We start from the raw sequence: 259,816 nt of genomic DNA, 5'->3' as shown, positions 1-259,816 counted from the left end.
TGACTCCGTTTTGCTCATGTAGTGGGGTCTGAAAATCACCCTTTTCCGTCTCCCCAAAACACAGAGTCACGGGACCTTCAGCTTTTCCTTCTTGGGACTTCATTCCTAGCACTCGCATGGCATTTCTTAATCCAAGGCTATCATTCTCTCTCTTGGAAGCCAGCAGTGACTGCAACACCAAACCATGGTTTTGGAAAGGAAGACTCCTCCATGTCTTTGGATCTTATTTCTCCTAGGAAACTAATGCCCCCCTGTTGGTATTCCATATGCCTTTTAGGGGTAGCCTTTCACAGTCCGAAAGCCTGGGGTCTGGGGAATGAGATAGCTCAGCAAAAGTTCAAAAGAAGTCGGGCAGAGAGTTAAAAAACAACAACGACACTCCAAAGCCTTGCATATGCTGACACAGGCAGCCCGTGAAAGGTTACCCTTCTCCCAAATGCTGAATGGAAACAAATGGAACGGCAGATGACATTAAGTGGGATGCTGTTTCATCCAAGCCAGTCGACATTCTTCTAGCAATCTCTGTCTTAAATAAAAAGCCAATGCAGGCATATCCCTTTCCCAACAAGGTATCAAGTATCTCTTGCATTCCAAGGCGTGGTGAAAAGAGCGACATCGCCCAGCACCACAACTTTGCGGGCTGCCCGTCGAAACTTTTCAACACTTCTAACAATGCACTCGCTGTTCTACACCCACATTCTAGTGGAATATAAGCCTGGCTTCTGCGAGAGTCCAAAGTCCCTATAATTATGCTATCTGTTGTCCATTTAACTGAAGTGGGTTAATGAGTGAAGAACAATTTGCCCCTGGCTGGGATGTAATTCACATTTTGTCACCTCCCCCCCAAAAAAACAATGACATCTGTAATCATGAATGGTGATGGAAAATGTGAATCTTTGTATCTTTTCCCCCAAATTTTTTTTATTGGTTTTCACAATATTATAAACAAATAAACAAACACATAAGACAAAAATAAATCATAGCCTTATTGAAACTTACACTTATTAACTTTGTTAAGTGACTTCCTCGCTTCCCCTTGGTTGAATTTCAATGCATATCCTTTTAACGGTTTTCCAAATCACAATTCTTATAAAATTTAACTTAAACATTGACATCCTTTTAAAAAATGTGAATATTTGTAAGCGAGGAAGGCTGAATCATAGAAGGGACCCTGAGGATCATCTATCATCTAGTCCAAGGCAGGAATATGCAGCTGTCCCAGACAGGGATCGAACCTCCAACCTTGGCATTATCAGCACCATGCTCTAACTAATTGAGCTATCCAGGCACAGAGTTGGGTGATGAGCAACTCTGGAAAGCAGCTTCATAAAATCAAAGTTGTAGAGTTGGAAGGGGGCCTGAGGGTCATCTAGTCCAACCCCCTAGAAGGCAAGCATCCATGACCTCTGCTTAAATAAGCTCCAAGGAAGGGAAGTCCACAACCTCCCAAGGGAGCTTCCACTGTCAAACAGCTCTGTCAGAAAACTCTTCCTCATATTTAGCCAGAATCTCCTTTCTTGTAACTTGGAAGCCATTGGTTGGAGTCCTACCATCCTCCATCTTCCATGTGACAGCCCTTCGGGTATTTGAAGATGGCTATCATATCTCCTCTCAGTCTCCTCTTTTCAAGGCTAAACATACCCAGCTCCTTCAACCGTTCCTCATCAGGCTTGGTTTCCAGACCCTTGATCATCTTGGTTGCGTTCCTCTGCGCACGTTCCAGTTTGTCAATATCCTTCTTAAATTGTGGGGCCCAGAACGGGACTGAAGTTGGGGAATCTGCTGGTTTCATACCCCAAAGATCCCTTATAGGCCATGAGGCAAGGTGAGGCAGTTGCCTCAAGTTGGTCTGCAACCCTAGGAAACCACCAACCCAGAGAGTCCTGCTCAAGAGCTGTGCTGCATGTGTAGTTGTCCCTGACAGGCAAGCTCATAGGTTTGCAAGAGAGCAGCATCCGTCTCCAGCCGGTACACCATGGTACAAAGGCGAAAGAGAGGTCAGTTGGTGGAATGGAAAGGGGAGACCAAGGAAGGGAGGTGAGATGAGCACCCTATCACCACCACAGTTCCCTCTCTCCACCCACAGACACATTACAGTCAGTAAAAAAACCCCAACCCACCTCAAGGAGGGTGCAAAGCAGGATGGTCTAAACCCCAACAGAGAGGTTTGGTTTGGAGCGCTGCATTTGGTCTCTGCACCTGATAGTCCCTATACAGCCCCCTTAAAGGTAAAGGGACCCCTGACCATTAGGTCCAGTCATGGCCGACTCTGGGGTCGCGGCGCTCATCTCGCTTTATTGGCCGATGCAGCCGGCGTACAGCTTCCGGGTCATGTGGCCAACATGACTAAGCCACTTCTGGCGAACCAGAGCAGTGCACGGAAACACTGTTTACCTTCCCGCCGGAGTGGTACCTATTTATCTACTTGTACTTTGACGTGCTTTCGAACTGCTAGGTTGGCAGGAGCAAGGACCGAGCAACGGGAGCTCACCCCGTCGTGGGGATTCGAACCGCCGACCTTCTGATTGGCAAGTCCTAGGCTCTGTGGTTTAACCCACAGCGCCACCCGCGACCCTCCAGCCCCCTTAACAAACTACAATTCCCAGGGAAGGGGGACACCGTTTTCTGGTTCGCCTCAGGCAGCAAAATGTCTTGAGCTGTCCTTGTTCAGTGCCTTTTGCACTTTTGCCACAAAACATAGTTTGGCTCTTTTAGGGAAGGGAAATATCGAAATCACGCCACCAGTTGCGTGCATGCGTAGGAGAGTGAAAAGTAAGATCATTGAGAGGGAAAGGAAGCAAAACGAGAAAAGGAGCACATAGAGCAAAGGCTGGAATGATGTTTTGTTGAGATTAAGTTAAAGGACATGACATAAGAGAAGAGATAGTAGAGAGAAAATTAGAGACTTTAGTTGCGTGCAATTGTGAAACAGAGGGAAGAGAAAGATAAATGTTCAGCACAGATCTTATGAGACAAACTAAAGTCAGAGAACTCTGAAGCAGATTAAGGAGAGAAAATAGATGGGGGGGGTGCAAAGAACAGATTTTGATGAAGTGCAATGACCAAAGAATGAGAAAAGAAAATAATCGAGGGAAAGAGGGGATAAATACTGTAAATGCACGTGTAAGAGTTGAACCAAGGATGGACACCAACCACGCAGACCCCCCCAAAAAAAAACCACCCTCAGCTTTTTGCCCATGAAACAGAGGAAATCGGGCAGACATGGTGTCAGAAAGCAAGAGACCATTGGTGAAGAATATATTTATGGGGTGTGGGAAGGGCAAGATGTAGGTTGAAAAGGATCTAGGTGGGAGTTGACAGAATTGGATTGTAAACATACTTTTGAGGAGTTTATGCCGCCCTGAGCTCTCTGGAGGAAGGACAAGATAATGAGAGAGATGGTGAAAGTAGGTGAAAGCTCATCAGCTGGAGAGTGAATAAAATTTTCATTGGTCTTGGTGGAGGGCAGCAAAAGCAGAAAACTGTGTGTGCAAACTGTTAGGATATTTCCGTTCCACCTTAAAAGGGAGCAGGCTTTGTGAGTCACAGAGTCTGCGCATTTCCTGTTCACAGGATGTTTATGTTTTCTGTTGCTTTCGTTTTCTCTCTCGGTGCCTGAACACTGAAGCAGGCGGTCATGTTTTTTCTCTGTTCTGACTAACGCAGAATAAACTTATAAATAATGCTCTCCTGCGTGCATCTTTTGCTGTGCATTGTCTGCTGATAAGAGCGTGCATAAGCCCTGGAATGTGGCAAGCTATTTCTGGAGCTCGTGTCGCTAATTGCTGATACTGCGTGTCTACGGGAGATCGATGGACGTCCGGAGGCGACGTGGGGCCATGATGGACTTTGTCTCCCTGGGAGTATCCCAACACAAACTTCTTTGACTGGCATAATTTGTACAGGCTGCAGAATTCAGTTTTTCTTAGTGTAAAGGGACCCCTGACCATTAGGTCCAGTCATGGCCGACTCTGGGGTTGCGGCGCTCATCTCGCTTTATTGGCCGAGGGAGCTGGCGTACAGCTTCCGGGTCATGTGGCCAGCATGACTAAGCCACTTCTGGCGAACCAGAGCAGCGCACGGAAACGCCGTTTACCTTCCCGCTGGAGTGGTACCTATTTATCTACTTGCACTTTGATGTGCTTTCGAACTGCTAGGTTGGCAGGAGCAGGGACCGAGCAACGAGAGCTAACTCTGTTGCAGGGATTCAAACCGCCAACCTTCTGATTGGCAAGTCCTAGGCTCTGTGGTTTAACCCACAGCGCCACCAATTTGGTGCAGAATTACTCAGCATTTTCCCTGCAAAGTATACAAAAGGACAAGGGTAGGGAATAGGACACTCAGGTCAAAGTGGATGTGACTTGAGAAGGCTGGAGAGTCTCCAGGAGATGACAGTTCTGGGGAAAATGACAGTGTGGGGTAGGGGACAGTTTGGGAATAAACAAGGCTCCTGTTTACATATAAGGATTGCCTTTACTCCTATCCCTTATTAACAAGAACCTGAGCCAACAAAAACAGGAGCCAGCATGGTGTAGTGGTTAAGAGCGGTGGACTCGTAATCTGGTGAACCGGGTTCACTTCCCAGCTCCTCCTTGGGCTAGTCACACTTCTCTGAAGTCTCTCAGCCTTACTCACCTAACAGAGTGTTTGTTGTGGGGGAGGAAGGGAAAGGAGATTGTTAGCCGCTTTGAAACTCCCTAAGGCATTGGTAGGCAAACTAAGGCCCAGGGGCCGGATCCGGCCCAATCGCGTGCTAAATTTGGCCCGCGGACATTCCGGGAATCAGCGTGTTTTTACATGAGTAGAATGTGTCCTTTTATTTAAAATGCATCTCTGGGTTATTTGTTGGGCATAAGAATTCATTCATTCCTCCCCCAAATATAGTCTGGCCCCCCACAAGATCTGAGGGACAGTGTGTTGAATGGTTTCTTTAAATGTAAAGGTTCATCATTGTTCCACTCGATGTGTATGTCTTTAAGGGGCCAGAGCAAGGGCCAGAGCAAGATAACGAGACCCAGCTTTACAGCTGTGTAACGTAGCAGGTGCTGCTGAGTTGTATACCTGAAGGAGCGTCTCCATCCCCATCGTTCTGCCTGGACACTGAGGTCCAGCTCCGAGGGCCTTCTGGCGGTTCCCTCACTGCGAGAAGCAAAGCTACAGGGAACCAGGCAGAGGGCCTTCTCAGTAGTGGCGCCCACCCTGTGGAATGCCCTCCCACCAGATGTCAAAGCGATAAATAACTACCTGACATTTAGAAGACATCTTAAGGCAGCCCTGTTCAGGGAAGTTTTTAATCTGTGATATTTTACTGTATTTTTGGTTTCTATGGAAGCCGCCCAGAGTGGCTGGGGAAACCCAGCCACATGGGCGGGGTACAAATAATAAATTATTATTTTTTAATTTTATTATTATTATTGTTGTTGTTGTTGATTAAGCTGTGTCAGCAAATGGGTGTAGTATATAAGGAGCAGCACCTAGCTCTCCCATTACCCTGGGGGATGGGTTGGTGGTTGGGTCTGGTTTGTTGTTGATGTATTTAGTGTATAAGGAGTTTTTGTTTTTGTTATTAAAACCTTGCTCAAGTTATTTTTGAGTCCCTTTTTAATGCATGGTCTCCCCAGCAAGCTCTCTGCAGCGTTACCATACTGCAAATAGCCAACACAGTGGACCGGCCCCCTGATGAAAAAGTTTGCTGACCCCTGCCCTAAGAGGAGTGAAAGGCGGGATATCAAGTCCAAACTCCTCCTCCTCCTTCTATCCCGCTTCCAAAAGAAACTCTTGCCTCAAATCAGAAGGGCATACCTTTAAGGTCTGCAAGGCTTGTGTTCTCTGTGGGCACTGCTCTCTCTCTCTCTTTTTTAAAAAGATATTTATTGCAAATTTTTAACAAAAAAGAAATCATCGAACATATAGAATGCCATCACCAAAAAATAACAATCAAAAGAAAACAGACACAAACAAAGAGATAAACATAGAATAGAAAGATACAACAAAAACCACTATCCATAAATCATATTTCCACAGCTTTTGGACTTCCTCACGTCTCCCTTTCCTGCATTCTCGATAATAAAGTTATAAACAGCAATTTATTACCTTGTTTCAATTCTTATTTTGTACTTCTCAAATATTATGTCTCAAACTTTAAATATCTTTATCATGTGCTTAACTGCTTATTTTAAACATAATATTATTTCAAAATTCATCTTTTACTTAAACATCACTTATTCTCATAATATCTTTCAACTAAAATTGCTGATGGGGCACTGCTCTCTTAACACTCCTCTGGGTCTGCCATGGGCTCCTTAAAGGGAGCCTCAGTCTTAATTTCATAGCAGTTGTCCCAAACAAAAGAACGCCAAGGAGTTATTAAAGAGTGATACTTGCCCTTCCATCAAAGAGCAGTCCAATCTACACCAGACCAGCCACCAGGCTAGTGTGTGCACAAGCTTCCCTCCACCTCAGGAAGTGATAAGAGGACTACACCGATGGCTATCTCACAAAGCTGCATGAGATCTTCAAGACATCTCATTTCCTGTTTCCAGACCTCTTTGCAACAGTCAAAACTGGGACACACACCACCGTCGGCTTGGAAGGAATACACTCCCAGAACAACAACGCATTTGATGTCATTGAATTTGATGTCAACAAATCAAGGGCTCCATTATATCCTAGTGATAATTATACCAGCCGAATTAAGTGGTAAAACATTTCCAGGGTAGCACTAATGATCAGGGTGGGCTATGGTTATAACTAGAATAGTTTGAAAGGAAGACGAAATAAATCTTTCCATTGATTTGCATAAACTATGCAAATTAAGTAATCTGCAGAACGACGATTATACTGTTTAATAAGCATCAGACCAGGGGAAACAACTGACATGCAATGAAAGGCAAAAAAACTTTGGATGCTGATATTTTGAATTTTTGATAAATTTCAACCTGCAAGCACAACGCTCTGGATGAATTCAAAAGCTATACGGGGCTGAAGTCTTAGCAGAAGCAGTATTTAAAAACTTACAACACAGAGGCCTGTGGCAACTTAAAAACTAACTTATTTACTGCAACGTAAACGTTTGCAACGATATATTTGTTAGTCTTTCAGGTGACACAAGACTTTATTGCTTTTGCAGCAACAGACTAATGTGACCATTTCTCACGCTGGTAACTATAGAACTTGGAATACTGTTTTGAAAATCCATACTGTTGGAAAATCCTGCAGTGGATTACAGCTGTAAAGTTTAAGTTAAAAGAAAAGAAAGGTTAACAATTAGATAAAATTAAGGGTGAGGATTTGCTGAATTAAATATTCGAAATTGGCATGCAGAAAGGGGAGGTATGAGGAGGTCGGTGAAATAAGTTTTAAGAAAATAAGGATTTGAAATTATACTTGTTTTTTCTTGTTTGTGTTTGTTTGTATTGTTGTGTTTGATTGTATAATTTGTGAAAACTTAATAATTTTATTTTATTTTTTTTAAAGGAAAATCCTGCTAGCGTGATCCTAATTTGTTCCTAATCAAGGGGGCTGGGGGCAGTCCCAGATTTCAGCCAAAATAACTCTTCTTTAGTACATTTATCTTCCAAAGTGGTGTACGCAGTTCCTCTCCTCCCCATTTCATCCTCACAACAACATTGTTTGGCTAAGAGATGGTCACCCAGGGAACTTCATGGAGATTCGAACCCTGGTCTCCCAGGTCATAGCCCAACACTCTTAACCATTACGCCACACTGGACTTGGATTTCAGGTTATCTGTGTTAAAAAATAAACAGCGAAGAGCTTCCTGCATTAAAAATAATAATAATCAAGAACTACACCTATTTGTGTCAAGTTTCTGCACCTGCCTCACAGTCGTGCGGTCAGTCACCATATTTTCTTTTAAAAAAAAGAGATCTAGCAGTTAGAACAGCTGCATGGGAATTCCTTAGGGAATAGTTCTGAATGGGAATTCCTTAGGGAATAGTTCTGAATGGCTTTCATTTTTTAAAGAAGTCAAATAAATAGGGATTCATTAGGAATTACTACTGATCCAATTGTTACTGTGTTGGCTGAGAGGGCAGATATACCTATCTATATCAAGGGCTGCCAGCGTGAATAAAATATTGGGGGGGGGGGGTATGTGGGGGGGATGTGATCCACGAGGAGCAGTCAAGTACAACATTCCTTATAATGCTAGAGAAGACATGTGGGGGAATGTGTGGTCCAGCCAGTCAAAACTTCCTGTTCCTCCTGGCTGGAACATCCTTCCTTTTGTTGAAATATACATTTTTTAAGAAACCAGAAACATTTTTACTTGGTATTATAGGTCAGGACATTAATAGGCAAGATGTTAAATTGTTTTTATATGCAACAACTGCGGCAAGAGTATTATTAGCCCAGAAATGGAAAGAAGAAGAAATTCTGATGAAAGAAAAATGGCAGACGAAATTAATGGACTATGTAGAATTGGACAAAATGACAGAAAGGATTCGAAACCTGCGGGACCAGAGATTTACAGAAGATTGGAAGAAGTATATTTGAAGAGCAACTGTAATCAACAAATTACGCTAGTAGGACTACAAGAAGTTTTGTAAGGAGAAATATACGAAGTGTTACAAAGTAGAAAAAGATAGAGATATTGTTTATGAGTTTGAAATGTAATAGGGAAGATAAGAAATGCATACTAAGAGATTAGATTGGAAAATTTTCAGACAGGATTGATGGAAGTCAAAAATCTGAATAAGATGTGATGTAAAAGCATGTGTAATTACTGTTGAAAATGATATGTTAAAAAAACTAATAAAAAATATTTTAAAAAGGAACATCCTTCCTTTTGCATGTGATAGAAGGTGGGTGTGACTTTACCTGTCCAGGTAACAAAAGGATGAGGCACGCAGCACTCTCTCTTTTTGGACTTCCTTCTACATTTGACCAGCTTTTTAGCTAGGAATGCTCTGCTTGCTTTTCGGCTAGCAGAAGCACTGGGATTATTCCTCCATATGGGGTAGACCCACATGAACATATTTGTAACTAAGTCTGCCTTCAGGAATCCAACTGTGAACTGATGTGAGTAAACTTCTTTTATTAACTCTGAATAAGAATGTGGTGTCTTTATTCAAGGGATTCAAGGGAATTTACCAGGAACTCACAATTCAATCTGAGACAGATTGAACTGTATAATAGTGAGAGGCTCACACAAGCCTGCAACCAGCTATCCACCGTGTAAAGCGGAATGCACTCTGTCTGCTAAGTAAAGGAACTGGCTGGCGCAAGTTAGGAAGGATTTTAATAAACAATATATCCTCTCCTGCCACCCTGAACATCCCCACAGGGGGCAGATAAGCCCCGCCCTGCATAATCAATCACAAGAAGCGGCACAGTCACATCATTGGCCAATCAACGTTGGGGAGGCCCGGCCCCCTCAAATAATTGACTGGAGGTGAGGTGCTGAAGGGACCTTGGCCTCCTAGGATAGGCATAGGCAAACTCGGCCCTGAACGCACTTTGTACTAAAAAACCTCCAAAGCTTGCTTGCAAGCAGACGCCCAGTGGATGTTGCCAAGAATTAAGAGGGAGCTGTCATCCTTACTCTTCCACATCCAAAACATGGTAGTCCAGGTCTGATAGGACAGCACAAGCATTATCAAAGGAGAAGCGTAAGAGAAAGAAAGAGAGGAGAGTACTGTAGTTGTACAGTGGTACCTCGGGTTAAGAACTTAATTCGTTCTGGAGGTCCGTTCTTAACCTGAAACTGTTCTTAACCTGAAGCACCACTTTAGCTAATGGGGCCTCCTGCCGCCGCTGCGCGATTTCTGTTCTCATCCTGAAGCAAAGTTCTTAACACAAGGTACTATTTCTGTGTTAGCGGAGTCTGTAACCTGAAGCGTCTGTAACCCGAGGTACCACTGTAATCACTAGCCCTTTTTGTTGTTGTGTCTGACTCTTTGTGACCCCATCAGGGTCTTTTCCATGGAGACTTCTCTTCTCCTGAGGTGGCCAAAGTATTGGAGCCTCAGCTTCAGGATCTGTCCTTCCAGTGAGCACTCAGGACTGATTTCCTAAAGAATGGATAGGTTTGTTCTATGCAGACCATGGGATCTGATCACCGAAAGATTGATGCTTTTGAATTGTGGTGCTGGAGGAGACTCTTGAGAGTTCCCATGATGTTGGGAAAGATGGAGGGCACAAGGAGAAGGGGACGACAGAGGACGAGATGGTTGGACAATGTTCTCGACGCTGCCAGCATGAGTTTGACCAAACTGCGGGAGGCAGTGGAAGACAGGAGTGCCTGGCGTGCTCTGGTCCAGGGGGTCACGAAGAGTCGGACACGACTAACCAACAACAAGCATCTTGGCAGCGCCCCCCCCCCCCCGCCCAGGCGCATGCTCCCCGCCCGGGAGGAGGCGGCTTTCTGCCGCTCCTCCGCAAAGAAGTAGGCTCGGCCGGCAGGGCGGGGAAGAGAGGGCGTGGCGCCCTCCCCACTCCACGCCCTCTCCCGCGGCAGCGCCGCATGCTCTCTAGGCAGGCGTCGGGGCTCGGGACCCCCACCAAAGCTGCGCACGCGCCTTGGCCTGTCAGCTGCAGGAGGGCGCGGAGACGAGCTGCGATGGGGGGAGCCTTTCCAGCGCAGCGATACCTGCAGCAGAAATAAAAGCCGGTTCAAGCAGGCGACATGTTGGGCTTCCAGGGGGCTGGGCGTTTTCGGACGCGCTCATAGGAGCCAACTCCTAGGGGTCGAGGTCACTTCGCGCACCCCCATAAAATATTTGAGGGGGCTGCCGCCCCTTCCCCCCAAATCGATGGGCATCGCCATTCAAATGGAGCGCACGCACTGCGTCTTGTGGTCGATAGTGCGGGGTGGGGCTTACCTTGCTTGTCCCACCCCCCCATATTTTATTCAAGTTGGCACCCCTGCGTCACCTGGAGTGGTACAGTCCTGGGGAGGGGGACGACGCTTTGCCGCTGGATTTTGCGGCAGAAATAAAGTGGGCCACATACTAGAGGAGGGGGGCGCCTGGGCAAGGAAGGCGCAGGCAAAGCGGCGGGGAGGAGGAGGCGGCTGGCGGAAGGAGGGGAGAAGAAAGAGACCCTCCGTCCCGAAGGAATGGCCCCTTCCTCGCTGGCGATTTTTGTTCTTATCCGTCCCAAAGGACGCTGGAAGGAAAGTGACGGGGGGCGGCTCGGCGGCGCTGCCTGGGATGTGGGGCATTTCGCCGAGCAGAGGGCGGGCAGCCCGAGAAATGTCGCTGCCTGAGGGAAAGGAGGAGATTCCGCTCGGCCCCCCTCCATGTACTAAGAGCTGACCGGCCGTCGAGTGTTTTTTCTGCAGCCTCTGAGGGAAAGCAGGCGCGCTGGGGAGGCCGGCGGCCGGTCCGCGCAACTCCGCGCCCTTTCCACCCCCAGCTCGCCCGCTCGTGGCCCCACCACCCCACGGGAGCGGAGAAATGGGTTCCCGAGCGAGGGGGAAAGCGGGCGAGGAAGAGGAGCCTTTTCTTATTTCGCTCCGGGGAGCGCAAACACGGAAAGGGGAGCAGAAGCCCGCGCTTCGGAGCGCTCATTTCGGGCAGGCGGGCGAGGGTCCGGGATGCGTTTCCTGAGGAGACAAAGGGAGACGCGAGCTTCGCATCGTCCCTGTGCCTTTGGGCTCGCAAAGGTCTCAGGCTCTCCAAAAATGGGTGACCCGGCGAGGTTTCTGCTGGGCATAGAGGGGAAAGAAAGGCTATATTGGTAACCTTTTTTAAAATAAAGAAAACAACCCGCCCCCCTCTTTCTGAAGCCCGCCTTCGCCACGTGCGGAGAGGGTCTCCTGGTCGCCGTGAGGCTGCCTCTCCCCCGGCTCTCCGCAGCCTTGTGGAGCCTTGTGCTACAGCGACGAGCCCCGGGGATTTTTGCGCACAAGCGCAGGAAAGTGTTAACAGCCCCTTCTGAACTACCGCAGTGGTGAATGACTCATCCAATCACCGCGGAGCAGGAGGAGAGCAGCTGGGATCGGAGTCTCCGCGGAAGAGAATAGGCGATGTCACTTTCACTCGCGGGAAGCCCACGGGGGTGAGGGGTGGGATTCATCATCCCTCAAGAGGGGCGCGGATCCTAAACGAACCCTTCAGACGAGGATCTCGCGTCTTCTGAAAGGCCGCCATCCCGTGTGCGCGCTCACCTTAGATGGATTAACTTAACCAAGTGGACGCGAACGGATCCGGGCTAGTCAAGGGCGCGGGGGGGGGGGTTGCTGCATGTGGAGTCTGGCCCAGGGGCAGCTCTAGATGTTGCTAGCGTGGCCGATGATCAGTGGTGGTGGGCTTCAGAAGTAGTCCCACCAAACGCTGAGACCAAACCCTACATACATGAAGCAAAAGAGAAACATCGCCGCCCGACCCCCCCCCTCCACCCATCTCCCCCCCCCCTATGTCTCAACAAATGAAACTGATTTGTAAAAGTGTTACACGGAAAAAATACGAGAGACATTACACATACTTCTGTAAAACAAGAAAATCTTTAATAAAAATAATAATAAAAAGAAATAGTCAAACCACACCTGCAGAGCACCACTATCCGCTCTGGAATACCACAAATGTATCTTTTATATCCGCACGGCAGGAAATTATTTCAAAGCAAAAAATTTGCAAAAAAAAAGGCTGCGGATCTGATTTATATCTGAAGTGTGCATTCGAATAAATTGTCTCCCCCTCGTTCACGGAAACCAAAAGTCGCGCATGCATATATATGTATATATGCATGTCCTCGCGCTGAAATGAAAAATGCAGTTCGTTTGCAGCATTCTGTTCCTAGATTCCCTTTTCCCTTGCTCGAGTGTCGTTTTAAGTGGAAACACGGCAAGCTGCTGGAAGTTGCAGCCCCCTCGACCCGCCCCCGAGCCTTCCCACCTTCCCCCCCACCCCGGCAAGCGAAGTCAGTCGCCTTCTTCTCCCCCAGCGAGGCGCCACATCTAACAGTTTGGCACAGGATTTCTGTAAGGCTCAGCAGGAAACTCGGAGCGCTGAAAGGTGACATCAAAGGGGGGGGGCGCAACGAAGCCTGTAGTAATTTGCCACCGAGAGCACCGGGAGAGGAGGCGTTTCCCCCGGCCCGCCACGCCCCCGGCCCCACCAGCCAGCGAACGCAACAACCAATGGGGAAAGGGCGCTAGGACCCGGGGGGGGGGGAAGGACCCCCTTGCAAGCGGCAATCGACTCTGCTGCATTATAAATACTTCTCCAAAATGCGGCGGAGCTCCTTTCTCCCTTCGCCTCCGCCGCCTCCGCACCATTAAAAAAAAAAGCTGCAAGCGTAGAGCAGCTTCTTGGCAGGCAAGCTTCTCCCCCCCTTTTTTCTCCCCCCTTTTCCTTTTCTCCCCCCCACCCCACCCGACATTTCCTAAGCCCCCCTTTCCCCCCCTCCTCGGCCGGTTTGCATGCATTGTCTGTCTCCCAAAATGGTTTGTGAGACTAAGATAGTGGCGGAAGATCATGACTCGATTTCAGGAGCCAAAAAGGAGAGCTTGCTCGTCTCCTCGTCCGCTCAGATGTGGCCTTCCTCTCGGGCCGGATCCGGGTCGCCCGCCGCGGGGCCGCAGCTGCAGCCGCAGCCTCCTCCGCCGAGCCCCGCGCCCGACGGCGAGGACCAGAAAAAGGGCGTCTGCATCAGGGAGTTTCACCCTTCCGAGCAGGAAGCGGTGCGCCGCATCTTCTACGAGGGCATCATGGAAAGGATCCCCAACACCGCCTTCCGAGGGCTCAAAGACCAGCCCTGGACGCAGATGGTCTACGGGACAATGGCCGGTAAGCGCGATCGCGGTTGCGGACACGGGGGGTGGGAAAGAACCGGAAGCGATCGCCTTAACTCTCCCCCCCCAACGCATCTCCCGGTGCACAGCAGGGAGGATCGGCGGAGCCTGGATGCGCCTTCGCTGTACCGGCAGGAGGCGGCGGATGCTCCGTTCGCCGCAGCACCGACGGCGCGCCCGGCTGCATCTCCCTCGCCGAGCCGGAGCGCGCAGCAGACGCGCGCGAGAGAGGGAAGGGGGCCCTCTGCGGGCCGGAGATGGGGCGCCTTTCCGGGCCAAGCCGGCCTGATCGCCTCCAGATCGGGGGCTAGACTCCCCCAGCGCCGGGCACGTTCCTGCTTGCGGGTGAGAGAAAAGAGAGCATATCCTCCGCAAGCTCCCTCCTGCGGAAGCTGCGCGCCTCCCTCTTTCCTCCTTGGCCAGCGATTCGGAGTCACTCCGCATCAGTGGCGGGGCAGGGAAACTTGGGCGAAGGGACCTTTGCGCGAGTTTCCTGCGGCTCGGCGCAGAACTCGGATTTCGCAAGTCCTTGCACCTTTAGCCCTCGCGGGGCCGCGTTCACACGTGACGCGCGCCAGGCGAGCGTTTGCCACTTTCCTACCGCCGGAAAGCCCAGCGAGCCTGCCTCGCTGCGCTTGGGGGAAGGGGGCAGCATGTCTGAAAAGCAGAGCAGCTGCCGGCCAAAAGAAGCCGCCTTGTGTCTAGGAGTCTCGCATTTCCCAGGGACGTGGCTGCAGGCTGCAGAGACGCGCAGACAGGGTCAGCCAAGCGGGGACTGTCGCAGGTTTCGCTTCGCGGAGGTGCAAAGTTGGCAAGCGGCCTCCGGGGGAGGAAGCTCCTGCAGCCAAGCGCATGCAACCACTGCGGCCCCGAGTTAGCTTTTGCAATCGGAGCCAAATCCATGCACATTCCATTCTGGCAGGTGTGCTCAAACCGCTACATGCTCTGTGCAGCACAGGCATCTTGTGGCAGGGAGGGGAGCCTCCTTTACATGTGCTCTGTGCATGCCTCATATGGCAGGCGCCTCCCCCAGCTGGTGCAAGAGCTCAGAGAGAGGTGCTTTTTCAGCACAGACCTGAGAGGACACGCTACCAGCCCCACCAGGATGCCTGGACCACGATATCTTGCCTGACTAACTAGCCGTTATAAATGTCCATAGTGGTCACTCAAAGTGTTATATGAGGACCTTGTAAAGGCCAAATGCTTGCTAGTTAAACAGATCAACCGTGCCCTGTTAAAGCTTATGCACACAAACTGCAGCAAGCACTAATTATCGTTGACTATTCCAGACAGTTTATCCTCCCCTCCACGCCACCTGATTATGAGCAGCAAATGAGCTTGGCTTGCTCATTTCCTTAGAAAATCCAGCCTTGCACCTTATAATTTGCAGGAAAGATCTTGAGATCTTCATGGTCCCATCATTCTGTAGGGGCTTTGGCGCAGTTCTCTCTCCCCTCCCCCCCAGCCGTCGATTAGTGTCCAGAACTTACTGGTTGCATTTCAGTCTTTATTTTTGCCTCCGTTCTACCAGCAGACTTGCCTGCTTTTAATTTTAATAGACATATTTTATTTAAAGGAAAACTGGAGTTTGTAGCAAATGGCAAAACTGCTCTGAGGACTGGGGGGGGGGGGGGGAGACAGAGGGAGAGAGAAGAATTTGTGATTGCACAGCTACCAGCCATTTGGCACTGACTTCTGCTTCAGATTGGCAGAAAAGGTTTTCTCTGAGCTAGGAGGAGAAATAACATTTGACAACACTGTTGTGAGGGGGAATTTCAGAACGGATCTACCTCTGTGCATTCAATTCTGGGGGTGCAAAGACTTCAGATGCCTCTGATGACTGGGAAAGGATAAGTGTATTTGCATCCACCCTGAAACAAGTAAAAATGCCTCTCTCTCTCTCTGAATTACTCCCCAGCGCGTCAGTTCAGTTGTGGGTCAGGAAGATTGATTTCATCTCATCTCTCCATAAAGAATAGTGATAGTCTAATATTTTCATCCTGCTTGTCTGTAAAAATAAGAGGGAGCCTAGCGGATTTCACTTGGGAGAGAATAAATACCGCAACCCAGAAGACTGCATTTTTCTCCCGCATTTGCCTTAATTTCATGAGTTCATATGGGAGTTTCTGGGGGACAACACCACCACATTTTATTTCAAAAACCCCCATATGAACCAACCAGGCCTCTGTGAGGCCATTTAAGGCTTTAAAGGTCAGCACCTGCACTCTAAATCAATGAAACAGACAACCAGCTCCAGTTACGCCCTGGCTGCTTCAGGAGTAGTGCAGTCCCGTTCAAAATAGGTTAAAAATCTTCACACAAATTTCCAATAGTTCCTCCATCTTATATGGTTCAAGTTCCGTTTGTTTATCTCGCTCGTTCCTGAATTAACTGAGTGTTGCTTCTGTTGCCTCCACACAATAGAAGATTTAAAAAAAAGGCACACCTGAGAGGTGCCACAAACGTATGGTTCTTCAGCCCAAACTTTCGGATAACTTCTCCCACTGTTTCCATGTAGATGTTGAAAAGCAAGGGAGACGAGATGGAACCTTGTGGCAAGCTAGAAGCCATTGGCCATTGGGTGGAACATCAAGTCTCCCAGCACACCTTCTGGGATCAGCCTCGCAGGTACAAGTGGAACCACTGCCAAACAGTGCCTCCTAATCTCATCCTTGCGAGGCATCCTAGAAGGATATCGTATGCATAGTCAGTAGTCACGAAAGGCACTGAACGCTCCAGGAGAATCCAACAGAGTCACATTTCTCTCCCCACGCTATTCTCCCAAGTGATTGTCTAAGAAAGTACCCTGACTAATTAATTTCAAGTATTTTATTTAATGCAAGTATCTGCAAAAGTTCCCCCTTTCCTACAGAGGAGAAGACGCTTCTTCCAAAATAATGCCTCCTACAATGACAGAACATAGGAAGCCTGTTTTTTGCTTCGGAACAATTTGCTTTTATTTGAGTGTCAAATTAGTCAAGTATTTAATCAGCTAAGATTTTGTTTGACTGAATGACGGATGTACTCGATTTCTTTCCAACCTCAGTTTAATATGCTGTTTTAGTGTGGTAATCCTGTTACATGGAAGTAAGCCACTCTGAGTTAAACAACATTTGGACTTACTTCCAAGTAGATGTAAACAGGATTGTCCCAGAATGAACATGAAATGCATTGCGCATGTATAAACTTAGTGAGAAAATCATAATGTGTGAGGGTTTTTTGTTTTTTAAAGTATAAACACTGTGTTTTATTCAAGCAATGGTTACAAATATGCCCAGTATTAGAGATGAAGGTGCAAGTACCCAAATAGGTAAAGGTAAAAGGACCCCTGACTGTTAAGTCCAGTCATGAACGACTCTGGGGTTGCGGTGCTCATCTCGTTTTATTGGCTGAGGGAGCCGGCATACAGCTTCCAGGTCATGTGGCCAGCATGACTAAGCCGCTTCTGGCGAACCAGAGCAGCGCACGGAAACGCTGTTTACCTTTCCGCTGGAGTGGTACCTATTTATCTACTTGCACTTTGACGTGCTTTCGAACTGCTAGGTGGGCAGGAGCAGGGACCGAGCAACGGGAGCTCACCCCGTCGCGGGGATTCGAACCGCCGACCTTCTGATCAGCAAGCCGAAGAGGCTCAGTGGTTTAGACCACAGCGCCACCCTTGTCCACCCAAATAAGATAACTGGGGCTAAACTGTACACAGAACTAATTGTAGGCCGGAATCGAAGGAGTTAAATTTATACGATAATGCTGAGGTTGCTCCTAAGGGCCTAACTATACTTGACACTAATTTCATTGCTTGCAGTCAGTTTTTCTTTATTTAATTACAAGCATAGCCTACCCACCCCTTCCCCATTTGATAGGCTTAGGGAAAGTCTCCCATTGGCCCCTAAGACTTGCTGCATGCTAGCAGAAGCGCTCTTCAAGATCCTGGCAAGGGAGAGGAGAGTTCAGGTTTCCTTCCCTATACACTACCAAGAGTAATCACGGGGGAGGAAGTAATAAATAATAGTGATATGTCATCATAATCAAGCAACATATAATTAGCATCTCTTGGAAGTTAAGACCTAAAGCCCCATTGCTTTATATATCTTGGCTAGCATTAGATGCAAAGGGTTGTGTATGTGGGAGAGAGGGAGGTGGACAAATGTATGGAAAAGTGAGCTATTAATGGATACTAGGCGCAGGGGCTGTTTGCTCCCTCCCAAGTTCAGAGGCAGTGTGCCTTTGAATGTCAGTTGCCAGGGAACAAAGCAGAAAGAGCATTGCATTCACATCCTCATCTGGAGAACTCTGGTTACAAACAAACAGGAGTTTGAACTTGGTAGGCTTAATCCAACAAGGCTCATCTTTATATTCTTTCTTAAGTTCTGCGTTTTAACGAGCAGATCTCTTCTCGTGTCTGCTTTAGCCCTTGTCTTTTCTAGCTGGGAAAGCAGGTAAAGATAAAGGTCCAGTTGTGGCCGACTCTGGGGTTGTGGCGCTCGTCTCGCTTTACTGGCCGAGGGAGCCGGCGTACAGCTTCCAGGTCATACGGCCAGCATGACTAAGCCGCTTTTGGCGAACCAGAGCAGTGCACGGAAACGCCGTTTACCTTCCCGCCGGAGCGGTATCTATTTATCTACTTGCACTGGTGTGCTTTCGAACTGCTAGGTTGGCAGGAGCAGGGACCAAGCAACGGGAGCCCACCCCGTCATGGGGATTCGAACCGCCAACCTTCTGATCAGCAAGTCCTAGGCTCTGTGGTTTAACCCACAGCGCCACCCGTGTTGGGAAAGCAGGTATAAAATGAAAACTGAAAATAGGAACTATCAACACGGTGGTTAGCAAGCCATGGGCTGTGAAACGGTATGAAGTTTGAGCCCTGGTCCGATACCATGCAAAGGCAGAGGAAAATTGTATTTTTAATTGCAGGAGTTGTCCAGGTTGTGCCAGAAAGCTAGACCAGGTTCATCAAGTCCACGGACCACTTTCCCTCCCCGCTGAGGCACGTGGGAACAAAATCTGCTTCTAGACGTGGTTTTGAATTTATTGCCAGCTACTGTGAAGGAGAAGTTGTTACAGCCGCCATCTTAGCAGAGCCTAATCTGGCTACTGTGAGGTGTTTTAATTACTCCTTCCTCTTGGGTATCAATGCTCAGGGAGAGAGAGAAGAATCTTTGAAGTGACTGGTGGTGCCATTGCAGAAGGTTTGACTCTTGGGTTCTTCTAGATGAGCCATGAGTTGTAGCTACCCAGCTCTAGGCATTCCTGAGTGAATCTGGTTGTCTAGACGCCAATCCAGCAATAGAATCAGAACCTGTTTTGAAGAAGGTTATAATAATAATAATAATAATAATAATAATAATAATAATAATAATAATAATTTATTATTTATACCCCGCCCATCTGGCTGAGTTTCCCCAGCCACTCTGGGCGGCTTCCAATCAAGTGTTAAAAACAATATATTATTAAATATTAAAAACTACCCTAAACAGGGCTGCCCCCAGATGTCTTTTAAAAAGAAGATAGCTGCTTATTTCCTTCACATCTGAAGGGAGGGTGTTCCACAGGGTGGGCGCCACCACCGAGAAGGCCCTCTGTCTGGTTCCCTGCAACCTCACTTCTTGCAATGAGGGAACCGCCAGAAGGCCCTCGCCGCTGGATCTCACTGTCTGGGCTGGATGATGGGGGTGGAGACACACCTTCAGGTATACAGGACCGAGGCCGTTTGGGGCTTTAAAGGTCACCACCAACACTTTGAATTGTGCTCGGAAACGTACTGGGAGCCAATGCAGATCTCTCAGGACCGGTGTTATGTGGTCCCGGCGGCCACTCCCAGTCACCAGTCTAGCTGCCGCATTCTGGATTAATTGCAGTTTCCGGGTCACTTTCAAAGGTAGCCCCATGTAGAGTGCATTGCAGTAGTCCAAGCGGGAAATAACCAGAACATGCACCACTCTGGGGAGACAGTCTGCGGGCAGGTAGGGTCTCAGCCTGCGTACTAGGTGGAGATGGTAGACAGCCGCCCTGGACACAGAATTGACCTGTGCCTCCATGGACAGCTGTGAGTCCAAAATGACTCCCAGGCTGCGCACCGGTTACCCCATTCAGGATCAGGGAGTCCTCCACACCCACCCGCCCCCTGTCCTCCCAAAACAGTACTTCAATCTGTTTCAAAGGTTGCACTACCTTTGAAAAACCAGGTTCCCAATGTTCTGTACAGTGGTGCCCCGCAAGACGAATGCCTCGCAAGACGGAAAACTTGCTAGACGAAAGAGTTTTCCGTTTTGGAGGTGCTTCGCAAAACGAATCTCCTATGGGCTTGCTTCGCAAGACGAAAATGTCTTGCGAGTTCCTGCGGGTTTTCCCCCCTCCCCCCCTTTTCTAAGCCGCTTATCCGCTAAGCCGCTAATAGTGCTAATAGCGCTGATCCGTCAATGGGCTTGCTTCGCAAGACGAAAAAACCGCTAGACGAAGAGACTCTCAGAACGGATTCTTTTCGTCTTGCGAGGCACCACTGTATCTGACTTTATTCCTGGATTCTCAGGTGGCAGCTGTGACCAGGAGTGTTTCTGCACAGTTTGACCAACTGTGCCTGTTTCTAGGGATGGCAGACTTGGCTGCAGTCAGACGGCCTGGACCACTGTAACTTGGTCTCCTTTGTCAGAAACTGCTGCTAGGACAAAATGCTATTGCTGGACAATTGATGGGTGCTGTTTTTTTGGTGTGTGTGGCAGGTACTGCTGTTATCCTACCGCTTGCCTACCACTTTTGTGGTGGCAGGTGTTGATGTGATCCCACCGCTACCACCACTTTTGTGGCGATCACACAGGGTCCCCGGGCGTTTGACGGTCTGTTGATCCCTGTGCCACCACTGCGATTGCTTTTTCCGCTGCCACCACCCCGTATCTCACGGGGACACACGGAGTCCAGACAGTTGTTAACATTAACAAGTAATCAAGTTTATTTTTATAAGCATGAACAAGTTTATGGTTTCAGTTAATTTTTCTTGTCAGTTTCTTTATCTTAGTTTCTTTACTGACCTACACGTTCCTAACAACTTCAAACTGATTATCCCAACTGTCTATCTGACTCCACCTAACAGTTCCTCTCACTCTCTCACAACACAACTCGACCAACCCACAGACTTATCCTCCCTCTTCCTTCTCCAGCTCCCAACTCTCAACTGACTTCCACACAACTCCAACTCTAACTCCTCCCCTTGGGTTCCCACTGGCCAATCACATCACACTCATTTAACCCTTTCCTTATGACCCACCTAGGAGGCAAATGCCACAGTGTGCCTTTGACTTATTTTTTGCATCAATTGCACTGGCTGTTGGTCTGTTTGCAAATGAAATTCAAAATTGCCCCCCAAACTCCAAAGGAACCTTTAATGAAGCTGCCCATTCTCTGAGGTCATCTGCAGAAGATGCCCAGATGGAAAGGAACAGGGCCTTCTCAGTGGTGGTGCCCAGCCTTTGGAACCCCCTTCCCCAGTATATCATACCCCCGCCATGCACATTCTGTAGTATACTCAATATTATTTTATGTTAATACCGTAGGTTTTTTGCCTGCTGACACCCTTTCAGTTGTTGTTGTTCTGTGTGTGTTTGTTTTAAAACATGTTTGTTTATTTTCAAATACAGTGGTGCCTCGCAAGACGAAAAGAATCCGTTCTGTGAGTCTCTTCGACTAGCGTTTTTTTTCGTCTTGCGAAGCAAGCCCATTGACGGATTAGCAGATTAGCGCTATTAGCGGCTTTTAGCAGCTTATCGTCTTAGCAGATAAGCGGCTTAGCGGCTTAGAAAAGGGGGGGGGGGAGGAAAGAAACCCCGCAGGAACTCGCAAGACATTTTCGTCTTGCGAAGCAAGCCCATAGGAGATTCGTTTTGCGAAGCACCTCCAAAACGGAAAACTCTTTCGTCTAGCGAGTTTTCCGTCTTGCGAGGCATTCGTTTGCGGGGCACCACTGTATAGAAACACATGGGCACAAATGCAGATTAATACAGTAAAGCAGACATTAAGACAGAAGCCAAAAAAGAAAAAACCAAACATCTTTAATAGACAATTCCATGTGGCTGCATGATCCTGAAGCTAGGAGGGATACTTTCTCATTCATATATATATATAGAGAGAGAGAGAGAGAGAGACTGAGGTTATTTTTGTAGGGGTGTTGCTGTTTGCTACTCCATCAGTTATTAATTATGACTCACGCTTTTATATTTTTACACTTTTTTTAAGCTGCTCTGGGTGGTTCAAATTCTAAATCAGAAAGGCTGCAATTTAAGTTCTTTTAATAACAAATAATTAGATTTTCAGAGGTGTTAGCTCTCCTTCCCAGTTTTACAGATGACGTCAAACGGAGAGGGAAACATGTTGGAATAAATTAAGTGATCAGGATAGAATGGAAAGCTGAGCTGAAACAAACAAAATCAAATTAAACAGAGAAATACAAACTTCTGTGTTATGGCAAAGCAAAATAATTCAGTGCATGTGTATAGGATTGGGAGAGGACCTAGCTAGCTTCACAATAGTAAATTTGAACAGGATCTCAGGTTTGCAGCTGATCATAAGCTGAACATGAGTCAGCAGTGTGATGCAGCTGGGGGGGGGGAGGTTAATGCCATTTTAGGCTGTATTAATAGAACCAGGGTTTCCAAGACACACGAAGCCATAGTTCCACTTTATTCCTCACTAGTCAGACCTCATTTTAATTGCTGTGCCCAATTCTGGGTGCTACACTCTAGGAAATGACCTTTGGATATCTAGAGAGCCAGAGATGTGCTTAAGGAGAGTGCAGAGAAACTGAATGAATTACAGTGGTGCCTCGGGTTACATACGCTTCAGGTTACAGACTCCACTAACCCAGAAATAGTGCTTCAGCTTAAGAACTCTGCTTCAGGAAGAGAACAAATCGTGCTCCGGCGGCTCAGCAGCAGCAGGGAAGCCCCATTAGCTAAAGTGGTGTTTCAGGTTAAGAACAGTTTCAGGTTAAGAACGGACCTCCGGAACGAATTAAGTACTTAACCGAGCTCGATGTGATCAGCCTATTAGACAAAATAAAAACCGACAAATCACCAGGTCCAGATGACATACAGACATCCCTCAGATCATGAGCCAACAGTGTGACGCGGCAGCTAAAAAAGCCAATGCAATTCTGGGCTGCATCAATAGGAGTATAGCATCTAGATCAAGGGAAGTAATAGTGCCGCTGTATTCTGCTCTGGTCAGACCTCACCTGGAGTACTGTTTCCAGTTCTGGGCACCACAGTTCAAGAAGGACACTGACAAACTGGAACGTGTCCAGAGGAGGGCAACCAAAATGGTCAAAGGCCTGGAAAGGATGCCTTATGAGGAACGGCTAAGGGAGCTGGGCATGTTTAGCCTGGAGAAGAGGAGGTTAAGGGGTGATATGATAGCCATGTTCAAATATATAAAAGGATGTCACATAGAGGAGGGAGAAAGGTTGTTTTCTGCTGCTCCAGAGAAGCGGACACGGAGCAATGGATCCAAACTACAAGAAAGAAGATTCCACCTAAACATTAGGAAGAACTTCCTGACAGTAAGAGCTGTTTGACAGTGGAATTTGCTGCCAAGGAGTGTGGTGGAGTCTCCTACTTTGGAGGTCTTTAAGCAGAGGCTTGACAACCATATGTCAGGAGTGCTCTGATGGTGTTTCCTGCTTGGCAGGGGGTTGGACTCGATGGCCCTTGTGGTCTCTTCCAACTCTATGATTCTATGGAGATTAAAGTACTTCCAATAGCACCTTTGTTGTTGTTTAGTCGTTTAGTCGTGTCCGACTCTTTGTGACCCCATGGACCAGAGCACGCCAGGCACTCCTATCTTCCACTGCCTCCCGCAGCTTGGTCAAACTCATGCTAGTAGCTTTGAGAACACTATCCAACCATCTCATCCTCTGTCGTCCCCTTCTCCTTGTGCCCTCCATCTTTCCCAACATCAGGGTCTTTCCCAGGGAGTCTTCTCTTCTCATGAGGTGGCCAAAGTATTGGAGTCTCAGCTTCAGGATCTGTCCTTCCAGTGAGCACTCAGGGCTGATTTCCTTCAGAATGGAAAGGATTGATCTTCTTGCAGTCAGTAGCATCTTAGGGACCAACTAAGTTTGTTGTTGGTATGAGCTTTTGTGTGCAAGCACACTTCTTCAGATACCTCCGAAAGCTCATACCAGTAACAAACTTAGTTGCTACTGGAAGAATTTTTTTTTATTTTGTTTCGACTACGGCAGACCAACACAGCTACCTACCCGTAACTGGAGATTAAAGTGTTCAGGATTGACTGATCTGTCATAAAGTCCACCCCGCTTCAGTTTCCCCCATTGCTCCCAGTTTGCTCTCAGACCCTTAGGGGGAAAGTCTTTGCCACAAGCTATACAACCACATTTTTTAAAAAATAAATCCATGAATTAATTTTTATCCAGTTGTTCTGAAACTACATAGAAACGAGGGGTGGGGGGCTAGGTTAATCTAAAACAGAAGTGGAGGCTCCCAGATTCCTCCTTACAGCCATTCGGGGGGGGGGGTGAGGAATGTGCAGTTTAAGGGAGAAAGCCTTGTTTTTATAACCATTGAACAGGCCTCTGTTTTTAGATCATGCATTATAAAAAGTAATTGAAGCTAGAAGACTCTCTTAAGTGAACAAAGCAGCACATTTTTTTAAATGTTTAAAAGGCCTGTTCTATAAGCAGAATGAAATACATTGTGCAAAGAATGTTTGCTGTATAATATCTGTGACTTTTGGGTTTGTGTTCCAAAATCAACACTGAATTCTCTTTTCTGACAGGTATCGTTTATTTCTCTTCCTTATCTCCATAGTAATGTGCTTTGTTGTGACCAAGTCCTTGCTGCTGACCTGCTGTTTGCCCTTCTTTCTAATGGGTATGAGGTACTACTTCAGTAGAAAAGTTATCCTCAGCTATCTGGAGTGCGCACTGAATACGGACATGTCTGATATTGAGCAATATTACATGAAATCGCCAGGTGAGTAATATGTCCATGGAAGGATCAGTAACTAAACATCTTTCATTGTGTCGTCATGACGGAGGGTTCTTTTAATTGCTAAGAATATGGCAATTTCTTCTAAAGAAGAAAAGTGTTTATATTTAAACAGGATTCCAAAAATCAGTGGAAACGCCTCATCTGTTTTTTATTTGTACTTAAGTTCAAATGGAAGTTTGAAACCTCCTTGGTTTGTATTGTTGGAAAATATACATAGTTCTGTTTTCTGGAACTTGAGTTTCCAGTGGCGTAGCGTGGGTTGTCCCCCTAAGGGCAGAGAGCTGCGAGTGCAAGCGCGCCCCCCCCCCAGATGTTGTGCCCGGTGCGGCCGGCCCCCCCTGCACCCCCCACGCTACGCCACTGCGAGTTTCTCTCTCCTTTCAAGTGATTTGTATGTCTTTCATAACAGTAGCGCACAAAGTCTTAAAGAAACTCTCAGGACACAGATCTATGGAAGAGCCACTCTGCGTTAGGCCTGGAAATTCCAGTCGTTCGTTCTTTTGTACATTATCTGTGTTCAGGTCAGCTCCTGCACATCTAAAAGGCATGCGAGCCAGACACAGGGAATATTTATCCATCTGTGGCGCTATTCTTTGGAAATTCCTCAACTGTAATTGGGACAGATTTGTGCAACGGAGTGTTCAGCTCTCATTCATTGTGGGGATAAAGGACTCCTTTGAGAAACTTGCTAGAGTAAAAACAGCTGAGCGCTTGGTTTTAAAAACATTGCTCCTCTTTTGAGAGTGCCGAATTATTTTAAGAACTCTCTGCTATCTATTCCTATATCTACCGATATAGACCCGTTTGTATTCAGTAAGCATACTGAGCCTCTCAGGTAATTCTTGTAACGCATTTATGTGCAGAGCTATACATTGGAACGGGGTTGCTATCAGCTCAAAGTCTAGTAATTTTGTTCAACCATGTTATGGATCAGGAATAAAAAAACCCTAACACTTGAATCTGTTTAATTAGTGACCAGCTATCAAAGCATGTTCAGTTTTTCACCCTGGAAACAGCACGGACACTATCATGCGCGGACTCTGGGGGCATATGAGTTTATTTCGCCACTAGTGAATGTTTTCAGCATTTAACTGTCGTGAACACTGATGACTGTGAATTGCTTTGCTCCCACCGAAGAGGAAAGAGATTTTGCTGTAGGGAAGGACTGCAGTACGAATGGTCTGGCTGATGATTTATTCCCCTAGACTACAAGGAAGGAGTGTGAATTTTTGTGGCGGGCTCTGGGTTTGATAACCATGATTGGTAGGAAAGTTAGCGTTACATCTCCCAACAATGCAGCTTTTGCTTGGTCTACAGGAGTGGGATGTGGGAGAATAGTATTGTTAAGCTGTATTGCATTTAAGATATTTGAAAAAAAATTAATAAACATTACTGGGGGGGGAGAGGTGTGGGATGTCAGTGTAAATTCTAAACTGGAGGCAGTTTTGACACTTGTATGTATTGTAGGGTGTGTGTGTGTATATAAAAATACACACACATATATGTAGGTATGTATTATTATTTTTTAATAAATGCTTGTTGTTCCTGGAAGTGTGACTTTAACATTGCTTAGGATATAAGCTCGCTTTATTTTGGTAGAAAGGAAAGCTTGGGTTTTGTTGGCTGCTGTTTTCACTTTTGGAGGATACTTTTAATTTGCTATGCTTAATGTGTGAAGATTCTTATAGCATTGATTAGAATAATTCCCTGGAAAACAAATTTTATACTTCTGCTTTATCAGTACTGTATTCCGCCCCGCCCACCCCCAACTTGAACTTGAATAAGGCAAAATATCTTCTAGCACAATGGACCAAATATACTAATGATCAGAACCCAATAACAATAACCCAACAACTGCCTTTGCCCAGAATATTTGTTCTAAAGTAGTTCCACAAGGAGCTAATTACTTAGGGTCATTATTTATTCCAAAATATAGGAATGCATTTGCATGAAGTTGCTGTAATGTTCTTCCTCAACTATTTTGGAAGAAATGTGCAAGATTTCGGGACGACATTTTAATGGCATTCCATGCGAAATCCTGTTTGCCAAAGTGCTAGGAAAGAGTTTAAACTATACCGCATTTGTTACTGTTGGGTAATTTTTGTAGAGAAAAAACGAAGCAGATTTCTTTGTCCATCAATTGCTTTCATCCCAGGATGGTCTTTAGAGTAGCATACAGCCTTCCGGGTCATGAAATTAACTGCTTAACTGAATGAGTTTTCAAAGTTTGTGTCTCAGGGTTGCATGATTCATAAAGCAACTTTTAGAGAATCCTTAAGAGTTTTTGATTTTTACCTGCATTTTTTGACGAAGAAAAACGTGCTGCTTGCTCTTATACTTCCTTGCATTTTTTTGGTTCCTTTACCCCTTATTGTATGGAGTCCCGTCGGAGACAAGGCGGTGCATAAAAAATAAATAATCAATTTCTATTTTTTTACTTGAAGGTATGTGGAGTATCAGTAAACTTGATCTGACAATTACTCATTAGCAAAATAAAGATACCCATATTAAGCCATAACATATTGCATCTGGTTGTTACACCTTTAATCTGAGTCAGAAGACCTGGCTTTGACGGCTGGCTCCACCAAACGTGATCCAAAGCAAATCTTCTTGATCTGCCACATACTTCCAACATTACAAACCACTTATGTATACATAGAATCATAGAGTTGGAAGAGACCACAAGGGCCATCGAGTCCAACCCCCTGCCAAGCAGGAAACACCATCAGAGCACTCCTGACATATGGTTGTCAAGCCTCTGCTTAAAGACCTCCAAAGAAGGAGACTCCACCACACTCCTTGGCAGCAAATTCCACTGTCGAACAGCTCTTACTGTCAGGAAGTTCTTCCTAATGTTTAGGTGGAATCTTCTTTCTTGTAGTTTGGAAGCATTCTGTTCATCCTTGGGGGCTGGACACAAGGACATGGCGCCCCAGCAGCCTCGCCTGACTCCCTGCAACTTCTTTCCTTTTAACTTTTTACTATAGAGCAGATATGTTGTTGTGATAGCTTCAGGCAGCCCCACCACCTCCAGATGATTCTGGGGGAAGGAAAGCTGGCAAGGGTGATGGTTGTGCTTTGTGCCAACTGTAGCTCTGCAGTGAAAAGCTGAAAGAAAGCGGAATGCCGCCCTCCTCCTTGAAGCAGCAGGGCCTCCACTCTTTGAGAAGTGGAAGCAGAGGAGGATTGGGGAATGTTTTCCAGCTCGGGGTCTGATTTCCACAGGGCAAGGCAGGCCAGGCAATGTGTTGCAGCACCATGGAGAGCTCCTAAGTGAGTCACTTGCCCCAACAGAGGCTAGAGGTGGACTGAGACCTTTGGAGCCTCTGCCTCCAGTCCACCTATCCGTGGCTCTGTCTGCTGGGATGCGGGTGGCGCGGTGGTCTAAACCACAGAGCCTCTTGGGCTCGCCGATCAGAAGGTCGGTGGTTCGAATCCCCGCGACGGGGTGTGCTCCCATTGCTCTGTCCCTGCTCCTGCCAACCTAGCACTTCGAAAGCACACTAGTGCAAGTAGATAAATAGGTACCGCTGTGGCAGGAAGGTAAACGGATTTTCGGAGCGCTCTGGTTTCCGTCACGGTGTTCCATTGCACCAGAAGCGGGAAGAAGCCGCATGACCCAGAAAGCTGTCTGTGGACAAACGCCGGCTCCCTCGGCCTGAAAGCGAGATGAGCGCCGCAACCCCATAGTTGACTTTTTGACTGGACTTAACTGTCCAGGGACTCTGTCTACACAGCCTTGAAGGCCAGCCCTCTGGCCTGCAGACAGGCTACTCTTCTGCAATCCCTGGCCTCCCACAATGGCGCTGTTGAACCGGCAAGGTATGTTAGGAGGCACTTGGCTCCTCAGGCTCGGGGAACGGTGGCCATGAAAGTTTCCAGCCCTGGCTCTGTGGACCTGAGTTGTGGTCCAGGGGACTCCTACTCACCAACCTCAGATCTAGTGGCCTCTTGTCATCAGGCTTAGAGTCAGGTACCTTCTGCAACCTCTGATTCTGTGTCTTGATCGTGGCTGGACCCCGGGGTCATGATTACAGTGGTACCTCGGGTTACATATGCTTCAGGTTACAGACGCTTCAGGTTACAGACTCTGTTAACCCAGAAATATTGCTTCAGGTTAAGAACTTTACTTCAGGATGAGAACAGAAATCGTGCTCTGGCGGCGAGGCAGCAGCAGGAGGCCCCATTAGCTAAAGTGGTGCTTCAGGTTAAGAACAGTTTCAGGTTAAGTACAGACCCCTGGAATGAATTAAGTACTTAACCCGAGGTACCACTGTATTGCATTCCTTTCTGGCAGCCTTCCAGTGGTGGGCAGGACTTAGAGCAGTGAGTGTAACATATCTTGTTCTTTTTGCTCGCACCACAGCGAATTTTTTATTGATGAGAAATACACTGGAAAACAAAAAGAAACAACTAACAGTGCTTGATTTATAACACAGAATGCAACTACTTTATAGTATGACTATGGAACATCCACAAAGTACAAAACAGTGCAGATGCATAAGAACACAAAACATTTCCAACATATAATTATAAACAACTCTGTTACATATGTACTTTAAGTATGTGTACAAACTTAATGAGAGGTGAGAGTTTGATTTTGGTGGCTAATCTCATTTATATTAGGTCTAATTTGGTGTTTTGTTTTTTTATATATACATTTATTTGGTTTTCAGATTAAAGTTTCACAACCACATATCCAACAAACAACATAAAGACAAGACTCCTCCCCTTTGTGGGTCTTATTGTTAATAATTTCCTCCTGCGCTTTTTATGATAATCCAAATCTTTTACATCTCCGTTATATCACTATACTGTAGGCTACATTCTGACATGCAAAAGTCATAATTTCACACATGCGCACACTCCTTCCAGGGAAGCAAAAATCATTACCGCAATTCAAGAAGACTTTCTAGCCAAACAAAGCGTTGAAGGAAGGAGTTGGGCTGGTAATGGGCGTGTGAACTGGGGGAAGTCCCAGTGGCTTTATCATGGAGAAAAGAAGGCCAAATTTGGCACCTAGACCTAAGGATCCTCACCCCCCCCTATCCAAAAAAGAAGAAAAAGGTAAAGGACCCCTGACAGTTAAGTCCAGTCACAGATGACTCTGGGGTTGTGTGCTCATCTCGCTTTACCGGGCAAGGGAGCCCGGTGTTTGTTCACAGACAGTTTTTTTCCGGGTCATGTGGCCAGCATGACTAAGCCGCTTCTGGCGAAACCGGAGCAGCACACAGAAATGTCGTTTACCTTCCCGCTGGAGCAGTACCTATTTATCTACTTGCACTTTGACGTACTTTCAAACTGCTAGGTTGGCAGGAGCTGGAATCGAGCAATGGGAGCTCACCCTGTTGCGGGGATTTGAACCGCCGACCTTCTGATCAGCAAGCCCAAGTGGCTTAGTGGTTTTTAAAACCCCTATCCTAAGGCCACCACAATAAACCTTGGCTGCCCTGACGGATAACCTTTTGAGAGAGCGGAGCCATGTGTTCCTCTTGATTCTCCTTGATTTCTTAACTGCTCTTGATCCCATCAATGGCAGTATCTTGCTGAAGATACAGTTGTAGAACAGTTCCGCTCCAACCTGCAGGTCCAGTTCTCGAAAGGAGAATTTTGGGACCTGCTCAGCCCTATGATGTTGTTGTTCTGGGGTCTTGCAGTGTTCCATTTCCTCCTCCTCTAATAAGAATACGCAGCTGCTACTGGGGGCCATTACAGGATCTGGAGCAAGATGTCAGCGATACACTTCTTGACCTTGAGCTCTTCTCACCATCTGAGTCAGGTGAGGCTGTGCAAGTGCTGAATCAGTGCCTCCTGTCATCCCTGACCATTGGTCATGCTGGCAGGGCTGACCAGGGTTTCAGTAAACCAAAGAGCTTAGGACTTGCTGATCAGAAGGTCGGCGGTTTGAATCCCCGCAATGGGGTGAGCTCTCGTTGCTCTGTCCCAGCTCCTGCCAACCTAGCAGTTCGAAAGCACGTCAAAGTGCAAGTAGATAAATAGGTACCACTCCGGCGGGAAGGTAAACGGTGTTTCCGTGCCCTGCTCTGGTTCCCTAGAAGCGGCTTAGTCATGCTGGCCACATGACCCGGAAGCTGTACGCTGGCTCCCTCGGCCAGTAAAGCGAGATGAGCGCTGCAACCCCAGAGTCGTCCGCGACTGGACCTAATGGTCAGGGGTCCCTTTACCTTTACCTTAACAGAAACATACTTTTTTTGTTTTCTATTTTGTGCCTCCATGGAAGGAATGTTGAATATCAAGTCTTTTGTGCTTGCAGTCTCTCACATGTTCCCCTTTCAGTCTGAAAGCAAAATATATTGTAGAAATGCACATGTCAATAGAGGACCAGTGTTCTTGTGTTTAGTGCAAAGTTGTTAAAGCAGTTGAATTGCAGTTCTCCTAAAAGAAACAAAAAACGTTACTTCTATTAAAGGGAGTAAGGCTGTTTTGGATTATGTCGATTTGAGGGGGGGTTTTGCAGGCAATAGTCAGGATCATGGTACTGGGAAGTGAACTTGCAGCATATTAAAATGCGTTTTATAATTGATTTGACAGTGATTTCTTTTGACAAGTGCGTGAGCCCGTTTCCTGAACATAGCAAATTCCAGAAAAGGTTGTGGTTTTGAAAACAGTACTGCATTCCTGACTATATATATATGGCATATAGTGAGATAATATGTGGGTTTTCTTTAAAGATAGCCACCTCTAAAATGGCTTGTTCTTTTTAAAAACCGTTTGCATATTTGCTCTGTGTGAGCACTTTCTCAAATTTCGCATATATGTATAGTTATCTGAAACTGCCATCTGCAACTGCTTTCAAGGTATAATTCTGCTGAGATATTTCCTTAATGTATCTGGAATAAGATTCTCTCCCCCCCCCCCCCCGGTTCCAAGCCATGTTGCAACAAAACTGAGTTGATCGTTTGCACTGTATATAATGCAAGCAATCCAATTTGCTTCAGACTTGAACTTACTCTTACTGTGGTTTTATAGGCGAGTCATTAGGGGCCTTGGGCTGCATCTGAGAGTGAGGCCAATAAGATTACACTGCAAGATCAGGTTTTTCAGAATTCTGACAGTCTGCAGTTTTATACTGATAATATAAAAGGAGAAGTAGTAACTCGTGACCAGATACTGTCTTGCTTTCTCATACTTTCTTCCCATCTCATTGCAAAAGCCACTGAGGTTTGCTTAATTCACTCTTTTCATGTCTCAGCTGATTGCTAAGTATTTGTATTTATTATACAGTGGTACCTTAGTTCTCAAACTTAATCCTTTCTGGAAGTCCGTTCCAAAACCGAGGCGTGCTTTCCCATAGAAAGTAATTCAAACTGGATTAATTCGTTCCAGACAAAATAAATAGCAAAAACAGACGGACCTCATCGGAGCACTCAAAACGGAAGTGTGGCACTCAAATCGGAAGCGTAACACTCAAAATGGAGTACGTTCGGCTTCCAAAAAAAGTTCACAAACCGGAACACTTACTTCCGGGTTTGCAGTGTTTGGGTTCCAAGTTGTTTGAGTACCAAGGCGTTTGAGAACCAAAGTCCCACTGTAAATCTTTTTTTAAAAAACAGCAACCCATTTTTAAATCTTTTGCTTTAGAATTGTACATATTTGTGAAGCATGTTTTAAATCACAGTTGCCAACTTTTCACCTAAAGTCAGTTGCCATATTTACATCTGTCATGCTCCTGTGCTGCTTCCAGGTTTCCTATAGGCACCTGGCTAAGCAGTGTGAGAACAGGATGAGGGACTTTGATGGAGCTTTGGTCTTGATCCAGGAGGATCTTCTTAAATTCTTATTGCTGCTCTTCCATCTTCATCAGCCCCAGTTGTCTTCTCCGCCCTTAAACGAGTGACCATCTCTGGTCTTTATGCCTGGAACCAGGGTGGATAAAAATCAATGATCTTTTTCAAAAGATAAAAAAAATGGATTTTTAAAAAATATATCTAAATTGGATTTTTAAAAATATATTTAAATTGGATTTTTAAAATAAAATGCTTTTAGAGGAAAAATCTCTCTAAAGATAGTTTTCTGTTTAAGTTTCATTATAGTCCAAAGGCTAGTCATCAGGAAATAAAGATTTATTTTAAGTTTTTCATGTGCTAAAACTCAGTCTGAGTGGTGACACCCCTTTCCTCCGCCCCTGCCCAAACCAGTGATCGGATTTCCTCACTGAGAATCCCAGAGGAGCCTGTGCACCATGCCCAGACTTTGGTTGGATCCAACATCTGCTACAAAGGGATCCCCACAAGCTCTCCTACAACTAATCCAGAATGCGGCAGCTAGACTGGTGACTGGGAGCGGCCGCCGAGACCACATAACAGCGGTCTTGAAAGACCTACATTGGCTCTCAGTACGTTTCCGAGCACAATTCAAAGTGCTGGTGTTGACCTTTAAAGCCCTAAACGGCCTCGGCCCAGTATACCTGAAGGAACATCTCCACCCCCACTGTTCTGCCCGGAGGTCCAGCGCCGAGGGCCTTCTGGCGGTTCCCTCACTGCGAGAAGCCAAGTTACAGGGAACCAGGCAGAGGGCCTTCTCGGTAGTGGCACCTGCCCTATGGAACGCCCTCCCACCAGACGTCAAAGAGAAAAACAACTACCAGACTTTTAGAAGACATTTGAAGGCAGCTCGGTTTAGGGAAGCTTTTAATGTTTAATAGGTTATTGCATTTTAATATTCTGTTGGAAGCTGCCCAGAGTGGCTGGGGAAACCCAGCCAGATGGGCGGGGTATAAATAATAAATTATTATTATTATTACTCCTTCAAGAAAATACTGCCCCTTTCCACGTGGTTTTTTGGGTCCGGTTTATTTTTTATTTCCGCTAACCTGTGAACACAACTCAGCGCTTTCAGGACCTTGCCCAACCCTCACTGTTCCGAGACGTGAATATTTTTTGTTCCGCATACAGTGGTACCTCGGGTTACATACGCTTCAGGTAACATATGCTTCAGGTTACAGACTCCGCTAACCCAGAAATAGTACCTTGGATTGAGAACTTTGCTTCAGGATGAGAACAGAAATTGTGCTCTGGCGGTGCAGCAGCAGTGGGAGGCCCCATTAGCTAAAGTGGTGCTTCAGGTTAAGAACAGTTTCAGGTTAAGAACGGACCTCCAGAACGAATTAAGTACTTAACCTGAGGTACCACTGTACTATACAACTGGCAGAAACACGAAGCATTTCACCCCCCCCCCCCCGTCTCTTCAGCCTGAAAATGTCATTGGTGCCGCTCACAAAGATCAGTAACAAAGCCAGACAGTGAAACTGTGGCTATCCCTCCGAGTGAGAAATTTAAAATCGTATCCAAACACTTACATCAGGGAGGTGGGAGAGGAGAGTTAGGCTGCTATAGTTAGGCTGGTTGGAGGAGGTGAGAATGTGTGGGAGCAGAGGGGAGGGTTGGTGGCTGGATAGAAGCAGAGAAAATGAGAGAAGGAGGAGGGTGGAAAGGGGGGGACGAAGAAAAGACGAGATGGAGAGAACAAGGAAGTGGATGGAGCTAAAGGGAGGGAATAGGAAAGGCCTCTGGAGAATAGAGCGGCAGTCAGGGGGAGATATTTCCTCTCCAACCCTGCTACAGGACCTGTGCAGGTAAACAGTAATAGTGATCATTATAATCACCATCATCATTAATAGAGCTTTGATAAATTAATCAGTGGGTAAGGGTAAAGGGACCCCTGACCATTAGGTCCAGTCGTGGCCGACTCTGGGCTTGCGGCGCTCATCTCGCTTTATTGGCCAAGGGAGCCGGTGTACAGTTTCCAGGTCATGTGGCCAGCATGACTAAGCCGCTTCTGGCGAACCAGAGCAGCGCACGGAAACACCATTTACCTTCCCACCGGAGTGGTACCTATTTATCTACTTGCACTTGTGCTTTGGAACTGCTAGGTTGGCAGGAGCAGGGACCGAACAACGGGAGCTCACCCCGTCGCAGGGATTCAAACCGCCGACGTTCTGATCGGCAAGCCCTAGGTTCTGTGGTTTAACCCACAGTGCCACCCGCGTCCCATCAATGTGTACAAATGGATAAACAGTGCCAACCCTTGCGGGGGGGGGGGGAGTTCGGTCAGACATTTTCTTGCCCATTACAGTGTAACTCACAAAGACAAGCAAGGCACAGCCGTGTAATTTTGAAACTCCCCAACTAATCTATTCCCTAGCTGAGTTGTGTGAAGAATATGTAAAAAGAGGGCATGGCACACATTGTCTTGGACCCGGCCCTGTTTACCTACGCAGGCAATCTTTTGTTGTTGTCACGTTAAATAACTGCATGCTCACAGTTTGCCATCTAAGCAGAGTAAAACCAGGTCTAAACAGAACAGGGGGTGTTATTTCCCATTCATAAGCAGCCCTTTCATGTTCAGATTTAATATACTGTACCAGACTTAGAATTCTTCAGAATCCTAAATCCATTTTGGCATGTTTTGTAAAAAATTATGTAATGGAGGAAATTTAGTAACTTCTTTGAAAGTTACAACGCTGTGCCCAAGCTTCTTTATTCTGCAGGCCTGAAAACTAGAGTTTTGCTAAATGTAGGTCTCACATTAGGCAGTTTTTGTTTTGTTGTTCAGTATAGAATCATGGATTTATGAATGCGTGCGGATCTGAAGTTATATTACGAGGCAGCATGCCTCTGCTGGCTAAAAGAATGGATAAAACTAAAAAATACAAAGCTCCTAGATTTGGAAGGATTCGATGCAAGGTTTGGATGGCATGCGCATCTTTGGAAAGAAAAGAAGAAAGGCTACGGTTCATTTGAAAACCACATCTTTCGCAGATCGTTACTGGAGGTCTGGGACAGATACAAAAATATATTGGAAACAGGGATCCCACATTGGTTATCCCCGCTAGAGGCTATGGGAGTTAAGAAAATCAATATGAGAAGCGATTGGGTCACCTATGCAGATTTGGTGGTGAAGGAAGGGGGTAAGTGGAGGATAAAACCATATGATCAAGTAAAAGAATATGTCTATGATTGGTTGCACTACCGCCAAGTAAACGAAATGTTTAAAAAGGAAGAGAAAGAAAAAGGGTACAAAGAAAAAGATTCAAAATTCCAAACAGAAATTGTAAATAATGACTGCAAAATAATCTCTAAAATGTACAAAATTCTGTTGGAATGGCACACAATGGATGAGGAGGTGAAAGTAGTTATGATTCAGTGGGCCAAAGATCTAGGTTACAACATAGATTTGGATGATTGGCAAAAAATATGGAATGAGAACTTGAAGTTTACCGCATGTGTTACACTAAAAGAGAATACAATGAAGATGGTCTACAGGTGGTATATGACACCAGTAAAATTATCAAAAATGTACAAGACTTGTAACAAGTGTTGGAGATGCAGGGAGAAAGAAGGTACATTTATGCATATGTGGTGGGACTGCAGAAAAGTAAGGGGGTTCTGGGAGCTGATATACAACGAACTAAAGAAAATGCTAAAATATAGCTTTGGTAAGAAACCAGAAACCTTCTTGCTGGGGATAACAAGAAGGGATATGCGATTACCGCTGCAAGGACTTTGATAGCTCAAAGGTGGAAACAGGAAGAGGTCCTGAATTTGGAAGAATGGAGGTCAAAATTAACTGAGTATGCAGAACTGGACAAATTAACGGGAAAAATTAGATATCAAAAAGATCATAGATTTCTAGAGGACTGGGGGAAATTTACGGAGTATTTGGAAAATATATGTGAGGATGGAACAACGCTAGTGTGTTTCAAAGAAGCTTTGTGAATAATAGGGAATATTACCAGAAGGTAAATAAGATTAGAAACATAAAACATAATGGAAATATTGTAACAAAGGAATGTGAGGATAAGATTTGAACTTCGAATGATTGCCAGAAAAGTTGTGGGAGGTCCAAATAAGACAAACAATGTGATATGTAAATGATATGCTGAGTGTGTTTTTTTGGAAAACTTTAATAAAAAGTTCAATGGCATGAATGCGTGCATTTAGAGAATGGCAGCCTACTTCCACTTAATTGTGAATTGGGTGCATTATTTGGGACTCAGCAGTGCATGTAAGAACTTAAAGGTAAAGGTAAAGGGACCCCTGACCATTAGGTCCAGTCATGGCCGACTGGGGTTGCGGCGCTCATCTCGCTTTATTGGCTGAGGGAGCCAGCGTACAGCTTCCGGGTCATGTGGCCAGCATGACTAAGCCGCTTCTGGAGAACCAGAGCAGCGCACGGAAACACCGTTTACCTTCCCGCCGGAGTGGTACCTATTTATCTACTTTCACTGGCCTGCTTTCGAACTGCTAGGTTGGCAGGAACTGGGACCGAGCAACGGGAGCTTATCCCGTTGCGGGGATTCGAACTGCCGACCTCCTGATCGGGAAGTCCTAGGCTCTGTGGTTTAACCCACAGCGCCACCCGCGTCCCTTATGTAAGAACTTACTTTGGATTATATCCAGCTTGTCTCTTCTAGAGCTACCCCCAGATTGTTGCACCCAGCAAGTTTGTGGTTTGAGCAACAAAACCTATTGCTTCTTCTAAAAAAATGGTGCCCCTTGTTATAATAGGGTCATGTCACCTGCATGAAGGGGAAAGCTCCTGAACGGATGACATTTATGTTAGAGAATGGTTTGATTCGCATTGCATTTTGAGCCAAACTGTGATTACCAGGACCAATCAAACATGTCCCTTGCAAGAGCTGCCTGTCTGTCTTCAGCCCCTTGTCCTAATTTACCTAAAAGGAAGTCATGTGCTGTATATATTTTGGGGGGAACATCAAGAAGTCTTCTTGGGCAATAGTCTTGGAGGAACATCTCAATTGCCTTTATTAAAGATGGGAACTAAAATACAAACTGTCCAGCCAGCTGGCAATATCCAAGTTGAATTTACTCTAATAAACGGAAGTGGCTCATTGGAGCCCACCAGGCTGGGACAGTATCGATTAAAAATCAACCAACCACCAAGCAATGACTTGTCTCTCCCTGGTGATTTGCCCAAGGGCAAATCTCTTTAAAAGGCATTTTCCTTCTGTTTTGTTAACGGTGGTCAAATACCTGCTCCACCTCAAAACCTGCTCGTGGTGTAGTGGTTAAGAGCGGTAGACTTGTAATCTGGTGAACTGGGTTCGATTCCCCGCTCCTCCACATGCAGCTGCTGGGTGACCTTGGGCCAGTCCCACTTCTCTGAAGTCTCTCAGCCCCACTCACCTCACAGAGTGTTTGTTGTGGGGGAGGAAGGAAAAGGAGATTGTTAGCCGCTTTGAGACTCCTTCGGGTAGTGATAAAGTGGGATATCAAATCCAAACTTTTCTTCTTCTATTCATTACACAATGGATCTGAAAGATCAGGCTTGTCGGTTGTACATGGATAAAAGGTTCTTTGCTTCCACAGTTACCATATTTTTCGCTCCATAAGACACACTTTTTTCCTCCTAAAAAGTAAGGGGAAATGTCTGTGTGTCTTATGGAGTGAATGCATGGTCCCTGGAGCCGAATTGCCCAGGGGCGAAAAGCAGACCATGCCTTTTTTTTTAGAAAGAGGGAAAGGGGTGTTGAAACAAAGCCCCTGAGCAGCTGATCGGAAAGGGATCGGGAGGGAGATAAGGGACTCTAGAGATAAAGGAGGCTGCCTAGGAGGGGGGAGGTAAAAGCACATGGATCCTCAGGATTTTTGCACTGGGTCACCCCAAATTCACCATCAGATCGCATAGCATGTCCATGGCTATGGCCTGCATCAAAAAAGCACACATCCACTGTTTCGTGGGGCCGCAATGGCACGGATCCACGTGGATTCTCAGGATTTTTGCATTGGGCTACCCCAAACTCGCCGTCAAATCACATATCATGTCTGTGGCCACAGCATGAACCACAAAAATCATACACCCACTGTTTCGTGCAGAATATATTTTTTTCTTGTTTTCCTCCTCTAAAAACTAGGTGCGTCTTATGGCGTGAAAAATACGGTATCTCTCAACATTAAGGGGTCTTCAGGGACTGTACAACCCTGGGGGTGGGCTCACACTCAGGGGGGAGGGGCAGCAGCTTCACACAACCTTGATGCGATGCAACTGTCTCATCTGAAATGTGCAAATGTTTTCAACCCAGACCGTTGCGTAGTTGCGACCTGACTGATGGCGGAAACATACATCAAAAGCAGAGGCACAGACTTGCCATATCAGCTCTACTCATTGTGCAGCAGATGGGCGCACCCCGTAGACATCCTCTTTTTCCAGCTTGACATAAATTTAACATGGCTGGTACGTCCCATTTCTCACTGGGAGCTGTAAAAATACACCCCCAAGCAGCAGTCTTGTTGACTGCCTTTGAAAAAACGAAAAGGTCAAAGCAGTTTGAAAAAGCGCCGCAGGAGCGTCTAAGCATTGTGAGAGGAACTTTGGCCTTGCGACAAATGAGTTGTTTGCTATGTTGCATCATTCTCATCTCTTAACACCCAGTTAAGGAGCCGTAGGAATTACCTGTGCAAAGCAGGAAAGAAACAGCGTCTATCTTTTGAGGCAGATGATTTTAGTGTCCATTGCTGATGTTGTGCAAAGCAGCGAAGTGCTATAAGTTCACTGGCTGAGCGCATGCATGAATGAAGGAAACCTCTCTGGAACTTCACCTGAGTGAGCGAACAAAGAATTCCCTTGGAATTCCGAGAAAAGTGCTGTGCAGTCCTTTTCTATTTTCGTCATTATTTGTATACTGTCCTATACTCCGCCCGCACCCCCCCCCCAAGCCTCGCTGATGTGGTCCAAAGGAAAGCAGAGCAATACTTTGGCACCAGCTTGGCTGTACAGGTTACCATTTTGGAGCGTCTCCACTCCCATCGTCCAGCCCGGACACTGAGGTCCAGCGTCGAGGGTCTTCTGGTGGCTCCCTCCCTGCGAGAAGCGAGGTTACAGGGAACCAGGCAGAGGGCCTTCTTGGTGGTGGCGCCCACCCTGTGGAACCCTTCAGATGTCAAGGAAATAAACAACTCTCTGACTTTTAGAAGACATCTGAAGGCAGCCCTGTTTGGGGAAGTTTTTAATGTTTGATGTTTTATTCTGTTTAATATTCTGTTGGGAGCCAGCCAGAGTGGCTGGGGGAACCGAGCCAGATGGATGGGAAAGAAAGAAAGAAAGAAAGAAAGAAAGAAAGAAAGAAAGAAAGAAACCATTATTGGGGCCTTCACTCGGGATTTTTGTAGGGTTTACTCCTTATTATTCCTTCACATAGATCAGGCATAGCCAAACTTGGCCCTCCAGCTGTTTTGGGACTACAATTCCCATCATCCCTAGCTAACAGGACCAGTGGTCAGGTATGATGGGAATTGTAGTCCCAAAACAGCTGAAGGGTCATAGATGGACAACCTTCCCAGGTTGACGAGCCCCACCTGCTCCTCATTTCCCTCTGCAGCATCCTCCTTGATCATTGGACCCATTTTTGGTCCCATTCACCACAATGGTTTCATATAGATGTTAAAATAGCATAGGAGACAGAATGGAGCCCAAAGCTATGGGGCCAAGCATCAGTCTCCTAAAATTACAGTCTGGTGATGACCCTGCAGGTAGGAGCAGTGCCTCCAACTCCCTGAATCACTCCAGAAGAAAACTATGGTAAAGGATGTCAAACGCCACAATAATAATAGCAGAAGGGGGAGAGAAAGGAAGGGCTGAGTCAACAGACAATCATGTCTGGGGGAGAAATTCCTTCTCGCTCATATTTTGTTGCAAAGGCCTAGAAAATGAGCAAACTTAAACCCACGCCTTTTGGTGTTGGTGGCAAGGAGTCTGAGGTAGAATTCGTTTACGACGCTCCATATGGGGAATGATCCATTTTCATGTGCATAAATTGAAATAGCTTTCTCTGGCGATAACTGGGAGGTGACAACTCTGTGTGCTGATGATTTCCAGCCCAGCTTCTCAGTTTGAGGCAGTAAAATGTAGTGAGGGACAGTGTGGTGTAGTGGTTAGAGCACTGCTCTAGGACCTGGGAAAGAGACCAGGCTTCTAATCGCCCACTCAGCCATGAAGCCCCTTGGGTGACCTTCGGCTAGGCACTCACTCTCAGCCTTAACTTGCGGGATTGTTGAGAATAAAATAGGGAGAAGTATGTATAGCTCTTTGGGGGAACGGTGGGATATAAATTCAATTAAAAAATAAACGTGCTGGATCAGTACTTGGGATCAGCTGACTGCTACTACAGCGTGATGTTCAATCTGTTCTAAATGGGGTTGCCCTCTGTCATTGCCCCATTCGGGACCGCCTCTCCTGGTATGCCCTGCGGAGGACCTTAAGGTCCACAGATGACAACACTTTGGAGATCCCAAGTCGCAAGGTGCTTAGATTGGTCTCAGCTAGGGCCAGGGCCTTTTCAGTACTGGCCCCGACTTCGTGGAATGCTCTGTCACAAGAGACTAGGGCCCTGCGGGACTTGACATCTTTCCGCAGGGCCTGCAAGACAGAGCTATTCCGTCTGGCCTTTGGTTTGGACTCAGTCTGACCCTTATGTTTCCCTCCCCTTATGGTTTTGATCTATGGGCTACTATTAAAATGAGGCTGCATTTTAAATTATATTTTAACCTGTATTTTAAATTGGTTCCCCCCTATTATGTTTTTATTGTAATTTTACTGGTGTTAGCCGCCCTGAGCCCAGGGAGGTAAAAGGTAAAGGTAAAGGGACCCCTGACCATTAGGTCCAGTCATGGACGACTCTGGGGTTGCGGCGCTCATCTCGCTTTACTGGCCGAGGGAGCCGGCGTACAGCTTCCGGGTCATGTGGCCAGCATGACTAAGCCGCTTCTGGCGAACCAGAGCAGCGCACGGAAACGCTGTTTACTTTCCCGCTGGAGTGGTACCTATTTATCTACTTGCACTTTGACATGCTTTCGAACTGCTAGGTTGGCAGGAGCAGGGACCGAGCAACGGGAGCTCACCCCGTCGCGGGGATTCGAACCGCCAACCTTCTGATCACCAAGTCCTAGTCTGTGGTTTAACCCACAGCGCCGCCCGCGTCCCTGAGCCCAGGGAGGGTGGGGTATAAATAAAAAATTATTATTTTTATTATTATTATTATTATTATTATTCGAGTCCTGTTGCTGAGTGAGCAGGTGTTGGGAGTCTCTGAGGTACACTCACCTGAAAGCAGACTCCGCATTCAAAGTCAGACAGTCCAGAGGTCAGGGAACCCAGATGATCTCAGAGCCCAAGGGTCCAGGATGGAGAGCAAGAAGCAGTCAGCTAGAGCCATGGACCACAATCGTCGTTTCCAGCATCCGACTGCTGCTGAGGGCTCTCTTTAAGAAGGCCGGAGCCAACTCCTTCCCATCAGTGCCTTCTCTGTATCCTTGAAGGCTGATCAGCGGCAGGTGGAGTCCCTTCGCCTCCTTCCCCCTTCAGGCAGCTGTTCAGCAGGTGAAGCTGACTCCTGGCTCACAATGCCGGCTGGTGGATAACCTGTAGACGGGACAATTGCAATGTGTTGTACATGGGGCCAACTTTGAACACCTTATTGGGCACGTTGGTTACTATAAAAAACAGCTGTTAGGTTACTCAACAAGGCCGGATTCAGAAGCATAGCTGTCAACCGTCCCTTATTTGGCGGGAAAGTCCCTTAGCCCAGTGCCGTGTCCGCTGCTGTCCCTTATTGATAATGTCCCTTAAATTTCCCATGTTTCAAAGGAAGCAGCTCCTCTCCCTCCCTTCCTGCCGGCCAGGGAGGAGGGAGGCTCCAACTGTGTTGCTTGGCTGCGTTGCTCACCCAATAAGAAGTCTAAGAACGACTGGGGGGTGCAGCTTGCATGCCTTGTGCCGATCAAATCGGCCCTGTTGCCTGGGGACTCGCCTTTGCTCAGCGCTTCCCAGCGGAGAGGTGACGGTGGTTTTCCTTGCTGCATCCCCTTTGCCGGGTTGCTGCGCTGTGGGAACCACCGCTTGAGGCTTCATTTGGCTGCTGGCTGGGCTTTCTGCCTTTGGCTCAGAGGGGCTCAGAAGTTGAACATACCTGTGCCCAGAAAATCCCTTATTTAGACTGCTGATTCCTTATTTTCGAGGCTGCTGGTCCCTTATTTTCAAATCTGTAAGTTGACAGCTATGTTCAGAAGGCATTTGACTCCTCCTGATGTTGAACTCTGTCCCGAAATGCAGACCGTATTGTAGTAAAAACAGAGCCATCACGTGACGAAAGGAGGGCCTGCCTACCTCCCCTCCCTCAAGCAAACACAGAGGAGGTTCTCCAAAGTGGAACGGTGTTTGGGGTCAGGTTCATATGGGGCAATTGGACTAGGGCGTCTCGTTGACCCTCAAGCATAATGTATAATTCACACAGACTTTTATCTGCATCTTCCTCAGACGTAGGGGAGGCAAGAACGGGTGGTTTGTAGACAAATATATTATGTGCCTGGAGGACACATCTGGAAATCTTAGAAATTGTCATGGGCACTGCAGAGAAGAAAAGCTGGCAATGCCAACTATATATGCCACTTCAGACAATGGAGACCCAAGATTTAGCAAATGTTTGAAACTCATAGCTGCCAGGACTATTACAGTGGTACTGCAGGTTACATACGCTTCAGGTTACAGACTCCGCTAACCCAGAAATAGTGCTTCAGGTTAAGAACTTTTCTTCAGGATGAGAACAGAAATTGTGTTCCGGCAGCGCAGCAGCAGCAGGAGGCCCCATTAGCTAAAGTGGTGCTTTAGGTTAAGAACAGTTTCAGGTTAAGTACGGACCTCTGGAACGAATCAAGTACTTAACCCGAAGTACCACTGTACACCCGGACTGCAGTTTGCATTGCAAAATTAAATGAAAGGTGTAAAAGAGCTTAATCATATAGGAATTGTCAGCTTTGTCTTAGATAATGTTTGGCTGCTGGTCCTATTCTCTTCTCTTAGTCTTAGTCTCTCTCTCTCTCTCTCTCTCTCAATGTACCTACACTAAGAGACCACCAGGCACAAGCAATCTGGCCTTAAAATTTGCCGATGGTGCTACACTGAGGCCTATTGAAGAACAAATCCCCCCACCCCCCCGAGTGTTGGTGAAAGATGCGACTTTGTGTGCCTGTGTACCGTGCATCAGAATTAAAATTGCCACCAGTGACTCACTCGAGAATTGGGGCCAGCTATACACAATTGAATTTCAGGCAGCTTTGTATCTTGTTTTCTTAAGTAATTATAGGGGTGGGAGAGATTGAGGCTCACTCTGAAGGCAGTGCCTAGGATGGGGAGGCCCTCTCCTCACCCTCCCACTGAGATCAGAAAGGAGGCCACATACACGCCAAACATGACTAGGAGTTTAAGCGAAAAATGCTCCCTCAGTTCCTTTATTTTCAGGGAAAGCATGGCTTGATAAGGACATTTGGGTCAGTTTCAGGCTATACCATCAAATCATTTGGGACATCCGAGACGCATGGAAGCATCTTGGTGAGAGTTTGATGTTTATTCCAATCTGACGATGTGGGAAATGGGATTACAGTGGTACCTCGGGTTACATGCGCTTCAGGTTACATACGCTTCAGGTTACAGACTCCGCTAACCCAGAAATAGTGCTTCAGGTTAAGAACTTTGCTTCAGGATAAGAACAGAAATCGTGCTCTGGCGGCAGCAGGAGGCCCCATTAGCTAAAGCGGTGTTTCAGGTTAAGAACAGTTTCAGGTTAAGTGCGGACCTCTGGAACGAATTAAGTACTTAACCCGAGGTACCACTGTACTTTCTACCAGGTACTCATCTTAGAATCCTGTTGGTTCCATTGTTGGGCCTGAACCGTATTTCACACATAACATGTCTCAACGGTGTACGTTTTGCTTCCTAGACACTGTGCATTAATTGCATCAGAGTGGTTGTGTAGAGAGGCCTTCTTTGTTTGCAGAAGTCATTAGCACTGGCGGAGGAGAAAACACCCCCCAGACAGCAGCTATGGTGATGGCTTCCACTCACCGTGGACCTTTCACTAGCCATGACCTCCTAGACCCTTCAGACATGTGGGGTTTCCAGGATGCTGGGCCAAGTATGAAACTCTCTGCTGCAGACGACAGGCACCCATCAGCTTCCAACTGGTAAGTACAATGGTTATTGTGCAGTCAGCATGCTAATGGGTTGGGCAGCCTGGAAGTCCATAACTAGTGTGAGATTTTGTTGGGGTTAAGTGGACGTAGGCTGTGTTTTTCATGGGTTACAGTGGACGTGTTTGATGGTTGGAGGCAGGAGGAGATGAGCCTGGGGGAGGAGTCGATTCCTGAAAGAATAAGGGGAAAGCAGAGGTTGATTCTCGAAGCTAGTGCATATTATTTCTTTTCTATCTTTTCAGGTGGAGAAAAAGAGTAGCCACAGCACCTTCCAATGTTGGCTTCTAGAGCCAAGGTAGGTTTCTGCAAATGAATGGTGTGGGAAGGGGGGTCAGGCCATATAACTTGGCTGTTCTTTGGGTTGGACATTTGGACTGGCAGCAGGAAGCAGTTGGAGAATGAAAGACCACGGATAGGCTAGTACTTGGGTCTCTAGCTGTTTTTGGACTGCAATTCCCATCATCCCTGACCACCAGTCCTGTTTAGCAGGCATAGGCAAACTCGGCCCTCCAGATATTTTGGGACAACAGTTCCCATCATCCCTAACCACTTGGTCCTGTTAGCTAGGGATTGTGGGAGTTGTAGTCCCAAGACATCTGGAGGGCCAAATTTGCCTATGCCTGCTGTTTAGCTAGGGATGATGGGAGTTGTAGTCCAACAGCAGCTGGAAACCCAAGTTTGGGAAGCTCTGGGCTAGTGCTTACAACTACTCACCTCTCTTTTGTTCTCTTACTCTTCTCCTTTGCTGATGCTTGCGCTGTCCTGTCAGACCTGGACAGCCATGTTTTGGATGTGGAAGAGTAAGAGTAAGGATGACAGCTTCCTCTTAACTCTTGGCGACATCCACTGCACGTCTGCTTGCAAGCAAGCTTGGGGGGGGGGGTTAGTACAAAATGCGTTCCGGGCAAAGCAACTGATTCCAGATCTCCTCTCCTGTGTTGCAGGAGCAGCCAGAACGGCAACATCAGAACCAGCACCGTACCGCAAGTTACGTGAAGTCTGCTTTGTGGACAAAGAGCGCTTGTCTGGTCTGCCCCTGTAGCTGCAACCAGACCCTCACGTCTCAAGCGCAAGATGTTAAGAGCAATGAAGTAGCAAAGTTTGCTGATATTGAATAAATTGTGGGGGGGGGGGTGTGTGTGAGGAGGCAGCTATCCCTCGTCCTTGGGACTATGGTGGGAGGGAGTTGACCACACCAGTCCCAGGGCTGGCATTGTTTCAGGCACTGGTTGGGCATCTGTCAGAAAACATGGAAGCTTAGGATCCTATAGTGCCATGCCCTCCCTGCTGCCAACACCACCTGGAACACACCTGCCGCCATCTCAGGCAGAACACAGAATACGTCCCATGGGCACACCTGAGCGGCCCTGGCGTTGCTTCTTGCGGCTCCTCAGCTGGGTGTAGCTAAGCGCAGTTTTGTGCTGAGCAGAAGGGCTTTCCAGTTAATGTACTCCGAGCCGAGTCCAGTAGCTTAAATAAGAACCACACGCTTTGGGATAGAAATGCGCACAGCAGTGTATTCTGGTGTTGAGGGGCAGCGGAAACAATAACACGGTGGGTTTTTAATTCCTGCAGAACCAGCATCCTTGGGGTACGGGGAGATCAAGAACCAGCCCCATGCTCACGCTGAACCAAGCACACCTACAGAGCCTGTCTTTCTTGAAGGAAATCTCCCGGACGTCACAGAGAATATTCTACGGACTATTTTGCAGAAAAAGGCAATGCATATTTGTACAGTATATGTTCCAGAGCCTCCCCCCCCCACCCCGTTTCTTTCTTTCAAAGTTTCTTCAAGTTATTATTAGAAATTCTCTTTCTGTATTAAAAATGGAGTTTGCCTTTTTCCAATTTAACAGATTGCGTGTGCATTTGTTGCCTCGCCAGTTCTTTTTCCCCGGTCTCCAAGGAGCGCAGTAACCCTCTTCCACTGACTGCTGGCTCTTGTCACTTTCTGTCTGCATCGCAAGCTGACGCGTTGTCGGTAACACCTGAAACAGATGATTTGAACATCTAGCAGAAACCTCTGATCTCAGGGCTTGGCTCACAGACCATACTGTCACCCTGGCAATAGGACCCTGGTTCTCTTCTTGTTTACAAGTGTTGTTTTCATTTAAAGGCTTTCCCCTTCAGCTCCTTCCCCATAATGCCATCATCCCTCCAGGCTTAGAAGGAAGAGGAAGCGTCTCTGCATGTGAAATCTCCTTCCTTTAAAAAAACTTCCCTCCATTACTGTCCAAGCCTTAAAGAAGAAGAAAAAACTTGAATTGGGTCAGAGCAGCAGAGCTGAGAGACTATTTACTACAGCATTTTCCCACTTAACCCTCACCATGTTGCTGTTGGCCTCAGTTGAGGAGAAAATGCAACTTCTTAACATTTTGGCTCTCCCCCCCTAATATAGCTCCCTTCCAGTCTAGTTTTCAGAATAAAGGTAAAGGGAGCCCTGACCATTAGGTCCAGTCGTGGCCGACTCTGGGGTTGCTGCACTCATCTCGCTTTATTGGCCGAGGGAGCCGGCGTACAGCTTCCGGGTCATGTGGCCAGCATGACTAAGCCGCTTCTGGCGAACCAGAGCAGCACACGGAAACGCCGCTTACCTTCCCACCGGAGCGGTACCTATTTATCTACTTGCGTTTTGACGTGCTTTTGAACTGCTAGGTTGGCAGGAGCAGGAACCGAGCAACGGGAGCTCGCCCCGTCGCGGGGATTCGAACCACCGACCTTCTGATCGGCAAGTCCTAGGCTCTGTGGTTTAACCCACAGCGCCACCCAGTTTGCAGAATACTGAAACTTAAAATCAAGTCCTGATCCCTGGGTCACTTCACAAGGTCAATAGTTGCTTGCCAGGGCCCCGTAACCCCCTGATATAGAAAAATAACCAGGATGCAGGTGGCGTTGTGGTCTAAACTACTGAGCCTCTTGGCCTTGCCGATCGGAAGGTTGGCTGTTCAAATCCCTGCAATGGAGTGAGCTCCCATTGCTCTGTCCCAGCTCCTGCCCACCTAGTAGCTTGAAAGCACATCAGTGCAAGTAGATAAATAGGTACCGTTGCAGCGGGAAGGTAGACGCCGTTTCCGTGCACTCTGGTTTCCATCATGGTGTCTCATTGCGCCAGAAGCGGTTCAGTCATGCTGGCCACATGACCCAGAAATCTGTCTGCGGACAAACGCCGGCTCCCTCTGCCTAAAAGCGAGATGAGCGCCACAACCCCATAGTCGCCTTTGACTGGACTTAACTGTCCAGGGGTCCTTTAACTTTTTCTTTTTTCACCTTTAGTACAAAAACCAGACAGGGCAATGAGTAATAAATGGGTCAAACAGGCCACAACATTATTGATTACAGATGTGAAGGTTTTGCCTAAGGCATTGGGTATACCATTTTAACTCCAGCCCATCTGCTGGGAGTGTATTTAGGGTCAACCCAACCTCGGGCGGGTCCTATGACCTACATCAAATAGGGGTACCCGCCCTGAGGGGTCCCCATTTGAGGAGTGCTATGGCCCTAGGTCCCGCCTGGTTGTCTGGACTGAAGCAGCTCCTCAGGGATTCCTTTATCAGGATACACTTTCCCATGGAGGGGCAGACAGAGGCTACAACCTCCCCTCCATCCAAGACTCAGGCTTACCCAGTGCATAGCTGCACAAAGTTGTGGCGATTGCTATGAGGAAGGAGAAAACCACAGGGCCAAAGCCCATTTGCCAAGTGGAAAAATTCCTGCCCGGCCCCCAAAACAGTGGCCAACAATGTCCATAGCAAGGTCAAGAGCCAGTATTGGAGGGTGGGAGAAGAGGCCTGGGCAGGCCTTCTGTTTATTCCCAGGGTGCGGACCCAAGTGAGGCCTGGGGAGGTCCTGCACAGCAGCCTGCCTTTGATTGGCCAGTTTGCAGGCAAGCTACGATCCGACCAGGCCCCACACCAAGAACCATCACAGGATTGTGTGGGAGGGGGTCAGCACCAGGCCGCAACACCGCCTGCCCAATAGAGGCCAAGCGGGCTTGCAGAACCTGCAAATTCACTACTCAGTCTCATGTTGATTCATGCAAATTAGGAACTCTTTGTTGATTTGCCATAGGTGATCCGGTGAGCTTGTGCATCCTATTGCAGCGATTCGCAACGAACAGTTCTCAAGGTTCTTCTTCAGCTCGCCATGTTTTTAAAGGTGGTTCAGATTGAAAGGGTCAATTGATCATGGGTGTTGTGACAGGGCCTCTTCTGTGGTGGCACCCACACTTTGGAAATCTCCCCAAGAGGAGATTGCCTAGGACGTTCTCTTCTTCTGGAAGAAAGCCAGAATTGTTTCACTCGGTGAGGGAAGACTACAAGTTTGTTGGCTGGGTTTTGTTTTTTTTTTTGCAAGGATATGACTGTTTCTGTCTTTCTGTGTGGACTTTGGCATTTCAAATCTCAGCGATGCCTCGAGCAAGGCCAAAATTTGGCAACCTCTCGCCTCCCGTTTGGCTCAATTCACTGTGACATAGTTGTGCCCCCTAAGCTCAGCGCCCATTGCTGTGGAACCGGTCTTAGTGCCCTACGTCTGGCTAGGGGTGGTTGGGGCCTGGGGTCAGATTGACAGAGCACACACTTGACACAGACCCACGTGTGGGGTTTTGGTGGCTGCGGGAGAAAGAGCAAGACTAGGGGGCTGAGAGAGGACAGAAACACTGGAACTGAAAGTGGGATAAGAAAGAGCAAGGTGAACGTATGGGGCAGCAGGAGGGAGAGCCCAGGAAAGCAAACTCTCTTGTTGTGATCTGTGCCAAAGCAACAAAACCCGCCTGCTGCTCCCCCCCCCCCAGTCCCCAGAGAGCTATGTCGGCTGAGCTGCTCTCTGAGACCATAATTGCAGCGTCAGTGAGATCAGAAGAAATCTCGAGTAAATTCTGACGGGATTCAGGGACGCCATGCAGAAGGAGCACCGTATTTTTCGCTCTATAAGACGCACTTTACCCCCTCCTAAAAAGTAAGGGGAAATGTGTGTGCGTCTTATGGAGCGAATGCAGGCTGCGCAGCTTTCGATGAAGCCAGGAGAGCAAGAGGGATTGGTGCACACCAATCCTTCTTGCTCTCCTGGCTTCAGGGATAGCCACCCAAAACTTCCTGAGCGCAGCGAGAGCGTTCCCGCTGTGCTCAGGAGGCTTCGCGTTGCTTTTGCTGAAGCCAGGAGAGCAGGAGGGATCGATCCCTCTTGCTCTCCTGGCTTCACTTCGCTGGAGAGCCGAGGCGTTGCGCAGCTTTCCCTCGCTGCGCAGCGACCTTCAGCAAAGTGGCAGGAGAAACGGAGCCCCTTCCATTTCTCCTGCCGCTTCGCTGAAGGGGCACTGCACAGAGAGGGAGAGAACATTTTTTTTCTTGTTCTCCTCCTCTAGAACTAGGCACATCTTATGGTCGGGTGCGTCTTAGAGAGCGAAAAATACGGTATTTTGAAAAGGTGACTGAGAGGCAACACGACAGACGTTTGTAAAATTATGCGCAGCATGGAAGAAGCAGACAGAGACGTTTTTCTCTCTCCGAAGACTAGAACTCATGCTCCTTCAGCCGGGTGGGGGTGGGGGGCAAAGGTTGGAAGATTTAGGACAGAGAAAAGAAAGTACACAGCGAATAGTCAAACTCTGGGCCTCGCTCCCCCAGGAAGCAGTTTGGTGGGCACCAACTTGGTGTTGGGCGATTCTATTCCACCTTTAGTTGTGGACATGGGATTGTGGCGTGTCACATGTCTGTTTACTTTCCAGCACAGATTGCTGGGTCCCATGAACGAAACTTCCACTCTGTGTATTGCTCTTGTTTAGACTCTCTCTCTGAGAAGACGGCAAGGAGAGATGACATGTTTCTTTGTCCTGATTTATGTATAATAAATTTGTAGTTTTAGTATGTATCTACAGAATTTGGTTGTTTTTTCCAATTTTTTCATATCATCTTTAGTTTTTATTTAGCAACATTCCTAAATAAAGACATAAAAAACAGTTCATGGAACGATTTGGTTTTGGAGCTTAAATTTAATATGCAATAGGTAGAATGCGCAAGGATACAAGACAATAACATGAAAATGTATGGAACAGCAAATACAAACTTTTGTTAACACATCGGGAAACAATATTAGATTGAGAAGTAACGGGAATGGGGGGGGAGGTATAGGGGAGCATTTGGAAATATATGTGATTTAAGAGGTTAAGAACAAGGAACAAAGAAGGAGATTAACATGAATGAAAAGCAAAATCACATTCTTGTTTGTATTGTGGTTTATTTGGGTTGTAAAATCCTCTGGTGTAATGAGTGTACCATTAAAAAAAACTTAAAAAAAATAGTTCGCTATTTAAGAAGCAATTTCTTGAGAAAACAGGATTGGGGTGATATATTCAAAGCAGTAACAGAGAAATATGGAATTCAGTTGAGCTGAGCAACTGGAAATAATAAAAGGTATTTTCACCCTGTGCTATGTTAATGTAGTCTTACTTTAAATGATATCTCGGTATTTTACATCTTGAAAAATTAGCAAAACTATGCATATTGATAATGGTCTGAAGGGGAACCTATCTGCTTGCTTAGTAGGGCTCTCCTAAAATAAACCTATTTTTAAAATGGTGCTGCTGTTGGTGTGTGATATGATGAGCTATGATCTACCAGAGAAGCCATGAACAACCTTATTGGGTTATATTCATGAGTTAATAAGTAAAGCATTGTGTTTTTTAATCCATCAATGGAAACTGTCAAGTATATATATGGTGAAGCTTTGAGTAGCAAGCGTGCAGAAACCTTGGTTGAAAAAGCTACAGGTGCTGGTGCTAAGGGTTAAAAATAATACTTCCTGGGTTAGGAGAAGCAAAGATTTTTATTTTTATTTTAGCTCATCCTGTCCTAACTTTTTGGAGTTTGCGGACTTGTGACTATGGTTGTACTGATTCGGGACTAGAAATAGATTGAGTTTATGGCTCAATGTGAGAACTGTGAATCATGATAGCTTGGTATATTGAAAACTTAAAGCATGGTTTTGATTTCTTTTGGATGGATTCTGACTGAGGGTATGGACTCGGCTACATTAGTCAAAAAACAGTGTTTTAAATGTGTATAAACGTGCAACACCAGATGGCGCTGTTGAGCACAGACGTTTTCTATGTGATTTTACATTGCGGTTTTTTCTTTCTTTTGTCATGATTAACATGCCCAACCAAGCTACAGATTTCTAGCATGCCAATATTGCATTCACAGCTGAGGTGGTCAGTTGAAATACTGGATACATGCAAGGCTTCAAGAGTAATACCTTAATTACCATGCATCACATTAAAATTAGGCCTTAGTGAAGACAGGCTTTCCTGTGGCCTCTGCTTAAAATGTTTATTGCCCAGGCAGCTCCTTACCCTTTTTGGGGGGGAAATTGTCTTAGGTTAGTTCATTCTGTAGCTTTTAATAGACCTGGATGCTTTTCGTTTTAACCTGCCTTTGATAGGTAACTTGTGATTGTGCTTTTAACAGTCCTTACCTGGAAATGTATAGAAAAAACAAACACTAAAGTCCTATAGAATCTCTCTGTGATTTTTATAAAATTTGTAGTATGCAAGACTTGGGAGTTCATTTGCAAGACGGCTAGCTTATTTACATCCTTCTTCCGTGAAAAGGGCAAAACAGATATGTGGAATCATAGAATTGTAGAGTCGGGGGGAAATATTATATATATATATATTTAATTTTAAATTGAGGGTAAATTGTTAAAAATACCAGAACAAAGATTTCAGAATGCCAAAATAGCCACATATGTGTTTTCATTACGCCATCTGTTTAAAACATCATCAGCATGCAAAAATGAAATTGCAGCTCCCAATGGAACATCTCTTTGGTTTTGCCAGTTTCTGAGGAGCAGGCAAAAAAATAAAAGAAAAACAAAAGAAACCACCAGCTCTATAGGAAAACAAATAAAATTTTGATGTACTGTGAAAACTATAACATCTCCATCAGTGTCAAGCATATATGAAGCAGGCTATTCCATATGGCAAGCTGAGAAACAGGAGGGGACCAAGACTCAGCGAATGCTGTGTGCAATTTAATCCGTCTCATTTTCCCAGCTATTACTATTAGTTACTGGTTCTTTGTGAGTCTGGATTTTCCTGCACTTCCATTCCCTTTGAAACCTTCTACTCAGGTAGGCCCCAGGCAAAGAAGGTACCAGACCCTCCAGTTATTGTGAAGATAGGCATCTTGCTCTAGTATTATCTTTAGATAACGGTTTGCTAAGACTTCCCGTGTCCTGGAAAAACAAGCAAAGAAACTGTAAAAGCTCAGAATATACCATATTTTTTTGCTCTATAAGACTCACCTTTTCCCTCCTAAAAAGTAAGGGGAAATGTGTGTGCGTCTTATGGAGCAAATGCAGGCTGCGCAGCTATCCCATAAGCCAGAACAGCAAGAGGGATTGCTGCTTTCACTGCGCAGTGATCCCTCTTGTTGTTCTGGCTTCTGAGATTCAGAATATTTTTTTTCTTGTTTTCCTCCTCCAGTCTTGTGGTCTGGTGCGTCTTATAGAGCGAAAAACACGGTATACGTTTGGCTGCAGCAAGCAGAAGACCAAAACAGGCAAACACCGGAAAATCTCCCACAAATATACAAATGCAAACGCCTAACGAAGCAATCGGAGTTAGCATAGAAGTAATTAACTCAGTTAGCCTATGACATCGCTCCAGAAAGCCACATTTTGCTCTAGTGTTTGAGAGCTGTACTTTCCATGTGCAAGACAGGCCTTGCTTTGTTGTAAATAAAAATTGCCCTTTTCCCTTATGGGGTATCCAAGAGCCCATATAGAGTCCTTACATAGGTTCCCTATTGGTAGGAGAAAATAACAGAGGCCAACCAGAGAATATTGAGAAGCAAAGCAGCTAGTAAGCTTGATCTTTATTGATCTGTTGCAACAGGGTGCTCCCCTCAACCGCAGGAGAGAGGAGGAACCCAGAAAAATGGCGTGCAAGGCCTTATAAAGACTTTTGAAATTGCCACCCTGTAGATCAAGACCACACCCAGAAACATCATACATACATCACAGAAGGGGTGTAACCTAAGACCACCTCTCAGATACATCACACCTACATCACAGAAAAGGCGGTATGAAACAGAAATTTGAATATTGTTTTTCTCCTGTTGTTGTTTATCTCCTGTCCGGCAGGTTACTTGATTGGATTGCCTGGGGAGCCTGGCCAGTCTTTTGTATTGATAAATACGGTACTTAGTTCCTGGGCCATGTCACAGGCTCACACCCTATTCATATCTTAAATGTGTCCTTAAGACAGGATTTGTGAGGAAAGAGACAATGGGGAGGTTTCCCACTTTGACCTTGCAGAGAAAACATTTGCTCAGTTTAGGAATCAAAATGGTTCCAGGTCTGTCTTCCTGTGCTGATCTATGTATGTGCTTGGTTGGTACACTTATGAACATTACCATATATCTAAGACCATAAAATTCTTATCACAGCTTGTCCTCAGCACACGAACCGTAATGATCCGACACCGTACATTGTCCCTCATAAAACACTTCCCGCTTTATAGTTTTTGCACATTATTTGGGGGGCGGGTTTAAGGTTTTGTGGCCTAGCAGCTGTCTTGAGATGCCGGATGCTGACCCCGCCGCTGTTTTCCCTGCTCAAGCAATCCCAATGAACTACAAACACACAAAGCTTTATTTTATTTTAGCTTCCGTCCTTTTTTATCGTTACCATGTGGGAACCGATCCTGAGTGTTATGTACTGAAGTTCTCACCCTGGGCCAGCAGGGGGATACTGTAGATAGTTATGCAAATAAGGGATCGAAAGTGACGTTCAGTGATTGGATAGTTTTAGAAAATTGTTACAGTTACGTTGTAGTGGAGCTCTATATAAGCAGGCTGACTGAACCCTTCAGTTCAGTTCTGTTCTGGCCTGTGAATAAACAAGAGCTGTTTGAAGAATCGCTGTGTCGTCTGATATGTTCGCCCACAACTTAACACTGAGAGAGAACCATTTGCAAGCTATGCTCTTTGCTCCGTTAAGGGCATGGACTGGCTGAATTGTGTGCTGAGATGTGGGGGACAATGTGTAATGTATCAGTGAGCTCAGAGAGTTTTATAAGGTCCAGGGCCTTGTAGATTTGGAACCTCTATAATAAAGTGCATCAAATCGCTTGCAAGGAGAGAGAAGAAGCAAGGTTAAACTTCACAGGGGTGTTTCACTCTTTAAGAATGCATTCATTTGTTTGCGAATATTATTACCAGTAATGTTTGCCTTCTGATTTAGCAGAAATAATATTTAAATGTATGCGCATTTCTAGTTCCTGTGAATATTATTTCAAGGCCTAGCCTCAAATCTTGGGCTGTGACGGTGAGAAACACTGGATTACTACGGCACAAGATAGCGAGAAACGGATGACAACTTTTTCCCCTGCCTTTCAAATCTATTCTAAGACAAAAAATAAAATCGTGGAGTGATATCAGAGGGTCATGTTCACTCAGAGCTCTCAAAATATCATTTAGGTTGCAATGCTATCCCCACTTACCTGGGAGCAAGTCCTGTTGATTAATGAGACTTACTTTTGAGTGAACATCAGTATAAGTATATTAGTTTCTGCAGCAGACCCAGAAGCGCTTAAGAAATATAAAAAAAATTGCATCATTCATTAGCTGAGTTCCAAAGTAACTTCTAGAAAAAAGCAAAGAAACCTCAAAGCTTAAAAAGAAATTCAAACTGTGCTGTATGTACATGATAGCAGAAGGAAAACATACCTTGTGGTTTTTGCCATGGTGTACATGGAAATTCGTAATTTACCGCTTGGTGCCATCTGTATCATCCTGCAAAGGTGTGCTGATCTTCCTTCGCTCTCCTAGATTTCTGATTATTGCAGAAGTATGGTGAGATATTCCTCACCAGTTTGCAGGACAGGAAAGGCAACTGGTGTTGACCAAGTGACTGGTTTCATCCTATGTTAAGCGAGTGTTTGGATGAGGAAAAACAAACAAGGGCACCGGCCGGTCTGCCCAAAAGGACGGCTCGCTTTTGATGCCAGTTTGGCAAAAAACAAATTCGTTGTCTCATTACAAATGAGGAACAGGAGCAAATTAATGGAAGGGAGGTCTGTCGTTCACAACAGACGATGAGGGTGTATTGCGGAGGAGGGCTGTCATCTTACACTCTTAGCTGAAGATGAGAAAAATGGGAGCATTGCAAACTCCACTGGACGGGAAAATACATTTTCCTGGCCTGCCGGGTCCATCATTGCAGCCACAAGCCCCCTCTGCATTATGTGAGTAAGACATTCATCAGGCCTTGCTAGAGAAAGGTTGAGGCTCTACTGTACCGTATTGAGGAAATAACTGCAATATATAGTGATACCTTGGTTCTCAAACTTAATCCGTTCTGGAAGTCTGTTCCAAAACCAAGGTGCGCTTTCTCATAGCAAGTAATGCAAAACGGATTAATCTGTTCCAGACTTTTAAAAACAACCCCTAAAACAGCATTTTAACATGAATTTTACTGTCTAACAAGACCATTGATCCATAAAATGAAAGCAATAATCAATGTACTGTACTATAAAATAAATAAGACAGTATTGTAGATGATCAAAATTAAGACTGATGATAGTCGTTGTTTGGCTGGGGGGCTTTTATCCATTTCCGCAGTCACACAATCAATCAGTAGCTGAACTGGGTTCCACAGGGCCACAAAAACGAATTAACCGAAAAAGCCTCAAAAACGCAAAATAAATAGCAAAAACAAAAGCGCCAAACTTAATCTGTTCCAGAAGTCTGTTTGACTTCTGAAATGTTTGAAAACCAAGGCACAGCTTCTGATTGGTGCAGACACCCTGGAAACAGTAGCTGACAGCCACATCGGACGTTCAGCTTCCAAAAAAACGTTCGACAACTGGAACACTTACTTCTGGGTTTTCAGCATTTGGGAACCAAGGTGTTTGAGTACCAAGGCGTTTGAGAACCAAGGTACCACTGTAGAGGGATTCATAAGATTCTCAGATGATGAGAGTCACACAGCCAATTTTCTGGTTCTTCAGGATCACAGTTGTTTTTTACAATAGATATCAAGAACCACTGATGGAGCTCGCAGGAACACAAGCGCAGAAATGTTAGAGGGAACCTTCTAGAAAAGTGCCGCCTCTGCTTGGTTTTTGCTCTCAAGGGCGAACTGTTTCGTATTGACTGTCCGCCACGTTGCTCTGAGCCCGGAAAGAAATAGGGAAAACGTCCGATAAACCCCAGAGATGTGTATTTGAAGAAGCCTTTTGTGTTTTGTTTCCCAGATTCACATGTTGCTTTGTACCTGCAGGTTCCTGCTTCTGGGTGGCCGTGTTGAACGGCAACGTGGTGGGCATCGTGGCCGCGAGGGGCAACGAGGAAGACAACACGGTGGAGCTGCGCCGCATGTCGGTCGACTCCAAATACCGCGGAAAAGGGATCGCCAAAGCTCTGGGTCGGAAGGTGGTTGAGTTTGCCATGGTCAATAACTACTCGTCGATTGTACTGGGAACCACGGCGGTGAAGGTGGCGGCTCACAAGTTGTACGAGTCTTTGGGATTCAAGCATGTGGGTGTCGCTGAAGACTACACGCTGCCTGGGATGACACATTCTATTCTAGAGCGAATGTTTTTCCAGCTACGCTTCCACCGCTACTGCCTGCAGCTGCGCGAAGAATAATAATAATAATAAAACCCGCCCCGCGTTTTTTGTTCCTCCCCAAAATCTTTTCTGCCTGTGTTTTGTGGGAGTTTCGCCATTGTTTGTTTGCAGGTTGCCTTTTATTTTGTTTTATCCCCCCCCCCCCCCGTTCCATCATTTCATCCCACTCCTCTTCATTTGGTTTGTACACATGTACGAACAAAGGCTCCCTTCTATTTCCCTGACATGCTTGTAGAGTGACGGTGCTAAATGCAGGAGGTTACGGCGGACTGCTCTAAAGGCGCGTACGTTTGCTCGGCAGCCTAGGAGTTCAGGACGGACCACCCTCTCCCCTCCTGCCCTCTCTCTGTCTTGCCCAGGTTACCTACATAAGCACAGGAACTTTAAACGCATAACAATATAGCTTGCCCGGTGTGTGTCGTAAATAGAATATCCGCGCCCCCCCTGCCCTGCCCCCCCAAAATATTAACAAAAGTATAGTAATACTTCTTGATACAGCTAAGTGCAGAAATTTTACTTGAATGCATTTTTCAGTATTTCATGGACAGGTATGCATTCGTTTTATCATGACATATTGATTAACAATACTGAAAGAAAAATGTGAAAAAACCCCTGCTTGCTATAATGCATGAAAAGGAAGTTTTTGCATGCATACAACACACAGCACTGCCAAGTAGGCTCTCTGATCTTGCACTTTTTCGATGTACCTCATTCTGTCAACTGTCTGAAAGAATCTCGGTGCATCTGATAACTATGACTTGTTCTTTTATCCTCATTTCCTTCTTAAGCCAGCAAAAAGTATTTTGAACCCTGAGCCCAGTGTAATATATGTAAATTGTTGAAATATCATCTGCGCTGATGTATATATAACCTGCAGTTCTGTGCCAGACATCTGTATATGCAGTAGAAATCCTTCTGGTTTAATTTTATATTATTATTATTATTTTGTCATCATGTATAGCTTTGTTTATTATTCTTTGCTTCCTTTATTCAAGCTCTAGCTTTTGCCGACTCGTTTCACAGAGGCAAAATGGAGGCTTCTATTTCTATGGCAACACACCTGTATGCTACTATGTGCACCAAAATCTATGCTTCAGAAAAGCAATATGCAAAAGACAGATAACTCTAAGTGGCAAGTTTGGCTGAAAGCAGCAGGGGAGAACAAAATTGCTCCTTCAACCAACTGCTAGTGGCATAAATATAGACAGCCTGCCGCTAAAAGTAACCGCTGCTTTTTAAAGATGTCAGATTTGTGAACTGTACAGTGCAATGCAAGCGGCAATGCAACACAGATTTGGCATGTGTCTGTAGCGCCCGTCACACAAAAACAACAACGACCAAGGTTACAGCTTCTTCTATAACTTACTTTAATAAACAGCAACTTTGCATGACGTATATCTCGAGGGAACTCAGAATGTTTTAAACTTTAAAATGTGATATATCAGAAATGATAAGTACATTTCTGGTTGCACTGAGTTTGGGTGGGTCAGAAGAGTCTGCTTTTTAAAGGGAAACCCCATTTAACGTATTTCCTCGTTTTGTTTTTAAACCGCCTCGATAGAAATTAGGTAAAATGTTTGAGGGTACCGCTTCAAAGATGCAATAAGGGATGAACTCAAAGGAGGAAGTGATTCTTTCTAGAACCAGAAATGCTCAAGGGCAAAAATTATCTGCCCTTTGACGCATTTTGACGCCCTTTCTGTGTATGCAGAAAAATTGGTAGGGTCAAGATGAGGATAACTGTTGCCCTCATTATTCCTCCAACCAACACGGAGAAGGCAGCTTCTACTTTCTCCTTATCCAACAAAGGGTGTATTTCATGGAAGACAAATGTCACTGATAGGTCTCTACCAGAAGACCTTTTTATTGATTTGTTTGCACAAATTTGCAGGGAGGTTAGACGATGTTGGTGATTTCACGAAGCATTCATTCTCATTTGTTTGCGGGGAAGTTGTACAGGATTGCATCAGGCAGTTGGCTACTCCACACTGAATTTCCCCATCACTTTCCTTACTGCAAAAAGTCCAATCTGAGGGGAGGGGAGTTTATTGCGCAAGATCGCCAAATCAACTTTAATTGCAAAACCCGAATTTGCAGGTATATGATTGAATCTTGCCCCCAAAATAGTGACACCCTGGAAGCATCCAGAGTCCTATTCCTAGCACAGAGCAAGAGGATCCATTACAACCTCCATGCACACGATAAGATCTCAGCCAAATAAAGTGGTAAGAATAATTCACAAAAGCCAAAATATTTTTATTTTTAACTACTTAATGCCTTGTCAGTGTTGGTATTCTTCCTGCCTCAGACATTGCTATACCTAAGAATGGCAGCATCCAACTATGTCCCAGCAATAAAAACAAATTGATTAGTAATATAGATTAAATTTGATTTACAGAATGTACTTATTGGAACTGAGTGTGTGTGGACACGGAATGTATTTTTTAAAAATTTCTATGCTGTACATTTCTCCTGAAGCTAAAATGTGTATCGTGGGAAGGTGTAGAATAGAGGTGTAAAGTGTACAGAAATTGGTATAATATTTTCTAGCTGTTTTCAGTGATTTCATTAAGCTGCATAACACAGAATAATATAAAGTATTAGGAAAAAAGTGAAAGAAAATGACTGCTTGTGCCTTTTAATCTTCTTTTCCCCCCTCCTGTGTTGTCACTATGCTAAATGATTTCTGGAGAATTAAATCATGCTTTATAGCCCAATTTGAAGGAGCAGGGGGGGTGGGGGTGGGAATGAGAGCGGCCCATAGTCTATAAAGTGAATATTATTTCCAACGTCATGTTAGATTAACAGCATGCTCCACATTCAGGAGAACCCATAAAAAAACACATTAAAGTCTTCAAAGACAAAAGGCCATCGGTGCCACTGTTCATCTCACGGCACTCTTTTTGACGTACAGTGGTGCCCCGCAAGACGAATGCCTCGCAAGACGGAAAACCCGCTAGACGAAAGGGTTTTCCGTTTTGGAGGTGCTTCGCAAAATGAATTTCCTATGGGCTTGCTTCACAAGACGAAAATGTATTGCGAGTTCCTGCAGGGGTTTTTTCCTCCTCCCCCCCCCTTTTTCCCAAGCCGCTAAACCGCTTATCAGCTGATCCGCTATGCCGCTAATAGCGCTAAGCCGCTAGTGGGCTTGCTTCGCAAGACGGAAAAACCGCAAGACGAAGAGACTCACGGAACGGATTATTTTCGTCTTGCGAGGCACCACTGTAGTCTTCATCTGTGGTTTTATTCATTGGCCTGATAGAAAACTGTTAACAATACCAAGCTCAGCTCACCATAACTGGAATGAAGCAGCCATGGGAGCCAGCACCTCTACAAGCAAACATTTACGTCTCAAAGGGCAAAAAGGTTCTCCTAGTGTCTTCTTCAATGATGCCTCAGAGCCGAGTAAGATTGTCTTCCATAAACACGGTTTTAACAATGAATCCGTAAGTGGCTGTGGAGGCCAATTCTGGACCCACATGTCCTTCCACAGAGGGGACATAGGGTTGATCAAGGGGGCCAGGAGTTGATTTGCCAAGCGTGCCTTCCTCCTAGCACGTTTCTCCCTTGTGTCCTGAGTTCAAGTATCTTCAAAGCCCATGACACCTTTGGCAAAGGCTGTTCTCCAGTTGCAGCTCTCACAGGCAGGTGTTTCCCAGTTGTCTGTGTTTATACTACATTTTTTTAGATTTGCCTTGTGACAGTCTTTAAACCTCTTGTTGACCACAAGTGTTATGCTTTCCATTTTTAAGTTCTCCTAGTGTGGAACCCCTCTAATGACCCAATGGATTTTGTTCATAAAGTGCCTTCGTGTGTGTGTGTGTGTGTGTGTGTGTGTGTGTGTATGTGTGATCACTGGAACAGGACCCAAATATGGGTGGCATAACAACCTCTGAACACATTTATGCAATGCGCTGGTTTGGGGCACAACTCAGCCTAGGAAGCAAACCTTGCACTTGGCTATCTCTGCTCATCCATAAGTTTGGTATAACCTGCCCCTGCTTCTTCAAGAGGCAAATCTGGCTTGTAGATTCAGCAGTGTCTGCCTTATACTTTTTTACTGTTCTGGCGATGAGCATTGCTTTTGGTTGCCATAGCCCCGGTTTATGGAAAGCAAGTGGCACCCTAATAAAGGTAAAGGGACCCCTGACCATTAGGTCCAGTCGTGGCCGACTTGGGTTGCGGCGCTCATCTTGCTTTATTGGCCAAGGGAGCCGGCGTACAGCTTCTGGGTCATGTGGCCAGCATGACTAAGCGGCTTCTGGCAAACCAGAGCAGCACACAGAAACGCCATTTATCTTCCCGCCAGAGTGATACCTATTTATCTACTTGTATTTTGATGTGCTTTCGAACTGCTAGGTTGGCAGGAGCAGGGACCAAGCAATGGGAGCCCACCCCGTCGCGGGGATTCGAACCGCCAACCTTTTGATCGGCAAGCCCTAGGCTCTGTGGTTTAACCCACAGCGCCACCCTAATAAGTCTGCCTAAATATACGTTTGTGCCTATGGGCTTTCAGTAGTGTCCTCGACCTGACATTGCCACTTCCACCACCATAGAACTCTAAATAATAATGTGGCTAAATTGCTGGTACTTGGAATACTTTGGCGAATTGGTTAAGTTGAATACTTTGGCTGCGTATCGGTAGCAGAACCTCTCTCACATTGTTAAGTTGTGGGTGAACATATCAGACAGCACAGCGATTCTTCAAACAGCTCTTGTTTATTCACAGGCCAGAACAGAACTGAACTGGTTCAGCCAGCCTGCTTATATAGAGCTCCAGTACAACGCAACAGTAACCAATTTCTGTAACTATCCAATCACTGAACATCACTTTCGATCCCTTATTTGCATATGTGGACCTGAGTGAAAAGTATCCCCCTGCTGGCCCAGGGTGAGAACTTCAGTACATAACACACACAATCAGCTGTTGTCTCACTAATGCCAAAGACGGCCGTGACAGCTGATGTGAGTTCTTTCTGTAGCGTTGTATAGATGACATAGTCAACCAAACCCAAAGAGCCTCGTCTGGCCATTATTTCAACCCTAAATCTGGGAATGAACGGGTTACTTACATAAGGTGTGGCGCCATGATTTGTGGAGGGCAAAAAATCTCTCTTTAAGAATAAATATTTTTATTGCTTTTCCAATAACAGCCTTGTTATAGCAATGCCAATTTTATCCACTGAATACAATCATTAAAACCAATTGTTTATATACCAAATTCTACAATTTAGTTAAAGTGGCCTCCTCATGTGCTAGATTTGATGGCGGCTTCCTCTTTGTTTGTTTTCTTTTCTGTGTTCCAAGAGCTTAATAATTTCAATTACATTCCCTTCAATATAATAATCCCTTCTACAACGGCTCCCATCTTATGGTTTCAATTCATGTTAATATATTAAGTACTTTATAAAGTTTCAATTGAGGTACTCCTATTGGATTCATGGTTCTTCCTGAGTATGGCAATTCTCTCCCCCCCACCCCCCACCCAATGATGTTGTCCCAACGTAAATGGTGTTGTGTCCTTCATTCTTCCAACTGTTGATCTTTCCCATCATGACTTGGGGGAAGCGGTTGTGTCACAGTTTTCCAAAAGCCTCTGCATCGCTTTGTCCCATGATTCAGGATCTTGTCGAGACAAATAAACTGTCCTCGCCATTATTATTTTTCAACCTAGGAAGAGTGGTCCTGATTCCGGAGGGCAAAAATTCCCATTCTCCCTGGTTGAACTTGTGAGGTCCTGTCTGGTCTGCCCCACCAAAGTTGTGATAAATGATGGTGCCTTAGAACAGTGAGCTGCCTTTGAACTGTCCGATCTGATCTGGTGCAGGATGTCAGTGTTGTCTAACCACTCAGAAACTATCACCACAGCACAATTAAACTGAACATGAGTGAGTAGAATGTTTACCAGAAATTATGAACTGAGCGGTTGGCAGCAGTGGACAGAAACAAGCTTTTCAAGCTCTTAGTATTAGAATTTAGGTCCTTCAGATTAAGCTGATTTGTGATAGGTTAAGGACTCAAAAGGAAGAGCTTCATGTGAAGCAGAATTGGCATACGGAAATCATAATCACAAAATATGGGGGTTGCCACTAGCTTAGATGGTTTCTAAACTTGGCCCTATCTTGCTTGCAAATATTTGCTTGCCCAAATAACAAAACAGAAGGCTGAATCGTTCTACGAATGAGAGCTGGAACTGCCTTTCACAATCTCCCATCTTTACAGATTCCCCATAATACCGCTTGCCATTCTTCCAAATCTCCAACACAACCACCTTTGCCAGACTATTCCTCTTTCGTTGTTGCTGAACCTCATTTCATAGTCCCTTGGGTCTACAGTTTTGATGCTCAGTTAGGAATAATTTTATATTTCTGCTTTAGGCAAACGGCGACTCCTATAATTCCACTGTCAATGAACAACTAGTGCATTGACTTCTAAAATCACAAAAACAAACACTTCAGGCTCGCAGGGACAACCTGTAGCAAATTAGAATCATAGAATCATAGAGTTGGAAGACACCACAAGGGCCATCGAGTCCAACCCCCTGCCAAGCAGGAAACACCATCAGAGCACTCCTGACATATGGTTGTCAAGCCTCTGCTTAAAGACCTCTAAAGAAGGAGACTCCACCACACTCCTTGGCAGCAAATTCCACTGTCGAACAGCTCTTACTGTCAGGAAGTTCTTCCTAATGTTTAGGTGGAATCTTCTTTCTTGTAGTTTGGATCCATTGCTCCGTGTCCGCTTCTCTGGAGCAGCAGAAAACAACCTTTCTCCCTCCTCTATGTGACATCCTTTTATATTGCCCCCTTTCACACCTCATTCTTTCTTACTTAAACCTTTGAAGTCTTACAGTGAGGGCCAAATGCATCTAACATCTGTGCCTGGATCTTCTGATATACTTTTCTGAAAAGCAGTCACAGATTGTCTGATTTGCACGGGGGTCATGGCATGTAACCTGTTCCCCATGTATGAGTTTCCCAAAGCAAATACACCCCCCAAGAGCTGCTATTATCACAACTATTGAATTCACACCTGTTCACACGTTCTGGGGAGTAGTGAAAAAGCCCACATAGAAAAGGATCATGTCATTGTGTTTGAAGACGAAAAAAGGAGAGCAAACATTGTTTTGATATTTTAAATCACCAGTAAAATTAGAGGGTTATACCAGAAAATCTTATATTTTTCTATTTTGTATTAAGTCTGTTAGATATGTGATTTAACACATCTCCAGCAGTATTGTTCAGACCCAACTGGGAGTTCAACACAAACCTACGAAGAGATCCACAATCGGATGATTAGTGGCAGGCAGAGAAGTTGCAAGAAAGACAGCTTATCCTCTTTTGCCAATGTTTCCTCTAGCATGCATTCTCAGTTTACGTTAACAGATCTTCCAAGCATATTCCAAAACTGAGAATATGCTGAATTCAAAGGCTGCTGTCTTCCACCATCTGCGTTTCTCCAGTGATGTGTGGAGGGGACAATATTGGATGGATTCATGTCTGTTCAGTGGACCAGTGAAGGTGGTGAAGGTCCTTTGTGAGTGTCTGGAGACAGCTGGAAGATGAATGGTGGCTAACAGATTGATGTTGAATCCTGACAAGACAGAAGTACTGTTTTTGGGGGACAGGAGGTGGGCAGGTGTGGAGGACTCCCTGGTCCTGAATAGGGTAACTGTACCCCTGAAGGACCAGGTGCGCAGCCTGGGAGTCATTATGGGCTCACAGCTGTCCATGGAGGCGCAGGTCAATTCTGTGTCCAGGGCAGCTGTTTATCAGCTCCATCTGGTATGCAGGCTGAGACCCTACCTGCCTACGGACTGTCTCGCCAGAGTGGTGCATGCTCTAGTAATCTCCCGCTTGGACTACTGCAATGCGCTCTATGTGGGGCTACCTTTGAAGGTGACCTGAAAACTACAACGAATCCACAATGTGGCAGCTAGACTGGTGACTGGGAGCGGCCACCAAGACCACATAACACTGGTCTTGAAAGACCTACACTGGCTCCCAGTACGTTTCCGAGCACAATTCAAAGTGTTGGTGTTGACCTTTAAAGCCCTAAATGGCCTCGGTCCAGTATAACTGAAGGAGGGTCTCCACCCCCATCGTTCTGCCCAGACACTGAGGTCCAGCGCCGAGGGCCTTCTGGCAGTTCCCTGGCTGCGAGAAGCCAAGTTACAGGGAACCAGGCAGAGGGCCTTCTCGGTAGTGGCACCTGCCCTGTGGAACGCCCTCCCACCAGATGTCAAAGAGAAAAACAACTACCAGACTTTTAGAAGACTTCTAAAGGCAACCCTCTTTGGGGAAGCTTTTAATGTTTAGCTATTGCCAAGAGCAACTGTGCTTCAAGGCTATATTTTCACAAGCAACACTTACATTGGCTTTTGCATTCCTCGCACCAATAATGTAAGACCTAGGTGCGTTAGAAAGTCCATTTGATTTTCAAATGCATCTTTGTCAACATCACATCTTCTATAATTGCGACATTCCAGACAAAAATCTTCCTCAGCATCACTTGTTAAATAAAACCTTATTTCGTATTGTGGATTAAAACTGGCTTGCTGGCTCTGTTGTGTTTGAAATGCCTTCAAGCAATGAAGACTCTCCTCCTATAGAGCAAAAATTTGGGAGAACTTCCTGGCCATTTCACCAGGCGGCTGAGCACACAATCAAGGTACAAAAATACCTTTATAGCATTCTAATGTCAGGAAGGTGAATGTACTTGGAAACCTGTGTGCAAGAAACTCTGGATTTCTCAGGGTTCCTGACCAGAGAGAATATTTCTCAGTGCATTCAAGGGAACACACTTGAAAAAACCTCTTCTGTCCTTGGACCTAAAAGTACGTATGCCTAGGGATGTTGTCTCTCTTCACAGTTTCTATTCAGGCAAATGCCTGAATATAGTTTGCATCTCAACAATAAAATATTGACTGAATGTATTATTTCCTGTGGTGGAAGAGAAAGGGGGGAACTATTTTGGGAACATATTTGGACACTGAATACTGAGCAGGTATCAGTGCTATTCTGTTACTTCAGCCAATGTTCAACACACAAGCTTTTCATCAATTTAGATGTTTGATACTTAGCTCTGAGCTGCTTCCCTCAGCATCTGGTGGTCAGCACTCAATCTTCCATTGCCACTTTACTGAAATAGTATATGTACGTACGACTTAAATTATTGTTAATTTGCCTCAACAAACATTGGGATAAATGAATTGCTTGGTACTTTTCAGTAGCCGCAATAACTGTGAAAATCAAGCAAGTTTTGCTGTGGTTAAAAATTGACTAAGGGTCATTTGGTTTCATTTTATTAAGTGAAACTGGAAAAAAATAAAAGGATTATACTTTCAAGTGCCACTTCTGTAAATAATGAGAGGGTGGAGTAGAACATTTTTTTATAAAAATTCATTAATTGCAGCCTAAACATCTATTACCTTCCCCCAAACAATTTAATATATGATCTACTGATCTTTTAAATATGTTGTTGTTTAGTCGTTTAGTCGTGTCCAACTCTTCATGACCCCATGGGCCACAGCATGCCAGGCACCCCTGTCTTCCACTGCCTCCCATAGTTTGGTCAAACTCATGCTAGTAGCTTTGAGAACACTGTCCAACCATCTCGTCTTCTGTCGTCCCCTTCTCCTTGTGCCCTCCATCTTTCCCAACATCAGGGTCTTTTCCAGGGAGTCTTTTCTTCTCATGAGGTGGCCAAAGTATTGGAGCCTCAGCTTCACGATCTGTCCTTCCAGTGAGCACTCAGGGCTGATTTCCTTCAGAATGGATAGGTTTGATCTTCTTGCAGTCCATGGGACTCTCAAGAGTCTCCTCCAGCACCATAATTCAAATATATGTATTTAATAAAAATTGTGCTGCTGGTAAACTTTACACTCCTATATTTTGAAAACAGACACTTGAGTCTTGTAGAGTTATAAAAAGACGACAGTTGTCTTTGGCAAACATATCTATAACTAAACATTAATGTTTGCTGTTTCATCATAACGGAAATTTAATTTCTTACATATTGCCCTATGGTTGAAGTGGACCACTTTCCAACTTCCTACAAAACTCAAATCCCTATATTCCTTGTGAGGTTCAGGATCTGTCAACGACTTAGAGAAGGCAAATTCTCCATCACAGTGAGATTTTCCCCACAATCCTTTTGGGGGCCAATCCCCATCCTTGGTTGCCATCATTTTTAATGGAGCACCCGTTAGCCGTTTGCATTCCCATGTTTCCTGAACAATTTCCTGTTTTGTTCCAGATCTGATTTCTTGCAATATTTTTGTGACAAGTTCCATCCAGAATGCATTGGTCTTAAAGCCGTATTATGGCTATTCTGGGCTCTTCCAGGGTCAAGACAGAGGAGACGATATAACAATGAAACTTGCAGAAAGCTCGTGGAATATTGGTTATAATTTATCTTTAAGACTAGCTACCTCATTGTAGGAGGAACGCGGGTGGCGCTGTGGGTTAAACCACAGAGCCTAAGACTTGCCGATCAGAAGGTCGGTGGTTCGAATCCCCGCGATGAGGTGAGCTCCCGTTGCTTGGTCCCTGCTCAGGCCAACCTAGCAGTTCAAAAGCACCTCAAAGTGGAAGTAGATAAATAGGCGGGAAGGTAAACGGCATTTCTGTGCGCTGCTCTGGTTCGCCAGAAGTGGCTTAGTCATGCTGGCCACATGACCCAGAAGCTGTATGCCAGCTCCCTCGGCCAGTAAAGCGAGATGAGCGCCGCAACCCCAGAGTCGGCCACGACTGGACCTAATGGTCAGCGGTCCCTTTACCTTTACCTTTACCTCATTGTAGGCCCATTATCTGGTGAAGTCTTGGTCTTAGTCCTGGAATATGCACTACATTTAAGAAGTTCGGCATCTTTCGTTAAATTGCATTCCAACCAGGGTTTTTTTTTCAGCCAGAACTCAATTCTAGCACCTCTCAGGTGGGCATCATTGCTGTTCCAAGAGAACAAGGGAGGCGTTCATGGTAAGTTCCAGCACCTGTTTTTCTACAAAAATAACACTGATTCCAACTCCCATATTTTTCGCTCTATAGGACGCACCCGACCATAGGACGCACCTTGTTTTAGAGGGGGAGAACAAGAAAAAAAAAAACCTCTCCCTCTCTGCTCAGCGCCCCTTCAGCGAAGCGGCAGGAGAAACGGAGCCCCTTCCATTTCTCCTCCCGCTTCGCTGAAGGGGTGCTGCACAGAGAGGGAAAGCTGCGCAGCGCCTCTCCAGCGAAGCAAAGCCAGGAGAGCAAGAGGGATCGGTGCGCACTGACCCCTCGCGCTATCCAGGCTTGAGTGAAAGCAACGTGAAGCCTCCGGAGCGCAGCGGGAGCGCTCCCACTGCGCTTCAGAGGCTTCTTGTTGCTATCGCTGAAGCCATGGAGCCTGCATTCGCTCCATAGGACGCACACACATTTCCCCTTAATTTTTGGAGAGGAAAAGGTCTGTCTTATAGAGCGAAAAATACGGTATTTTAAAGGCACCACCAGACCATGAAGTACAGGTCCTGAGTGCAGTGAGGCAGCCAAGCACTTGGTGCAGGCTTCCTCAACCTCGGCCCTCCAGATGTTTTTGGCCTACAACTCCCATGATCTCTAGCTAGCAGCACCAGTGGTCAGGGATGATGGGAACTGTAGTCTCAAAACATCTGGAGGGCCGAGGTGGAGGAAGCCTGACTTGGTGCTTTGGCACTGGAAGAAGTAATAGTCTTCCATGTAACAGTGAATTGATTATTCCTGTTTACTGGTCTTGTTTGAGCACAAAGAGGAATAGAACCTCAATTGGCCTTTCTTGAGAAATACGTAGCGTTGTCGGCCATCCAGAATATTTGTATCTACAGTTTATATGGTCCAAAACACATCTAACCCATGTTCCCCTTTCCTCTTTTGGCTGCCCCTTTATATATATTTTCGTTCCTAAGTTACTTGAATTGTATTACTCAAAAACTGCCATAAAGAAAAACTTATGGAAAAGGAACAAAAAATAAATAACAACAACAAAGCCATAGGAAGGAACACAGCTACAGCAAAACTCTATGGAATTTGTATGTAGACGGTTGTTGGTTTAATTTTGGGGCATCTTCCATTCAATAGACAGAAAACTCTTGTCCTTCACACATGGCTTGCTTGTAGGGAGCAAAGGGGAACGACAGGGGCTGGCCCCCCAACATATCTTACATGTGGGGCTCGTGTGAAAAGTAAGCCGAACACACAAGCACTGGCATAATTGGGGGGGGGGTCCCCAATCACATGGACCTCCTAACTTACACGCAGGAGAAAGGCAGCACTTTTTGCTCTGCACACTTCAGACCTATGCAACTAAATCTAGATGCACGAGTCAGCGGGAATGGAAGTTTATCAGTCAATTATGTCTGCATATCAATTAAGCAAATAACTCTGCAGGACATTTCCATTTCTTACATTTTGCGCATATTTTCACGTTATCATCCATCTGCGCGCACACTGCCTAATTTTGTCATAGGCATTCCTGGGTCAGGAAAACCATCATAACGCCTGAGAGGCGGCTCAGAGCATGCCCACATCAATGAAAGATTTCTTTGACAAGCTCGATTAATGGACATCGCTCTTTTTCGCGCAAATCGGTGTGCCCGTTCACATAAAGTAAATGTGTCGCTTATCAGCACATGTTAACTGCCTTTTACTGGTGGTGGCAACTCTGATCAGGATTCGGTGGAAACTTAGCACACTCATAGACCACATCAATGCCAAATTACTAGTTCCGCTGGTATAATGTTGAGGTTCATATGTCTGCTTTTCTTGCTGCTCGCTTGGCAGTTTGTGTGGCCTTTTCGTAAATGACCTAGAATAATAGAATGATAACATTGTAGGGTCAGAGGGGGATCCTGAAGGACATCAGGGATCACATTCATCCGGTGCTTTACCAACTGCATTGGCTCCCGGTGGAGTACAGGGTCAGGGTCAGGTTTAAGGCTGGTTTTGACGTACCTACGGGACCGCCTCTCCTGGTATGCCCCGTGGAGGACCTTTAGGTCCACAAATGACAACATTTTGGAGATCCCAAGTCGCAAGGTGGTTAGATTGGTCTCAACTAGGGCCAGGGCCTTTTCAGTACTGGCCCCGACTTGGTGGAACGCTCTGTCACAAGAGACTAGGGCCCTGCGGGACTTGACATCTTTCCGCAGGGCCTGCAAGACAGAGCTGTTCCGCCTGGCCTTTGGTTTGGACTCAGTCTGACCCTTATGTTTCCCTCCCCTTATGGTTTTGATCTGTGGGCTACTTTTAAAATGAGGCTGCATTTTAAATTGTATTTTAACCTGTATTTTAAATTGGTGTCTGTCCCCCCCTATTATTTTTTTACTGTAATTTTACTGGTGTTAGCCGCCCTGAGCCTGGTTCTGGCCTGGGAGGGTGGGGTATAAATAAAATTTATTATTATTATCTTTTTTAAAAAAATTATTTTATTCATTTTAAAACATACTGTCATACATACCACAAAATTTCACATCTTATACAATTTTTTGGACTTCCATCAGCACCTTTGATGATCCCCCATTTTTATGATTTCTTCTGCATTTCTTAAATTCATATTGCTTTTAATTATCTTAACTAACGTCTTCCTTTTCATCCAATTATGCAATAATTCAAATTATTCACCTCACAAAACTTCCTGCAAACCTACAAATGTAATCTGATCATCACAATTACTTTTCAGATAGTCTGTAAATTTATGCCAATCTTCTGTGAATCTCTGGTCCCGCCGGTTTTGAATTCTTCCCGTTCGTTTATCTAATTCTGCATAGTCCATCAATTTCATCCTCCAATCTTCTTTCCTCGGTAATTCTTCTTGCTTCCATTTTTGTGCCAATAATATTCTTTCTGCCGTCACTGCATATAAAAACAGCTTACAATCATTTCTATTTATATCATCCCCTACAGTGCCCAATAAAAAAGCTTCTGGTTTTTAAAAAAATGTATATTTGAAATGTTGAAATATTATTATGATCATCTTGTCCAACCCCCAGCAACGCAGGAAATAGCTCACCCCTTTGTTCTGGCCTTGAAGAACTGATCTCCCTTCTCTGCCTTCCCCCTTAGTCCCTTCCCTCGTGTGTTTTGTCATCTTAATTTGCAAGCATCATGACAGATCTCCCTCCCTTCCCGGGGCATTCCACCATGTATGTAGTGAGCTTTTCAGCGCTATGGGGAGGAGGGGGAAGCCCCATGTATATTAAACGACGAGTAATAATTATTTTGCCCGGCTTGTTTCAGTATTGCCTTTCATTGAATAAAACAAGATACTGAGAAAGCTTGGGAGCCTCAGGAAAGATGTGTCTTAATGGCCGTTCTACTTAGATTGGTTGTGTTGCCAAGGGGTCGATATGGTAATTTTTCATTTCTCGCTTGCTGTAATTCAGCCGTGTGAGGAAGCGGCTCCTTGCTAATTGCTCTGGCTGCAGCGAAATGCTACGACCTTTGGCTTGGAACCAAGGGAAGTGGAATTAAGTTTGAAAATTCACATGCAGGGGATTATGGGTGCTGTAAGCGGTCCTGCCGAGAGCTGTTGCCTAGCAATTCGGTAAGGAATCAGCACCAGCCAATAAGGAAATTTATCTCTGCCTGAAGTACACCACCCTGATTTCCTAAGGAAACACAAACTGCGATAGGGTTGGCTGGTCGAAATCAATATGTGAAATTCACAGGGTGTTCATTCGCAGGGGAGGTGGGAAGAGAGGAATACCGGGCAAGCTGTCGAGGAGAACTGGGAGTTGAAGGAGACGGTTGTTCGGTTAGACTGCATGAAATATACTCAGAGTCGAGTGTGGATTTCATGCTCTTTATTCAGCTCATAGTGGTGAGGAGGAATGGAAGTTCCCCCACAATATCTGCTTTATATACATTATTTACACAATGGGCTGCACGTGATTGGCTAATTCCGGGATTCTCCTGTAGGCCAATCAGGTTGCGGATTCACTTCCACCTGGAGCTGGATTGGGTGGCTCCTGCAGACCAATCAGACTGCTGCATTGTTCTAGGACCAATCAGACTGCTGCATTGTTCTAGGACCAATCAGACTGCTGCCTTTTGGATCCTATTCAACTCAGTACATAACACTGCACAAGTAGGAGAAACTGGCTGGGCAAAAGCACTGCTGGGACCTGGGCCAGCTCACCTATGAGGCAAGGTGAGGTATCTGCCTCAGGCGGCAGGATCCACGGGGGCAGCAGATCCTGCCTCCAAGGAATGCATTGCCCACTGCTGCTGTTGCTGCCCCTCTGCCTCCTTCTCCTTAGCAGCCGTCCAATGCCATATCTACAGAGGGTTTTGGCGAAGAGGAGATCCTGCTGGCCTCATTCCCTCCTTGTTCCTGGTGTAGATCTTCACTCACCCCTTATTCCCTGGCTGGGTGTGGGGTAGGGGAGGCACCACTTTGTGGGGCACTAATAATAATAATAATAATAATAATAATAATAATAATAATAATAATAATAATAATAATAATATTACTTATACTCCACCCATCTGGCTGGCCTCTTAGCCACTCTGGGCGGCTTCTAACAGGATATTAAAAACACCAAACATTAAAAGCATCCCTAAACAGGGCTGCCTTCAGATGTATTCTAAAAGTGTTTATTTCCTTGACATCTGATGGGAAGGTGCCACTACCGACAAGGCCCTCTGCCTGGTTCCCTGTAACCTCACTTCCCGCAGTGAGGGAACCGCCAGAAGGCCCTCGGCGCTGGACCTCAGTGTCTGGGCTAAACGATGAGGGCGGAGACGCTCCTTCAGGTATATTGGACTGAGGCCGTTTAGGGCTTTAAAGGTCAGCACCAACACTTTGAGTTGTGCCCGGAAACGTACTGGGAGCCAATGTAGGTCCTTCAAGACCGGTGTTATGTGGTCTTGGCGGCCGCTCCCAGTCACCAGTCTAGCTGCCGCATTCTGGATTAGTTGTAGTTTCCGGGTCACCTTCAAAGGTAGCCCCATGTAGAGCGCATTGCATTGGTCCATACTGATTTTGACTTCAGGTGCCAAAACATCTTGGGAAAGCCCTGGCCAAAACCAGCAGCTAAGGGAAATGGGGCAAAGAACCCGAGGGGAAAAGGTGTGGTTGTGACAAAGATGGGGGAGACCTAAGGAGAAAGCAGAACCAGGTCAGAACTTCATACTGGACAGACATGGGAGAAGTAAAAAGACCATGGAAGTTTGGGAGATAGGGGTCTGTAGGTCAGGGAGACAAAAGGGGATTAGGCCAAGGCTCCAAAAGGACTCATCAACCTTGAAGTCACATAGAAGTGGGCTTTTGCTAGCTGTTGTTTATAAAGCACACAAAAGATTTCTAGAGATTTAAGTGCAAGACAAGCCCTCTGCAGGCACTCTTATTTTAGATTAAGTAAACAATCAAGGGAGAGGTTGAGGATTCCCCATGCAATTTAGAACCATGGTTTTCAGAGCTGCTGTCAGAACCTCTATCGGCATGAAGAAATCCTGTTGAATTCATGAAGCACCACCGGTCGGGAGAGGAAATTCATTTCGTTTCGCATCTTAAGGCAGACTTGCCTAACCAGCACTTTCCTGAACAAGAACCAAAACACAACCATCCTTTGACATTTGAATTTTTGCAATCGTTTTCCAGCCACGTAAAATGCATTGTTGAAGACATCCAAAAACGCACTGTTTTAGGGGAAATAAATGTGTATATTAGGGGAAATGGCACCAAGGGAGACCTGCCATGAAGAGAAATTAACGCTAAGATGCTTTTGAGTTTTCATGAAGATTTCCTTTGAAAAATTCAGGAATCACAAGACAGAGAAACCAGTAGGAGGAGAATAATAATAATAATAATAATAATAATAATAATAATAATAATAATAATTTATTATTTATACCCCGCCCATCTGGCTGGGCTTCCCCAGCCACTCTGGGCGGCTTCCAAAAAAATATTAAATTACTATAATACATCAAACATTAAAAACTTCCCTAAACAGGGCTGCCTTCAGAACACTTCAGTCTCCCAGGACATTCTATACAAGATCTCAAAGTAGCTGTCTTATTACAAAAGAATTTCAGAAATAGACTGGAAAAAGCAGTTGCTGAATTGCAACTTATTACCAAACTTAAAACCATGGAGAGACCTGGTCTGAATAGAGACATTGAATTCTTATCTCATTATACACAAGAAAGCTATTTTTAGCCATTTCACCCCTTGCTTTTTCCTGTAAGACCAAATGCAGTTGTTAACAGTCGTCAACAGGTTTACCACACCTATCAGCCAATCACCCATTCCCACCACCCTTCTGAGCAATACCCCTCCCCACCCTCTCACTATATATAAGGGTCTGGTGACTTCTGTTTCAGTGTATCCGAAGAAGTGTGCATGCAGACGAAAGCTCATACCAATAACAAACTTAGTTGGTCTCTAAGGTGCTACTGGGACGCGGGTGGCGCTGTCAGGATGCGGGTAGCGCTGTGGGTTAAACCACAGAGCCTAGGACAGAAGGTCAGCAGTTCGAATCCCCGCGACGGGGTGAGCTCCTGTTGCTCGATCCCAGCTCCTGCCAACCTAGCAGTTCGAAAGCACGTCAAAGTGCAAGTAGATAAATAGGTACCGCTCCAGCGGGAAGGTAAATGGCGTTTCCGTGCACTGCTCTGGTTCGCCAGAAGCGGCTTAGTCATGCTGGCCACATGACCCGGAAGCTGTACGCCGGCTCCCTCGGCCAATAAAGCGAGATGATCGCCGCAAGCCCAGAGTCGGTCACCACTAGACCTAATGGCCAGGGGTCCCTTTACCTTTACCTTAAGGTGCTACTGGAAAGAATTTATTTTGTTTCAACTATGGCAGACCAACACGGCTACCTACCTGTACCTTTGAAAAATTCGCACACTGATGTGGAAATGTCAAGAACGGAACTTTATAGTGACGTGGTATTGAGACATAGTGAGAAACCAAAATGGACAAGATTCGCCTGCCCTTAGCAACAACAGGCCATGGTGGTTGGGACTGATGGTAGTTGCATATCAAAACATCTTGGGGAAGTGTTCCTTAGGAAATTCCACTTATGTGCGCAAGACTTTGGAACGCTGTGTCCTAAGTTAAGCTTTGCTACCTGAAAACGTTTAGGGAGTTTCTCACGTTACCAATATGCCTTGGCTTTCTAGAAGTTATCGCAGCAATGATTGAACAAGGAGAAACCAGGAAAACCTTTTTATATGCAACTTAGAATACTGGAGTAATCTTTATTGAAAATATAAAAGATATACAAAGCCACTTATACCCAGCATGGAAGAGTTCATTAAATTGTACACATTCATTATTATTTTTAAAGAGTAGCATAAAGTCAACAATGTTTTACATGAGATCTCTTTTCCATTCGCTCAGATTTTTATGTTTGAAATGTTCTGTGCAAGAGCTGCTTTTTCATGAAAGCCAACATTTTACAAGCCATGAATCCATTCATTATATAGTAAAAGAAACACAACAACGCAACTGTTTTCCCCAGTAACAGTTAAAGTAAACTTCTAAAAAATAGATATCATGATTTTCAACATTAAATGCAATCAAAAGGAGCTAGTAATTAATGCTGCTTTCCACTACACACAATGCTTATATTGCTGTGTATCTTTTCTCACGAAAGGTTTTAATCGTATGCAAAGTGTACAATGCAAGAGCATTAACAGAGGTTTATTTCCAATTTAGCTGCCGGTTTATAGCTTTAGGAGTCTTCCCCCTGGTTAAAGGAGGGATGACTACAAAATAGATGGCTGCTTTTGAAGTAGCATGGTTTGGTTAGTAAGTTCCGGGCTAACAAGGTCTGTAAGCTGCCAAAAGTATAGCCGACCTTTTGTTTTCTGCACTGTGAGCACCACGGGGAAAATAATACACTGAGTATTAAAGGAAGCAGCAAAGGCTGCAATCTTAAGGTGTGTTTTGAAAATGCTTTGCCCTACATCCTGCTGGGGCTTGAGCTGGCAGAATGAAGAGCGGGACACCAGCATGCCTGCCTCCGTCTATTTCTAGGCTGCCTGATTTTAAAAAATGTTAAAATTCCCACTTGTTAACCCCCAGTTTGAAAATAGTAGGAAGGAAAGCGGAAAGGTTTATTGATGCTCAGAAGCAGGAGCTGGCAGTGATGGGGGCAGGTCTGGGATGCCAGGAAGGCACCCAAAATATTTTGTTTCACCCTTCTCACCAGTTCGTTGCCGTATAAAATTTAGTTCAACGCTAAAACTATTCAATTGCAGCCTTAGGTTGTAGCAGCTGACAGCATGGCCCTGATCCTGCAGTCTACTCAGTAGACCCCTGTCCCTAGAGCGAGTCTCCCAATTAATTTAAACGGAAAGAATAGTTTTCTCACAGAGTGACCCCTCTCCGTTTAAATCAGGAGCAGAAAATATCCTTATGTGCATCTGAACACATGGACTTCTGGAACAGAGTTGATATGGCTTTCTTGGAAGCCACTGATCAGAGACGCATGAATATTACACGTTTTTAAAGTGGGGTTAAATTATTGGGTATAGGCATTGGAATGATTATTTTCCCTGCACTAAAAGTATCTTTTTTAAAAAAAAAACCAAGAGGTCTCAGAGCTTCACCTTCAGCAAGATGATACACTCAAACATGCTGACTGGTGCTTCTGAAGTAATCACACTAAGGTTTAAAAACAAGGAAAGGAAAAGGAATAGATCAATGGTCACCAAGGCACAATTTGACTAAGGTGAAGAGTCCCTGAGACTCCGATGCAGGTATGTAACTATTCCCTTTCTCTATATGAGCAAATGGGAAGAGTTAGGAAAAATATAATACAGAGTATTTAATAGGAGATGTATTTACAGGCAATATAACATGTCTAAAGTCTATATAGCTTTTAATCTTTTTCATTTATTTAAAAAAGACCTTAAAGTAGCGATGCAAAGATTGGTCCATTTTTAATTACCAGCAAGTCAAACTCTAATGACTTCACTAAGCTTAAAGTGTATTGAAAGGCAAAGTCGCAGTATTGCTACATTCGGGGTAATTATATTCTAAACATATTGATGAACGCTAAATAAACGATGCAATTTTACAGCATTTTCTTTGCATTTTGTAAGGAATTCAAATTTCAATGATAGCATACAAAAGAAAGAAAAAGGTTTAATATGAATACTGTAATTTAAAGCCATGCCTTCCATTTAAGTGTATCTGCAGCTGTAGAAAGCAATATAACATTAAAAAAAAAACCTTAAGCAAACAGTTTTGCTTTCTTCTAAACAACTATTTGATAATCCAGCTCTGGTTCATTCGAGCTCTGAATCCTTCACGAAGAATACTGAAATATTGAATGGTAAACATTAAAATCAATTAGAAAAAAAAGAGTTTGTTGGCCCCAGTCCAGCTTGTCCCATCTGACTACGTGAGACTAAATGACCTGAATGGAGATACATAATGCAATGTACAACGGGAACTAGATAAGCATCATAATATATGATATGTATCAGCTGCAGACATGGGCCTCCTCCGCTGAATTGACATTCACTCGTTTGGATGTGGCACAATCATCAGAATCACGGTCTGAGAAGGCGGGCAGAATAAATGCAAATACAAAAAATGAAAATCCTGAGGGCCGAGTGCTACATACGCAGTCAAAGCATTTCGTGGAGAGTAAAAACAGGAGTACAATAAACAACCCTTGCTAAAAATCATCAAATGAGAGGCAACTGATCTTTGTGCACAATAATCCTGACCCTCAAAAGTTAGCAGAGTGTTGTTTTTTTTACATGTGCAAGCAAACACGATTTATTTTTTCCCCGGAGTTAGTCACTATAAAAACATAGAAAGCTAGGGTCATTGCACATTAAGTCCTGATTCGAATCAGCTTTCCCCTCATCTTTTGAAGACGAACAGTACGCTTGATGATAAATCAAGAGAATATACATTTTTTGTGTGTGTGTCTCAAAAATATCGAAAGAACTTCTCCTATAGGAATATTTGCTAACCAAAGTTGTTGGGGGTTTTTTTTTTGTAAAATGATAATGTACTTTTTAAAAAGTATATCCTCCCCACTAACTTTTCAATCCTTGGTCCACTATAGCCAGAATCCAAAGAACGAGGGGGTGATCCCAAGCAAACCACGAGCAGAGATTTAGGGTTAAGTCCACGCTTCCATTTGACCTGTGCAAAGAAATGGTCTGAGCAGTTTTGCCTTTGCCATGCCACTTTCTCCTGGAAAACCCGCTCTTAATTCAGAGAAATCCCAATCAGATTCAGCGGTAAAAAGGAGGTTTTCCTGGGAAAGACTGTTGTGGCAAGTGGAACTACGGACGAGCCTTTAACGCGCCGTTTCGGCTACAGAAGTTCCTATTGCCAGAGACAAACCCATTTTTGAGTGGCTAACAGAAAATCTCCATCTTTGTGTGTCAATATTTGCTATGCCCACTTTGTATTTTAAAATATTTTTAAAAAGCACACACACACACCCAGAACTAACAGTGTGTACAATGGCTACAATAAAGGACTTTAAGCCGCAAGTGTATCTAATCACATTTTGTAGGAAAAAAAACATGATTTGCAATTTATTGAATATACCAATCGTCGTTCGGCGAACCCTGGGCACGAAACCTCCTTTCAGATTACTGTGGGCTGAGGTTTTCTGGAAGAATGGCAGTCCGGCATATTTCGTGTAAGTGCTTTAGTCAGAACGTCCTGAGTTGAGCGGTGCCCTTCGACGCTACAGAAGCCTGGCATTGAGTCTGTGCGAATGTGTGTAGCCGCTGTCGCTCGAGCTCCCTTGCAAACTGTCTTCTGCATCGCTGGGACTTCTGCTACTGTCCATTTCAGCTGGTGGGAATTCCATTCCTTCGATGTCTACTTCTAAATTGAAACGGGAGAGAAGACGGAAGTTTCAAAACTGTGACAGGCAGAACCGAACCATCTGATGTTTATACAGTGCTTTAGAGCGTTCAAGTTAGGATTTGAAAAAGAAATATCAAAATTCGATAAATACTTAATACAAGAAAAATCAAAAAATATATCTAAATGGTATAATCTGATCTTAGAGTGGGAAACAAAGGATGAACTGGTTAAAGCATCCATGATTAAATGGGCGCAAGATATTGGGAAAAATATTATGTTTGAACAATGGGAAAAATTGTGGAAAGAAGATATGAAATTCCCTATGTGTTATATATTGAAAGAAAATTACCTCAAAATACAACATAGACGGTATTTAACACCCAAAAGAATAGAAAAAATGAATAAAAATTGTACCGATGTTTGCTGGCGATGCAACACTGGAAAAAGTACTATGATGCATATATGGTGGAATTGTTTAAACATCAAACAATTTTGGGAAACAATATATAACGAAATGAAAAAAATGTTCAGATATTCATTTAGGAAAACACCAGAAGGTTTTCTATTGGGAATAGTACCAGGAAGAAGACAAGACATTATATTTATACGCAACAGTAGCCGCAAGACAAATTAACAGGAAGAATTCGAAACCTGTGGGACTAGAGATTCACAGAAGACTGGTGTAAATTTACGGACTATTTGAAAAGGAATTGTGACAATCAGATTACGCTTGTAGGTTTGCAAGAAGTTTTGTAAGGCGAATTATTTGAATTATTGCAAAAATGGTAAAGAGGAGAATTGTTAGTTAAGATAATTAAAGGCAATATGAATTTAAGAAATGCAGAAGAAGTGATAAGAATGGTGGATCATCAGAGGTGCTGATGGAAGTCCAAAAAGATTGTATAATAAGAAGTGTTGTTGTATGTATGATAATCAATATGTTAAAATTAATAATATATATATATAGATATAGATATGAATATGGCTATAGTATCTTCTTCCCGACCCCTAGATCCTTTTCACATGTACTATTGGCAATGCAGGTGACCTCCATCTTACATTTGGCCGCTGGTTCTTCCTGCCTAAGTGCATAACCTGTCACCTGTCCCTGCTGAAATTCATTTGTTTTGGCCCAGTAATCCAATCCGTGAAGGTAATCTTGAATCCTAATACTGTCTTCTGCGGCATTAGCTACCCCTCCGAGTTTGGTGTCATCTGTGAATTTGATGAGCATCCCCTCAATTCCTTCACCCAAGTCGTTTATAAAGTCATCGAACAACAACAGACCCAGGACAGAACCCTGCAGCACCCCACTTGTCACGAGAAACCATTAATGGGTACTCTGTGGGTTCTGTCAATCAACCAGCTACAAATCCACCTAACAGTTACCTTGTCCAGCCCACATTCTACCAGCTTCTCTGCAAGAATATAATAGGAGACTTTTGTCAAAAGCCTTACTGCAATCAAGTTACAGTACATCCACAGCATTCCCCTGATTTATTGTTTTTTAAAGAATTGACTATTATGCTTTGAACTGTGTCTACGTCCGGCGCTGGACATTCTAACATACATGCTTGTTTTGGGATGCCCAGTATATACCCCAGAGAAATATACAGTCTTAGTTTAGTTAACAGTCCCATGGTGATTTCTAGGCCCCACCACCTACCTTGCTCAGAATCCGTAGATATTGTTGATCCCAGGCTGTCTGTGCGAATTCGTTCCAGGCCCTGCATGGAGAGCTGTTCCAATCTACGCTTGAGGTATCGATGTTCTCGCTGTAACTGTTCTTTAATATTTAGAGCTTTCCGGTCTTGTTCTTCCAATTTCTATGGAGTTAAAATAATTTTAACAGTAAAAACAGTATTCTGGCTGCACTGATTATCCGGTGCTCTCATTAAAAAGCAAAACCAAAAAAACTGTTTGAAAAGTAGATAAGTTCTCCATTCACTAAATTATTTGGGTTTTAGCCTACCACATCAGCGTCGAAGACTGAAAAAGGTATACCATTAAGTAAGAGCAGCACCTTTTAAATTAGGAAATCTGCAATCCCGCCCTCTCACTAAAAAAAAAAAAAAAAAGGTGTGTGTGTGTTAGATTGTTGTTTAAGTAAAACAAAATAAAAGGTAACTTGCTTTTTTTTACCTTAATATGCATCTTGGCTCTTTTCAGCAGACTGAGTGTAGTGTGTCTAGTGCTATCTGCTCCCAAAGGGACAAGTTGTTTTAACTCTTCTAAATATAGTCGTAGTTTAGCTCGTCTGAAATGAAAAAAAAAACAAAAAACACATTTAGTGTTGTTACAGTGCACTTTTGCTCACTAGAGTGCAATAGATAGCATATAACTTTAGGATTTCTGCACATTGCTACCTTCAAACAAGCAAAAAGGACATTCATCCCAGCACTAAAATGACAACCCTTGTAAAGATCTGATGAACAAAGTTCAAAGCATCAAACCCACTTTTTCTCGTCATAGTCCCCACCCGCCCCCAATTGTCGCACTCTTTGTTTTAACATACAGTGGTACCCCGCAAGACGAATGCCTCGCAAGACGGAAAACCCGCTAGACGAAAGGGTTTTCCGTTTTGGAGGCGCTTCGCAAAACGAATTTCCCTATGGGCTTGTTTCGCAAGACGAAAGCCCATAGGGAAATCTCTGGGGACCTCTTTTAAATGCTAGCGGTGGGGAGCAAAGCCTTTCCCCCCCCTCCGGCCTTCAGAAGAGGTCCAGGAAGGCTGGCGGGGGCCGAAAGGCTTTGCTCCCCAGCGCCAGCATTTTAAAAGCAGTCCGGGATAGCAGGGAAGCGCTTCCCGCTATCCCGGACGGCTTTTGAAGGCAGGAGAGATCCGCGAAGCCTGGGCGCGCTGATGTCAGCGCGCGCAGGCTTCGGCATGCCGGCAACTCTCCGCCAGCAGCGGCAGCGCTGCCGCTGCTGGCGGAGAGGTCCGCGAAGCCTGGGCGCGCTGATGTCAGCGCGCGCAGGCTTCGGCATGCCGACAACTCTCCGCCAGCAGCGGCAGCGCTGCCGCTGCTAGCGGAGAGGTCCGCGAAGCCTTGGCCGGACAGCTTTTGAAGGCAGGCGGGGGGGAGCAAAGACTTTCGCCCCCGCCAGCCTTCAGAAGAGGTCCAGGACCTCTTCTGAAGGCTGGCGGGGGGCAAAAGTCTTTGTCCCCCCTGCCTGCCTTCCCAGGGGCTTTTAAATCGCCCCCGACAGCGGAGAAGTCCTCCGCTGTCCCGGGGCGATTTTAAAATGCCGCCTGCCAGCATTTTAAGATCGCCCCGGACAGCGGAGAAGCCCTCCGCTGTCCCAGGGTTTTTTAAAATGCTGGGGGTGGGAAGAAAAGCCCTTGTCCCCCCCCCAGCCTTCAGAAGAGGTCGGGGGACAGACTGTCCCCGGACCTGGTCTGAAGTCGGTTTCCCTAGGAACGCATTAATTGATTTTCAATGCATTCCTATGGGAAACCGTGCATCGCAAGACGAAAAACTCGCAAGAAGAAAAAACTTGCGGAACGAATTAATTTCGTCTTGCGAGGCACCACTGTATTTATATCCTGTTTTGATTTCCAGGGCAGCTGGCACCGTGTAAAAGACTCAACACACTAGAAGGACACAGAATGTTAAGAGGCAGAGGAGAAAATGCAACAAGGGCTCGTTCTACGGTTGGAAGTTTCCCCTGGACTAAAAGCTAAATGATACATTGACAGTTATAATAAGAACCTGTGAAGACCCTCCCGACTGCTCAGAAATTGATTGGTATCAGTGAAGACTTATTCGGGTTGCTAGGGCAGAGCCCAGAGGGAAATCGCTAAGCATTTACCCAAAATCTCAAAGCCACTCTCTCCTGCCCTTCCTACACTGATACCAAGGTCGTCTTTACCAGGGGGTGTAAGGGGTGCAGGGCACCCGGGTGCCAAATTCTGGCGGGCGCCAATTGTATACCTACTGTATACTGGTTCCTCTCGATCGGCGGCAGTGAAAAGCAATGGAGCAAAAGTCCCCACTCCCCTCCTCTGTCGCTCTGTTACTCCGTAGCATCAAATATCAATTTTTTTCTGCTGCGTTGCTGTTACAGGTGAGCAGCAATTTCCCCCTCCCCAAAAAACCCCAACTTTGGCTTTCCTCCTTCCAAAAAAAGCTCAATAAAAGTTAATTTGGGGGCGGCTAAACTGGGTGGCGCTGTGGATTAAACCACAGAGCCTAGGACTTGCTGATCAGAAGGTCAGCAGTTCGAATCCCCACGACGGTGTGAGCTCCCGTTGCTCGGTCCCTGCTCCTGCCAACCTAGCAGTTCGAAAGCACATCAAAGTGCAAGTAGATAAATAGGTACTGCTCCGGCAGGAAGGTAAACGGCGTTTCCATGCGCTGCTCTGGTTCGCCAGAAGCGACTTAGTCATGCTGGCCACATGACCCGGAAGCTGTACGCCGGCTCCCTTGGCCAATAAAGCGAGATGAGCCCTGCAACCCCAGAGTTGGTCACGACTGGACCTAATGGTCAGGGGTCCCCTTTACCTTAAACTACATTTGGAGGCGCATCTTTGCACACCAGCAGCACATATGCTAAAGACGGCCCTGATCAATACCCTTCGATTTCCACCTAGAAACTCCCTACATCTGCCAATCAATCAACCAATCAATCAATCAATCAATCAGTCAATCAACCAATCACAGAACAATGTTATGGCCTGGTCCTTTCTACCCATCTCCAGGCAGATGTTTTGCTTTTCAAAAACAGCGTTTTTCTAGGGCATCTGGACCCTACGATCTTGCAGACTTGCATTTCAACCCCACCAGGATGCAAGGATTAGCGTCTAAGTTAGCCACACACTGAACACAGGGAACAGGATGAGGGTCACGGCATTCCAATTAGTGGGCCATGCCTTTGGCTGTTGCTCCACTGAGCTTGCATAGACTGACAGCAGCAGGCTTTGAGATCCAGGCTGCAGGAGGCTCCGCTCTTGTTCGGAGCATGCCTTCTGTGCACTGTCTGCTGCTGCCTTGGCCCTGCCTCCTGCTGAAACAGAAAGAGTTGTGAATGAGTGAGTGAATGAATGAATGAATGAGTGAGTGAGTGAGAGGGACAGCCAGCACACAAGCACCAGCCTACTGGTGCCTTTTATTTGAGCTCCAGTGAACAGCAGGTTTTCCCAGTAGTGATGTATGGAAGTGAGAGCTGGACCATAAAGAAGGCCAATCGCGGAAGAATTGATGTTTTTGAATTATGGTGCTGGAGGAGACTCTTGAGAGTCCCATGGACTGCAAGAAGATCAAACCTATCCATTCTGAAGGAAATCAGCCCTGAGTGCTCACTGGAAGGACAGATCCTGAAGCTGAGGCTCCAATATTTGGGCCACCTCATGAGAAGAGAAGACTCCCTGGAAAAGACCCTGATGTTGGGAAAGATGGAGGGCACAAGGAGAAGGGGACGACACAGGACAGGATGGTTGGACAGTGTTCTCGAAGCTACCAGCATGAGTCTGACCAAACTGCGGGAGGCAGCGGAAGACAGGAGTGCCTGGAGTGCTCTGGTCCATGGGGTCACGAAGAGTCGGACACGACTAAACAACAACAATGAACAGCAGGTTGGTTTATTTAATCTGGGACCCGTGTGTTTGTGTGGGGGGGCATGGGCACTAGCACTAAGTTGGAGGGGGAAATCAAGTTGCTGGAGCGAAATTCTATTCTCGACTGTGTGTGCCCCTACATCTAGGAGCCCAGCACCAATACGGGGAGGCAATTTGTTGCATTGATTCTCTCCCTTTCTCCTCATTCCAGCCCTATTTCTCCAGCTCTTGCTGGAAGAATGCATTGCAAATGCCCTGTCTGCCTACCCTGTTAACTGCTCAAACTTTCTGGTGCTTCTATAGACACCCTTCAGGAGGGTCTGCTGTCAGAGGTGAGAAACCATGTGCAATTTCTCTCTCGGCTCTCTGTAGTCGCTAGGCACTGCCTTACTTTTCTAGTGTCTGTGGAAAGGTGCCATTTGTTTCTGGTGCTCCAGCAAGCAACAGAGCTGCCAATTATTAGCCAGGAACGTGCCCCTTAAGAGCTACAGTAGACAGATTCAGAAATATTTTAATGTCATTGAAACCTTAAGTATAAACAGCATTATTCACATAGTATAGTTCAACGTTTAGATGCCTGTTTCTGAAAATGAGTGGTTGGAACTTGACAGCAAACACTTTCATAAAATAAACACGAGTTAAACAGATATAATTCCCTGTTATTTCCAATTTAAAAATGTTTCTCTTGCAGGATTGTGCCACGGCAGAATAATAGTGTCCGTACTGGTTCTGTTTGATTCGTACTACTTACCTATGCTTTTCTAGTTCATTATGTGAAGACCTATAGAAACAACAACAACAACAGAAAGTATGATATATTATAGAGTTTTACTTGCTAATAACCCGAAATTCAAATAAAACAATGCACTTTCAATCAGTTCCTGTCAGAAATCCATTAAAAAAATACCTATTTTGACATATCCAGAACACTATTAGCACATCTTATTTTCTCCCCCAAGGCTCAACCTTGAATCTGGTTGGGATTTTTATATTTCACACTTCACAAAATTAAATAACCCCTCCGCATACAAAAATAGTAAAAAAAATAGGAAGATGGTTTTGTAGGACTGAAGTCTGCAGGCCACGTGTCTCTTAAACAGCACTACAGTGGTACCTCAGGTTAAGTACTTAATTCATTCCGGAGGTCCGTTCTTAACCTGAAACTGTTCTTAACCTGAAGGACCACTTTAGCTAATGGGGCCTCCTGCTGCTGTCGTGCCGCCGGAGCACGATTTCTCTTCTCATCCCGAAGCAAAGTTCTTAACCTGAAGCACTATTTCTGGGTTAGCGGAGTCTGTAACCTGAAGCGTATGTAACCCGAGGTACCACTGCATTGCTTATGAGAGTTAGCTATTGTAGGAGCAATGGTGCCCCCAGATGTTGCTGGACCACAGCTGCCTTTGGACCCAGCTGGCATGACCAATGTCAGAGCTGATGGAAGCTGCTTCCCAACAGCATTTGGGGGGCACCATATTTTCTACAACAAATGCCAAATGTAGTACACTTAAGCCGTATGATCAGCAGAAGAATGCTCTCATGTTCCTTTGGGAACAGATGAACTAATGTCTGGCAATGTGAGCCTGTTATGTGGCAGAGCCTACTTTGGACAAGAGGCGCAAGACGCAGCCTATGTCATTGCAACTGTTATCAAGAGAACATTTGCCCTGTTATGGTGGGAAGCCCCATCATTTCACAGTTCCAAAACCAGACAGTTTAAGAGAGAGGCTGGGAGAAGCTTCCCACTTTCGCCTGTTACCTCAGAGAGGCTCACGGAGCGGCAACAGGGGGGCAGGGGCTTTTAGGTTGTGGCCCCTCCACTAGTCTGTGGAATGTTCTCCCAGCAAAGCCCACCAGGTGTCTCTTCAGCACCAGGCATGTGAAGGCAAGTGATTGGGTTGTTTTTAAAGACCATTAATTTTTTATTTGGTTTTGGTTAACCGTATATTCTGCTGGCTTTGATTTTAACTTTTGACGGGGAAGTGTCCTTTTAGTATCATATAGATTCGTTATTTTTACCGTTTGTGGTTTTAAAGATTGCATGTTTTCAGTATTTTTATCTTCCTGTAATTTGACCTTGGGTGGTTTCTGAGAAAGGTGGCGAAGAAATTTAAAAGGCAAATTCTTTGGGTCAGGCTGTTTGCGAAGGACACAGGCAGCAGCAGCGCAACTGAGTATTATATGAAACTTTTACTGGCACAAAAGCTGAGCAGCGAAATCGCTAACCCTAACCATGTGTAAGCTAGTCCCCATCTCACCTTTTCTTTGGCCACCCCTTTGGCCCTGTCTGCCAAACATTTTATTTGCTCAAGTCCCGGATTTTGTCCCTACTCCTTTATTCATCCTGATTTCTCCAGCCTTCTCTGCCCTGCATTTTTAGTTCTTCCATGCTCCCTGTTGAAACATTTAGCTCTTCTCCACAGACATTGCAAGAGCTTAGTCTAACCTGTCCACCATGCTTTCGTTAATCCTTTCTTCCCCCTCCACATCAACTCAGTAAACAGATGCCAGGAGGTTCTTTACGACCGCAGCTCGTGACAGTCACAAAATCTAGTGGCGTATTATTAGTATCGGCTAGTAACTAAGGCTGCCACTATCTGAAAATCTCAACCGTCTGAAGACTGTTACTGATTCCGCATGTTATTGCACACTTAGATCATTGAAGACCTAAATAAAAATAAAATAAAATAAAAGACCTCTCAAGTCACAATAAGGATTTGTTTTTTAATTTTAAAAATCACGGCATAAAAAGTTAATACCACCCTTCGCCCGAAGATCACAGAGCAATTTACAATATAAAACACAGCTTTAGCCTCAAGCTCTCCATTAGCAAGCCAGTGCCTTATTCTATTGGTGCAACTTTATAAGGCTGCTACCTATCAAGGGAGGAGAGTCAACATTGTTAATTTTGTAGGAAAATGCAGAAATGCCTGAGCTATATAGTCTGGAACATCAATGTATTATGAGACAGAGCATGAGTCCCACCAAAATGTGTTCAGCTGAGTGCTTTCCATAATAAATAAATAAATAAATACATAAATAGTAATAAATAATAATAATAATAATAATAATAATAATAATAATAATAATAATAATAATAGTATCTGCCTCTTTCTCCCTTGCTTGTTTTCCTGTGGTTAACTTACTCTAAGGTAGGGAAAACCTTTTCAACCTGACGGTTGAAACCTTCTCAGCAACCTTCCATGCCATTAAAGGTAAAGGGACCCCTGACCATTAGGTCCAGTCGTGGCCGACTCTGGGGTTGCGGCGCTCATCTCGCTTTATTGGCCAAGGGAGCCGGCGTACAGCTTCCGGGTCATGTGGCCAGCATGACTAAGCCGCTTCTGACGAACCAGAGCAGCACATGGAAATGCCGTTTACCTTCCCGCCGGAGTGGTACCTATTTATCTACTTGCACTTGGACGTGCTTTCGAACTGCTAGGTTGGCAGGAGCAGGGACCGAGCAACGGGAGCTCACCCCGTCACGGGGATTCGAACCGTCGACCTTCCTGATCAGCAAGTCCTAGGCTCTGTGGTTTAACCCACAGCGCCCAAAATAGGCAGAGCAATGAATGCAGAAGATTATCTTTGCAGAGTAAGCTTGGTTCTACACACGACCGCATACCCGTTTCTGTGCACTACCCAGGCAGAGAAGAGGTCCAAGGATGAAACCCAGCCAGGGGAGAGCACTCAAGGAGGATGCAGGGCTGGGGAGGAGTGGGTTTCAGAAGGGTGGGTTCAGAGGGCCAGACAGAGCGGCCTGGAGGGCCACAATTGGCCGCTGGATCTAAAGTCCCCTATTCCTATTCTGAGAAATGCCTCCTTTTTCTCGACAGCGCTCCTGTGTCTTTAAAAGCTCCATGGCTGGCAGAAATATGCTTTCCAGAGAGGTAGCCTTGTTAGGTCGCTGCAGCGAAAACAACAGTCTGGTGGTGCCAAATTTATTATGGCGGAAGCTTTTTTGAATTGAAGTCAGCTTCATCGGATGTGTGAACTGTGTTCGCCCAAGTTAGAAAGGCAGAAAAGCAAATTGTGTAACACAGAGAACAATACTGCTGTGGATGCTCAACCTACTGCCAATGAGCTTGCCTTGCCTCTCCAATGACATTTCCATTTCTTTGATGGGTCAGGACTGGAATACCCAGCCTATGATTTGCTGCTTAACCTGCAACCCTCATCCTGTTGTTGTTGTTTAGTCGTGTCCGACTCTCTTGTGACCCCATGGACCAGAGCATGCCAGGCACTCCTGTCTTCCACTGCCTCCCGCAGTTTGGTCAAACTCATGCTGGTAGCTTCGAGAACACTATCAAACCATCTCGTCCTCTGTCGTCCCCTTCTCCTTGTGCCCTTCATCTTTCCCAACATCAGGGTCTTTTCCATGGAGTCTTCTCTTCTCATGAGGTGGCCAAAGACTTGGAGCCTCAGCTTCAACTCCTCTGTCGTCCCCTTCTCCTTGTGGCCTCCATCTTTCCCAACATCAGGGTCTTTTGCAGGGAGTCTTCTCTTCTCATGAGGTAGCCAAAGTATTGGAGCCTCAGCTTCAGGATCAGTCCTTCCAGTGAGCACTCAGGGCTGATTTCCTTCAGAATGGAGAGGTTTGATCTTCTTGCAGTCCATGGGACTCTCAAGAGTCTCCTCCAGCACCATAATTCAAAAGCATCCATTCTTCGGCGATCAACCTTCTTTATGGTCCAGCTCTCACTTCCATACATCACTACAGTGGTACCTCGCAAATCGAATGCCTCGCAAGACGAAAAACGCGCAAGATGAAAGAGTTTTCCATTTTTTGAGTCGTTCCGCAAGACGAATTTCCCTATGGGCTTGCTTCGCAAGACGAAACGTCTTGCGAGTTCTTGCGAGTTTGTTTCCTTTTTCTTAAAGCCGCTAAGCCGTTAATAGCTGCTAAGCCGCTAATAGCCGTGCTTTGCAAGACAAAAAAACCGCAAGACGAAGAGACTCGCGGAACGGATTAATTTCGTCTTGCGAGGCACCACTGTACTGGGAAAACCATAGCTTTAACTATACGGACCTTTGTTGGCAAGGTGATGTCTCTGCTTTTTAAGATGCTGTCTAGGTTTGCCATCACTTTTCTTCCAAGAAGCAGGTGTCTTTTAATTTCGTGGCTGCTGTCACCATCTGCAGTGATCATGGAGCCCAAGAAGGTAAAATCTCTCACTGCCTCCATTTCTTCCCCTTCTATTTGCCAGGAGGTGATGGGCCCAGTGGCCATGATCTTCGTTTTTTTGATGTTGAGCTTCAGACTATATTTTGCACTCTTCTCTTTCACCCTGATTAAAAGGTTCTTTAATTCCTCCTCACCTTCTGCCATCAAGGTTGTGTCATCTGCATATCTGAGATTGTTGATATTTCTTCCGGCAATCTTACCTCCGGCTTGGGATTCATCCAGCCCAGCCTTTCGCATGATGAATTTGCATGAACCCTCATCCTACTGCGGTTTAATTCAGATTTGTTTGTTATATATAGCTTCCATCGCTCTACCTGGGCAATCCCTGGCTGCTCTGCCTCTTCAGGATTATTAGGTTGCAGACCATGAGGGGACCCTTCTACTCAGCGACTTCCCATGAGAAATTTCACACGGTGAGGTTATTCCTACCCTAGTCTTCTAGTTCCACAAAATGGTGTACGAAAGAAGCAAACGTGGCATTTGCAAATGAAGGACGAGGTTCTCAACCTTGCATTTCCTTGTGATGTTAGCTGCCTTGAGGTGTTTCGTGTTAGGAAACGAAAGGTAGGGCTTATTCTTCTTCAGTATTGCTGAATGAATAATATTGGCCCCCAAGCCACAATTTCTTGCATGCACCAGTGTCGAGCACCTGTTGGGGAAAGGAAATTTTAGGGGAAATTTCTTTCCCCACCCCTGCAAGCAATGCAGATTGATTAAGGGCTGGAAAGATGAATTTGAAGGAGGGAGAAGTGCACCCATTTTGTTCAGTCCCTCTCGTAGCAGTTTTTTCTTTTTATGAAGGTACATTGGGGCAACGTTTTACGGATCTATACGGAACATCTAAAATATGCGTTTGATATTATTACACCGTTACCGCTTCGATGAAGCACAAAAATGCAACGGATGCTCTTAAAACAGGGTATTTAACTCTGTATATATTGAAAACCCTGCCTGCTGAGAATTCCACACACCTCCCTAATCTGAAACGTGGGTGACCCCACAATGCACAGAAGAGACTTTGAATTTCTTGAGGCTGTGCATACTATTTCTTGAAAGTGAAACAACTGGAGGAAGGTTGTCTGTATCAGGGTGACTGAAATGTTGTTGGACTACAACTGTTGACAACCCTGACCATTTGCCATGCTGGCTGCGGCTGAAGAGAGTTTGCTCCCAGGGTTTTTCTGCAGGTACTTGCAGAATGCATGGGTCTTCCTTTAAAGTCTTCCCGCATCTACAAGGTGGACTTCCAGAAACAAAATTCGACATCAGATTTTTGAGTTGATCCAACTACGAAGCAAAAAACAACGTTCCTTTCCTATGGCTAAAACTTCCATCTGCTGCTGTGTCTTTGAACCCAGACAGGGGAGCCAACTTGAATCCCAGGTTATGGGTGCCCAGTGCGAGACCTTGGAAGTTGCGCAGGTAACCCTAAGGTGTGGATACCTGAGCATCCACAACAAAAATTTTGTGGGGGCTCAGGCATCCAGAGTCCCCCATAGTTGGCACCCCTGAACACAGAGATGGTTTGTGACAAGGTTAAGAAAACTGGGTACTTAATTTTGATTCTGGGAGGGACAATAGTAGGGGACGGATCACTGCCTTGTCGAAGGGGCCTGAATAACTCAGAGAAGCTATGAGCTATGCTGTGCAGGGCCACCCAAGACGGACAGGTCATAGCTGAGAGTTTAGACGAAATGTGATCCACCCGGAAAAGGAACTGGCAATCCACTCCAGTATTTTGCCAAGAAAACTCCATGGATATAAAAAAGGAGAAGCTTTGAGAAGAAAGTGAGAGTTTCCAAGGCATGCTCTGGTTGATGGAGTCACGGAGAGTTGAACACGACTAAGATGACTAAACAACAACAACAACAAGTGTTTTCATGTTCTTTTTGTAGGCTTCTTAGAGTCATCTGGGTAGTTAATGTGAGAAACAGGATCTGACCAGAGGGGCCTGTGATCTAATGCGACAGGGCTCATATGAGTTGGAAGAAGCCCTGCATTTAATTGTATATTAAATGTTGCAGTACAGATATATTGTGGTGCCTTAAGTATCTAATTGGCTAGAGTAATACAAATGCATCGAAACATCACTAGACTCATTCCTGATTTCAGTTATACTGCAACGTTTTGTTGGCTGCACTCAGGAATAGCAAGCGACTGAGAAGCTTGTCTGATATGGCGAGCGCTTGCGATTATTTCAGATTCCTTGGTAGGTAGTTTTTTCTCTCTCTCCCAGATGATATTTTGCATGAACAAAGAGAAGGATAAGCAAAGGAGGGAAACAAGAGCAATGAATAGGTATTTCAGGAAGTCAAGGAAGAAGCAGGCACGTTCTTTAAAACACAGGGTGTCCTGGACTTTGTTTGGGGCAAGCCAGACAAATCTGCTGAGTCTGCAAAACAATCCTAGGCAGCTCCTTCTGATCATTAGGACAGGAGTCCCTGCAAGGGGGGGTCGGTTTGAAGGGTGTGTGTGTGTGTGTAGTTTGTGCTTCACAAGCTCCTGCTTCCAAGGCCTCCCTGGTGCTCTCTTCAACAACCAGTATAAACGGCCAGATGAAACTCCCCTTTCATACACTTACTGTATATAGAACAAGCAAAGAATAAAGGCACCATCCCACGCTGTCCAGGAACACATCCAGTTAAGCAGAGCAGGAAAGCTCAGGGTAAAGCATCCAGAGCCCCTGGGATGCACTTTTAATCATGTGTCATTATAAACCTGGATAGGGACACGGGTGGCGCTGTGGGTTAAACCACAGAGCCTAGGACTTGCCGATCAGAAGGTTGGCGGTTCGAATCCCCGCGACGGGGTGAGCTCCCGTTGCTCGGTCCCTGCTCCTGCCAACCTAGCAGTTCGAAAGCACGTCAAAGTGCAAGTAGATAAAGAGGTACTGCTCCGGCGGGAAGGTAAACGGCGTTTCCGTGCGCTGCTCTGGTTTGCCAGAAGCGGCTTAGTCATGCTGGCCACATGACCCGGAAGCTGTACGCCGGCTCCCTCGGCCAATAAAGTGAGATGAGTGCCGCAACCCCAGAGTCGGCCACGACTGGACCTAATGGTCAGGGGTCCCTTTACCTTTATAAACCTGGACAAAGATAAGGAGATGCAAGGAAATATTAAATAACTCCCTTTATGCCAATCTCCCAGCGTTCTGCCACCTTGCTACTCTCTTAGTGCATCTATTAAGTTGTACTTTTTATAGAGACCATGCAGAATCTCACCTGCAAGTCCCACTGAATCCAGTGGAAATCACTTCCAGGTTAAGCATGCAAAAAAAGGCAAAAAACAAACAAACAGAGAGGCTTACAAGTGTGGTATGTGGTAGCAGCGGGGCTGGCATGATCATTAGGATGCAGACCTCAGAGGACACAGCTTTATACAGATTAGTTTTTGTTATAACTGCCTGATAACATTTTACTTTTTATTTTTAATGCAGTTTTCCAAAGCTCAAGCTTACATGCGATCAACAATCTTGCAAAACTGACCTGTTGGGGTGGCAACTCATTCAACCCGTATTTATCAGCACTTGGCCCAAAGGAACAGGTGACAAAATTTGCAAAGTAAAGGTGCCCAAAGTGCAGTTTTGATGCGCCTGTAACTGAAACTCGCAAGATACTTTTAACACCACAGTTCCCAAGATTGTTCAGAACGATCTGTGCGCTGAAACACCTTTTTGTATTTGAGAAAGATAATCAAAGATCGCTGCGCTGCTTATTCTTGCAATTTAAAACGAGTTCGGCAGGTTCGACTTTCGTGCTTTTCATCCCCCCCCCCCCAGGCACCTGCTTTTGAAAACTGAAGTTGGCAATTTTGGGGTGTTAGCGATCGTGCCCTCGTCCAAGTCGAAATCCCTGGAGCCAAGGAGCAAAAGGGGACTGCGGGGTGGGGGTGGGTAGCATCCAGTGGAGGTTGCTTGGGAGAAAGGAACCCCCGCTGTACGCGTGGCAGCTTCTTCAGGAGAGACCGAAGCATAAACCCAGCCCAGAAAAGAGGGGTCGGCAGAAGGAAATGGCGACCTCCTGCTTCTGTGCTGTTGCTGAAGTCGCTGCAAAATACCTTGTGCTAGTGCATCAACACGGCCTCTGGGTCCTATCAGGTGGTGGGAGGACTACAGCTCCCATCATCCTCAGCTAGCAGGAGCAGCGGTCAGGGATGATGGGAGTTGTAGTGCAGAAACACATGCAGCCCACCCATAAATAAGGCCGAGGGAAGAGCTGCATTTAAGCAGAGGGCTCCTGGGCGGGGGTTAGGGGATCGCAGCCCCCCGCACTCACCGGCTGCTCTGGGGCTTCCCGGCCTTGCTTTTCCTCCTGGCGTAGCCGCTGTCGAAGGGCAGCACCGAGGCGTAGCCGTGCTCCGCTTCTGGTTGGGGGGGAAGAGGCAAAAAGACACACACAAAAGCTGAGCTCGTGACAACTGCCGCGTATTGCTGCTGCTGCCTGTGCAAACGTTGCAAGCAACTTATTGCAAAGGGAGGAAGCAGTTGCAAAGGGAGCGAGTTGGCGGAGAAGGGAGCAAAGGCGGACCTGCAGCGCCACCAGACCAACGATGGGGAGATTTTCCTTCATTTCGTGGCTTTTGCTTTTCTTTTTTTTTTAAAGTCCTTTTTGCAACAAAACAAACCCATCTCCCCACCCCCCACCCCCACTCAAGGTGACTTTTCAATAAAAATAAATCCGGGGTGCATCGCAGCCCTGGGGTGGGGGTGGGGTGGAAACCCCTCAACATTTGCAGGGAATCTTGCTGTATGTACCTCTCTCTCGCCTTTCCAAGTATTCCGCAGCTTCCAGCAGCATCAGCAGGGAATTCCACTCCATTTTCACAGCCTTTTGCTTTTTTTGCAATTTAAGCAGCAAGGTAGGAAGGGAAAAAATAACAGCAATAGTAGCAATTAGCAATGGTTTTGGTGTTGTTTTTTTCCCCGCACCCGGGAGCTCACAAGCGCGCGCAGGGAGGCTCCTCCAAAGTGTTGCTCTCTGAGCCCAAGTCTACAAACCCCCACACTTTGGGCATATTACTTTCCCAGCTGACGGACGGCTGGCTGGCCCAGTCGATAGCGTCACCCGCAGGGTCCTGAGACATCGCGGAGCCAATCAGAGGCGAGGTGGGTGGGAGGGGGAAGGAAGGAAGGGGGGAAAAAACACGCACACAACCCAACCAGCTGCCCGCCCTCCCTCCCTCCGGCGCAGAGAATGTTGACAGATCAAGAGCCTCGCCCCCTGATAGGCCGGCGACTATAGCAACAACTTCAGAAGCCGAAGCTTAGCAACAGCACGTGGTAGCCCGGCCCCCCGGCTCTGTGAGTGGCCGGCCGGGCTCCATGCAAAACAGGCGGAGGCCAGTGATTGGGCACGGGGAGCCCATGCAAATGAGCTCTGAAGTTGAACGCCTTCGCGGGAGGTGGCGCCTCAGTTGGGATGGGAGAGGGCGGCGCCGGGAGCACAGCTGGGCGCGCTTGCGCAGTGAAGGAAGCGAGCGGGCGGAACCGTCGAGGCCGTGGCCGCCCTGATGGGGGAAAAATTAGCCTCGGGGATAACCAGCGTGCTCTGGTCTAATTGGTGCATGGAAGGGGTTAAAAGCGTAGAATGAACTATTTCATACTGATATAGGGACACAATAAAAATATATAGTGACATACAAGAAACCCCGCATTTTAGTACAGTGGTACCTCGGGTTACATACGCTTTAGGTTACATACGCTTCAGGTTACACACTGCTAACCCAGAAATAGTGCTTCAGGTTAAGAACTTTGCTTCAGGATAAGAACAGAAATCGTGCTCTGGCGGTGCAGCGGCAGCTGGAGGCCCCATTAGCTAAAGTGGTGCTTCAGGTTAAGAACAGTTTCAGGTTACGAACAGACCTCTGGAATGAATTAAATACTTAACCTGAGGTATCACTGTACTGTAAATATAAGTTAACATGGAGCACCCTCCTCGCCTTCAAGCCCATGGGCTTCCAGAAAATGACTGAAGAACAGCAAATCTTTGAGTTCCTATACAGCCACTGGTCCCATCACCTCCTGGCAAATAGAAGGGGGAGAAATGGAGGCAGTGAGAGATTTTACTTTCTTGGGCTCCATGATCACTGCAGATGGTGACAGCAGCCGCGAAATTAAAAGACGCCTGCTTCTTGGGAGAAAAGCAATGACAAACCTAGACAGCATCTTAAAAAGCAGAGACATCACCTTGCCAACAAAGGTCCGTATAGCTATGGTTTCCCCAGTAGTGATGTGTGGAAGTGAGAGCTGGACCATAAAGAAGACTGATCGCCGAAGAATGGATGCTTTTGAATTATGGTGCTGGAGGAGACTCTTGAGAGTCCCATGGACTGCAAGAAGATCAAACCTCTCCATTCCGAAGGAAATCAGCCCTGAGTGCTCACTGAAAGGACAGATCCTGAAGCTGAGGCTCCAATACTTTGGCCACCTCATGAGAAGAGAAGACTCCCTGGAAAATACCCTGATGTTGGGAAAGATGGAGGGCACAAGGAGAAGGGGACGACAGATGACGAGATGGTTGGACAGTGTTCTCAAAGCTACCAGCATGAGTTTGACCAAACTGCGGGAGGCAGTGGAAGATAGGAGTGCCTGGCGTGCTCTGGTCCATGGGGTCACGAAGAGTCGGACACGACTAAATGACTAAACAACAACAACAACATACCAATAATCTAGGGATTCACACCACTTTGGAACTAAACTGATTTTTTTTACTGTCTCTGCAGCCTTTCTGGCTCATGCACAGCAAAGCACATGAACACGACTTTTGAAAAGTTTGTAAGCAAGCCAATTTTCAACTAGCCGAAAATCTTTTCCCTATGCTGGAGGAAGAGGGACATTTTGGAACTGGCTTGGAAAAGCATATTTTAAACGTTTTAACAACCTATATTTCCACATTTTACTGCGTATTTTGTGACTTTGAATCTCTGCTGGGGTTGCATCACCAAACAGTACTGGGATCTTGGAATCCAGGAATTATCTATATTTGCAGCAACACAAGCCAGGAACCAGCAATTTTGGTGATTTAGTGCAGAAGGTACAGGGCAATGCACCAAATAAACACAAATATCCCAATTTGTTTAATAAATAAGGTATCTAATTGGTATTGAATATTTTGAACCATCAAATGTAATTTGGAAGTGTCTATTGCATCGCTCTTAAGTTATTCCAGTGCTTTTGACATTCACTCAACAGGACATTTCAAGGCATCGGAAAAGTTTATTTGTAGAGACCAGCTGGATATAAATATTGCCTGCATGCTTTTATATTTCCATAAATAAAAGAGCTAGAGAGATTATTATTTTTTTAGAGAACAAAAAGCTGAAAATTAAGGCAAAGGCCTGAAATAGCTTAAGGAGATGGTAATGATGGAATATATGGAGCTGGCTGACCTTACTGGAAGAATCCGCGACCAGAAAGAAGAAGAACATCAAGAAGAGTGGAAGAAATTTAAAGACTATTTGAACATTAAAAATTAGAAACTACAGTACTTGAAACCACTAAATAGGTCTAGGATGAAAGTAAGAGTTGTAAAATAATTGAGATTCAGAACTTCGAAAAGTTAAGAAATTAGAACTTAATTGAAACATTGTGTTTTAATAATGATATTAGAAAACCGCTACATTTAAATACAAGGAAATTCAGATGGGAGGGCTCAGAGGAAGTCTAAACTATGTTAATGACGTTAGAAGTTTGAGCAGCTAATTAATTTGTATGGTCTGGGTGTTGGTCAATATGTATTTTTATTTTCTTATATTCTTTTTTGTTTATATTTGTGATTTTGTCTTTATTTTTTGTTGTAGTGTGTGGTATATTTGTAAGAAACTTAATAAAAATTATTTTTTTAAAAAATGAAATAGCTTAAGGAGGCCAGGTCTATTGTAGCAGAATTTTGGCTACAGGGGTGTAAAGGGCTGGATCTATACCTGCAACAGAATTAAGTGTCAATGCACTTGGGGGAAATGGGTGAGATGAATCAAGGATGGGCAGGCTTCAGACTTGTGTGATCCACTTTAAACCACAACCTCAAGCTCTGCCAGGCAGAGTGAAGTGCAAAAAGACCTGAGCACATTCTGAACCGTGGGAATTGGTTTCCATGTTCAGAAGTGAACTCCCTCCGTTTCTCACGGGACTCCACTCCTGCCTCTGACCCGGTTTCCCTTCGGGAAGAAAAGCACGTGGCGTCTCCCTCGAACTCGGATCTGCTTCCCTCACGCTCGCACACCCCATCCTCACGTTATATTATACACCCGAAGCGGGAAGAGCAGAGCCGGTGGGTGAACCGGGACCCGGGACCCTCTATCCCGCGGCAGCTCCCGGAGCAAGAGGGCGCAGGAGCGTGGCAAGAGCGCGCCCGTTCGGAAGAGGGAAGAAGCCAGCTTTCTAAATCCCGCGGCCGGGCGGCGTCGGGCTTCGCAGGCCGCCGCCGGCCGCTGCCATTGGTTGCCAGGCAACCGAGGCGGCGTCCGCGAGGGCGGCCATTTTCTCTCGCTCGGGACGGGGAAAGCGTTTTTCTCTCTCTCTCAGCGGAAGGTGAGAGAAGCGGCGTCTCTCTCCATCTCTCGGGTCGTCGTTCAGGTGAGTGCCAGACTCACCTGCTGGATCAGGCCATTGGCCAGCCTAGCCTCGCAGGTGCCCGACCCAGGCAGGAGAGAAGCATTTCTCCACATGAACTTCTATCAGGGCGCCAATTTGAATTTTAATTTTTTTTTTTGGGGGGGGGGGTTGTCAGCTAAGCCCTGTCCCGCATAATAAATCACACAATGCAGCACACAAACACCATTTCAATGGCCATCAACTTTTTTTTTTTTGGGGGGGAGGGCAGCTTCCCCAAATATTTTATGGGGGGGGGAGGGCAAAGGGACCTCGACCCCTAGGTGTGGGATCCGAGGACTTCTGTCATGTTGCCTCTTCATCGCTTTTCCTAGTCTAAACCAAGTGGTTCCGAACCTTTTTTTGGCCATGCCTCACCTAAGCATCTCTAAAATCCTGATGACCCCCCCCCCCACATATAATTCTTATTATTCAAAAAGTGATCTCCTATTCACGTGGAGTAAGCCTAAAAGGCCATAAACTTGGTCTGAACAAGCTGGAATTGCCACCCCTTAAAAATCAAATTGCCCCCCTGTTGGGAAGCATGTCTGCAACTGTTCCTTACAAGGGAGTCACTCCAATCCCTTGATCATTTTGGTGGCTTATTTTTCTGAAGCTTTCCCAGCTCCTTGAGGTGAGGCAACCAAAACTGTACACAGTACTTCAAATAGGTCACCCCGCAGATTTGGATAACTGGCATTATGATATTGACTGCCCCCTTTCCCCCAATTTCTTTGTAGTGTGGAATTTGCCTTATTTTTTTTTTTTATGGCCACCTCACACTGGGTCAACATCTTCATTGAGCTATCTAGTATGACCCCAAAGTCTTATTCCTGGCATCATGAATGTGGAGTCTCAACTTAATATTTAGTGTGTAAATATTAAGTAGGAACTTCTGGCGTATTCTGAGCTCCCACGCCCCAGTAAACCTTTTCAGTAGCATCCAGACTTGCAGTGCACAAGGACACCCAGGCAAGGAAACTATTATACCTCCTCCTCTGAAATCTGGGAGCAGGGGCTAGATACAACAGAGAGTCCATAGTTTAATGGACTATTTAATTGCTCATCTAACATTGTGTATGCCATCAAATGCCAACAGTGTCCTTCAGCTCTCTATATTGGACAAACAGGCCAAACCTTACGCCAAAGAATAAACGGACATAAATCAGACATCAAGAATCACAAAACAGAGAAACCAGTAGGAGAACACTTCAATCTCCCAGGACATTCTATACAAGATCTCAAAGTAGCTGTTTTACTACAAAGGAATTTCAGAAATAGACTGGAAAGAGAAGCTGCTGAATTGCAACTCATTACCAAACTTAAAACCATGGAGAGACCTGGTTTGAACAAAGACATTGGATTCTTATCTCATTATACATGACTAAGCCATTTCTCACCTTCTCACCCCTTACCTTTTCCTGTAAGACCTATTGCAGTCGTCAACAGGCTCATCTCAGCTATCTGCCAATCACCCATTCCCACCACCCTTCTGAGTAATACCCCTCCCCACCTTCTCACTATATAGAAGGATCTGGCAACTTCTGTTTCAGTGTATCTGAAGAAGTGTGCGTGCACATGAAAGCTCATACCAAGAACTAACTTAGTTGGTCTTTAAGGTGCTACTGGAAGGAATTTTTTTATTTTGTCCATAGTTTAGGGCTTTTGAAATTTTATTTATTTAACAATTGTGTTGTGAACTCAAGAGTACGTACCTCAAAATAAGCAAAGTGGCATTAAAGAATTAAATGCATATTTTTGAAAAGAAAGAAATTGAAATGTCACAAAATGTATTTTAATAGTAAGTGTAAAGAAACCTGGCATTTAGAATTCAATTCTGAAAGTACCCCCCCCTCATCTTTTCAAATACTACCCCCTCAGCATAAATCTCAGCATATATTTGGAAGAGTAGCAACACTGGTGTATTCATGAAAAATAGTATCTATACTTAGATTAAACTGCAACTGATGACAATATATATATATATATTTAATGATTTACAGGAATCTTGCATGTGAAGATGGCCAGCCAGCTGAAGCACATTGAAATTATAGTCCAGCAGCTTAATCGTTTCAATTCTGAAAATGAGAGTGTTGGGCATTTCTTGGATGAAACAGCTGCTAAAGCATTTCAGGTATGCAGAATCCTACTTCATCCTGCACAGTTTTCACATTTTAAGTTGGCTTTCTTCCTTTCTTAGAACTAAGCAAGATTAATCTTAATGTCACCAGATATCAAAATGCTTTAAGTGGATGGGGGGAGAAGTAGGAGCAATAATAATAATAATAATAATAATAATAATAATAATAATAATAATTTTTATTTATATCCCGCCCTCCCCAGCCGAAGCCGGGCTCAGGGCAGCTAACAACAATAAAACAGTACAAAAGTACAACACAACACAACACAACACTCTAAAATCATTCATTATAAAAGCAAACTAGATCAAAATCCCATGGTGGTGGGGGAATAATCTGAAATATCTGGCTTGGCATGTTGTTAGACTAGTCCTCTGAAATATTAAGTGCAAACACTTAAAGTTTGCTATTTTTAAGCCTCTAGATAAATGCATTAGTTATAGGTTGGATTTCCATTTAAACTAGTAAGAAGATTGTATGCCTCTACTTTAGAAGAAGGAAATTAATTTTAGGAATAGCACAAGAATATTGACATAAACAGGCCTGAGTGTGATGCATTAATGGATGCCCAGGTGTCAGTTGCTGGACTGTGGAAATTATCTTAGAAGCTCCACTTGGTTTGGGATGTATTCCAACCATTCCTATCTTTGTCTCTGCTACTTTATATGATGGAAAGATAAGTGGGGAGGCAGGAGCAGTGGGGGAGGAGATTCTTAAAAATAGAGTCCTCAGCCCTTTGTTGATCTTGCCATGGAATCCAGGAGAAGTGTGGATTCCAAAGTGGACCTACGTCAAATCTGCTCATTAATCTTGGAAGTGTGGATCAAGTGAGTCTGCTTTGGAAGCTGAATTTGCCAAATTCCTTTCCTATTCCTAATACGTTTACACAGAAATCTCATCCATTCACCTTGACAGAGCATTAATCAATCCTATTTTGTCCCCTCTCCCTACATCATCTCTCTGCACAGCTGTCATCAAGTGGGTGAAAGGAATAATGCTCCTGTTTCTTATCCCTATTCCATTTTTTCATTTGCTCTTTCCCCATAAATCTCCTACTCCTATTCTTCCCTGTTCCCCCTTTTCTGCCCGTTAGCCTCCTTTCATCCTCTTCCAGGTCCTTAATATGCTCCAGAAGTGCTTCCTCCCTAGAACATGTGAGATCTTAATCCCAGACTGACTGACAACCTTCCCTCCACAGAAAGAGACTGGACTGCAAAGCTGGTTGTCAAACAAACCTTTGTTCCTTTAGCAGCTGGAACATTTGAGAGTTCAGTGGCAACACATTAGCTCACCCATCCATTGTCAGGGGCTTCTGTGCCAGAAGCACAGAATGTTTGCATTGTTATTTTCCACCACTGCAGATGTTGCTGCAACAGGTCAGGGGGCAATAGAAAGCTTGACCTGGTCCACAGGCCTGAGATCCACTACCCTTCTCTAAACCCTGACTTCTTGTCTTGAAAATTCCTATTAGGAAGCTCATATTTTGCTGTGAGGAACTGTAGTTCTTGATTAATTATCAAAATATATGTATCATTTGGGAACATGTATGTGTTGTTGTGCATGTGTAACAGTAAAATGCACCAGCTGTGGTTTCTTGCCTTAGCACAGGGATCAGCAAACTTTTTCAGCAGTGGGCTGCTCCACTGTTCCTCAGACCTATTTTGAGAAAAAAAATGAACAAATTCCTACGCCCCACAAATAACCCAGAGATGCATTTTAAATAAAAACACACATTCTACTCATGTAAAAAAACCAGGCAGGCCCCACAAATAACCCAGAGATGCATTTTAAATAAAAGGACACATTCTACTCATGTAAAAACAAGCTGATTCCTGGACCGTCCACGGGCAGGATTGAGGAGGCGATTGGGCTGGATCCGGCCCCCAGGCCTTAGTTTGCCTACCCATGCCTTAGCACTATGAGATGATGGGCAACAACACTTTGCAGAGATCTCACTTTGACAAGCGTGAAATAAATTACACAGCAACTGACTTCAGAGAACAGCCCATCATGACAAACTTCACTGTAGATTTTGTTATGGGACAAAAGGAATTGGTCCACCAGATGTTCCACTGTTACAGAAAATGGTTAGGAAATAGCTACAACATAGAGCACAAGGTGGAATACAGGAAACACTCCTCTACACATAACATGATGTTTGTCCACTGCAAGAACTGGACCAACCTCTCTTTCAAAGTAATCTTGAACCATATGGGTAACCTCACTCAGAGTAGCTATGCTGGAGAAACTCATGAGCACAGTGCATAACAAGGAGCTTCCTTTTCCAGCAAATTATTTGTGGGCTTCATCTTGTTAGAGACCTTGGAGTGTTAGCTCTATGGAGTAGTGACTCAATCCAATGGCAATCTTTGTATAGTCCCTTCCTTAATGGCCAATCCATGTTATCACTGAGCAGAGAATTGTGGTGTTTTGTTCCATGCGTTGGACTTTGCTCCCCAAATTGTAATCAATTTAATCTCTACAGGCTTTCAGTGTAACAGATGAAACCTTTTTGATGGCAACTTTATCTGGCTGTATAGAATATAAACCTCTGTTGGATGTGGTGGTCAATGCATTTTATACCAGAGATGGAAAACATTGCCTGTTGTCTGAGCATAATCTTTACGCTGGTAGGTATTATCTAATCAGAATATAATGATTTAGTGTTGGGTATTACATAATTACAATATAATGACATAGGAAATTTACATGGGGTTGTCATTATCATTTATTTGCAGTCAACAGACTATATATATGTGAGTGTGTGTGTGTATATGTGCGAGCCATAGGTTCGCCACCACTGACTCAGAGCCTCTGGATGAGCATATTCTGCCTAAAATGGTGAGGCTGAGTCATGAAACCGCTAGACACACTGTAATGAGCTTGAGAAAAGCTGAACCAGAGAACTCCTTGCCACAAGAAAATCACTGTGGCAAAGAAGTTGGGAATTTCTCCTGCCAACCTAGCAGTTCGAAAACACTTCAAAGTGCAAGTAGATAAATAGGTACCGCTGCGGCGGGAAGATAAACGGTGTTACCATGCGCTGCTCTGGTTTGCCAGAAGCGGCTTAGTCATGCTGGCCACATGACCTGGAAGCTGTACGCCGGCTCCCTCGGCCAATAAAGCGAGATGAGCGCCGCAACCCCAGAGTTGTCTTCGACTGGACCTAATAGTCAGGGGTCCCTTTACCTAAGATATCAATAGAAAATAATGTCTGTCATTGGCAGCTGACTATGCCAAACTCTAATTCCACCTGCTACAATTATGTGATGTGACATGCTTTGCTTCTGCACCATCATTTTGTAACTGGTGGGCCTCAGTAATTTTCATGTGACTCCTGGGGATCAAAAATTTGAGAACCCTTCTATATACTAACTTTGCACTATTCCAGTAACGTTATCAATTTTGTATCATTATCCATATTCATCCATATAATGCAAATCTGTTTTGTTTCTGATAGTTGTTTGTTATTTGGCCACTTTTCAATTGGATGAACTTGGACTTCAGCAGTTCTCAAGAATGGTTAAGGCAGCAGATCCTGTTAAAATATGTAAGGTAAATAAAACTGATGTAGTTAAGCAATTAAATTTTTTTTTTAATCCAACATTTTTGTTATCCATTATGGGTTAACTGGTTCCCCCCAATAATGTATTAAATTACATATCTGGATATCAATAATGAAAAAGTTTCATTGTCAATCAACCAGACAAAGGTTGTCCACCATATAATTACTTGCCTCAGCAAATGGCAAGCTACCCCTCCTAGTGGTGCAGCAATAAAACTGCTGTCACATTTGCAAACTAAGCAGGGTCCTTTATGGTTTTAAATTGGATGGGAGACTGTTCAGATTGCTGCATTGCAGAGGGTTGGACTAGAATCACTAGATGACACTTGGGATCCCTTTCCAATTCTATGATTCTGTACCAGATGGGTCGGATCCAGAGTTGTTTGTCCACAAAAGGAAGGGCTTCTTCCATTCACAGAAGGCACTGAGATCCAGTGAAGACTGTTATTTTCAGTTCCCCCTGCAGCCTTTCCCTGCCTCCTCCCATATTGCTCTGTACTTTCTCCCAGCCTAGTGAAACAGATTTCTATTACACAGGGGACTGCAGGAAGAAGTAGAAATCAGCTAAAATTGCCTCTCAACTTCTTCTAGATATTTATTTATTTATTTAATATATTGCCCAATACCCTCAGGTCTCAGGGTGGTTCACAGGATAAAATCAGAATAGAAAACCACAAAGTACACAATCAAAATAAAAACAACAACCCAATAACCCCCCCACCCCCAATAACTCTCAATCTATCCCTGTGGTTGCAGGATATTCAGTAATCTCAACAGAATTCAAATAGACATAGGAACGGATGTGGACTGGTTGCAGTCAGTGCTTTTTTTCTAAAAAAAATGTTTACGGGTACTCTCATTTTCCTAATCATATTGAAATACTGCCCCTCAATGAGGCCAAACTTAGATTCACAAAATGTTTAGGGGTATGCGTACACCTGCGCCCCCCCCCCCCTGAAAAAAGCACTGGATGCAGTTATTAGGACAAACAAAGTACAATATCTGACCCAATGTTTAAGGCGGCTACTGGGTTTTCTCTGATTTTAATTCCTTAACTAGAGCAAATTCTTTTTAGTTCCTTAGATTCTTTTTCGATGTTGTAAATTTGCACACATGGATAAAAGATGAATGGAACCAGATATATGATTCTGCCTATGTAAAAGAAAACTGGATCGAACCATTGCTAAGGTAAGCAATAATCAGTACAATCCCATTCGTGTTAAATCAGAAGTGAGTCTCATTATGTCTGATGGTGATTACTCCCAGAAAGCGGCATAGGATTGCAGTTTGTGTCTGTTAATAAACTAATGATAATTAGAGTATCTTAAGCGTCACTTGCATCCCAGAAATTCCAGTTCGCCGTGGTTAGTTTATAATTTATATATTTATTTGCAAGGAGGCTGAACTGTTTGTTTTACCAAGACTTGGGTAAGCAAACAGGATGGAGTTGGTCTTACCTGGGTACTTGATGCATCATCAGGGCAGATTTGAGGGATAGGGTGGGGCTGTAGTCTGTAGGAATTCCATCTCTCTTCCAGTCTTCCAGTCTGCTTAAGTTGGGATCTAGTGTGTCTGTACTGGGAAGTCAGGACAGATTAGGGATTCTGTCGGTTTACCACCTGCCCTGGTGCCCAGTTGTCTTCCTGCCTGAGCCGACAGGTGGTCTCAGATGTGGTCTTGAGGACTCCCAGACTGTTGGTTCTGGAGAATTTCAACATACATGCCTAGTCCACTAAATCTGAGGTGTCTCAGAATTTCATGACCACCATAACAACCATGGGTCTGTCCCAATATCATGTGGCAGTCCTCAGCATAATGTCAACCCTCCCTTATTTGGCGAGAAAGTCCCTTATCCCAGCGCCATGTCCCGCTGCTGTCCCTTATTGATGATGTCCCTTAAATTTCCCGGGTTTCAAAGGAAGCAGCTCCTCTCCCTCCCTCCCTGCCGGCCAGGGAGGAGGGAGGCTCCAACTGTGTTGCTTGTCTGCGTTGCTCACCCAGTAAGGAGTCTAAGAACGACTGGGGGTGGAGCTTGCATGCCTTGTGCCGATCAAATCGGCCGCGTTGCCTGGGGACTCGCCTTTGCTCAGCGCTTCCCAGCGGAGAGGTGACGGTGGTTTTCCTTGCTGCATCCGCTTTGCCGGGTTGCTGCGCTGTGGGAACCACCGCTTGAGGCTTCGTTTGGCTGCTGGCTGGGCTTTCTGCCTTTGGCTTGGAGAGGCTCAGAAGCTGAACATACCTGTGACCAGAAAATCCCTTATTTAGGCTGCTGATCCCTTATTTTCAAGGCTGCTGGTCCCTTATTTTCAAATCTGTAAGTTGACAGCTATGGTCCTCAGCCCTGATCTGATTTTCTCAACCAGGTAGAAGGAGGATGATCTGAGAATGCAACAGGTGAGATCACATCCTGCTGAGATTTAGCGAAGTTTTTAATGACTGATGTTTTAATGTATTTTTAATCTTTATTGGAAGCTGCCCAGAGTGGTTGGGGAAACCCAGCCAGATGGGCAGAGTATAAATAATAAATTATTATTATTATTATTATTATTATTATTATTATTATTATGGCTTCAGCCATTTCCCCCCTCCTCAAAAGTGGAGGCCCTGATACAATTATCTACCCTCAGAGGTTAATGGCGGCAGCTCTGTAGGATTTTCCATCTGATGTGACTGGCAGTCCTGTCAAATCCCAGGATGACCCGTGGAATATACAGCTGAACTAGGCCACTGACATACTCATCCCTAGGCACCCTTTCTGACTTGCCTGCTTGTCCAGGCTGGGCAGTGGCTTGAATGCCAGTGGAAGAAAACTCAAGACGAACGAGCCTATTCATTGTTAGTGAAGACAGCGAAGAAGAACGTAGCTGTTTCACTATGCCACCCAGTGGAGTTTTTCTAGGCAGTAATGAGGCATTTTACATTACGGCAGGTGGAACAGACAGTGGCCTGCTTTGAAAAACATTTTGAAGATAAAATTGCTTGGAGCCATCATGACTTTGATTAGGTTATCATCACAAGTGAATCTCAAGAAGTCTCTAGAGTGCAGTCTAGTCCTGTTTTGTTGCCAAAATTTCAGTTGGTGCGACTCGACGACAAGTACGGTAACTTGGACCAGTATGGGAAGCTGTGGCTCCTTGCTCCTTATGGCTGATAAAAGCTAGCAAGGAGGTTTGGGTCAGGGAGCCTATAGAAAATGGTCCTTTTGTATCGAAGAGATCTAAGAAGCAGGGTTCATTGATTCCGCTTTGCTGGAGGCCCTGCTCCATCAGGCAACTCCTGGGCGCCTTTTTGGCTGAAGAGCAGGTACAAATGCTCTAAGTAAATAAAGTAAAGGCAGCAGTGGTAAGGGAATGCCTTATAAATCCAGAAAATTAAATTAATATTGTCCATATCCTGGGCAGGATTTTTGAGCGGGTGGTCATTAACTAGCTCCAGGCTTTCTTGGATGTAACTTTTTTTTTTTTTTTAGCTCTATTTCAATCAGAATTCAGCCCTGGTTTTGCCATGGAAGCTGCCTTGGCTACCTCTGTGTTGTTGAGCATTTTTAGGAATTCATACTGTATTTTGTTTTTACATTTTAATGGATTTTATCTGATTTGTATTCTATCTCTTTAACTTGCTTTTAAACCTTTGTGTATAGCAACTAACAAATGTAATACATAATAACAATAACAACAATAACTAATAATAAGCAAGGAAAACAAAAGTTATTCAGAATAAAACGTAAATATGGGACTTTATTAGTGACCCAAAACAAGCAGAAGCAGAAACTTTGAACATTGAAGTTGTGAACAGTGCAAACCTATGCATATTTATTTATTTAGTAAGCTGTGTTCCATAGAGCTTACTCCCAGGTAAGTGTGCATAGGAAAGCAGCCTAAGTAACTGTAGTGCATTGGCCCTCCTGCTTTGCCATACAGGAAGTGTCTGAGTCAGCTGTTGGGCACTGTGGTTTCCGCATCAGTTTGTTGCTGTATGACCTTTTCTCTGCAAACCTCTTGTTATTAAGGTTCTTAGGAACAGGGGAAGCTGCCTTATACCAAGTCAGACTATCAGATCCTCTAGCTAAGTGTTGTTTAGACTTACAGGCAGCAGCTCTCCAGGGGTTCAGACAGAGAAATCCTGGTGGGTTATGTATCCTCTGCTTGGCCTCCTCTTCATGATACTACTTACTAGGGGTAGTGCACAGGGACCAAAATTTATCTTGTATCTGTGTTTTAAACAGTAATAACAATCCAATATGTTTTTGACTCGCTCTGTCCATTTTGATTTGTAATTTAGATTCCAAGCTAGGTAAAGGTAAAGGGACCCCTGACCGTTAGGTCCAGTCGTGGCCGACTCTGGGGTTGCGGCGCTCATCTTGCTTTATTGGCCGAGGGAGCCGGCGTACAGCTTCCGGGTCATGTGGCCAGCATGACTAAGCCGCTTCTGGCAAACCAGAGCAGCTCACGGAAACGCCGTTTACCTTTCTGCCAGAGCGGTACCTATTTATCTACTTGCACTTTGATGTGCTTTCGAACTGCTAGGTGGGCAGGAGCAGGGACCGAGCAACGGGAGCTCACCCCGTTGCGGGGATTCGAACCGCCGACCTTCAGATCGGCAAGTCCTAGGCCCTGTGGTTTAACCCACAGTGCCACCCGGGTCCCAGATTCCAAGCTACTCTGTATAAAATAAAGCTGTGTGCCTCTGGGTTCACTCTTCTAGGGAATCTAGTTATAACTTGCTCCCCTTTGGGCAGAATTAGATTTTTTTTTAAGGCACAGGAGGTCCCCCCCCCCGAGTGGATTAAACCTCCCAAATGGCAGACATATAGGTCCAGGGGTTGTTATGGGGAAAGTAAAAGGGATTCACTTTTCTCTGTAATCCATATAATGGAGGGCAACCCCTTCCTTCTTTAAGCCAACTAAAACTCTTAAATTCATATTTGTTTTATGTATTTGAGGGGAGGGGAGCGGTGGGTTGTCTCTTGTACTTTCCTACCTTAAAATAAGTAAGAGGTGACTGAGTGGTGTTGTCAGAGCTGCTTCCAGATCCTAGCTCACAGAGGATCACGCTAGCCAGCGGTCACTTGTAGAAGTCTTTTATTGAGTTACAGTTTCCATTCTCAAGCTGCTGCGCGCAGCTCTACGTCTTAAGGGTTAGACCGGCGAAGCTCCGTCTGAGTCTCCGCCCCCTGTACACCAACTTAATACCCTAGCCTTACTCCACCTTTTCCGCCTGACTGTTCTTCTCTGGGTCCCTCTGCCCCCCGGTGTCTCTTCCTTCCGGGATTCTTCTGACGCTGACCCCCCGGACCCTCCTGTCTCCTTGCGCCGGGCTTTAGGACCTGGCTCCCTTTCCGGGCTGCTTACTGCGCCACCTTCCTGTGCATTTGAACTTGGCGCGCGCGCCCAACCTTCCACTTTCCGTCTGACCGTTTCTTCGCTCCCCGATGGAGGTGTGGCCACTCCTGACTCGTGCCCTCCCTCCTGTTGTGAGCTTACAGCGCTTGATACCTGGCGCCCTTCCTCTCCCCTGCTCTCTGTTGGTGACGCTGGTCCCGATTTCCAACTGCTCCCCTCTGAGCCCCCTCTGGCCCTTTCTTCCTGGGGTGTCCCCCTAGGCTCCCCCCTTGCCCTGGCCACTGGTGCTCCTTTCGTGAATCTTCTGATTCACTGGAAAGACTCGGAGATCTCGGGTCGTCGTCATCACTCATCTTTTCTTCTGCCTCCTCCCCCTCGCTCTCTGTTTCCTCCCTTGCCCTTGCCTCTGCTCCTGAACCCCTGACAGGTGTGTATTTGTGATTGTACATTTTTAAAAAGATTAGCAGCTTCAGATTGGTGTTTTTTGGTGTTGGGAGAAGACATCCTCCAATAGACGTTACAAGATGAGGCTGCCCTTTATTCGGCCTGCTTGATTCTCTGATGGGTAGCAGGGAGACCTCATTATCTTGTTGTTGGGTAGTATAGCATCACAGGTACTTCCCAGAATCCAGTTGGTGCACTCCATTGGAAATGGTATGTTGAGGAAATGTGGATCTCAACATCGAATACTTGAAACTGTATTTCCCAAAAATTTACTACAAATTGGGTCATTCAGGCCACATATGATATGGTCATGGATTTCATGAAACTGGAAGACATTCTGTATTAATGTTTATATTATCCTCAACCTAAAAGACAGGGTAAATAAAATTTTAAAAGGCATTGGGGAAAACTGTATAGAGTTTATATTTACCAAAGTTAACAGGCATAAAGGGACTTGATTTTAACCATGTCAGACTGTTTCTCCACCTAACTCAGTTAGATGGCTGCAACTCTCAAGGCAGAAGTGTTTCACATGACCTGATTCTTTTAAGTGGAGGTTCCAGGAATTTAACCTGGAAACGTCCACATACAAAAAATGTACTTCCCACTGAACTGTGATTCCTCCCTTCCATAGTCTGTTAGAAAAGAATATAAGATAAAAAAATGAAAATAAGGTTATATATTCCTTTTGTTTGAAGATGGCAGCCCAAAATGAAACAACTGATTGATCAGCTTGATGACAAATCAATTAAATGCACTGCTACAGCGTCAAAGACAACTGAACCAACGGCGTTTAACTTGACAGTCCCTAAACCACGAGCTATTATGGTTCCTGAGCTAATTCCACAAGTAGAAAAAACGAAGCCTGTGAGTGCTGCTTTTTTACCAAAGAAAGTTTGTCCGATTTCTGATAATATCTGAACCGTAAATAAATTAACAGACTCTAAAAGGCAAACCTCAGTTGAAGAAAGCGCTACGTATTAGTTATTGAAGATGAATCCTATAAAAATCTTGTTTTTCTGTAGGGCAGTATCACTGCTGCTCCCATCAGCCCCAGCAGGCACGCCCCTGGGCCTTGCCAGAGCTACCTGCAGCTGCGGGGGCTCCAGTGGGCCTCCCTGGGCCATATGTGTACACGCCAGGAACCCCCGAAGTTGGGCGATACCCGGCACCTATACTTTCTCATAATACTATAATTGGGACTGGAAGTAGATTCAGAAAAGAAAGTACATCAGATGCGCTGGTGGCCACGGCTTTAAAAGAAGATTAAACAAATCCATGAATGATCATGGAGCTCTCAATGTCTGCTTGTCACGATGACTGTATGGAAACTGTAGATTCGAAGGCAATATGCCACTGAACAGGGTGGATGAAAATCAATTTTATATATATATAAATTTTTTTTTTAAAAAAAATTTAAATCGGATTTTTAAAATAAAACGCTTTTGAGGGAAAAAACTAAAGATAGTTATCCATTTAAGTTACATTACAGTCCAAAGGCTATTCATCAGGAAATAAGGATTCCTTTTAAGTTTTTCATGTGTGCTAAAATTCAGTCTAAGTTTTTTTTTAATTGTTTAACCACATCAGTTAACAAATATGGATACATATGCTATAATGTTATTGTTTTAGTTCAATAAATTGTTATTAAGGAAATGATTATTTTTCTCCTTCCAATAAAGCACAGCAGAAAAGATGTCCAGATATAAACAGTTAACTTATGATACCTTATAATAATTTCATAATTATCTGTCTATGTAATTCTCATAGTATAACCAAATCAGTAATTTTTGATATAACTGTAAAAACTACTCTGAAAATTTATTATTCCAAAAATGAAACCTTCATCTGGTTGTAAGTATTAAGATGACACCAGCAAGAATGAGTCTTTCTGTAAAAAAATGATTTAAGTCAAGTCTTACTGACTAGTGATTTAAACCGTGGTTTAAATAAATTTGATTTAAATCAAATCCACCCTGCCACTGAATACTAGTTGCTGGCAAGCAATGGGAAAGTGGTACTTACTGTGCTCACGCGTTGCTTGTGGGCTTCCCAGAAGCAATTGGTTAGGCATTGTCAAAGACAGGATGCTGGACTAGATATGCCTTTGGTCTAAATCAACAGGGGTTTTCTTTAGTTCTAAAGCAAACTGTTGACATATATGTTATTCAAATCTTTTCAGACCTCTTTGTTACCTAGCACTTTCTAACTCTAAATTATTGTTTCTGTGTGCTTAGATTCCTAAAAGTACTTATAAACCCCAAAAACTGAAGCAGCAGCTAGAAGGAATTAAACTGAAGAATCGTCGCAAAGCAGAGGCAAGTTCAGTATTATCTCTTTATAATCTATTTAGGGCTTGTCCGCACTGCTGTTTGCCCCACAACTTTCCTTCAGGGGAAACTAAACGTCAAGCAGGTTTTCTGTGGATTGACATTTGCTCCAGTTCAGCGGCGAAGAGCAGAAAAGAGTGGGGCAGTTGGAAAACCACTTCCAAAAGTTGCTTGCACGCACAAATAACCATGGATTTGCAATAAAAATGATGTCTCAGGGGACCTTTAGACACTCTACTTTGCATCTTCAATTCATCCCAGTCCTCTACCCTGGATGCATTTGATCTACTCCTCCCACAAACTGTTAAACCTTTTCATCCCTGTTGTTGTTTAGTCATTTAGTCGTGTCCAACTCTTCGTGACCCCATGGACCAGAGCACGCCAGGCACTCCTGTCTTCCACTGGCTCCTGCAGTTTGGTCAAACTCATGCTGGTAGCTTCAACAACACTGTCCAACCATCTCGTCCTCTGTCGTCCCCTTCTAATTGTGCCCTCCATCTTTCCCAACATCAGGGTCTTTTCCAGGGAGTCTTCTCTTCTCATGAGGTGGCCAAAGTCTTGGAGCCTCAGCTTCAGGATCTGTCCTTCCAGTGAGCACTCAGGGCTGGGACTGATTTCCTTAAGAATTTTCACCCCTAGCTTACCATTAATATCTTTATTGATGTTTTCACACAGCCAAACGTCCCTGGAGGAGAACTAAAGTGTTAGCCAACTTCATCCACTTTTAACTTCATCTTCTCTTTCTACACCCGCTGCGCCCCCACTGCACAAAGTGGGGAAAGGTATAATGTTACTAAAATTATTGTGTCCCCTATAGGAACTGCTGCTGGAAGCAAATGTTAACCAGTTCTCCTGTGCAGCCCCCAAACCTGGATGTCACTGTGGTGCTGTAAGTAAAATCAGCATGAATTCAGTAGTGTGGGAATGAATAATGAATAATAAGTCTGCCTCTAGTATTGGGATGTTAGGATCAATCATTTTATTGAGATTTCCTTGTTGAGATTTCCTTGTTGAGATCATAATACTGAACTGCAGTTTTTGTATTGACTATTAAAACAACACAACTAGAATAGAAGAATGACATACAGTGTAATCCTTACTTGGATTGCAGCTATGACCAGGTAGTTCCTACTACACATCTCATTGGGGCCACAAGCTCACTAAGTGGCCTAGGCAAGACATTTCTACCCCAGCCTCAATCCCACCTCCTTGGCCTGTAATAGTGGGGGGAAGGATATAACTCTGGACCACCTTATTGGGTTGTTGCAAACATTACATGAATAATGTAACCTATCACACATTCCCCATAGCCACTTCCGACCTTGGGAGGAGGTGGTGTTGCAGGCTTCACGCCCCCAACACGCGCTCGGAGGCTGGCTTCCAGTTCCCGCGCGATCAGGGGAATCCTCAGGCCGCGTAGTCCCCTGAGCCAGCCAATTGGCTGGCTCGGGATGTGTGGCTTGCCTCATTTAAGGCAAGCGCGGCCCTGGGATCTCCCTCTTTGGCCACTCAGCTGCGTTTGTTTCCCACCCGCCCACCCTTTAAGTTTCCCCTTCTGACCTTGCTATGGACCTTGGTTGGTCGCCGTTGAGGGGCCTGGTAGGAATTTTTTCCACTTGGGAAATTGGCACCAGTTTTTCGCCTACCTCATAGCAAATTGTCACAACTCCTTTGGTTTGGGCAGTTAGGCATTGGTAGGGGTATTGTTATGTAGATGGGTTGGGGGGGAGGAGCGCCATCACCTCCCCCAAATATTGAAGGGTAGTCCGGTAAAGGATTCCGGGAGGCGTGGCCTCGTCCGAAGCCTATGGAGGTCAGGGCCTAAAGCACGCCCCCGAGCGGTGACCCCGGGGGAGTCCCTAGTTGATGTGCATCAGCAGGGCTCCCCCTGCTGGTGTTAACCCTTCCCCGGCCTTCAAGCAAACAGGCTGAAGCCGGATAGTCGGATAGGACCAATGCCTAAGCCAATACCGCTCTTTACCTGTAACCAGTAAAGTTGTGGCCAATTTAACCCATTAACCTAAAATGATGGTGCCATGTGTCTTTATTTTTACTGGTGGGAGGCGGGAACTTGCCACACAACCTGTCATAACCCTAAGTAAGCAAATTGAAGGCTTTCTGGGGGGAGGAAGATGGGGCACTTTGCTTCTCCAGCTACGGTTTCTTTCTTGCCCTTCCTGATCTATCGGCTGCCACATTTTCAAGCCCCACAAATCTTGCTTTGACAGAGCAGGCCTTTTGAGCCTTAACCTTTGAAGCCTTACTCGTTTTAGGATCCATATATTTACTGGACCTCCTTCTCATGTTTCAGTCTGCTGTAATGGTCACCCGGGGCTTTCTCTGGATGGCCCCTGTCATCTGAAGTGCAGTATGGTGCCAACTGAAAGGAAAGCCTTTTCTGTGAAATGCCCTCGCCAAGGAGGCCCACTGGGAGACCTCATTGCTATCATTTAGGCACCAGGCAAAAGCATTTGTTTCCCCAGGCTTTCAAGAATTGCTGGTGTTACAATTTTAAACTTACCACAGTGTGATTTTGCTGTCTATTTGAGTGGTCTGCCCCTGCTTTAGTTCTTTTGATCTTGCTATATTGGTATAGTATAGTATTAGTAGCATCAGTGTTATTTTTCTTACTACTCTTTTAGTTACCATCGGGACATAAATTTATGGAGAATGTGTGTGATAGAACTTAAAAATAAATAAATACTGACTTTTCGTGTTCAGAGGCAATATATCACAAAATGAAATAATTTTTATATTATATTATATTTTTAGGGTATAATTCAGACTATTCCGGAGACCTTTCAAGCTCAGAAGATCCAAGGGGAGGTGAGCAACTTGTTTGATTATGTTATCTTGATGTTCCAACCAGCAGGACGTAAGAGGTAAAATTTCAGATTTGGTATGAAAGTTAATAGTTCTGCATTTGATAGGCACACCTCTCTTTAATAATTAAATATCTTTCTTAGGTAAGAATCCTGGTTTTAATGATATTTTCCTTGTCCATCATACCCTTAGCTCAGTGTAATACATGGGGGATACTGAAGTGTTCAGAATACAAATTAAGGTATTACATTAACCATTTGAAGTCCTTAAAAAGTTCTTTAGAATTTTATTGGCTGGTTTTATTGGCTGAATATCAGCTGTGGATTCAAACTTTCAGAACCATTTATTAAAGTTTTTCTAAACTGCCTTTATTATGTTTAAATCATTTTAAGATTCGTTACTGCTTTTGTAATTCTTTTTGTATTGCTTTTTGTAATTCTCTATTGATGTGCTAAATTTCCTGGCAGATTGACAACGTACCTGTGAAACTAAACACAACAGCGATCTTAAGAGAAGGTGTCCTTTACCAACGAAAAGTGGAGCAGGAGCTTAATAGGTACTTTTTACTCTTTGTGCAGATGCATTAACTGAAAGATGTCACAGAATCATAGAATTGCAGAGTTGGACAGTACCTCAAGGGTCATGTAGTCCACACCCCTGTAATTCTGGAATCTCAGCATTGCATTCAAGTGAATTAATCAGTTGTTCTTAATATAATTATTCGCTTCTTTTCCAAACCTTCATGAAAGATTCCAGAAGCCAGCTCATCAGAAGCTTGTTACTTGTTCAGGTGATGACAAGGCCAGAGCCCTGCCTGAGGAGAAGGCATACTAAGAATATGCCATACAGTCCTCTACAGTCCAGCCCAAATTTGGGGTGGTGAAGGACTGCAATGCAGGCCTCTTAAATAGTGCTTTACTGGTAATACATTACAAAACAAATCAATATTTCAAATCACTGTACCCCAAGATCACACTGTTGAAATACAGTCAAATATTTTCCAAAATAAGAGGTATATGCCGCCATGACTTGATAGAAGTTTATATAATTATCTGTATAAAATTATAGAGATAATAGAAAGTTTTCTCGTTCATAGTACAGTATTACGAGTTCCAGACAAATGACATTGACTGACAGTAGGTTTTTTATTTTTTTATTTCTATACCGCTTTATATTTTTAATAAAAATCTCAAAGCGGTTTACAGCATATTAAATCAAGAAATCAATGAAACATTAGCCAGGCGATGTTCCTCCAGCCTCATGAGGAACCTCTTCAGTAGGGCTGGTGAGTGTAGGTTGAGGACAGGCAAAAGGAATGATTTCAAACAATACATGGAATTCACTAGCACAAGATTGGTGATGCCCAGGAATCTTGTTGTTGTTTAGTCGTGTCCGACTCTTCGTGACCCCATGGACCAGAGCACGCCAGGCGCTTCTGTCTTCCATTGCCTCCCACAGTTTGGTCAAACTCATGCTGGTAGCTTCGAGAACACTGTCCAACCATCTCATCCTCTGTCGTCCCCTTCTCCTTGTGCCCTCCATCTTTCCCAACATCAGGGTCTTTTCCAGGCAGTCTTCTCTTCTCAGGAACCTAGACAGCCCAGGAACGTAGACAGCTTTTAAAAAAGGGATTAGGGACATTTATGGAGGAAAGCTCTATCAAATATTTGCAGAATAGATACATGTACAGAAGTGGGATACCTGTGGACTAGCTACTGGAGACAAAGAACATGTAGAGGCAATTGTTCCTGCCCTAGGTAGGAGCTGACCACTGCTGAAAACCGAATGCTTCATTAGATGAATGAAACAAAAACTAACTGAAGCAAAGACTTCGTTATTGGACAACAGAGACCTTGTAGCAATTACCGTATTTTTCGCTCCATAAGATGCACTTTTTTCTTCCTAAAAAGTGAGGGGAAATGTCTGTGCGTCTTATGGAGCGAATGCGTGGTCCCTGGAGCCGAATTGCCCAGGGGCGAAAAGCAGATCATGCTTTTTTTTTAAAAAAAGAGGGAAGTGGGTGTGGAAACAAAGTCACTAATCAGCAAGCGATCGGGGAGGGAGATAAGGGATGCTAGCAATAAAGGAGGCTGCCTGGGAGGGGGGAGGTAAAGTACAGCAAACTTGCAAAGGGCGGAAACAGGAAGACTAAATCAATGAGGAGAGAAATTAGAAGAAAAGGAGGAGCAAAAAAGTGCTCCAGCTAAGGAAAAGACACTAAGGCAAACAAGAGGGAAAGGAGTGTTGAAAGGAAGCAGCTGATCGGTGGGATTGGGAGAGAGATAAGGGACTCTAGGGGAGGCTGCCTGGGAGAGGGGAGGTAAAAGCCCATGGATCCTCAGGATTTTTACATTGGGTTGCCCCAAATTCACCAACAAATCACATAGCATGTCCATGACTACAGCCTGCACCAAAAAAATCACGCACCCACTGTTTCCTGGGGCTGCAGTGGTGCAAAAATGTGGTTACAAAGCACAGATCCACATGGATCCTCAGGATTTTTCCAATGGGTCACCCCAAATTCACCATCAGATCACATAGCATGCCCATGGCTACAGCCTGCACCCAGAAAATCATACATCCACTGTTTCGTTCAGAATGTTTTTTCTTGTTTTCCTCCTCTAAAAACTATGTGCGTCTTATGATCAGGTGCGTCATATGGAGCGAAAAATACGGCACTATACATTTATGAATGGGATTTTTATTTTCACTACTCGTGAACTCTGAGGTAATGTTTTCAGTGAGTTCTTTACCATAGTCCCAAAATCTTCCCAAGGTAGCCACAGACCAGTTCGGGCACCCTGATTTTAAAAATAATTTTTTTTGGCCTCATTTAAACTCACTGATTATGTTGCTATGTAATTCCACGTTCACCTTGACAGCTCTGCTCTGTTCAGTTCCTCAGAGTAGCCTATTTTCTTTTCCTTACAGGATTGAACAGCTTTTACGAGGGGCTCGGGATCCTTCTGAGTTTCTGGACTGGCAAAAAGAAATGTATGAGAGAGATTTGAACCAAAAGCTGGCAGAAGCAGAATGTAAGAGGCTGCAAGGACAGCTAAGCCACGAGGAGGCCATTCTTGCACGTCAGAATCGCATTCTGGAAAACCATAGAAAAGCTGAGCAGAAGAGGGAAGAGGTACTTTATTAGTATACTGTTCGTATTTTATCTCACCACGACTCCTGTGTATGGGTATGTTCAGTGGCAAAATGAGGAAAAGGGTGTGCAGAAGAGGCAAAGTCCACATCAAGAGACAACATCGATTTCAAAAAAGGAGTGGGAACCATCTATAAACTACCGTATTTTTTGCTCTATAAGACTCACTTTTTCCCTCCTAAAAAGTAAGGGGAAATGTGTGTGCGTCTTATGGAGCGAATGCAGGCTGCGCAGCTATCCCAGAAGCCAGAACAGCAAGAGGGATTGCTGCTTTCACTGCAATTTTTTTCTTGTTTTCCTCCTCCAAAAACTAGGTGTGTCTGGTGGTCTGGTGCGTCTTATAGAGCGAAAAATATGGTATATAAAAAGACAGTATAAAAATTTGGACTCATTGGCAGGTTTTGACTAAACTTTTACAACTATATAATAGGTAAAACCAGCAGGGTACAGAATTTGTTTAATAAATCAATACGGAAATACGGGGGAAGCCAAAGAGGGGGGAGGGGAGAAATATGGATCTTTAAATTGTTCAATTTAGATTTGTAGAAAATTTCTACACCATGTTTGACCAACTTCCTTTATCTGCCTATTTAATGCTGATGTCAGTACTGTTTGAGAGGCAGTGGGTGGCATCACACAAGATTAGTTTTATAAGGAGTGCATCTGCCACCATGCCCAATCAATAAAGAGCATATCAATAATCAATATCAATAAAGAGCATCATTTGCCACTCAGCGGCTGCCTTGTAGAACATGATGCAGTCTACAGCCTCAGAAACAATACCGGTATCAGAATTAAAGAAATGGACAAAGGAGATCCAAGAATGTCATAATAAAGTTGTTAGCCTTTAAGGTACAACAGTAATCTTTGCCGATTTTGCTGCAACAGTCTAACCTAGGTAATCTTCAGCCAGGTGTAGGAAAATGATTAAAATCAGGTTTGTTTCTTTATCTGTAGCTCTAACAATCTCAGGTTTAGGGCTTTCATTCAGATTTGAAAGAGTAAAGAATGCTTAGCGTTTTAAGGTCAAGGAAGCTTGCTTGCTTATTTATTTATTTTAGAAATGCATGCGTAAAGTTTTTTAGAAAAAATAAAGCAAGAAGCTTTCATTGTAATTAATTTATCTGGCTTCAATTTTGCTTGGAGTTTAGGAAGCGGAAATGAGCCAACAAATTGCAGAAAGGCGCATTCAAGAAAGGAAGGAAAGGGAAAAAATGGTGCAGCAAGTGGTGGAAGGACGCAAAAATGTGAAGCAAGCCCGAATGAAGCTCCAAAAACAGAAGCACCAAATAGGTACGAGTAGTGCCAAATCCGTATGTCTTTTTAAAAGGTACATTTTCTTCTGATTTGCTCAGCAAAGCATTGCTATAGAGAGAGAGAGATGCAAGTGATGTGTTATAAATAGCTATTGAAAAGCTCCTGTTGAGAGATATACGAAATCCTGAGAAATTCCACCGATAAATATGTCTGCACAGAATTTGAGAGCCAAGTGACAAATTTGCTTTGGTTGAAGGATTCACCTAAAATATGCTTACTGTGTGTAGGCTGGCATGGGAAACATGATGGCTTGCTTGTCCTGATTCGCCAAGACCTTGTGACTTTGCAGATTAGTATAGCATCCTTTCTATAGTTTCCTTCCAGTGCTTTGTCCTTGCCCCCCCCCCCCGTGAGGCAGCCAATCATACTTCTAATATTGATTGATTGAATTTATATACCACCCTATACCTGGAGGTCTCAGGGCAGTTCACAAAAAAGGTCACAATATATAAAATCAGAATAAAAACAATAATCCTATAACATGCCCCCCAAAAAAACCAGTCACATTTTAAAGGGTATAGGATGTTGATTAGGTCAGCCAAATGCCTGGTTGAAAAGGAACGTTTTTGCTGGGCGCCTAAAGGTGTATAATGAAGGTGCCAGGCAAACTTCCCTGGGGAGAGTATTCCACAGGTGGGGAGCCACTGCAGAGAAGGCCCCGTTCTTGTGTTGCCACCCTCCGGACCTCTCAAGGAGGAGGCACACGAAAAAGGGCCTCGGAAGATGATCTCAGGGTCCAGGTAGGTTCATATGGAAAGCGGCGTTCTCTTTGTTTCCCCTCCATTTTCTTGGATCCCTTGCTTCCCACAGCTATTTCTGACTCTTTCCCCCTTGATGTGTGTGTCTCACACACATACAAAGTCTTTACCTTTCTCTCCACTCCTCCTCTTCTCTGTCTTTTCCATGGGGCCTGCAAGCAAGGACGAGCTAAATGGGTGGCTGCCAACCAAGGCACTACAATATCTGCTTCTAGTGAAGCCATGCCGAAAACCATCTTCAGCGAGGCCACTGCTCCTCAGCGGCCCACCCTGAATACCCCCAGGGGCTTCTCTTTGATCTTAGCATGCACTGCCCAGCATTGGAAGAGTAAGTTCACCCTACCATGGACGTTCCCAAATGATTCATCTCTTGGCTGCAAGATGCAGTTGTGGGGAGAGCAGGAGAGCAAAGGAGACATCCTCATCCGCTCCCAGCCACAGCTTGGACCAGATTCCATGTATCTGAAAGCAGAAGGCATCAGGGTTTTGAGCCGCCGAGACCACATAACACCGGTCTTGAAAGACCTACATTGGCTCCCAGTACGTTTCCGAGCACAATTCAAAGTGTTGGTGTTGAGCCGTAAACGGCCTCGGCCCAGTATACCTGGAGGAGCGTCTCCACCTCGATTGTTCTGCCCGGACACTGAGGTCCAGCGCCGAGGGCCTTCTGGAGGTTCCCTCATTGCAAGAAGCAAAGCTACAGGGAACCAGGCAGAGGGCCTTCTTGATAGTGGCGCCCGCCCTGTGGAACGCCCTCCCACCAGATGTCAAAGCGATAAACAACTACCTGACATTCAGAAGACATCTTAAGGCAGCCCTGTTCAGGGAAGTTTTTAATGTGTGACATTTTAGTGTATTTTTGGTCTCTCTGGAAGCTGCCCAGAGTGGCTGGGGAAACCCAGCCAGATGGGCCGGGTACAAATAATAAATTATTATTATTATTATTGTTGTTGTTGTTGTTGTTGTTGTTGTTGTTGTTGTTATTTGAGCCCACTACTCATGTTGTTCTGCGTTTACCCCTGCCTCCACATTTGGTGCAGTGTTCATTTTCTCTAGAGCATAGCTCTTCAACCAAAGGGCCAGGCAGCTGTTGCTGCCATGCTGGACTCCAGCTAAGGCTGACCAGACCAAAGGGACGCTATTTGAAGTAAAAAAATTCCTTCCAGTAGCACCTTAAAGACCAACTAAGTTAGTTCTTGGTATGAGCTTTCGTGTGCATGCACACTTCTTCAGATACACTCCACAGACAGCTTTCCGGGTCATGTGGCCAGCAGGACTAAACCGCTTCTGGCACAACAGAACACCGTGACGGAAACCAGAGCGCACGGAAACGCCATTTACCTTCCTGCCGCAGCAGTACGTATTTATCTACTCGCACTGGTGTGCTTTAGAACTGCTAGGTTGGCAGGAGCTGGGACAGAGCAACAGGAGCTCACCCCGTCGCGGGGATTCGAACTGCCAACCTTCCGAATGGCAAGCCCAAGAGGCTCAGTGGTTTAGACCACAACTGGAGGGAAGGTGGAAGAAGGATGCTAAATTAATCTGCAAAATCACATGGCCACTGCTCAGGTGAATCGGGACAAATAACTCATCATGTGGGAGCTTTGCTGTGTGAGCTCAGAAGGCTCATTCATGGTAAGCGAGTCAATGGGCCATTCCCTGTGCAAAGCATGCAACTCTTATGTCACTTTCAGAGTTTACAGGATATAATACAGCACTAGCTTTGAGACAATGAATAATTGAGGCTTCAAGCTAGTGAGCTACTGAGGGATTTTTGAAAGCTAGAATCCCATGAATTGTCCAGCCATATTTTGCTTGAAAATTGGAGGTAGGGGCCTCAAAATGGGTTCGGGAGCCTTGTTGGGTCCAGAGATTTCCATAACAACCTAAAGGTCTCAGACCAAATACTTTTTGCAAATTTCGGTAATTGTGTCATTAGAAAACTCCAGAAGCTAGAGGTCTCTGGATAAGCAAAGGTAGAGGGGAATATATCCCTGTAAGTCTACACTGATAGAATCAATAAGCACAGACTCCTAAACACCAGAGAAAAGGGTAGATTTTGATATGATTGCCTGAAAGATCACCATGTGTTCTGCTTGCTGAGAACCCCAAATCCAATTCAAATTCCGGTCTTGACAGAATTGGACAGCATCCCTACTTACATTACTAATCCACTCTACTTAACCTTATGCACTGCTATGGAGATTGCACATCTTTCCTACCATTTTACAGCTCAGGAAGTTGCTGAAGAAAGCCAGGAAATCCTACTTCAGAGTTTGAAAGAAGAAGAAGAGAGATTCAAAAAAAGATATGAACTGATTCAGCAAATAAGAGCGATAGAGTATCTGCCTTTAATGAAGCAAAAATTTGTTGACTTAACCCAGGTGAGTTCATTAAGACAGATTACAAAAGTGCTTGTGTGCATTTATTTGTTACTTTCCCATCTTGTTCTTCCTCCAAAGATCTCAGTCCAGCACCTGACTTTACAGCTCCTTTGTGAGATAGATTAGGATGAACGAGAGTGGCCTTCTTGGAAGTCTCCAGCCATAGGTTGCTAGGGCTTGACAGCCTTAAAGCAACTTCTGGTCAATGCAATAACTAGCCATTTCTATACCCAGTCATGGCTCTCCATTCCAACTCAAACCTCAAATAATTTTCTAATGAAGTCAGAGTTGTGTGTCAATTAATGTGCAGGCGGCTCCCCACTTACAGGGGGGTTACATTCCAGGCCGCTGTGCGCATAAGCAAAATGTGTGTTAGTGGGGATCCTTGTCAGAGCAGAGCAGAGCAGAGCAGAAATTTCTTTTCTTTTGCAACAAAACATTCAGAGCTGTTCCCAACCCTACATAACCAAAAGCAACCCATACTCTTAACCTTTGCCTCCAGAGCACCAGAAATGGCAGGGAACAGCACGCCCAATCTTGCCGCATTACAGGTTCCCTGCCCAACAGCGTGGTAACAGTGAGAGCTTCCACATGCCATCTTGAAACCCACACATTCTTTTTTAAAGCCTTTCTGGGCTCCGGGAAGGGGTTTCTCACAAGCCACGAGGACTTTCCAGCTCTCTCCTGCCATTTCTGGGTTTGAATTGAAATCAATTGGTTGACTCATTGATTGATTTTCTGGCGCTGCACACATACGTGGTCACACACAAGTTGATCATGCATAATTGGGGGGGACACTTGTATAGTAAAAAAAGATAGAATTTGCTGGTTTCTCTTCTATAGACTCCTAACCATGGTGTTCTTGGTGAGATGTCCATCGTAGAACTGCAGGAACGCTTAGCCTTACTGAAACAAGCTCAGAAGAAGGCCGAAGAGGAGAAGAGGGATCAGATAATCCAAGAAAAATATGCGAAGGAACAGCTTCTTTTGGACAAACTTGAGCAGATCTCCATGTTCAGAGACCAATTTGGAAGAGCAGCTGCGCTGAGGTTGGTTTCAAGAACTGTAGCATTTATAATACATAATTGTGGATTATGTATTTACAGAAACAAAACAAATAATTGCTCTTCAAGTTAATAGATAGGAAATAGCTGTATTCTGTGATGAATTTCAGAAGTTTAATTAATACTGATTTTTAGTAATATTCACAAGTTGAGGGGTCCAGCAGCTAACATGAGTAAATTTTGACATTTAATAGTAAATCTGAATTCAGTGGTGCCTCGCAAGACAAAAAGAATTCGTTCTGCGAGTCTTTTCATCTTGCGATGTTTTTCGTCTTGCGAAGCACGGTCCGTCGCAACTGCGCCTCTTCAAGCGGCTTTTTTAAAAAAGCAAGCCCATAGGGAAATTCGTCTAGCGAAGCAACGCAAAAACGGAAAACCCTTTCGTCTAGCGAGTTTTTCGTCTTGCGAGGCATTCGTCTTGTGGGGCACCACTGTTCTTTGTGCTCTCACTCGATAGGTGTAAGATTTTGGGCTGTTTCCCATTGAGTTGCAATTAATAGAGTATGTGAGCTGCCAGGACCATACATGAGGCCAATTCTCAATTCTCATTTTTATATACCTACCTTTATATCATGGAAAATATTCCATATCTGTAATTTTGGACAATCGTTTATTTAGTAATATTTATCCTTTCTGCCAAAATTAAATTCCAGAAATCTTGTACCAATGTGCATTGTCACCAGAAACGATAAGCACCAAATTTATTGCAGCTCCCCCAAGAATTAGGTGACAGAGAAGAAAACATTTTGGGCATTTGCAAAGTAATGCGATACCATCTGTGTAGTAATTTCAAGGAGTTTCCCCTAAGGAAACTAGAAGCAGATTTTAAGGGTTGTGATTCCCAAATTTTATTCTAACCTTTGGGGAGAATTCGTGTGCCAATATCATGTTCCTAAGTTGCATCAAGCAACACAGAGTGCAACTTAGAAATTACCGTATTTTTTGCACCATAACACTCACTTTTTTCCTCCTAGAAAGTAAGGGGAAATGTCTGTGCGTGTTATGGAGCGAATGCCTATGGGTGGCGGGGGGATCTGCTGCAGTCGTGAGCAGAGGACCCATGGTTCTCCTTCCTTCCCTCCTCCGTGGTTACAAAGCATGGATCCACATGGATCCTCAGGATTTTTGCATTGGGCTACTCCAAACTCGCTGTCAGATCACATGTCTGTGGCCACAGCATGAACCACAAAAATCATATATCCACTATTTCGTTTAGAATATTTTTTTTCTTGTTTTCCTCCTCTAAAAACTACGTGCGTGTTATGGCCTGGTGCGTGTTATAGAGCGAAAAATACGGTAATCATTTTTGCTCTCTACCCATTGTGTTCAATAATTTTTAAAATTGTGTTAAGGGTTTCAGAGCTTGTTTCTTAGTTGTTATTTTATGATTGAACTATGAGTTTGATTAAAATAAACCCAGTTCACATTAAGGTGTGACAGAGCTGATTTTATTTGGTTAATAGCTGTAGGTTGATTAGTGGTATAGAAAAATCACACCGTGTGTAAAATCTTTGGATTCCCATTGTTCAAATCACTTATTTCTCCCCTGCTAGAAAAAAATGGGTGATCTGATACTGTGATTAATGGGAAAATAACAGCATTTGTTCTTACTTTTTTCTTATTTGCTCTGCAGGCTGGAGGAAAAGAAAACCAAGCCACCACTTCGCGAACGCATTTTGAAAGATCAGCAAGTTTTGGAGCTGAAACAAAAGATTATGGAAAAATCTATGGAGCGTAAAATGCAAGCTGAGAAGATGCAGACTGCATCCCTAAAGTACGACGAAGGGTCAGTCACATCTTGGAGGCCAAAGAAAGTAAGAAATTTCTTGTTCTCGTGTAAATCACTGTCCAAACATAGCATGGAAATAAGTTCTTTGCAGCCGGAACTGGAGGCAGTATTCCAAGTGTGGTCACATCATGTTGTTGTTGTTTAGTCGTTTAGTGGTGTCCGACTCTTCGTGACCCCCTGGACCAGAGCACGCCAGGCACTCCTGTCTTCCACTGCCTCCCGCAGTTTGGTCAAACTCATGTTAGTTCTTGGTATGAGCTTTCATGTGCATGCACACTTCTTCATATACACACGAAAGCTCATACCAAGAACTAACTTAGTTGGTCTTTAAGGTGCTACTGGAAGGAATTTTTTTATTTTGACTATGGCAGACCAAGACGGCTACCTATCTGTAACTGGTCATGTTAGTAGCTTCGAGAACACTGTCCAACCATCTCGTCCTCTATCGTCCCCTTCTCCTTGTGCCCTCCATCTTTCCCAACATCAGGGTCTTTTCCAGGGAGTCTTCTCTTCTCATGAGGTGGCCAAAGTATTGGAGCCTCAGCTTCAGGATCTGTCCTTCCAGGGAGCACTCAGGGCTGATTTCCTTCAGAATTGGATAGGTTTGATCTTCTTGCAGTCCATGGGACTCTCAAGAGTCTCCTCCAGCACCTTCCCACCGGGCTCCCACGCCTTGCGGATATCTGCCTGAAGCCCAAACCAGGTCGGGGAACAGCGGGATGGCGGCGCTTCTCCCCGCTGCCAGCCTCCAAATCAGGTCGGGGGACAGTGGGATGGCGGCGTTCCACCTCCCCGCTGTCCCCCGAGCTTGTGGGGCTGGCAGCAGGGAGAAGTGCGCTTCTCCCCGCCGCCAGCCTCCAAACCAGGCTTCGAGATGCAGGCTGCTATCCGCAAGCCTAGGGAGCACCGACCCCTCTCGCTCTCCAGGCTTCAGCGAAAGCCTGCATTCGCCCGATAGGAGACACACACATTTCCCCTTCATTTTTGGAGGGGGAAAAGTGCGTCCTATGGGGCGAAAAATACGGTACTTGTTCTTCGGTATGCTTGGTAATTTTACAGTGGTGCCTCGCAAGACGAAATTAATTCGTTCCGCAATTCTCTTCGTCTTGCGGTTTTTTCGTCTTGCGATGCACGGTTTCCCATAGGAATGCATTGAAAATCAATTAATGCGTTCCTAGGGAAACCGACTTCAGACCAGGTCCGGGGACAGTCTGTCCCCGGACCTCGTCTGAAGGCTGGGGGGGGGGGGACAAGGGCTTTTCTTCCCACCCCCAGCATTTTAAAAAACCCCGGAACAGCGGAGGACTTCTCCGCTGTGCGGGGCGATCTTAAAATGCTGGCGGGCGGCATTTTAAAATCGCCCCGGACAGCGGAGGACTTCTCCGCTGTCCGGGGCGATTTAAAAGCCCCTGGGAAGGCAGGCAGGGGGGACAAAGACTTTTGCCCCCCGCCAGCCTTCAGAAGAGGTCCTGGACCTCTTCTGAAGGCGGGCGGGGGGCCAAAGTCTTTGCCCCCCCCCGCCTGCCTTCAAAAGGTGTCCCCGCTGCGGCGGGAGGTGTCCCATGCCCCCCGCCCGGCTTCGGAGCACCGGGAGAAGCGATCTCCCTTCAGCCGCTTGCAGCAAAAGATGTCGGGGGAAGCGGGAAGCGAAGCGCTTCGCTTCCCGCTTCCCCCGCACCTCTTCTAAAGCAAGGGGCTGGGGGGAGATAGCGATCTCCCCCCAGCCCCTTGCAGCGAAAGATGTCGGGGGAAGCGGGAAGCGAAGCGCTTCGCTTCCCGCTTCCCCCGCACCTCTTCTAAAGCAAGGGGCTGGGGGGAGATAGCGATCTCCCCCCAGCCCCTTGCAGCGAAAGATGTCGGGGGAAGCGGGAAGCGAAGCGCTTCGCTTCCCGCTTCCCCCGCACCTCTTCTAAAGCAAGGGGCTGGGGGGAGATAGCGATCTCCCCCCAGCCCCTTGCAGCGAAAGATGTCGCTTCCCCCGACATCTTTCGCTGCAAGGGGCTGGGGGGAGATCGCTATCTCCCCCCAGCCCCTTGCTTTAGAAGAGGTGCGGGGGAAGCGGGAAGCGAAGCGCTTCGCTTCCCCGCTTCCCCCGACATCTTTCGCTGCAAGGGGCTGGGGGGAGATCGCTATCTCCCCCCAGCCCCTTGCTTTAGAAGAGGTGCGGGGGAAGCGGGAAGCGAAGCGCTTCGCTTCCCGCTTCCCCCGACATCTTTCGCTGCAAGGGGCTGGGGGGAGATCGCTATCTCCCCCCAGCCCCTTGCTTTAGAAGAGGTGCGGGGGAAGCGGGAAGCGAAGCGCTTCGCTTCCCCGCTTCCCCCGACATCTTTCGCTGCAAGGGGCTGGGGGGAGATCGCTATCTCCCCCCAGCCCCTTGCTTTAGAAGAGGTGCGGGGGAAGCGGGAAGCGAAGCGCTTCGCTTCCCGCTTCCCCCGACATCTTTCGCTGCAAGGGGCTGGGGGGAGATCACTATCTCCCCCCAGCCCCTTGCTTTAGAAGAGGTGCGGGGGAAGCGGGAAGCGAAGCGCTTCGCTTCCCCGCTTCCCCCGACATCTTTCGCTGCAAGGGGCTGGGGGGAGATCGCTATCTCCCCCCAGCCCCTTGCTTTAGAAGAGGTGCGGGGGAAGCGGGAAGCGAAGCGCTTCGCTTCCCGCTTCCCCCGACGTCTTTCGCTGCAAGGGGCTGGGGGGAGATCGCTATCTCCCCCCAGCCCCTTGCTTTAGAAGAGGTGCGGGGGAAGCGGGAAGCGAAGCGCTTCGCTTCCCCGCTTCCCCCGACGTCTTTTGCTGCAAGGGGCTGGGGGGAGATCGCTATCTCCCCCCAGCCCCTTGCTTTAGAAGAGGTGCGGGGGAAGCGGGAAGCGAAGCGCTTCGCTTCCCGCTTCCCCCGACATCTTTCGCTGCAAGGGGCTGGGGGGAGATCGCTATCTCCCCCCAGCCCCTTGCTTTAGAAGAGGTGCGGGGGAAGCGGGAAGCGAAGCGCTTCGCTTCCCCGCTTCCCCCGACGTCTTTTGCTGCAAGGGGCTGGGGGGAGATCGCTATCTCCCCCCAGCCCCTTGCTTTAGAAGAGGTGCGGGGGAAGCGGGAAGCGAAGCGCTTCGCTTCCCGCTTCCCCCGACGTCTTTCGCTGCAAGGGGCTGGGGGGAGATCGCTATCTCCCCCCAGCCCCTTGCTTTAGAAGAGGTGCGGGGGAAGCGGGAAGCGAAGCGCTTCGCTTCCCCGCTTCCCCCGACGTCTTTTGCTGCAAGGGGCTGGGGGGAGATCGCTATCTCCCCCCAGCCCCTTGCTTTAGAAGAGGTGCGGGGGAAGCGGGAAGCGAAGCGCTTCGCTTCCCGCTTCCCCCGACATCTTTCGCTGCAAGGGGCTGGGGGGAGATCGCTATCTCCCCCCAGCCCCTTGCTTTAGAAGAGGTGCGGGGGAAGCGGGAAGCGAAGCGCTTCGCTTCCCCGCTTCCCCCGACGTCTTTTGCTGCAAGGGGCTGGGGGGAGATCGCTATCTCCCCCCAGCCCCTTGCTTTAGAAGAGGTGCGGGGGAAGCGGGAAGCGAAGCGCTTCGCTTCCCGCTTCCCCCGACATCTTTCGCTGCAAGGGGCTGGGGGGAGATCGCTATCTCCCCCCAGCCCCTTGCTTTAGAAGAGGTGCGGGGGAAGCGGGAAGCGAAGCGCTTCGCTTCCCGCTTCCCCCGACATCTTTTGCTGCAAGGGGCTGCGGGGAGATCGCTATCTCCCCCCAGCCCCTTGCTTTAGAAGAGGTGCGGGGGAAGCGGGAAGCGAAGCGCTTCGCTTCCCCGCTTCCCCCGGTCTTTTGCAGCAAGGGGCTGCAGGGAGATCGCTATCTCCCCGCGGCCCCTTGCTTCAAAGAGAAGATCCGCTGTCCCCGGGGCAAGCTTCGTTTTGCGAAGCAAGCCCATAGGGAAATTCGTCTTGCGAGGCAACTCGAAAACGAAAAAACCTTTCGTTTTGCGAGTTTTTCGTCTCGCGAGGCGTTCGTCTTGCGGGGTACCACTGTATCTTTAATGATATTTTCCAGAACAGATGTTAAACTAACTGGCCTGTAAGGTTAGCAATTTCTTGAGTTCTTTAAGAAAGCTCAAGTGGTTACCATCTGGGTATGGATATTTGTTAGATTTTGTCGGTGCAGCTTAGAAATTCATGTCTTGCCACCACTATTTGCCTGAGTTTTTCAGACCCTTTTCTTGAGCAGTCTGCTCTATACTGCAGTGAAGACAGAAGCAAATAATTCAGTTTCTCTGCAGTCTCCCTTTCCTCCTAAGCGCACCTCTAACTCCCTTGCTATCCAATGATCCAACTATCCCCCAGCCACTTTCCTGCTTCCAATGTTTAAAGAATTGTTTTGGCGATCTTTCCCCCTCAAAGAATCATTCCTGCCTCTGATAGCTTTCGTGACTCTGTTCATCAACTCTGCTAGCAACCTCTTGGACTTGCCAGTACCTTTCCTGATCTGCAGAAGCTTCTCTTATTGTAGTTTTGAATAACCACCAAACGTTCTGGAGATTTGACTCTCTTGACTTTCCCCTTTCAACTTGCTTTTTCCCAGTCTCCTCGTTTTTGAGAAGCTTCCTCTTTTGAAGTCAAATAGGACTGTGTGATTTTTGATTTTCGCAATTGTTCAGTTATGTTGAATTTGATAGCACTGTGTTCATTCTTGCCAGTTGGTTCCACAGCTCTTAGTTCTTGTGCCAGGTTTTGTGTGCCCCTTAAGATTAAGTTCAGGGCCTTCATCTCCCCTCTCATCAGCTCCATAAGCAACTCTCGTAAGGCACTGCGATTTACCGTATTTTTTTGCTCTAGAAGACTCACTTTTTCCCTCCTAAAAAGTAAGGGGAAAAGTGTGTGCGTCTTATGGAGCGAATGCAGGCTGCGCAGCTATCCCAGGAGCCAGAACAGCAAGAGGGATCGCTGCTTTCGCTGCACAGCGATCCCTCTTGTTGTTCTGGCTTCTAAGATTCAGAATATTTTTTTTCTTGTTTTCCTCCTCCAAAAACTAGGTGCGTCTTGTGGTCTGGTGCATCTTATAGAGCGGAAAATAGGGTATATTTAGAAATGTTACCTCTTTGTTGTGACCAGAACATGCATTTACCCAATCTATGTGAGGGTGTAATTGTGGTCGCGTTACTACAACACTTAGTTCTTGGGATGCCTCCTTACTTTCATGCTCCATCTCAAATCTTTGGTCAGGAGGTGATACGATGATAGCATGTCACCTGTGCCAATTTCCTTTTGGTGCCTGGTATTGCAGTTTACAATTCTGTGGAGCAGTCTGCCTCTGGGGGTTTCTAGCTTGTTTGCCTCAGTGTCCTCTAAGCAACACCCACCACCTGGCATACATCTGGGATCTCCTGGACATTACTGGGATCTCAAAGGCGGAAGTGATTCCTGGGGGGGAATCTGTGGAAGGCGGTGGGTTTTTTTGGTGTTTCCGTAAAAAAAAAAAGCTCAAGAACTTTGGGGTTATTCTAGAAAAAAAGCTGAACAATTTTGGGGTCTTCCTGAAAAAAACCTCAACTTTCGGGGTGTCCTGCTTTTTACTTTTTGAAATGTGACATCTCTACCCTTGTCTGTCTTTCCAATAGAAGCTGCATGTAGAAATAAATATCCCACTGGTTCTCTCCATTCTACTAGGTTTGTTATTCCCAACATATAGCCAGTGTGGTATAGCAGTTAGCATGTCGGACTATGACCTGGGAGACCAGGGTGCAAATCCCTATCTGGCCATGAAGCTCATTGGGTGACCTTGGGCCAGCCACTGCCTCTACCTCACAGGGTTGTTGCGGGCATTAAATGTGGAGGAGGAGAATCACGAATGCCACCATGAGCTCCCGGGAAAAAACAGTGATCCCTTCCCCACAAGCAGTATCCAGGAAAGCTGTACTGATGCTGGCAACGGGAGTGTGGTTCTGCTTCTAATAGGACCGCCTCTGATCTACATTTGTGGTGGACGAGACCATAAAATGCTTTTCTCTTATTGAACACCTTTGTCCCAGCACTAGAATATTCTGTGTGTTGCTTCCACAGAAATCTCAGCGTGAGGATCACTGGAAGAAGTTGGAAGAAAGTCAACAGCAGCAGTTCAAGATGCTTCAACATGGTTTTATGGCAAGAGAATTGACTCAGAAAAGGATGACCAATGAGACTTTGAGAACTGGAACCAAGGCTTGTATATTGCGCTCTTAAGTCAGACAAAGCTATTTCTACGTTTATTTCTGTTTATGAGACGTTTACTAGGTCTTTTATACTGTAAGCACCAAGAGCTAGTTTTGGTTCACAGTATCTCAGTATTCTTTTTCAGCTGTTTCCTACCATTACAAGATTTCCCTCCCATTGATATCAATGGGAGAGAGAATTAATACACTAAGGCTAATGCACTCCCTCCCCAACCCCCGCCTCCTATTCCTGTCCCAGCCAGCACAGCCCCTTTTTGTCATTACCTCCATTGGAGCATCAGTGTCGGACCAGCAAGAGTGGTGGAAATTTCCATGTCCACAGTGGGGAGGTTTGTTCCATTAAAGATAACCCACATTGTGAAAACGTGTCTGGCTCAGTATGTCCTCCTCATCACATGCAATTGACAATGCTCTGCTAAGGCAGTGCCCAGACCACAAATTTGGCAAGAATTCTCTTGCGCTCCTCCACTGCTTGACAATCTCTAGGCTTGCCGACACTAAAAGGAAAGTTACCAACTCTCAGTAACACATAATTCTTGGGGAGAAGCCCTCCTGAATATGATGGGATTTATATTTGAGTAGACACGCACACCAGACTTTGGCGTAAAACAGGTGTTTTGAGCTGGTGGGAGTTAAACTTGTTTTTATTCACCCCCTTTGCTGTTCTGCCAGGCTTCAGTGCAATGCATCAAAAAGTAACCGGGGTCCACTGTGCCAACCAGTCATTCGGTCCTGCCTTTGCCAGTTAACCCCCTGATCCCTGATAAATGGTGATTCTGTAATGCAGAAAATAATACGGTAACCTACATTATGACCTCTTGATCATATAAGCTCTGTTAATGCATTCAAAGGAATGCATTACACATACACAGCTTAAACGAAGTTACTGGGAGGTGGGTTTGTAGCTGGTTGACTGACCAAACCCAGAGTGTGCTCACCAATGGTTCCTTGTCATCCTCAAAAAAGGTGACAAGTGGAGTGCCACAGGCTTCTGTCCTGAGCCCAATATTGTTCATCATCTTTGTAAATGACCTGCATGATGGAATTGAGTGGATGCCCATCAAATATGCAGATTACACCAACCTTCCTCAGCTTTCAGGAACTAGTAACAATAGATATAGCATTAACTATATAGCCCTGCTTAGGGAAGTTTTAAATATTTGATGTTTTATTCTGTTTTCAATCTGTTGGGAGCCGCCCAAGTTTGAGCAGGTGTCGTATCTGAAGCTGCGTGTCCATTTTAAAAGATACAGATGTGTTTTCTTAGCCTTTAAATTGTTTGCACTGAAACACAAGCAATAGGGGAGACTTTTCACACACACCCCCCCAGCTCCTGCCCACGTTTGCCATGCTTGAAAGAGGCTTCACGTTTGCTCACAAATCCTCCTGTATGTGTGGTTTTACGATGATGCCAACTAGCCACATAAGGCTACTTTCCAAGCCTCTGAAATAATGTTTCAAGTTTGGGCTTTTCAAATGGCTGGTAGTCTGAGGAAGACAAAAGTATATTAGCAGGATTATTGTCTCCCAGTTTCCCATTGTCTTTGTGGTCCAAGGTGTGTGCAAAATTCAAGGAAAACTATGGGCAAGGTAGGTGAAGTATCTTACTCTTTTTTTAAATCATTGGCCATTTCCATTTCTTCCGCATCTTCACAGATGTGGTATATCGCACCGAGTTTCTTGATGTACTGGAAGATGGGAGGACCAGGGTTCAAATCTCATTTAGCTATGGAGCCTGGGCCAATCGCTTTCTCAGCAAAACTTGCCTCACAGGATTGATGAGGAAAAGGGCGGGTGGTGGTGATTGTGAGAACTTTGTACATTAGCCTGAGCCCCTTAAAGAAGTGGTGGAATCAAAGTATAATAAATAAATTCAAATTGAGCTTGCAAATGCCTTGGGGGGAAATACAGTGCAACATCTTAGCTGCAAAAGGCGAGAGCTATGCCTGCTGCCTTTTAAGCCCCCCAGTGCACCCCCACCACCAGCCTATTTTCTAAAGAAGGGTGGATGTGTGCTCAGTTATCAGGACAAAACTTGAGCTCAGCCTGCAGAAGAGCTGAAGCTGACTCGGGAAAGGTGGAGAAGTGCTGTCATGAATGCGTGCGCTATCATTTCACGTTCTTTAATGTACCGAGTAGACCTGTTGCACCAAATTGCAGCCATGTTTCAGGTCTCCTGAAAGTGGCAAAAAAGGAAGAGTCCTCATGCTCTTAGGAATCCCACACGTTGCCAGCTGCACATATATTTCCAGAAATAAATGCAACCGCAGATAAGTAAAAACTTACAGCAACTGACAGGTAATTCGGCGAAAGTAGAGTTATGTTTCTGCTAAAGGAAGGGGGGGAAAGGAAGAAAAGACAGTGTTAACAGTCACTAAAATCCCCTCCATATTTTTGTGAAAGTAGAAAGGAGATCAAGGCTGCTGGTGCCACTCCTATGTGGATTCAACATTTCTGAGAAAGCCAGAAATGTTCAATGAGGAATGCCAGAAAAAGGCATAAGAGTCAGGAGGATGGCAGTGAAGATTCTGACGGAACCTGCAACCTAGCTGGGATACTTTGAAATTGCCTTGCAGTACAGCACTCTCTGCAGTCTGCCGGCTTTCATATGTTTTAATGGGATAAACAATGGCATAGCTTAATCATTGCTCCTACTTGCCATCAGCCTGTAAAACAGTAGAAGTCAGTTGCTATGTTTATAACTGCATGAAAATTTAATTTTAATAGATTCCCCCCGCCCCCCCTAGTAACAGCACTCAACATTTTTAACAAACCCAGTCTTTTGAAAAAGGGAATTACAAAAAGGTAAAATAAGTTATCTCTTCTATTTAAGGGCAAGGTAAACTTTCTTTTTTGTAAAAATGTGAAAACGAAAGAACTGCCTCCTAAGAAATAACAGGATTAACATGATATGTTATTTGAGACTGGATCACACAATGTATGTATGGCTGACCATCTGAATGGAACCTGGTGCAGCCAATAGAGCACTTTCTAAACTCTGAAAGGGTAAGGCTTGATGTGCTGGGAAACTTTATATGATAAATAACTTAACCCCAGAATGGACAAAACCCAAGGTAGAACATAGAAGAGATTACATGACACCCTCATTACAGAACCTCCTCAAGTCTCATTATAAAATTTATATTAAAACTTAGTAAAGTGCATCTTTTAAAAGACTTGTCTAGTGAAAGAGCATTTGGAAAATACAAAACACTTAACACAAGACATATAATAATAGTTAAATCAGAATGTACATTTTCAAAAACTACTTTTTTAAATTTTTTGATTCACTCAAGAATAAATGGTGTCAGCTACAGTAGTGTTCACATTATTCTTCAGTATTATGCAGCCTCATATGATTTTGTTAGTTGGCAATCTTTAGATTTGGAGCATGGCAAAAGAAGCAGTCTAAACCACCGCTACTTCTCTCTGTGTAATAAGGCTCCTCTGGCAGACAGATGCATGCCATAAAATCATGCTCAGATTTTGGGAAGCTTTGGTGCACTGACCACAGGATTGGCCTCTTGCAAGTACCTCCGCCCTGCATTCTTGTAGTCATAAGTACATGTGTGAGTCTCTGCATAGCGGTGAGTTGCACAGAAGTTGTTTCCACATCTGAAAAGAGAAAGGCAAGCGTTAGAGATCTTCCACAAATCTCATAGTCCAGATACTGTCCCGGAAATAAAATAATGCCGTTTTTGATGGTTGAAGGTCTCATCTAAACGAGTTGAGCAATACAGGAAGGCTAGTAAAACCAGAGAGACAAAATCACTAACTCTTGATGCGAGATCTGCATTCTTTGTACAGCACAATCTACTGTATGCTCACTGGAAAAAAAGTCCCATTGTGTTGGATAAGGAAGATATTGGGACTATGCAGAACTGGCAAAATCAACAGCAAAATTAAGAAAATCTAATGATGAGTGTTTTGTGGAAGAATGGATGCTTTTTCAGACTACTTAAATATTATATAGTATGATGAACATGTGAGCAGGATTTCAGGTATAAGAAACAGAAGTAATTTGATTGTAATAATTGAGTTATGTTTTGATAGACGGAAGATAGGCTGTAGCAGAAGGGGAATAAAAACAACTGCATGGGAAAAGGGGTGGGAAGTCAACAAAAATATGAGAAAAGGCGAACTTGTGTTATGTTAAAAATGTTGAAACTCAATAAAATATAATTGGAGAAAAACCAAGTCCCACTGTGCTGAATGAGGCTCACTCCCAGGAAACTGTGAATCAGATTCCAACCTAAAAGGGTTAAAAGTATAGCACTAGAGGAGGAACACTGGCTTTGGATGGAAAGGGGGCGTTGGGAGGAAGAGCACGACAGAGGAGTGGAGAAGAGAGATGCCATAAGCTGGATGGGATCATGCTGGGGGTTCTATCCTTGCTTGTGGAGGCCCATGCTAACCACAAATAGAAAGGGGAAGGTTGATTTCTCTTGCAGTCTGCTCTGTTACACCTCACAATGTCCTCCAGGGTCACTGACCTTCTGGAGCAAATTTCTGAGAGGCATTGGGATCTACAGGGAAAACTGCTGAAGACTGCCTCCCGCCCACCTCCCAAATCCCTTAGCAAAATCCACCCTCTGTTGTTGTTATCAAAAGCCCTTCTGAGGATGGAAGAGCACAGTAACTTAATCTGAGGCAGCAGCACTCGTAAAGGTAAAGGGACCCTTGACTATTAGGTCCAGTTGTGGCCGACTCTGGGGTTGTGGTGCTCATCTCACTTTATTGGCCGAGGGAGCCGGCGTACAGCATCCAGGTCATGTGGCCAGCATGACTAAGCCGCTTCTGGCGAACCAGAGCAGCACACGGAAACGCCGTTTACCTTCCTGCTGGAGCGGTACCTATTTATCTACTTGCACTTTGATGTGCTTTCAAACTGCTAGGTTGGCAGGAGCAGGGACCGAGCAACGGGAGCTCACCCCGTTGTGGGGATTCGAACCGCCGACCTTCTGATCAACAAGTCCTAGGCTCTGTGGTTTAACCCACAGCGCCACCCGCATCCCAGCAGCACTCATACACCGGATTAATAACCCGGGTTCAGACCAGTCAAGTGGAGGTACTGAACTTTGATACTGATGAACAGTGGGCAGAGTCAGTGGAACTGAGGTTTATGAAGGCCTTGAGAAGATAGCAGGAGGTGACAATCTGACAAATGTTTTATGTTTGCAAATGAGGAACCTAATGAGGCGATCGTATTTGCTTAGCTTGTCTGGAACAGCAGGGCGAGAGGTAGGGAGTCAGTCAAAAAGGAATACCTGAAGTTGGAGAGAGATAGAAAAAGGGGATAAAAAGGTGACGGTCAGAGACAGAGGAAAAACTACCTAGAGTGGGACCAAGTAATCAAGACAAGAAAGAGCAGAGGAGGGGGGAGACCAGGGTCAATGAGAGTCACTCTGGCTTGCAAATTCAGAGATCATGATGTCTAAGAACCAATAGCTTTGTATTTGTGGCTTTGTCTCGTGTGTCTGCTGTAGCTTAACAACATTGCAAAGCCATTTGAACTTGTCTGACCTGTCACTGCTTGGTTCAAACGGTGAGAAGAACGCTAATGGATTCCAGGTATGAACTTCAAACAGGGCGATAGTGTCCCTGCCGGGGTCCTTTTATAAAATGCCACAAAAATCCCCACAACCACCACTTCGAAGTGTCTATCAAACAGCTTGTAAGGAAAGAAATAACTCATTTCAGCAATTGTCTTGGCCAGCCAATTCCACTGGATTAGAGCAGCCATAAAGAACTAGTGCCTGAACACAATTTGGCAGACATTTTGCAATTCCCTTTGTCATGTATGACTTAGCTGAGATTCCTGTATTGCAGGGGGTTGGGCTAGATGACCCCTGAAGTTCCTTCCAACTGTACGATTCTATTGTATCTGGAAGAAGAGGGTGGTTTTATTCAGCGTAAACCCACTGAAATTAGTCATGGGGGAGGGGAGAGCAGAAGAATCCAATTATTTTAACAGTAGGGCATACATTATGGTTTCTCCCAGCAGGACCAGGACTAACTCCTGGACACGGCAACTTTCAACTTCCAGCAGCAACTCTGGTAAATTTCTGTGATTCCACAGGGCCTAAGCGTGCCCTCCATCCCATTCACACAACTCTCTACCACCTTTAAAAGGAAGATCATGGTGTGACCCCTTTTAAATGAGATGCAAAATATTTGGAGATATTTTACAATGGACAGCCCTTCATCCCTTGGAGATTTACGTCAAGAAATTTCACATATAAAACTTAGGGAATGCGTAACTAAAGATTAAATATGGATGATTAACAGAGAAGCTGAAGGAAGTCCAAAAAGAGATATTCTGTGAAAATCTGGATATGGAATTTTGGTACATTTGTATTGGAAATCAATAAAAATTATTATATTAAAAAAAGAAATTTCACATTTTATCAATGAAGAAATAATAACCATTAATAAGTGACAAAGTATGGCAACAAGCTTTCGTTTGGAGACAAACACATTCCAGGTGCAAACTCAACCTACCTACATTCATAGCTAGTAGCTAATCCAGTTTTCTTTCCGCAGAAGAAACAGTGCTTTGTCATTTTCTTTTTAGGCTGAACTGAACCATTCACAGGTGGGAGATGAGTTGCATCACCTGCTTTCCAAAAGCAAAACGTTCTCAATTTATATGTGCTCTCAGAGAAATGGTGTAAGAGAAACAGCACACACGGAAAACCTTGCTTCACAGGTGAAAAACAGTTTCTTGTTTCAAGTGACTTTTCTACGCCCCCAAAATTACATAATGCAAACTTTGGCAGCAGTAAACATGCTAGCCTGACACATGTTGTTTGATTAATGTGTTTTAATAATAATTAAATACTGCACATATTTTTGTTAGCGCAATACACGCTATATAGAAAACTAAGTGGTTTTAGTTATGTGAGATCTATGCTGCCCAAAAGAACTACTTTTTTTATTTAGAATGATTACCTTTGAAGAGTTTTGGTTCCAGAACTGCTGTCTATAGAAAAGAGAGGTTGGATACTCCCTCTTAGATCCTAGTTCAGTTTCAAATGAGACAAGCACTTTCTAGCTGATAACAGCTATATGGATTTATTACTCACCTATTCTTTTTCCTGCAGCCACAATACTTCCATTCAATCCAAGTCCAGGAGACTAAAAAGAGAGAGGTTTTTTTGTATTAGTGGATTAGGTGAAAAAAACGCTGGGTTGGGAAACGAGCACTAAATCAAGATAATTGCATTATGCCATAGCAATTCAAGAACCAGTTGATGAATTTGAACCAAATACATAAGCACAGATTAGTTTTTGCTTGAAAAGACACGATGGGAGGTGGATAAAATATTGCATTTGCTATCCCACCTTTCTCCCAGGGTAGGACCCAAAGTGGTTCACAACATGAGTTAAAAGCAAATACAGCCAGAAGACACACCAGATACAAATATGAAAAACGAACAAGTTACCATAGTATTGGTATATACCTCTTCAACTTACATTTTTTTGCTGATGTGAAATTTCATACAATAAATTGTTAGAACCCCAGACACACCAAACATTTCACTGGGAAAACCCATATGCCGAACACTGTTTAATGAGAACCTATTTTGAAAAGAACTGCTATGTATGAAAATATATTTATACATATATTTCTGTATAAGGAAGTCAAGCAGGGCTTACTCCAGATTTTTTGAAGTTTAACAGAAACTCAGAATGATATTCAATGCAACAAGAAAAAGATGAAACATGTAAGTTGTTTTCTGTGGTGGTGTAATGTTTTCATTAAAATGCTGAAATGCGGAATAATATCTCATTGTTTTCAGTAACAAAAGCTGTTGTAGGACTCCCCGCTCCTAGGTGGTCCCAGTGACTTCAGTCATTTGAGAGCACGAGAGAAACCGTGTGCATATCAGAGCAGATTTTCTGGTCCTCTTGGCAGCCAAAAGCCATTTGGTTTGTAAAAACAAAAAAAGGCAATGGATTTGTAGCAGGGTTTCACAAATTATGGCTAGCCCTTGTGGCCAATCATTATTTGCTACTGCCTTGCCATATGGTTGAATCACACTAAATCTAGACTAAAACCTAACATCAAAATATGAATACGGAACCACACATTCTCCACATTTTTTTGGATTTTGTTTATACCATATTCATAAGGCATAGGCGGAACCAACAAAAAATGCTATAAGCAAAGCTCTTTTCATTGGAACCTAGGATCCAAGCCTAGGTGCTAACTACTTAAAATAAATAGTACAAAACTGAAATTTCTTTCCAATATTGTGTAATTATTATTATTGTTGGGTATTGTATGTAGAAATTGTTTAGTATTGTACAATATTTTTTTGTTGGGATATGTAAATGACTCAATAGGCCCTTCAAATGCCTGTTGGCTTTTTAAATCTCCACGAACACTAAAGAACATGTTAGCAGCTCTCATGTTCCAATTAATGAAGTGGGGGTGGAAAGAATGCAACCCCCCCCCCCACAATTTTTAATGACAGCAACTTGTTCAGGGTTTAATGTCAAACTTTAAAGAGAAAGATGAGGGTGATGACGCCCTGACTATTTTAGTTCAGGAAGAATTTTATTTATCTAAATATTCACATACCACTATTTCATAAAATACATCAAAGCAGTTTATGACAGAAGTTACATTAAACCATATAAAAATGATTAAAACCAGACATCAATTAACTATAGTGTGGAAAAATGCTTTGCAGTATATGTTTGCAAGATTTAGAAGAATTAAGGGTGTTAAACTGTTACACATGTCATAGACAGCATTCCATACATCTGCTGCTACTACTGTCTACAAAATCCTAGCATGAAAGAGAAAGAAATCATTCCTCGTTTCCTCCACAAAGAACTTAGGGAACGAGGAAGTGACTGGGGAGGACAACACCAGTAAGCAGCATTTTTCCCCTTCCCCCCCAGGCACCTGTTATCTCCCATTATCCCCTGCTTTATTTGGGCACCAAGATACACAGAACAATCTCCTCTCTTCTGCTAGTGATGCTATGGGAGCCTTATCCTTCACCAGGCAAATTGTGCTGCTTGTTAAACAAGGTGAACTTATGTAGGTAAGGTGCGGAAAGGGAGCAGGGCTGCAAAATATCGGTTTCATGCTCAACAAATCATTATATTCACTTAGAGGTAAACAACTGCTGGAATAATTTTTATCAGCGCGTTTTCTGCACTTACAACTTTTGGTTAATGGACTGTTAATAACATAACTATATCACTATAATAACATAATTATATCACTGTTTGTACTTCTCTGCATTTCACATCCCTCTGATCTGCTTACAACCACTAACGATGAAGTAAATCCATGAAACTTGAACCAGAAAAGTTTTGTCAGTTCTTAAGGCGTTACAAAGGGACGCGGGTGGCGCTGTGGGTTAAACCTCAGCGCCTAGGACTTGCCGATCACATGGTCGGCGGTTCGAATCCCCACGGCGGGGTGCGCTCCTGTTGCTTGGTCCCAGCGCCTGCCAACCTAGCATTTCAAAAGCACCCCCGGGTGCAAGTAGATAAATAGGGACCGCTTACTAGCGGGAAGGTAAACGGCGTTTCCGTGTGCGGCTCTGGCTCATCAGAGCAGCTTTGTCACGCTGGCCACGTGACCCGGATGTGTCTGCGGACAGCGCTGGCTCCCGGCCTATAGAGTGAGATGAGCCCACAACCCCAGAGTCTGTCAACCTTTAAGGCGTTACAAGACTTTTTGAAGTTTTTGCTGCAACGGCCTAACAAAGTACAGCAAGCACTTTCCCGTCCTTCCCCTGCCCCCCAAACATTGCCAGGCAATATTCCCATCACCAGCCCAAACCAGGGAAGAAACGTAAAAACACAGTATCTCAGTAAGAACCTAAAGCGAATGAGACTTTTATGTACAATTTTTGTCGTTTTTGTGTTGACCTTGATATGGTTGGCGTCAAAAGCTGAGCAACTTGAATCAAAGCAAAAGCCCAAGAACTCAAGAGTCATATTCAGCCATCAACGCTCCCAGTACAATAAGCATTTGGGGAAGGGGAGATTTCTAATCACAGGGAGAGCCTAGGGGCGTTTCCGTGTCTTACTTTTTGCAGATATATCCCAATGCTTGGTTGGCAACTCAAGAGTCAGTGGTTACAGTTCCACACTCTCCCTTGTACAATTTGCTTACTGGAGTGTGAAATATCTGAATAAGGCTGATGTACTGAAGATGGGTGTTTTATATCGCCTTTCAGTAAAATTCCCATGTGCAATTTGCATAAGCAAATGCAGATTAATTCATGCTCCTGGTTTCACTGAACATGTTGATAGGCGAGACTTGAAGGTCTCTAGTGGGCCACAGTGCATCAAAATAACAGTTCCCTTCTATATTATTCATAATTTGGATGTAGACAGCAGTGAACTATTAACATGCCTTAGAGGAGAGCGCAAAATATGATTTGAAGCTCAACATCAAAACACCGAAGATCATGGCCACTGGTCCCATCACCTCCTGGCAAATAGAAGGGGAAGAAATGGAGGCAGTGAGAGATTTTACTTTCTTGGGCTCCATGATCATTGCAGATGGTGACAGCAGCCACGAAATTAAAAGACGCCTGCTTCTTGGGAGGAAAGCAATGACAAACCTAGACAGCATCTTAAAAAGCAGAGACATCACCTTGCCAACAAAGGTCCGTATAGTTAAAGCTATGGTTTTCCCAGTAGTGATGTATGGAAGTGAGAGTTGGACCATAAAGAAGGCTGATCGCCGAAGAATTATGGTGCTGGAGGAGACTCTTGAGAGTCCCATGGACTGCAAGAAGATCAAACGTATCCATTCTTAAGGAAATCAGCCCTGAGTGCTCACTGGAAGGACAGATCCTGAAGCTGAGGCTCCAAAACTTTGGCCACCTCATGAGAAGAGAAGACTCCCTGGAAAAGACCCTGATGTTGGGAAAGATGGAGGGCACAAGGATAAGGGAACGACAGAAGACGAGTTGGTTGGATAGTATTCTCGAAACTACCAGCATGAGTTTGACCAAACTGTGGGAGGCAGTGGAAGACAGGAGTGCTTGGCATGCTCTGGTCCATGGGGTCACAAAGAGTCGGACACGACTAAACAACAACAACAAAGAACCGCATATGGCTTAGCTAATGCAGCAAAGTGTGAAACTGGATAGACAGATAGGAAGATTAAGCAAAAGCTTTTTGGATGATCAAACTGGAAGTCACAAGAAAATTAATGAATGGAATTTATCACCAGGATAGAAATTAAATGCCAAAATTATGAAGTCCTAGGCTTCTGAAAAGTATGGCTGATACCTACCTGAAAGGTAGTTTTCCACTGGCAGTGCAAGGCTATTGGGTTGGGCTTACTGCTTGAAGAGGTGGTCAAAGGCACCATGAACAAGCCCAACATGCCTAAGAAATACTGATACAAACAGTACTGAACACCCACATCTAGTTCTCAATTCCAGCTGCAATCAGCTTTGTGACTCTTAACAGAAACAAACACCAATCAAGCCTTCTAAGGAACACAAAGAGGAATCTCATCTATTTAGAAAGCTTATGTACTTACTAGGAAGTATCCGGGCATTTCATTGTGGGGAGCGGCCATGTTGTAGCTTTCTCCTTGAAAATGTTGGAGGTTTGTAGTCCGCGCAATACCAGAAGTCCGAAACCTGCTTGTCGCACCGGAATTCTGCGAAGCATCTCTGTTTGCGCTCCGGGCCAGCGAACTTAGGAACCCCACATTATTTACAGAGACAACAGGATCTTTGGATGCCTTGACCGCTACTTCTGTGACTTCCCGTGCCTCCATTTTAGAAAGGAGGTCGGGTCTTTTGCCGGGCGAGTCTAAACCTATGCCGTGGAATTTGGAAGTCCTTGGGTATGAGGAGTCGGCTAAATTGTGCAACTCCAAGGATCGCAGAACATTTGGCGAGGCAGCGGGCCTCAAGTTACCAACCTCGAAAAACTTGGACTGAGCTGGAGGTTTCCGAGGACTGTAACGTGTCATCTGTGCGGAGCAGTGAAGAGGCGACAACTGTGTGTTCTTCTGGGGACTTAGTTCGCAAGAATTAAGAATACTAGTATCTGCTGCTGCTGCTGCAGGGGTCAGGAGTTTTGTAATGGTCTTGTTTGGAAGATCGGCAGAAGCAGAGTCCTCATCCCCCTCGGATAAATGGAGCTCCGTGTTGACTTTTCCTATTCCATATAAATCACTGCATGGTTCAGCTAACAAGGCAAAAGTGTCAGAGTTTGGTATAGCCTTTTCTTCTGCAGCATACAGCTTTACATTGGTGAGATTTGGATATAAGAAAGGACCAGCTTCATTTGTTGCCAAACTGTTATCTATATTTCTCCCAGGGTGCCTAAGTGGAGCAGGGACCGGAAGAACCACGCTGTTTGGAGGAAGCTTTGAATCTTCTTTTTCCATGCGTGGAATTTTAGGGGGCAGCCTAAGGCTGCTAAGTGACTGTGGAGCGGTCTCCCACCTGTCATTTTCCTTCACAAAGTCATTACTAGTGGATGGCATCCTTCTGCCAGCAGATGGTAAAAACGAAAGTGCATTTTGAGAAAAGTCTGAGGTATTTGAATTCCTAGGAGGTAGGCACGGTTGTCCCATACGGCGGAGCGCTCGCAAAAATCTCTGGTGAGCAGCTGTGACTGAGCCACTAGATGGGCGAGGAGCCAATGGAGGGTGGGGGTTCACGTTAATCATTTTTTTAGGCTGTGAAAAAAGAAAAAGGAGACGTGGTTATTATTACTTTTTCTGCATTACAAGATCCACAAAAATTCCGAGATGACTTTTCAAATTTAAAAGTAGCCTCTTCTCACTTTCTTTAACTGCATACCTTTCCAAGCATGGCCAGTTAAGAAATTAAGTGAATTTAAATGTTGCTCAGTGTCCAGATTAATAAAAGTTCAAAACTATAAGTCTGCATAGACGGCAATGTTAATAACTAATTCTTTTCTAATAAATAATGAGAATATTGGGGGGGAATCAGATACACTAAATAACACCGCTTTGCATTTATTAAATATAAAAACAGATTCTCATTTAGAAGTTGTTTACTATATACAGTCGTACCTCGGCTCTCTAACGCCTTGGGAGTTGAACATTCCGGCTCCCGAATGATTGAAAACTGGAAGTGAATGTTCTGGTTTTTTAACGTTCTTTTGAAAGCCGAACGTCTGATGGGGCTTCCGATTGGCTGCAGGGGTTTCCTGTAGCAAATAGAAGCCACGCTTTGGAAGTCAAACGTTTCGGAAGTCGAAGGGACTTCCGGAACGGATTCTGTTCAACTTCCGAGGTACAACTGTACCTTATACTAAAAATACATCTTTGTAAGAAGTGGGACACACATATATTCTGGGCATATTATATAGTAAAGTATTATCTTTTGTTGGAACAATGTCTGCTATTGAAATAAAAAACTGCTACAGGCAGATCAGGATGTTTTTGTCTCTCCCTTACTGAAGTTTTGGTCCAATAAAAGCACCCTTATTTCTATATGTTTCCTCGCTTTAAGGCCAACAAAGCAATAATTCCCTCTAACAGTTCTGTGATGAATACTTGTAGTCCCTAAAGGTTAAGGCAGTCAGCTAACTCTTCAAAAGAAATGAATATGCATACAGTTCTGTATGGGCTAGAAGAATCTGTGCCTTCACCTTTTTACTCAGATTCATGTTCTCCATCTTTGCTCTAAGAAGCTTCATTTTATTCATCGTAATAGAATTCTCAATAATCTGTTCACCAGAAGGAGATGCCTCTGTTTCATCTTCATCATCCGCATACAAATTATAAACAGAACCACCACTGGCAAGGAGAGAGTGCAAATTTACATTTAATATTAGGTATTTAAGTTGTAAATATAGATGCCAAACATTCAAAGCAATGGGGGGGGGGAGAGAGTTGTCAAAAGCTTTCAAAATTAAGCAGGATAATATGGGAAGAGGTGGTACCCTGGATACATTTATGGCTTTGAAGGTAAGCCCTGACACTCTGAATTGTGCTTAGTGACATACCAGGGCAGCTGTTTTAAGATCAATATAACATGATCTCATGCGCAAGCACTGGCCAACATTAATGCGCTTGGATCCTGGACCAAGTAAAGTTTCTGAAGAGTCTTCAATGGTAGGCCCAAGCAGAATGCATTGCAGTTAACGCAATATGGATGTGTGTTACCACAGCAAATTTGACCTCATCAGGAACATGTGTCACTGGTGGCCCATCAGGCTGCAATGCAGAGGGAGAGAAGAAAACCAGGGCTATTCCATTGCCTCTTCTGAAACAGCCTTTGACCCTTCCTCTATCATCACTCCATCAAGGCTACCTGAACTGCTTCCATCCCACCTGGTTATTATAATTTTTAGAACTGGTGCCTGTGCTTGCTTTCTCCCTCCTTCACCTGCCAAGCCTCTTTTCCTGGAGTCTCTTGACTTTTGTGTTGTAAGGACAGGGCCTAGTTTTTGTCAGCTGCTCAAGAAATCTTTTCAGCTGAAGAGCAAATATATAAGCAAGCAAGCAAGTTGGGTGAAAGGCACTTCTGGCTACAGCTGCCACCTGAATCCAGAGGTGTCCCAAGCTTGTGAACCTGATTCTTCAAAACATCCAAAACAGTTTCAGTCACTGTACTCTGGTTGCACGCCCCCAAGGTCTTTCAACGACACATTTTCAGGATCCATTGTTGCATAATTTTAGAATTCTGTGCCTTTTCCTTCCCCCTCAAACCTATGGGCCTGTCACGACTCCAATTTGCCTCATCAGCTGTAGCAAAAAGTTGAAGCGCTTTTTCAGAATGGGGGCCCTGCAGATTATTCCTACCAAATCTGTAAGAAAAGTTTCTATGTTAGACATTTTTTTACTTTTCCGAAAAGAAGTAAAACCCAGTATACCTTAACGATTCAGACAATGGTGTTAAAGTTCCATCTCCCTTGTCTATAATACGGAAAAAATTCAGTTGATCTCCTTCGCGGTATACTAAGAAGGTAACCTGTTTGCTGGATGGAACCTTCTCCCAAATATCGTCTCTACTGGGATCCATGTATTCTGTTATTTCCCTAATTGGGTCTCCCACAGGAACTGAGAGGAAAAACAACCAGAAATATTTTATTGTCTGAAAGCAAGGACGCACAGTTATCACCTAGGCAACATACTGAAAAGATTTATCTCCTGAAGCTATCCTAAAGTGCCTGTAATAGGCCAAATTAAGTGATAGTCCACATAACTTCCTCAAATAAATAATTACCGTATTTTTTGCTCTATAAGACTCACTTTTCCCCTCCTAAAAAGTAAGGGGAAATGTGTGCAGCTTATGGAGCGAATGCAGGCTGCGCAGCTATCCCAGAAGCCAGAACAGCAAGAGGAATTGCTGCTTTCACTGCGCAGCGATCCCTCTTGCTGTTCTGGCTTCTGAGATTCAGAATAATTTTTTTTCTTGTTTTCGTCCTCCAAAAACTAGGTGCATCTTGTGGTCTGCTGCGTCTTATAGAGCGAAAAATACGGTAACCTATGGTCAAGTTGCTGTCAAGTAAGAACCATTTTCAAATAGAAATTTAATAAATTAAATCAATAACTGGCTAGACCTTGTAATGCTTCATCAAACTTTACGGCAGCTCAGAAAAAGAGAGAGCCCCTTTACCCTTACCAGCAAAATTGTCGACAAAAAGACCGTGCTGCACTTGCAGACAGATCTCTAGAGCTGACACAGGTCACTGTGTGGGCCAGTGGCCACATTTCAAACTTGAAACTGCTGTGGCCGCCGGTCATGACATGGCTGCCACAGGGGGACACGGCATAACACAACGCCGCCATGAGGGGAATGATATGACACAAAATCAAGAGTATTGTCATTGCTGCTCAAGACTACCTTGTGCTTACCACGGGAAGCCGGCTATGTCCTGCTGGTCTTGATTGTGGAGATCACACAATATAGATCTCTCTCTCTCTCTCTCTCTCACCCACACCAAACACATAAATACATACCCCCCCCATCTCTCTCTGCCCCCAGACTGCGCAGACATAGACCACATAGTTATGCACAGACCCCTCTCTTCCATGCACAAACCTCACAGATAGCTCTCCCTCTCCCAGATCAACCATTCCTTCGCACACACACACCTTCTTCCTTCTCTCTCTCATTCTAGGGTAATGCAACTGCTAGCTCAAGACTGGCAGGCAACAAGCAAGGAATGAGGCAGGGGGTGGGGAAGCCTTCTCTGCCGTCTCCCCCCCGCAAAAAAAGAATCCTTCCAAACCAACCAGAAGGCAAGGGGCAGACCCATCCAGCTCCAGCAACCACTCTGAACTGTTCTGCCATGTAAATAACCAAAGCAAACCAAAATAATAATCGTAGTAATAATAGATAGATATAGATATAGATATAGATATAGATATAGATATAGATATAGATATAGATATAGATATAGAGATAGAGATAGAGATAGAGATAGAGATATAGATATAGATATAGATATAGATATAGATATAGATATAGATATAGATATAGATATATAGATGGTTACCAACCCAATGGGGACACGGGTGGCACTGTGGTCTAAACCACTGAGCCTAGGGCTTGCCGACTGGAAGGTCGGCAGTTCAAATCCCCACAATGGGGTGAGCTCCTGTTGCTCGGTCCCAGCTCCTGCCAGCCTAGCAGTTCGAAAGCACACCAGTGCAAATAGATAAATAGGTATCGCTCCGGCGGGAAGGTAAATGACATTTCCGTGCGCTGCTCTGGTTTCTCCAGAAGCGGCTTAGTCATGCTGGTCACATGACCTGGAAAAACTGTTTGTGGACAAACGCCGGCTCCCTCGGCCTGTAAAGTGAGATGAGCGCCGCAACCCCAGAGTTATTCGCAACTGGACTTAACTGTCAGGGGTCCTTTACCTTTACCGTTTTTTAACTAACCTAACGCCCACAGGCAGCCCAAGGCACCAGCGAAAGCCTTTGAGGGTACTGTGACGCTCGCAGGTGTCTGGGTGGCGGTCCCAGGTTTTGCCCACTTCCAAGGCTGTCAAACCTGTAGTAGCTACGGAAGGCCATCCCTACTGATGCATTAGCCTTACTTTTGCCCTTTCCAGCCACGAGAAGTATTTATAGATGCAAATCAGCCCTTTTTGTTGCTGGCAATGACAGCAAACAAATTTCATCCTAGTGCATGGATTTTCCATGCAAGTCTTCCTGAAGATTTCACACATCCATAAATAAAAAGATTTTTCTCATACAAACCTTGCCATTCTGAGCACTGATTTCACTGGAGAATAAGTTTCTGAGTTATCTTTAAGGGCAGCCCCATAGATAAGGCACCGCAGCTATTCAACTGGGATGTTATCACATGGATCACCATGGCAAAGCTATACTCTGTCCGGCAAAGGTTGCAAGCACGACAAGGTTCATAAAAGGAACCTGAGGCCAAGTGGGCCCCAAACTGACAATGCTGAATCAAGGAGCATCCCCCAAACTTTGAACCAACTCTTTCAGGAGGAGTGCAGTGCCAAACAAAGCAAGATAAAACACCAAAGTCCTAGGAACTACCTGCTCACAGTGCCTCCGTCTTATCAGGATTCAGTTTTAGTTTATTGGTCGTCATCCAGCCCATTATGGAGTCCAGATGATACATCTGTATAGCCTCGCTCAGTTCCAATATCAGAGGGAAATCAGTCATGACTCTGCATTCCAAGCCCTCGGGTGACCTCATATTGGTGTCTAAGAGTGTGGGGAATAAGAAGGAAGCAGAATCCCACCCCCCACACCATCTTCTGAAACTACCGTATTTTTCACTCTATAAGACGCACCAGACCACAAGACACACCTAATTTTTGGAGAAGGAAAACAAGAAAAAAAAATATTCTGAATCTCAGAAGCCAGAACAGCAAGCGGGATCGCTGCGCAGTGAAAGCAGCAATCCCTCTTGCTGTTCTGGCTTCTGGGATAGCTGCGCAGCCTGCATTCGCTCCATAAGACGTACACGTATTTCCCCTTACTTTTTAGGAGGGGAAAAGTGAGTTATAGAGCAAAAAATAGGGTAATTTGTTTTAGAACCTATAGTACAAACATTTTGAGTTTAGTGGCTTCATCTGCACTTTCCCAAAGTAAATTACGTTTTCTCAAGATTAAGGAATCCCCTCATAGTTCTAGTCTTTACTGCAGTATTTATATGACCTCTCAGATGAAAGCGTCAGAACCAACGAGAGTTTCCTCCTTTATATATGTTGCTCACAAAACTATACCGCACCCATCCACCCGCGGCCGTTTCTAGTTACAGAAAGGCCAGATGAGGGTGTTTTTTTTTTTAAGTAACTGGACAAATGTATCTGGCACATTTTCTAAAGTGAATGCACAGCCCTAGTGCGTATGGTAATACAGGAAAAGCTGTAATACTCTCCTTTTGTGCCCCCATTCTGCTGTCCTGTCACATCAAGAAATCCAAGTTTGACATCAATGGCAGCACAATATTTTATTAATATAGCACCAGTAGCTAGCAACACATGCTTTCACTATGATTTAATTATGGATGCAGCAAAACTGGACTGAAACAAGCAGGCTCCCTCTGACCCTTTCGATATTACTTTTGAAATTATTACTTTTTTGCCCAGGGGGCGGAAAGGTATTTCTCAATATTTCAGAGTTTCCCCTAGACTGGTGCTCCCAGATGTTGGTGGAGTAAACTCCCACCATCCCTGACCATGCTGGCTACAACTAATAATAATAGTAATAAAAATATTTATTTATACCCCACCCTCCCTGGCCAGAGCCGGGCTCAGGGTGCCTAACACCAGTAAAATTACAATAGAAACATAATAGGGGGAAAAAGAAACCCAATTTAAAATACAGGTTAAAATGCAATTTAAAATGCAGCCTCGTTTTAAAAATAGCCCATAGATCAAAACCATAAGGGGAGGGAAGACATAAGGGTCAGACTGATGCGTGTTGCAATGCAAAGCATTTGCGAAGTAACAGGTTGGGGAAGGCTGGCCTATCAAGAGACACTCTAAAATGGGTTTCTCTTGTGCAAACCCTTGCCGGTTTTAAAAACACACTTCCAGGCATGAGGACTCTGATAGTGCACTACAGAATGAGGGCTGAGAGATTTCCTGGGAGAGTCGATTTGAGTCATCTCTAATGATAGAATCGTCACTTTAATGATAATAGGGGTTTTTAACATCCATGCAGGTATCTGCGCTCTCACAGGCAGTATCATTGAATGCCTGTTTTGGACTTTGGGCTACGGATTCAGACACTATGGATGATTTGATTTGCTGGATACAGTGATTTGCTGTGAGCACTGCTAAAAAGAATGATTATGAAACCACACTTGTGTCTTAGGTACTAACACTAAGACCCAGCCTCTCCTGGTATGTCCCGCGGAGTACCTTAAGGTCCACAAATGACAACACTTTGGAGGTCCGAAGTCTCAAGGTGGTTAGATTGGTCTCAGCTAGGGCCAGGGCCTTTTCAGTACTGGCCCCGGCTTGGTGGAACGCTCTGTCACAAGAGACTAGGGCCCTGCGGGACTTGACATCTTTCCGCAGGCCTGCAAGACAGAGCTGTTCTGCCTGGCCTTTGGTTTGGACTCAGTCTGACCCTTATGTTTTCCTTTCCCTTACAGTTTTGATCCATGGGCTACTTTTAAAATGAGGCTGCATTTTAAATTGCATTTTAACCTGTATTTTAAATTCCCCCCCATCATGCTTTTATTGTAATTTTACTGGTGTTAGCCACCCTGAGCAGCTAATAATAATATTATTAAATTATTAATAATAATTATATTATTATTATTATTATTATTATTATACGTCTTCTGTGATAATGATAAAGTAAAGGGTAAAGGGACCCCTGACCATTAGGTCCAGTTGTGACCGACTCTGGTGTTGCGGCGCTCATCTTACTTTATTGGCTGAGGGAGCCGGTGTACAGCTTCCGGGTCATGTGTCCAGCATGACTAAGCCACTTCTGGCGAACCAGAGCAGCGCACGGAAACGCCGTTTACCTTCCCACCGGAGCGGTACCTATTTATCTACTTGCACTTTGACGTGCTTTCGAACTGCTAGGTTGGCAGGAACAGGGACTGAGCAACGGGAGCACACCCCGCCGTGGGGATTCGAACCGCCAATCTTCTGAGCGGCAAATCCTAGGCTCTGTGGTTTAACGATACTTTGCAAATAATAATGCTAAGGGCTTCCAATGTGGGAACCAAAGGTGCCCCATAGTTAGAACATGCTTCCCACTGTCAGGTGATATGCCCATAGAAACCAATCATCTGTGTGTTTGCCCAGCATATTGAAAAGGGGAGGGGAGAGAATGGCAGAACACATTTGACATTTACTCTTCAGCATTAGGACTTCTGTGTTGGTCAAATTGCTGAAACTATCTGCAGTAGTCCATTGAGTGCTTTGAACACTCATTCTCACTTTTAATTTTGTATACAATGATAGACATTTCTGTAAATACGAGGGATCGAATGTTTGACCCACTTAATAATAAAGTAAACCACCTTTCTTTCAGCACTTGGTTCATACCACTCAGCTTCATACAATACTTATGGGTTTCTTTTGATGCAAGTTACCAAGAGTAACTACAGAGCAAATGCAGTAACATTTGAGCGAGCGCTAAGAACACACGTCTCACAATGTTTGTTTCTTCATTTCACTGATTTCAGAAATAAAAATGTTGTATCTTCCGTTGCATGTAAGTGTAATAACTGGCCACTTTGCCTGCCTCAGCACCTACTATTTCATTGCAGACATTACAATGGCAGAAGGACGCAAAGTGTAGTTTCTCCCACTTTTCTTTAAAGAATTTGTAAAAATAAAGTTACAAATATGTTGCTGTTATTTTTCCTTTTTTTTTTTGGAAAGCAATTAGCTTTTAATATGATTGTCCAATTTAAGTCTAGATTTGAATCTAACAAGTCAAAGAAATGAATATACTTTTGGTGTTCCCCTTTTCGTTCCTCAAAGACAGGCTGTGGCTACCCAACAATTATCCTCTTTTAGGTACACCAAGGCTTGTGCTGCAACAGCTAAATGAAGATGTCAATAGCACGCAAAAATTTCAGCCCAAACTACACAGTGATACTTTAGTGGTGAAGAGAGAAGGATCCAATAACTCTTGGGGCGAGATATATAGGTTGGGCCTTTTACCAGAACTGGGAGCCTATTGCCAAGTTACTAAAAAGGTAAAGGTAAAGGGACCCCTGACCATCAGGTCCAGTTGTGACCGACTCTGGGGTTGCGGTGCTCATCTTGCTTTATTGGCTGAGGGAGCCGGCGTACAGCTTCCGGGTCATGTGGCCAGCATGACTAAACCACTTCTGGCGAACCAGAGCAGCTCATGGAAACGCCATTTACCTTCCCGCCGGAGTGGTACCTATTTATCTACTTGCACTGGCATGCTTTCGAACTGCTAGGTTGGCAGGAGCAGGGACCGAGCAACGGGAGCTCACCCTGTTGTGGGGATTCGAACTGCCAACCTTCTGATTGGCAAGTCCTAGGCTCTGTGGTTTAACCCACAGCGCCACCCGCAGGCAGAAGTGTATAGAAGCAATTACCACAGCACTTTAACTCTTATGTCACTGGGGTGTAATTGATTTATTACTGAACAGAAGCACAAAAAGGAAAGCTCTCATTCACTTCAATAGTTAAGCATGTGATCCATAATGGGAAAGTGAAGCGTGTGCTTTACTCCCTCTCACCCGTCAGTGGGATCATAGTAAGTTTAGCTTTCAGGTGGATTGTACTGACTTTGCAAAAAATACTTCAGAGACAATTTAATAGGCACCTACCTCTTCTAGTATTAATAGGTCCACCTCGCATTGCCAATATCAACTTCAAAGTGCAGCCCTCTGAAATGCTGTAAACCAATCAAAAATGTTTTGTAGCCTTTTTCCCACAACAGAAATGGTATTTAGAAACATCTGTAATTGCATTTAAATACTCACTTGTAATCATTCAAGCAATAGTCGTCCTCCAGCTCTACATTATTCCAGATTAAGTGTTGCTGAGATACGGGGATACCTTAAAATGACATCGATAAATGTTAATTGGCTTACTGACCTTGTAAAGCTGTGCCCCAAATCACCATGGTAAACCACTGAAATTAATTTTAAGTATACTTAGTTATGTAAATTCATTTAGGTTAAAGGTACTAAAGAGCTGAAAAGATTTGAATACGTAGTAGAAAGTGCCTTGAAAATATATAAAGGAACATCCTTACATTACTATCAAGTGAACACAAGCTAATGTCCTTTTCTGTCCTTGAGATTAAATGGTAACAACATAAAAACAGAATACAGTGGTACCGTGGTTTAAGAACAGTCCGATTTAAGAACGATTTGGTTTAAAAACTCCACAAAACCGGAAATAGTGTCTTGCTTTGATAACTTTACCTCGGTCTAAGAACGGAATCCGAACGGTGGAAGGGCACTGGCGGTGGGAGGCCTCATTAGGGAAAGCGCGTCTCTGTTTAAGAACGGACTTCTGGAATGGATTAAGTTCGTAAACCAAGATACTACTGTAGCTACTTTGCTTGAAAAGTACATGGTTTGAACTAGCCTGCTTCCAAAAGCAAGGAGCCAGATGCAACAAGAAACTTACAAGCGACACGCTGTGCAAAGTGTGCCTTTCATCTATCTTGAAATTACTGCAAATCAATTTCACTCTACGTACAAAGTAGGAACCCACAGGGTGGCATTCCAGAGGTTAGTGCCACCACTGAAAAGGCTCCATCTCCAATTCCTCACATGCCATGCCATTCTCTAAGGCGGTCTTATGCAGGTAGAGCTCACGAGAGAAGGAAACAACTGTATTCTCTAATTTGGGGTTATGCTATTCTTTCTAGGAGAGCTGTGTGTGTTATGCCATGCCCACACCACAGCCATTATGTGTTATGCCACGTCCCCATGGCAACCATTTGAGATCCCTGGACTCCTCTCCAAAAAGCGTATGACCATCATTGCTATTTACTGTTGTTGCAACAGAGACCAGGCAAATTTAACCCGTATGATTTGGGAAGGTTCTGTTCTTATTTCCTTTTGGGCAGAGGTTGTTGACTGTGTCAATGTAGTATTGAATATCGCATTGCAATGTAAAGAGATCAATATGAAGTTAACTGATAAGAATTTTTTTTTATGCTGTCCGAGAGCACTCATGGTGGCTAAAGAGACTGATCCTATAACACTAGAGCTACAAATCTTGGCTTGCTGTGTACAATGCTGGGGTACCGAATTTTGCACTAGCTGAAACTTCGGAGCACTTAGATGTTACAACTACTACCAGTGAGTACTTGGGTTCTTGTGAAATCAAGCACTAATGATAAAGAACTCTCTGAAGATACAGTGGTACCTCAGGTTAAGTACTTAATTCGTTCCGGAGGTCCGTACTTAACCTGAAACTGTTCTTAACCTGAAGCACCACTTTAGCTAATGGGGCCTCCTGCTGCTGCCACGCTGCCGGAGCACGATTTCTGTTCTCATCCTGAAGCAAAGTTCTTAACCTGAAGCACTATTTCTGGGTTAGCGGAGTCTGTAACCTGAAGCGTATGTAACCTGAAGCGTATGTAACTCAAGGTACCACTGTACTTCTATAGCATGAACAGTTGATAGATTACTCATACAGAAAAGTGTAGATATTTCTAAGAATAAGTTACTACCAAAATGTATCAGCTATCATTTAAATTGGCTAATTCACTGTCTTTTTAAATATCTCAATGATACACCTCAATGAGAATTCTAAACTTATGTAAGAAACGAAATGCCAGTACAATTCAATGGATGTTGTTGAATGGATGCTCATCAAATTTGCAGGTGACACCAAACTGGGAGGGGTAGCTACTGCCACAGAAGACAGAATCGGGATTCGAGATGACCTTAACTGATTGGAGACCTGGGCCCAAACTAACAAAATGAATTTCAAAAGGGACAAATGCCAAGTTCCACACTTAGGCAGGAAGAACCAGCTGCAGAAATATAGGATGGGAGACACCGGGATGACCAGTTGTACAAGTGGAAAGGGTCACGGGGTCTTAGTAGACCACAACCTGAACATGAGTCAACAGTGTGATGCATCAGCAGAAAAGGCTAATGCTATTCTAGGCTGCCTCAGCAGAAGCACAGTGTCCAGATCAGGGGTCGGCAAGGCTTACCTGGCATGGGCCAGATCACTGAGCCGGGCCGGTGCAGCGCTGGAAATCGCGCCTGCGCATGCCCAGAAGCGATTTCCGGAGCCGCAGAAGAGAGTCCCTGCGCCACTCAGCATCGGTTTAGCGTAGCGTGCGGGGACTCACTGAGCGGGCGGCCCGGTTCGGGGGTGGCTCATGGGCCGGTTAAGCGACCCTCATGGGCTGCTTCTGGCCCATGGGCCTTAGGTTGCCGACGTATGGTCCAGATCAAGGGAAGTAGTACTACTACTCTATTCTGCCTTGGTCAGACCCAACCTGCAATCCTGTGTCCAGTTCTGGACACCACAATTTAAGGATATTGGTAAGCTGGAACCGGTGCAGAGAAGGGCAACCAATATAATAAAGGGCCTGGAAACCAATCCTTATGAGGCATGGCTGAGCCTGGAAAAGAGGAGCCTGAAAGGAGATATGACAGCCATCTTCAAATATCTAAAGGGCTGTCACATGGTAGATCCTAGAATTGCAGAGCTGGGATCCTGAGGGACATCTAGTCCAACCCCCTTCTATGCAGGAATCTCAATTAAGCATCCATGACAGATGGCCACCCAACCTCTGCTTAAAACTTCCATCAAAGTACACCACCTTCTACGGTCAAACGGCTCCTACCATCCAAAAGTTCTTCCTGATATTTAGTCAGAATCTCCTTTCTGTGGCAGGAGAAAACAAGTTTGCTCCATCTTCCAGGTACAGTCATACCTCGGGTTAAAATAGCTTCGGGATAAGTATTTTTGGGTTGCGCGCTGCGGCGACCCGGAAGTAATGGAGAGCGTTACTTCCGGGTTTCGCCGCTCACGCATGTGCAGACGGTCAAAATGATATCATGCGCAGAAGCACCGAATTGCGGGTTGCGTTCGCTTCTGGATGCGAACGGTGCTCCAGAACGGATCCCGTTCGCATCCAGAGGTACCACTGTATTTCACACTGCTAGCTAGCTCTTTACACTGATCACCACTGCATTACAGATCACAATGGCATGTTTTCTATAAAATAACCACCTTTTCAAGTGCTAAGTTAAAAACCTTTCTAGATTTTTATAACTTAAAAGGACACAAACCTTCCAATCTCTGGATTTTAGTTTTCACAGAAATTACTGTTTCAAAAGGAGATACCAGCAACTCAAAGCATGTTCCTGTTAGAGTTTCAATGAAGAGCTCCATAGTCTCATAGAAAGCAAATTTGTAATGGCATGGTCCCATGTTATTATCATTGTAGAAAGGAGGTTCTTTCTTGTTGGCCATTCTAGGTACTTTAAAAATGCCTTGTGGGGAAGTCAGTTGGGAAGCGTTGGGCACTGAGCTCCACGACAAGCCAAGTCAGCTCTGAACACGGGACATGGGTGATGCTGTTCATGTTTCAAAGTTTGCACCTAAGACAGACGCAAAGTCAGTAAACATGGTATTTGAAGGAAACAACATTCTTTAAAAAACAAACAACAAACAAGCAATTGTCTCTGAACTTCTTGTGTGAGTTGTGACACAAAATAGTTACCTGACAACAGGCTACAGGTCAAAAGAAGGGACTGTTTATGGGCTGTGCTTACCCATCAAAACATTTGCTTGTCTGGGGCGTTATTTGACTCGGGAGTAATTTTCTCAGCGATATTTAAACAAACTAATAAATCAATATTAAGCACTGTTGTATCATAACCGAATTCTTTTCTATTCACACATGCAGCACATAACCACTCGCTTGCAAGAAGTTAAGGAGATAGAATATCTGCAAAATCACACATACTGGTCAAGAGAGACAATGCAGTATGCCTCTGGGGATGAAGTCAACCCAGTGTCTGCAGCACCAAAGTGACCTTCCATGGTGTGCAAGCCTGGACAGTGTGTATGGGGGGGGGGGTCCTGGGCTGCCCTAAAGACAAGACACTCCTCTTGGTCTTGATGATGTGGTCCAAAAGAAAGCAGAGAACTATGTTTGGCAACAGCTTGGCTGCAGGAGTTGCCAGGAGGAGGTGTACAAGACGCCATCCAATCGTCTTTGGGACTGGATTTGTGTATGATTTCCTCCTTAGCCTTTTCTTCTCCTGAAGCTATCCCTCAAGGCAGCTGAGGTTTGGGGCCAGAGTTTTCCTTCTCGTACCTTACAGGTTGACAAACCCCATCTGCCTCTCACTTCCCTCTACAACACACTGGGGAACTCCCTAACTCACTGAGGGTTTGACACCCATCAGCTACCCTCACCCGATTTAGCTTTAAATGTGAAAGGTAGAAAAGTTAATTACTGGGTTATTTATTCTTTTCAAAACTGTTCTACGTTTTGCAACACATAAAGCAGCATACTTGATAACTTGGACAGATTTTTAGCAAGCCATGAAGGCAAGCACACGAGTTAGGCACTTGGAAAGTTCACTTTCCTTGCTTCACATCTGATTTTGGGCCAAATTATAAACAGTAACCAAACAGGTACGATAACGTAAGCCTACCTCCTGCTGTCCCAAATGGAAGCAGCCATTTAACTGCCAGTTGTATGCTCTAGGCTGCGCCGATTGTTTTGTCTGTCTGTCATTGTAAAGGCTTCTAGAAGTTCACATAAGAGATTGCTGTACAATCTCTAACATCCCAATTCTATGCACGTTTATTCAGAGGTATGAGCAATTGCATTCAACATGGCTTACTGCAAAGTAAACATGCACGGAATCGCAGCCTAAGTCAATCAAAACGTTTCAGTGGGAAGGTGGCTAGAGTACCTGGGCTGAGCAGTCGAAACAAGCAGGAACTTTTTTCTTCACTAGCACAATTCCGCCCAGATTTATGAAATCCAACAAACACTGTGTGGGAAATGGGGCTTTGAAACTGAAATACTTGTGAAGCGGTTGCAAAGAAGCAAAACCCACAGCTTCACCACTGCCGACCTGACTATGCTCATTAGCCTTTCACCAAAGCAGCCTTACAGCCGAGTGCTGTGAAGTCTAAGAGGTTGAAAACTCCCAAGGAGGAAGAGGTCTCCCATTATGAACCTGGCACTTCAAGGAGCGGCTTTGGGCTTCCGGTTCCGACTGGCAGCCTCTGGACTAACTTCCAGTTAGTGCAGTGTGCCAAAGGTAGTGCAGTGTGCCAAAGTGACAATTGCCTGCAGCACCCTGCAGCTGAAACATGAAGCCTGTATAGCATGAGTAATTTATTAAGGGTCTGTTTTTATCTATTAACAATCTCAATAATACGAATAAAAGGAAATCATAAATAAACTTGGGAGGGGGGAATCATTTTTTGTTTGTTTTCTATTAACAATCTCAATGATATGGATAAAAGGGATGTATGAATAAAAATGGGGGCGAGGTTCACCAGAACCCCACCACCTTTTGACCTTTTTTGTTTTGCCAAGCACATAAAGCCGAATGCACACGAGTTCAACGTGCGCAAGCTGCACATTCAATGTGCATAAAATTCCATTCGCTGCGTTGGCATCAAGAAGGAAACGTGAACACTTGTGAACGTGAACACCTCTGCCGTATGAGGCTCGCAATACCTGGCTGCGGGAACCCTTGCAAATTTTTTTTTGATAAATTCAAAGGGTGTGCACGGGAGGATGAGGTTTTCGTACTCTTTGCAAGGGAAAGGCGCAGGAACTAAACACTGAGGTGAAGCCTACAGATAGGAACTATCATATTATATATATATACATATATATATAGTTTGCTTTCGTAGATTTTCACGGGTACAGGAATGCAGGTTTTGGTGTCTTCGGGTGTCTTCCCGTGTAAGAGTTGGGGTGTCTAGGCGACGTTTCGACAAGGTCTCACTCGTCATCTTCAGGCTGGTGCTTTCGGCTTCTTGTTACTGGAACAGAGCACAACTAAGTGCAGTACAGCCATCTTCTCAGAAAAACTCTTCACAAGCTCAAGAGGTCAAGACACGAAAGCTTTAGCAACTAATCCACACTTAATGACCCACCTAAGTGGTACTCAGAATATCACTCAAGAAATCACTCAAGATATCCCTCAAGTAATTAAGGAACAAAAGAAGAAAAGGCACACTAACCTGGGAACTTCCTCTCTGCCCAGAACGTTGGAGGCTATACACCACACCCCCTCAACAGTATTTATAGGAACTCAAACACTGAGATCCTGCTCTGTTCCAGTAACAAGAAGCCGAAAGCACCAGCCTGAAGATGACGAGTGAGACCTCGTCGAAACGTCGCCTAGACACCCCAACTCTTACACGGGAAGACACCCGAAGACACCAAAACCTGCATTCCTGTACCCGTGAAAATCTACGAAAGCAAATATATATATATATATATATATATATACACATATATAATTATATATAATTATATATATATATAATTATATAACTATATATAAGTACATAGCTATATAAAACTATAACTAGAGCTATATAAAACTATCTAGATCTAGATCTATATAGGATCTATATAGGAACTATATCTAGATCTAATAGGTTATTGTATTTTAGTGTTCTGTTGGAAGCCGCCCAGAGTGGCTGGGGAAACCCAGGGGGATGGGCGGGGTATAAATCATAAATTATTATTATTATATAAAACTATAACTATATATGGATAGTTATATAGATAGTTCTATCTATCTATCTATCTATCTATCTATCTATCTATCTATCTCTATAAAACTACTCTCTCTTTCTAAATAACTATTAGACTTCCTCGAGTCCCTGTCAGGACAAAAAGGTGGGGTGTAAATAAATATATAACAACTGACATAACAAATCCATATATAGTTAATAGTGCTAAGAATGCCAATTCCCAAAGCAAAACTCTTTTGGAGGGCGTCTAGTCGCTAAACAAGCGCGTCCCGCGAAGGAGGGAGGAGGGGAAAGAGCGCAACGGCCGCCTCATCCTCCTCACCTGCCTGCCGGTCGCCTCCGCCTCTCCCCCCTTCGGTCGCTGGACGGGGCGGGGCCAAGCGCCGCCTCACAGGACCACCGGTGCCGCCGCCGAGCACGCGACCATCACGAGAAGGCTGGGAGGAAGGCGCGGAAGGAGAACCGGCGGCCGCCGCTGCCGTTAGCCGCACTCACTCACTCACTCCCGCCCCCGCCCGCCCCCTCCCCTCACAACGCGGCGCGCAGCCCGCCTCCTCCCTCGTCCGCCCACCGGGCCTTTGTGACGCGGCCAGGCGGGCTCCGGGCCAAGCCGCCCAGAGGTCTCCGCCCTCCCGAGCGCCGCCGCCCAATCGCCGGGCGCTCCCGCGGCTGGGAAAGAGCGGGGGGCGGGACTTCCCGCCGACGCCGGGGCGCTGTTGGTCGTTAACGGAGCGTGGGAGGGACCCCGGATGTTGGGACCCCGTTGCCGCTAGCAACGCGCCCTCGGCGCTTCCGCAAGGCCCGCAAGAGCTGCCGGGAATTGTAGTTTCGGCAGAGAGCCTCGCCCGTGGTAGCCGAGTCCCAGTTAAAAAAGGTGGACTACTCGCGTCTGGCATTTCCGTAACTAGGAGGGAGAGATGCGGTCAGGACAATGGGTTAGCGCCTATTACAAAATCAACGCCAAAAAGATAAGCTCTCAGGTTTGCTTCCACCCTTGGGAGTCATAAGAACATGCATAGGCAGCCTTTGGCCCGCCAGATGTTTTGGCCTACAACTCCCATGATCCCTAGCTAACAGGCCCACTGATCAGGGATGCTGGGAATTGTAGTCCCCAAACATCTGGAGGGCCAAAGGTTTCCTATGCCTGTTTAAGAATATTAGGAGACAGGAAATAAGCCCCCATTTGTCTGGAGAGACAATGGAGTGCGCCTTTGGGGGTGAACTGCTGCCCAGACACACTGGGCATGGGGGTCCTGGGCTGCCCGGATGACATGCCTCTCGGACTCACTGATGTGATCCAAAAGAAAGCAGAGCAATACGTTTGGCACCAGCTTGGCTGCGGGAGTTGCTGGAAGGAGGTGTACGAGATGCCTCCTTCCACTCTGGATTTGTGTAGGACCTTGTTGTTGTTGTTGTTTAGTCGTCTAGTCATGTCCGACTCTTCGTGACCCCATGGACCAGAGCACGCCAGGCACTCCTGTCTTCCACTGCCTCCCGCAGTTTGGTCAAACTCATGCTGGTAGCTTCGAGAACACTGTCCAACCATCTCATCCTCTGTTGTCCCCTTCTCCTTGTGCCCTCCATCTTTCCCAACATCAGGGTCTTTTCCAGGGAATCTTCTTTTCTCATGAGGTGACCAAAGTATTGGAGCCTCAGCTTCAGGATCTGTCCTTCCAGTGAGCACTCAGGGCTGATTTCCTTAAGAATGGATAGGTTTGATGTTCTTGCAGTCCATGGGACTCTCAAGAGTCTCCTCCAGCACCATAATTCAAAAGCATCAATTCTTCGGCAATCAGCCTTCTTTATGGTCCAGCTCTCACTTCCATGCATCACTACTGGGAAAACCATAGCTTTTACTATACGGACCTTTGTTGGCAAGGTGTAGGACCTTACTTAGCCTTTAGAGTTTGGATTTGATATCCCGCCTTTCACTCCCTTTTAAGGAATCTCAAAGCGGCTAACATTCTCCTTTCCCTTCCTCCCCCACAACAAACACTCTGTGAGGTGAGTGGGGCTGAGGGACTTCAAAGAAGTGTGACTGGCCCAAGGTCACCCAGCAGCTGCATGTGGAGGAGCGGAGACGCGAGCCCGGTTCCCCAGATTACAAGACTACCGCTCTTAACCACTACACCACACCACACCACACCACACTACACCACACTTTACTCTTCCCAAAGATAGCCTTTCTCCTAGATGAGCTACCTTTCCAGGTTGACGAGCCCCATCTGCCCTTCCTTTCTCTCTCCACCTTGACTTGACTGTTGGACTGACTGTCTGAGGTTTTGAGACCCACTGGCTACCCCCATCAAGTTTAGCCAGCCATTCGAAGCCACATCCTGCCAGCATCCAGGAGCCACAGGTGAGAGCTGAGTGCAGGGTGGGGACCCAAGGTGCAACCCAGAAGGAGCATGTGTCCCCCACCAGAGGTCATACCCCTCTCCCCTAACACCCCATACACAAAAACTGGTTTTACAAATTGTATTTATCAATATCAGATTTATTTTGACAGTTCTGATTAATAAAATCTATACTCTGTACAAAAGATTACATTAGCAGGTCAATGTATAAGCTACTGAACTGGAACAGAAGTGCTACAGGGTACTGAAATTATTTTTGGAACACTGTTTCTTTTGATGCCCTGGAAGGAGAAATATTTAGATGCGAGCCTGAACAGCTCCGTCATACCAGGAGTTTAATCGGAAAGCAAGGGAATTAGTACTGGGCAGGATAAGAGTGTTACAGATGAGTCAACGGCTACATTTTCATTGACCTTCAAATACATTGAGCGGGTCTTCAAATGTACTTGATGTTCTGATTTCGGATTTAGTTCCTGAAGCTGCCTGAAAGGACTGGGCCTTCTTGATGGTTGTCTTGGATTGACTACTAGGTGAGAAGATATCATCTAAAGACACACACACAGACAGACAGACAGAGAGAGAATGGGAAATGGAAATACACAATTACTGCCAATGGTAAAAAAAAGCTACATTTGGCTGAGAATGTCATCTGTGTGCAAGTGTGATGAACCTGGTTTATATTGCCAATGACTTCTAAAGTTTTGCCAGATTGATATTGCTGGCTTCCATTTTAAAAGGGAGACAGACGCTACTAGGTTTGTGTGTTTTGTCACCTTTCACCACCACCCTTTTCCGCCCATTGCTGAATTGTTTTAAAGGCAATGGTCATGGAAAAGTCCCAGCTCCTGCTCAGATTATCTCAGACTCAAAAATTACATGACCTGCCTCAAGTATTAACTAGACAATATTCTGTCTCTTGCCATTTTAATGATCTTGAAAGATACTCATCAGTGCACATTACATGGGAAGATAGTAATCTTTTCTATTTTTTCCTATTAAAAGGCGGAACTTTAGTTTCTATAAGATTCTTGTTCCTTGAAACAACTGCCGTTTCTCCCATCCTGTCCCTTAGGCCTTAAACTGCCTTCCAGATAGTCTCTATGGAATTTCACCCTTATTTACGCCAAATCCCTCCTCAAAACTCACAAAGCCTTTAGACCATTCCAGATGTAATTTCCTACTGTAACTAAATGTGTAGCAGAAATAATTGCATCATATTTGCCCATTTAGTTTTGTCTCCATTTGCTTCTCTATTTTCTATTTTTGGATAGTGTCTCTAGCTATATAAAAAACAACAAAATATCAAGTATGTACATATTTGCTGTATTTATTTTTTTCTGCCATCCTAACTATGGATACCCCCAAACCTCTAGAGAATGAGAAGGAAATTATTACGGTTCAAATGGAGTTGTGAAAGTCAAATAATAGGTTTTGTGACTGGTGTGAATTTAACCAGATACAAAACAAGGTTAGTAGCTATTGCCCGGGAAGCAACACTGAACCTGCTCATGGAATTTAGTGGGTCAGTAATGACAGATACAGGAGCTGTTGACTGTGCCAAAAGCGTTTGAGCCAAGTACTGAGATACTTTGGATGTTTCACATTTTAGTCTATTCTGTAAACACTGTTAACACCAAAACTTTGTTGGAAGTAACAGAACATTTGAAAACACAGCACCCCTCTGCCGTGTATTAACAAAAAACACACTTTCACATTATGCAGGCTTTTCAAAATGCAAATATAGCATCATCTGGGATGGGGACTGATTATTGGGATAGCTACAGACAAGCAGTGGGAATTTTCTTTCAATGGGAGGATATCCTTTCAATGCAAACTGCCCATTCAGAGGAGATAATAAATTTTCTCTACCCAATGAAAACCACCACTTGGCACTTGTAACCATATTACAGACCTAATTGCTTACATTAACTCCTTACCTATCTCCTCATCAAATATAGATTTAGATTCCATCTTCTTTTTGGCACTCCTTTCTTTTGGTTTTACTGCAAGATCAGCAAAGATGTCAACGTCATCATCAAACAGGTTCACTTCCAGCTCTTTTGATTTTGCTTTGACAGGCGGCTTAAGAGCTTCTGATGCAAATATATCATCCTTGAATAAAAGAAGAGAAGTTTCAGTATAGGACAAGTTTGTGTAGCCACATTTCCCTACTCTCGCTACTTGGAGGCTGGTAATTCAGAATACAGCTGCTCTCATTCTGCCTGGTTTGGAGTTGGAGGCAATGAGTATTACCAGTTTTTCTTTTGTAGTGCCTGTGCCATTTCTTCAATTTTCAAATGTGCCTTTGGGACCCAATAAGGCTGGAGTCCCCTGCTATAGGCAATCATGGTATTTATCAAATTTCTATCCCACCCCTCCTTGCTTAATAATCCTAGGGCAGATCACAAGTCACAACACAACAACTCATACACAACAATTCAATTCTAAAATCGCAAAAACTGCAGTAAAAAGACATAAAACATCATATATATATATATATATATATATATATATATATATATATATATATATATATATTCCTTAAATGTTCACAGTACAGCAGGCAATTAACTGGCAACTGGCCTCATCAACTGAGCCCCCCCCCCCCAAAAAAAAAAATTCTGGGCAAAGAGGCTTATCTTCAGCTGGTTCTGAAGGTAAAATGTGCGTAGCTCCTTTGCAGTGAGATTTGCAAAGTGTACCTATCTTTCTCTGGCATCAACACATTTCTATCAACATGAGCAAGTTACTTCTTTATATGCTACACAGCAAGGTTTTTAAAAAATAAATAAAAAAGAAGTGTGATGTGAGTTGGCAATGTTTCTTTTTGTTGTATTTGAAAAATAATTCCAAAATTAAAAAGTGGGAGTTTTCAGGCTACCTATGTGTGCGATACCTGACACAGATGCCAGTGGTACAACATAGAATCTAGCCAAGTTGAATTCTCTTCCCTGCTACTCCAGTAACACATAAAGCAGCCCATTAATAACTTCTGCCAAATGTGTAAGAATTTTAAAGCACACTAAACATCACAACAAAATCTACATAAATGCTTGATAGATAATTAAAGCAACTGCCTCTTCACTGAGATCATCCAGTGGAGGGGAAAATGGAAATGAACTGGGTGAATTGTACTCAGGATTTGCCAAAGTATCATTGTGTTTCAAAGGCTGGCCCAGGAAAGAAAACCCACAGAGACCAGGTAAAAGGAGGAGACTGGCAATGAAGAAGTTAAACATGCCTATGTTTCCTACGCCTTTCCAGAGTTAATCAAGATTTCCAAATCACAACATAACCACCTCCCCATTCTACAATATGACATCACACCCTTGTGCTATCTAATTTTCAGAGGAATTTATGCAGTGGACTGTAAGCCCATGCTTACAGAGTTGCGGAGCCAGGAACAGGGAGGCTGTGGTCTTCCCTATGTTGTCTGACTCCAACTCCCATTGGCCCCAAGGCGGCCAATGGTCAGGAATGACGGGGAAATGGAGCTCAACATCTGGAAGATGCACATTTCCCATCCCTGTGCTAAGCAAAAGTAGCAGAGCACAAAAGAAGCCATATCCAGGCCTGAAGGAACTAGATTCCAGCATTCACATACTGGCAGGTCTCTTCCAACTCTAAAATTCTATGTTTCTACATTACCTCAAAAATATCTGGGACGGAAGGATCCTGGACTAACTGAGGAATGGGTTTTGGATCTTTCCTCTTCACAGTTTTTTTACTGGTGGCAAAGAGATCATCTTCATCCTCCAAGAATGGAGTTGGGTCGGGTTTCTTTGAGGGCTTTTCAGCCTGGAAGAGGCCTTCACTATTTGCACCATCCAATGCCAATGGAACAGGCAAACCTTCCCCACCTTTAGGGACCTGGCTCATGAGGCTTTCCGTTTCCACCTTTGCCTTTGGTCTCGTGGTCACTTTAGATGCTATGCTGTCAGCAAAAATATCGTTTGACTCAAAGAGATCATGCACATTAGGCTGGGCTGCTGATTTTGAGCCAGGGCTACCAGCTGCCTCGTGCAGCTGCTCACTGCTGTTGGTTGGTAGAGGCGACTGAGATTCTTCAGTGTTTTCCTTCCTATGCAGTTTTACGTTGGAGGGATGCAATGTGGCTGGTGGCACAGAGCTTTCTTTGAAGAGAGGCGGGGATGGATCCTCAGCAATGTTCATGTCATTCGAGTCATCCCCTTGAGCAGCCAATCGCCTGGCACTTCTGGTAGGTGGCCTTCGTTTCCCAGTCACCTTGATTCTGCCCTGCAATAACAATGAAGCCAAGGTGGCAACAGGACACAAAATGAGAAACAAGTAAACTTACCGTATTTTTCGCTCTATAGGACGCACCCGACCATAGGACGCACCTTGTTTTAGAGGGGGAGAACAAGAAAAAAAAATTCTGCCCCTCTCTGCTCAGCGCCCCTTCAGCGAAGCGGCAGGAGAAACGGAGCCCCTTCCATTTCTCCTCCCGCTTGGCTGAAGGGGTGCTACGCAGCTCTCCCTCTCTGCTGAAGCCGGGAGAGTCTTGCTCTCCTGGCTTCAGCAAAAGGAACCCGAAGCCTGTGGAGCGCAGCGGGAACTCGCACTACGCTCCGAAGGCTTCAGGCAGCTATCCCTGAAGCCTGGAGAGCGAGAGGGGTCGGTGCGCACCAACCCCTCTTGCACTCCAGGCTTCAGCAAAAGCAACGCGAAGCCTCCGGAGACTTTGCGTTGCTATCGCTGAAGCCAATGAGCCTGCATTTGCTCCATAGGACGCACACACATTTCCCCTTAATTTTTGAAGGGGAAAAAGTGCGTCTTATAAAGCGAAAAATACGGTACATTCCAAATAGCATCAAGGATGCTGCTGCATGAAGTATTACAAAGTTATACCTTGTTGGCATTTTGCAGTGTGTCTGCTTGCATGGGATCATCAAAGCTGACTCCCATCTCCTTATTACTTCCTGCAGCAGAGGCTGTTTCAATATGCTGTACGCCATGAGGTTCATGAATCGGAGTCTTTGGATACAATGAAGGTGGCTTCGCACTGGGCAGCAAAACTGCTGGATTAATATCCAAGCTTGCCTTAGAAAGGGATGGAGAGGCCATTGTTAATGGGAGCAGTAGATAAGGAAAATATAAATGTGAAATCCAAGAAAAATAAAATCACCAAGAGCATTTCCACATTTGACAAAGATCAGGAAAAACAAGAATAGTGCATGCGCACAGGACATGCCCTCTCACCCTTTCCCCCTCAGTTTAGGAATTTTAGTCCTGTCCAGAGACATGTCTTTCCCAAAAGGAAAAAAAGCACATCCTGTGAAACATGCATTTACAGAAAGCAGATGTTGCATTCACAAGAAAGGACTGAAGCCAGAAGTGGGGGAAAAAGAATTTTATTGTGGAAGAACCACAGTTAGCAGGAAAAGTACACTGAAAGCTAAAATGCCAGTAAAATAAATTACTTGTAATTTTCCAATCCTAGATGAGGACTCTCTATGTTTACTTGCACCAAGGCCAGTGGATTTCTGTATAAAAATTACATTAGATATACATTAATCCAAGTGAATAAAAGTAATGCACTCAGTATTTTACAGGAGCATCTCAGAAGCAGTATGATAGCCCAGAAAGTATGGTTGCCGCCCCCCCCCCCACCTGAGCCCTTACTGCAACAGCGCAGGGTTGCCTGCAGCCTATGGGCCTCATTAGATTCAATAGGGGGAGGCCTGAATTTAACCCACAATGCCATTTCCCCGAAGGCGATAAGGCATCAGGTGTGAGACAGGAAAATACATGGTTGAAAAGGAACAATCTTGAAAATGTGCTCTTGGCTGTTCCTTGACATGTGGGTGACAGATTCACTGTCTTCTAAATTTGGCATGAAATGTAACCCCAACTGGGAACTTAAAAGCCCCACTTTGATCTTCCTTTGCAGAACAGCGTGACTTCAAGCCATGCTGGAAAGGAAATGTAAGTGACCTAACATTGTGGCACCATGTGATTTGAGAGGTCGGAAGGCCCACTCAGCTGCCAACATAGCCTGCTGGGAGTGAAGAACTAAGGAGCCAGCCCTCCAGCAAAATCCTGTTCCCCACCCTTGCCTTAGTGACTAGGTGAAGAAGGGTGGAGAAAGGGCAGAATCATAGCTGTCAACTTACAGATTTGAAAATAAGGGACCAGCAGCCTCAAAAATAAGGGATCAGCAGCCAAAATAAGGGATTTTCTGGGCACAGGTAGGTTCGACTTCTGAGCCTCTCTGAGCCAAAGGCAGAAAGCCCAGCCAGCAGCCAAACAAAGCCTCAAGCGGTGGTTCCCACAGGGCAGCAACCCGGCAAAGGGGATGCAGCAAGGAAAACCACCAACACCTCTCCGCTGGGAAGCGCTGAGCAAAGGCGAGTCCCCAGGCAACGCGGCCAATTTGATCGGCACAAGGCATGCAAGCTCCCCCCCCCCCAGTTGTTCTTAGACTCCTTATTGGGTGAGCAACGCAGCCAAGCAACACAGATGGAGCCTCCCTTCTCCCTGGCCAGCAGTGAGGGAGGAAGAGGAGCTGCTTCCTTTGAAACTTGGGAAATTTAAGGGACATCATCAATAAGGGACAGCAGCGTGAAACGGCACTGGGATAAGGGAGTTTCCCGCCAAATAAGGGACGGTTGATAGCTATGGGCAGGATGCCAGGAGGCAGTTAAAGGAGCAATGAGAATATCTATGTAGATTGCAAAGAGAATATCTATGTAGATATTTGAGTGTCTTATGTGCTTGCTTAGATAGAAAATGGGGATAGTTCAGGAACTGCATTTAGGAACAAGCTCTCGAAGCTCTCTAAAACTGGAACTTACAAACCTCAGTGGCCTTTAAGTTTGATTCTTCTCGTTTGGCGTTTTTATTACTTTCCGGAACTTCACTATCCTCTTCCAAAGAGGAGATTACTGTTTTCTTCTCTGCTACCTTCCAAAAAGTAAAATAAAGAAGCGTAAGTGAACAAGAAGAGGAATAACCCAAAATTCTGCACACATATATATTTTTTCCCATCTTAAAAATTAAGACTAAGATGGGGGTGGGGAGAGGCAATTTGCACTGGGTCTGCAGTGCATGGGGGATGCTTAATTCTCCCCTCCTGTGCTGGAACCTGTTCGGATTAGGCAACTTTCAAAAGCAGAAAAGAACAACAAAGACAATGTGAGGAGCCTGGGATATTCCTTTTCCTGTGCCACATCTAGCACAAATGTGGAACTCGGGAAAGCTGCTGTGGAGAGTTGTTGGCTGCAATGACTGGCTGGTGAGGGTTTAAAACAAAAAACAAGAGGAGGAAGAAGACTCTTGGGCTGCTTCGTCCTAAAAAGTACAGTATAGCCAGCCCCCATTAAATGAAAGTATGAGGCATTTGTCTCATCTCTTCCCTGTTTTCAGGAGAATTTCCTTGTTCAAAAAGAGTTGAGCTGAAAAAATCAGTCTAGCTCTAGTCCCAAACATAGCTGTCAATTTACAGATTTGAAAATAAGGGACCAGCAGCCTTGAAAATAAGGGATCAGCAGCCAAAATAAGGGATTTTCCAAGCACAGGTATGTTCAACTTCTGAACACCTCCAAGCCAAAGGCAGAAAGCCCAGCCAGTAGCCAAATGAAGCCTCAAGCGGTGGTTCCCACAGTGCAGAAACCCAGCAAAGGGGATGCAGCAAGGAAAACCACCGTCACCTCTCCGCTGGGAAGCGCTGAGCAAAGGCGAGTCCCCAGGCAATGCAGCCGATTTTATCAGCACAAGGCATGCAAGCTCCCCCCCCCCCAGTTGTTCTTAGACTCCTTATTGGGTGAGCAACGCAGCCAAGCAACACAGTTGGAGCCTCCCTCCTCCCTGGGCGGCAGGGAGGGAGGGAAAGGAGCTGCTTCCTTTGAAACCCGGGAAATTTAAGGGACATCATCAATAAGGGACAGCAGCGGGACACAGCGCTGGGATAAGGGACTTTCCCGCCAAATAAGGGACGGTTGACAGCTATGGTCCCAAATCTTCTTTCCACAAAAAGTGAGTCAAAAATATAAATCCTGCAACACTGAGCAAGAACAGTGCATCTGCCCAATTTGCTTAATTTATGTGGCTGCAGAAGAGTGTTTTTTTAAGCCGTAACATTCCATGTGATTAATGTGCAAGGCAACGGGCAACTTTGCTCTGTGCATTATTGCTCCTCAAATTCTCAGGACAAAATGGCAAGTACCAAGGGCTTTGCTTTAGAAGGGCTGAATAGACCATCATCACCATCATCATCAGCTCCAAACAGCCCTCCATCAGATGGAAGTTTTACCCTGGGCTTTGGAACCTGAAATTAATAATGGAAATAAATCAGTCTCTTATAAGTAAAATAGAACAAAATATTAAATTCCTTTACAGAACAGTAGAGGCAGATTTTTTGTTTGGTTCTAGACTTTTTTTTACCTTTTTTCACAAAGAGTCACTTTCTGACTACCGTATTTTTCGCCCTATGGGGCGCACTGGCCCATAGGGTGCCCCTAGTTTTCAGGGGGGGAAATCAAGGAAAAAAAATATGATTCCCCCCCGCAGCTCTGGGAGCAGTGAACAGGCTGCACGCAGCCTGTGCGCTACTCCAAGACCTTCTCCCTGCTTTTGCGGGAGGTGGCGGAATTCCCCCACCTCCCGCAAAAGCCCACAGGAGCCACGCGCGACTTCTGCGGGCTTTACGACCAGGAGGGAGAAGGGACTGAAAGGGCCAGTCAGTCCCTTCTCCCTCCTCGGGGAAAAGCCAAGAGTGGCGCGCTCTTTAAAGGGTGCGCGGCTCCTGCGGGCTTTTCTAGGAGGTGGGGGAATTCCCCCACGTCGTAGAAAAGCCCGCAGAAGCCGCCCAGCCTTTAAAGAGCGCACGCCTTTTGCGTGCTTTTGCAGGAGGTGGGGGAATTCCCCCATCTTCCGTAAAAGCCCACAGGAGCCCCGCACCCTTTAAAGAGTGCGCGGCTCCTGCAGGCTTTTTGATGGAGCTTGTGGGGCTGGCGGTGGGGGGAAGCGCTGCTTCCCCCCACCGCCAGCCTCAAAACCAGGTTGGGGAGTAGCGCAAAGGCGTCGTGTGCCTTCCCGCTGCCCCCCTAGCTTGTGGGGCTGGTGGTGGTGGGGAAGCGCTGCTTTTCCCTACCACCAGCCTCAAAGAGCAGACTCTCCTGGCTTCAGCGAAAGCAACGCGAAGCCTCCAGAGCGCAGGCTTCGGAGGCTTCGGGTTGCTATCGCTGAAGCCAAGGAGCCTGCATTCGCCCCATAGGACGCACACACATTTCCCCTTCATTTTTGGAGGGGGAAAAGTGCGTCCTATAGGGTGAAAAATACGGTATATCCCCTTTAAACCACAGATAGGGAATATTTAGGGCCCAAGGGCCGCTTTCCCTCCCAGGCAGCTTTCTGGGGGCCATTTTCCAGAGGTGGGCAGGGCCAGAGGCAAAAGAGGGCAAAGAACCTGATGTGAGTCTTATCTCTGCACAGTAGAGGCTACATTCCAGCAATGCAGAAATCTCAAGTTTCTGTACTCTGCCCCTTCTCAACACACTCCTTTCCATTCCCCAACCAGGTAAGCAAGAGCCATTATCACTGCTCAGACACATAATCTAGACACGCAAAAGCACAAGAAAGGAATGTAGCCCAGGAAGAATCTTAAAGTCCATTTAAACCAGCTTGGAGGCTCCCCACTACATGGGTGGAGGGCTTCTATGATGCAAGAGTCTTCCACAAAAAGACATTGAATTGACTTAAGATTTTAACTGCTGTGAATTTTTTTATTATATGCATATGCATGGCCGCCTTGTTAAACTGCACGTAGTCAGCAGGATTTGAGCAACATCCTTTGTAAAGTTTTTCTGCTAGTGCTCCAACAGGAATTTTTCTTTTGGTTTTAATTTTTTCAAACACGAGGACCCACTTTAAAGGTATTTTGGACTGACTGACCTCTTTTTTGCTGCGAGCAAAAAGATCAACATCGGGATCATTGTCTTTCTGCAGCTTATGGCTGAAGAGAAGTTCTTCATCCTGAAAGACGCCTGTGCTCTTGGAAGGGATACTGTTCTCGGAGGGCTGGAAAAGAAGCAAGGCTCAAGAGGCTTTGTGGACTCCTTAATAACTTGAGTTTATAACATCTGTCAACTTGTCAACTTATTTCTAAGTTTTTAATTCAATTTTCCAGATACCTGCGTGAATGCACATGACACGCTCGTGTACACAACCTCACCACCACCTAGCAGCAGAGGTCCCTTACCCATCCTTGCCTGCTCCCCGATTCATGATGTTACTTAAGTAATACTGATTCAATTTTATGTGTCCTTAAGTAACTATGTTGCTGCTATGTTTACAGTGCAGACATCTTTCTTCATAGGTAAAGGTAAAGGGACCCCTGACCATTAGGTCCAGTCGTGACCGACTCTGGGGTTGCGGCGCTCATCTCGCTTTATTGGCCGAGGGAGCCGGCGTACAGCTTCCGGGTCATGTGGCCAGCATGACTAAGCTGCTTCTGGCGAACCAGAGCAGCACACGGAAACGCCGTTTACCTTCCCGCCGGAGCGGTACCTATTTATCTACTTGCACTTTGACGTGCTTTCGAACTGCTAGGTTGGCAGGAGCAGGGACCGAGCAACGGGAACTCACCCCGTCACAGGGATTCGAACCACTGACCTTCTGATCGGCAAGTCCTAGGCTCTATGGTTTAACCCACACAGTGGGAAGGTAAAGAGCGTCTCCGTGCGCTGCTCTGGTTCGTCAGAAGTGGCTTAGTCATGCTGGCCACATGACCCGGAAGCTGTACACCGGCTCCCTTAGCCAATAAAGCGAGATGAGCACCGCAACCCCAGAGTCGGTCACAACTGGACCTAATGGTCAGGGGTCCCTTTACCTTTTAAACGCTTCATTAGGAACTTTCTCTTACCTGGCATCTTGGCTGTGAGCCAAGACATGCTCTCTGACTTGTAGACATTTACCCAATTGGCCTGGGAGGGCAAAGCCCTGACTGACTCCAGCTACAAAATCTACTGAACAGACTCTTGGGTTGTAGTATTGTTTAGGGTGTTTTGGTGGTGTGTTTTTTAATTTTTTTATATTAATGGTTGTATTTTTATTTTTAGGATGACTCCAGTATCACTCACCTTTTCAATTTCCCTCTGTGCCATTTTATCAGCATCCACAGCTTCATTTTTCTCCTCTTCGTCAAACAAGCTGAATACACTTTTAATCCTTTTTTTGACATCTTTCTCCAAAAGGGGCTAAGAGTTATCAAACAAACATAAGTTATCCCCTGGATCTAGAGCAGATTGTGCTAAATGCTCAAGCTAGATTTAGAAGTAGTTGAATTGATTTTACACCCCCTTATCCAGTAATTGGAAAAACAAATTAAAAGGTTCCATCTCTCATTTATTAATTTACTTTCTGTTTCTGTTTTCCCTACCACCATTCTGAAAATATGCTCAAGGTAGCAAGAAACTGGCTATTGAGTAGCACGCTTAAGGTGCAAGGTCACATCTGCCTGGAACACACAAATGATCATGGTTCCCAAACAAACCTCAAAACTCTCTGAACCTTCAAATACATTCATTTTTGACATTTCAAAGGCCAGTCTTCTCTCTCTCTCTCTCCCCCCCTCTCTCTGTGTACACATATAAATGTACATCTATATGTAGTTGCTGAAAGTCATCTGTATATTACTTAGCATTGTGTAGACACCTTTCCTTTTTTTTTAAGGATAGTGACGCCAACATCGGCTGCCTTCCTTGCCAAAAATGGCTACATGGATTGACAGCTGATTTCTATAACTGGAGGTCTTTGGAGAAATTGTTACACAACAATAGCTACCACTTACTTTCATGACCGCTGTCTTTCATTACATATTAATTTTATAGGCAGTTTCATTCTGTCAATTGATACATCACTTTTGGACTATTTTCACTGCTTTGGCAGTTCCTGTGATCTTGTCCGTGGTTTCTCCATATACAGCGCTGCAAAGGTTCAGGTCTTCCTCTGTTCCCTCACTGAAACCTTCAATTTATTCTCTATTACAACCTTCTCTTTCACTCTCACCTCTAAGATTCTGTTTCCAAGATGCTTCACTTGTCTCATATTCACGCCATGTGAAAGATCACTTTAAACTCCTGCATTGCTTTCTTGCCCACTCCCATATATAATGCAAATTATTTGTCCTGGCATTTAAAACCTTCTCAGCCTTGACACATTATACAGATATATCTCTGCCCCTGACCATTCCTTCTTCAACTTTGACATCCTCAGCTACCCAAAAGATACCATTCTCCCTTAAACAAGACTGCCTATTCTACCTTACTACCCCTTATTCCTAAAACACCCCTCCCATAAAGCCACCTCTCTCTCTCAACTCTCCCCACAAAGCTTAGTTTATGCTTGAAGACCTTGTTCTCTAAGACAACTAAGCCCAAGCATATATTGCTACACTGGTTCCTACTTTTACCCCCAACATCTCTGCCTAACTACCTCCTGGCCTCTCCCTTCAAAAAAACCCAAGGCAGTAACATCCTTGGGGCAAGAGCCTATAATTTTGCTTACATTACTTTGTAAACTGTCCAATGGTGCTAAATATATTAAAATAGCGTTATTAAAATAGTGATCTTCTGCTGGAAGAAAAGATTTTTGTACCAAAGGTTCCTTGGTTACTAATCACTGATTTACTGATGTCTGAATTTACTACTCATACTGCTTCTCTGCCCTGCTCTCCAGCAATAGCATGCTTTAATATATTATTTTATTAGATTTTATTCTGATATTGTGTTTAATTTTTGAATGCTGCTTTGAGTCTATTTTAATACAGGACTTGTCCAATACAGCTAAAGCAGGAAGAGCTAATGTCCAGGTCACAGAAGAGGCTAAAAATGGCAGAATGTGACTTATTTAGTGAAAATCAAACCAAGTTAACAGGATCAAAGTTTCCTAAGACCAACTCTCACAACTAGACTCCACTATCATTGAAGAGATACTTGCCAAAGGAATGTTTTTCAGGGGTTTGTTCAACATAAATAGATTTTCCTTACTTCTTCCTTCCTCTGCTGCTCTCCTGCATCTCCGCCTCCAAGATCAGACCTGTGAAGTGTACCAGGTTCACCCAAAGGTCCTGCCTTCTCTTCCACTGGTTTCTTTTGACGTGTTCCCAGCAAATCCTCCTGCTGATCAATAAATGAAAGTTTAAAATCTGAAATGACTTAGAAGGTGAATGTATTTATAGACATATGGTGCTTCTGAAAGGGGGGTTGTAAAAAAATAAAAAATAAAAAAAATCAGCTATGTATGAATCGCTGTTTATGACTGGTATATACTGTAAATAAAGAAAACCACAATAAAAAAGATCTAACGAAGGGCAAGGAACTCGCCCCTTTCTCAATGGACTTGGAAAAATTGCCAATTTCAACAATGCAAAATGGAGTGTTACAGAATCACATTCAGTTGAGAATGGCTGACACGTTTAAGATAATTTTTACAGCAATTCATATGATGAGGTTGCTTCTGGTGCATAAATGCTTTTGCCATAATAAATTTATCAGTATTTAATGTGCGACAAAATTTCATTTCATTTTTGCTGTTTTTCTCGGATTTCTCTAAGGAGGGCACTATCTCCCACAAAGCAGCCTAAGGATAAGCTATAGACTGCAGCTGCCTGGCTGCAGCTGCCTGGCTTTCTCTCCAGAATCCTCACTGGATGTGTAAAGCTGGGGAACCTGTAGTCAACCAGATGTTGCTGGAATTCAGTCTTCCAGCTGTTGGAATTCATTTCCATCAGTCCCAGCCGGATTGGTCAATGGTCAGGGATGATGGGAGTTGTAGTCCAAAAACATCTGGCAGGTTACAGGTTCCACGTTTGTGGTGAAGAGACTAGGCAGAGGGAGTTAGAGCATGTCTCCATCCTTTGAATAGCAGAAATAGGTGGGGATTAGAGCAGAGCTGTGAAGCCTCTGGAAAAAAGGTTGGGAGCAAAGTGTTGAGAAATTCCCACTTTAGAACGCTGTATTTGAGCTGTATATACCGTTACTTCTTGTACACCTGATGGAAGATGGGACGGTTGAATGCTAAAGAATGAGTCTCCATTTACAGCATCTTCTTGGAACAAGAGCGCAGCTTTGGGCGGTTTTCTTTGACTGCAACAAGTAAAAAAAAAAAGCCCCATTAAATCACACAAATCAGATTATCAAATGTTGCAGTTCTTGGTACAAGATCCAAGTCCAATGCCTGCCTACTGATTACAACAGTGGTAGGATAAGTAACCATGGCCTATCCCTGAAATTTAGGCCACTGGTTCCACACAGGGGGACAAACTTCTAGGTCATAAGCAGGGAGCCTCTGGCCTGTGGTTTTATGCTTTCATATTGCTGTATACGTCTGTGATATATATTGCGTGGCGAGTTCCCGCCCCCCACCAGGATAAATAAAGACACGAGACACCATAATATAAGGTTAATTGGGCGAATTAGGCCACAACTTTATTGAATTCAGGAATGAGAGGCATTGGCTTAGGCATTGGTCCTATCGACTATCCGGCTCCAGCCCATTTGCTGGAGACACGGGGAAGGGTTAACACTATATCGGGGGAGTCTCCCGCCGAGGCACGTCGACTAGGAGCTCCCCCGGGTCACCGCTCTGGGGCGTGCCTTTGGCCCTCACCTCCATAGGCTTCGGACAGGGCCACGCCCCCCGGAGTCCTTTAACGGACCACCCTTTGCTCACTGGGGGGGAGCTCACGTGAGGGCTAGCCGGCGAAAAGAGGGCGAGCCCCCTCAGCACCGGCCCTAAATAGGACAGGCCTCGAAGGACTAAGAGTTATTGTTTAATGAAAATGGAGGAAGCTGAAGGAAGCCCAGAAAAAGACGACAATGTAAAATTGTAGATGAAGACTTTTTTATTGTGCATATTGTTTATTTGTTTTGTATTCTGTTGTTGTTTTTCTTTTTCTTTTTGCCTGTTTTGTGTGTGGTTTTTTCGTTTTGTTTCTTTGGAAAATTAATAAATATCTATCTGAAAAAAAAAAAGGACAGGCCTCGCCCCCCCAGCCAGCTGGTTGGCTGGCTGGGGGGGGGGCAGGCCCGGCCAGGATTCCCCTGCTCTCGCGGGGGCTGCAACCAGCCCCCGCTCACGTGGGGTGGGCGTGAAGCCCGCAACCCCACCTCCTGGGCAAGCCGGAAGTGGCTTTATGATGCAGTGGGGGTGGGGGTGTAAGATAGATAGATGATAGATAGATAGATAGATAGATAGATAGATAGATAGACAGACAGACACACAAAACAAAGTATTGGAAAAAAATTAAAGTCATATTTATTTATTTTTAAAAAGCCTACTTCATAAAGTCCCCCTCCACTCTTTTCCTTTTAAATGATGGGAAAGGATTAGGGGGGAAATAGAAGAGATTTCCTATACGTTGACCACAGCTAAAGTATTTGTTGCAAAAGAATGTGTAGAAAAATTGTGGCAGTTGGTTAAAATGAGTTAATTTGACTATTGCAACAAAAACAGAGGGTTGATAGTTTTGCAACAAGGTGGAATAATTTTGTTAATTAAACAAAACATGATGAATAGAAATTAAGTATGTTTTGTGTTTCAATTCAACATATACTAGTGGTATTTATCGCTTAATAATTAACTGTTCTTATGTGTTCCCTCGATCCAGAGCTCACCACAGGCTCAAGCAACATATGCAAACCAGGTTTGTTGTGGGACCCCTATTGTATATTGTGCACCAGCAACATAAAGTTATGTTACTAAAGTGGCTAAACAAAGTAGTACAGTAGTTATATAGAAAGCACTGTAGTGAAATAAAGCATACAAACCAACACAACAAACTAAAACTGCAAATGTACATTCAAATAGCAGGCAAAAAGTCCAAGCTGCTTCAAGTTCAAAATTCTGCCTGCCTAGGCAGCAGACAGAGTTAATCCACTCTTGCCTGCCTTACTCCTGTGGGGAAAGTGTTCAAAAAAGCACTATATCCATTGCCAAGGGAAGAACTAGACACAGCGGCTGCAATAGAAGATACATTTCTAATGCCCACATTTTACCTGTCTTTAGTGATAACAAACAAATCTTCTTCGCCTTCTTCCTCAAAGAGGCCGGTCTTAACTGTGTGGCTGGCAGCAGAGGCAGATTTTGTAGGTTCCTTTTTCTGGATGGATTCAGAGGCAGGTTTGACCCCTTGGCCAATATTCCAGTGGTCCTAAAAATACAGCAATTATTCATACCTTTGTTGTACCAGAGCTTGTCTTTTTATCCCATTCCTCAAGTTCACTGGGTTAAGCATGTATGAAGTATTTCTGAACACAGTCATTAACCGAGAAGCTACCAGAACAGTGAAACACAATGATCAAGTTCAGCCAAGTCAACCCCCCAGAATGCTTAGCATTTGCCTTTCTTGGGTGCATTAAATCAAAGCCAATTTAAGCTGTAGCATAGTTCTCGTACGAACATATGAAACAGTCTTGCACCAAATCAAGTCACTGGTTCACCTAGCCTAGTTTACTCTAATAATAATAATAATTTATTATTTATACCCCGCCCATCTGGCTGAGTTTCCCCAGCCACTCTGGGCGGCTCCCAATCAGTGTTAAAAACAGTACAGCATTACATATTAAAAATTTCCCTGAACAGGGCTGCCTTAAGATGTCTTCTGAATGTCAGGTAATTATTTATCTCTTTGACATCTGATGGGAGGGCGTTCCACAGGGCGGGCGCCACTTCCGAGAAGGCCCTCTGTCTGGTTCCCTGTAGCCTCACTTCTCGCAATGAGGGAACCGCCAGAAGGATCTCAGTGTCCGGGCTGAATGATGGGGGTGGAGACGCTCCTTCAGGTATACAGGACCGAGGCCGTTTAGGGCTTTAAAGGTCAGCACCAACACTTTGAATCGTGCTCGGTAACGTACTAGTCTATTCAGACTAGTTGTTCTACAAGACCTAAGATATGGGTCTTTTCCTTTTTTATATAAATTTATTTATTTGTTTTTTCAAATTAAAAATTTACAATCACAAACATGCAACATAAAGACAAGATTCCAAAGAATCTCCTGGACTTCCCCCCTCCCTTTGTGGGTCCTATTATTAATCATTTCCTCCTGCATCTTTTATAATAATCCTAATCTTTTACATCTCCATCATATCTAAAATTCACCATTAAACTTCAAGTGCTCAAGATATGGGTCTTTTCCAGCTCTGCTGTAAGATAGCCTTTCAGCAAGAGATGCCAGGGATTTAACTAGCGGCCTTTGACAATAACGGCATATATTCTATCCATGAACTACAGACCCTTTCACATCTAGAAGCTGATGGGTGGGTGAGCATGATTTGGGGGAAATGGCGTTGTGGACCAATACTGGCCCAGGGCCTGGAGGTTCTCCAGCCATTTTAACAAGACAACATGCCTGTGATGTCTTATACACATGTACTTCAACAGAGCAATTTCCAAAGATGTTGTCAAGTTATTCTCTCACAAAACCCTTTGGTGTTTATGCTGCACACTACCTCATAATGGTTCCCTAATTGCTCAACAATGGAGTTAGCTTGGACCTGACACTTTTAGAAGGACAGAGGTTTTACTAGTTATGTCAGTTTCTCAAGCTTTGAAAATTTGCAGGGCAACTTTTCTCTGTCAGACCTTTCCGACAGAAATTCTCTAGATCCCAGATGTTTCTTCTATGTGCCCAACTTCTCATCTTCTGAACAGAAGACCCAGTTTTCAGAAGATGCTGCCTGGAGTTTTTTAAAGAGATGTTGCCTTGAGTTTTGTAGAGGCTGTTAGTTTTGAATATACCGTATTTTTTGCTCTATAAGATTCACTTTTTCCCTCCTAAAAAGTAAGGGGAAGTGTGTGTGCATCTTATGGAGCGAATGCAGGCTGCGCAGCTATCCCAGAAGCCAGAACAGCAAGAGGGATTGCTGCTTTCACTGCGCAGCAATCCCTTTTGCTGTTCTGGCTTCTGAGATTCAGATTTTTTTTTCTTGTTTTCCTCCTCCAAAAACTAGGTGCGTCTTGTGGTCTGGTGCGTCTTATAGAGCGAAAAATACGGCACTTATTATAGGGGGTTTAGAGTACTATCTCAGATTTGACAACAACCTTTTTTAAAAAATAACTCGGGGGAAAGCCTTCCCATTACGGCTGCTTGTAAAATCTTTGACTTTGAAGCAGTACAGCTGAAATAAATATCTTGCACAGACAGCTCTGACACATAGCAGCGGAAAACTAAACCCGAGAGTGAAAGTTCTGTATTAAATAATATCACTTTCACTTAACTGAGAGGTATAAAACCAGCCACCCTTTAACAACCTCTGCACATGTTACCTCCTCATCGCTGCTGAAGAGCAAACTGGTTGCTTTCTTTCCTGGTGGTTTTGAAATTTGTGCCTTGGGCGTAGACCCAAAGAGTCCCTAGAAAATGCAAAGGGAAGAGATGGTTACTTTCCCCAAAGATGCAATCACTGTGGCATTCAACGAAAAACTGTAGAGGTAGGTGGGAGCCATGCCCCTCTAGTGTGCATCAAGACAGTCAAGGGTGCCCCCCCCCCAATGCTTCATTGCCTAGTCCTAAGTCCCAAATGTTGCTTTGAGCAGGTTCGGAACCCTTATGTGAGACTGTTCCAGATTTCCATGAATGTGCTCTTTATTGCACAATATGTTGAGGGCACATCACAATTTGTTTGTGTTCAATTTTCCCCCCATACAGACTGAAATAGCTGCTGGCTCAATAGTATTAGGAACCAGAGAAAACCAGGGAAGTTACCGTATTTTTCGCCCCACAGGACGCACTTTTCCCCCTCCAAAAATGAAGGGGAAATGTGTATGCGTCCTATGGGACGAATGCAGGCTTTTGCTGAAGCCTGGAGAGTGAGAGGGGTCGGTGCGCACGGACCCCTCTCGCTCTCCAGGCTTCAGGAAGCTATCCGCAAGCCTTGGGAGCTCCGCGGGAGTTCCCGTCGGGCTCCCAAGGCTTGCGGATAGCAGCCTGCATCCTGAAGCCTGGGGCGCGCTGCACAGCGCGCCCCGGGATTCGTGCAGATATCGGGCAGCCCCAGAAGCTCGGGGGACAGCGGGGAGGCGGAGCGCCGCCATCCCGCTATTCCCCGACCTGGTTTGGAGGCTGGCGGTGGGGAGAAACGCGCTTCCCACCGTCAGCCCCACAAGCTCGGGGGACAGCGGGGAGGCAGAGCGCGGCCATCCCGCTGTTCCCCGACTTGGTTTGCAGAGTTGCCTGCATCCCGAAGAGAGATGCCTGCATCCCGAAGCCTTCGGGCACGACTTCCCGTGGGCTCCCTAGGCTTGCGGATAGCAGTCCGTTCTGGGGGCTGGGTTCGGGGGAAGCTCGGGCTTTCCCCGCCCCAGCCCCGCGCCTGGGGGGGAATAAAAATTTGTTTCTTTATTCCCCCCCCCCAAAAAAAACCTAGGTGCGCCCTATGGGCCGGTGCGCCCTATGGGGCGAAAAATACGGTAATTTATTGGACTTGGAGCCAATGAAAGCTAGTGGGTGCCTTCAAGAAAGTGTTTTTATCCTTTTATAGATAAAAATGTTACCCAACTCCTCTTTCATTTCCAAGCAACCATGAGGACTAGGTACTTCAGAAAGGAAACTGGAATTCTCAGGATTCTGTACCTATGACTAAATTAAGTATGTCTTACATTCTGCGTTCCGAGATACCCTCTAGACATGGCTTCCCATCAATGTCAGGCGTGTCTAGTGGCCCTACTGTCAAATAACTTGTTTAAGCAAGACTGGCTCCTGAACAATCAAATTCTGAAAGAATGAAGCTGAGCTCTCCCCTGCCCGCCCCCCCCCCCAGCTGAAGACCTATATGTCCAATGCTGTATTGGGGCTCCTCAAAACCTTTGTGCTGCTCTCTGATTGAGATCCTGCAACTTCCATCTGTGTTAAACTCTATTTTGTTGTTTGCTTCATTTCTCAGTCACACCCGCTTTTCTTCCTTTAGGCTCCTTATTTGCTCTTACTGCCCTCCGTGCTCCCAGGTCTTATATCCACTCCTCCTTGTTGAAGTTTGTGGCACACAAGGCTTTTTCCCCTACCCAGCAATTAAATCAACCTAGAGAGAGTCTCAGATGCAGATACATCATGACCGGCTGGCAGGCAAAGAAGGCACCAATTCCAGGAAAAGGAAGAGCAATATTTCCTCACGGTCATTCTCCACGGTTGTTGGGCTCGTGGGGCCAGGCAGTTAATTTCCCCACAAAGAGGTAAGAATGGGCTGCAAACAATTGATGTTTGGAAATCCCCAGTAGGGACACAAATTGGGGGGGGGGGGGGAGAAGGGAGAACCACAATCAGCCCACAGGCATTGTGTCATGCAGGCCTGCATCAGAAAGCATACTTTGCTCTGAAGTAGAACCTAATTTCTGCTTTCAGGCAACACCTACTTCTTCATCCTCATCCTCAAACAAAGATAGTGATGTCTTTGTTGTCACTTTGCTAGAAGATGAACTCTTTGATTTTGATGGATAAGAAAACAAATCCTGTTGGACAGAAAAGAAAGCTGGCATCAGCAATTTCCACCCCCAGAAATACATTTACTCTTCTGGAATATTCAGCATCAATGGGCAGACATGAAGGGTAGCATTCTCTCTTTGTGGACTTCTGGGAACCTTACGTTTTTCCTCCACTACTTGTAGTTTTGCTCAGCTGATTAGACAACAAGGGAGGCACAACTGCAGACAATCAACATAAAGGTGGACCAAGCATCTTTTGTGGCACGCAGGCCAAATCCACTGACAAGTTTGCAGCTCAGCTGGGTTTGGTGCAAAAGTGAATGGTTAGGTTAATAACTTACTTCAGAATCCTCCTCATCAGAAAACAGGCTTTTGTGGCCTTTGGAAAATGTCTGAGTTGAAGACCGGACGTTTTCAGCAGACGGTTGACTCTTAAACGACAACAACAAAACACACACACATTTATGTTTATTTGCAAAGGTTTTGCAAATAATCATGCTTTGGAACTGGTTCTCAACTAGTCGTTGACGAATGCCTTGCAACTCAAACATTTTGGCTCCTGAATGCCACAAACCCAGAAGTGAGTGTTCTGGTTTGCGAACGTTCTTTGGAACCCAAATGTCCGACATGGCTTCTGATTGGCTGCAGGAGCTTCCTGCAGCTAATCGGAAGCCGCACCTTGGTTTCCAAATGATTTGGAAGTTGAATGGACTTTTGGAACAGATTCTGTTTGACTTCCGAGGTACCACTGTAATTGCTTTTCCAATTTTGCGACTCAAAATGTGCCCTTTTTTGATGTCAGTTTGTTAGCTTTATCTTTGTATTCTTTTTCATCTCTGCAAAATACTGCTGCTGCAAAAAAGCCAAGCCTAGAGAAACCCAATACCTGTGTCCTGCTCATATAAAAGAAGACCATGCAGAATGTGAGAAGTAAAAAGGCCGTGTGGGTACTTTCTAAGGGAATTTGGAATCTTTATTGGCAATTCACTGATCCTAGACCCCAAATTGTGTCTTCCAGGAATAAATGCTTAAAAATCTTTGGCAATTTTCCTTTCAGTTACACTCAAGACTGGTTGGGGAAGGATAGATGTTTCTGTTATTAATGTGAACTGCTGGTATAAGAAAGCTTTGTTCTTAGTTGTCTCAGAAAAATTAATCCATTATCTTTAAGGTTTGAAGGGGACTACTTAAACTGGAGCTTTCCAAACCGTGTGTTGCAACACGTTCGTGTGTCGGCTGCAGTATGTAGGTGTGTCACACGAACACTCCCCTCGGTCCTCCCAAGGCTGGAAAGGGGTTAGTTTAACCTCTGGTTTGCTAGTAAAACTGAATTACTGTGTCACGAAATAATGCATGTCTAAAAAGTGTGTCACCAACTTGAAAAGTTTGGAAAGCTCTGGCTTAAACCAATGGATTTGCTGCCACTTGGAGGACTTTTATGATGCACGTAAGCAAACAACATAGAAAGCCACTTATGCTAGTGAAGTTATGACTATCTGGCATTACCTGTAACATATAACTTTGCTTAACTGGTGCAAATCAGGCCACCTTCCCCTGATGCCACGAAAAAGACTATGTTCCTCCTTTTCATTTATTGCCTTCTGCCTCACTCTCTGTTTTGTACTTACCTAGGTTTTCTATTAAGCCATTTCAATAACCTTTTTTGTTCTTCTTCAGTACGTCTTGTGTTATTGTACAGTAGTACCTCAGAGGGACGCGGGTGGCACTGTGGGTTAAACCACAGAGCCTAGGACTTGCCGATCAGAAGGTCGGCGGTTCGAATCCCCGCGACGGGGTGAGCTCCCGTTGCTCTGTCCCTGCTCCTGCCCACCTAGCAGTTCGAAAGCACGTCAAAGTGCAAATAAATAAATAGGTACCACTCCGTCGGGAAGGTAAATGGCGTTTCCGTGCGCTGCTCTGGTTCACCAGAAGTGGCTTAGTCATGCTGGCCACATGACCCGGAAGCTGTATGCCGGCTCCTTCGGCCAATAAAGCGAGATGAGCACGCAACCCCAGAGTCGGCCACCACTGGACCTAATGGTCAGGGGTCCCTTTACCTTTACCTCAGAGGTTGAACAGAATCCATTCTGAAAGTCTGTTGAACTTCCAAAACGTTCAGAAGCCAAAGAAGCCATGTCGGACTTTCGGGTTCCAAAGAACGTTCTCAAACCAGAACACTCACTTCCGGGTTTGCGGTGTTCAGGAGACAAAACGTTCGACTTGCAAGGCGTTCGGGATCCAAGGTACAACTGTATTAAGATTTACTAGTGCTGCTGTCTTTTTAAAGTCTTGATAGTAAAAAGTGTTTTGTTTTTTTTTAAACACAGCTTTCTCCAGAGCAAGATCTCACAATCCTTTCAGAAAGAGTAGATTTGTCAGCAGCTATTGTTTTGAATCGCATGCCAGAAATGTCCAAGGAAGAAGCCAATGGTGAACTTAATGATAGCCAAAAGTGGGTGAAACCACCCCTTTCTCTCCCTAGGCTGCTGGATAGTGGAAGATCAATGAACTGAGAATCTGTCATTATTATTATTATTATTATTATTATTATTATTATTATTTAAAGTTTATTTATGTTGATTACCTTATCTCCTGCTGCAAAGTCTTTATTTTCTTTAGCTGCTTTGTTTGTAACAGTGGTAATGTCAGGCTTTTCCTTGAACAGATCTTCCTCACCTTCAAAGAGATCAGTTGCAGGTTTGGCTGTTTAAAAACAAAAGGTTTACTTCAGGGAAAACGTTAACTCATTAAGAAAGAAGTCAGCTATCAAAGACACTGTGTATATTTTATTGTATTTGCAATGGCTTATGGCTAAAGCACCATATCATATCATACTCATCAGAAAAACAGTGCATAGTCTCAAACCCAGGTTTATTACTCAATGCATGTCAAGGACCTTTCAACAGGAGCTTGTAATTCAAACATATTACAACGGAAGCTTTTCCCATCATTTTACTTTCACACCAACAAAAGCTTCACCTGCTAGATTTATGCATGTTGAGCCACTGTCAAAGGCACAAGGCACTAAAAGAAGTGGCAGTCTTAAATATAAAGAGACCTCTGGGTCTAGGGCAGTATCTAAATTCAACAAAGAATAATAAAGGGTGGCTTTATGTTGCTTGGATTTGCTTGGCATTGCTTGGATGATTAAATAACCCATTGCTGCCACACTTCTCCTTCCAAAGTTCTAACCAAAGACTTCTTCAGCACTTCTGTTCCAAGCAAGGCTTTGTGGGAAGAACAAGTTATCAGAATGCTTAAAGGAAGAGTCCAAATGAATGAAGTGTAGCAGCTTACCTGAAATGAAACTTTTCTTATTTGACTCAAGCTTGCCGCCATCATCATCATCATCAAAAAGCCCAACATCTTCATGTCTAGGTGCTTTATCTGTGACAGGTTCTGCCTGTTTCTTATCCTCTTTCCCCTTTAGAAATGAGGAGGGGCTAAACACATCATTTCCACCTATAGAGGACATACATTGTCATCTCATGTTTAACAGAAGTTCCTATTATTGTTGAAACTAATTAACTGTTGTTTATAAAAGTTCTCTCCAAATCTCCGATGCAAATATTGGACAAGCTAATGGCGACTTCTAGACCTCGCTTTTAAAAATCATTAGGAACATTATCACTTGGTATTTAACACCAGCAGCGATTAACAAGTAAATTGGAAAGGCAAATCATCATAATTGGAGAACTATATGAATATGCAAGCTTACTGATTCCCAACCCCACTCAGTCATGACTTAACATCACAAAATAAAACAGCTGGGAATCTCTAGCCTACAAGCCAAATGTGAACCTGTAGCCTCCCAATTTTAGCTCCACCCAGTTAGGCTTTCCTTAGGGGAGCAGATGAGATCAAATGACCTACAGGTGTCCTAGAACTTACCCTGGAATCCACTGTAATGCACAGGTGTTTGCAACAGACACATTGATGTGAGGGTAGAAAGTATAAAAAACACTATTTTAAGTCAACTCTAGATTACTCATACCTGGAAAGAGAGATACTGCACCAGCAGGAACTTTCCTTGTAGGTTTTGACGATGGCTCTAAAAAGCATATAATGCGGTCAAATTGAAAATGCAAAACATTCACTTCAGAGTTACTTCCGATCAATTATAAAACGGAACACTAGAAGGAGCATTTTTCTAATAAGTTAACCAGTTTACAAGGAGTGGGGAGGTATAACTCGAAGAAAATACAAGGGAAATCTCACAGGTACAGTTTGTCCTATTTCTACTTTTCTGGCTGACATTAAAGGCTCTTAACCTTCCACTCAGTAGCTGCTTCAAGGGTAATAAGAATGACCTCACCTAGAACAATGTTACATCCAACACTTTGGACATTAAGACATATGAGGTCCCCAGACCTGTTCAGTGAACCCAAAGACTGGATTGCAACCACACCTACAAGTCACACCCTCTAAGACAATTGCACGTTCAATGTTAACCTGAAGGAGACCTACACCGTATATCTGAATGCATGTATCGTATTTTTCATTCCATAAGACGCACCTGACCATAAGACGCATCTAGTTTTTAGAGGAGGAAAGGGGGAAAGCCCCGTTTTTGGGGGGATCAGCTTACAGTTGTGCAGCTTCTTTTGCAAAGGGGAAAAGCCCCTTTTTTTGAGGATCAGCTCAAAGTTATTGAGCTTACTTTGCAAAGGGGAAAAATCCTGTTTTTATGGGGTTCAACTCACAGTGCTGCAGCTTCTTTAGGAAAGGAAAGGGAGCCGTTTCTACAGTTTCCAGACAGATAATCTAATTAGTCAGTCACATGTCACTGGGGAAACAAACAGTCTCTGTCTGCAGAACATTCAACAGTGGAGGCCTGGGCAAGGAGCCGGGGCCCGAAAGGGAGCCAGCGATCGACCACACATTTGCTCCATAAGACGCACAGACATTTCCCCTTACTATTTAGGAGGAAAAAAGTGTGTCTTATTGAGCGAAAAATACGGTACATCCCCCTTCACATGAACACTGAATATGTAGGTACTGGGGACATGGCTGGTGCTCATGATCATTCCCTTCACTGTATACATGGGGGAAAGCGTTAAACTCCTCTTTTATGTCCCTAAGTTTGAGGGACATAAAATGCCCTGCTCATACAGTTCTAATAATCAAGATGGCTTAGATCATATTCAGATAAAATTTCTCTCTGAAGTACTTAATCATAGATATTCCCACCACCATCACCCATGGTCTTTATAAATATCAGTATATGAAGACGGCATTCAGCAAACTCACCCCATTCTGGTCTGCTAATAAAGGTGTGTGAAGGAGAACCACAACTCCCACAGCTGACCACAGCAGCCTACATGTGGCTCTTGGCCTCTAATAGCTGCCGTCCTGTGGTGAAATGGGTCAGTGTGGCTGTTAAGCAGAAGGTTGGTAGTGGCAGGATTCCTGAATTGCAAGGAGTTGGACTGCAAACTCCTTCCAACTCTACAGTTCTATGATTCTATGAAGTACCGTATTTTTCGCTCTATAAGACACACCAGACCACAAGACGCACCTAGTTTTTGGAGGAGGAAAACAAGAAAAAAAATATTCTGAATCTCAGAAGCCAGAAGAGCAAGAGGGATCGCTGCGCAGTGAAAGCAGCAATCCCTCTTGCTGTTCTGGCTTCTGGGATAGCTGCGCAGCCTGCATTCGCTCCATAACACGCACACACATTTCCTCTTACTTTTTAGGAGGGGAAAAGTGAGGCTTATAGAGCAAAAAATACGGTAAGCATAACCCCCTTAGTTTTGCCTGTTTTCGTTTTAAAAGTGTCCCATTTTCAAAGCCTTGCTCCAGGACTCACTAGTTGCTTTTAGGGGTTTGAGCAGGCCATTTTTTGTTCCTTGCCCCTGCGCTCTATTTCCCATCCCACCCCGCAACCCCTTCAAAAGACATCCTAGTATTCCTTGCCTCAACTGCTCTCAACCAGAGACTTGATGGGCAGACCGTGCAAATCAAACTTCCGGTTCCCAAGGAAGCTTCCTATGTTCCTAACATGTAGGCTCCTACCTATACCCTGAACCTCCTTAAGACTCCTACTTTAGATGTTACAAGGAAGCAGCACTAGCCAACTCTGCAGTGACTGTGGTTCAGATGTCTGAAGTTGCTGCTTTGCAGGTGGGGCGAATCCTTGACTATAAAAAGCTACTATGTCAAGGAGCAAGATTTCCGCATAAGTTTCCTCTCCAGCATGCCATTTCCCCTAAATTCAATGCCTTTTTGTCACCTAAAGTTGTACACTTGAAGGGATGCTCTGCTTCCTAAATGTCAAAACTGGCTCTTGATTTGACCCATCATCAGATGCTACTTTCAAATTTGAAAGGTTTTCTTCACCACCATAAGCACTTGGAAAGTTGCACATTAGAACTCAAGCCAAGGTTTTCTGGCTTCTAATGTATACATCATATAATCAGCACTATGCTCATGTCCAGCATTCCCAATTAATATATCTCCATTACATTTAGAAAATCTCTGTAGTTCAGTCTGTTCCACATTTCAGAAATCCTCACCATCGTTTATTGGGACCCGCGATTCTTTTTCCATCACATCTTCCCCTTTTGGCAATTCAGAGAAAAGGTCACTCTGGATGAAAAGAGAGAGACCAACAGTAAATAGTTTCTGCATGAGATAAATGGTAAATAGGGTAACTGTATGAACAATAGGGACCAAATGCTACAGAATAAAACAATGCTAGACTCAAAAAAGGTGACATTTTGGAAATATACTTCACAAGGGCATGTAGCAAACCACCATTTTGCTTCCTGGCTATTAATGAGACTACCGGGGTAAACAAAATTAGAGAAGGAACCATTTTAATTTAGTTTTCCTTACTGGCTGCAGATTGCAACATGAAAAGTTTAGATTCATTGGGTGGAGAAATCAGCCAGTGTGAGATAATAGGACATCCACAACTTCAGGATTAGGTTATCAAACTATGGGATGAGATATCCGGGAATGATACTTTGTTGCCCATTTCAACATACCATTTTTATTTATATTTATTTATTTCAATCTCATAACATTTATATACTACTTGATTGTAAAAAAACAACAACCCTCAAATTGGTTTAATATCCCTTATCTTCAACCCAAGTAGAAATTCTGCAAGCCACATCTAAAAGGTGCCACTCAATTCCTAACTTTGGAGAGTTGCCCTGGTACCACAGTTTCATCCGCTCTTCTTCCTTTTCGCACTGCAAAAAATACCTGCCTGTGTGGACTGAACTTTATTCGCCAGATGCTCAAACAGCCTGTGACAGCCACTCAATGCTCTACAATGACTCAACGATATGAAACCGTAGCAGCAGAATTATATACTTGTGGTCACCTAACTGTGTTTGAAGAAAGCAAAAGGACAGGATTAGATCCACTGCCTTTAAACTGGATCGCCTTCAACAACCATCTGGATCTCCTGAAGCCTTAAGTGGTTTCCTGCCATTTACAATGATATTGGAAGTGGCTATACCATGCAACAACGGCAGGGAGAATGCTACTAGCTCAGAGATGGAAGGAAGGAAGAAGTACTAGCGAAAGAAAAATGGCAGATGAAACTGATGGAGTATGCAGAGATGGCGAAACTGATGGAGATCTGAAACCAGGAAGATCAAGTATTTACTAAAGACTGGAGTAAATTTGTAATTTACTTAAAAGACCATTGTAAACAGTTAAAATCTTTGGCAGGGATGTAATGACACTTGTAATGTGGAATTATTTATGATAACTATGGTTAATTAATAGATAGATGGTGGTAAAAGATGTGGAAAACTTATATTTAAATATGGAATCCATGGAGGGAGGGAAGGAGGTCCGAAGGTTCAAAAGAACCTTGTATTTGAATGTTTGAAAACGTTATGTTTTTTATGTATAAAATGATCAAAAGCCTAATAATTTTTTTAATATATAAAAAAAGAAGAAAAGAAAGTGGCTATACCATGAGGATGCCTCAACTGAAGCCAATGGTGCAGCTTAATATTTGGGGAATTGTAAATGGGCTCAGCATATCTAAGAATGCTGAATATGAGAGAAATAAGTGACTTCCAAAAAGTGTTCAGCTGATGATAGTTATTGAGACTCTGTGTTAGGTATCACCATCTAGAGCAGAAGGGTATCATCTCTGAGCTCTTTGTTTGATTCTGTGCATGGATTTGAATCATACCAACCTCCTCATCATCAAAGAGTCCTGTCCCACCACTGAAGAGGCCATCTTTAGAGCAAAATGGTGAGAAGTCTTCATCGGTCAACTTGGGGGGCTTAAAAATATCCCCATCATCTAGGAAGAGGGAAAACGTGTATCAATGTATTTTAGAGTTGCTGGAAAGAAGTTCATTATGTGTCACAGAGCGAGCCAGTTAGTAAATTACAGTTCCAAATTGGAGTTAACTCTTTATTAGCAAAAGCAGGTTGTTTGCAGACTTGCCTGTTTCAAGCCTAACTGGCACAGCAGCTTATTCCCTGTAGGCCTTACTACAGGGTGGCCAAGACTAAAGGTCCCTGACTACCCATAGCCATCTATGTCTTCTCCTTTCCAGGGCTTTCCCCAAGCAATCAGAGACTGTGCTTGTATGCAGCCTGTCTTTGCTCTTCCCATTTCACGTCTCTCCTTGTTCTGGGAGTCAGGGGGAGGGAAGTTTGTTGCAGCGGGAGGGGGAGACACCCATGACTCTTCACCAAACCGACCCATCTCTGCCTCTTGACCTCCCTATTCCCACTCGCCTGCTTCAGCTTCTGCCTCTGATTCTGGACTTCTCTCCCAGACTCTCCCAACTCACTGTGCGCTGTTACTCTTTCAGCTTCTGACTCCTCCTCTTCCCAGTCTTCTCGCTCTGACCACTCATCATTGTCCAAGCACCACTCCCCGGGCTCTGAGCCCTCCTCCCTTGGTTCTGCCCACCATGCCTCTGCATACAACCAGCCCATGACATTATGAAGCACTAAGTCATCTACCCCAGAAAGAAGCCAGGAGCAACTCTGACAAATTTACTGTCTGAGGGCCACAAAGACTCAAGCTTCCCCTCTTCCCACTCCATTGTATTTGTGGCTATACAGTTCAATGGATAAAGTAACAAATTGGGACTCAGAGATGAAATTACACTTCATTTGATTCACCTTGGTGTCAAGCTCTTTTGTAGTTCCTTGTTATGTGCAAAAGGAGCAACAAGGGTCTAAAAATGCAATAAAGGGCATCCTCATCCTAGAGGAAACGTTTTAAAACTTAAGAACAGCAACAACAAGACTGCGGTCACAATAAGACATGCAGAAATTGCTCAACCTTCTCCATATGCCTCTTCTGTCTTGGCACTAAAAAAAGGGAACCTGAAACTTCCAACCCACAGTAGTATTCATTAAGATTGAGAACATTAAGAAATTTAGAATAGGAATGACTAGGTGATGCCCCCATCAATTCCACCTCCATACGTCCAAAGAAAACTTAACACGTGGAAAAAACCAATACTTACCATCTGATGAGACACTTTCTTCCTTGTTTGTCACTGTGGTTTTATTTTTTGTATCTACCAATGGTTGAAGTAGAAGAAAGTTAATTGATGATTAACTTTTCTTTGCCAATGCATCGTTTATAGAAACATTTGACAAGCAATAAATAGAAAGCCAGGAAAAAATGAAATATTTATAAATCACTTTTTATCATAGTTCCCCTCAAAGAGCCTTCCATAACAGTAAAATACCATCTATCTAATCTATCTATCTATCTATCTATCTATCTATCTATCTATCTCACAAAGCCAACATAAGAATCAATCAGCATCATATCACTGAAAACCAGAAAGAAACCATAATGTTGCGCTCTTATGCTTGGGTCTGTTAGGGTATACCCACTTTTAACAAAAATAATCTAAACAAGTGCTATAAATTTTCGTTTCTACCTCTCTTGGGGGGTGGAGGGAAAGGGGAAAGCTATTTTCATAACAGAAAGACTTTACCCAAATGGAAAGGGAAAGCTGTGCAGCGCCCCTTCAGCGAAGTGGGAGGAGAACGGAGCCCCTTCCATTTCTCCTCCTGCTTTGCTGGAGAGGTGCTGAGCAGAGAGGGAGAGAACATTTTTTTTCTTCTTCTCCTCCTCTAAAACTAGGTGCGTCTTATGGTCGGATGCGTCTTATAGAGCGAAAAATACGGTATCTTTAGAAAAAGGCCAAGGGTGGAGGGACCTGAAAGACTGAGTATGTGTTGAGTAATTATGGTGGGCTGACTGTTGAGAGGAAAAACACTGAAAATTGGGTGGAAATTGAACATTGGAAAAGGACAAAGCAGCACACCAATATGAATACTTGTCCATTCTCTAGTTCTGTCAACAACTTGCTCTGCACCGTCTCCTGCCTGAGAAGAGAGAGATCTGAAGGATCACATTTGTTCCCTTTATTTCCAGAGTTCAGGCCAAAAGTGAACATCGCCCCAATACAAGAGGGAGGGGACAGCAGCCTTGGGATAGAAATACCAAAAAATCCTTAGAAAAAAACCTATGGGTTGAACCCCAAAACTGCCCAGTGAAGGTGAAGGATGTTCAGTGGCCATGGAATACTGACTGACTAGTTTGGGAAGGAATGAATGAGAATGAAATGGGAGTAGCTGAAATCCCCAGCAGCAGAATTCCACATTGCAACATTTTGCTGCAAGTCACACTTGTCCTGCACGTTTCCAAATGCCAACAGAAAATGTTTTTCACACCGCACACATGCATAAAATTCAACTTTATCAAAGGAAAAAGCTCTGAGAAGCAGCTTACATGATTGCTCTTCTTCTTCCCCTTTGATACGAGCGGCAAGCTCATCTGTAAATGATGTGGGCCTTTTCTTTTTCTGAAGTAGTCATATGCGAATAGAGGGAGGCGGGAAAGAAGGAAACATACACACATATTTCGTTTCAATTTGGTTTCAGAATTTTTAAAAAACTGCTGTTGAAAAAGGTGTATTTTTTTTAGAAAAGTGACCGTTTTTTCAGACTATGAAAGGAATAGGAGATCCTAAGAACAATTGCTCCCACTTCCCAAAAAATGGGTCAGGCGCCCTACTAGTTAACATCACTTTACCATCTAGATTGGAGATTCTCCCCTGGATTATCCAAAGAGTTAAATTAGTCTTAAGACCGCTCTCAGAGAATAGTCAGCGGGAAGCAGATTTGTAGAAATAGCACGCATGTGAACAGAAAACTTGCAGTTCCAATGAGCAACGTTTTGTATGAAAATAGTCTGTTAGTATTATTTTAGATGATTTTCTGTTTTTCAAAGCTATATATACAACCAAATGCAGGTTACTCGTGATCATTTAGGTACATAGCAGGGACTTTTTGGTCCCGTTCTTGGCTGCAAAACACATGGTGGTGTTAAAGCCTTAAACAAAGAAAAAGATGTAGTATAAAACTATTATTATGATTTTACAAATAAGCAGTCTTCAGTACAAATATATTATATTGAAACATTCTACTGGGTCATATGCCAAGCAGAAACTAAGCAGGTTTTACTTAGTGTACTTTTAGATGTCATAACTAGTCTTAGGCTATTTACAGCACCAAGAAGGAAAGCCCTGCTTTGAGCCAACTGAACTGTATCAGAGAGTTTTCTGTCCTTTTCTAAACATGGAAGAGATAATCCATCAACTATGGTCAATATTTTTCCCCCAGGGCTTTTTTTTTGTCCGAAGTTTTTCTGAATAAAACTAGAAATGACGTCAGGCAGCAATCACTTACCAGCCTTGCGTTCTCTTCTAAATCACCTTCTTCATCATCGTCTTCCCCTTTTTCAGAGTCACCAAAAAAATCATCTTCGTCACTCATCAGTGCCGTTCTCTGACAAAACAAACACACACCACACTTCATGCTCCAGGACACTTGAGACAGAAAGTTGTACTTTATTTTACTATTTTTCATTTAGTGGCTTTATAATAAATCTTCATCAAAAGATCTGAGAGTAGTTCACAGTAGAAAAATACGACATAAAAAAGCACAAATAAATCATTAAAACAGAAACAAAACAATAACCCTCCCTCCCACAACCGCATTTAAAAGTCTGCAGAATATTAATCAGCCAAAGGCCTGGTAGAACAGGAACATTTTCACCTGGCAACAAAAAATATATAACGAAGGCATCAGATGACGTATACTGAGCCAGCTTTAGAGTCAATGCTTGTTATGGAGTAGCTTTCCTTTCTGACAACAGGAGCATTCAACCTGATGTTGAAAGCTGTATGACAAGTAGAGTATTCTTCTCTCACACAGTCTTATGTTTCATATCCATGAAAGCCTTTCCCAAGGCAGATATTGTCAGTTGAAGGGCCTGGAATCACTTTTACCTGCTAAGCTTCACAGATTCAAGCAGGGCCAGTGCCACTGGTCATAATGGTTGGGCATTTGCCAATGAACCTAGGGTTCAGAAGGTTCCCCCATTAACTGTGCTCCCCAGATGGCCATCAGTCTTGGGGACTAATCTGATCTTCACAACTGCAGCAAAAGCTGTAAGACCATACCCCCGTCCCCATCATCAGGAAAATCAGTGCTGTGTGTGTGCAAACGTAGCCTGCCATAAAATAGCATCCAGGTACCATTTTCAGGAGCATCCACTGCCAACCTAACCCAACCCTGAAACAACTTCGTGATCTGCCTTTCTCCCCGCCAGAAATCAGCTGAGTACACTGAGCATACCTAGTATTATTTAGAGCTGGGTAAGGAAGCTGCAGGTACGCGGGTGGCGCTGTGGGTTAAACCACAGAGCCTAGGACTTGCCGATCAGAAGGTCAGCGGTTCGAATCCCTGTGACAGGGTGAGCTCCCGTTGCTCGGTCCCTGCTCCTGCCAACCTAGCAGTTCGAAAGCACGTCAAAGTGCAAGTAGATAAATAGGTACTGCTCCGGCGGGAAGGTAAAAGGTGTTTACGTGCGCTGCTCCGGTTTGCCAGAAGTGGCTTAGTCATGCTGGCCACATGACCCGGAAGCTGCACACCGGCTCCCTTGGCCAATAAAGTGAGATGAGCGCCGCAACCCCAGAGTCGGTCACGACTGGACCTAATGGTCAGGGGTCCCTTTGCCTTTACCTAAGGAAGCTGCAACAGTGGTCACATGCACACATATGCATACACAGAGCTGTATTTTGGCAGGCTGATTTTGCAAACCACAACCTCCACTGATTGTGCATCATGTTTGGTTGTCAAAATTGACAACTTCTCTACTTTTATAACAGTAGCTGCCGCTTGTTCTCAGTGCTGCTTGCAGCTTTCTTAAGATCTTCCATTAGACAAGTGGAGGAATAGAGTGTGTCTCTGCTCAGAGCTGGAGCTTATCAGGTTTATTTGCTCTTTTTTTTTAAAAAAAAAATCGAACCTAAATAATCTAGCAGGGAGGAAGGCAAAGTAGAAGAAGGAAAGTCCTTCTTTTCTCTCAAAGCCATCAGGCCTTGCTTGCTCCCATTCATTTTATGGTTAGTTCCCCCAAACTCATACAAAAGGAAAAATTATTAAATATCACATTTAAAGTTAAAATCTTTAACCAGTGAACTCTGAACAATTCTAAATATATCCTAAATCTATTGGAAACATGTTAAGATTCTTTGATAGTCACTTTTACATCTCTTTGTTTCGGTTTAACAAAAAAAATTGCTTTCTATGAACGAAAAGCAATGAATTAGTATGGACTCTGTTCTGTAAAGAAAACTTGGGCAGTTAAGACAATAGCTACCTAAAATTATTTGTAGAACACTTTAAGAAAAATCAGTTGCCATTTGTCTCTTTTTAAACACACACACATTTTATTAGGTTTGACCCATGATCTATGGGTTGCATTCAACATAGCACAAAGGCTAAGGTTCTGTCAGCACAATGATTTTCTCACACAATGAAACCTTCCCCCCCTCTCCCCCCCCCCCAAATCTGTTCCAGGGTTTCTCCCAACCCTTCAGAGCAGTTTTAGGGATGGCATGTAGCACATGGAGGGGAGGAAAGGGGGGGAAACCTCATTGTGCTAGCAGAAATCCTTGTGCTGGCTTCTGCTAGCGTAACAATTTAGTTAAATACAGCCCTTTATCTATTTTGTACTTTTAAAATATTGGAGTTCAGTAGTCAGATCTAACAAGGAAGGTGCATATCTTAAAGAACATTGGAAAGATTACTATTTGCAAGATACCCCATGAGGCCATTTGTACACTTATGCCACTGTTAGATTTCTAACACTCAAAATCCATGGCCCACTCCCTACCCTTGGAAAAGTTGAAGGTTTACATTAGTAGAGAGTACACATGGTGGACTTCTTACCGGTTTGTGGTCTTCCTCACTTGCATTTTCAAATTCTTCCAGGTCCTGAAAGGCAAAAGCAGTTTCAGACTAAATTAAACAGCATTTATACAGGCTTTAGAATGTTCACTTCTTATGTCCACATAATCTTATGGTCTATACCACAGATAAAGTCGGGGACCCACCAACATGAAAATCCATAAATCCCTATAATTTCCCCAAAATGTTTCAATTTTACATTTTAAAGTGGGGGGGGGGGTGGATATCCAAGGGGAAAAAAATTGTCTTCATGCCTTCTTACCTCTTCATCTTTGCCTTCACTGTCAATCATGCTTCCACGATCACTGTCTACTGAACCTTCTGTTTCATAGAAGGGAAACAAAGAAGACTTCAGTGCATATCATCTTATTCACTATATCCCAGGATCCTTTCCCCAGGTAATAATTATACACAACTATGCATATAACTTTCCACCTGACTCTTCTGTAACAATATGAAAGAGCTGACACCTGATTTACTTTTCCATCTGTATCATGTCTCCTACATTATTAAAAATATGAACTGTTTTGAGTGCTTTAGCAGAAAAGCAGTATATAAATGTAGTAAATACATAATCAGACAATCCTTTTCACTCACATAATGAATCACTTTCCTATTCACTTGCAACTTCAGTTCTTCAAACCCAGAGATATTGAGTGGAAGAGCAGTCCTCTTGGGTTCCCATGTCTAAGATGGCAGTGACAAGAAAAGTATTTTCTTTGCAAGAAAACTAGCAGCGGCTGCATGGATTCCCACAGAAAAGTTTCCGTGGATATCAGCACTCTGCATTTCCATGAAGGAACCATTTTTTTTGTACGCTTTCAAATTCATCCCTACAGCAATGAAATTCTGGATCCTGCAACACAGTCCATTTCCATCCCTGCACTACTGAATGAAAATAGGTTTCCTTTTTATTTTTGCACTAATCAGGAAACATAACCAGTGGAGCAAATGGGAAAACCAGGACTTCTTTTTACAAAGAACGTATGTGAGAATATACAGATCTTTATTCTTGAATGTCTGAGCACTGTCTTTATAACAATTTACCATATTTTTTGCTCTATAAGACTCACTTTTTCCCTCCTAAAAAGTAAGGGGAAATGTGTGTGCTTCTTATGGAGCGAATGCAGACTGCTCAGCTATCCCAGAAGCCAGAACAGCAAGAGGGATTGCTGCTTTCATTGTGCAGCGATCCCTCTTGCTGTTCTGGCTTCTGAGATTCAGAATATTTTTTTTCTTGTTTTCCTCCTCCAAAAACTAGGTGTGTCTTGTGGTCTGGTGCATCTTATAGAGCCAAAAATACGGTAGTTTGTATTCTCTGACTGCATTTGCTTTTGTTTCTTTTTGGAAAATTTAATAAGAACAACAGCAACAAAATTATGTGAGGGAGAAAGTTCATCAGAACATACCCTGATAGGTTCCATAAGGACACAACTGAAAAAGATATGGTTTTGGGTACTCAAACATATTCAGTAGCCATCTCACACTTAAGTCATAACCAAAGTATCTAGTGGATTGTTCAAAATACTAAGACGAAAAAGCGACACATTTTTCAAAGCGTCAAAAATTAGCCATAGACTAGGTTTTCCAAGCTAGTTAAGATTTTGTCAGGCACCCTTACAACATTTTTAGTAATGAAGTATTTGGCCTGCCACAAGTCAAATACAAATCAATATTTACCAATACATTATTAATCCTATCACACACCTTCACTGGAGAGATCGCCAAGCCCAACATCATCTTGCTCCATGAAGAGCTGAGAGCCAATTAAATATGGTAAAGGCCTGTCAATATAAAGATCCTGTAAAAAAAGGCAAAAAAGTATTTTTAGATTTCAAATGAATATGCCACAGGTCAAAATTACACATTTCATAGATAAAACTCCAAAACACATTGAATGATTTGTAGTGTCCTGTCTTGATGGTAACTCCCAATTCCAGGTTTGAAATTAGGTACTCGGACACCACCACAGAGTACAAAATTACCTCCAGGTGAGTCTCATCTTAGCAGATAAGGATAGAAGGAAGAATGAGAGCGCCTCACTGAATTAATTGCCAATTGGGATCTTCCTTCTAACTGTAATGTACAGTGGTACCTTGGGTTAAGAACTTAATTTGTTCGGGTGGTCCGTTATTAACCTGAGGTACCACTTTAGCTAATGGGGCCTCCCGCTGCTGCAGCATGATTTCTGTTCTCATCCTGAAGCAAAGTTCTTAACCCGAGGTACTATTTCTGGGTTAGTGCAGTCTGTAACCTTAAGCGTCTGTAACCCGAGGTACCACTGTATATCAGCTCCCTAGGGCTAAAAGGAAAGACCAAAAGCTTCAGAAGTTAAGCACTGTGCAGACTCTTTGGAGAGGGCTCTCTTCTTTGTGGTGCTGATAATGCCAAGGTTGCAGGTTCGATCCCCGTATGGGACAGCTGCATATTCCTGAACTGTAGGGAGTTGACCCTTCCTACATTTCTATGATTCCTTAATTCTTGCTTTCTGCTAAGTCTCCAAGAGGACAGGTTCCCTTTCCTCTTTGGTCGCTGAGCTACTATCACATTCCATCTCCTGTCTTCATCTGCAGAGAAGGTGCTGAGTGTGTGTATGAAGACTGGCAGGGTGGACCAGCACAGGCAAGAAGAATAACAGATAGACAGCACTGCCTTGATACTCTTCACCCCTCCACCACCATTTATAACACATTGTAGCCAAATTATTATGGAGGCCTGCTGTTGCTTCTAGTTCAGGATGTGAGAGCAAGACTCACTTGTTCAGCAGGTTTGAGGGAGACAGTGAGGACTTGCCAATCTTCAAGTATATGGCAATGATGGCTCACCAATGCCTGGATGTCTGTCATCTACTCTTTTGTCAATTGTCACTGCTAATAACTCTCTGTACTTTTCTGCATTTCACAATGGTTCTCTCTCAGTAACCCTGTAAGTAGAGACTTCAGTCCTGCTCGCTGCAGGGTTCTGAGCAGGATTTAACCCCACGGTCATCAAACTGATGAGCAGGGGATTAAATCCTGTTGCTTCTGCTGTGCATGCCAGTTCCCCTCGCTGTTAACATCACGCCTGTCGGAATGACATGAGGGGGTGTGATTTTGGGGGAATGGCATCACAGGCCAAACTGGACCCCGTGGTCGGCCAAGAGTGGCCAACAGGCAGGAGGTTACTCATCCCTGCTTTACTGTGTCATGAGCTTTCAGAGTTAATGTTACTGAAATTTAGAAATGCACCCAGATCAATTTCTCCGTGGTCTTATTTTCCAAGGTACAGGAGAAAGGCTATCAGTATTTACAGCTAAAAAATGGTAAAGGTAAAGGACCCCTGGCAGATAATCAGCAACACCTTTCAGAAGAAGCGCTCACACTATTGTGTATCTTCCACTTTCCATCCTTCAAGTGTACAGTGGTACCTCGGGTTACATACGCTTCAGGTTACATACGCTTCAGGTTACAAACTCCACTAACCCAGAAACAGTGCTTCAGGTTAAGAACTTTGCTTCAGGATGAGAACAGAAATCGTGCTCCGGTGGCGCGGCAGCAGCAGGAGGCCCCATTAGCTAAAGTGGTGCTTCAGGTTAAGAACAGTTTCGGGTTAAGAAAGGACCTCCGGAACGAATTAAGTACTTAACCCGAGGTACCACTGTAGTTGCTCTGCAAAGTTTGAAATTAAAACATTGTAAATTTACTCTTTTAGAGACAAAGTTACATTACCTTTGGCTCCAATATTAGTTCTATCCTTTCATTAGTTTCTTCTTCAGAGTCTGAGTTCCCTGCTTTGATGTCCACCTGTTCAAAGGCACTGTCCAACACCTGCAGCCCATAATTCACAGCTTCTTGGATTTTGGGAATCAGATCGGCTTCTTTCTGTTCACGGGTTTTCTCCTTTAGAATCAAAAGAAACACATTTCATTGTTAATTTCCCATTACACTCATTTTTCAAAAATGTGATGGGGAAAGTTGGGATTTTGGTCAACATGGCTTGACCACTCTTAATGGGATGCATTACTAAATATGGAGCTAAAACGTCCTGAATAAATGGAATGCCTTCATAAAGCTGGACTTTAAAAAAATAAATATGCCCTCCTTTTCCCTTCCATGAAGAAGTCACTTAAAGTGCCTAACAAATAAAAAGCAAATATGAAAGCAAAAATAATCCAATCATAAAAACACAAATAAGCTGAACTTAAAACTGCAGCACTAACTAACCATGATAAAAGAAGTCAACAGAACCTGATCACCAATAGTCATTTCCTACAAGACATGGAAGGGACGAGTACTCATAATTGACAGTAATGAGCAGCAATACTGACAATCATGAGGCTGGATCAGAAAAGGGGAACTTGTGACCCTCCAGCTATTTTTGGACTTTAATCCCCATCAGCCCCAACCAGCATGGCCAATAGTCAAGGATGACAGGAAATATAGTACAATAACATCTGGAGAACTACAACTTCCCCACCCTGGGCTAAATACACAAGGTTAAGGCATATACGGCAAGACTGAGTTTAAAAGACAGAGATGGGGTGGAAAGAAAAGCTTTCTTGAATCACAGGACTGCAAAGTACCTTGGAGATCATCTACTCCAGGGGTAGACAATGCAGTGCCAGTGGTCAAGGAGGGTGGGAGTCCAACAATTTCTCAAGGGTACTACATTAGCTATCTCTGATCTAGTCCGATTCTTGTCTCAGTGCAGAATCTACAGGAAGCAACTACAGTATTCCTGACAGATGGCTATCTAGTTTCTATTTAAATACTTCCAGTAAAGGAGAGTTCACTACCTCTCTGTTGAACAGCTATTACACTAGGAAGTTTCTCCTATTTTTTAGTCAAAATCTGCCTCCCTGGAATTTTGGCCCATTGATCCTGCCCTCTGGAGCAACAATGAACAAGTTTTAACTCAAATACAGACAGATTTTACAGGACTAGGGCCAAGTCCTTGAAAACAGTTCTTCTCTAATAAGTCAAAAGATTGTAATGGACAAAAAGAGCACTTGGAGCTTTTAAATTCAAAAGCGGCAGCTTGAATTGTGCCTAGAAGCCAGCAGTTTGCCAATTCAGTAGACTCAAGCCAAGTTGAATAGGCTTAGATTGCAAGAGGACATTCTGCACTGTACAAACAGCCTTTGATGGCAGCTCTACTTAAGTGCCTTCATTTTCCCATCAAAAGTGAAAAACAAAAGGACCCCAAATAACATTTACAGTTCCCAACTGCAGAACTACTGCTTGGCTTGAGTGATAATTATTATATCTAACTGCAGCTTGACTAGTTGATGACCAGGTTTAGACATTTGCTGGGGTGAGAATTTCCATGTGGTGGTTAAGTGGGTACCCCTCTTTCTCACCACACAAATAACTTCATGCATGTTATGGGCAATCAACATGGGTTCTCAAAACTGATGTTTCTCCATTTGCGACTGTGCAGAGAAGTTATCCACACCAGCTATCCACACAACTGGGAGCATGAGTGGAGTGTGTATATCATATATCATGTTGGGGAGGGGATGGGATGATTTCAATCCTGAAACAATTCACAGTCTTTGACACGTCTGCCTTTTAAACTGCACTCAAGAATGATATCACAACACAGGGCAGGAAATGCCAAAGATGGAATTACAGTCTCTCTCAAAGACTAAAGCCATAAAAAATAGGATCTTTAGAGCTCAGGAACATCATTCATCTGAAGGCTTCCAAATGAAATGATTCACCTGTGCCTGAAGCACATGAAATCCATTATTACACATTAGAGGAAGGAAGTGGGCAGCTGAGAGGGGAACAAAATACCATTGGACACCACCCTCTGAAACTATGTTACCTATAGCTCATCCTCCTGAACCTTTCAACAAGCAGACTCCCACCCTCCCCACCTCAGAGAAAGGAAGAGAATGGTGGAAAGAGAAAGGTAATTTGGGAGGTGTAAGGAGGCAGAGCATGCCCTCAAAGAGATTGAATGTGCTTGCTTGGCAGCTCCAGAGAGGGGCCAGGAGCTGGTAGGCAGGAGGTGGTTGACACACACTGACTACTCTCAAAATATAACAATGGCCTGCAAATATTGCAGTTTTGCTCTTGCAGAGGAGAAGCTTCCTACCAGCCATCACTGCCCTCTGCATCTGAATCCTCCATGATTAAAGCAGAACTCATTTTTTGGCAAGTGTGGGGAGAGTCTGCCATTGATAAATACCTCCTCCCACCTTCCCTGAACTTTCAATTTGTAATCTTCAGCATTGCAAATAAATATTGAAGGTTACCATTACCAATATATTGCATATTCTTATGTATTATTACATATTCTTATATAATCCACTTGCCTGTTCTGGTCTGTCGCTCACTTCAGGTTTGGATATGGTTTCTTCCACTTCATCATCATACACTCTCTATAAAATTAATTCAAACTTTTTTTATTAAGTTTCAGCATCTGATACAAATAGCCTTCACAAGCAAAGGCGAGTCACCATGCTACCTGTGCTATTAATACTTTTCAGTGGAAGAGCTGAACAGCAAGTGCCCAATGAAACAAGATTACGGCATCTGTTTAGCCTGCACCATCACAGATAAAGTGGGTGGGGGGAGCTTTCAAGCCAAAGAGACAAACAATACCCCCTCCCCCATAGCTCCTCTCCTAAAATGATTCTTTTACTTCATGTACATGATCCCCAAGTGGAAAATATGATAGTGAAGAAAGGAGCTGGGGGTTGTAAATCTGGTGGCCTGGAGGTGTGTTCAGCTCCCCTTACCCATGTACTTTGCCTCCCTTTCACTTAAAACTAGTTATGCTATAGCATAATCTGAAAATTTACTGTTCAACAAGTCAGCCATTCCTCATTTTTCATATTTGCATTCCATTTCTTACACATCTCAGAGAGCAAGAATCTATCCTTGCATTATGGAATTCAAAAACACCCAGTAATCAATTACCTGCTTACATGATATTGTACTCGGAGTTGCAAGGGATAGGCACACAAATCAGATCTATTAGAACTATTGTGTTCATTACGAGCACTTCCTTCTATGATGCCTTCTCACACTACACCAGAGTTGGCTTAAGCATATCTCAGTTCATATCATAGTATTCAATTACTGCACACTCACATTTTCAATGAACTGTGTATTTGAAAGCATGAGGAAGCCATTGAAGACATTGTGCAGCCGGCAATCTACACTTTTGGTTTCATGGATCAGCCTGTCCATTTGCTTCTTGATTTCATGTGTCCTGGAGATAGTTTGCTGGGAGAATTCTTGCAAAAACCGCAACAGCTACAAAAACAGAATATGCACTTGCTCAGACTTTTAAGCCATAGCTTAGAAACTGAAGTAATGATGTAAGACAAGGAGAACAGGAAAGTGTTCTTCCTACAAAATAATCAAGCTTGCTATCCAGCAACTAAAAAATGCAACACAGGCAGTTTATAGAAAGCAGCTAAAAATATACTACCGACTGTGTAACAACCATATTTTTGGAGAATGAACTGAGAGTAGAATCTGAACTGTAATAAACAAAGATGAAGCTCATGGTGCTCTATGTACTATAGAAGGTGTGAGGAACCTCCAGCCCACAGGGCCATTTGGCCTACAAAGCTGTTTTCCCCAAGGAATTCCACAGGCAGAACATGGCTATTGGGAAGAGCTCTTATACCCTACCACACCCCACATGTCGGACATTAAGAGGGTTCAGATGACCACCACTCCCATACACATTGTAAAAACAAGTACGTGCTTGCAGGGATGCATAGGTCAACCCTGCCACTCCCACCAACACATCTGGCAGCTAGCTATCCTTCTGGCATAGCATCAGATCAGGATGACTTGCAAGGAGTAGTATTATGTTCAGAGCTCTGGGTGGGCGGTGGGGGAGATGGCTGCTGGGTACAGTGGGGTGGGCATGCATGGGCTGCAGGACTTTTGTTGTGGGGGGCAGAACCAAACTATCAGCAACACGAATGGTCAGTTAGTTTAGTATTTTTATTTTTCTACTTGATTTGGGGGGTGGCAGCTGCCCCCCTGCAACTCCCTGGCCATGCCCATGTGGGCAGAGCTTACCACACACACACACACACACATTCTTTCCATGGGTGTAAGGGATCATCTCTTATGGGGTGCAGGCAATGGGGTGAAAGGCTGCGTCCGTCTCCTGGGTGAGTTGCAAATGTCCACACATACAATACACAGGTGGTAGTGCCACAATTTGGCATCCCAACTGCCTTTAGGCACCACCACACTTAAACAAGATAGGTGGGGAACTAACATTGCACCACTTTTGCAACTCCACCGCCAGCGGAAGGATGGCTCATTTCTGAAAGGAAGACACAAGCCTTCCTTCTGTTCCGACAGCAAAATGGGACTTGCTTGGAAGGTGGTGGACTCTCCTTCATTGGAGGTTTTTAAGCAGAGTTTGGATGGTCATCTGTCATGGATGCTTTGTAGTTAAGATTTGGGGTCCCTTACAACCCTACAGTTCTACAATTCCTCTTATTCTTCTGGCAGTGCATGCCTGCTACCTGCAGCATGTCGTGCTCTTCTCCCTATGGCGGCCAAGGCTTTTAAAGCATAAGAAGTAGGGTTTGCCACCTTTGTTCTGGCAAAACATAGAGCGGGCTGGGTTTTTCTTTTCTTTTCTTTTCATCTGGCTCTGAAGTGACTTCAAAACAATCAATTACATTACAACCTAGAGCAGCCTAAGGGGATGGCCCCTCTGGAATTTGTCACACATGCACACAAATTCGCAAATCTTGTGCTTGGCTATCTGGAGCTTAAACACACGACATTTCACACCCCCTTAAAAAAACCACATGCTTTTGGCCAAAGAATATGAAGAAGATTGGCAAAACAAACTAATGAACTACGCAGGACATATTACACAATTTGAAACCCAAGAGAGAAAAGGACATCGGTGTTTTTTTTAAAAAAGGGAAAATGTTTAAGGCATATATTGCAAGCTTTGTGTATAGGTTTCTACATTAGTCAAACTTCTAAATATCACTTGTAACAAGATGAGTAGGATTTTAAAATTGGACTGTTAAGAATATAAGATTCTATAGACGTGCATGAATTAGTATAAAATAATGGAACCAGGACTGGGAGTGAAGTCAATTAAGATATATGAGTTAAATTTTGGATATGATGTTATTTTGGTTTTGTTGTTGTTATTATTACAAAATTAATAAATTGTATCTTAAAAACAACAACACAACGTGCTTTTGGAGACGATCCCTAACTTGGCAAAGAGAGAAAGAGACCTGAAATACAGGACGAAAACTGTTTATCAACACAGGACGTAGCATTTTACATTGAAGCAGGAGGCCATCCCGTATTACACAGGACAGGGGGCGACCCTAGCAGGGCAGGGCAAGGGGAACGACAGCAACGCCCCCCGCCCTCCGCAGGCACCCTGGGCACGGGCTGCGCTCTCTGCACGCGCTCAGGAGCGCTGTTGCCGCCGCGAGGGTGGCAAACCCCCTAACGACGCGTTTATCCGGCAGCGGCCCCGGCCTCTCACCCCCGCGTCGGCGGCCAAGGACCAGCACGGGCTCCCGGCTCGGACCTCCTCCAGGGACCAGGCTCGCTCCCACAGCAGCAGCGCCGCCGCCGCAGCCGCCGTAGCCCCGGGGGGAGCCTCCGCCGCCGCCCCCGACGAGGACGACGAGGACGACGCGGGAGGAGAAGCGGCCGACGACGACATGGTCGCTGACAGGAAGACGCTGAGGCGCCCCTCGCGACGGCGGTTTAACTGCCGCCCTCGGCCCAGCGGTCAGCTGACTCGTCCGGGGCGGGTCGCGTGACTGGGCTGCCGGCTGTTAGAGGCAGGAAAAAAAAAGGGCAGAGCCGCCCCGCGCTCCGCGGCTTCCGGCCTCATTTTCGAGATTTCGGAAGCGCGCGGGGGGGGGGGAGGGAGCCGTGAGGGCGCCTGCGCGAGAAAGGGCTGGCGCGTGCGCACGCGCGCACGCCGAGGCTGGACGTTCCACATAGAGCCCCGCCCCCTTCTCATGGAATCGTTCAGAAAGGGGAAAGGGTCCCATGGGTCATCTAGTCCACCCCCGCCCCGGCATAGCTGTCAACTTACAGATTTGAAAATAAGGGATCAGCAGCCAAAAGAAGGGATTTGGGCTTAGCTTATACATCAATCCGGCACTGATGGAGCCCTGCTGCTTTGGCTGCCACTGACTGTGTTTTGCAGCGGGTTGGACTAGATGATCCTAAGGGTCTACAACTCCCACCAAAGAAGAGGGGCAGACAAAACTGATGGACGACGTCCAGATGGCAAAGCTTCCAGGCAGCATTAGAAACCAGGAAGAGGACCTCTTTAATAAAGAATGGGGAAAGTTTATAATTTAGTTGAAAAGCTATTGTCAAGAGTTACATACATTGACAGAAAACTTGTAGTAAAAATGAAATATACTCAGAGTCACAAAGTGATTTCATGCTCTTTATTCAGCTCATAGTGGTGAGGAGGAATGAATAATAGTCCCCTCACAGTATCTGCTTTATATACACTATTTACACAATGGGCTGCACATGATTGGCTAATTCCGGAATTCTACTGTAAGCCAATCAGGTTGTGGATTCACTTCTATCTGGAGCATGATTGGGTGGTTCCTGCCAACCAATCATACTGCTGCATTGTTCTAGGACCAATCAGACTGCTGCATTCTGAATCCTATTGTTCTAGGACTAATCAGACTGCTGCAATTTGGATCCTATTGTTCTAGGACCAATCAGACTGCTGCAGTTTGGATCCTATTCAACTCAGTACATAACAAAAAATGTGAACTGTGGATGGACAGATGATTTATAAAAATGGAGTTATGAAAGGGATGCAGAGGGGGAAATCACTATATTAAGATGCTGCACTGGTTGGAGGGGATGCTAAGCAGCACGTTGGGGCTGCCGTCGTCCTGGTGCAAGGAGTTCCATCGGCCCTTCCCCGCCCAAGAGAGAGGGAGGGAGGGAGAGAGACTCTCGCCCACGCCGCCCGTGAGCCCGGCATGAGGCAGATGCGGCGCTACCGCGGCCCTGAAGTGCCGCCCTTCTGCGTCCCTCCCCATCTCCTCCTCTTCCTCCTCCCTCAGGCCGCCTTCTCAGCCGCTGCCTCCGGCTTCCCCTGGCAGTGCGGTGGAAGTCTCGCAAGAGAGGGGCTGCCTGCCCGCCCGCCACCACCCATCTCCTCATGACGCGCCCCTGAGGGGGAAAAGGGAGAGACGGAGACGCGACAGCTCGTGCGCACTCTCTCTCATGGTGGAGGACCCTGAGCTGAGCTTCCCTCCTGAGCCGGGCGAGCATGAAACACGGGAAATTTAAGGGACATCATCAATAAGGGACAGCAGCGGGACACAGCGCTGGGATAAGGGAGTTTCCCGCCAAATAAGGGACGGTTGACAGCTATGCGCCCCGGCAGTGCAGGAATCTCAACCAAAGCATGTGGGGTTCTGAGAGTGAAGGCGATGAAGAGGAGGAAGATATTTATTTATAACCTGCCGGCAACTAAAATAAGAGCAGCTCAATACAAACGGGAGGACAAAGAAAAGAAGAAAAACCCAAGCTATATTATATATATTACAATTTAAAATACTCATTTTACATCCTTATCAATGACTTCTCCTCTTTCCATGGTTCCTTTTACATATCATAAATCCCTGCATATTTTACAAAAACTATACTGTTCAGTATTCCATTATTGCATGCATCAAAACCCGTTTACACTGTTGAATTTACAAGAAAACCAAGTGTTTGTTCTGTTTAATTTGACAACTTTTTACAAATCCGTTGCATTCCATTGCTGACATTTACAACAGCGTTTTTGATTCAAGGTCTCTGATTTTTTAAAATTAAATGTAATGTTTTATTGATTGTGAAAATTGTATAGATATGAACAAAATGGTATATTGTTTTTACAAAAGTTACAAAAAGGAAAACTCACATAACAGTAGGTTTCAAAACTCTTCATGATCAGTGTACCAGTATATACACTATCTTGTAATAAACATGTCAAGAATTATTCCAGAAGGTCTTACCAGCATGATTCCAGTGTAACATCTGCACCCTCAAATCCGCACCCTCAAATTAATTGTAATTAATGTTGGAATCTGCAGTTCTGCCCTTTGGAATCCAGAACTCAGCTTTGTGATCTTCTGGTACTTAGTTAATAGCATACTGGATGGACTAAAACCATTTTATGTGGTGTATCTTGCAAGTCTTAGGCTGAACTCCTACAGCAATTCTGCAGAGTACTGTATATGAAGGCAAAAAAGTTTTTGTTTTTCAAGCCAGTTGGGTTTACATGAAATTACCTAGTCTTGGCCACACGGTGGGGCAAGGGAACATGGAACCTCTGGAAGTGACTATTGATGTGATCATGAATTGGGCAACATGCAAAAAGCAGGTGCAAAAATCCTTTCTTGGGCTGACTGGCTAAAGCAGTTGGTTTGTAGCTCTTTCCAGTGCTGTTCTCTAGCCGTCCCCTCACTGAATTACTCTTGGAAATGCCAAGCAGTCTGGAGTATCAATTTGCTCTGATTTTGAGTAACATTTTTTTTCCAGAGACATAGGTTAATAAACATTTCCTTGGGCTGCACTGTATTTGATACACTGATATATAGATTTTATTGGATAGGGGTTTACTTCATAAACACTCTCCATCAGTTCCAGTTGAAAACTTATCTTTAAAAGCCTGAAAAATAGTAAAAGATTACCAGAATCCTCTCTAGCCTTACATCACCGGGGTGGGGGGTGTTTCCACAATCAAGCATCCAAGATTATTTTATCAAGACAGCTTCCCTCACCCTTGAATTAAGTAAGCCTCAAAAATGTGTTTCCCCGTCTCCCATTCTAGCAGGCAAGAAAAAAGGACTAGCTGTTCAGACATTCAGGCTCCTTTCATCCTGTTCTTCTGACATAATTAGTTGTTACAAGGGGTGAAATGATAGCGTAAACATATTAACTTGTTCATTCTCAATTCTTTTTTCCATTTCTGAAAACGGTTAGACACTCAGGCTCTTCAGGCTAAAATAACCGACAATGCAATTAAAATCTCAGCTCCAGCCACGGAGCCATGAAGGCTCTGGCTCAACTATATCACTGCCCTAGATCCCAGTCTAACAAGTGAGGGATCAATAGGTTCATGGCTGACCCAAGAGATTTGGGCAGCCGAGGCGAACGACAAAATGGCGCCTTCCCCATCTTGGGTGGAAGGGGTGAAGGAACCTATACATTGGGAACCGGGTGAGGGGGGATAAAGATCAATTTTGGGAACAAGCAGGAAGTGGGATTCAAAGGGCATTGCAGAGGGGAAAGGGGCCTGCTCTGTATTATACAGGACAAGTGGCAACCCTATGTGTAGATCCTGCTGCCTGAGGCACCTTGCCTCATGGGTGGGCCGGCCCCGAATATGTTAGTTCAAATGTAGCCTAGGTGACCCAGCCGTAGTTGGTGAGCATATTCAGTTGCAAGCATATTGGGAGTGGGGAACATCAGGAGCATAGCTGTCAACTTACAGATTTGAAAATAAGGGACCAGCAGCCTCGAAAATAAGGGATCGGCAGCCAAAATAAGGGATTTTCCCAGCACAGGTATGTTCAACTTCGGAGCCCCTCCGAGCCAAAGGCAGGAAGCCCAGCCAGCAGCCAAACGAAGCCTCAAGCAGTGGTTCCCACAGCGCAGCAACCCAGCAAAGGGGATGCAGCAAGGAAAACCACCGTCACCTCTCTGCTGGGAAGCACTGAGCAAAGGCGAGTCCCCAGGCAACGCGGCCGATTTGATCGGCACAAGGCATGCAAGCTCCACCCCCCAGTCGTTCTGAGACTCCTTATTGGGTGAGCAACGCAGCCAAGCAACACAGTTGGAGCCTCCCTCCTCCCTGGCCGGCAGGGAGGGAGGGAGGGAGAGGAGCTGCTTCCTTTGAAACCTGGGAAATTTAAGGGACATCATCAATAAGGGATAGCAGCGGGACACAGCACTGGGATAAGAGACTTTCCCGCCAAATAAGGGACAGTTGACAGCTATGATCAGGAGCTGCTCTGGGAACCAGTAGCATACAATAGTGATGAGAAACCTTTTGCATTATTATCGTGGGTGCCATTTCCTTGGGGCCCACATGCCTTGGGTAGTCCAGAGCCTGCTGTGGGTGAGCCCAGAGCCCAGAGAGGGTAGAACCATCCCTTTTCTCTCTTGTTTTCTGCTTTCTCCTTCTCTTGCTTCCTCCCATCCAACAGGCTGGCAGGAGAAGGACCAATTGCTCTTTTCAGAGAGGAGCTTCTCCCTTCCTTGTCCCACCATCCCACTTTAGTCCCACCCCCCACTTTGCCCTTTCTCTCTCCCTCAGGGCTCCCAGGCTGTTATATACCGGAGTTCTCATTAACGGTTTTCGGTAATTCTCCATTTTGTTTATCAAAGGCTGCTTCACTCCACCGACTGATGTGACTCAAGGGGTTAAGTGTTTCATTTAGGAAATTGCGCTGTTCTCTGTGCTACTTAACATCATTTCGGACTCCATCTGGCATTAAGCTTTGACATCTGGGCTTATAGATGGACACTATCAAGGATTTAATTGGATTTTGCCACCAGGGGAAGAAATGCTCAACTTGCTGCAGCAACATGGTGGAAAGGCAGTGATGCCTGATCGGAATCCAGCACCAGTTTAAAGATTCCTGCATTTAGGATTCACCCTAGTCACAGATTTCTGAGATATTAAACGGGTTGGTGCAGACAAGACTGGTGAGCCAATGGGCAAAACGTAAAGGTAAAGGTACCCCTGCCCGTACGGGCCAGTCGTGACCGACTCTAGGGTTGCGTGCTCATCTCGCTCAAGAGGCTGGGAGCCGGCGCCATCCAAAGACACTTCCGGGTCACGTGGCCAGCGTGACGAAGCTGCAACTGGCAAGCCAGCACCAGCGCCGCACACGGAAACGCCGTTTACCTTCCCGCTATAAAGTGGTACCTATTTATCTACTTGCACTTAGGGGTGCTTTCGAACTGCTAGGTGGGCAGGAGCTGGGACCGAACGACGGGAGCTCACCCCGCCGCAGGGATTCGAACCGCCGACCTTATGATCAGCAAGTCCTAGGCACTGAGGTTTTACCCACAGCGCCACCTGTGTCCCCCACAGTGCCACCCGCATCCAAAACATACAGGATGAATAACTTGCATGCCCTCTATGGCTTCGCCATTGCTACTGCTGCCTGCCTCCTCCCTTGAGCTGCAACCACCACAGCCTAGCCCCATGCAATGCACCAACTCTGGGGGGTCAGGCAGAGGTCAGAGCCCCCAGGGTGGGAAGAAAGGGGGAGTGGAGCACAAGGAGTCTTATTTTATTTTATTTTATTTATTTTCAATGCTTTGTGCATCTGCATCTAATTTTGTTTCCTTCTAAAATTTATTGATTGGCGTGTGTTTTCCTTTTTGTTAATCTACCAAAGAACAGCACAGCATAAAATAAAATCAGAATTAATGTGTTTTCTCAGGACTGGGAAGGGGGGGCGTGTGTGCCGTTGGTATAAGGGTGGTATAAATGCTCTGGGGGATGACAAAAAAATGGAAGGGTCAAGGAGGGTCAGTTGGCAGGGGGGAGTGAGAAATGTCCCTATTTTCATCTGAGGAATGTTGGCAAACTTCTCAGATGAACTTGGCAAACGTGTTCACAGATATGTGGTTGTTGTTGTTGTTGTTTAGTTACTAAGAATGACAGGGGAATTCCATACAAATCTGGGGTGGAGGAGGAGGCTAAATGCAGGGCGATTTCCAAGAAAATATGCTGCTGGTGTTGCATTGGGAACAAGTGGAAGGAACCTTGCACAAGGAATGGTTCTTGGGTTCCATAGATTTCAATATAGAAGCTTTGCCACCCGCAGAACTGAGTTCGGTGGAATTGTCAGCATCAGACGCTCTCAAAGGTTGCTGGGTAAAGAATAGAGGGCAAATACACCATTTTCTCAGAACTAGCAGGAACCTTTTCTTTACCCGTCCTGTTTGTTTAAAGCAATTTTTTATTTTGCAACACTCCCACCATTGTACCAAGCTTTAAGGCTGCAGTTTACACTTGTCTCGTTTTAATTAAGTATAAGGTCAAATCGCAACTAACACACTGGGCCAGAATTTCAGGGCAGCAAAGGAGCTTGCATCAAAGAGCTCAGTTGCTGAAGCCCATATGCAGATGACACAACCTTGATGGCAGAAAGTGAGGAGGAATTAAAGAACCTTTTAATGAGGGTGAAAGAGGAGAGCTCAAAATATAGTCTGAAGCTCAACATCAAAAAAACGAAGATCAGGGCCACTGGTCCCATCACCTCCTGGCAAACAGAAGGAGAAGAAATGGAGGCAGTGAGAGATTTTACTTTCTTAGGCTCCATGATCACTGCAGATGGTGACAGCAGCCACGAAATTAAAAGACGCCTGCTTCTTGGGAGAAAAGCAATGACAAACCTTGACAGCATCTTAAAAAGCAGAGACATCACCTTGCCAACAAAGGTCCGTATAGTTAAAACTATGGTGTTCCCAATAGTGATGTATGGAAGTGAGAGCTGGACCATAAAGAAGGCTGATCGCCAAAGAATTGATGCTTTTGAATTATGGTGCTGGAGGAGACACCGAGAGTCCCATGGACTGCAAGAAGATCAAACTGATCCATTCTGAAGGAAATCAGCCCTAAGTGCTCACTGGAAGGACAGATCGTGAAGCTGGGGCTCCAATACTTTGGCCACCTCATGGGAAGAGAAGACTCCCTGGAAAAGACCCTGATGTTGGGAAAGATTGAGGGCACAAGGAAAAGGGGACGACAGAGGACGAGATGGTTGGATAGTGTTCTCGAAGCTACCAGCATGAGTTTGACCAAACTGCGGGAGGCAGTGGAAGACAGGAGGGCCTGGCGTGCTCTGGTCCATGGGGTCACGAAGAGTTGGACATGACTAAATGACTAAACAACAATGTGGCATTTCACTGGTCCATCTGGCCTGACATTGCAAAGTTAGGTCCCCCAGAGTATGGGACTTATTAAAACTGATTTTCCTTCAGCTTTGGTCACCTATTTAACTTCTCCACCAGTAGGAAAATTGACTTTCAGATGTACCCCAAAGAAAGTCACACAAATAAAATGCCTCTTGAAAGTTATTAAGCAGGACACCATTTTCAATTTAAAAACAAAAAACCCATGACTTTATCATCGTAAGACCTTCCGTTTCCCCAAAAGATAATATAATTACACATGAATCATCAGGGTCAGCAATATGCCACAATACAAGGTACAAAAAACCTATTTGTTGTCTAAGTAACCTCACAGTTTAAAAAACACAAACATGGTGTACCATTAACATCCATATAATTATAACATTAAGGGATGTGGGTGGCTCTGTGGGTTAAACCACAGAGCCTAGGACTTGCCGATCAGAAGGTCGGCGGTTCGAATCCCCACGACGGGGTGAGCTCCCGTTGCTCGGTCCCAGCTCCTGCCAACCTAGCAGTTCAAAAGCACGTCAAAGTGCAAGTAGACAAATAGGTACCACTCCGGCGGGAAGGTAAACGGGGTTTCCGTGCACTGCTCTGGTTCGCCAGAAGCGGCTTAGTCATGCTGACCACATGACCCGGAAGCTGTACGCCGGCTCCCTTGGTCAATAAATCAAGATGAGCGCTGCAACCCCAGAGTCGGTCACGACTGGATCTAATGGTCAGGGGTCCCTTTACCTCTACCTTAATTATAATATTATAACATTATAACACAGGGGGTGTTATTTCCCACTGATAAGCAGCCCTCCTCTGCTCAGATTTAATGTTAATATACCCAAACTGAGGACTTAGAATTCTTCATATATTCTTCTTGTGCAAAAAGAATTTAGCAGAGAGAGTATTTAAGAGAGAGAGCCTTCTGGCGGTTCCCTCACTGTGGGAAGTGAGGTTACAGGGAACCAGGCAGAGGGTCTTCTCGGTGGTGGCGCCCGCCCTGTGGAACACCCTCCCACCAGATGTCAAGGAAATAAACAACTACCTGACTTTTAGAAGACATCTGAAGGCAGTCCTGTTCAGAGAAGTTTTTAATGTTTGATGTTTGGTTGTGTTTTTAATATTCTGTTGGGAGCTGCCCAGAGTGGCTGTGGCAACCCAGCCAGATGGGCGGCATATAAAATAATAATAAAATTGTTGTTGTTGTTATACTGAAAGGCCTTTTTGGTATTCTTACAAATACGTCCGTTTATTCCAGGACTGGCCCAAGACATTTTGGCCCCTGTGGCAAACCGCCAAATAGTGCCTCTCCTCCCCACTAGAGAAGAAGGGGTGAATGATGATCTACATCAGGAACAAGTGGGGAAGAAAGATTGACATCAGGATCTGTTGCCCCTGGGGATCCTGCCACCCGAGGCAGTGGCCTCACTTGGCCTCATGTGTGGGCCAGTCCCGGTTTATTCATAAGCGTATGCTTCCATGTTTCGGTCTGACTGACCGAACCCAAAGGGTGCTCATCAATGGTTCCTCTTCATCCTGGAGAAGAGTGACTAGTGGGGTGCCACAGGGTTCTGTCTTGGGCCCGGTCTTATTCAACATCTTTATCAACGACTTGGATGATGGACTCAAGGGCATCCTGATCAAATTTGCAGATGACACCAAACTGGGAGGGGTGGCTAACACCCCAGAGGACAGGATCACACTTCAAAACAACCCTGACAGATTAGAGATCTGGGCAAAAACAAACAAGATGAATTTTAACAGGGAGAAATGTAAAGTATTGCACTTGGGCAAAAAAAATGGGAGGCACAAATACAAGATGGGTGACACCTGGCTTGAGAGCAGTACATGTGAAAAGGATCTAGGAGTCTTGGTTGACCACAAACTTGACATGAGCCAACAGTGTGACACGGCAGCTAAAAAAGCCAATGCAATCCTGGGCTGCATCAATAGGAGTATAGCATCTAGATCAAGGGAAGTAATAGTGCCACTGTATTCTGATCTGGTCAGACCTCACCTGGAGTACTGTGTCCAGTTCTGGGCACCACAGTTCAAGAAGGACACTGACAAACTGGAACGTGTCCAGAGGAGGGCAACCAAAATGGTCAAAGGCCTGGAAATGATGCCTTATGAGGAACGGCTAAGGGAACTGGGCATGTTTAGCCTGGAGAAGAGGAGGTTAAGGGTTGATATGATAGCCATGTTCAAATATATAAAAGGATGTCACATAGAGGAGGGAGAAAGGTTGTTTTCTGCTGCTCCAGAGAAGCGGACACAGAGCAATGGATCCAAACTACAAGAAAGAAGATTCCACCTAAACATTAGGAAGAACTTCCTGACAGTAAGAGCTGTTCGGCAGTGGAATTTGCTGCCAAGGAGTGTGGTGGAGTCTCCTACTTTGGAGATCTTTAAGCAGAGGCTTGACAACCATATGTCAGGAGTGCTCTGATGGTGTTTCCTGCTTGGCAGGGGGTTGGACTCGATGGCCCTTGTGGTCTCTTCCAACTCTATGATTCTATGATTCTATGATTCGGTCAACCAAGGTAGCTGATCTGTTCACTTATTTTATTTTAGCAGCTTTTATCCTGGTTATATTGCTTATGCTATGGTGACAAAAGCAGCAAACTTAGTTACGGTAATTAGAAAGACAGATAAAGGTTGAGGGTGGGGGAATGGCATTTTATAGTGGAAAATAGGAGTCTAAGACGGTAGTCCTATACTCAAGTTATCCAGCGGTGAGCTCCATTGAGCTCAATGGAGCAGACATGTAGGACAGTGATCCAGTTTATTGTGTTGTCAAAGAACAGAATGCTGTTGGGACACTTGTTATGGTCACTAAAACTGAACATGGAATATTTAAGCCATTTTTAGAACAAATGAGAAAGTCACATAGGCAAAGAGTTCAAGTCAAATAAGCAAATAAAGTAACTTTTTATTCATGCGTTTTGGAATCAGTGGTCTAGAACTGAAATGTCTCATTCCTATCCAAACACACTTTACATAAAACGACTGCCAGGGGTAATTCATTGTTTATTCCAGGTGACTTATTTAAACTTTGAATAGCTTACTCATAGCAGGTCAGTGCAACAATAGCTTTCCCCAAACGTGCTCTCCCCGACATTTGCGCTTTCCCCAAATAGCTCTTTGATGGTCTGCCAGAACACAGATCCCTTGAACTTAATTCTTCTTAATTCGCTTATTTTTGAATCAAAGTGAGGTGACTGCTTCATCATTCTCTTGAGGTTACGAGCAAACACAGGTGATCCGTATTAATGATCCATTGGCCTAACACTACGGTTCTAAAAATAACGTTGGAAGGCTACCCTCCTAGAAAACGAGGCCAGGACAAATGAGACAAGCTTGCCCATTGTCTGATTGTGTTCGGGTTCCTGCAATTTGGCAACTATTGTTGATGCCCCCAGTATAAAGTCACAAACAATGTTTGGAAAAAGCCTCAGAGGTCTCCGGACGTGTGGAACACCGCTGTGATGGTGAGTCACTCTCTTGTGGAATGTATGGTATTAGATTAAGAATGTGATCTTATATATACTTTCATGGAAGCAACTCATGATGACTTCAGTACTTTCAAATATCACTCTGATCCTTCGCAGAGTTAGGTACACACAAATTCATTGATTTAAATTGGCTTAAGGGTTCCTAGGGATGTATAAGGCATTGATTTGTGTTCTGCTCTGCAGTCTTTTCATACAGCTCCGTTTCTATTCTTTTGCAGTCCAGCTTCTGATGAAACTATTATTATTATTATCATCATTATTATTTAAATTTGTATACTACCCTATACCCACAGGTCTCAGGGCAGTTATGTCATTAAACTCTCCATCCACTAATATAATAATACAGTCGGTTGTCAAACGTACAGTGGTACCTCGGGTTAAGTACTTAATTCGTTCCGGAGGTCTGTACTTAACCTGAAACTGTTCTTAACCTGAGAAATCACTTTAGCTAATGGGGCCTCCCGCTGCTGCCGCGCTGCCGGAGCACGATTTCTGTTCTCACCCTGAAGCAAAGTTCTTAACCCGAGGTACTATTTCTGGGTTAGCAGAGTCTGTAACCTGAAGCGCCTGTAACCTGAAGCGTATGTAACCCGAGGTACCACTGTAATCCATTCCGGAAGCCCATTCGGCTTCTGAAATGTTCGACAACCGAGACATGGCTTCCGATTGGTTGTAGGAGATTCCTGCACTCAAGCGGAAGCTGTGTCGGACGTTTGACTTCTAAAAAATGTTTGAAAACCGGAGCATTTACTTCCAGGTTTTCGGTATTTGGGAGCCGAAACATTCCAAAACGGAGGCGTTTGGGATCAGATGTTTGGCTGTGTTATAATTGCATCAATCCACACCAATGCAAAGGAAACAGAATGCAAATCTGTGGGAGGGGGCCATCAGCCATGTATCATTTGTGAACAGCAAATACCCAACCTATTATCTGGATTGATAGCCATCCTGCGCGTGGGATGAATAAGTGAAGATTGTCAATTTCTATTCCCGTCAGAATTCTCTGACATCTCTGTGTGCCTAACCTTCTGTTGGGTCAGTGGTCATGGGTTCTAGGAAAGGAAAAGAAGGAGCAACGCCTCAAATGGTCCTAAACAATGATGGTTGAGCCTTTTGTTGTTGTTGTTTAGTCGTTTAGTCGTGTCCGACTCTTCGTGACCCCATGGACCAGAGCACGCCAGGCACTCCTGTCTTCCACTGCCTCCTGCAGTTTGGTCAAACTCATGCTGGTAGCTTTGAGAACACTATCCAACCATCTCATCCTCTGTCGTCCCCTTCTCCTTGTGCCCTCCATCTTCCCCAACATCAGGGTCTTTTCCAGGGAGTCTTCTCTTCTCATGAGGTGGCCAAAGTATTGGAGCCTCAGCTTCACGATCTGTCCTTCCAGTGAGCACTCAGGTCTGATTTCCTTAAGAATGGATGCGTTTGATCTTCTTGCAGTCCATGGGACTCTCAAGAGTCTCCTCCAGCACCATAATTCAAAAGCATCCATTCTTCGGCGATCAGCCTTCTATATGGTCCAGCTCTCACTTCCATACATCACTATTGGGAAAACCATAGCTTTAACTATACGGACCTTTGTTGGCAAGGTGATGTCTCTGCTTTTTAAGATGCTGTCCAGGTTTGTCATTGAGCATTTTACTTTCATACAACTAGGATTATCTTCCTAGGAGCAGCCTTCTCCAAGCTTTGCCTCTCAGTGTTGTTGAACTACGGTAACCCGCTTCTTTTCTCAGCACTGGCCAGGCTCTCTGGGGGGCAATGCTGGTTTTGGAGACCCAAGGTTGGGGAAAGGCTGTTAAAAATGTTTAATCTTCCAGCAATATTTTTAGACTTTACTTCTTCTTTTGCTTTCTATGGTGTTTGCTGCTTCGCATGTCCATTCCAACAATTCACTGTAACAACTGAGATGCTTGTTGCAATTTTCTCTCTCTCTCTCTCCCACAGAAGTTCCTGCTGTTCTCCTTCCTGGTCCTTGCCCTCTTGGGGACCTTGTGTAATGCCCAGTGCTCAATAAAACCAGCTGACGAAAAGGGTAAGAATTCAGTGTTTGAATGTTGCCATGCTTAGAAAAACAGGATTTACGGAGGCAGAAGATGCTCCTCACAATTTTTCTCCAGCATGATCTAGGGTTGCACAAGAAGGACAGTCCCATGAGTTACTCTGATGCTACTCAGAGTAATTGCTGGAGTGATGCCCTGAGCTTAGAGTCTCTCTTTGCAGCCAGTGAGAATTGAGCCTTTTGCTATCTATATCGCCCAATTCCGCCATAGGAGAGGCGTGTCTTCTGATTCTAGGGTTATGCTCTACTGCAACCTTTGCCAGGTGTTTTGGATTACAGTTCCCATCAGGGTTAGGAAGAAAATTGTGGAGAAGGAACTTTGACAGTAAATTTAGAATTTGGCATATTTGGAGTGAATATGGGCTTTCAAAACCTTTTGCTGGGTTGGGAAGCGGCAGGCAAAATATCAGCCCCATTTTACCTGTATTCAAAGTTTGGCACCTCGGTGCCAAAACTATCATGGCAGCAAATAGTGGGACCAGAGGCAGCAGAAGGGCCAGGAAGAGGAAAGAGAGAGGGAGGGAGGGAGGGAGGGAGGGAGGGAGGGAGAGCGAGAGAGAGAGAGAGAGAGAGAGAGAGAGAGAGAGAGAGAGAGAGAGAGAGCTGGCACAGGTAGATCTGGCTGGCTGTTTTTGTGTAAACAGAAGTGATGTATAACACAAGAACAAGAATGGATGTTCTGAAGTTGAGACCCACACCGTGGCCTCCAAGATATTCTAAATTTATTTATTTATTTGACAAGGCTTATAAACAGCCTACAGTGGTACTTCAGGTTACATATGCTTCAGGTTACAGACTCCGCTAACCCAGAAATAGTGCTTTAGGTTAAGAACTTTGCTTCAGGATGAGAACAGAAATCGTGCTCCAGCGACATGGTAGCAGCGGGAGGGCCCATTAGCTAAAGTGGTGCTTCAGGTTAAGAACAGTTTCAGGTTAAGTACGGACCTCCGGAACGAATTAAATACTTAACCCGTGGTACCACTGTAGTTGTTTTTTTTTAAAAAAAACAACTTCTAGGCAGCTTACATGGAATGATAGAAAACATTTGTTTATTTATTGCTTCTTAACATTTATATAAAAGGGATGCATGTGGCGCTGTGGTCTAAATCACTGAGCCTCTTGGGCTTGTCGATCAGAAGGTTGACGGTTTGAATCCCCGCGACGGGGTGAGCTCCCGTTGCTCAGTCCCAGCTTCTGCCAACCTTGCAGTTCGAAAGAACGTCAAAGTCCAAGTAGATAAATAGGTACCGCTCTGGCGGTAAGGGATACGGTGTTTCCGTGCACTGCTCTGGTTTCGCCAGAAGCGGTTTAGTCATGCTGGCCACATGACCCAGAAAAACTGTCTGCGGACGAACGTTGGCTCCCTTGGCCAGTAAAGCGAGATGAGCGCCACAACCCCAGAGTCGTCTGCGACTGGACTTAACTGTCAGGGGTCCTTTACCTTTACCTTTTTAATATTTATATAACGGCTTGAAAAGAAAAAGAAGCTCAAAGCAGTTCATAAGCAAATAGCAAAAAAGTCATGGACAGGTTGACTGAAGCTTCACTGAAGCAAGTCATCTTGTAGCAAGCAAAAACCCCAGTTTCTGACTCTGGTTTTTATAAATTACTAGATTCCGACCAGCATTGTTTGTTCTGCACATTTCAGGATGCTTTAAGCATGGGAGGTGGCACCGTGTGAATGCTGTATGGAAAACTAACAACTGCCAAAGATGTGAATGCAAACCAAAAGAACTGATATGCTGCAGCTTGTAAGTTCAAGTTCTAAAAACAAGTTTATGGGTGTTTTTTAATTGCTGGCATTTCTTTCTAAGTACCCAAGAACATATGAGACACGTGATTACATATGCAACCCTAGTTTATCCAGTACATGCTTGGGGCTGCAATGCTATTTATAGCCTTACCTGTGAGTAACTCCATAGAATTCTATTGGACTTGTTGTTGTTTAGTCGTTTAGTCGTGTTCGACTCTTTGTGACCCCATGAACCAGAGTATGCCAGGCACTCCTGTCTTCCACTCAGTGGCGTAGCGTGGTTGTCAGCACCCGAGGCAAGGCAAGTAATTTGCGCCCCCTAACCCATGGATTTGCGCCCCCTAACCCGTGGATTTGCGCCCCCTAACCCTAACCCCCAGATGTTGCGCCCGGTGCGGCCGGCCCCCCCTGCACCCCCCACGCTACGCCACTGCTTCCACTGCCTCCCACAGTTTGGTCAAACTCATGCTGGTAGCTTGAGAACACTGTCCAGCCACATCATCCTCTGTCGTCCCCTTCTCCTTGTGCCCTCCATCTTCCCCAACATCAGGGTCTTTTCCAGGGAGTCTTCTCTTCTAACGAGGTGGCCAAAGTCTTGGAGCCTCAGCTTCACGATCTGTCCTTCCAGTGAGCACTCAGGGCTGATTTCCTTAAGAATGGATAGGTTTGATCTTCTTGCAGTCCACGGGACTCTCAAGAGTCTCCTCCAGGACCAGAATTCAAAAGCATCATTTCATCGGCGATCAGCCTTCTTTATGGTCCAGCTCTCACTTCCATACATCACTACTGGGAAAACCATAGCTTTGACTGTACGGACCTTTATTGGCAAGGTGATGTCTCTGCTTTTTTTACTCCAAATACAGTAAATTTTTTACTCTTTTGCAACTACCACCTGCTACTTATTGCATCCCAAGCCAACATATCCCAGTCAACCATCACACATAAAATACCAGTCAACGCTACCTTTCTCCACATTTAATTTATATTCGATAACGATTTGGGGCTCTTGAACATTGACAATGTAAGAACATTGTTTTATTTATATACTTAGAAATCAACAACATTGCTTTCACTTCGAATGCTCCCCTCACCTTTGTGGTGTGAATTACCTCAGCCCCCAAACTCATTTGCGGTCCTGGGGCTAGTGAATTTTGCATTGGCATCTCCAGGTAAAGTATCGGCTAAAGCACCTCTTTAACGTTCCTCAAGAATAGCATAATTGCCATCTGTCTGTACTTTCAGGACTGAATGAGGCTAAGCAGATTTCTCTCCTAGGTTAGCTAATGACACTGAAATGCCAGTTCAGGTGTTTGAACTTTAGCACATGTTTTCAGCCACTGCGCTTGCAGACCCTCCAAGTGTCCCTGATTTCCAGGGATAGTCCTGGATTTACAGAAGCTGTCCCCAGGGCTTCCCCCCCTACCAGAACTCACCGGAACTCAGTTCTGGCACCTCTCAGGTGGGCACCATTGCCATTATAAGAAAACAAGGGAGGTGTTCATGGTGAATTCCAGCAACTCTTTTTCTAGAAAGATAGCACTGGATGTTCCTGTTTTCATCAGAAAAATGTTGGAAGGGACATCTCTGTTTTCATTGGTGTTAAGTTGTGGGTGAACATATCAGATGACACAGCGATTCTTCAAACAGCTCTTGTTTATTCACAGGCCAGAACTGAACTGAACTGAAGGGTTCAGTCAGCCTGCTTATACAGTGGTGCCTTGCAAGACGAAATTAATCCGTTCCGCGAGTCTCTTCGTCTTGCGGTTTTTTCGTCTTGCGAAGCACGGCTATTAGCGGCTTAGTGGCTTAGCGGCTATTAGCGGCTTAGCGGCTATTAGCGGCTTAGCGGCTTTAAGAAAAAGGAAACAAACTCGCAAGAACTCGCAAGACATTTCGTCTTGCGAAGCAAGCCCATAGGGAAATTCATCTTGCAGAACGACTCAAAAAACAGAAAACTCTTTCGTCTTGCGAGTTTTTCGTCTTGCGAGGCATTCGTCTTGCGGGGCACCACTGTATAGAGCTCCAGTACAACGTAACTGTAACAATTTTCTAAAACTATCCAATCACTGAACGTCACTTTCGATCCCTTATTTGCATAACTATCTACAGTATCCCCCTGCTGGCCCAGGGTGAAAACTTCAGTACATAACAATTGGAGAAACGTTGAAGAGTATGGAATAGGACAGGCATAGGCAAACTCAGCCCTCCAGATGTTTTGGGACTACAACTCCCATCATCCCTAGCTAGCAGGACCAGTGGTCAGGGATGATGGGAACTGTAGTCTCAAAACATCTGGAGGGCCGAGTTTGCCTATGCCTGGAATAGGATGTTCCTATTTTCATTGGATAAATATTGGAGGGAGTGCACTTGTATGTAAGATTGCTGGAAAGTAACACCTGTAATAATTAATATGTCAGGTTAGAGATTGTTTTCTGCCATTGAATGCATTCGCATGCCTCTGAAGTGGTTCTTCGTCTAAATTCCATTCCTAAAGTTTAAAACCACAAACGCTGCGGCCCTCTGGAGACTGTGCTGATTTTGACTCTAGTCCTCTTAGTTTTCCTGTCATCTCTGCCATATGGCCTGACTCTCTGTCTTCATTGTTTATAGAGTTTTCAGACCTATCAACTACGACAGGGAGAAGTGTGTTGCCATGTTCCACAAGCGAAGCTGCTCTATCCGTGTGGTGAACAAGACCGATCCTGCAAAACGTTGCGAGGTCTTTGCTGGCGTTGGTTAACACCTGTCTGTGGGTTTCTATTCTGGCCAGGTCTTTTAGGAAGACAAGGGGCAATAGGTCAAGGAATGTAATTCTTCACATTTATTTAGGGAACCACAAATGTACTAATTTCAACCTTTCCTGGTTGTTATCTTCTCAAATACTCCACCTCTATTACTAAGCAGCTTCTGATTTTGTAAGATGAGTTCATTCATTGTTTTTTTAATCAAAAAAAGAATCGCAGCTTGATTACTCAAATGCACCAAAAAGCTATCATAGATCACTATGCAATGATTTAGTTTGATTTCCTGGTCATTCATTATCTAGTACAGTTCCTGAAACAAAAATTCCTCTGTAGGAACGAGCTACAGAAAACATTCTCTAACTACTCTAGTATGAAAACATTGGAAAGCAAACTGAAATTTTTCAACATGGGAACAATCAGGTGTCAAGTCAAATTTCAAAAAGAAAGTATATCTTTCAATACTTGCATTAATATTAAACCTCAAATATCTGAAAGACCGTCTTTATCTCTTCAGACCAACTTCCATATTAAGATAAGCTGAAAGAGATCTTTTGGTAGTTCCAGCATCCAAAGAAATGGAAGAAATGGTGATCTGGGAGAGAGATTTGTCTGTGCTGAGGGATGTATGAATATGCCTGAATCCATTCCAATATTCATTTGAACTGACACTTGGTATTTTCTATTCTACTGCGACTGGTTTATTTTGCACAAGTTTACGTTCTGTTTTTTATTTAGCATACAATAGAAAGACATATCCCAACCACCAACAGATATTTACAAATCAAGTACTTTCCCTGTGTGTTCCAGAGGGGCAGCCCTATTAGCATTTTGCAGCAAAAATAAATAAAGAGCTTTAAAGACAAAATGAACTAAGTGACCCACCATGAAGCCATCCGTGGCCGCAAACCTAACAAGGGGCAGGTCCACACCACACACATCTAATGCACATTTAGAGCACATGATTTCCCTCAAAAAATCCCAGAAACTTCAAATGATATGAAACCTTTTGTGCAAAATTGTTAAGGGAACCAAGTAGCCCATTTTTTTTTAATAATAGTTTTTATTAAGTTTTCCATTTTAACAATCCAATCACATCACATTGAATATTCCAAATTGTACAAATGCATATCATAAAGTCCAAATATTTTGTCAAATTATAATTTTTTTGTTGGGGGTTCCCATGCTTCAAGTTCAGTAGGGTCCAATCATCTCATGTTTCTACTGCCTTGAGTGTCCACTAGTCCCTTCTTTAAATTTCCTGACAGTAAGAGCTGTTCGACAGTGGAATTTGCTGCCAAGGAGTGTGGTGGAGTCTCCTCCTTTGGAGGTCTTTAAGCAGAGGCTTGACAGCCATATGTCAGGAGTGCTCTGATGGTGTTTCCTGCTTGGCAGGGGGTTGGACTCGATGGCCCTTGTGGTCTCTTCCAACTCTATGATTCTATGATTCTAAATCACAAGTAGCCCATTTTTAGCCTGTGGAAAGCATTAAAATGCTCTTGTACGGCAGTTGCAAGAAGGGGTTTTCCATGTTGATCCCTGCAACCAGTCCCTCCCCACGCATGATCTCCTAACTGAGGGCCTTCTGAAGCTTCTCTCGCTGTGAGAATCATCAAAATCACAGAATTGTAGAGTTGGAAGGGACCCCAAGGATAATCTAGTTCACACAAACAGATTGTCTGAAAACTTGTTATATATTTATTGGTCTGGGTTTGCCTGAGCTTGAGTCTGGACTAAGGATTCTGAGCCCCTGTGTTCTCGATACATGATATCCAATCACAGAACATTTCAGGATTTGGGCCTCTGCCACTGGCCCTTAAACTCCGAGTCATGATTCACAGCTTGGAAGTTTAGACAGCCAATCACGTAGGGAGTGGGAGTGGCCCAGGCCTTCAGAAATGTATATAAGCAGTTGCTTTGCCTCTGTTGTCCAGTTCTGTTGGTTCAATAAAGGTTCTTGCTGTCGTTGCTGTGTCTTGCCTCTTGGGAACCCACCTACACTTCAACTTATATACTAAGTAAAACTGAAATGAAAAGGTATCTGTGCTGGTCCCGAGGGCTAACCATGCGGCGAGGTCTGAGTCCAGTCCGAGGTCAAGGGTGTGGTATGGAGGCTGTCTGTCAAAGCTGAGGCAGGGTCCAAGGCAGGGAGTCGGGTGAGGTCAGGAACTCTGGCAGGAGAGGAGAGCAGGACAGGGTTCAGGCAGGAACAGGCTACCAAGAATGTTGCTCCCGCAACCTGGGACTGGCTGGCTTTTATCTGCCCCGAGGCACAGGGCGGCCCCAGTCCACAGGTGACTTGCCTCTCCTGGCCTGGAGGCGAGCACTCCTCCTGCGGGAACTTAGTTCCCTCCGCCTCTCTGCCCTGAGCCTCTGCAGCTCAGGAGAGGCTGGAGGGTTACCGGACCCAGAGGCAACCTCAGCTTCCCCTGACGGGGCTGAGAGTGGAGCACCTGCAGGCAATGGGTCCTCCATCACCTCAGGAGCAAGAGCAGACTCAGCTGTTGCCTGCACCTGAGGATCCAGCACAGGTGAGGACCCTTCAGGCTCAAGCCCCAGCCCCAGCTCAGCTGGTTCTGGGGACTCCTGTGCAGGCTGGGATTCCTTAGGTTCAGCCTCCGAGTCTGAATCCCAGGCCATCACAGTATTTATGGAAACCAATAAGGACAGATTCACCCATCCCAAATGCAGGCATGCAGCAGCCTGGGTGAGGGAGCTGCCGTTGTGATTAGGTGATATAATATGCTCTTTCTCTCCTCTAGCACTTCTAAAGGTAAAGGTAAAAGGACCCCTGACCATTAGGTCCAGTTGTGACCAACTCTGGGGTTGCGGCGCTCATCTCGCTTTACTGGCCGAGGGAGCCGGCATACAGCTTCCAGGTCATGTGGCCAGCATGACTAAGCCGCTTCTGGCGAACCAGAGCAGCGCATGGAAACGCCGTTTACCTTCCCGCCAGAGCGGTACCTATTTATCTACATGCACTGGTGTGCTTTCAAACTGCTAGGTTGGCAGGAGCAGGGACCGAGCAACGGGAGCTCACCCCATTGCGGGGATTCAAACTGCCGACCTTCTGATCGGCAAGTCCTAGGCTCTGTGGTTTAACCCACAGTAGTGAGGGGCGAGGATGGATTGCTGGTCCTATCCTAGCCCTCGCCCCGATCAGTGGAATTAAAATGTGAATTGAACCAAATTTCTCCCCTATCTTTAAAAGACATGTAACAGATCTCGCAAAATCTAACGGATCTTGCCAAATCCAAGGAGTAATCTGGAACTAAGCCGTTCCATGGGACGATACCTTTTAATTTGGTATCTTATTACCGATGGAGAATGAAATCGTTCTATTCATTAGAGGCAGCGCTGGAAATGAATGGGGAACATTCCACGGTAATGGGCTTTAATCAAATTTCCGCACAGCAAATATTAGCTAGGCAGGAAGCAAGCTGTGGGAAAGCTGTAAAAGTCTGTAAAGGTAGACATTAGAAAAGACCACGAGATGATTGTTTCATAGAAGCTGAATATTCATTCCTTATCACTTTATATGTTTTGTAAGTTTATTGCGGGCGGGATGGGGGGGGAGTATTCAATATTTCTGCTTCTGACTTTTAGCTAGCTGCCAAGACCCAGAGTAATTGTTCCCTGTGTAGTAAAGTAATGGTCCGTGGAAATGGCAATCAAACATTGGACATTCCAGTGTTTCTGCCATGTCATTGGGTTTCCAAGTCAGATAACATGGAGTAAAATGGTTTTTAAAACATAGTTTCCCATGCAAATACCAAGTTCAGTGTATTTGGATTAATATTATAGTGGAGCTGCAGTTCACACACATTCAGCAAGATCGATTGTCTGTATAAGCAGTTATTGCCAGAGGAAGTGGGAGGGGAAGCTGTTTATTTTGTGTCTCTCTGTGTACACTGACACTGAATATACAAGAGTCAAGATGAATCCAACCTCCACTCAGAGAGAGTGGAGAGATCTGGCAGGAGCCAAGGTCCAAGGAATAGCCACCTCTCCCTCCCACTTCGCAACTCTTAGGAAGACATTTCCAACATTTCTACGTAAGGCAAAATAGGGACAAAGGGAAACAGAAAATTAAAACCGTCCCTCGTTAACAGAAACAACCCAAGCATATAAATCCTTAAGTTTCACAACAGTGTGATTAACTTTGCGTTTTCTGCCAGATGTTGCAGCATCCAAATTTCACATTTCCCCATATCAGTCTAATATTTACAGAGTTTCTCTCGACGCTCTGTGGCTTTGAATAACTCCTGCCCTATCTTGGCCTCTTATTTGAATGCTTTCATAACACCAACATAGTCCATCTTGTTCAAAGCTATATAGGCAGCTTTTGAGATGACTATATCCATTCTTTGCACACAAAAAAGCAACAACAAATAATTGAAGAATGGAGGTAGCCTGAAGAAGAATATAAAATTACCACAAACCGAGCAAAACAGCTATCCATAGCAACCAAGGCCAGAAATCGAATTAGCGTGCTAATTGAGAATGTTTGGTTAGCATCAATTCCAGCCATTTGGAGGAAGGGCATGTCACTTGGAATGAGCTTGTACAGATCATGTACTTAAGGTCATGTCTTGTTCCTAGATACATTTCTCACAGGGAATTTAAGGGCATCGTTATGGCACAAGCAGCCACTAGAAACTTCATGACATGGAGTTCCAGGGCTTTCTTTCAGCCGGAACTTACCAGAACCTCTCAGGTGGGCGCCATTGCCAAAACCAGGAGAACAAAGGAGGTGTTCTAGAAAAATAGCACTGTGGAGTGCTAGGGATGGTGGAGGGATCTGTTGACACAAACTTATCAAGCAGATTTTGTCCTGCCTGCCCATCCTGGCATGACTGCTGCCATGAATGCTTCCCTCACACCCCTCGTTCTCTGCAATGGAAGGTTTTTGGCACCTGAGGTGAACCACACTACGGTAAGGTTACCAGATTTTTTTCAATGAATCCGGGGACACTTTTCAACTTCAGTGGATTTTCTATGGGGACTGATTTGTAAATCTGGGGACTGTCCCCGGGAAATGGGGACGTCTGGTAACCTTACACTACGGCACCCCTCCTCTCCCCTAGGGAAGAAGCAGTGAGCGAGGATCTACATCAGGAACAAGGTGGTGGTGGGGATAAAGATCTACATTGTGATCTGCTGCCCCTGTGGAGCCTGCCACCTGAGGCGGTCACCTCACGTGGCCTCAGAAGTGGTCTCACCCTGCACTGATAGATAGTTGCTGCTGTTCCAATGGAGGAAGGGGTCTCATTGCCTCTCCACTTGCCCTGAAGTGTTGCTTGTTGACTTTGCATGCGTAGAAGTTCCTCGTCGCTAGACGGGCGCTAAGGCTGAAAGCCGAACCACATTTACGCAATGGGATTTGCCCTCAGGTAAGTGGGGTTGTGACTGCAGCCTTAGTTTGCTTTTTACCACAAATTTTAAAAACCAGTAGGACGCATCACTCGTTATACAGTGGTACCTCGGGTTACAGACGCTTCACGTTACAGACGCGTTAGGTTACAGACTCCACTAACCCAGAAATAGTACCTCGGGTTAAGAACTTTGCTTCAGGGTGAGAACCAAAATCGCGCGGCGATGCTAAAGTGGTGCTTCAGGTTAAGAACATTTTTAGGTTAAGAACGGACCTCCAGAATGAATTACCAGTAAGTTCTTAACTTGAGGTACCCCTGTAGCTGTTTTCATGTGGAAATCTCCTTTGTTACGGGTGTAGAGTTCAACTGTGCTCCTCAGTTAAAGTCTGAGGATTTCAAGCCGTCAAACACAGAAGCATGTTCACGACAAAAATTTAAAACCCATTACATTGCGTGTCTCCTGCCAACCTAGCAGTCTGAAAGCACGTCAAAGTGCAAGTAGATAAATAGGTACCGCTCCAGTGGGAAGGTAAACGACGTTTCCATGTGCTGCTCTGGTTCGCCAGAAGCGGCTTAGTCATGCTGGCCACATGACCCGGAAGCTGTACGCCGGCTCCCTCGGCCAATAAAGTGAGATGAGCGCCGCAACCCCAGAGTCGGCCACGACTGGACCTAATGGTCAGGGGTCCCTTTACCTTTACATTACTTTGCATGTTACGTTTCAACAGATGGGCACGAACTCATGGCCACTTTGAGCTTCACATTTATGAAATGTTGCATTAAAAAGGAGACTTATATAAGTGAATTAAACTGAGCAAAGGAGAAGGCCTGTAAATGTTTAATATGACCACGGGAATTCATGCAGTCCAGGATACAAAGGTGGTCTATTTAGTAAAATATCAACAGGGTGCTAAACTGCCCTTTCGTTAATGCCTGAGTGAGGGAAATGAAATCGGATTCAGTTCACACCAAAGTGTAAAATCAAGATAGCTAAATTGCAATCCTAAGCCTGCTTACCTGGGAGTGAGCCCCACTTAATTCAGTGGGCCTTGCTACTGAGCAGGCATGGTGCGGTTTGCTGCCCTAGATGAGTTTGTGATGGGCCATTAAAGGTAAAGGTAAAGGGACCCCTGACCATTAGGTCCAGTCGTGACCGACTCTGGGGTTGCGGCGCTCATCTCACTTTATTGGCAGAGGGAGTTGGCGTACAGCTTCCAGGTCACGTGGCCAGCATGACTAAGCCACTTCTGGCAAACCAGAGCAGCGCATGGAAACGTCGTTTACCTTCCCGCTGGAGCGGTACCCAGTGGCGTAGCGTGGGGGGTGCCAGCCGCACCGGGCGCAACATTTTGGGGGGGGGGCGCGAGTCCAGAGGGAAGGGACAAGCAATCGAGGCTTGGTTGGGGTGGGGGGTCGTCGTCTCCGCCACTGCTTCTGTTTTCCGCTGCGCTGAGGCAAGCTGGGCGCGGCCAGGCATGCAAGCGCAGCGCCTGGCCAAGCGCTGCAGCCTGGGGAGCCGGCGCCTTAGCGCCTCGCCGTCGGCCGCGCAGCCGTTGCCCAAGCTCGACAACTCATGGAGGGCGCCTCTCTCTCTCTCTCTCTCTCTCTCTCTCTCTGCCTGGAGGGGAGGGGCTTTCCCTGCTCTTTGTTCCGTTTGAGCAAACACAGCAACGAAACAGAGCGGGGTGGGCAGTAAGACCCTGAGGCAGAATGCAGGAAAGAAGCCACTTTTTCTTTTCAGGTTTCCCTTCTCCGGTACCTACCCACCCACGTTTATTGCGAGGGAAATCTAGCTGACTGCAGGGAAGGGGTTGGGTGCATGTAATGTGTGACAAAGGCATCAGGTGTACGTCTTGGGTGGAAAGGGTATAAGGGTGGGAGGTAGAGTGCATTTAAAAAAACCAAAACATTGTGGATTTAAACAAGGAAAATGTAGCATAATCTACTGTTTGTAAGGGCCCTTTGGGATTGGTTTTACCCATCTCAGACAGTTAGCTCATAGTGTAAATAAAGATGGCTGTTGTTTACATTTTTTTAATAAAAGCATCAACAACGATCCTTTTGCACGGTCTGTTGTGCTGTGTTGCAGAACTTTTTGCAGTTGCAGGATTAGGGATGGTGTTCTGTGCTACAGTGGCGTAGCGTGGGGGGTGCAGGCTGGGCCGGCCACACCGGGCGCAACATCTGGGGGGCCGCGCTCCACGGGTTAGGGGGCGCAAAATCCATGGGTTAGGGGGCGCAAATTACTTGCCTTGCCCCGGGTGCTGACAACCCACGCTACGCCACTGGCGGTACCTATTTATCTACTTGCACTTTGATGTGCTTTCGAACTGCTAGGTTGTGCAGGAGCAGGGACTGAGCAACGGGAGCACACCCCTTCGCAGGGATTCGAACCGCCTACCATACGATCAGCAAGTCCTAGGCACTGAGGTTTTACCCACAGCGCCACCCACGTCCCCGTGATGGGCCATTAGCCACCTCATTAACTTTGCCTTTAAGGTGCCAAGACTCTTATTGTTTTCGCTGCAAAAGACCAAGAGGACACCCCTCTGCAAATTTATTACTCTTGAAAGGAAACACGCAGGGGAGGTGATTTATTTGATTTGCTGATGGTTGAGATATGCATGTCTATTGTGTTCTATAATAGATGGAAAAGAGTATTTTTCCACATCACTGGATGATGAAACAGAAGACCTGTGCAGAATGGCGGGGTGGGGGGTGGGGAACAGATGAAAGTTTGAATGAGAAAGGCTATGGAAATAAACGCCAAGGAAAAATCTGTACCTGCTGCCTCGTAGAACATCTTCAGGAGAAGAAAAGGCTATGTGAGGTCCTACACAAATCCAGAGTGGAGTCCCTAAGACGGCTGGATGGCGTCTCGTACACCTCCTTCCAGCAACTCCCGCAGACAAGCTGGTGCTAAACGTATTGCTCTGCTTTCTTTTGGATCACATCAGCGAGACTAAGAGGCCTGTCATCTGGGCAGCCCAGGACCCCCATGCCCAGTGTGCCTGGGCAGCAGTTCACCCCCAGAGGCGCACTCCATTGTCTCTCCAGACAGACAGATGCAGACAGTTTATTTCCTGTTCCCCAGTGTTCTTAAGACTCCCCAGGGTGAAAGAAAACCTGAGAGCTTATCTTTGTAGAGTTGATTTTGTGATAGGCTAATCCATTGTCCTAGGGCGGGACGCGGGTGGCATTGTGGGTTAAACCACAGAGCCTAAAAAACACAAACATGGTGTGCCATTAACATCCATATAATTATAGCATTAAGGGATGCGGGTGGCTCTGTGGGTTAAACCACAGAGCCTAGGACTTGCCAATCAGAAGGTCGGCGGTTCGAATCCCCACGACGGGGTGAGCTCCCGTTGCTCGGTCCCAGCTCCTGCCAACCTAGCAGTTCAAAAGCACGTCAAAGTGCAAGTAGATAAATAGGTACCACTCCGGCGGGAAGGTAAACAGCCTTTCCGTGCGCTGCTCTGGTTCACCAGAAGCGGCTTAGTCGTGCTGGCTCCCTCGGCCAGTAAAGCGAGATGAGTGCCGCAACCCCAGAGTTGGCCACGACTGGACCTAATGTTCAGGGGTCCCTTTACCTTTAACCCATTGTCCTACTTCTGACCTCATGTCTCCCTCCTAGTTACTGAAATGCCAGACGCAAGTCCACCTTTTAACTAGGGCTCGGCTACCGTGGGCAATGCTCTCCAAAACTACATTTCCAGAGGGGAGTTATGTATTGAAGTTCTCACCCTGGCCACCAGGGGTATTGTGTACAGTCATACCTTGGGTTGAAGTAGCTTCGGGTTAAGCATTTTTGGGTCGCGCTCTGCGGCGACCTGGAAGTAAAGGAGTGTGTTACTTCCAGGTTTCGCTGCTCGCGCATGCACAGACACTCAAAATGACATCATGCGCGGAAGCGGCAAATTGCAGCACGCGCAGACGCACGGATGCAGGTTGCATTCGCTTCAGGATTCGAACGGGGCTCCGGAACGGATCCCATTTATATACAGTGGTACCTCTGGATGCGTTTTCACTCAGGTCCACGTCAGTTAATTTAGGCGGGAAACCCTGGGTTGTTGTTGACAGCCGGCTGCCTATAAAAGCAAGCCGGCTGAACTGTTTGCTGTTCAGTTCAGTTCCAGCTTACTTATAAAGAACTACTTGGAGAAATCTCTGTGTTGTCTGCTATGTCCACCCACTACTTAATAGAGTCCCTAAGATGGCTGGCAACTCCTGCCAAATGTATTGCGCCTCTTTCCTTTAGACCACATCAGTGAGGCTGAGGGGGGTCAGGTTGTCTGGGCAGCCCAGGACCAATATACACACTGACCAGGATTGCACCCTGAGGAGCTCATCTGAGTGCTGCTAACGCAGTGGTTTGACTTCACCCCTGGAGTCTCAATCCATTGTCTTTCGAGACAGACGGATGCCTACAACAGTAGGATGTGTTCAAATTCATCACTGAATATAATCAAATGCTTTGATCACTTCCTTTGGGATCCCAAGTGCTATATGATAGGCTGAAATCTTTTATTCCCTCCCCCCCCACCATTTATTCACATATAATATTGTTTATTAAAAATTGGTTTAATATGACATAGTGATATGGAATTGCATTAAGATAAACATGTATTTCGATTGTCTTGCTTACACAAACACACCCAATAAACCGTTCAGATCAACAGAATCGCATTTAGCAAAGCTTTTGGCGAAATTCTAGCAACAACAACAATTTGTTTTCGCGTCTTAAAGGTTAATTGCCGCACCCCCGTCTTGTGGAGTCACCTATATGTACTGCCAACCCTAACACAGCATCTTAAATCGATTTCTTATGCTATACTACTCCTGGGGGGTGGGGGTGGGAATTAAATAACTTTCCCTTTGCTCCTGTTCCTTTTGAATCAGCTTCTGTATACAGAATAATATTTATTCATGATAGCAATAATCACAATGCAAACTCCTTTCTACTGTCCCAAGCAAACATTGATTAGCTGGACAGAGCCATATAATTTGCTTTTCTAATAAACCAGGGGCCCCTGCACTTCTAAACACCAGCATCCTGGTTTCAAATCTGCTTTCATATCAGATACAAGAAAAGAGTCGAGTAGCTCCTGTCACTGTTTCCGAGCTTTTAATAGCAGCCCGCGTTGCGCAAATAAATCTAGCGAAGTTTTCCAGTAGCTGCGATTCTCTCTCTTCCTAAGTAGGAAGCCTAATAAGGGTTGCCAAGTCGTTACTGGATTGCCAACTGACCAGGAAAAACACCACCACCAGTTGGCCTTTCTCTTCACATTCTCCCCTACAGGGTGTGCTTCGAAATAATAATTTTCTTCTACTGCCATTTCTGAAGCGGCAGCCATTTCTGAAGCAGTACAGTTGTCCTTTCCATCACTTGTCTTTCCCCATAGCTGTCAAGCGTCCCTTATTTGGCGGGACAGTCCCTTATCCCAGCGCCATGTCCCACTGCTGTCCCTTATTGATGATGTCTCTTAAATAAGCTACTGAAGGTAATGGGGCCCTTTCTATGTGCAGCTTGCTTTGTCAACAACAAATTGTTGCTTTTGTGTGTGTTGTATATATGCTATATGGTAATTTATGGACCTAATAGGTGTTTAAAGCCATTTGCACACAACAAAATATGTATTTTATAAAAGTAATTGTTGATCCCTTATTTTGGCTGCTGATCCCTTATTTTCGAGGCTGCTGGTCCCTTATTTTCAAATCTGTAAGTTGACAGCTATGCTTCTCCCCATATCACAGGATCCAGCTTCAGAGTTTAGGTGGGGTGGGGTTTTTTTTGCAACAAGCCTTGAAACAACAGCGAACCAGGGCAAACACTGCAGTTCAGGATGGGGTTACTATTTGCTGCAAACCAATGAATGACGGGGTGGGTTGTGTGCGCACAGCCTACAGGCGTGATTAGGTGCCTTAACGAAGACAAAACTGCACGCCACATCCTCAGACTTTGACTGCCAAGCCCCGTCGACAAATATTTCCATTTTGACTCTTTATCGACTTTCCTGGAACATCTGGCTGCTGAATGCTAGGAGATAACGGCTGAGTGAGATGTGCCAGCTGGCTGATCCAGCGTGGCAGTTCGCAGGGGCTGGCTTCCTTTTTTTCTGTGTCTGTGAATATTTCTTATATGTTCGAACATTGCTGGTTAACTGTTAGTCCACCGCTGCTAATTTCATTCCCCCCCCAATTTTTATTAATTTTCACAATATTATAAACAAACAAACACACAAGACAAACAAACATAGATCATAGCCTTACTGAAAATTACAGTTATTAACTTTGTTAAGTGACTTCCTCGCTTCCCCTTGGTTGAATTTCATTGCATGTCCTTTTAACGGTTTTCCAAATCCCAATTTTTATGAAATTTAACTTAAACATTAACATCCTTGGATCTTCACCTTACCTGATGGAATTAAACATATTAATTCATCACTTAACATAAATAAAATCCTAAGCCCATTAAGTATCTGCAAGCTATGTTCAGTTAGTTTAACTTAACAAATTTTACTAAATAATCATTAAATTTATTCCAATCTTCCTGATACTCCTCCTCCTTCTGGTTGTGGACTCTTCCGGTTAGGTCGGCTAGCTCTGAAAAATCCATCATCTTCATCTGCCATTCTTCTATTGTTGGTAATTCTTGGGTTTTCCACTTTTTAGCTAACAAAATATGAGCAGCAGTTGTGACATACAAAAATAATTTAACATCTTTCTTGGGCAATTCCAAACCTGTTATTCCAAGAAGAAAGGCCTCTGGTTTCTTTATAAATGTATATTTCAACATTTTTTTCAATTCATTATATATCTTTTCCCAGAAGTCTTTCACCTTGGGCCACCGCTGCTAATTTCAGCTTTGCTTTGTAGGTGCTTGCTAAGCGCTTCCTCCAATAGCAAACGTTATAGGTGTTGGCATAAATAGAGGCAAAACGGGGGCACCGAGAAACAAGAAAGAGGGGTCCCCGTGCTACAAAACACCAGAGGTTTGGAGAAGTAGAAAATACCTTTTTTAAAAAAAAAAACACAACCCAGAGGTAAGGAAAAAACAAAGAAACCCAAAAGAGCAGTGTTAGGATTGGTGATGCTTAGAAGCCACTGCCAATGGGGTGCAGTTCTTGGGCCCCACAACCAAGAGAAGTCCCAATCACAGCTCAGTGGCCCTGGGCACTATAGCTTTCCTTTCTTTCCCCCACTTGTTACAGAGCAGGTGTGCTGCTGCTGCTGCGGAATGAAGACACTCCAGTTGCATCCGCCATTTTTATTTCCCAAGGTGCTTTGCTCATGTGGGTTCTGTCCTCTGCAGTAGCAAAGCACCTGCTCAGCAAAATGGTTTTTTAAAAAATAAAAACATTTTAAAAAAGGAAACATATTGCTGCCACCTGAGGGTGGAGAGCAGAGATGGAATGCATGGATCCCCCCTTTGTTTGGGAATGAGGAAAGAGGCCCATTCATTCCCTTCCTGCTACCAGGCAAGGAGGAAATGACAGGATGATTTTCAATCACACCCACGCACCCCTTTGCAGGTAGCATGAGACCCACCACCTAGATAGAAGGGCAGTGGGGTGGGGGTGGGCATAGGGGTGGGGGCCCCTTAGAGGGCATCTTGCTTAGGAAACCCTCAGACTTGGCAGTACCATTGTCAGTCACCCTGGAAAGCCTCTCCTCCTCAGGGAGGGGAGGAGTTGTGAGCAGGAGCCGTTCCCTGCTTTGGCTGCCGTGCCACACCCCCCAGGTGGCCAGCCAATCAGCTGGAGGCTTGGGGGCGGGGTTTAGCCGCTCAAACGCGGCCCGGCAGCGTTTCTCAGCCATTGTGCGGCTGCTTCTCGTGGATCACCCACCCTCCCTCCCATAGTTCATTGCTTGGTTCTTGACATTGCTATGGACCTGTGGTTGGTCGCCTTGGTTGGCCAAGGGGCCTGGTAGGAATTTTTATCCAACTGGCAAATTGGCACCGGCCACTTGGTTTTTCGCCTACCTCGTAGCAAATCGTCACAACTTTTGGGTATTGGCAGTTAGGTATTGGAATATGGTTGTGTGTTGGAGGGCAGGGTGTGGCCATTGCCTACCCCTCCATTTTATGGGTATTCCGGTAAAGGAATCTGGCGGTCGTGGATCCTGTCCGACGGCCTTGCTGGTGGCTAGGGCCATGGCAGGACCCCCGGTGACATCAGGGGGAGCTTTCAGTTGTATTTGCATCAACAGGATGAGAGTGCAGGAATAGATTCCCCACTCCTGAAATTCAGAGTCACTGAATGTTCTCGTTCCAGGCTATCAAGAGTCACTTCTTTTAGGATGTCAAGATAGCAGTGGAACCTGCAACACTAGGGTTCAATGTGTGCTATTAATAAAGCGAAACGACAATTTTTTAAAAAACGGAGGAACAGGATAATTCATGTCCTCTATGCTGCAGGGCGCAAACTCAATTACTTGCCAAATCCTTGGTTCTAAAATGTGTGGGGAGCTTCCAGAACTTGAGTGTGGTGGCATTGCTGGACGGAAGATGCTTCACTGGGGCCCCGACGGTAGACTTCGAACGGCAGTGTCCTTCCTGATAGGTGGAGGGGGCATAAGCCCCTGCCGCCTATGGGTACCCGGATCTTAGCCTGCACCCTCTTTGGCAAATGGGGAGGCAGCCTGGGATATGGGCTGTGCCGGGGGGCGGAGCTGATGGAGCCGACGGTGGGCTTCCCTTGGATCCACCTCTTGCCCATTTAAGCAGCCCATACCTGGGGCACAGCCTGTTTGTTCCTGCGCCAGGTTTCCCCATCCCACCCACCCTCAGTTTAAGCTGATTGTCAATGACTTTGCTGTGGCTGCAGTGGTCGCGCCATACTTTACAGGGCTGGGTAGGAATTTGCCCACCAGGATAATTGGCTCTTACCTGGTGGTTTTGCCTAAAAAGGTAAAGGGACCCCTGACCATTAGGTCCAGTTGTGGCCGATTCTGGGGTTGCGACGCTCATCTCACTTTACTGGCTGAGGGAGCCGGCGTCCAGCTTCCGGGTCATGTGGCCAGCATGACTAAGCCGCTTCTGGCGAACCAGAGCAGCGCACGGAAACGCCATTTACCTTCCCACCAGAGCGGTACCTATTTATCTACTTGCACTTGGACGTGCTTCATAGCAGTTCCTCACAACTGGTTGGGCATTGGGGGCAATCCCTTTTTTTGGGCAGAGGGGAGATTGTAGTCCCCACCTGCCCCTCCAAACGTTGGGGTATCCCATTAAAGGGATCCGGGCAGAGTGGCCATGTTTGTTTGCCCAGGTGGGGCCGGGGCCGAAAGCACTCCCCCAGACGGCGGTCTCTGTGGGGGTTACCCTATTGGATGTAAGTCTTAGTGAAGGACCCATTATTAGGAACCCCCACCTGGATTGACCACGCGTCACTTCCAGCAGGCAGGCTGAAAGTATTTAGATTGCCCCAAGCCAAACCTCTTCCATCTGTATTCAATAAAGTTGTGGCCTGTTTTTACCCAAAACCCAGTCTGATCGGTCTCTTATTTATATGGGTTGGGGTATGGGAAGTCCGATGCCTTATCCTGCAAGTCTCCTTCAGACAGTTGTCCTCTGCAAATTGGAGAATGGCAGATACTGCAACTTGGTGGTGGTGGTGGTGGTGATGATGATGGAGGAGCTAGCAGACATAGGTGAGCTCCAACCCTCAGGACTCTGAAGGTTCAGCCTAGGAGTTAAATAGGATTCTGCTGACAGCTTATCCTCAGTGAATCCTTGGAGAGCTCCATCTGCCTGGTCGATACAGGTATCATCTCATATTCCTGCGCCGAGGAGCGGTGATGGCAACCCAGAATCAGGGCCTTCACTTCTTTTTTGAAGTTCTTGTTGAGAAAGCCGTAGATGACGGGGTTGATGCAGACTGATGCCATGGCGACCAGGTGGCACAGGGAGGAGATCAGATCATAGATACAGTGGGGGATGATTTTGTAGTTCCAGTCATCGATGGTGTTGAAAACATGAAGCGGCAGCCAGCAGACTGCGAAGGCGGCGACCATTAACGCCAGCAGAATATTGATCTGCTTCAGGTGGCTCGCCCGGCAACTGCACTCATGCTTCTTCCGAAACATGTCCTCCCTCTTCCGGAGGCGCAGGTAGATGTTCAGGTAGCACACCGCGATGAGGAGAAGGGGGATGCAGTACTGTATGAGCAGCAAGACAGTGGTGTAGGTGAGCCTGTAAACCTCCGACGGCCAGAAGGGGAAGCAAACGACCTTGCTCGCCAAAGAATCCGTTCTGCGGAGCTGCTTCGGGAAGTCATCGTCCAAGATGCTGTAAGTGACGAAAGGCAAGGACAAGAAAGAAGCAAAGATCCAAGTGACGGCAATGCCCAGGTAGGCTTGGGAGAGGCTGGGCCTCCAGCCGGTGGGGTTTATGATGAGCTGGTGCCTTTCTAAAGCAATGAGCACAAGCGACAGGATGGAGACGGTCAAAGACGTGCACTGGATGAACAAGGTCACCCTGCACATGGCTTCGCCAAATATCCAGTGCTTCAACAAGACTGTGGTGACAGTGAACGGCAAGCAGAATATGCACATAGTCAAGCTTGAGACTATCAGATTGGCAATAAATACATTGGTGACGGCGGCTTTCTCTTTATGTCTGGCCAGGATACCAATGAAGCACAAGTTTCCTAAAATGCCTACCAGGGTCTCCAAGCTGTAAGAGGCGACTAGAAACAGAGTAATATCTGTGCTGTTTCTACATGGCTGGATGGCGTGGAAGGGGAAACTCCAGTTGCTCTGGGGTGGAGACGATGTGTTAGAAGCCAAAGTTCTGTTCATTATGGAGCCAAAGAGGTGTGTCGTCGGTCTGAGGGTTAGGAACTTCCTGTGATCTTACTACAATCTGTCGGGGTGATCTGCAAAAGAGAGAGACGGTTTTATTTCTTACTGACACAGTCTCAACACTGGAGCAGACTAGGGGATGTAAAAACATCTTGCAGCAGTCACAACTTTCTCAGCGGACTCTGTGCACATCCGCACTGCATTCAAAGCTCTCTTATACCCTCCTTTTAACAATTGTGGGGGATCCTGGCAACGACAGCTTGTTAAAGATGCTGAAATGGCAACTTTGTGAGGTCAGTACCCATAACAAACTACACTTCCCAAGATCCTTTGGGGGAAGTCATTGTGGCGTTCGTACGGAGCCCCCGGTCGTCTCACGGACTATTGACCCGTACACCACTAATCCGCTGCCACCAACCAGGTCCTCCCCGGTAAAATCACTTCAGTCTCAGTCAGCTTCTCAATTAATAAAGAAGCGTGTATTTTATTTCAGACACAGCCAAACTTTTACGGCATTCCAAATGTTGCTCTTTACTTTTGTAGTCTTATTTTCCTCTCTCTATCTCTTCTACCTCCCCACACTCAAGAACCCACTGCCCTAACTGTCTCTCTATTACCAACTGCCTTTCCCAACCAGCCAACCCACTAAAACCAACCAACTACCCACCCACAACTCCCAACGAACTCCACCCAGAGCTGGTTTTATAGTCCCACTGACTCCACCCCCTGGGTCCTGACTGGGCAACCTGTTTAACTATTTCACCTCCAGCACTCTCTCTTATGTTAATGTCACAGTCATGACTGTTAAAAGTGGTACAAGAAAGGGTTTAAACCAGACATCTCATGCACAGCTAAACATAGCTTTGAATGGGATTGGGACAGTTTATGATCCCAGCTTCCACTTTCTTTCAACCGGAGACAGGAGACAAAGGTCAGCCAGCTCCAGAGATTTATGCTGAGCGGGATTTTGTAGAAAAGTTCCTTTTGGTGTTCTGGATTTTCAAAGTCATATTTTAAAAGCCAAGTTTCTTTAAACTGTACGAATTTACTATGACTGCATATTTTGTGACACTTTTTATTTAAATAAGTGCATGTTTAATTATGTAAAATGAAGGCTGAAAATGCACTTTCAGATGATTTCATCCATTTGGAGTTCAGTAAAAATTCCTTTTAGAAAGCCCCAAGGAAAACTGTACACATTTCTTCAAATCCAAATTTCTCTGTGTATGCCTTAGAACTGATCTTGTAACGTAAAGAAATCAAATCATACACATAAGACACTGATGGGTTGCGCTGTTTGAACGTTCTTCTTAAGGCTTGCTTCCCCTAGACTTACCTAAATCTTACACATTATCTTTCAGCAAACACAGAAATACTCATTTTCTCTACTCATTCAGGGTCTCTACTCTCACTACCTGCCATCCAACAACAAAACAACAACAACAACAACAACAACAACATTCTTATCTCATTATACATGACTAAGCCATTTTTCACCTTCTCACCCCCTGCCTTTTCCTGTAAGACCTATTACAGTCGTTAAGAGTCGTCAACAGGCTCATCTCAGCTATCTGCCAATCTCCCATTCCCACCACCCTTCTGAGTAATACCCCTCCCCACCTTCTCACTATATAGAAGGATCTGGCAACTTCTGTTTCAGTGTATCTGAAGAAGTGTGCATGCACACGAAAGCTCATACCAAGAACTAACTTAGTTGGTCTTTAAGGTGCTACTGGAAGGAATTTTTTTTATTTTAACAACAACATAATAAGCCTTAAAGATCTATGTTGGGTTCAGGAGAGAAAGATGTTTCAGTATTGCCAGTCTATGTTTCAGAATGATCAATTGCCAGAAGGTTCTGAAGGCACAGGGATAGAAATATCTGATTTTGTTAAAATCTGTTAAAATCATGGCATGGTTTCACTGCTTCCATGTCTTAAAATGCCTTGGGGAAAAACAGCAAGGCATATCCTACCATAACATTTCTACTTGCGGGTTCTCTGTGCCATCCATGGCATACAGTATATTCCTTTCCCAGGGCCACATAAGTGACCAGGGTGCCACCATCCTCAATCATATACGGAACACAGAAACGCTCTCTTTTCCTTCACCTATAAACCACATTTCTCCCCCGTCTGTCTTCACATGCACAATGCGCTCTGAGGGCGACTCCTGTGCGCCTGATCCTGATGCCTCCTTGGAAAATACAAACTATTTATTTGTTTGTCTGTTTGGAAAAATCACAATCTTAGCAGGGGTTTCATTGTTCTTTCAGGGTGCTAACTCTGGTGTGGAGAGAGTGGCCACACAGGGAATTTCCAAGAAACCCGTCCGTCGCTCCTGTCTGGCTTATTAACGATCGTTGTAAGCCACTCCGGGAGCCCTTTTTTGACCAAAGAGTGGGTTAAAAAATACTTTTTAAAAATTCAATAGTGAGTGGATAACATACCAGTAATTCTAGAATGTTCTAGGGGCATGGGCAGCAAGTTGATTTTCTGGCTTATCTTTGCCACCCTCTTCTAAGTGCTTTTTTCCATGCTCTTGTGGATGCTGAGTGGGGAAAGTACCGTATTTTTCACTCTATAAGATGCACCAGACCACAAGATGCACCTAGTTTTTGGACGAGGAAAACAAGAAAAAAAATATTCTGAATCTCAGAAGCCAGAACAGCAAGAGGGATCACTGCGCAGTGAAAGCAGCAATCCCTCTTGCTGTTCTGGCTTCTGGGATAGCTGCGCAGCCTGCATTCGCTCCATGAGACGCACACGTATTTCCCCTTACTTTTTAGGAGGGGAAAAGTGAGTCTTATAGAGCAAAAAATACGGTATGTGCAAAAAGACTTACCTTTGATACCCCCCAGGAGCATATCTGCTGCAAACATACACCAGGGATCTCCACCGGCAGAATCAAATGAGCAACAAGCCAGCAAAACCAGCATCCGATCACCTTGATGGGCTTTAAATCTTGTCCCTCTCTTTTCTCTTTCAGTATGAAAAAATGGGTGCTAGCTTCTCGCCTCAATCTCTACCTCCAAAGGGACTTTAGTCCTGGAGTTTTGATGGGAATGCAAATCTCTGGCTCCCTCTTGTTGTCTCCTTAGAAAAGAAGAAGCAAACTCTTAGCTGCAGGAGAAAGAGAGAAGGAACATGCAAATGATGTGAAGCAGCGAGTCAATGAGCATGGCAGCCAAATGAGTATAAACAACTCAGATTGGCTGCATTCATCCTTATATGCAGCCTGGGCATTGCAATCTGGGGTGGTGGTTTTTTTGGTCACCAACAGGGCATCTTTGATCTGTTTACCAGATGGCTCTACAGAAAGTCACTCCCAGCATCAAGGCTTGGCACGTCAGCCAGGGGTGGGGTTTTGCCTTACAGTGACTCAGAGTCAGACCAAGGCTTGGAGCAGCCAAGGGAATCAGTCCAGCTGGGGCAAATGGGACAGCAATACAGTGGTACCTCGGGTTACAGACGCTTCAGGTTACAGACTCCGCTAACCCAGAAATAGTACCTCGGGTTAAGAACTTTGCTTCAGGGTGAGAAATCGTGCTCCGGTGGCGTGGCGGCAGCAGGAGGTCCCATTAGCTAAAGTGGTACCTCAGGTTAAGAACAGTTTCAAGTTAAGAACGGGCCTCCAGAACAAATTAAGTTCTTAACCCGAGGTATCACTGTGATAATAATAATAATAATAATAATAATAATAATAATAATAATAATAATAATACTTTATTATTTATACCCTGCCACCTGGCTGGGTTTCCCCGGTTGCTCTGGGCGACTCACAACAGAACACTAAAAACAGAATAAAACATCAACCATTAAAAACTTCCCTAAAGAGGGCTGCCTTCAAATGTCTTCTAAAAGTCAGATAGTTTTTTATTTCCTTGATATCTGACAGGAGGGCATTCCACAGGGTGGGCGCCACTACCAAGAAGGCCCTCTGCCTGGTTCTCTGTAAGCTCACTTCTCGCAGGGAGGGAACCACCAGAAGGCCCTCGGAGCTGGACCTCAGTGTCCAGGCTGAATGATGGGATGGAGACGCTCCTTCAGGTATACCGGGCTGAGTCCATTTAGGGCTTTAAAGGTCAACACCAACACTCTGAATTGTGCTCGGAAACATACTGGGAGCCAATGTAGGTCTTTTAAGACGGGTGTTATATGGTCTCAGCAGCCACACCCAGTCACCCGTCTAGCTGCCGCATTCTGGATTAATTATATATAGAGCGCATTGCAGTAGTCCAAGCAGGAGATAACTAGAGCATGCACCACTCTGGCGAGACAGTCTGCGGGCAGGTAGGGTCTCAGCCTGCAGTGGAGCTGGTAGACAGCTACCCTTGACACAGAATTGACCTGCGCCTCCATGGACAGCTGTGAGTCCAAAATGCAAGCAAATGAGAGCTACACAGGAGGAACATGAAACACTCGATAGAAGTCATGTTGCTGTTCTTTGGACAACTATCCAGGAGGGTAATCAAAGGCTCCTAACATCCGTGTGTCCTGCTTTTCCTGGGACAGTCCCAGAATTACAGAAGCCGTCCCGGTTTTTGATTTGACCCTGGAATGTCCCGATTTTCCTTTTTCCTCCCTTTCACATAAAAGGTAAAGTTAAAGGGACCCCTGACAGTTAGGTCCAGTCGTGGCCGACTCTGGAGTTGCGGTGCTCATCTCGCTTTATTGGCCGAGGGAGCCGGTATACAGCTTCCGGGTCATGTGGCCAGCATGACTAAGCCGCTTCTGGCGAACCAAAGCAGCACACGGAAACGCCGTTTACCTTCCCGCCACAGTGGTACCTATTTATCTACTTGCACTTTGACGTGCTTTCGAACTGCTAGATGGCAGTAGCAGGGACCGAACAAGAGGAGCTCAACCCGTCACGGGGATTCAGACCGCAAACCTCTCAGGGGAGCATTTGCAACCGTTTGACACCATTTCTGAGTGAATGGCCGAAAGTCAGATTTTTGCTGAAATTGTGACCCCGGAGATTAGGGATTTTTTCAAAAAAATCGTTTTTTGGCGGTTAAGTTGTCGAGGGCTGATTACTTCTCCTGTGATAAAAAGGCTTCTGTTTCGACCGCCAAAACTCTCAGGGGAGCATTTCCATCCGTTTGGCACCATTTTTGAGTGAAAGGCCGAAAGTCAGATTGTTGATGAAATTGTAACCCCGGGGCTTAGGGTTTTTTGCAAAATAATCTTTTTCTGCTGGTTAAGTTGTCGAGGGCTGATTTTTTCCCTGTGATAAAAAGCCTTCTGTTTACACCGCCAAACGTCTCAGGGGAGCATTTGCAAACGTTCGGCACCATTTTTGAGTGAATGGCCGAAAGTCAGATTTTTGATGAAAATGTGACCTTAGGGATGTGAGCCTTAGGGATTTTTTCAAAAAAATCTTTTTCTGCCGGTTGAGTTGTCAAGGGCTGATTTCTTTTCCTGAGATAAAAAGCCTTCTGTTTCGAACGCCAACCCTCTCAGGGGAGCATTTGCGTCCGTTCGGCACCATTTTTGAGTGAATGGTCAAAAGTCAGATTTTTGATGGAATTGTGACCCCGGGGCTTAGGGATTTTTTCAAAAAAATCATTTTCTGCCGGTTGAGTTGTCGAGGGTTGATTTCTTTTCCTGAGATAAAAAGCCTTCTGTTTCGACTGCCAACCCTCTCAGGGGAGCATTTGCGACCGCTTGGCACCATTTTTGATTGAACGGCCGAAAGTCAGATTTTTGATGAAATTGTTCCCCCGGGGCTTAGGGATTTATTCAAAAAAATCTTTTTCTGCCGGTTAAGTTGTCGAGGGATGATATTTTTCCTGAGATAAAAAGCCTTCTGTTTTGACCGCCACACCTCTCAGGGGAGCATTTTCGTCCGTTCGGCACCATTTTTGAGTGAATTGCCAAAAGTCAGATTTTTGATGAGGGGGATAAAAATTGGAAACAAAGAATTTAAGCTTAAAGCCTATGCTGATGACCTGGTGCTGTCGGTGGAGAATCCAGTGGATAGTGCAAGCACGGTGGTTGAACTTTTGGAAGACTTTGGTAGACTGTCCGGCTTTAGATTAAATAGGAAGAAAACAAAAGTCCTAACAAAGAACATGACCGAACAGGAGAAAATTCATTTGGAAGAAAAGATTGGCATTAAAGTAGTGAATAAAGTGAAATATCTGGGAATTTGGCTCTCACCTAAAAATATAAACCTGGTTGAGGACAATTACAGTAAGGTGTGGCAGGACATTAAAAAGGATCTAGATACTTGGCAAAGATTGAAACTTTCATGGACAGGGAGGATGGCAGCTATTAAGATGTGCATCCTCCCGAAATTATTATTCCTCTTTCAAAATATCCCGATAATTAAAGGCACCTCCATCTTTAAGAACTGGCAAAGAACCCTGACCAATTTTATTTGGCAGGGGAAGAGGGCCAGAGTAAAGTTGAAATATTTAACAGACTCGAGAGAAAGGTGCGGATTTGCGGTCCCAAATATTAGATTATACTATGAGGCAGCCTGTATCTGCTGGATAAAGGAGTGGGCCACCCTTAGAAACTCAGACCTCCTAGATTTGGAGGGCTTCAATATAAGATTCGGGTGGCATGCCTACCTGTGGCAAGATAAGGGGGAGGTCCACAGAGGATTTTCTAATCATATTATCAGAGGCCCATTGTTGGAAGTGTGGAAGAGGTATAAAAAATTGTTTGAGAAAGGTACCCCATGGTGGCTTTCCCCAACCAATATTATTAAAATAAAAAAAAAAAATATGGCAGATGAAAAATGTACGTATGAGGATATTTTAGAAAAGACAGAAATAGGATGGAGGGTGAAGCCTTATGAGGTACTGAAAGATAAAATAAAAGACTGGTTCCACTTTCACCAGATTCACGCCTTATGGGGCGAGCATAAGAGACTGGGCATGAAGGAAAAAAAATCATGGTTCCAGGTAGAAATCTTGGAAAGTAATAGTAAATCCCTATCAAAAATGTATAAAAAATTATTGGAATGGGACACTAAGGAAGATCGGGTGAAAGGGGTTATGGTAAAATGGGAGAAAGACATTGGTCACAACATAGACTACAGTAAATGGCAAATGCTTTGGACGACAGGTGTAAAATTTTCAGCTTGCGTAGCTTTGCGGGAAAATCTAGAGAAAATGGTCTACCGTTGGTACTTGACCCCAGCAAAGCTAGGAAAAATGTACAAAACAGCTGATAACACCTGTTGGAGATGTAAAGATAAGGTCGGGACCTTCTTTCACATTTGGTGGACCTGTGATGTAATAAAAGGATTTTGGACGCAAATTCATGACGAATTGAAAAAAATCTTGAAGTATAACATCCCCAAAACCCCCGAGCTGTTTCTTTTAGGGCTGATTGGTAAAGAAATAAAGAAAACAGACCAAACTTTTTTTCAATATGCTATGGCTGCGGCGAGGATTCAAATAGCACAAAAATGGAAAACCTCTGATTTACCTGCTATAGGAGAGTGGCAAATGAGGCTATACCAATACATTGAGTTAGCGAGATTAACACAAAAAATAAGACAACACAACTCGAGCAAACTTAAAAACGAATGGAATAAATTTTTAATTTATTTTGAAAACACCCAGGGATTAAATAATTTATCAGTAGACGATAGCTGAAATCATCGGTGTATATTTGTATTACCAAAACTGCAGTAACAATATAAGAATTGGTAACTCCAAGACCGAGCTGGACGGAAGCTCTGTCAATAGCACCTGTATTCGTGGTATTTTTGTTTTTCTTTTTTTTTTCTTCTTCTTTTTTTTTCTATCTTTACTTTTTTATTCTCTTTCTTCATTTTCTGCTTTTATCTGATGGAACTCCTTTCTTGCATGTTTGTACTTGTAATATTTGTAATATATTGTAATCTGTGCATTTTTTCATAATAAAAATTTTCTAAAAAAAAAAAAAAAAAAGGTGACCCCGGGGCTTAGGGATTATTTTTTTAAAAAAAAAATTCTGTAGGTTAAGTTGTCGAGGGCTGATTTCTTTTCCTGTAATAAAAAGCCTTCTGTTTTGACCGCCACACCTCTCAGGGGAGCATTTGCGTCCGTTCGGCACCATTTTTGAGTGAATGGCCAAAAGTCAGAGTTTTGATGAAATTGTGACCCTGGGGCTTAGGGATTTTTTCAAAAAAATCTTTTTCTGCCGGTTAAGTTGTCCAGGGCTGATTTCTTTTCCTGAGATAAATAGCTTTCTCTTTCGACCGCCAAACTTCTCAGGCGAGCATTTGGGACCGTTTGGCACCATTTTTGAGTGAATTGCCAAAAGTCAGAGTTTTGATGAAATTGTGACCCTGGGGCTTAGGGATTTTTTCAAAAACAACTTTTTCTGCCGGTTAAGTTGTCGTGGGCTGATTTCTTTTCCTGAGATAAAAAGCCTTCTCTTTCGACTGCCAAACCTTTCAGGGGAGCATTTGCAAACGTTTGGCAACATTTTTGAATGAATGGCCGAAAGTCAGATTTTTGATGGAATTGTGACCCCGGGGCTTAGGGATTTTTTCAAAAAAATCTTTTTCTGCCGGTTGAGTTGTCAAGGGCTGATTTCTTTTCCTGAGATAAAAAGACTTCTGTTTCGACCGCCAACCCTCTCAGGGGAGCATTTGCTACCGTTTGGCACCATTTTTAAGCGAATGGCGGAAAGTCAGATTTTTGATGAAATTGTGACCCCGGGGCTTAGGGATTTTTTCAAAAAAATCTTTTTCTGCCGGTTGAGTTGTCGAGGGCTGATTTCTTTTCCTGAGATAGCTTTCTCTTTCGACCGCCAAACCTCTCAGGCGAGCATTTGCGACCGTTTGGCACCATTTTTGAGTGAATCGCCGAAAGACAGATTTTTGATGAAATTGTGACCCCGGGGCTTAGGGATTTTTTCAAAAAAATCTTTTTCTGCCGGTTGAGTTGTCAAGGGCTGATTTCTTTTCCTGAGATAAAAAGCCTTCTGTTTCGACCGCCAACCCTCTCAGTGGAGCATTTGCTACCGTTTGGCACCATTTTTGATTGAATGGCCGAAAGTCAGATTTTTGATGAAATTGTGACCCCAGGGATTAGGGATTTTTTCAAAAAAATCTTTTTCTGCCGGTTGAGTTGTCGAGGGCTGATTTCTTTTCCTGAGATAAATAGCTTTCTCTTTCGACCGCCAAACCTCTCAGGCGAGCATTTGCGACCGTTTGGCACCATTTTTGATTGAATGGCTGAAAGTCAGATTTTTGATGAAATTGTGACCCCAGGGCTTAGGGATTTAAAAATAAAATAAAATTCTGCAGGTTAAGTTGTCGAGGGCTGATTTCTTTTCCTGTGATAAAAAGCCTTCTGTTTCGACCGCCACACCTCTCAGGGGAGCATTTGCAAACGTTTGGCACCATTTTTGAGCGAATGGCCGAAAGTCAGATTTTTGATGAAATTGTGACCCCGGGGCTTAGGGATTTTTTCAAAAAAATCTTTTTCTGCCGGTTGAGTTGTCGAGGGTTGATTTCTTTTCCTGTGATAAATAGCTTTCTCTTTCGACCGCCAAACTTCTCAGGCGAGCATTTGGGACCGTTTGGCACCATTTTTGAGTGAATTGCCAAAAGTCAGAGTTTTGATGAAATTGTGACCCTGGGGCTTAGGGATTTTTTCAAAAACAAGTTTTTCTGCCGGTTAAGTTGTCGAGGGCTGATATTTTTCCTGAGATAAAAAGCCTTCTGTTTTGACCGCCACACCTCTCAGGGGAGCATTTGCGTCCGTTCGGCTCCATTTTTGAGTGAATTGCCAAAAGTCAGATTTTTGATGAAATTGTGACCCCGGGGCTTAGGGATTTTTTTTTTTAAAAAAATTCTGTAGGTTAAGTTGTCGAGGGCTGATTTCTTTTCCTGTAATAAAAAGCCTTCTGTTTTGACCGCCACACCTCTCAGGGGAGCATTTGCGTCCGTTCGGCACCATTTTTGAGTGAATGACCAAAAGTCAGAGTTTTGATGAAATTGTGACCCTGGGGCTTAGGGATTTTTTCAAAAAAATCTTTTTCTGCCGGTTAAGTTGTCCAGGGCTGATTTCTTTTCCTGAGATAAATAGCTTTCTCTTTCGACCGCCAAACTTCTCAGGCGAGCATTTGGGACCGTTTGGCACCATTTTTGAGTGAATTGCCAAAAGTCAGAGTTTTGATGAAATTGTGACCCTGGGGCTTAGGGATTTTTTCAAAAACAACTTTTTCTGCCGGTTAAGTTGTCGTGGGCTGATTTCTTTTCCTGAGATAAAAAGCCTTCTCTTTCGACCGCCAACCCTCTCAGGGGAGTATTTGCTACCGTTTGGCACCATTTTTGAGCGAATGGCCGAAAGTCAGATTTTTGATGAAATTGTGACCCCGGGGCTTAGGGATTTTTTTAAAAAAAATCTTTTCCTGCCGGTTGAGTTGTCGAGGGCTGATTTCTTTTCCTGAGATAAAAAGCCTTCTGTTTCGACCGCCAACCCTCTCAGGGGAGCATTTGCGTCCGTTCGGCACCATTTTTGAGTGAATGGTCAAAAGTCAGATTTTTGATGAAATTGTGACCCCTGGGCTTAGCTATTTTTTCAAAAAAATCTTTTTCTGCCGGTTGAGTTGTCGAGGGCTGATTTCTTTTCCTGAGATAAAAAGCCTTCTGTTTCGACCGCCAACCCTCTCAGGGGAGCATTTGCGTCCGTTCGGCACCATTTTTGAGTGAATGGTCAAAAGTCAGATTTTTGATGAAATTGTGACCCCGGGGCTTAGGGATTTTTTCAAAAAAATCTTTTTCTGCCGGTTGAGTTGTCAAGGGCTGATTTCTTTTCCTGAGATAAAAAGACTTCTGTTTCGACCGCCAACCCTCTCAGGGGAGCATTTGCTACCGTTTGGCACCATTTTTGAGTGAATGGCCGAAAGTCAGATTTTTGATGAAATTGTTCCCCCGGGGCTTAGGGATTTATTCAAAAGAATCTTTTTCTGCCGGTTAAGTTGTCGAGGGATGATATTTTTCCTGAGATAAAAAGCCTTCTGTTTTGACCGCCACACCTCTCAGGGGAGCATTTGCGTCCGTTCGGCACCATTTTTGATTGAATGGCCGAAAGTCAGATTTTTGATGAAATTGTGACCCCGGGGCTTAGGGATTTTTTCAAAAAAATCTTTTTCTGCCGGTTGAGTTGTCGAGGGCTGATTTCTTTTCCTGAGATAGCTTTCTCTTTCGACCGCCAAACATCTCAGGCGAGCATTTGCGACCGTTTGGCACCATTTTTGAGTGAATCGCCGAAAGACAGATTTTTGATGAAATTGTGACCCCGGGGCTTAGGGATTTTTTCAAAAAAATCTTTTTCTGCCGGTTGAGTTGTCAAGGGCTGATTTCTTTTCCTGAGATAAAAAGCCTTCTGTTTCGACCGCCAACCCTCTCAGTGGAGCATTTGCTACCGTTTGGCACCATTTTTGATTGAATGGCCGAAAGTCAGATTTTTGATGAAATTGTGACCCCGGGGCTTAGGGATTTTTTCAAAAAAATCTTTTTCTGCCGGTTGAGTTGTCGAGGGCTGATTTCTTTTCCTGAGATAAATAGCTTTCTCTTTCGACCGCCAAACCTCTCAGGCGAGCATTTGCGACCGTTTGGCACCATTTTTGAGTGAATTGCCGAAAGTCAGATTTTTGATGAAATTGTGACCCCTGGGCTTAGCTATTTTTTCAAAAAAATCTTTTTCTGAAGGTTGAGTTGTCAAGGGCTGATTTCTTTTCCTGTGATAAAAAGCCTTCTGTTTCGACCGCCACACCTCTCAGGGGAGCATTTGCAAACGTTTGGCACCATTTTTGAGTGAATGGCCGAAAGTCAGATTTTTGATGAAATTGTTCCCCCGGGGCTTAGGGATTTTTTCAAAAAAATCTTTTTCTGCCGGTTATGTTGTCGAGGGCTGATTTCTTTTCCTGTGATAAAGAGCCTTCTCTTTCGACTGCCAAACCTCTCAGGCGAACATTTGCAACCGTTTGGCACCATTTTTGAGTGAATGGCCGAAAGTCAGATTTTTGATGAAATTGTGACCCCGGGGCTTAGGGATTTTTTCAAAAACAAGTTTTTCTGCCGGTTAAGTTGTCGAGGGCTGATATTTTTCCTGAGATAAAAAGCCTTCTTTTTCGACTGCCAAACCTCTCAGGCGAACATTTTCATCAAATTTTCATGAAATTGTGACCCCGAGGCTTAGGGATTTTTTTCAAAAAAATCTTTTTCTGCCGGTTGAGTTGTCGAGGGCTGATTTCTTTTCCTGAGATAAAAAGCCTTCTGTTTCGACCACCAAACCCTCACAGGGGAGCATTTTCGTCCGTTCGGCACCATTTTTGATTGAATGGCCAAAAGTCAGATTTTTGATGAAATTGTGACCCCGGGGCTTAGGGATTTTTTCAAAAAAATCTTTTTCTGCCGGTTAAGTTGTCGAGGGCTGATTTCTTTTCCTGTGATAAAGAGCCTTCTCTTTCGACTGCCAAACCTCTCAGGCGAACATTTGCAACCGTTTGGCACCATTTTTGAGTGAATGGCCGAAAGTCAGATTTTTGATGAAATTGTGACCCCGGGGCTTAGGGATTTTTTCAAAAACAAGTTTTTCTGCCGGTTAGGTTGTCGAGGGCTGATATTTTTCCTGAGATAGAAAGCCTTCTGTTTTGACCGCCACACCTCTTAGGGGAGCATTTGCGTCCGTTCGGCTCCATTTTTGAGTGAATTGCCAAAAGTCAGATTTTTGATGAAATTGTGACCCCGGGGCTTAGGGATTTTTTTTTTAAAAAAAAATTCTGTAGGTTAAGTTGTCGAGGGCTGATTTCTTTTCCTGTAATAAAAAGCCTTCTGTTTTGACCGCCACACCTCTCAGGGGAGCATTTGCGTCCGTTCGGCACCATTTTTGATTGAATGGCCAAAAGTCAGAGTTTTGATGAAATTGTGACCCTGGGGCTTAGGGATTTTTTCAAAAAAATCTTTTTCTGCCGGTTAAGTTGTCCAGGGCTGATTTCTTTTCCTGAGATAAATAGCTTTCTCTTTCGACCGCCAAACTTCTCAGGCGAGCATTTGGGACCGTTTGGCACCATTTTTGAGTGAATTGCGAAAAGTCAGAGTTTTGATGAAATTGTGACCCTGGGGCTTAGGGATTTTTTCAAAAACAACTTTTTCTGCTGGTTAAGTTGTCGTGGGCTGATTTCTTTTCCTGAGATAAAAAGCCTTCTCTTTCGACTGCCAAACCTTTCAGGGGAGCATTTGCAAACGTTTGGCAACATTTTTGAATGAATGGCCGAAAGTCAGATTTTTGATGGAATTGTGACCCCGGGGCTTAGGGATTTTTTCAAAAAAATCTTTTTCTGCCGGTTGAGTTGTCAAGGGCTGATTTCTTTTCCTGAGATAAAAAGACTTCTGTTTCGACCGCCAACCGTCTCAGGGGAGCATTTGCTACCGTTTGGCACCATTTTTGAGCGAATGGCCGAAAGTCAGATTTTTGATGAAATTGTGACCCCGGGGCTTAGGGATTTTTTCAAAAAAATCTTTTTTTGCTGGTTGAGTTGTCAAGGGCTGATTTCTTTTCCTGAGATAAATAGCTTTCTCTTTCGACCGCCAAACCTCTCAGGCGAGCATTTGCGACCCTTTGGCACCATTTTTGAGTGAATTGCCGAAAGTCAGATTTTTGATGAAATTGTGACCCCTGGGCTTAGCTATTTTTTCAAAAAAATCTTTTTCTGCCGGTTGAGTTGTCGAGGGCTGATTTCTTTTCCTGAGATAAAAAGCCTTCTGTTTCGACCGCCAACCCTCTCAGGGGAGCATTTGCGTCCGTTCGGCACCATTTTTGAGTGAATGGTCAAAAGTCAGATTTTTGATGAAATTGTGACCCCGGGGCTTAGGGATTTTTTCAAAAAAATCTTTTTCTGCCGGTTGAGTTGTCGAGGGTTGATTTCTTTTCCTGAGATAAATAGCTTTCTCTTTCGACCGCCACACTTCTCAGGCGAACATTTGGGACCGTTTGGCACCATTTTTGAGTGAATTGCCAAAAGTCAGAGTTTTGATGAAATTGTGACCCTGGGGCTTAGGGATTTTTTCAAAAAAATCTTTTTCTGCCGGTTAAGTTGTCGTGGGCTGATTTCTTTTCCTGAGATAAAAAGCCTTCTCTTTCGACTGCCAAACCTTTCAGGGGAGTATTTGCAACCGCTTGGCACCATTTTTGATTGAATGGCTGAAAGTCAGATTTTTGATGAAATTGTGACCCCAGGGCTTAGGGATTTAAAAATAAAATAAAATTCTGCAGGTTAAGTTGTCGAGGGCTGATTTCTTTTCCTGTGATAAAAAGTCTTCTGTTTCGACCGCCACACCTCTCAGGGGAGCATATGGAAACGTTTGGCAACATTTTTGAATGAATGGCTGAAAGTCAGATTTTTGATGGAATTGTGACCCCGGGGCTTAGGGATTTTTTCAAAAAAATCTTTTTCTGCCGGTTGAGTTGTCAAGGGCTGATTTCTTTTCCTGAGATAAAAAGACTTCTGTTTCGACCGCCAACCCTCTCAGGGGAGCATTTGCTACCGTTTGGCACCATTTTTGAGCGAATAGCCGAAAGTCAGATTTTTGATGAAATTGTGACCCCGGGGCTTAGGGATTTTTTCAAAAAAATCTTTTTCTGCCGGTTGAGTTGTCGAGGGTTGATTTCTTTTCCTGTGATAAAAAGCCTTCTGTTTTGACCGCCAACCCTCTCAGGGGAGCATTTGCGACCGTTTGGCAACATTTTTGAGTGAATTGCCGAAAGTCAGATTTTTGATGAAATTGTGACCCCTGGGCTTAGCTATTTTTTCAAAAAAATCTTTTTCTGCCGGTTGAGTTGTCGAGGGCTGATTTCTTTTCCTGAGATAAAAAGCCTTCTGTTTCGACCGCCAACCCTCTCAGGGGAGCATTTGCAACCGCTTGGCACCATTTTTGATTGAATGGCCGAAAGTCAGATTTTTGATGAAATTGTGACCCCGGGGCTTAGGGATTTTTTCAAAAAAATCTTTTTCTGCCGGTTAAGTTGTCGAGGGCTGATTTCTTTTCCTGAGATAAATAGCTTTCTCTTTCGACCGCCAAACCTCTCAGGCGAGCATTTGCGACCGTTTGGCACCATTTTTGAGTGAATTGCCGAAAGTCAGATTTTTGATGAAATTGTGACCCCGGGGCTTAGGGATTTTTTCAAAAAAATCTTTTTCTGCCGGTTGAGTTGTCGAGGGCTGATTTCTTTTCCTGTGATAAAGAGCCTTCTCTTTCGACTGCCAAACCTGTCAGGCGAACATTTGCAATCGTTTGGCACCATTTTTGAGTGAATGGCCGAAAGACAGATTTTTGATGAAATTGTGACCCCGGGGCTTAGGGATTTTTTCAAAAAAATCTTTTTCTGCCGGTTGAGTTGTTGAGGGTTGATTTCTTTTCCTGAGATAAAAAGCCTTCTGTTTCGACCGCCAACCCTCTCAGGGGAGCATTTGCGACCGTTTGGCACCATTTTTGAGTGAATTGCCGAAAGTCCGATTTTTGATGAAATTGTGACCCCTGGGCTTAGCTATTTTTTCAAAAAAATCTTTTTCTGCCGGTTGAGTTGTCGACGGCTGATTTCTTTTCCTGAGATAAATAGCTTTCTCTTTCGACCGCCAAACCTCTCAGGCGAGGATTTGCGACCGTTTGGCACCATTTTTGAGTGAATGGCCGAAAGACAGATTTTTGATGAAATTGTGACCCCGGGGCTTAGGGATTTTTTTCAAAAAAATCTTTTTCTGCCGGTTGAGTTGTCGAGGGCTGATTTCTTTTCCTGAGATAAAAAGCCTTCTGTTTCGACCACCAAACCCTCTCAGGGGAGCATTTTCGTCCGTTCGGCACCATTTTTGATTGAATGGCCAAAAGTCATATTTTTGATGAAATTGTGACCCCGGGGCTTAGGGATTTTTTCAAAAAAATCTTTTTCTGCCGGTTAAGTTGTCGAGGGCTGATTTCTTTTCCTGTGATAAGGAGCCTTCTCTTTCGACTGCCAAACCTCTCAGGCGAACATTTGCAACCGTTTGGCACCATTTTTGAGTGAATGGCCGAAAGTCAGATTTTTGATGAAATTGTGACCCCGGGGCTTAGGGATTTTTTCAAAAACAAGTTTTTCTGCCGGTTAAGTTGTCGAGGGCTGATATTTTTCCTGAGATAAAAAGCCTTATGTTTTGACTGCCACACCTCTCAGGGGAGCATTTGCGTCCGTTCGGCTCCATTTTTAGTGAATTGCCAAAAGTCAGATTTTTGATGAAATTGTGACCCCGAGGCTTAGGGATTTTTTCAAAAAAAAAAAAAATTCTGTAGGTTAAGTTGTCGAGGGCTGATTTCTTTTCCTGTAATAAAAAGCCTTCTGTTTTGACCGCCATACCTCTCAGGGGAGCATTTGCGTCCGTTCGGCACCATTTTTGAGTGAATTTCCAAAAGTCAGATTTTTGATGAAATTGTGACCCCCGGGCTTAGGGATTTTTTCAAAAAAATCTTTTTCTGCCGGTTAAGTTGTCCAGGGCTGATTACTTTTCCTGAGATAAATAGCTTTCTCTTTCGACCGCCAAACTTCTCAGGCGAGCATTTGGGACCGTTTGGCACCATTTTTGAGTGAATTGCCAAAAGTCAGAGTTTTGATGAAATTGTGACCCTGGGGCTTAGGGATTTTTTCAAAAACAACTTTTTCTGCCGGTTAAGTTGTCGTGGGCTGATTTCTTTTCCTGTAATAAAAAGCCTTCTGTTTTGACCGCCACACCTCTCAGGGGAGCATTTGCAAACGTTCAGCACCATTTTTGAGTGAATTTCCAAAAGTCAGATTTTTGATGAAATTGTGACCCCAGGGCTTAGGGATTTAAAAAATAAAATAAAATTCTGCAGGTTAAGTTGTCGAGGGCTGATTTCTTTTCCTGTGATAAAAAGCCTTCTGTTTCGACCGCCACACCTCTCAGGGGAGCATTTGCAAACGTTTGGCAATATTTTTGAATGAATGGCCGAAAGTAAGATTTTTGATGGAATTGTGACCCCGGGGCTTAGGGATTTTTTCAAAAAAATCTTTTTCTGCCGGTTGAGTTGTCAAGGGCTGATTTCTTTTCCTGAGATAAAAAGACTTCTGTTTCGACCGCCAACCCTCTCAGGGGAGCATTTGCTACCGTTTGGCACCATTTTTGAGTGAATGGTCAAAAGTCAGATTTTTGATGAAATTGTGACCCCGGGGCTTAGGGATTTTTTCAAAAAAATCTTTTTCTGCCGGTTGAGTTGTCGAGGGCTGATTTCTTTTCCTGAGATAAATAGCTTTCTCTTTCGACTGCCAAACCTCTCAGGCGAGCATTTGCGACCGTTTGGCACCATTTTTGAGTGAATTGCTGAAAGTCAGATTTTTGATGAAATTGTGACCCCTGGGCTTAGCTATTTTTTCAAAAAAATCTTTTTCTGCCGGTTGAGTTGTCGAGGGCTGATTTCTTTTCCTGAGATAAAAAGCCTTCTGTTTCGACCGACAACCCTCTCAGGGGAGCATTTGCGTCCGTTCGGCACCATTTTTGAGTGAATGGTCAAAAGTCAGATTTTTGATGAAATTGTGACCCCGGGGCTTAGGGATTTTTTCAAAAAAATCTTTTTCTGCCGGTTGAGTTGTCAAGGGCTGATTTCTTTTCCTGAGATAAAAAGACTTCTGTTTCGACCGCCAACCCTCTCAGGGGAGCATTTGCTACCGTTTGGCACCATTTTTGAGTGAATGGCCGAAAGTCAGATTTTTTATGAAATTGTGACCCCGGGGCTTAGGGATTTTTTCAAAAAAATCTTTTTCTGCAGGTTAAGTTGTCGAGGGCTGATTTCTTTTCCTGTGATAAAAAGCCTTCTGTTTCGACCGCCACACCTCTCAGGGGAGCATTTGCAAACGTTCAGCACCATTTTTGAGTGAATGGCCAAAAGTCAGATTTTTAAAGAAATTGTGACACCTGGGCTTAGCTATTTTTTCAAAAAAATCTTTTTCTGCCGGTTGAGTTGTCGAGGGCTGATTTCTTTTCCTGAGATAAAAAGCCTTCTGTATCGACCGCCAACCCTCTCAGGGGAGCATTTGCGTCCGTTCGGCACCATTTTTGAGTGAATGGTCAAAAGTCAGATTTTTGATGAAATTGTGACCCCGGGGCTTAGGGATTTTTTCAAAAAAATCTTTTTCTGCCTGTTGAGTTGTCAAGGGCTGATTTCTTTTCCTGAGATAAAAAGACTTCTGTTTCAACCGCCAACCCTCTCAGGGGAGCATTTGCTACCGTTTGGCATCATTTTTGAGTGAATGGTCAAAAGTCAGAGTTTTGATGAAATTGTGACCCTGGGGCTTAGGGATTTTTTCAAAAACAACTGTTTCTGCCAGTTAAGTTGTCGTGGGCTGATTTCTTTTCCTGAGATAAAAAGCCTTCTCTTTCGACTGCCAAACCTTTCAGGGGAGCATTTGCAAACGTTTGGCAACATTTTTGAATGAATGGCCGAAAGTCAGATTTTTGATGGAATTGTGACCCCGGGGCTTAGGGATTTTTTCAAAAAAATCTTTTTCTGCCGGTTGAGTTGTCAAGGGCTGATTTCTTTTCCTGAGATAAAAAGACTTCTGTTTCGACCGCCAACCCTCTCAGGGGAGCATTTGCTACCGTTTGGCACCATTTTTGAGCGAATGGCCGAAAGTCAGATTTTTGATGAAATTGTGACCCCGGGGCTTAGGGATTTTTTCAAAAAAATCTTTTTCTGCCGGTTGAGTTGTCGAGGGCTGATTTCTTTTCCTGAGATAAAAAGCCTTCTGTTTCGACCGCCAACCCTCTCAGGGGAGCATTTGCGTCCGTTGGGCACCATTTTTGAGTGAATGGTCAAAAGTCAGATTTTTGATGAAATTGTGACCCCGGGGCTTAGGGATCTTTTCAAAAAAATCTTTTTCTGCCGGTTGAGTTGTCGAGGGCTGATTTCTTTTCCTGAGATAAATAGCTTTCTCTTTCGACCGCCAAACCTCTCAGGCGAACATTTGCGACCGTTTGGCACCATTTTTGAGTGAATTGCCGAAAGTCAGATTTTTGATGAAATTGTTCCCCCGGGGCTTAGGGATTTATTCAAAAAAATCTTTTTCTGCCGGTTAAGTTGTCGAGGGATGATATTTTTCCTGAGATAAAAAGCCTTCTGTTTTGA

General features: G+C 44.8%; 7 protein-coding genes across 21 annotated transcripts; 3 read left to right on the top strand and 4 right to left on the bottom strand.

Moving 5' to 3' along the window:
• Nucleotides 1-12,878: 12,878 nt before the first annotated feature.
• On the top strand, nucleotides 12,879-60,105 carry NAT8L (N-acetyltransferase 8 like). Of its 5 annotated transcripts, none has more exons than XR_014525892.1 (6): nucleotides 12,879-13,751; nucleotides 24,568-24,732; nucleotides 44,561-44,747; nucleotides 44,999-45,051; nucleotides 45,701-45,832; nucleotides 46,332-46,609. XR_014525892.1 is itself a non-coding variant. In XM_083502210.1 (5 exons), exons 1-4 carry the CDS (start codon nucleotides 13,385-13,387, stop codon nucleotides 45,042-45,044), a joined length of 765 nt encoding a protein of 254 aa, XP_083358336.1. In that variant the 5' UTR covers nucleotides 12,879-13,384; the 3' UTR covers nucleotides 45,045-45,051; nucleotides 45,701-46,132. The 5 variants fall into 5 exon arrangements, 2 of the variants coding, with proteins under 2 accessions (XP_083358336.1, XP_083358335.1); XR_014525893.1 differs by having other exon boundaries at nucleotides 45,701-45,847; XR_014525894.1 differs by having other exon boundaries at nucleotides 45,701-45,877.
• A 15,467-nt stretch (nucleotides 60,106-75,572) lies between these two features.
• Nucleotides 75,573-95,330, bottom strand: MXD4 (MAX dimerization protein 4). Of its 2 annotated transcripts, XM_083502211.1 has the most exons (6): nucleotides 94,688-95,330; nucleotides 94,209-94,296; nucleotides 85,507-85,536; nucleotides 81,341-81,455; nucleotides 80,865-81,024; nucleotides 75,573-79,216 (listed from the first exon to the last, which is right to left on the bottom strand). In XM_083502211.1, exons 1-6 carry the CDS (start codon nucleotides 94,749-94,751, stop codon nucleotides 79,074-79,076), a joined length of 600 nt encoding a protein of 199 aa, XP_083358337.1. In that variant the 5' UTR covers nucleotides 94,752-95,330; the 3' UTR covers nucleotides 75,573-79,073. The 2 variants fall into 2 exon arrangements, with proteins under 2 accessions (XP_083358337.1, XP_083358338.1); XM_083502212.1 differs by lacking the exons at nucleotides 94,209-94,296; nucleotides 94,688-95,330 and adding an exon at nucleotides 93,156-94,184.
• Nucleotides 95,331-97,998: 2,668 nt separating this feature from the next.
• On the top strand, nucleotides 97,999-136,004 carry CFAP99 (cilia and flagella associated protein 99). The gene is made up of 16 exons (XM_083502202.1): nucleotides 97,999-98,506; nucleotides 100,525-100,655; nucleotides 103,145-103,289; nucleotides 104,120-104,214; nucleotides 105,300-105,412; nucleotides 110,709-110,877; nucleotides 112,248-112,328; nucleotides 113,158-113,229; nucleotides 115,113-115,166; nucleotides 115,631-115,719; nucleotides 118,095-118,299; nucleotides 119,469-119,610; nucleotides 122,625-122,776; nucleotides 123,620-123,825; nucleotides 125,474-125,654; nucleotides 131,663-136,004. The coding sequence occupies exons 2-16, from the start codon at nucleotides 100,542-100,544 to the stop codon at nucleotides 131,819-131,821; spliced, it is 1,977 nt and encodes a 658-aa protein (XP_083358328.1). The 5' UTR covers nucleotides 97,999-98,506; nucleotides 100,525-100,541; the 3' UTR covers nucleotides 131,822-136,004.
• On the bottom strand, nucleotides 135,063-161,134 carry ZFAND4 (zinc finger AN1-type containing 4). Of its 6 annotated transcripts, none has more exons than XM_083502200.1 (10): nucleotides 160,781-161,134; nucleotides 157,005-157,316; nucleotides 153,714-153,789; nucleotides 153,558-153,625; nucleotides 146,665-146,851; nucleotides 145,438-145,585; nucleotides 143,342-144,496; nucleotides 138,897-138,948; nucleotides 138,313-138,427; nucleotides 135,063-135,426 (listed from the first exon to the last, which is right to left on the bottom strand). In XM_083502200.1, the coding sequence occupies exons 2-10, from the start codon at nucleotides 157,186-157,188 to the stop codon at nucleotides 135,291-135,293; spliced, it is 2,121 nt and encodes a 706-aa protein (XP_083358326.1). In that variant the 5' UTR covers nucleotides 157,189-157,316; nucleotides 160,781-161,134; the 3' UTR covers nucleotides 135,063-135,290. The 6 variants fall into 6 exon arrangements, with proteins under 6 accessions (XP_083358326.1, XP_083358324.1, XP_083358325.1 ...); XM_083502198.1 differs by having other exon boundaries at nucleotides 138,317-138,427; nucleotides 160,781-161,124; XM_083502199.1 differs by having other exon boundaries at nucleotides 138,313-138,430; nucleotides 160,781-161,035.
• A 1,805-nt stretch (nucleotides 161,135-162,939) lies between these two features.
• LOC310706448 (WASH complex subunit 2-like) lies at nucleotides 162,940-207,423 on the bottom strand. Of its 5 annotated transcripts, none has more exons than XM_083502174.1 (30): nucleotides 207,010-207,423; nucleotides 204,606-204,770; nucleotides 203,825-203,890; nucleotides 201,231-201,401; nucleotides 199,231-199,324; nucleotides 197,786-197,844; nucleotides 197,506-197,550; nucleotides 194,956-195,054; nucleotides 193,997-194,069; nucleotides 192,714-192,767; nucleotides 191,418-191,527; nucleotides 189,768-189,840; nucleotides 187,247-187,303; nucleotides 186,550-186,714; nucleotides 185,837-185,955; nucleotides 183,594-183,683; nucleotides 183,184-183,279; nucleotides 181,102-181,188; nucleotides 178,832-178,986; nucleotides 176,809-176,920; nucleotides 175,823-175,954; nucleotides 173,915-174,031; nucleotides 172,728-172,853; nucleotides 171,001-171,102; nucleotides 169,635-169,739; nucleotides 168,257-168,319; nucleotides 167,685-167,876; nucleotides 166,464-167,072; nucleotides 164,753-164,927; nucleotides 162,940-163,360 (listed from the first exon to the last, which is right to left on the bottom strand). In XM_083502174.1, exons 1-30 carry the CDS (start codon nucleotides 207,190-207,192, stop codon nucleotides 163,221-163,223), a joined length of 3,834 nt encoding a protein of 1,277 aa, XP_083358300.1. In that variant the 5' UTR covers nucleotides 207,193-207,423; the 3' UTR covers nucleotides 162,940-163,220. The 5 variants fall into 5 exon arrangements, with proteins under 5 accessions (XP_083358300.1, XP_083358301.1, XP_083358302.1 ...); XM_083502175.1 differs by having other exon boundaries at nucleotides 175,823-175,951; XM_083502176.1 differs by lacking the exon at nucleotides 168,257-168,319.
• Nucleotides 207,424-208,495: 1,072 nt separating this feature from the next.
• Nucleotides 208,496-224,503, top strand: MSMB (microseminoprotein beta; the record flags this gene model as incomplete). The annotated part of the gene is made up of 4 exons (XM_083505320.1): nucleotides 208,496-208,528; nucleotides 219,896-219,983; nucleotides 221,659-221,761; nucleotides 224,374-224,503. 4 exons carry the CDS (start codon nucleotides 208,496-208,498, stop codon nucleotides 224,501-224,503), a joined length of 354 nt encoding a protein of 117 aa, XP_083361446.1.
• A 14,828-nt stretch (nucleotides 224,504-239,331) lies between these two features.
• Nucleotides 239,332-243,890, bottom strand: NPY4R2 (neuropeptide Y receptor Y4-2). Its single transcript, XM_083505771.1, has 2 exons — nucleotides 243,533-243,890; nucleotides 239,332-240,762 (listed from the first exon to the last, which is right to left on the bottom strand). Exon 2 carries the CDS (start codon nucleotides 240,683-240,685, stop codon nucleotides 239,579-239,581), a length of 1,107 nt encoding a protein of 368 aa, XP_083361897.1. The 5' UTR covers nucleotides 240,686-240,762; nucleotides 243,533-243,890; the 3' UTR covers nucleotides 239,332-239,578.
• Between the last annotated feature and the right edge of the window lie 15,926 nt (nucleotides 243,891-259,816).

The sequence above is a fragment of the Podarcis liolepis genome, assembly GCF_965112155.1.
Source record: "Podarcis liolepis genome assembly, chromosome: 5".
Classification (NCBI taxonomy): Eukaryota; Metazoa; Chordata; class Lepidosauria; order Squamata; family Lacertidae; genus Podarcis; species Podarcis liolepis.
This window is presented reverse-complemented; position numbering and strand designations above follow the sequence as displayed.

What these genes read in the sequence shown, in the direction of transcription:
- NPY4R2 (XM_083505771.1), bottom strand. Translation starts at nt 240,685, where the DNA reads ATGAACAGAACTTTGGCTTCTAACACATCGTCTCCACCCCAGAGCAAC.
- NAT8L (XM_083502209.1), top strand. Translation starts at nt 13,385, where the DNA reads ATGCATTGTCTGTCTCCCAAAATGGTTTGTGAGACTAAGATAGTGGCG. An exon ending in GGTCTACGGGACAATGGCCG is followed by an intron (nt 13,752 to 24,567) that starts GTAAGCGCGATC and finishes TTATCTCCATAG; the next exon opens with TAATGTGCTTTGTTGTGACC. An exon ending in ATATTACATGAAATCGCCAG is followed by an intron (nt 24,733 to 57,038) that starts GTGAGTAATATG and finishes TTGTACCTGCAG; the next exon opens with GTTCCTGCTTCTGGGTGGCC.
- ZFAND4 (XM_083502196.1), bottom strand. Translation starts at nt 157,188, where the DNA reads ATGGCCAACAAGAAAGAACCTCCTTTCTACAATGATAATAACATGGGA. An exon ending in TAAAATCCAGAGATTGGAAG is followed by an intron (nt 153,790 to 157,004) that starts GTTTGTGTCCTT and finishes TGTCATTTTAAG; the next exon opens with GTATCCCCGTATCTCAGCAA. An exon ending in ACCTATTAATACTAGAAGAG is followed by an intron (nt 146,852 to 153,557) that starts GTAGGTGCCTAT and finishes TTTTCCTCTCAG; the next exon opens with TTCCTGTGGGAGACCCAATT.
- MXD4 (XM_083502211.1), bottom strand. Translation starts at nt 94,751, where the DNA reads ATGGAGTGGAATTCCCTGCTGATGCTGCTGGAAGCTGCGGAATACTTG. An exon ending in GGGAAGCCCCAGAGCAGCCG is followed by an intron (nt 85,537 to 94,208) that starts GTGAGTGCGGGG and finishes TTGTTTCTATAG; the next exon opens with GTCTTCACATAATGAACTAG. An exon ending in GAGCCAAGATGCATATTAAG is followed by an intron (nt 81,025 to 81,340) that starts GTAAAAAAAAGC and finishes TTAACTCCATAG; the next exon opens with AAATTGGAAGAACAAGACCG.
- CFAP99 (XM_083502202.1), top strand. Translation starts at nt 100,542, where the DNA reads ATGGCCAGCCAGCTGAAGCACATTGAAATTATAGTCCAGCAGCTTAAT. An exon ending in CTCAGAAGATCCAAGGGGAG is followed by an intron (nt 115,167 to 115,630) that starts GTGAGCAACTTG and finishes ATTTCCTGGCAG; the next exon opens with ATTGACAACGTACCTGTGAA. An exon ending in GTGGAGCAGGAGCTTAATAG is followed by an intron (nt 115,720 to 118,094) that starts GTACTTTTTACT and finishes TTTTCCTTACAG; the next exon opens with GATTGAACAGCTTTTACGAG.
- LOC310706448 (XM_083502174.1), bottom strand. Translation starts at nt 207,192, where the DNA reads ATGTCGTCGTCGGCCGCTTCTCCTCCCGCGTCGTCCTCGTCGTCCTCG. An exon ending in TAGAAGAGAACGCAAGGCTG is followed by an intron (nt 194,070 to 194,955) that starts GTAAGTGATTGC and finishes TGACTACTTCAG; the next exon opens with AAAAAGAAAAGGCCCACATC. An exon ending in AGCAGCAGAGGAAGGAAGAA is followed by an intron (nt 174,032 to 175,822) that starts GTAAGGAAAATC and finishes GATAACTCTTAG; the next exon opens with CCCCTTTTGGAGAAAGATGT.